At 36.4% G+C, this 264,545-nt stretch overlaps 15 protein-coding genes and 1 long non-coding RNA gene across 29 annotated transcripts; 11 read left to right on the top strand and 5 right to left on the bottom strand.

Annotated features, from left to right (window-relative positions):
- The first annotated feature begins 3,596 nt into the window (after positions 1 to 3,596).
- Positions 3,597 to 7,898, top strand: tnfsf18 (TNF superfamily member 18). 2 transcript variants are annotated; one of them, XM_051099060.1, is made up of 3 exons: positions 3,597 to 4,028; positions 6,368 to 6,428; positions 7,027 to 7,898. In XM_051099060.1, the coding sequence occupies exons 1-3, from the start codon at positions 3,834 to 3,836 to the stop codon at positions 7,365 to 7,367; spliced, it is 597 nt and encodes a 198-aa protein (XP_050955017.1). In that variant the 5' UTR covers positions 3,597 to 3,833; the 3' UTR covers positions 7,368 to 7,898. The 2 variants fall into 2 exon arrangements, with proteins under 2 accessions (XP_050955017.1, XP_050955010.1); XM_051099053.1 differs by having other exon boundaries at positions 6,365 to 6,428.
- A 15,709-nt stretch (positions 7,899 to 23,607) lies between these two features.
- tnfsf14 (TNF superfamily member 14) lies at positions 23,608 to 27,689 on the bottom strand. The gene is made up of 4 exons (XM_051106119.1): positions 27,399 to 27,689; positions 25,590 to 25,629; positions 25,362 to 25,439; positions 23,608 to 24,447 (listed from the first exon to the last, which is right to left on the bottom strand). Exons 1-4 carry the CDS (start codon positions 27,600 to 27,602, stop codon positions 24,056 to 24,058), a joined length of 714 nt encoding a protein of 237 aa, XP_050962076.1. The 5' UTR covers positions 27,603 to 27,689; the 3' UTR covers positions 23,608 to 24,055.
- A 2,640-nt stretch (positions 27,690 to 30,329) lies between these two features.
- On the top strand, positions 30,330 to 35,135 carry tmed1a (transmembrane p24 trafficking protein 1a). The gene is made up of 4 exons (XM_051106832.1): positions 30,330 to 30,728; positions 31,695 to 31,792; positions 32,882 to 33,068; positions 34,915 to 35,135. The coding sequence occupies exons 1-4, from the start codon at positions 30,528 to 30,530 to the stop codon at positions 35,131 to 35,133; spliced, it is 705 nt and encodes a 234-aa protein (XP_050962789.1). The 5' UTR covers positions 30,330 to 30,527; the 3' UTR covers positions 35,134 to 35,135.
- Positions 35,136 to 42,702: 7,567 nt separating this feature from the next.
- dnm2a (dynamin 2a) lies at positions 42,703 to 97,859 on the bottom strand. 7 transcript variants are annotated; one of them, XM_051106843.1, is made up of 21 exons: positions 97,409 to 97,859; positions 77,931 to 78,004; positions 75,557 to 75,706; positions 75,256 to 75,459; positions 74,584 to 74,682; positions 73,065 to 73,225; positions 72,736 to 72,878; positions 72,521 to 72,656; positions 72,270 to 72,337; positions 68,026 to 68,164; positions 64,639 to 64,725; positions 64,487 to 64,557; positions 62,031 to 62,079; positions 60,042 to 60,053; positions 54,926 to 55,036; positions 52,858 to 52,967; positions 52,665 to 52,776; positions 49,982 to 50,146; positions 49,633 to 49,856; positions 49,158 to 49,394; positions 42,703 to 44,850 (listed from the first exon to the last, which is right to left on the bottom strand). In XM_051106843.1, exons 1-21 carry the CDS (start codon positions 97,567 to 97,569, stop codon positions 44,781 to 44,783), a joined length of 2,583 nt encoding a protein of 860 aa, XP_050962800.1. In that variant the 5' UTR covers positions 97,570 to 97,859; the 3' UTR covers positions 42,703 to 44,780. The 7 variants fall into 7 exon arrangements, with proteins under 7 accessions (XP_050962800.1, XP_050962797.1, XP_050962799.1 ...); XM_051106840.1 differs by lacking the exon at positions 60,042 to 60,053 and adding an exon at positions 59,832 to 59,864; XM_051106842.1 differs by lacking the exon at positions 68,026 to 68,164 and adding an exon at positions 69,930 to 70,068 and having other exon boundaries at positions 97,409 to 97,858.
- Positions 53,375 to 55,391, top strand: LOC127163565 (uncharacterized). The gene is made up of 2 exons (XR_007827495.1): positions 53,375 to 53,779; positions 54,415 to 55,391. It is a non-coding gene; the product is annotated as an uncharacterized LOC127163565 (long non-coding RNA).
- Positions 97,860 to 99,237: 1,378 nt separating the features above from the next.
- qtrt1 (queuine tRNA-ribosyltransferase 1) lies at positions 99,238 to 106,502 on the top strand. The gene is made up of 9 exons (XM_051100190.1): positions 99,238 to 99,550; positions 99,635 to 99,703; positions 99,884 to 100,022; positions 100,110 to 100,304; positions 101,928 to 102,066; positions 102,821 to 102,896; positions 105,578 to 105,687; positions 105,888 to 105,972; positions 106,053 to 106,502. Exons 1-9 carry the CDS (start codon positions 99,269 to 99,271, stop codon positions 106,203 to 106,205), a joined length of 1,248 nt encoding a protein of 415 aa, XP_050956147.1. The 5' UTR covers positions 99,238 to 99,268; the 3' UTR covers positions 106,206 to 106,502.
- Positions 106,503 to 108,111: 1,609 nt separating this feature from the next.
- LOC127163057 (potassium channel subfamily T member 2) lies at positions 108,112 to 195,191 on the top strand. Of its 4 annotated transcripts, none has more exons than XM_051106070.1 (30): positions 108,112 to 109,005; positions 140,516 to 140,595; positions 140,878 to 140,977; positions 143,889 to 143,942; positions 146,652 to 146,700; positions 147,266 to 147,325; positions 150,792 to 150,866; positions 152,423 to 152,506; positions 152,822 to 152,916; positions 156,851 to 157,031; positions 162,416 to 162,580; positions 162,834 to 162,970; positions 164,598 to 164,661; positions 165,281 to 165,389; positions 175,905 to 176,013; positions 179,041 to 179,097; positions 179,844 to 179,996; positions 180,070 to 180,320; positions 181,975 to 182,293; positions 184,406 to 184,511; positions 184,619 to 184,791; positions 185,187 to 185,258; positions 187,363 to 187,497; positions 187,575 to 187,686; positions 187,784 to 187,885; positions 190,284 to 190,367; positions 190,486 to 190,614; positions 190,699 to 191,044; positions 193,409 to 193,520; positions 193,648 to 195,191. In XM_051106070.1, exons 1-30 carry the CDS (start codon positions 108,917 to 108,919, stop codon positions 193,763 to 193,765), a joined length of 3,720 nt encoding a protein of 1,239 aa, XP_050962027.1. In that variant the 5' UTR covers positions 108,112 to 108,916; the 3' UTR covers positions 193,766 to 195,191. The 4 variants fall into 4 exon arrangements, with proteins under 4 accessions (XP_050962027.1, XP_050962029.1, XP_050962026.1 ...); XM_051106072.1 differs by having other exon boundaries at positions 108,113 to 109,005; positions 193,436 to 193,520; XM_051106069.1 differs by lacking the exon at positions 108,112 to 109,005 and having other exon boundaries at positions 139,037 to 140,595.
- Positions 195,192 to 199,677: 4,486 nt separating this feature from the next.
- LOC127163248 (C-factor-like) lies at positions 199,678 to 201,426 on the top strand. Its single transcript, XM_051106398.1, has 6 exons — positions 199,678 to 199,856; positions 199,938 to 199,992; positions 200,090 to 200,277; positions 200,435 to 200,596; positions 200,687 to 200,797; positions 201,156 to 201,426. The coding sequence occupies exons 1-6, from the start codon at positions 199,710 to 199,712 to the stop codon at positions 201,267 to 201,269; spliced, it is 777 nt and encodes a 258-aa protein (XP_050962355.1). The 5' UTR covers positions 199,678 to 199,709; the 3' UTR covers positions 201,270 to 201,426.
- A 5,070-nt stretch (positions 201,427 to 206,496) lies between these two features.
- LOC127163367 (C-factor-like) lies at positions 206,497 to 208,058 on the top strand. The gene is made up of 6 exons (XM_051106566.1): positions 206,497 to 206,721; positions 206,802 to 206,856; positions 206,957 to 207,144; positions 207,283 to 207,444; positions 207,555 to 207,665; positions 207,844 to 208,058. The coding sequence occupies exons 1-6, from the start codon at positions 206,575 to 206,577 to the stop codon at positions 207,955 to 207,957; spliced, it is 777 nt and encodes a 258-aa protein (XP_050962523.1). The 5' UTR covers positions 206,497 to 206,574; the 3' UTR covers positions 207,958 to 208,058.
- Positions 208,059 to 211,325: 3,267 nt separating this feature from the next.
- Positions 211,326 to 216,286, top strand: LOC127163366 (C-factor-like). The gene is made up of 6 exons (XM_051106565.1): positions 211,326 to 211,589; positions 211,674 to 211,728; positions 211,863 to 212,050; positions 214,815 to 214,976; positions 215,057 to 215,167; positions 215,989 to 216,286. The coding sequence occupies exons 1-6, from the start codon at positions 211,443 to 211,445 to the stop codon at positions 216,100 to 216,102; spliced, it is 777 nt and encodes a 258-aa protein (XP_050962522.1). The 5' UTR covers positions 211,326 to 211,442; the 3' UTR covers positions 216,103 to 216,286.
- A 3,533-nt stretch (positions 216,287 to 219,819) lies between these two features.
- Positions 219,820 to 223,796, top strand: LOC127163368 (uncharacterized). Of its 2 annotated transcripts, none has more exons than XM_051106568.1 (6): positions 219,820 to 219,982; positions 220,070 to 220,124; positions 220,232 to 220,419; positions 222,368 to 222,529; positions 222,660 to 222,743; positions 223,544 to 223,796. In XM_051106568.1, exons 1-5 carry the CDS (start codon positions 219,836 to 219,838, stop codon positions 222,741 to 222,743), a joined length of 636 nt encoding a protein of 211 aa, XP_050962525.1. In that variant the 5' UTR covers positions 219,820 to 219,835; the 3' UTR covers positions 223,544 to 223,796. The 2 variants fall into 2 exon arrangements, with proteins under 2 accessions (XP_050962525.1, XP_050962524.1); XM_051106567.1 differs by having other exon boundaries at positions 222,660 to 222,770; positions 223,544 to 223,663.
- A 1,530-nt stretch (positions 223,797 to 225,326) lies between these two features.
- On the top strand, positions 225,327 to 228,602 carry LOC127159486 (C-factor-like). 2 transcript variants are annotated; one of them, XM_051102304.1, is made up of 7 exons: positions 225,327 to 225,480; positions 226,741 to 226,866; positions 226,941 to 226,995; positions 227,472 to 227,659; positions 227,755 to 227,916; positions 228,103 to 228,216; positions 228,338 to 228,602. In XM_051102304.1, exons 2-7 carry the CDS (start codon positions 226,789 to 226,791, stop codon positions 228,449 to 228,451), a joined length of 711 nt encoding a protein of 236 aa, XP_050958261.1. In that variant the 5' UTR covers positions 225,327 to 225,480; positions 226,741 to 226,788; the 3' UTR covers positions 228,452 to 228,602. The 2 variants fall into 2 exon arrangements, with proteins under 2 accessions (XP_050958261.1, XP_050958253.1); XM_051102296.1 differs by lacking the exon at positions 225,327 to 225,480 and having other exon boundaries at positions 225,507 to 226,866.
- Positions 228,603 to 232,747: 4,145 nt separating this feature from the next.
- LOC127159495 (C-factor-like) lies at positions 232,748 to 235,588 on the top strand. The gene is made up of 6 exons (XM_051102311.1): positions 232,748 to 233,113; positions 233,192 to 233,246; positions 233,340 to 233,527; positions 233,623 to 233,784; positions 233,898 to 234,008; positions 235,330 to 235,588. Exons 1-6 carry the CDS (start codon positions 232,973 to 232,975, stop codon positions 235,441 to 235,443), a joined length of 771 nt encoding a protein of 256 aa, XP_050958268.1. The 5' UTR covers positions 232,748 to 232,972; the 3' UTR covers positions 235,444 to 235,588.
- Positions 235,589 to 236,931: 1,343 nt separating this feature from the next.
- trim35-12 (tripartite motif containing 35-12) lies at positions 236,932 to 243,244 on the bottom strand. Its single transcript, XM_051102216.1, has 6 exons — positions 242,500 to 243,244; positions 239,994 to 240,089; positions 239,669 to 239,899; positions 239,562 to 239,584; positions 239,360 to 239,478; positions 236,932 to 238,088 (listed from the first exon to the last, which is right to left on the bottom strand). Exons 1-6 carry the CDS (start codon positions 243,031 to 243,033, stop codon positions 237,529 to 237,531), a joined length of 1,563 nt encoding a protein of 520 aa, XP_050958173.1. The 5' UTR covers positions 243,034 to 243,244; the 3' UTR covers positions 236,932 to 237,528.
- Positions 243,245 to 246,299: 3,055 nt separating this feature from the next.
- gipc1 (GIPC PDZ domain containing family, member 1) lies at positions 246,300 to 252,482 on the bottom strand. Of its 2 annotated transcripts, none has more exons than XM_051102264.1 (7): positions 252,292 to 252,482; positions 250,076 to 250,523; positions 249,812 to 249,997; positions 249,266 to 249,446; positions 248,817 to 248,923; positions 247,022 to 247,103; positions 246,300 to 246,934 (listed from the first exon to the last, which is right to left on the bottom strand). In XM_051102264.1, exons 2-7 carry the CDS (start codon positions 250,373 to 250,375, stop codon positions 246,783 to 246,785), a joined length of 1,008 nt encoding a protein of 335 aa, XP_050958221.1. In that variant the 5' UTR covers positions 250,376 to 250,523; positions 252,292 to 252,482; the 3' UTR covers positions 246,300 to 246,782. The 2 variants fall into 2 exon arrangements, with proteins under 2 accessions (XP_050958221.1, XP_050958227.1); XM_051102270.1 differs by having other exon boundaries at positions 252,301 to 252,482.
- A 1,860-nt stretch (positions 252,483 to 254,342) lies between these two features.
- On the bottom strand, positions 254,343 to 262,087 carry dnajb1a (DnaJ heat shock protein family (Hsp40) member B1a). The gene is made up of 3 exons (XM_051102260.1): positions 261,525 to 262,087; positions 257,888 to 258,480; positions 254,343 to 256,775 (listed from the first exon to the last, which is right to left on the bottom strand). The coding sequence occupies exons 1-3, from the start codon at positions 261,733 to 261,735 to the stop codon at positions 256,545 to 256,547; spliced, it is 1,035 nt and encodes a 344-aa protein (XP_050958217.1). The 5' UTR covers positions 261,736 to 262,087; the 3' UTR covers positions 254,343 to 256,544.
- Between the last annotated feature and the right edge of the window lie 2,458 nt (positions 262,088 to 264,545).

The following is a 264,545-nucleotide window of genomic DNA, read 5'->3' as shown; positions in this document are numbered from 1 at the left end:
GTTTGTCTTGGTGTCAGAAGCTTCCAGTACAAAAAAACAAAAAACAAAAAAAAACAGGTATAAAATATAAAAATATAACGAATAAAATATAAAAATGTATTAAATACAAACTAAACAAAGGTTCACGTTCAACCCCTATAACCTGAACGTGATTTTGCGATCGCTAACTAATTTGTCTATTATATAATCTGAATGTATTACTTTTGGATGGACGGGAATTCTGATTCTGACTTTTGGTCGCTGTTCTTAGTGTTTCATGAACTTAAGTTAATTGAATGTGTTTTCAACACTTTTCTATTATTTTAATTTCAAATCTTTTAGAAAATACATATAAACCAAAGTCCAATACACATAAAACGTACAAAACATAGTTCAAGACTGTTGTTGGCCTATACAGGCTGCATCCAACATATAGAGATGACTGGATGTTGTCAGTCAAAAAAGGTTACAATGGACTACTTTTGCTTTAGCCACCAATGTGTGTGTGCTTGAAAGTGAAAATGAAATGTATGTTACCTATATAAAGGGATGTTTCGACATGGGAATATCTGATACTTGTTAAAAGATTTAATCCCAGAGCCCAATAAATTAAATGGATGGTGTGTCTCTTTGTTGTCAGCCGTTTTAAAATTAAAGCAGCAAATCCTTCCCTTTGACATTGTACATTGTCTCACCCTAAAAATCCCCCATGGGCTTTATCTCACTTAATGCACGCCATCTTTAGTTGTTCCACTGAAAGCATTTCAAAGTAGTGATGTTGTGATATAACTGACACTCTTAAAAATTATTATGGCATCTTTGGTTCCACAAAGAATCTTTAACATCTGTGGAACTTTTCTATTCCACAAAGGTTCTTTGTAGTGGTTCTTAAGATTATTAAAATGTTCTAGAAAAAAATCACTCTTTAAAGAACTGTTCACCGCATCGGACTTTTGCCTAGTTCATAAGATCATTAGGTGTACTGTCAACACGGTCAGTTGGATGGAAATTGAGTAGGAGAGACAAATGTCAGTCGTAGACACATGGTACCATCGCCATACGTAACTTTCCCCACACATCTCAGGTGTTTTTTTGTTTTTTTTTTGATAAGATAGAGGATCCACCCACAAGTGTGACCAACACATCTAACCTCAATCGCCCTAGATAGATGACCTAATCTTCGCAATGTGCCTCAGTGTCTCTTTCGGTTCCTCTCAATCAAACTGATCTAAACAGCAAGGTTCCTCTTTTGATTTTCTTCTTCACTGATTTATTATCTCACTCAGGGCCTTAAAAGCTGGGAAAATCTCTTGTGGCTTTGGAAAGTGTTGATATTTCATCATTTCTTTGAGGTTTACTGGTTTGTTATTTGTCTGCAGGTGTCATGAAACACTTTGTCTGGCTGTTGATAAATAGCAAGAGTCATACGTATAGAGAATGTGTGGCATTAAACTTTCACAGGTAGACCACAGAGGTCAACATAAACTCACACACACACGTTGGGTTTCCATGTTTTATGGGGACATTCCATAGGCGCAATGGTTTTTATAATGCACAAATTGTATTTTCAATCCTCTTCCCTTAAGCCTACATCTAAACCAACCCCTCATAGGAAACTTTCTGCATTTTTACATATTTTTTCAAAAAATCATTCTGTGTGATTTATAAGCTTGTTTCCTCATGGGGACCAAAAAATGTCCCCAAAAGGACAAGGATTTTGGATATTGCCATCTTTGTGGGTACTTTTTGTCCCCAAAACGTAGTGTATACCTGTACCACACACATACACGTTATTTAAAATGTTTTGGTTTGTTTGCTTAATTACATGACATAACTTGCAATGACTTCTCAGTGTAAAATTAATTCTAGGGAAGCTGAGGGAGGATCCGGAGAGAATATTACTAACTTGACGATTCTTTGCTACAAATAATTTGCCATTAATTTTCATATTTAGGCCTTCTGCATGATTCTACGTCACATAAGGGAAAGCCACAACTGGGTCATATCATCAGATGTGTAATCACATATAGGTTACGTGTTTTTTTTTTATTCAGAAAAGTCTTGAGACGCAAAATCGTCAATAGCCAACAGTGCAAATGTATAGACAGCTTTGTATACAACCATATTAGAGTGGATATCACAAAACCTGTCAAGAAGATTTTTAGCTTATTGTACAAATTAAAACAAGAAGAAATGAGCTTATGAATAAATAACTATTTTTGACCTACTAATATTTTTATTATAATTTTCTTTATTATGATTTTTTCGAGGCAATGCAATACAATGCAAAAAAAAAAAATAAATAAATACACACACATTACGCTATTTCTTTCTTGTTTCATCTTGATTTTATATTTTTACTGTAAAAAAAAATACAAAATAGCAAAAGTAAAACAATAAAAAAATAGAGTTATATAGATTTTATATTATTAAATTAAATTAAAGAATCACAAAAAACTCAAAGGTACAACACCCGGATGCTTTGCAGTATTATATATTTATACACATACACTACCATTCAAAAGTTTAATGTTAGTAAGAATTATTTTCATCATTAAGACATTTTTGTTCAGCAGCGACACATTAAATTGATCAAAAGTGACAGTAATGACATTTATGTGGTCACAAAAGATGTCTGATTTAAAACATATGTATATATACTGTTCTATTAAACTTTCTATTTATCAAAAATTCTCAAAACAAACGTATTATGGTATTGCCATAACTTTTTAACACTTATAATAATAAGAAATGTTTCTTAAGCAGCAAATCAGCATATTAAATGATTCTAAAGAATCATGTGAAACTGAAGACTGTAGTAATGATGCTGAAAATTCAGGTTTACGTCACTAGAATAAATTACATTTTAAAACATATTCAAAGAGAATCTAGTGGTTTTAAATACTAATAATATTTCACAATATTACTGTCCGTACTGTATTTTTGATCAAATAAATGCAGCCTTGGTGAGAGCTCTTTCAAAAACATCAAAACATCTGACCCTGAATGATATTGCATGTAGAATTTCTCTTTATTATGTATTTATATATTTTCATATATAACTTGGACATTTTATATTTCATCCATTCACATTTTCCACAATGTCTTATTAACTGTATATGGATGTCTAAGTTAATATCTGTTTATTCTATATACAAACACTTTGATGGATCAGCATCCTGTTGTTATTACATGTCAGAACATGTTAAATCAGAATAACAACCTATGCAAAAAAATAAACATGGCACATATAGCTTAGTACCAGTCTAATGCAGTGTGGTAAATGTGGTGGCTGCCACAAGACAGGATATGTTCCTTACGTTCTAAACATGTCAGTACAAGCTCACTTCGGCCACTGAACAAGTCATGGCAAGAAAAAAACGAAACCTGCACCTGTTCACAACAGCGCAATTTATGCTTCAGTACAGGTCTCACGTAGTGCGTCACATGTGGTCTACAGAATGTGATGGTTTGTAGTGTAAAAACTCCCAGCAGTCTATTAAAGGGACTATGACACCTGCTTCCCTCCGCTTGACAGCGAGTAGGAGGGCCTGTCCCTGCCCAGATGAGAGGTGTTTCATATTGCATATATCACCCATGCTTTAGGGGAAAGTACACTACAGCGCTCCTCTTGGACATCTGCTGAGAAACTCTAAACAGGAACACAGACACTCACTTACACAAACACCAAGCCATCATACAGGAAGCTTGACACATTCTGAGGTTTGTCTACGGGCCAACCAGAAGACGAGAGGTGGAGGCCACGCTCATTCTACATCATCAATCCCAGTGTTTTCGACTCAGTTTGCTCACTCGTCTCTTACACTTGACCTGCACTGAGCCTGTCGGGCGTCATGTCTCTATCTGCCGAGTACTACACTGATAAAACAGGTGACAGGGGTGGAGGAGGTGGAGCAGCTGCTTTGGCACATCAGAGGAGGCTGATCCAGGGATTGCTTGTTTGGGCCACCCTGCTCACTCTAGGCTTGGGGGTATCAATAACTCTCCACTTCATTCACAGAGATTCGCCAGCTTCAAGTAAAGTGACGGTATGGTTGAATTCTGTAATCTACATTCTTAAAAGTAAAGCTTCTTTACTGGCTTTGATGGTTCCATGAGGAACCTTTAACATCCATGAAACCTTTTCATTGGTTCTTTATAGTGTAAGTATATGGCCAAAATGGCATTGCTGTGAAAACCCTCCTTTTGAAATCTTTATTATATGTTTAAAAATTAAATTAAAACGAAGAGAAATTCAAGCAAGTGTGTCCAAACTTTGAACTGGTTACACTGTTTCAGATTCTATTGTGTATTGCATATCTGTATATTGGTGGGATACAGTCAGACCACAGCAGCTGCTGACTCACGACCGCAGTTGAGGGGAACACAGATATTTGTAATCACAGCATGCTTATATTTACAGACAGGACGGACTATATAGAAATACAGAAGCGCAAATAAATGTATCATTAAAAATATCATTTATTTATAGATGCTATTTTGGTCCCAGCTTAAAAAGCAACATTTTAGTAATGACACTCTTAAAAATAAACATTCCATTTTGGGTTCCTCAAAGAACCTTCCAGTGAACAGTTCCTCATTTTGTTTCATTTAAATGGTCTAAAGAACTTTTCCCCTATAAAGAACTTGGAAAAATTCCATGGATGTTAAAGGTTTTTCATGGAACCATAAATGCCAGTAAAGAACCTGATGTTTGGTTACATTTAGCGGATGTACATTCTTAAAAATAAAGGCCCCAAAGGGGTGATTTTGTACCATTGATACCATAGAAGAACCATTTTTGCTTCCCCAAATAACCTTTCAGTGAACCGTTGTTAAAAGAACCATTTTAAAGAACATTTTAAAAATCTAAAGAATCTTTTCCCACTATTAAAAAAACCTTTTCTGCATTTGAAAGGTTCCATGGATGTTCAAAGCTCTTCATGGAACCATCAATTCCAATAAAGGATCTTTATTTTTAAGAGTATACTCTTAAAAATAAAGATTCTTTATTGGCATTGATGGTTCTACAAAGAATCTTTGACATCCATGGAACCTTTCCAAGTACTTTATGGTGATTTTTAAAATGTTCTTCACACTAAGACAAAAACAATGGATCTTTTTGGAACTGTTGACTAAGGTCCTTTTATGGGATCACTGCGAAAACACCACTTTGGAATCTTCTTTTTGAAGAGTCTGAATGAAGTTCTAGTGGATGTGCAGGCATCCCAGCTGAATACTGACATTTCAAACCTTAATTACTCATTTTTATCATTTATTTCAAACACGCACCACTGTAATATATTTTTATAAAGAGCTCTGTAGTCGTACAATAAGTAACCATGCAAGTGCCATACAATACGGTGAGTCATTTGTATACAGTAAGGAAACAGCTCATTCGGTGCCAATGTGGAAACTCAGTATCAATATTGGAGATATCACTATCAATCATCACGTCTCTTTCCAGCTCAGTGGAGCGAACTGACTTTGCAGAAGATGCTTTTGTTTATCTGAACAGCTTAGAGTAATTAGCCATGATATCATGCTAGTTGAAAGGTTGAATCTTGTGTGGTTACCACATGAGCATGTCCAAACATGTGCACGCATAATTCAACACCATAGAAAATAAGAAATGAAACTCCCTATTGATACAGATCAGCATCTGATGCAATTTCTCTTTACCATCATTTTTGAGTCACAGCTTTGTTTTCTATATATCACTATTCTAGTTGTGCTCAGTTAATAAAACAAAAGAAATTATACTTTTGGCTAACTTTTAGAAGATTAGGATGTGGTAGCATTAGAAAGGTTAACTGGTGGTTTCATTCAAAAGTAACACCTATAAGATATGAGAACCTGTTCTGATGTTTGAAAACGAAATTGGTTTAGGTCTGAAACTATACTTTCTCTTGAAATGTTTTTTTTTCCACACACACACAAAGAAAAAAAAAGTAGATGTAGACGTATCGGACGGGTGAAGACAAACCAGTAACCACAGAACAGCAGAAGAACACATCATGACATCATTCCACTGAGGGGAAATGCCACTCTACCACCCCTCCTCTTCCCTGATAATGTTTTTCAGTTTTTTTGTCTGACGTCAGAAGCACTTCATATTGCATAGTTGTATCTTTTACATACATTTGAAAACACTATTTTGGACTGGAATGAACTGGAGAACGTATTATCACTGAGGAGTCTTGCAGTTAAACCACCTTAGCAACATCTAATTGCCGTCTCTATACATCTATGAAATCTTAAATGTTCAATAAATGTTTAGTGCTCAAGCTTTTGACAAGTTTCTTAAAATTTCAGTCATTTTAAGTCAATTTTCAGCATTTTACAGTGTGAGAGAGATGGTATAAACAAATTCTTTTCGCTTTAGCAGGTTCCAGCAGACAACCAAGCTGAGTCGAAAGATTCTTCTCTTATGCGATTCGCACCAGCCTGTAAGTCAGTATTTTGAACCTTTTAGACTTTTAAGAGTTCAGAGAGATCTCTTTGTCTTCAGTTTGCATAGTAGCCACCACAATCCAAATAGTTTAAAATATACCATTGTCTTTTCATTATGCAGCAAAATCTAAGATATATAACACAATAAAGTAGAGAAATATGCTAGTTTATTGATTTAAATATATAATATCTTTTAAAAGTTTAGGTTGGATATGATTTTTTGAAGTTTTTAGAAAGAAGCCTCTTATGCTCACCAAGGCTGCATTTATTTGATTTAAACATATTATAAAAACAGTAATATTGTGAAATATTACTGCAATTAAAAAATGTTTCCTATTGTGATACATTTTAATATGTAATTTATTCCTGTGATGCAAAGCTGAATTTTCAGCATCATTACTCCAGTCTTCAGTGTCACATGATCCTTCAGAAATCATTCTAATATGCTGATTTGCTGCTCAAGAAATATTTCTTCTTATCATCAATGTTGAAAACAGCTGTGTTGCTTAATACTTTGAAAAAACTGTGATTCAAAAGAACAGCTTTAATTTGAAATATTTTTTTAGAATGACCTTTCTGTCTGCTTGCTCACAGGGGATCGGAGAGAGAATGTGACGTTTCTCACGTGGACAACAAATAATATAGGTTTCATCAAGGGAAAGCAAAATCTGACGGTAACGAAGCATGGCGAATATTTCCTGTACCTGCAGCTTACCCTTGACCATCAGCAAAAAGCGAAGCATACAATCACTGTGCGATCACAAAAACAAGAGATTTTAAAAGGTTTTATCAATGGATCAAAATCTGTCTTCATGGCTAATGGCATTTTCCTGGATAACGACGATATTCTAACTGTGACCTGCGAGCCAGGAGCCAAAATCATGGACTCTCACGCTGAAAGCTACCTGGGTGTGATCAAGCTTAATTCAACCTGAATCTATTTCAAAGACTGAAATGGATTTCTGACAGTATTGAATGTGGACTCACTCTGCACTGATCTGCTGGGTTTTAAAGTACACTGAAGGCAGTGTACGACATGTTAGCTTTTTTATTTATTTCCTAAAGTGACATCTCCAAAGCTCTCTGCCTTTATTGCACTATAGTTAAGCTCTTCCACACTCAATGGATGAAGTCTTATTGAATGTCCATGTGTGGCCGAAATTTGATTGTTACCAATGTAAAATTGGCACCCTAATGATGCACTTTATATATATACACACATGCATGTATATATATTTGTGTGAAACCGACCCTTTGCTAAGGCCCTGAACTGCTCCAAATATTTCTTTAACACACTCATTTAGGTATTGTGAATTCCTTCGTCCACACTACAACAAACACCTGAAGTTAGCAACATACTTTTAGCAAATGTAGGTCTCCTTACTGAGGCTAAACATGTTTGTTTGAGAATTGTGATCAACACATCATTTCTGCAGCTAAAGGCCAATAAACACTGATTGTTTTCTCTTTTGGTATCTTGTCTCACTATTATAAGCTCCTCAACAATAATATAGCTGGATAATTACTGTAAAAAAGAAAAAGCAAAACCCACAGAACCTCCGTAAACACACAAAATAGCGAGAGTTGCTACAAATGGCAGGTTAGCGACAGTTTTTAAAGGTCTTTGAATGGGACTCAGCAAAGGGTCGAGTGCACACAAAGGAGAGTATCAGAATACCTCCCTTCAACAAATCAAAAAACTAAGGCTGAATTCACAATGGCAGATTTGCATACTACAAGTACAACAAGTGATAGTTCAAACAACAATCAAAATTCCCTCAAGTTGTTCCAAACCTGTATGAGTTTGCATCTTTGTTGAACATAAAAGATATTTTGAAGAACGTGGGTTGCTGGTCCCCATTGACTTCCAGTGTTTTCTCCCATACTATGGAAGTCAGTGAGGACCAGAATTTTCATATTTGGATGAACTATTCCTTTAATATGGCAGAGAGTAGTATGCTATTATGCTATTTCCAGGTTTTCGCCGACGAAGTCCCTCTTGAGAAAAAAAAAAACAGCATATGCTGGTTAGGTATGTTTTGAACTGGTTTAAGCCGGTCATGTGCTGTTCTTAAGCTGGTCCTAAGCAAATAGCTCCAGCTCAGGACCAGCTTAAACCAACTCATGACCAACTAAGGACCAGCTTAAACCATCTGCCATGCTTCAGAACATACCTAACCAGCATACGCTGTTTTTTTCAACAGGGGATGTCATTGGTCAAGTGGTATATTAAGAGAGGCAAGCCACTGAAGTGTTTATATAATTGTTAATATTGTGTGTGTTTTCTTGTTTGTTTGTTTGTTTTATATTTCTTATTTTGTCATATTTATCTGTATTTATGGCTGTTGATTATACAGCGGCAGCAAAAATGTTTGTAAGGTACTCAAAAGTCTATGAAAGTCATTGGTTTAGACTAGGGAATAAATATCAAACCAAGTGGCATTTCTTTAAACAAAAGACATGTTCAAACACAACATTTCACAAAAATCGTATGCTGTTTTAAAACAAACAAACAATTTAAAATGAGGACTTAGAGAATGAAGAAAAAGTGACACTTAATGACAATTCAGATGTTACTGGATCATGTTAATGTGATGAGCAGCACTTGTAGATACTCCGAACCTCGCGTGAAGAGCTGACTTAATACATTCACTAAAACTATCTTGACACCAGCTGGTGAAAAGTCATTTCACAAACTGCTCAGAAAAGTGAAAGTAGTTCTGAGAAATCTCTAGCTTCCTTTGTTTGCAGATTCCGCTGGTTTAAAAGGTTTTTCATGTAGAGGGTTAAAGACCTTCACCTAAGATTCTCAGCCAATCCAACAATCTAATATAAAAAGCTATATGTATGTATTGATAAAATTTCAACTAAAATTCTTACATCTTATGAAACTTGTGAGGTTATAAGTTAGACATTTATTCGAATAACTAGAAATGTCATGAAAATGATCAAAAGAAAATTCTATGTCTAATATACATCCTCTCCACAGATGTCCAGGATCTTAAGACATTGTAAAGTATGACCCAAGTCACTTTTTGGGTTCACATAAGATCTCCTTTCAAAGAAAGTTACTCATTTTTTGTAAGTCTGACTGTATGGTATGGGTATATCTGCCAAAATGCTTATACAGTGTAAGGTAATTGTTGGAATAAACAACTACATACTTCCTGCCAATGTCTTTTGCATTTGTTTGCCTTGTTTTAATTGTTTTTGTGATGACTCATTTATACTGGTGGTAGACTAGCTGATATGCTTACAAGAATAAGACAGACAATGATAAGACTTTCCACTGAGGTGGGAGTGAGGGGGCAGAAGCACAACTTCACAGCAGTGACTCATTTCCATGAATCCATCAGCAAACAAATTTAGTTTTCTGTAGGTTTCAGCACTGACATTTGTTCAATAATTACCTCAAGTTTGTACCTAATTTAATCTTAACCAGGCACTAAACTGAACCATCTTACCTCTGAGGCTTGTGTTATGTTCTTGTGATATGTCTCATGTATAGTATAGTCTGAAATAGTATAGTGTCATCATTCTGTGTTACTATGACATGTTTTGATGACTCAATAGCGGGACCCTCTTTCTGAAAAGAAACTGAAAGGGTGCGTAAACCATAACATCACTCAGCACATCTCATCCGCTGCTTTCAAGGAGCCCCTTATGAGTTAATCAGGACCTTTGTCTTTTCACACACTTGTCTCCTCACATTTCTCCACTATAAATTGACTCATCAAAACCTCTTTAGTGATGGGAAAATATGTCCTGTGTATAATTTCTGCTGATTTACTCGATATAATTGAGTCATAAAGTCAAAAAGTCAAGGGTAATCTAAAAATGTGATCTAAGTTTAAATGTTAGAGAAAAAAATTATGACATCATACCACACCATTTCTGTAGAATGACCCTTAAAATTACAGAGAACAGCATATTTATTCTTTTATTTGAAAAAAATCTTTTAAAGCCCAAATATATATGTAGTCAGTATCCAGCAGATATTTAATAAAACATAGTATCCCAATCGCTCTAGATAGTCACATAGGTCAAATAAATGTTGTTTTTGTTTTTTCAAATGGATCAATCAAATGGATATTCATATAAATACACATCACTGTGATAAAAACAGTACGAATGTTGTGGGAAAAAACGAATACAATTTAACCATCACTACAGATTTGTTGTTTCTCCTCCGCCATGTTTTATGCTTACGGTCCCCCAACTCACGTTCGCGTTTCCAAGTCGAAAATATGCTCATTTCCGTTCATTTCCCTTTTCCGTCTATGAAATTCATATTTACGAAAATTCAGAGAGTACGTGAGGGAAAGTAGAGCTCTATAGTGGCCTAATCGCGACACTGCACTTTGTGAGATCTGATAAATAAGATCATAACGAACCTTTAGCTGTCCCTGGTGAAAAAACCAGCATATGCTGGTAGGTATGTTTTGATGCTGAGATGCTGGTTAGGTAGGTTTTGATGCTGGTTTAAGCTGGTCCTTTGCTGGTTTATGCTGGTCCTTGACCAGCAACATGACCAGCAAAAACCAGCAAAGGTCCATCTTAAACCAGCTAAGGACCAGCATAAACCAGCAAAGGACCAGCTTAAACCAGCATCAAAACCTACCTACCAGCATATGCTGGTTTTTTCACCAGGGGTATTAAATATGTTAGTCACTATTGTGTGTCATATTCTGTCATCATTTCACTGTATGTAGCCTAATGCCAAAATATGAATATTAAATAGTCGCACTGTCAGCTTGTTACTGTTAGAAATTAATTAAATGTTTAACATCGTTAAATAAGGCAGTTACCTCATATTCATTCAGCCATTTTAATCAATGGAATACGCAGTATATAGGCTTGGAATAAGAGTGCCAACGAACACAAATACTTCAAATAAAAACAAAAATTGCAACTGAAGTTAAACCATATAACCACAAATTAACTCAGGTTTTACTACACTGTCCGTAGTTTAACAATGGTAGGCTATTTGTAGTAAAAGTGTTGTTAAACAAATGGTAAAAATAGGAAAAACATGGCACTTTTGCTATAGTAAAACCATGGTTAATTTCCGTAAGGGTGTTTATCAGTCAAACTCATTTAAAACTGTATATTCATCAGGTGAATTATAATCAGTAAAGGAAAATGCTGTTCATGAGAATACCGCAGGTTAGTGGGGAAATATATGTATTTATTATTCAGAATGCACATACAGAAGGGAAATATATTCATTGTAACTTTTCAGCAGCTTGAATATGATTCATGTTAACACCGAGAATATGAATGCTTTTTTTTTTTTTTTTTTTCAAGAAATGCTAGCCCTAAAATGTAGTAATAATCTGCGTTCTTGTGAGAAACTGTCTGTATGTAGGTGCTATAAACGCTAACCGGAAACTCCCGAGCCGTAACAAGTAGAACGCGGAAGTAGTTGTGCAAGTAGTCCATTTGGAGTAGACGTCACACTTACGTCATATGCAGCTTCACACGCTTTGTAGTGGAAAAAAATAATAATAGTAATAAAAAAATAAAAAATAAAAACACTGGTAACAAGTGAAGGGAATCGGGTAAAATCCATGGAATAAGAGAAAAAATGTATTGCTGTGTCTTTGGATGTAAGAATTGAAATGCGGGTCATTTTTATAGAATACTGTCGTCAAAACGCCATTTGATTCTAAACGCATATGTTTAACGTATGGATGAAACAGCTATGATTACTACTGTTGATTGCTACTGTTTACTGTTACATAATATTCACATATGCTGTTCATAGGGGTCATATTGTATGAGCCCTACAGTTACAACTAACATTTTACATACCATTTACCTATTTTATCTCACAATTCTGACTTTTTTTTCTCGCAAATGCAAGTTTTTATCTCCATTTATCTGAACAATAGCAAGATTGTCAAATCTGAGGGGAAAACAACCCCATAAGTGTTTGATATACAAACTGATACTGAGGGGGGAAAAAAGATAAAGAGTTGATTTTTCTTCTATAATCTTGCAATTGCGAGAACAAACTAATTTTAAAATATAAACTCAAATTTACCTTTTTTATTCTTTTATTCCATGGCTTCCCATAGACTGCTACTTGAAAACTGTCAGTTTGTGTCCAAACTGAGGTAAACTTTGGACGTTCAGGCAGCAGGGTTTCCCACTGACTTACAGTATATCCTTTTTTGTTTTTCTTTCCAAATATTTCTTCTTATATTTCCTGTTGTTTTCCCTTTACCATACCTTGTGGGTTAAATTAGGTAGAAATAGCTAAGGTGATAATTACTTTTTATTGTTTACCAGACATTGACTGATACTGTATGCACTAAGACAATGTGCAAAATGTTTGTCTGAGGTACATTCTGAGGTAAAACTGGCAAAAAAAAGTCTTTCCGTGTGGATAAGAGTTTAAAACTGTGGAATACATTGTGGAAAACGTAAATATTAAACTGAATTAACAGCTTGAATTTGGCTGAGCTCAAGTAAGATTGGCTTTATGAGAAGGTGTTGATAAGCCTACGCATTAATAATGCATCATACAGAGAATCGGGGGAAACAAAGAGTGCTAGTTCTATTGGTTCACATCCCGTCTTTCCTGAGTGGGTGTCCTTTTTTCTCTTCTTTTCATTTCTTTACTTCTTTCAAATTTTTATGTGGCCGTTCCCTCGGAAAAGGCCAATCACCCTCATATTAGCCACTGATAGGTCCATGATGCTAATTTTACAGCCCACTCTTGTCAAAATCAGCCGCTATCCTCCTCCACAGGATGAGGAAGAAGCGCAGAAGCATTTCCGATGCATCTGCTTCTGTTGCAGAGGGGAATCTTGTTTTCAGTGATGTCACCCGGACATTCATCATCTACTTTTCACATCTCACAATCTTTGTTTTCCTGAGATCAATTTCTTAACTTCTTTCTCACCATGTATTGCTGAAAATGAAATTGAAACATGCTAATTTAATGTTCTTGTGTCCTCTTTTTCTGATCAGTGGTGTACAGAGAAAAATAACTCTCAGTATTCATTTCACACATTTAATTTTCCTTTATTTAAACTGTCTCACCAGACACTGCACTCTCAAACAATAATGCATTTCTGTCAGATCACAGACAATAGTCAGGCAGGGGGTACAGAGGCCCTGTCACGTGAACTCCCATATTTTGGCAGCAGAGGGCGCTGTTTTACTTACTGTTTAACACTGTGAGCAGTTGGTCTTTCATCTGATAGTGATGGGCTGTGCTCACCTTTATACTCAACTCCCTTGTGAAGGGTTTACCCTCCAGAAAGAGTACTTCGACGAGATGTAGGGGACCAAAAAATGTACTTGTACGTACTTTTGCGTCATCTTGCTGAACCAATTAAGGTTCAACAAATTCAACCAGTACAAAGACTCTTCATTTTGACATTTTGGATTGACCCTTCAATATGGCGGCCACAATTCTCACTCCAAAGTGTCCTTTGGAGGTGGATTTATCCTGTTTGGAATGCCGTGATGGACTGTGCATTAATAAAATGACAAAAGTAAAATTTTTATCGAAAAGCACAGTCCACCTGAATTTACCACCAGAACAAAATTTGGTGTTCAGTTGAGCTTTTTTTTTTTTTACGTCTTCTTATTTTTCTTACACAAATTAAGGGGTAATTCACCCAAAAATGAAAATTACCCCATGATCTACTCACTATGAAATCCTCCTAGGTGTAAATGACTTTCTTCTTTCAGATGAGTACAATCAGAATTATATTAAAAAAATGTCTAAAAAAAATGCTCCAGTGAGTGAATAAAGGCCTTCTGAAGTGAATCGATTCGTTTGTAGGGTTTAAGCATTAGTCGACTATTAGTCGCATGTTTATTAACAAACCATATAAATCATAATAATGAGCCTTTAATTGTCTACATAGCCCAATAAGCGCTAAAGTGCAAGCAAAAACAGTTTGCCACAGCACACCGGCAGATATAATAATCATGAATGTGTCTGAGAAAAGGAGACTGCATTAACGTTTTAATAATTTATTGATAAACTAATGCTTGTCTGGTGAGTCAGCCACTCTGACGCGTCACAGAACCTGATTTTACCAAGTACGACGTTCCTGGATCAACATCTTTGTTGACCCTGGAACAACATTGTGATTAACCAATCAGATTTGAAAAAACAGTTTATAGTTTTTGTGAAGTTTAGGCTCACAATCAATGTTTGGTGGTTGTACATCAGTGTCATTCATCTATCATTTCCTCTGATTTTAGGGATTACTCATGGGTAAGTTTAGGTTTAGGTGTAGGGATGTGGTCAAGAATTAAATTTTGGATTAAAATGTTGTTCCAGGGTTAACAAAATATGCTGACCCAGGAACACATCTAACTCAGCAAAATCAGGATGTGCCTGATGCGTCATCTCCGCAGTAGTGATGCACAGGGGAAAGGGGAAAGTCATTTTTAAAAGTAATCCAGTTACCAAGTTACTTTTTATGGAAAGTAATGTGTTACATTACTTTTGTGTTACTTTTTAAATCTGGGCAGGGCTTGCTTCTTTGTTTTTAATATAAAACACTTCTAATGTAAAAGTCCTTTTACACCAAAAGTGAAATGAATTCACCTCAGGCTGAAAGAAAAGTACATTTATGCAGGAGATCACTCTTCAGCTATAAAAAAAAATGAAGCACAAATGTTAGTTTATCTAAAGTAAGTTTTGCTTATTAGTATGGTTGGATCATCGAAGGTCAGCAGCAAAGTCACTGGTTAATAAAATGGCATTAAATACATAAAGGATATTTGTTTGATTTAACATATTTAATTATCGCAGGGTTGCGTCATATTCTGAGTTTGCATTTCACTGTTTTTATTCATTTTGAGGAATACTGAATCTGTTTTTGTGAGTGATATAAATTAATGCATGTTCACATTTAGTCTAGAACTACAGTAATATCATGTTTACTCCCAACTTCCTGACAGGAGACTTGTCAATCAGTAAATGGGGAAAAAAGTAACTGGAGTTACTTATTTGAAAAACTAACTCAGATATTTTCTTAAAAGTTCAAAAGTAATGCATTACTTTACTAGTTACTTTTAAAAAAGTAATATTATTACGTAACTCGCGTTACTTGTAATGCATTACCCCCAACACAGGTGATGCACCTGTATGCATAGGGTGACCACCTGTCCCGCTTTGCATTGTACCGCACAGCATTTTCACCCCTTGTCCCACACACGTCACATATTGACAAAATGTCCTGCATTTTTTTTAGTATACTCTCACCAGAGCTTACGCTATGCCTACGTCCTACGTTATCCGCTGAAACGCCACTCTCTCGTTAATGCACGTACGATGGAAGCGGAAGATAGAAATTACGGATTATAAAGTTTTAAATATGTATATTTTCTTACACAAATGCATCCATCTGCTTCAGCAGGCCTTTATTAACCCCTCCTAGTCATGTTATAGTGCATTTCCATCAGTCTGTTGGTTTTTAACTAAATTAAGAAAATGTCAATGCGTTCTTTTGCCTTTCTAAGAAAGCTTTTTATTTATTCTTTTTGCGCTTAGTTTCCGCGCAAAGGATTTGCGGACCTCATCAGATGATCTAGAACCACAGAAATGGTCGAGCTCATGTGGAAAAACATTATATTTTCCATTCATTTTAACCAATTTAAAAAAATCCATGCAGCTTTTCAAACGCAACTTTCTTCTTATTTTAATAGTTCGTTTGATGGGTATCTATGGTGTTATTTTAATGGCAAATGTCTAGAGCGCATTATTGTCAAAATGCGCAAGCACAAGTCTCTTCCCTTTACTCTTATAAAAAAAGACACGCTTTCTCTGGCTTACATGTGCACGCTCAGAAACATACAGTGGGTACGGAAAGTATTCAGACCCCCTTAAATTTTTCACTCTTTGTTATATTGCAGCCTTTTGCTAAAATCATTTAAGTTCATTTTTTTTCCTCATTAATGTACACACAGCACCCCATATTGACAGAAAAACACAGAATTGTTGACATTTTTGCAGATTTATTAAAAAAGAACAACTGAAATATCACATGGTCCTAAGTATTCAGACCCTTTGCTCAGTATTTAGTAGAAGCACTCTTTTGATCTAATACAGCCATGAGTCTTTTTGGGAAAGATGCAACAAGTTTTTCACACCTGGATTTGGGGATCCTCTGCCATTCCTCCTTGCAGATCCTCTCCAGTTCTGTCAGGTTGGATGGTAAACATTGGTGGACAGCCATTTTTAGGTCTCTCCAGAGATGCTCAATTGGGTTTAAGTCAGGGCTCTGGCTGGGCCATTCAAGAACAGTCACGAAGTTGTTGTGAAGCCACTCATTCGTTATTTTAGCTGTGTGCTTAGGGTCATTGTCTTGTTGGAAGGTAAACCTTCGGCCCAGTCTGAGGTCCTGAGCACTCTGGAGAAGGTTTTCGTCCAGGATATCCCTGTACTTGACTGCATTCATCTTTCCCTCAATTGCAACCAGTCGTCCTGTCCCTGCAGCTGAAAAACACCCCCACAGCATGATGCTGCCACCACTATGCTTCACTGCTGGGACTGTATTGGACAGGTGATGAGCAGTGCCTGGTTTTCTCCACACATACCGCTTAGAATTAAGGCCAAAAAGTTCTATCTTGGTCTCATTAGACCAGAGAATCTTATTTCTCACCATCTTGGAGTCCTTCAGGTGTTTTTTTAGCAAACTCCATGCGGGCTTTCATGTGTCTTGCACTGAGGAGAGGCTTCCATCGGGCCACTCTGCCATAAAGCAGAGATGGTTGACTTTTTACAAGTTTCTCCCATCTCCCGACTGCATCTCTGGAGCTCAGCCACAGTGATCTTTGGGTTCTTCTTTACCTCTCTCACCAAGGCTCTTCTCCCCCGATAGCTCAGTTTGGCCAGACGGCCAGCTCTGGGAAGGGTTCTGGTCGTCCCAAACGTCTTCCATTTAAGGATTATGGAGGCCACTGTGCTCTTAGGAACCTTAAGTGCAGCAGAATTTTTTTTGTAACCTTGGCCAGATCTGTGCCTTGCCACAATTCTGTCTCTGAGCTCTTCAGGCAGTTCCTTTGACCTCATGATTCTCATTTGCTCTGACATGCGCTGTGAGCTGTAAGGTCTTATATAGACAGGTGTGTGGCTTTCCTAATCAAGTCCAATCAGTATAATCAAACACAGCTGGACTCAAATGAAGGTGTAGAACCATCTCAAGGATGATCAGAAGAAATGGACAGCACCTGAGTTAAATATATGAGTGTCACAGCAAAGGGTCTGAATACTTAGGACCATGTGATATTTCAGTTTTTCTTTTTTAATAAATCTGCAAAAATGTCAACAATTCTGTGTTTTTCTGTCAATATGGGGTGCTGTGTGTACATTAATGAGGAAAAAAAATGAACTTAAATGATTTTAGCAAATGGCTGCAATATAACAAAGAGTGAAAAATTTAAGGTGGTCTGAATACTTTCCGTACCCACTCTATGTGATGCAATCTAGGAAAACCCAACACATGGTGAATTTGTACCTTTTTTAGGTTTTGATACTATGATACTATGAAAGCTGGGTTCAAGCCCTTTCCAAAACTGTTTTTATTTTGTTAATAGCTTGAACGTAACCAAAGTGATGGCTATCTTAGGTTGGCTGATAGCGATGATTTTCAGGAATGGAATTTTGAGAAAAATGGCTTTAAAGTGAGACGACTTTCACTTTCACTTTACGGGTTTAACGAGAGCTTTCTGTCAAGTTAGGAGCGCTATACTGCACCATTACACAAACAGACTAACGTCTTTTTTCAGTTGTTTATCATGTGCATAGTCTCCGAACTTTTGATCACCAATTTTATGTTTAGGTAGCACCAACAGCCTACCTTTAGTAAAAGCGAGCGCAGCGCACTGTGCATAAAACAGACTGTCATCGGACTCCTCCTCTTTAGTAACTTCATCATCCGATCCTTCATCTCCGGATGTGAAATAGTCCCTTATTACATCGTTTAGGGCACTGACATCACCAAGATTGAGCAGATTGAGCCGAGTAACGTTGTGGTGTTAAGGGAAAGCACCTCAGCAGCGCGTTCTTAGAATAAGAGAAAGACACAGTCTGCTTGCTGCAATAAATGGCTATTTTTCTGCACTACACAAGTGAATTGCGCTGAAATATTTTCAGAGATGATAGACAAGATGTTGTAGAATAATACTTTAATGAAAACTAATTTTGTCCCAAAAATGACATTCGATCTATTCTTCGAATTTCCTGAAAAGGTCCCAGCGCCACATCCGAGGGGTTTTCCCAGATCGCATCATATATGACAACGGATGTAATCAGTATTTACACAGCGTAACAGTAAACAATGTATCTGTCTCACACGTGCATTGTCCCGCAAAATCACATCTATGTCCCGCAACAGATCTGTTGCCAGGTGATCACCCTATGTATGCACGAATATCTGAGAATATTTGTTTTCCATTTGAATTGGTTCATCTGAAAGTAGTCATTTAATTCTCTATAGATATATTAATGTCATATCCCTATAGGTATTTTGATGTCTGTGAGGCAAGTATACACAGAGTACCGAAGTTTCGCGCTTAAGTTCACAGAGACGGAGATGACAGAGCGCATCCAGTTTGCTTTAATTGTCTTACAAAAGCGCAACATTTTGTTGTTACTGTGAGTGCACACAGATAAATGTAGTCTTTACGCATTCGAAAGATGTATTACTCTTATCTGTATAACCAAAAATGACAGAGTATTTTAAGAGCAAGTGACGGTACCAGCGCCTCCATCTGTCATGCAGTGAGCGCGCTAGTATTCAGCTTCAACACTCCGCCCAGACAATTCAATAGCACACATTTTTCTTGACGTTAGATTGAGCAGCCATGTAAAGTTGCTACTACACACATCTTTTAGATAAAAAGCCAATGATATTTGGGTGTTTGGATGTCCTGCCCGATGCAATATTACCACAGACCAGCCGTTAACAATCTGTCCATCACGGACTGCTTGAGTTTGCCACTTCCTGTGGAATTTTTTTTTCTGCGACTAAGCGACTAAAAATATTTTGGTCGACCAAGCCTCTTCTCATCAACTAAGGGTTAGTCCACTATACTGTATAAGAAAAATAGCCGTATTTAAATCTTAAACCATAATCTCTAGCTTCTGTTAACTGTCTTACACGTGTTTATGAGAGTGGCGTTCCAGCGAATGAATGAAAAACAAAACACCGGTCACAAATTATAATTACAAAACAAGAATTTGTAAAGAGGATATTGATATAAGCCAAAAGGAGACTGGTTTTCCTTTGCTGTTATCGTGAGTATATTCTCACCACGGCTTACGCTATGCCTGCGTCCTACATTATCTGCTGAAACGCCACTCTCTTGTTAATGCGATGGAAGTGGAAGCTAGAAATTACGGATTGTAAACTTTTAAATATGTGTATTTTCTTACACAAATGTATCCATTTGCTTCAGGAAGCCTTTATTAACCCCTCCTAGCCATGTGGAGCACTTTTTATAGTGGATGGATGCACTTTCTCAAAATCTCAACAGCCATTCGCTTCCATTATAAATCTTGGAAAAGCTAGGACATTTTTTAATATAACTCCGACTGTATTTGTCTGAAAGAAGAAAGTCATATACACCTAGGATGGCTTGAGGGTGAGTCAATAATGGGGAAATTTTCAGTTTTGGGTGAACTCTTTAAATCCAATAGCTGTATAACAATAGTTATTGTTGTTTCAACACCTATACTGGTTTCTGTGTGTACTAAAAATGCATGATGGCTTTGCGTGATCAAAAGACTGAAATTATATTATGAATCAGATCTTCCCATCCACTGCAGCTCTCAATTCTCATTCTTCAATGCACATTTTGAAACTGGCATATGACATTCACACGAGAACAGATGGCATGTTGGTCTCAGTGGTCTCTGCAGTGCTTCCATGTCATGTTTAAAAGTCTTGTTTTTGAATCTAAATGAGGTCAACAGTGAGATTTGAGAGTGTAAAATTAGTGAGTTATGACTTAAAAGTACTTCTACTAGCATACAAAATCTTACAATGACAAATGTGGAGCAAATAATGAGATGACTTGTTCCCTTAAGAGATTCAGTTGTTTTTTGTTTTTGTTTTTTTCGTATGGTAAATAAGATCAGTAACTTGATTTAGTTTTTTCCTTCTAATTTGCAAAAAGCGTTCCATAAACAGCATCCTTGAAATTAGCAACACTTCTGATCTTAATCTTCGGTCTGTGTGAAACAAAATCACACGCTTTACAGATACTATATCGTGGAAAATGAAAGGGCAGGAAAATCCAGCCAAAGGACTTTCGGTTTCACCCTACCAAAACAGAAGAAAGGCTAAATATGCTAATGAGGACATACATTGGATCATATACACCCACAAAGGAACTATACACAACACATAAGCACACATCAACACAAAAAACGTCTGTGGATGAGTAAATATGCACACAAAACGACCTTCCCATTCAGAATCAGTCCTTTCAAAACTGTGCCTGACATCATGACATCAAACAGCATCTCGTGCACTGACATCGCAAAACCACCAAACTCTTCTATGAAAGCGATAATGTCATGAAAGGATGGGCCTACCAATTCACTTTGTCTACAGTGTGATATGGCCCATGTGCTGCTGCTGCTGCTGCTGCTGCTGTTTCTGCTACTGTGTTGGTCGGAATCTTCCACCAAGCTCGTTAGAGAAGCTTCAGTGTTCAGACAGACAGATCTGAGTCAGCGAAACAATCGAACTCATACCTGTGTACGCGGGAAGCGTCCCCCACCCCCACTTCCTCTGCAGTTTACTAGCTCTGCTAAGAATACACAGCAGCGTGGGCGTTCACAATGCAAAAGCTTCTTAGAATAAGATAAAATAAAACAGGCCCTGATTCAAACGATAAACGCCGTTTGCCCGACAAAGGATTTCTCCAAACTCATTTCGCTGAAGTTCTTGAAATGTTTGTTGCAGTGGCATGCTGATGTCATCTGACAGATGCAAGTAGCATCTCAAAAGACAAATGACTCAAGTCTCTTCGCACCAAAGAGATCAAAGGAGAAGATGAGTCAGAAGAAACATTTGCATTATGAGTTTGAAAAAGTTGCAGGTAAAGCAAGATTTTAGTGTCACTGTAGTGGAAGTGTCACTTTTCCTGTGAGCAGGAAAAGGTCAAACCACAGCATTCTGGATGCTTGTGGAAGTGACTAATCACCGCAATGCACATTATGTAACAGCAAGTAAGAATGAGCAGACTGAGGTTTGTTTATTTGAATATGTTACTTTATTTTTGAGTAGGAAATGTATTCAAAATAGACAAAAGACATTCGTTTAAAATGCTGCTGATGCGCAGAGAAAATGATCAGTCAAATAAATTCTGCTCCTGTGCGGATCCAGATGCATGAACACTGTATGTGAGAAATATCTTTTAAAAATACACATAATTTAATTAAATATACAAACAATATTAAAAAGTAAATAATATTTAAGACGTGCAAAGCAACATACAAAAGGAGCTGCAATACACTGCAGCAGTATTATTATATGTGACCCTGGATCACAAAACCAGTCATAAGAGTCTCAAATTGAGATTTATACATCATCTGCAAGCTGAAAATAATAAATAAGCTGTCCATTGATGTATGGTCTGCTATGATAGAACAATATTTGGTCGAGATACAACTATTTGAAAATCTGGAATCTGAGGGTGCAACAAAAATAAAATATTGAGAAAATCACCTTTAAAGTTGTCCAAATAAAGTTCTTAACATATTAACTTGCATATTACTAATCAAAAATTAAGTTTTGATATATTTACAGTAGGAATTTTACAAAATATCTTCATGGAACATGATCTTTACTTAATATCCTAATGATTTTTGGCATAAAACAAAAATCAACCATTTTGACCCATACTATGTATTTTTGGCTATTGCTACAAATATACCCCAGCGACTTAAGACTGGTTTTGTGGTCCAGGGTCACATATACCCTGAGCAAATTAAAGGTGCAATGAAACATTCATGTTCATCTTCCAAAACAATTATTATGACAGCGTTCTTGAAATTTATTTAGACGCTCGTTGCTCACGAAACAATTTATGCAAAATATGCTGCACAAACTTACAAACTGTAAGTTTATATTACAAAAAATAATAATAAAAATAATATTTAAACATTAAAAAGTGTATAAATCACTTGTTTTTCTAAACAAATATTGTCCAATAGCAACAATGTTACTATGGGAGTTGGCATTTTTCTTGCCTCCTGAGCCCACTGAGTTTTAACAGACTTGGTAAAGCGTGCGGTGAGTTGGGTGGGGGTAACCAAAACCACTAGATGGCAAGCCTGCAATCATTAGCTGAAAAAGCATAACGGCTAAAGCTAATGCTTCCGGTCTGGCAGTACTTGGGAAATGAGACAGTTTTTTTAATGGACCGTTTTTTTAATGGATGTCAATGAAGAGGCTTTAATACGCTGAATAAACAGCTTTTTAGAGGAAACAGCTCATAATTTAATGAATCGACAGCATATCTGCTACTCTTAAACATGTTTTACACTAAACAATACTTTTGGATTGAACTATTTTTAGAGTTTACCATGAAAAAAATGCTGTTTTATAAGAGAGGTCACAGACTTTTTGTGACAGGTGGGATTTAGCTTACGGCACTTCTCATTCATTCCTATGGTATCCATAAACGGCAGCTGAGTGTCGCACAACTCTGACTGAAATGTAATGACGTTGAGGCTGTAATGTGATTGGGAAAAATATAATTTATAAAAGTAAGTAAACAACTCACAAACTTAAATATAACATTTTGTTATGTTAAAATAACACCTAAAATAGCAAGAAACCGTGATCTGTGGGAGTTTTTAGTAAATAATTAACTGTTACTGCCTACGTGATGAGATTCATACTTGGCTTTAATAAATACAATACTGATTACATTGTTAATGTAAAAATATAAAAAATATTTTATATATATATTATATTATATATTTTATTAAATATTTTATATTTTATTTAAAATAATGTATTTACATTAAAAAAGTACTTTGAGGACTTTGTCTCCCCATATATGCGAATACATTTGAATATATATATATATATATATATGTATATATATATATATATATATATATATATATATATATATATATATATATATATATTTTTTTTTTTTTTACTTACAAATCACACATTGAATTAAAAGTTGAATTTTGAAATGGTATTTTTTTGGGTAAAACTTACTGTAATAATCTTTGGTTGATTTACTACTTCAATAAAAATATTTAGAAAAAAAAATTACAGTGTAGATCAACAGAGCATCAGGTGCCACACACAGGCAAAAATATTACAAGGCTTGTATATATGTATGTTTTCATATATATGAAAGTGTGTGTATCCACTACTACATTTATGTATGTATGTATGTATAGTAGTTTCTGTATCCTATACAATGAACTTATCTAAAAAGATCAACAAAAGTTTGATTCCTTCTGGTTCAAGTGTCTAGCTTGTTTCCAGTTAGAAAAATGACTTGAAAAGTACAACTTTGAAGGAAAAGTAAATCAATCCATCAGATCTAGATGAGAACTTATGCAACTCGCACAGTAGTCGTATGGTATCAGTTTGACTCCAGAATCCATCTAAACCATGAACACACCAAAGTAGTTCTCAGCAGCATTGGATAACACAAGTGTACAATTTTTCAATGTGACAAAGACAGCATCACCTTTGTACAGATGGAACATCCCACTGAGGTAGCTGTTGTCTTTGATTATAGGCCTCGGGGTTTTAGGATGGTACCTGGAGGACTGAAGAAGCAGAATCTCACCTCCTACATATCGATGTGTAAGTCTGAGTACAGAGTGGATGCATATCATATTATCATCCCTGAAGCTGATCTTAGAGTAGACGGAGTAATATCCTTCTTTCTCTATGATGAGTCTGCCCTCAGCAGCATTGTGTTTGACATGGTGAAGAATGGATTCATGATTCTCATGCCACAGCACGACACCATTAACAGGTTTTTCACCAGCTAGAGGAGAGGACGGCAAGAGCGTCATGTACATTAGCACTCAAATGTTTTTGACACACTTGTTTGAATTTATTGTTTCATGATCCAATTTTGGACTATGGTTGCCCTATTATTTTGATGACTTGAAATTATTGCAATTAGTGCACCTGTTGCTGTTTTTTTACCGCAACACAACTTAGACAATATACAATACTGATATGATGCCACATTGTGCTGCTTTTGGTTGTCATTTTCAGTCGAAGGGCAACAAGAGAAGTGATATAAGTCTTCACTGCTTTCCTAGCAATAAGTAGTGGAGAAAAGAATGGGAAGATGCTTGTGGATGAATAAAACTTCCTAAAGATCTGCGTTTCTGTTCTCTCCACTTTAGCTCTAATGCCTTTGAAGCTTTTAGTAGACCACAGCTATTGAAAAAGCTGACAAACGGCAGAGACAAGAAACACTAGATGCCGTCGTGGCATGATGTAAACATGCCGACGCTTGTCATTACGCCGCAACCACTGAAGGAGTTTCTCAGCGTGGATTTCACTTGATATTTGGGGTGTTTAGACTTATTGTGGGGGAAAAAAATCGATGGTACGGCATTTGGTTTAAGCCTACGATTATATCCATCACCATCTGTAAGCTCTTTCAGTAGCTGTGGTCATTGTATCAGTATTTTATTTTCCATGTTGTGGTAAAAATAGCCACACTGAGTGCAATCATTTTACATCACAGAAATAATGGTGCCCCCTATAGTCCAAAATATATATAAAACAATGTGATTTTTCTACTATATAATTTACATAATTTACGTTATAGTAAGCCATACAAGTCTTAATACCCAGAGTTCACAATTAAACAAACCCTAACAGTTAAAAAAGAAACAAAAAACAAAACAAAAAAAAACACATAAAAATCAGTGGTGAACTTACTTGTCAGTTGTGCCATTGGTTTTGATGGCTTCATTTCTCCAAGCAGTTTCTGTTTCGGGGTCACGGTATGTTCTTTATCTAAGATATTCCATAAATAAATAAATAATCATAGATTTTAAGTGCAATCAGGTATTGTTCATATGCTTGTTCATGTTTACCTAGAATAAAAAGTGTAACACATAAAAGTAAACTTGTGGTTGTGTACAGACTTGTAGAGTGATCTTTTACCTTGTTTTCTCATGGCAGTCTGCATTTCATCTGTAGATGTCTGTGGAAGATTAACAAGAAGAATCATACATTTTTGAATCTTTCATAATGATTGTTCAAAATCCTTGAGTGAAATAGTCTGCAAAAACGTTTTGAGGTTTACCACCTCAGAGATATTACAATGACATATCATGGGCTGCTGCATCTATTGTGTCTTAACATAAACAAATTCCAGCACGTTAGTTAATGTAAAATAACTTTTCAGTTAGTTAAAGCTGCAAGCTTACATTCATCTGCCTCTACTTTTAAGTGCCACAACAACCAACACAAACAACCAACTAAAACCAAGTCCCCACCCTTTCTTCTTTTCCGATAATCCGTTTAATTCAGGTGTACGTCACAATGCAGAAGAAAAGATCTATCGCTACTTCAGTACAGTATTTGTATTTGTTTATTATTAAATAACATGGCACATTCTCATTAACATGGTATTAACTCGCACTTCCTCCAGAACTTAATTTGTGTCATCACATCAGATAACTCTGTTGCAGGTTGGTTAAGACCCATTTGCTCATAACTCTATTTGTTAGGTCGAGGTCTAGGTCAGGTAACCACAGCACGGCATGTGGTTTGAGCACCAGAAGGTCTGTCCAGCTACATTTCTGCAAATTTCATGTAAAGGGAGGAGCCTGACGGAAACATCTCAACGTACATACACTGTAAAAAAACAATTTGTTGAGTCAAATTAAAATAATTTGTAACCTGGCTGCCTTAAACATTTAAATTCAGTCAACTCAAAAAAAGTTTATTCAACTTGAAATGTTAAATTATACTAAGTGACAACTTAGATATTTGAGTTGAATCAACTTAAAATTTGAAGGCAGCTGGGTTACTTACCCATCTGTTAAGTTTAGCAAACACAAATATCTTGTTACTTAGTACAACTTAACATTTCAAGTTGAATAAACTTGAACTTAAAATTTTAAGGCAGCAGGGTAACAAATTATTTTAAGCTGACTCAACAAATTGCGTTTTTTATTTTTTACAGTGTACTCTATATTCACATATAAATGAGTGAAATTCTTGCATATGCAAATTTTGCATATATTTCATTATTGTATCACCAGCATTAAAATATAAGTGAAAAGTTGATTTAAAACATAATTTATATATACACATATATACACACAGTCATTAAAGTAAACTTCCTCCTATAACATATATATCAGTTTGGAGTCAGTGCGGAGTCTTATTTTTTAAAATCGGCGTTCTCTTATGCTTTCTAAACTGCATTTATATGATTAAAAATTCAGAAAAATCAGTAATATTGTTGAAATATATTTAAATATATTTTAAAATGTCATTTATTCCTGTGATGCAAAGCTGAATTTGCATCATTACTCCAGTCTTCGGTGTCACATGATTCTTCAGAAATGGTTAAGAAACATTTCTTATTATTATCAATGTTGAAACAGTTGCTGCTTATTATTTTGTGGAAACTGCTACATTTTTTCAGCATCTAATGTAGCAGAAATACATATTCACATAATTCTTGTTCAGTTATAATTCTATGAAATTTGTATCTTATTAAGTAACTGAAAGTGATAAGCCACAACGTGTCAACATCCGAATAACATAATCTATGTTCCGAGTGTAAAAGAGAAACAGAAGACCGCAAAACATTAAGGAAATGATCAAAAAGCGGATGAACAAAAGATAAACTGAGATTCGATGATGATAGCGTGAAAGATAGTATGAGTGAAGAAATGACGATGAATGAAAGTACACAAGACAGGGATGCTTCAGAAAGTTGATCCGAATGCTACTTACATGGTTTTCTTTGGATGTGAACAGATGGTAGATGAAACAGGCCTCCACAGCCATGCCACACAGAGCCACACAAACCAGGATCATCAGTAGAGTCTGGATCACGTCTTTCCGCTGTCTTCGGGCTGGTTTGGGGGGCAACGGAGGGGGCTTCATTTGGCTGTCCACCACGTATACTGTAGGATACGAAACTTTACCTGGAGCCATGTGCACGCACGCTGTCTCTGGCCACTTCAGAGGTGACAAATGCACATCCGGAGAGGTGCAAGAAGACCCACTGCAACGCAGTGAGAGTGAGACCCACTGTGAGAGTGAAAGATAACCATCACTCATAAACCCCGGAGGTGGGCGGATGGTGTGAGCGAGTACACTCCAGCGGGGCCATGAAAAAAAGTCAGACCACTCTTAAAGTCTTTTGTAATACTATTTCAAGTGACAGGTAAAGTAAAATCTGAAAGTTTGACAAATAAATCAGAATTCAGAATGTGGGATGGAATAATTGCACCATTTAAATCTAATTTTCTAGTTTTTAAAATGAGAAGAAAAAATCATCGTCAGATCTTTTTCAGAACGTGGCATATTCCGTTTGAGTAGGTTGGAAGTGGAATCTATATGAATGGGAAGCAGAAAAGACATGTGGGACACAAAAATGCCTACACAAGTAGATAAACACATATTCATGGCCATGCAACAGGCCCACCCGTTCACACCTTCCTCTCTCCTGTGCATCAGCTCTTAGCCACAGCTTCCCCTACTCATGACACACTTCTTGACATACACTCTCACACATTCTGGCTGTAATAAGTACCTTTGCTGACATTTGTATGAGCGTTCTTATATTTAGACCAGTAACCACAAGTATAGAGCTAACAAAAATAAAAATGCAAGAAGACTGAGAGAGTGAGAGCCATTTTGCAGTCAGAACACTTATTCAGTCCTTACGTACTTTCGACTTCATGCCTTAGCTCGTGACAAACAAAACAGGTATCAAAGTGGAAAGTATAGTGAAAACGAAAGCTGACTGTTGTCACCTGCATTTGGGCCAAAAAGTTGAATGCACCACAATGCAATACACGTCCAAAGATTAACTAGCATATACGTTCTGAGCCTGCGTGAGAGGAAATAACTCTCCATACCAGCAGGAGTCTGTATTTGTCATTCAAAGAGGGAAAGCGAAACTAAGACTACAGCTATACAAACCGTAGATTATATGTGTGCAGTCTTTTTCATGGTCCCTTTAACTATTGGCGGAAGTACTCGTTTTCTGGCATGTTTGCATAGCAGAAAGTTGGTTGCTTGAACGTTGAAACATAGATTGACCGAATGCATGATGTACGAAACACTGGTACCCGCCATTTTTAACTCTATGAACAGCTATAGATGGACAGACGTTGAAATCCAGGCATTTCTGTCTTCCATCTGTTGACGTTGTTTTATGTTACACTTAAATGATATCGCAGACTGTCCGACAAGATTAAAAAAAAAAAAATGCTCAGATGGCCAAAAAGACACTGATGAGATAGAAAAATGGTGCAAAACACATCACAAAAACTGGGTTCACATATGCTAAACAACGGCTGACTTTGGGCGACCGTCAGTTTAGTGTGTCAAGGCCTTGCTAGACTACATTAGTATTTACACACATTTATCTAGCAGTCAAATAAGGTCTTACCATGGACTTCTGGTCATCATATGAGGTGACTGTCTCTTCAGAAAAATTACAATTTTGGCTGTAAATGTTAACAAAATCCGTTCCAGCGTTGTAATTATTTGACAAACTTATTTGACAAACTTGACAATTCACTCCAAAGCAAATGCATAGCCTAAATATTGTGAGTGTAAAATCATCAGAATCAGTTCTTGTGGTGTGTTGATCATGACAGAAGAAACTAAAGAAAAATGGCAACAATATTTCAATTTACAGAACAATGGTTCTACAGAGGGTTTGCACTTACGTTAAGTTACCCAGATGTCCGGCCATATTGGAGATACTCAGATGTAAACAACAGCATTGCACGGTTAATGTACTACTGAATATGCTGCTCTGCTAATTTATGCTGTCTAAAACGGAAAAAAAAGTGTGGAATCTGCCAAATCATGTAAAGAAGGACTTGTTAACTAAGAAAGTGCTCATTTTTTGACAAACTAAAGTAAACAGGTGGTAAAGATACGGACAAGCAGTATTAATTAAAATATTAGCCTAACATTTAATCTTTCATGACTAGAAATGATAAGAACAAACACAAATGTTGTCAAGATTCTTGCCTTGGAAATCCTGGTTCCATTTGGCCAGCCACAAACGCCTTTTGTTCCTCAGACAGTTTTTTGCACTCTTCTCCTTGATTTGTTATAACTTCTGCAGTCTATAAGACTTTCCTGGTCTGACCGATTAGTACAGCCCAAAACATGACAATAATTGACTATTTTCAGCAGCAATAATCAGCAAAATATGTCAGTTTCATTCAGTTCACTGGCATTGTTTATGTTAAGTGCCGCCAACATGGCTGATTGACGCGTTGTGAAAACACTTTGTTGAATCTACATGGTTATGTATTTCATAATTACAGTATTTTTCATAATTATAACATTCCCAGAACGTTGCAGAAAGGGTTTTGTCACTAACATTAGTACAGCATTTACTTAAATGACGCCTTGAGATCGTAGCCCCTATGCAATTTACAACCAAAATGTAAAAAAGACTAAGACATTTGAGCTCCCTCACAAGATTCGGCCAGAATTAGAAACTTCTACTTAGCAAGCTTTTCATAGAGTACGATACAAATAGACAAACGTGTCTTATAACAGAAACACTGAACCACATAAAAACATTATGGTAACATTATGAACATGCAGTGTTTCTTGCAGTGCGACGCAACGCGTTGAATCTTGACGTCAGAACCCAGTGGACAAATCAACGAGGCTGTCTGCGCGTTTTACGCGACGCGGGAAAACTACAGCGCGTCCATTATTGACAAGGCTATCAAACTTCAAGCGCGGCTGTTTGTCACTGCAAGTTCAGGAGAGTCCCAACAATGCTCTTGCAGTGTAGTATCAGGCAATGATAGCTTTCTAGCGTGGTCGCGTCGCTCGTAGTGCAGACGGGCTGTTTGAAACAGCTGCTCTAGTGTGTTTATGAAGAGTGAAGTAATGGAGCTATTTAACGAGACGCGTCTCATAGTGAGTTTGCTGCTCTTCCTGACGCTCAGCCTGGATTTGGGATTCGCATTCGGACAGAATAAGGACACCGAGTTTACGTTCCTTTTGCCTGCCGGAGCAACCGAGTGCTTCTTCCAAACAGCCATTAAGAACGGCAGCATGGAAGTGGAGTACCAGGTCAATAAATGTATTTAATATTCCAGTTAATTTTAATTGTTTAAAATGAGAACCCATTTGAAATGACTCGAGAGGCCTCACTAGTAAACACATTTTAGAAGTAACTTGTCAAAGCTTTGTCAAGTTTGTCTGTGTGTAACTTGTCATAGATTTTGTATAAATATAAATTATTATTAACATTCTTGGTCTGCATTACATTGCAGTTTTGCTTGACAGTAGAGACCAGGAAGTAGCAGGACATTTCCATTCATACGTGCATGTTTTGGTCAAAGTGCATTCATATTAATGACTGTGCTTATGAAGTCATCTCCTGTTATGACATACAAATATAACATGAACAGCTTGTGTGTGATTCGGTTTCATAGTTGTGTTTCTTTTCTGCAGCTCTGGTGGGACGTTCAACATTATTGACCTCAAAGTCAAAATTGCATACTAAGGACTTGAGCAACCGTGTTTACTTTAGATACCACTCACAGAAACTATTGTCTTTGAGTTATTCTAGTCCAGCCCTATGTTGTGACCTTCCTCAGAAGATTCACTGTGGCACATATCTGGGGTGTGTTTGTGGAGCCATCCCGCTTTAAGTTAAAAACAGGCACAGCTGCGGGACAGCTGACCTGGCCCAAAGCTCATTCCATCTGCTGGAAGGATCACGGTGTCTCTAGTGCTGCATGGTTACTGTTTGCCACACTTTATCACACTGACACCTCAATGGACTGCTTTATCACTAGGTGAAAGATAGGAAGCCTATAATTTGAATTTGGAAAAAAGGAACACGTGGTGGAGAGAGTCATAGTAATGGCAGGGGTTGAAGTCTTTTGTAGTTTGCAGAGAAATATCAATGTGACATATGTAGTCACTGATTATCCTGTTGCATTCGGACATGTCACGTTACAGAAATAAAATGAGTTGTGAATGCTATTTCATTTTCAATCACTATGCATTAACCCATCTGTGTATCTGCAGGTCATTGCAGGCTCAGCGCTGGACGTCGGCTTCACTCTGATCTCCCCGGGTGGGTACAGACTGGTCTCCGACTTCAGAAAATCAGATGGCATACACACGTAAGCTTCACATCCCATTGTGCACAGAGCTAAACCTTCACACATTTACTCATACGTACTCCAGTTAGTTTCGGACTGTCATAACCCACAGTATTTGCATGTCTTGTGCTGCAAAACTGCATGCTCTCCACAGGGCTGACAGTCACCACATCTGAATTTACAGAAAACAGTCGCCTGTTTACAGAATCTGCTGTGTTACTAGGTAGTCAATTGAAAACTAAAGCATTTAAAAGCCTACTTAAAGGGTTAGTTGACTCAAAAAGGCAAGTTCTGTTATCATTTTCTCTGATGCCGTTCCAAATCAGTTCGTGTGGAAGCGTATTTCCACCACAGAATAAAAATATTAAAACGGAAATTGTGACTTTTTACATCACAATTCTGACTTTTCCTCATAAATGTGCACTCTAAATTTTGATGTTTTTCCTCAGGTTTCTGAGTGTACATCTCATAATTTTCACTTTTGAAATGAGTTTACATCTTGCGATTTGTACTTTTTTTCTTGGAATTTTGAGTCTCAATTTTGAATTTCTCTGAATTCTTACTGTAGAATCTTGTATTTTTTTTTACATTTTATTATCGGAATTCAGAGTTGACAATCTCATAATTTGACTAATTTTGATGTAATTCATAGTATCTCCATGAATTACTCAGTATGCAATGATTTTACTCATGGTCTAAATTATGACTCTTTTTTTCTCAGAAGGAAACAAGAAAACAAGTCAAAATTTCAATATGAGAAAATTGCTGTGAAATGTCAACGTGCAATTGTAAGATAAAAACTTGCAACCCTGATTTAAAAAAAAATCACAGTTCTAAGTTTTAAAGTGCAAACTCACAATTGTGAGAAAAAAAGAATTGTAGGGGAAAAAAAGTTGCATTTTCAATATTTTTATTCAATGGTAGAAGCTTCCATTGGTTTATCTATGAACACAAATTATATAAGAATGTTGATTACCAAACAGGTTTGGTGGCCATTGACTTCCTCTGTATGGATAAAAAACTTTTTATGGTCTAATATTATCACAATGTGGTCAAGTCATGACATGCATTATAGTAACCTTTCTATATGTGTTTGGGGTTTGCTGTCAGGGTGGACCCCACTGAGGAGGGCGACTACAGGATTTGCTTTGACAACAGCTTCAGCCGTTTTTCAGAGAAGATGGTGTATGTTGAGGTGATCGTGGATGGACCAGAGGAAGAGGCTGATTATGATGAAAATTGGGCTGCTCTGGCTGAACCGGAGGACTCGCTGGAGTACAAACTGGAGGATATCAGGGTATACAGATCACACATCCCTTCATACATCTGCCTGTATCCAGTTTACAATTCTTATTGTAGAAAGTACATTTGGATCACATGCATGATAAATATAAAACCAAATCAGTACTGGAACCAAGCAAACACAGCTGTGTTGTGAAAACATTTTTTAAGTTATAACATGATACCATTTTCATCCTACATGCTGTTCATAAGATGACAGATGTTATGTTTTTGTAGTAAACAAACCATACATTATATTGCCACTTTAAGGCTGCTTAACCCTGTAAAACTTGATGTATGAAATAATAGTCAGCAAAATCACATATTTTTTTTTAAATATAACAATTTGAAAATGGTGAGTGTCATTATTTAAAACACCAGGCTTTTATGACTCGTATAATATGATGTAAGAGAACATGGAGCTCAAACTAAGCAACAATATGCAATTTGGTGCAGTTGCTGATATTCATATGGCAAAAAGTAAGATGACATTCTGATAGCTTGTAATATAAATCAGTGAGGGCTTTTTAACAGCATAAGAGACTACTTACATAAAATGCATATAAATATTAGTTGTCAATCTGTATCTCTTAATAAAATGTTTTAGTAACATGATATTTAGTGCTTAAATAACATGATTTTTCTAAAAAAAAAAGTTGCTTCAGTCCAGTAAGTGTTTTTCTTGAAATATTGATAAAAATATTTCTCACAAAAAAAAAAAAAAAATGAAAGTGGAAGATTTTACAATTACACTACAAGGCCTTTTACTTGCAAAAACGTATAAACTTTCAATCAGACAACAGAAGCCATGTAGTAGATTGTGCACAACAGGTTTTTCAGGTTGTGTTTAGATTATTTGGATAATTAAGAGGCCTTTGCATACCAAATATGACACAGTAGGCTTTGTTAGGGTTAACGAAAAGCTACCAGGCTGGTATTTTCACAATGTTTCCAGAACATTTTTGTAATGGTTGAATGCAATTTAGAAAATTACTTGTAGTTAAATTTTTCTTAAATTTGTCCTTAAAGTTCTAGTTTTGGCACTGATCATCTGCAACCAAAATGCAATGTTTTAGAGTAGTTCACTTCCAGAACAGAAAATTTACAGATAATTTACTAACCCCATTGTCTTCCAAGTTGTTCATGTCTTTCTGTCTTCAGCTGTAAAGAAATTATGTATTTTGAGGAAAACATTTCAGGATTCCTCTCCATATAATGGACTTCTATGGTGCCCCTGGGTTTGAACTTCCAAAATGCCGTTTCAGTGCAGCTTCAAAGGGCTCTAAATGATCCCAGCCAAGGAAAAAGTGTCATATTTAGTGAAACGATTGTTATTTTCTAAAAAATACATATGTTTATATACTTTTTAACCCCAAACGCTCGTCTTGTCTAGCTCTGCGTGAATTGTTTTTTATCAAAAAACTCTTATCTCATTTTCTCCTCCAACTTCAATATCATCCTTAATCGCTGCAGAAATACTGACACAGTGTTTACAAAGTGAACATGCAAAGAAGATCAAACGCCCTTTACAAAAACAGGTAAAACAGAGATGTAGGATGATTTTGAAGTTGAAGGAGAAAATGAGATGGGAGTTTTCTGACATACCCTTCACACAAACCTAGACAAGATGAGCGTTTGAAAAAGTATGTAAATTGTAATAAATAACCAATGGCTTCACTAGATAAGACCCTTCTTCCTCAGATGGGATCGTTTAGAGCACTTTGAAGCTGCACTTAAAGTGCATTTTGGATGTTCAATTCAGGGGCACCATAGAAGTCCACTATGTGGAATTTTTGTTCTGAAAGTGAACTACTTACTTCCAGAATAGCTATAGCTTCACTCATGTTTTCTCTTACGCACAGGACACAATGGATGCCGTGCACAAGAACCTGGAGCGAAGCCGTCAGCTACAGACCATATTGCGGACGTTTGAGGCTCGTGACCGCTACCTACTGGAGGATAACCTGTGGCGGGTTTCCTTCTGGTCCAGCGTCAGTCTGCTGGTCATGGTCAGCGTGGCCCTCACCCAGGTTTACTCATTACGCAGATTATTCAATGACAAACATAGAGTTTGCACATAGCAGAGATGAACTGTAGAAATGATGCTGTAACACTTTATGCACTGTTAACAAAAAATACAAACTAATGGATTCTGGAAATGAAGATGTATGGAAATTCTCAGGTTACTCCAAAAATACCCCACTAGTTTATTTTGAGGAATTGAAGTGACAATGAATCTGAAATCTCGGAGCTTGACCATACACTATTTCTCATTTTAATTGAGTTTTCATCAGAGCGCTAATAGTGCTGAACACTAAATTTACTTGAAGTACTGTAGGAACATTTGAATGTAATTTTGTACTTGACTTTTAAAACACTGTGGTTAAAATAATTTATGAGGCTTTTGAAATAAATAACATTGCGATTAACATTTCTTATGGATTCATACGGCAGTAAAATAAAAATCCAAGGGAGTGTTTTGCTTTGAATGGTTTTATTATACAGCACATTAGCATCTCATTTGGAACAAATGCAGCTCAGTCGTATGTGGTGTAGCAATGCAAATACAAAATGATTTGCACTTGCTACTCGTCTGGGTTGTTGATCTTACCTTTTAAGTCAGTTGCTGAGTGCAACTGAGTTATGTGCTGGGGAAATCAAAATTAGATTTTTTATAACAATGTTAATTAATCTCCATGTTTCTACAGATTCATCTGTAAGTTAGTGTTTCTTATATTCTTCCATCACCCTGCAACAATATACAAAGATTCTCATTAAACAACAAGCCTAGTAAAAATTATATACAACCATATTCATTACAAACAACCTATAAATAATAGTCCCTAGAGGTTAATGAAACAATTCACAGGCATGATACTTAGTTAATGACTCAAATATTCATATTCATCATTTATTCAGTAGAAATTTGGCACTCAGGTCATCACTTGTGAATTGTGAAAATAAATCATAGAAGAACTGTTAAATAATAAAGCCAGTTGCTCACTAAAACAGGAATATTAAGATGATGAATTTTCAAATTATGTCTAACTCTGCTGTAGTGGCAATACATTTTGCTGTTTGACTCCAAAACTTCCAAAAACAGACTCAAGAAATGACTGCCAGAAATTATTTGTGGTCTCTCAAAGCTCAGATTCTGGAGTCCTGCAAATATACCTTATTTAGTTGCTTGTTTTCATATATTTTCATGCTTTGAAATTGAATGTATACTTGCAACACATTTATTATTTACTACCAGTAATGAACTGATGTTGCAGGCACATCCCGTAAGACCTTCGTTCATCTTCAGAACACAAATTAAGATATTTTTGATGAAATCCGAGAGCTTTCTGTCCCTGCATAGACAGCAACGAAACTGGCCTGGAAAGATAGTAAAGAGAATTTCTTAATTTGTGCATCAAAATCATTGTAATGCATCAAAAATATCTTAATTTGTGTTCCTAAGATGAACGAAGGTCTTACGGGTTTGTAACAACATGACGGTGAGTAATTAATGACAGAATTTTTCATTTCATTTTTTTGGGTGAACTATGAACTAACTATATAAGTTAAACTCTAAACCTAAAATTACAAATTTTGCGTCTTTTTTGGACTGTTTCAGTATAAAGACAGCATAAATCCACATTGTGAGCAATCGCACAGTTCTTGTCTACTAATTTAGACAACGGTTGGTTAAGCCATGATATATGCTTCTTTACGGATCCATGTGATTTCACCTTGTGAACTACATTACCCATAATTCCTAAAGGGAGACCCAACAGTCAAAGAAGTTGCTCTGACTTCATCAATGTTTGCAATATAAAACAAGCAGTTTCTTCTACTTTTTCATTAAAACATTTCCACAATGTATGGCAAATTTGGGTCACATGTGCCTTGTCATATTCTGACCCAGGAGTCACCCACTCCCATAAAGCATTGCAAATGACATGTTGATCTCCCTGATGCATTCCACTTTGCTTTTTCATGCCTTTCCCTAGCTAACTTCCCTCCATCTTGTTTACTCAAACATGCTTCATGCTTATGTTGCAATCGTTGCAAATTCGAGGGGTTGAGAGTCTGTCCACATAAACTTCCCTCTGCCACTTTACGACGTGAAACACTCCTCAAAATGCCAGCAGGGATTCCCCCCGAGAGGTAGTGCTTGGAAAATTTTGCAAATGGGCAAAACTGTAGTGTAATGTAGTGTAATGCACCCCCTGTAGTCCACTAATGTATTTTTGTAGGCCAAAACCTGGAAATATGTCACATTTTTACCCGCTGTTATTTTGAGTGTTTTTTGGAAGGGATTTTGGTTGAAATAAGGTCTGTGGTTAACACAAGTTCATGTTCCCACATTTTGTTCTATGACACAAAATATGTAAGTAAATATGCAAGTGGTTAAATGGAACTAAATGGTTAAATGGTCATTGGGGACATTAAATGTCATCACACCAAACTCATCTACTCACTAGCTTAATGATGTTGATGCTGAAGTCATGTGATCCTGGTGTTGTTAGTTTATAGCCTACATTTAGCTTTTTACTTGTTGCAGTTGTGTCATGTGTGAAGAGTTTGTGATGAACCAAACAGTTCAGAATCATAAGCTTTTGTTGGTAATGGAGCTTATTTTTGTCATCATCTACACTCTTAAAAATAAAGGTTCTTTACTGGCATCAGTGGTTCTTTGAAGAACCTTGAACATCCATGAAACCTTTATAGTTTTAAGGTACTTTATAGTCGAAAAAGTTTCTTTTGATTTTTAAAATGTTCTTTAATTCGGATCTTTTAGGAACTGTTCACTGAAAGGTTCTTTGGGGAACCAAAAATGGTTCTTCTATGGCATCACTGCAGAGACACCCTTTCGGAACCTTTAAGGGAGAACTCCACTTCCAGAACAACAATTTACAAATAATATACTCACCTGCTTGTCATCCAAGATGTTCATGTCTTTCTGTCTTTAGTCGTAAAGAAATTATGCTTTTTAAGGAAAGCATTTTTCCCCATATAATGGACTTCAATGGTGCCCCCGGTTTTGACCTTCCAAAATGCAGTTTAAATGCAGCTGGTGGTCTGCCTGAGACTTGAGAGACTTGTGTCGTTGCAGCAGTCTCCTCTGTCTAAGTTCATTGTCTGTGTACTCCGACTCAAAAAGGTAGGGTATGGCGAAAAACTCCATTTCATTTTCATTTTCTCCTACAACTTCAGAATCGTCCGACATTGTTGTACCTTTTTGTTTGTAAACAGCGTTTGACTTACTTGCACTTCATTAGTCTTGCACGTTCACTTTGTAAACACTGGGTCTGTAGTTCTGCCTACATTGCGTGTGACCTTTCAACGTGATTCTATAGTACGCAGCATTGTGGATGCGCATCCCAGAGCTAGTGCTGCACGCTTTTGTGCTTAAAAAGTATACAAATTTAAATTTTTCAAGAAAAAAAAAAAATGGCCGATTGTTTCGCTAGATAAGACCCTTCTTCTTCGGCTGGGATCGTTTGGAGCCCTTTGAAGCTGCATTTGAACTACATTTTGGAAGTTCAAAATGGGGGGCACCATTGAAGTCCATTATATGAAGAAAAATCCTGCAATACTTTCCTCGAAAAGCATAATTTCTTTACGACTAAAGACAGAAATGAACATCTTGGATGACAAGGGGGTGAGTAAATTATTTGTAAATTGTTGTTCTGGAAGTGGAGTTCTCCTTTAATTTTAAGTGTAAATGCCAATGGAAAAATTCTGTTTGGTTTTTGTTGAGGGAACCAGGTTGATGGAAACTTATAGGTTGGCGTACAAAAATACGTAACAATATTTCTTCTAAACCTTTGTGAATATTTCAAAATTTGAGGAAAAAAGTAAATTATGTTGTTTTTTAATACTTATAATCAATAACTCCAGTTTTAAAAAAGTAAGCTAGCACCTGTTCAGGTCAAGATGAGAGTAAAGTTCAGAAGAATCTCATCTTTGCTCAGTCAGATTTTTAAATTGCATACTAAAATTGAATTGAATTTTCCAGCACAAGTGATTCTTCTTTTGATATCCTTTGGAAACAAGCATCATGTCCTCATGGTGCAGTAGAGCAGGTGTACGGGGATCCTCCACCAGAGCAACGGATCAGCTTCACCGCTGGTTCTCCGGCCGTCGGGGAGGTGGACGTCTGTTCAACAACCGCAACCAAAAGCACAGATCAACAGTGAGAATTTCATTTGCGTGCTGTACAGAGTGAAACATGTATGCTTACAGTAACTCAGCAAGCTCTGCTGAGCTATGAAATACTGAGGTTTTCATTATGACCGTATGTGCTGTGTGAACATAGAGGGGGTGTTGGGGGTAGATTAGTATCACAAAAGTTATGAAACCACTTACTGTTTCATAGAAACAGATGATTCTGGTAGAAAAACTGCTAAATATGAGCTGTAGGTTACTCATCAAGTCACATGCAGATAATAAAATAGCACTGGTTGTTAGTCAGACATGGTCTTCCATGATGACGTAGGACTTCTTTTTTTTTTTATATATATATTTTTTACTTCCACTAAGGAAACATGCTCATGAGTCATATGTACAGAGGTCACCTTCACAGAGAAAGAAGCGGTAATGAAGCCGTGTGGTTCTTCAATGCTGGGTAATCTGGATTCCGTAATCAGTACTTGTTATTTGAGTATTACATTTAAAAATGTTTATAATCAGATTACAGTTACTTTTATTACAGATTACATATTATTCACACAATGGCAGTACATTATTTATAATTTATTCATTCTGGAAGTTTAGACTAAAATATTCCAAACCTGGAAGACTTTTATCATGCAATGTTATTGTTTTCATGTTTATTGGTTTGTTCATGGAACGCAGGGATTCCCAAACATTTTTGTAAGCCAAACCCCTTAAAATATAATATTTCCTTGAAATACTGCTGAGGAAGTTAACGTTTCAGTAATTTACCAACATATTTGCATGTTTACAGTTCTCTGATGTCAGTTAATGGTTACATCGACATTTAGGTCAACATAAAATATTTATATTTTTAGTGTTTAAATTGCTTATATTTTACATTTTTATTATCTAATTAGGTTTTTACCAACTCTGTATTCACTCTATAAACTCACAAATGTTTAATGCCTTGTATGATGTTAAAATCAAAAATGGAATATAGTTTCTTTTCGCTTTTTTATATCAGTATGGTATATTACAAGTTTAATAAATAGTAATCTAAAAGTAATCTAAAAAGTAGTCAGATTACCTAAAGTGTGTAACCTAGATTACATTACTAACTACAGTTTTTATTTCTGTAATCTGAAACACTCAAAAGTATTGGAACCTCACAGTTCAATTCAAATCTTGTATTCCATTATGAAAGTTAACCATGGTTTTATTATAGCACAAGTGTGGTAACCAGAGCTGGGCAGTAACTGATTACATGTAATCTGGATTAAGTAATCAGATTCCAAAAATTAAGTACTTGTAATTAGATTAAATTACATTTTAAAAAATACTCATATTACAGTTACTTTTTTATCGATTGCATAGTATTTATATAATAGCAATAAATTGTTCATAACGTATGGATTCTCCCTAATTCCTCTTTGAAAATTCCCTTTCTAAAATAGCTTACTGCTTCTAAACAGTCAGAAAGTCCAGTTTTTGTGGATACTCACACAAAGAACTTTCATTTAGTCACGTGGCTATACATCATTTGACCAGTGGATTTACAAAAATTTCAGGTTTAAGAAGTGGTTTTAATATGGCATCAAATACTCATGAGCATGTTATTAGAATTAACATCAGTAGGTTATTTATCCATGTGTTGCTATGTCTTTGGATAGCTTTTGTCTTTCAAACGTATAAATTCAGGTTGTTTATTTACATGTACTGCAGGCATTCCCAAACTTTTTTCTCCTAAACCTCTTTCACCTAATAAACTTGAAGTGCCCCTGAGATTCTAAAATCAACATTTTAATAATTAGCATCACATTTGCATGTTCAGGGTTCTCCGATGTTGTTGAATGGTCACATGACATGCAGGTAAACAAATAAAATATGAAAATTTTTTAGTGTTTTATTTTGATTGATGTTATTTTAAAATGGTTTATTTTTATTTTTAGATTTTTAGAATTAAGTACATCATTAGCTTTTCATTAAACCCACAAACCCCAGTTTATAATGTTTAATGCACTTCATGTTGTTAATTACAGTGAATGGAATATATTTTCTTACTCTTTGTATTTTTATATTACGACAGCGTTTTAGTGCCACGTTAATTTTTTTTTTTTTTTTTTTTTTAAATTTAAAGTTCTGAGATTAAAGTCATAATTTTTCAGAGCATAAAGCCAAAATATTTTGACAATAAAATCAAATTTATGAGAATAAAGTCTAAATGTAGTTGAAGTGTTTCAAGAATAAAGTCAAAATGTTTCGGGAATGAAGTCAAAATTATGATTAATTCGTAGCAATTACAAGAATAAAGTTTTTAATATTTTAAGAGTATATTCTAGCGGCTATTCTCATAATTTTAGATTTTTTTTTTTTTACGTGTTAGGTAATAACTTTAATTGCTATGATTTTATTCTCAAAATATTGACTTAATTCTCTAAACATTTCTACATTATTCTCATAATTTTAGATTTTTTTTACGTGTTAGGTAATAACTTTAATTGCTATGATTTTATTCTCAAATAAAATCAAAATTATGATTAATTCGTAGCAATTACAAGAATAAAGTTTTAATATTTTGAGAGTATATTCTAGCGGCTATTCTCATAATTTTAGGTAATAACTTTAATTGCTATGATTTTATTCTTGAAACACTGACTTGGTTCTCGAAACATTTCAACTTTATTCTCGTAATTTTTTTATGTGTTAGGTAATAACGTAAATTGCTACGACTTCATTCTCATAATTTTTGACTTTTTTGTGTTAGGTTATAACTTTAATTGCTACTTTATTCTTAAATCATTTCGACTATTCTCAAATCATTTTGACTTTATTCTCATAATTTTTGAATTTTTTTGTTAGGTTATAACTTTAATTGCTTTGACTTCATTCTCATAATTTTAGATTTTTTTTTTTTTACGTATTAGGTTATAACGTCAATTGCTCAAAACATTTTAACTTTATTCTCAAAACATTTTGACTTTATTCTCACTGTTTTAGATTTTTTTTTTTTTTTTTTTTACATGTTACACTATAACTTTAATTGCTTCGACTTTCTCAAAACATTTCGACTTTTTTTTTCATAATTTTCGAGTTTTTTCGTATTATATCAATATGGTACAAAAGTAATCAAAAAGTCTGATTATATTACCTAAAATGTGTATTGGGTTACATTACTAACTACAATATTTGTCATGTAATTTGGAAACAAATGAAATTGTATAAATTCATACAAATAAGCCACCAATTCTTCCAAATGTAAAATAGTTACGATTACCATAAAATTGTGTTGCACATTTATATTGTATAGAACATACTTTTCCAATGGCCACAACATAAGTACTAATTCAAAAGAAGGGCATGATTAGTGAAACACCCTACATTTGATTTATTTCCATGAGAACACCAAGGGAAAGAGATGCATGCTAGGAGAGACATGTCCTGGTAAATCAAGCAGACAGAGAGGAGACGTGACACAAGGAAACACCGACCACCAGAGCGCCAGATCTTTATTATACACAACACCTTTTATTATCATCATCATCTCACTTCCAATTCTCATTGTGCATTTTGCTCCAAGTCCATTTTTTAATTGCTATACAGGCACTTGACAATGATTTGTTATTCCAAAAGCATAAAAAAGAACGCTAAATATGTCCTCAGTCCCTCACTCCATTCAAAAGGACACACTTATTAGAAGAAGAGACGGGGGGTCGGGTCATCATAAGCAATGACCAGAGGAAAAGTTATGGCTGCAGTGATCTGGGCCTCATCCAGTTCTCAACAGATGTTGAAGTAATCGAAATACAGATGGATACAATTTCAATTCAAGCCTTGAATTGGCTTAGACTGTGAAGAAGGAGCAGCGGATGCCATCACTGTAGCCATAACACACAGGAGTGATTTAAGAGCGTTCAGGCTTGAAATCTGCAACCAATTTTTAAGTCCGACTCCAAGCCTTCAATTATTTACAGACGAATCGGCGCTAAAATCAAAGACCCGCTCCCCGCTAACACCGAATCCCTATTCTTATCCTCAAGTTAATCAAGAAAACAAAATCTGTCACAGCCCATCTCCTTGCACGCACATCAATAAAAGCAAACGTCAAAGATTCTGCAATCAAAACAGGATCAACAGGAAACCAGCTGGACCGCTTTCACTCTGAATTCTGTTCAACCATTGCTAACGCAACTGAAGGGGCGTTCAACTAAGTTTGTGAAAAACGCAAATTAACAGAAAGACAAATGCCCAGGTTATAAATAATACAATCAGAAATATGCATGTTAGTACATCTACGCTAAAGGTTCACCGTTTTTTTGCGTTCAGAAAGTTCCCTGTGTCTTTGTAGGTGAGAGCGGACTGGTTCCGTAAAGCAAACGCCCCACGACGCCAAATACACCTGTATGTACCATGTTCAGCGACCCTGTGTCTGAGTGCATTCCCACTTCATGTTTGTCCCGTTCATAAACACTCCCCTGACCCTCACTATCCCTGAATGCGAAAATAAAAGCGCCTTGCGGATTAATTTAAGTTACAACGATCAGAACGCTAAACTAGCGTAAACTGTTACCAGATTTGGAGTAGGATGTTACCTGAGCTCCGAGCTCTGACAGGTCGACCCGTCGCGAGTGGTTATCGTGCTTTCCAGGATTATATTCATATACACAAATTATTATTTGTATAAACAGATCATTACAGAGATTTGCATACAAAACACACCTCCTCTTCTGGCTATCTAAAAAATTCCCCATCGCTAGAGAACTAGAAGTGCTTTTCAAGAACCAAATTTCCCAACATAACAGAAAGAGGATGTAGCCTGTGTCAACATCTAGGTATTTGACACGTGAACTTTCTCTGATTTCTCTGATTGGTTAGCTGCTATCGAGTCATAATTAACAGTCGCTTGGTACTAAGTGCCATTTTGAAGGGCATCAAATGGCCAACTGAACATGAAAAACAACAAAATCAGATCAAAATCAATCCCACATAGCAATATAACAATGGTCATGGTGTCTTATCTCAGCATATCAAGTTAGAGAGTCAAGAAAACACAGAATGAAAACAAAAAACACATGAAGAAGTGTGTCTATTACAAGAAAGAGTCTTCAACCACCCTTAAGTTACCCAAGAACAGGAAGAAGACAGGCTAGTTTAACAGCAGCTAGCTTGCACAGTGCTTGTATACATCTTATCCCACATTAAACCACTAGTCAGAGGAGGCAATAATGAGTCTACTGTTGGTTCGTCTACACAAGTTGAGTAGGATACCCCCTGGTGGTCACCTGACCTATCTGAGACAAAGTTGGAGGCCACTACACCCTTTAGTTCACACTATATTTGAACAAAATAATAATAACAACAATAATTTTATTTGAATATTTATGTGCTTTAATTTAGACCTCTGGGCTTTAAAAGTAAGGATGTGATTAGCAGCGCTGATCAGAGGACAGTTTGAGTGGATTATTTAGGTCTATTGGTCAGGCTGTATGTGTAGACACACGTGCACATGTTTCAGTGCAGTTCTCCAGCCCTTCCTCTCCCTCTCTCTTTCTTTCTCTCAGCCTATGGTGGCCAGCGCACACGTCTAGTCTAGCAGGGAGGGCTCGGCCGGGCGGATAATGGTGGGCCGGTTGGGAGCGCCAGGGGGTCTTCTGCTGCAGGAGGACAAAAGAGTGAGAAACAAAGGTGAGACATACCCACAACCACAGGGAAATGATGGAGGATAAGGGTTAAGGAATTAGACCAGATTTGATGAAATGAGAAAGGACATTAATGAGAAAATTAATAAGACTAGATGAAATGAGACGAGGCAAGACTAGATAAGACCCCATAAGACATGAGACTAGATGAGAAGAAATGAGAAAAGACACAAAGAGAAGAGACGAGGCAAGAAGAGATGAAAAGAGACAAAATGAGGAAGGACAAGCCTAAACCAGAGGAAATGAGACTAGTTGAGACAAGAAAAAACAAAAGAAGAAGAGATGAGGCAAGAAGAGGTGATTAGATGAGAGTAGAAGAGATGAAGAAAGACAAGATGAGGAGAGACAGGAACTGATGAGACTGAATAAGATAAAAGAGATGATGAGACAAAAGATGAGGAGAGACAGGACTTTATGAGACTACATGAAAAGACATGAGACTCTATAAGTAAAGACAAAAGGAGAAGTGATTAGGCAAGAAGACGTGACTAGATGAGACTAGAAGAGATGAGAAGAGACAATATGGGGAGAGACAAAACTATATAAGAAGGAGGAGATGAGACTAGATAAGAAGAAATGATAAAAGACAAAAAGAGAAGAGGTAAGAAACAACTAGATGAGACTAAAAGAAATGAAACTAGAAACAAGAAGACACAAGATGAGGAGAGAAAATTGATGAGATGAGATTACAAGGAACAAAGGCTAGAAGAGATGAAAAGAGATAATATGAGGAGAGACAAGACTAGGTAAGATCGCGTAAGAGGAGATGAGACTAGGTGAGAAGTGGGAAAAGACACAAGGAGAAGAGATGAGGCAAAAAAGAGACGACTAAATGAGACTAAAAGATGAAAAAAGACAAGATGAGGAGAGACAACTGATGAGAACAGATAAGATGAGACGAGATGATGAGACAAAGAAATGAGGAGAGACAATACTTAATGAGATTAGATTTAATGAGACTAGAAAAGACCACAGAAGAGATGAGACCAGATGTGAAGAGATGAGAAAAAACAGAGCTGAAGAGAGACGAGACAAGATGAGACTACATTAGAGACATGAGACTAGATGAGATGAGAAAAGATAAAAGTAGAAGTGATTAGGCAAGAAGAGGTGACTAAATGAGACTTGAAGGGATGAGGAGAGACAAGAATTGATTAGACTAGATGAGATTACATGAGATAACGAGACAAAAGATGAGAAGAGACCAGATTTAATGAGGACTAGATGATGAGACGAGACTAGATAAGACCCCATAAGACATGAGACTAGATGAGAAGAAATGAGAAAAGACACAAAGAGAAGAGACGAGGCAAGAAGAGATGAAAAGAGACAAAATGAGGAAGGACAAGCCTAAACCAGAGGAAATGAGACTAGTTGAGACAAGAAAAAACAAAAGAAGAAGATGAGGCAAGAAGAGGTGATTAGATGAGAGTAGAAGAGATGAAGAAAGACAAGATGAGGAGAGACAGGAACTGATGAGACTGAATAAGATAAAAGAGATGATGAGACAAAAGATGAGGAGAGACAGGACTTTATGAGACTACATGAAAAGACATGAGACTCTATAAGTAAAGACAAAAGGAGAAGTGATTAGGCAAGAAGACGTGACTAGATGAGACTAGAAGAGATGAGAAGAGACAATATGGGGAGAGACGAAACTATATAAGAAGGAGGAGATGAGACTAGATAAGAAGAAATGATAAAAGACAAAAAGAGAAGAGGTAAGAAACAACTAGATGAGACTAAAAGAAATGAAACTAGAAACAAGAAGAAGACACAAGATGAGGAGAGAAAATTGATGAGATGAGATTACAAGGAACAAAGGCTAGAAGAGATGAAAAGAGATAATATGAGGAGAGACAAGACTAGGTAAGATCGCGTAAGAGGAGATGAGACTAGGTGAGAAGTGGGAAAAGACACAAGGAGAAGAGATGAGGCAAAAAAGAGACGACTAAATGAGACTAAAAGATGAAAAATGACAAGATGAGGAGAGACAACTGATGAGAACAGATAAGATGAGACGAGATGATGAGACAAAGAAATGAGGAGAGACAATACTTAATGAGATTAGATTTAATGAGACTAGAAAAGACCACAGAAGAGACGAGACCAGATGTGAAGAGATGAGAAAAAACAGAGCTGAAGAGAGACGAGACAAGATGAGACTACATTAGAGACATGAGACTAGATGAGATGAGAAAAGACAAAAGTAGAAGTGATTAGGCAAGAAGAGGTGACTAAATGAGACTAGAAGGGATGAGGAGAAACAAGAATTGATTAGACTAGATGAGATTACATGAGATAACGAGACAAAAGATGAGAAGAGACCAGATTTAATGAGGACTAGATGATGAGACGAGACTAGATAAGACCACATAAGAGATGAGACCAGATGCGAAGAGATGAGAAAGGACAAGCTGGGGAGAGATGAGACTACATGAGGGGACATGAGACTCGATGAGATGAGAAAAAACAAAAGTAGAAGTAGAGACTAGAAGACATGAGGAGAGACAAGAATTGATGAGACTAGATGAGGAGAGACAAGATGAGACAAAACATGAAGAGACAAAACTAGAAATGACCTTATAAGCGATAAGACTAGATGAGAAGACATGAGAAAAGAGACCAGATTTGATGAAATGAGAAGAGACATTAATGAGAAAATTAATAAAACTAGATGAGATAAGACAAAAGATGAGGAGACAAGACTAGATAAGACCACAAGAGATGAGACTAGATGAGAAGAAATGAAAAAAGACAAAGAGATGAGGCAAGAAGAGATGACTACATGAGACTAGAAGACATGAAAACAGACAAGATGAGTAGAGACATGACTACACAAGTTTACTTGAGTTGAGATGAAACAAGAAGAGATGAGAAAAGACAAATCAGACAACCATAGATGAGATGACAAGAGACAAAAGATGAGGAGACAAGGCTAGATAAGACCACATAAGAGACGAGACGAGATGTGAAGAGAAAAAAAGAAGATGAGGAGAGCCGTGATTAGATGAGACTACATGAGAGGACATGAGACTAGATGAGATGAGAAAAGACACAAGGAGAAGAGATGGGGTGAGAAGAGATGGCTAGATAAGACTAGAAGAAGAAAATATTAGGGGAGACTAGACTAGATGAGACGAGAAAAGACAAAAAGATGGGGAGAGAAAGGACTAGTTGAAACTACCTAAAAGGAGAACAGAGAGATCAAAAAGAAAAGATGAGACAAAAAAGGTGACTAGATAAGACTAGAAAAGATTAATACAGATGAAATGAGACAAGATGATACAAGAAGAGATAAAAGACAAAAGATGAGAAAGGACAGAACTAGATGAGGTTAGATGAGAAAGACAAGATGAGGAGAGAGGAGACTATATGAGAGATGAGATATAAAATGAGAGATGAGGAACAGATGAGAAGAGGCTAGATGAGAGTAAATGAGCATGGAAAAGTACAGGAGGCTAGATGAGAAGAAATCTAAAGAAACAAGACGAAAAGTCGAAAGAGACTATATGAGACAATTATATAAGACAAGAAGAGAAGAGATGAAAAGAAATAAGTGACAAGATGAGATGGAATAAGAAGAAAAGTTAGGTGAGACTATGAGATGAGAAGTGGCTAGATGAGGTCACACAAAAGCAGAAGAGAAGGCTAAAAATAGAGAACAAATTTGACGAAACAAGATAAAAAAAGACAAGAACAGACAAAAGAGGTTATATAAGACTAAATGAGAAAAGAGAAGAGGCAAGAAGAAAAAAAAATCAAGATGGCATTAAAAGAGACAAGGCAGAAAGAACAAGAAGAGGTAAGTGCAGATAAGAAAATACCAGATGAGACTAAGAGGGAAAGCACAATAAGAGATAAGAAAAAAAGACATAATAGAAGTGATGAGCAGAGACAAGTCCAGATGAGGATAGATGAGAACAGATATAAAGAGATGAAAAGAAGATGAGGCTAGATGAGTAGAGACGACAAGAAGAAGAAAGGAAGAGATGGGAGGAGAGCAAAACAGGGAAATTACATCACTGGGAGGATTAGAAAGAATATGCAGAGAATGAAATGAGGTAAAACTTGTTTTTGTTAATGATATTAGTAGTAGTAGGTGACAGGATGACAGAAGAATAAGAGCTGATGAATAATAGTTTTTTTGTGTTTTTCAACCAACGTTCACTCCTCTGAGCTTCAGACACAAGATGCTCGTTCTCACACACACAGTGAGAAAACACATCTACATGGAGGTGACACATGGTTAAGTGTCTTACCTGGGGATGCCTGGAGGGATGCGGGCAGGGCGGGAGGGGATCTGAGGAGGCGCACTGAAAGGATCCAGGTTGCTGTTGCTGAAGGCATTGATGGGCTGGCCTGGGCGAGAGGGAATGGGTGGAGCTGCAAATGAGGGGGTGGGGTTAAGAGTGGGCGGGCCTGGTGTTGGACCTCTCACTGCTGGAGGCCTGCTGGGGGGTGGGGCCGATGTAGGCGGTCTGCGTTGGGGGGTGGGGCTACACAGGACAGGAAAAGAGGAAATATAGTATTAAAACAGTTATGAAGTACACTCCTCTTACAAAAGGTTTACAAAGTCAACATCCATTAAAGAGCTGTAAATGCTAAAAATTGCTAAATGCTAAAGAAGATGGAGTCAGGATCATAAAACCTGGACAGATGGAGCACCAAAATGAGTGCCACAGTAAAATAAATGCAATTCCTTTTCAATTATACAGCATTCTGTTTATTTCTAACCTATTCTCTGGAATCCAGGTGTCGTTGACGGGCGGAGGCACAGGAGTGGACACAGTGCTGGTGCTGATGTCACCGATAATGCTGAGGGCCTCTTTTATGGCGTGGTACATACGCAGCATCTCGTCTCTGCGCTGGGCCTGGTCGGCAGACTCCTCCATCAGACTGTTCTGATCTCCTGAGGAGTACAGGTATGCCAGCAGCTCTGAGTGGATGAAGTCTTTAGCCTGGGGACAGAAAGACAGAAAGACAGAAAGAACAGAAAGAACAGAATGGTTAATGAAGAGATGAGGATGTTTGAAATAACTTACAATGAGATGAACTGCTTAAAAACAAGCGATTGTGCACTTACGCTGTTGATCATGAGATGCATGATAGTCTTGGGCATGAGGTCTCTGATGGTCTTGTTGACGATACCAATGTAGGAGTCCACCAGGTTACGGATGGTCTCCACCTGGCGCTCCAGCTGAGGGTCCATGGAGAAGGTGTCGGCTGGAGCGGCATCTTCTGACTCCACCTACACACGTTCACAAATATACCAGCTTCTTATACAACCACTTTTTATTTAATCTGTTGCCTTTAAAGACAACATCTAAAGTGACCTGTATCTTTAATATACGTTCCTAGTCGTATTGTGATGAATGGATGGGTAAACACTATTCTTATTCTTGCGTCAAAATGTAAAACCTTTTGTCACCTCTAAAACAACTTCCGCTGATCAAACCGTGTCTGCATAGGTGGTATAACATTTTTAACGTGTTGCTAGATACTAGAAAACATGAGTGATGTTTGCCCATGTACAGTATAAGCTGTGTAAAAGCTACATGATAAGATTATTTAAAAGATTTTTTTTTTATATGTTGCTTTTTTACATGTAGCTGCTAATGTATTTTGAGTGTTTTTAACATATTGCAGTTAGCGTGTGATAACGCATGGGACGGGGCTAGGATTGGCCATCCCACTCACAACTGCTGCTACAGTCTCTTATTTTCTTGACAAGAATTGTGTTTATTTAGTCGAAAAGCCGTTATAGTGTGCTCATTGCACACACGCTTCAACTGCACACACAAACGCGGCGGTGCACGTTGTAGTATGTATCATTTTGAGAACTAAGAGAGACTATGTTTAATAATCAAAGAACAAACAAAGGAAATCATTAAATTTTAAAGGATTCATTTACGTTTAATTTAGTTTTTAGTGTCTGATAACTTTATTCAATTTCTAATTTTAGATTTCTAACTTTACATTTCCTACTTGCTAAAGGGTTTATGTAAAGATTGTTTTAAGTTCACTTAAATTAGAAGTTATATTTTTAAGTCTAATAAATGCTAAAATTGATAGCTCTCAATTATACTGTAATGTTGAATGGCTATAGTCAATGATTAAATATTAGGGAAAAAAAAAATCAGAGACATCAGTAATATTGGTATCAGTGATACCAGTGGAAAAAAAAGATATTTAACAAATATTAAAAATAGACTGTCTTTATGTTGCTTCTACATTAATTTGAATATTGAATGTGAAAGTATATTTAAAAACGTTAATGTGGGATTAATCATGATTAATTTCAGAAAAAGTGTTATTAATCAGTTAATTTTTAAATTGATTTTCAGTGCTCTTTAAGAGATTTTTTTACATGTTGCCAAGTAGCTGCTAACATATTGAGTGTATTTTGAGAGTATTTTTAACATGTTGCAGTGTAAGCATTTTTGGCTGGTTGCTTATGCAGATTGATTAGTAATAACATACTAATAACACAGTAAAAATGTAAAACCATACCTGTCATTAGCAAACTGCAGAATTTCAGATACCACGTCAATAACACAAATAGATGTGCCAATATGTACCTATTTTTCCCCCCTACCTAACCGTGAGTAAATATAATAATACTAATGTTTGCCTTAGAAGCACTGGCCACCTCTACTATTAATAATACTCTTAAATGAGTTCACTTCCAAAACAAAAATTTACAGATAACTTACTCACCCCCTTGTCATCCAAGATGTTCATGTCTTTCTTTTTTCAGCTGTAAAGAATTTTTTTTTTTTAAAGAAAACATTTCAGGATTTTTCGCCATATAGTGGACTTGTGTACTATGGGACTAGTGACTTCGGTGCCCACGAGTTTAAACTTCCAAAATGCAGTTTAAATTCAGCTTCAAAGGGCTCTAAACGATCCCAGCCGAGAAAGAAGGGTCTTATCTAGCGTAACTACAATTTATATACTTTTTAAAATCAAATGCTCATCTAGCTCTGCGTGTGCATTCCGGTTCAAGAGAGTTGTCGAAAAACTCCCATCCCATTTTCTTCTCCACCTTCAAAATCGTCCTATATCGCTGCAGAGGTACCGACCCAGTGTAAAACAGTGATGTAGGATGATTTTGAAGTTGGAGAAGAAAATGAGATTGAAGTTTTTCGACATACCCTAACTGTACTGACCCGGAATACACAGAGTACAAGCAGAGCTAGACAAGACGAGCATTTGAGGTTAAAAAGTATATCAATTGTAATTTTTTTTTTTTTTAGAAAATAACCGATTGCTTTGCCAGATAAGACCCTTCTTTCTTGGCTGGGATCGTTTCAAGCCCTTTGAAGCTGCATTTTAACTTCATTTTGGAAGTTCAAACACACAGACACCACAGAAGTCCACTATATAGACAGAGATCCTGAAATATTTTCTTTACGAGTGAAGAAAGAAAGACACATCTTGGATGACGAGGTGGTGAGTAAATTATCTGTACATTTTTGTTCTGTAAGTGAACTCCTTTAATTTCACTACATATGTTACTGTTCAAAAGTTTGGCGTCAGTATTTATTTATTTATTTATTTTTTTAATAAAATAATACTTTAATACAGAAAGGACGCATCCTATTAATCAAAATTGACAGTAAAGGCACAGATACAAAGATTTCTATTTCAAATAAATGAGTATCATGTAATAAAAAAGTATCATGAAGTCAAGCTACGTGTAGACTCTCATTAATGGAATGTGGTGTGCTTTTGATTGTACACGTGTTCAAACTAAACATTAGTACCTGATCTTTCTCAGGATAAACGCCTGCTCGGAGAAACGAGGCTTTCCAGCTGTCCATGTCCTCCTGTGAATCACAGGCCAGCTCGATCTGACGCAAGTCCTTATACACGTTCCTGCAAGGGGGATCGAACAGATGAAGCGACCGAATGCCAAACACAAATACACAAACACAGAGAGTTGCAGTCAGCCCTGACCTTTGCTCAGTGTTGAAGATTGCAAAAATATGCTTAGTGGACATGAAACCCTTCTCCACGTCTCTGAGTTTCAAGTTGTCCAGAGGAAGCATGTATTTCTTCTCTTTTTCCTAAAAGAGCGAGATGAGAGAGGGAGAGTTTTTATACAATCTTATAAACCACTTCATAGTGGCAGCGTTCAGAGATTGTGAATGCAACAGATGGATGTATAGAAAAGTGCTGCATGAGGATTCTTCAAAATATCTTCTCTTGTGATCATATGGGTTTGGAACGACATTACAGGGAGTTGATGACCATTTTGAAGCGAGCTGTCTCTTTAAAGAAGGACCACCAGGTTGCCAAGCCAGAGAGGGGGATGTGAGACAGAGAGAGAAAAGAAAAAGAAGAGGAGGAGTCTGGATGAGGACTAACGCTGCCAACTCGTTCTGTTGAGTTGAGAAGCAGCATCTGGAAACGTTTATGTCTGCACAGCTACGGCCCCAACAGTTACATCACTCCTTCCCTGCCCCCAACACACACACACACACACACACACACACACACACACACACACACACACACACACACACACACACACACACACAACAACCCCCCAGTAACCCAGTACGATTTCCTGCAAATTCCAAAGTTGGATCCCGGCTGGAACATTTCAGTGCGCTTGCCACGTCACTTTGCCTCCCCTTTCGTCCCTTTTTTACTTCGTCCTGCTCCTCGCCTGTCTTTACTCCATTTACCGCTTTCTCTTTACTTCGAAAACCACTGCTAAAAGAAACGTTTCTCAGTTTTACTCATAAAACAACGATAAAGAGCGAAAAGCGCACACGTTTTAAAATGCGAAAAAGGAGCCATGATGACAAAACGGTCCCTATTTCTCGTAACGGCAGAGGCCTGGAATATGCATTTGCCACGCAGCAGTGGACATGTGAGTATATTGAATATATAGTTTTGAAATGAATTCTGAATGTAAACATTATTAGGAAGTAACGTTGGGATAGTCATTGAAGCTATTTCAACCGATTTCATTATGTTTAGATTTGTAATATATTTAATACACATTTTTGCGCATATGCATGACTTGATTCTTTGTGTGTCTTCATTACTCGGAACAAAAAACTTTTTAGAAATAAAAACTTAAACATAACAAGGTCACATTTCAGCCTAAAATCAGTTAGATTTTGTATTTTATTTCATCACAGCATTATTTTCATGAGAATTAAGCTTTTTCCTGCCTCAACGTATCTTTAACGCTGAATGTCTGAATATTTTACTTTTCAATTTTTTTGTTAATTCAGTGAGTTACATAAATCTTACTTTACAATTGAATTCAATCAATACTTTTGGACAGTATTACAGTACTGAAAATGAGATTTATAACTAAATGTGCTTCTGAAAAGTGTTACAATCCAAGAATCTTGCTTAAATCCCCTCATTTACTTCGCAAAATATAATTTATGACTGTATTTTAGATAAGTAGTGAGCTGAACACGTTCTCGACGGGTTAAGTGAGATCGACGCTTTATCAGTGTGCTTGTCTGAACTGTTTACTCTCCTCTGCAGTCGTGTGCGGTCCTCGGGGCAGTGACCTGCGGTCCAGCCGCCCTCTTTCCTCCCCCCCGCCTGCCCAGTGTTCAGACTACCTGTTCATCATGCTGCAGCTGAACAGTAGTCCGCACATTGGTTAGGCTGGGCAGGGACACACACACCCGTGGCTCGAGCGAAAGGACTCTACCATTCGCCACTGGACGGGGGGATTTTACATTTAAACAATCTCTCTTGGGGAATAAAGTGAGACGTTTACATTGAAGTTGCTTTGGATAAAAGCATCTGGCAAATGCATTAAACTACACATTCATAAATTTATGTGCTCCCTGGGAAAGAATCCCAAGGCCTTGATGTTACTAGCACCACACTCTACCAGTCAAGCCACAGGAACTCTGGAAAAGAGCTAACGTTCGCAGTAATTTCAAACACACATGGAGTTCGAGCCCAACTTGAGTGGTGCTAGTGTTAAGCTAAAGCGAGAGGGGGAGGGAGTGTAAACGAGAAATGAAGAACAGATGAATCTCACCTCCTCGTCCTTGTACCAGGACAGCGATTCGGCCGTCAGGACGAACCAGTACTCCTTGGAGCCGCCCTTCATAATGCTGATGTTGAGGGTTAGCCAGCCTTTACGGATCACCTGTGGGACAGAGGGTGTAGGGCATGCCACAAGAGTGGGGAAACATTTATGAGATCCACACTTATACATTCAATAATCTTTGTGCTGGAAGCTTGTGTCCTATGCTGAACAAACCTGAAAACCCTATTGTGCAAACTTTTGGTGCTTACCTGCTGTGGAAATATTTCGTGTAACTCTGCCAGAGTATTGTGGCTAACATGATTAACTAAATAACTCTGCTTTATACGTTACAGCAGTGGTTCTCAACTGGTGATGAAATTTTGTTTAAATCAGTCAGTTTTTACGAATTTTCATTGAAATTTTGCAAGCAAAAATGGTCGGCTGTTTTGTTATTTTAATTTTTTCAGGCAAAATTGGTCCAATGTTTTGAAATATTGTTTAAAAATTTCAGGCAAAATCTGTACTTTTTTTTTTTTTTTTAATTTTCGCAATTCTTTTGGGCAAAAATGATCCATTGTTCTGAAATCTCATAAAACTTTTACTGGCAAAACTAGTCACTTTTTTTCAAATTCTCATTGAAATTTTGGGTCAAAAATGGTCCACAGTTTTGAAAATTAGTTTACATTTTTAGGCCAAATTTGTGAATTATATCGAATTCTTATTGAAATTTTGTGGGCAAAAATGTTACCCTGTTTTGAAATATCATTTACATTTTTCAGGCAAAATTGATCAATTGCTTTAGAATATTCACAGAAATTTTGGGGGCAAAAATAGTCCACTGGTTTGAAATTTTGTTTAAAAATTTTCTTTATTTCAAATTTTCGGTTAAATTTTGCGGGTATAAATGGTCTAATTTTTCAGGCAAAATTCATCCTTTTTTTTCAGAAATTTTGTTGAAATTTTTGAAGTTTAACTACAAATACCATGGTTAAACTATGGTAAGTGTAGCAAAACCATGGTTAATTTGTGGTTACCATGTTTTAACTATAGAAACCATGGTTTTATATGTAGTAATCCATAACACAGAAATCATTTTTTAAAAAAAGGTTTTGTTTGTCATCATCGTGAATCTTAAGTGCAAACTAAGTGCAAAATCTGCTTGTGTAAATCTTTCAGCCTCATGCGAAATTCTCAACTGCACAGATTCTTATTAAAATGACTGCATTTCGTATGTGAAGATTTGGCAAACTATGGAAAATGTGGGCCCATACAAAAATAAATATTATTGATGACTAACTTCTTGATCAATAGCAGAAGTGTAATTTACCAAATGCATAAAACACGTTGTAACAGTATTACCATATTAACGAAACTTTCATTATTTTTCATTGGTTTCACCAATTCACCAGTTGGGAACCACTAGACTACAGTATCTAATGTTACTCTGCACTCTGGAGTCAGAACATAAGGTAGCAATTAAAGCTTAGTCACAAATAAACGCTCTAGAAACTCTGAATATACACTAACAAAACCACTTGGGAGTGTCTTGAAGTCTTGAAATAGAGCGACAATAAAAGAACAAAGAAACAATTTTGTTGTGCTTGTGGATTTTTTCTTCTACAAACAAGTTTTTTCTAAAGCATACGGCAACGTGACGGCAGATGCCATCCAGACCCACTGGCCTGCCAGAGGAACAGGGGTCAGAGGTCGGCAGTGGTATGTTAGGGGCGAATTAGTGATTAAAACAAGCCTACATGCTGGTAAACAAAGGAGAACGCCGTTAGTGGTGTTAATGGAGAAAGACGCACACTGAAGTGTGAAAACCTATTGAACGGGAAGGAATAGTGAGAGAAGACACAGGTAAGCGTGTTGTACTGGTAACCAGAGACTGTTTACTACGAGAAAGTACAGGAGCTGGAGAAGAAAGGGTTAGTATAGGAAACGGGAGAGAAAGGGCTTCCAGATTTCAGTGGTAAAGGAATATCAGTGTTATTTTTGAGGGTTAAAGGGTATCCGTAACTCCAGAACAATGAATCTTATTTACATTATTATGCACATTCCAGCTCCATTTTGGTACTACATCTTGCGTTGTAATACCACACGGCAATGACACTCAACTTCTTCCATTTAAGAAAGAAATAAACACCGAAATGTACTGCAAGCATTTCTAGGGCACCGTCCCTTTTCTCCCTTTCCGTTTTGCTTTGTTCTCCGTAAAAACCAGAGCGAAACTGAGAGGATGGGGTTAGGGTTAGAGTTAGAGAGTGCCAACAGAAACAACGCAGACATAAAGCTATGGCAGGCTATATAGATTGTTTGCCTTGGTGGGGAAATGCCATCAACCTTCTTAAACCTAGAGACCTGATAACCATCTCCGAGAGGGAAAAAAGACAGATAGGACTGATGAGTAGACAAAAAAAAAACAGGACAGTACGGCTCGGGCATCTCGTGCTAGGATGTACTGTAGCGACCCGAACAAACGACCACAAAAACGCGTTTGAATTTCTTTTCATTAGAGAGAAACCCAGCAAATATCTGTGGTCAGAGCCTGGCTCAGGCTCTGTGTTCTCTAACATGGATCCAATTTCCCTTTGCCGCCCACAACTGAAAGAAACGAGAGCATGACCCTATTTTCCGTTGTGTTTGGATTTCACCGTCTTTCCACGTTGCACATTCTTACTGCTGCCTCTCTAAATTACACAAATTAGTCATAATATAACGTACATTTCAAGTTAATCAAAGCGTTGACAAAATATGATCAGAAGTTTCATCAAACAGAAATCTGTTGATAGAAGGGATGATTTTGAATTAAAGATGAGATGATTAGATGATTACCTGTGAGAGGCGACTGTTAATTACCCAACAGAAATCCCCCAATTAACTTTGCCCCAGAAAGGATTTCTCCAAGGTTGAGCAGTTAATTTATTAAATCAGAGTCAATTGATTAGTAAAAGGAACCCCATACTGCCACATTCTGGCCATTACTGGCACACCAAGGGGGGAAAAACAACTAAATACCAACTAACTGTTATGGAACTGTTATGGTAGGGCTGGACAATATTTTGATACAGATTATTGAGATGACTTTATGACACTTTCATTTGGCCATTAATTTTTTAAAGAGGTTTAGTTCTTAATGTTTCCTTCTGGAGCATCATTAAGCGTTTGAACCTTCTGTAATAGTTGCAACAGAGTCCCTCAGTTGTCCTCAGTGTGAAAAGATGGATCTCAAAATCATACAGTCATTGTTGGAAAGGGTTCAAATACACAAAAAGGCTGAAAAACCAAAGAATTTGTGGGACCTTAAGGATTTTTCTGAAGAACAGCAGACAGTTTAACTGTTCATGACAAACAAGGGACTCATGAACAACTATCACTAAATAAATAAAAAAAAACAGCTGTGGATCATTCAGGTAACAACACAGTATTAAGAACCAAGTGCATGTAAACTTTTGAACAGGCTCATTTTTATAAATTTAACTATTATTTTCTCTCATGGACTATATGTAAACATCTTTCATGTGAAATATCTTATTCAGGTCAGTACTAAATAAAAAATAACATGCATTTTGTATGATCTCTCTTATTTTGTGAAATAATTAACATTTTACAAATTCTGCAAGGTGTGTGTAAACTGTAGCACATAAACTTTAATTCTTAAATTAAATACTTTTCATTAAGGATGTGCCCAAATTCGAGTACCGTGTTCAGAAAGGAAATGACGTGTACTACGGAACCACTAAAGGGAATAAATATGAGATGGGAGGAAAAAAATACTTCAATTCTTTCTCTCACTATTATATCATTGGGTAATTACATTGTATATAAACTGCCGGCATCAGGGAGGTGCTATTAATATGCAGGGCACTGAAATTGCTTTTGCATACGTGCTAACTTTTTACTTTCACTTTTAAAATTCCGATCAGGCCTACTCTGTTTATACTACGGAGCGGCAGTACTTACCACACATTTTACAAGATTAGATGTTTATCAGTGGTGCTCAGGATCTGCAAATCATTTTCCATCGTCCTATTAGTCATTGCTCCTTACTCTGTTTATGTGGTTAATTGAAATTTTATGCAAACTACCGAAATGTAACAGGTTACCACTAGCGGCTAACCATGTCTCTTTAGTTGCTCTGCAGAACACGTTATTCATTTTCCGTGCCTTTGCAAATACGGATTCACTATTCAGGCACATCCTATTTATTCTATTTAGTAAAAAACAGAAAACATGCCTTGATTATAATAATTAGATGTCTATTGTTTTACTTTTGAATCTACCTGGCAAAAATGGGTGTTTGGATGCAATGATATTAAATATAGCCCAGTCCTACCTCAGACGTGCTGTTAGTATAAAGGAGATCATATTTTGAGTGGAAGATAATTGTGATTAGCTCTTCATGGCAAATGCATTGAAAAACCGATTAAAAATCATTAAAAATTCACAACACACACACACACCATGTTATCTTGCGATTAAGTTTGGCTCTCTAGTATGATTGGATGTTTTCTTGGCCACGCCCACCCACCAAATGGTGACGTAGAGGCTGATTCTCCACAAGGCAAACTCTGCTCACCCAGCTCGGGCCGCCAGGACTCACATCCAGCAACAGGACAACCGAGGCCTCCATTTAACTCCATTATGTCATTTAAACAAAAAAAAAGTTCTTTCATCCACAAAAATACACTGATATATAAAATTAAGGGTGCACTGTGACATTGTCTGACAGGAATGGTTAGTAATGTTCTCTCGGTTTAATTACAATAATTACCGAATGTTAGGTGATGCCACTAATTACAGTGGGCATTTATGGTGGATTTGACGTCAGTTACTGATTACACGTAACTGTAATTGACTAGCCATGATTGAATTTTTTATTCCAGGCCACCATTTTTTTTCCACCAGACTATACCTTCTCGGCTTCGCCTTCTCTCAGGCCACCTAGCTGCAGAGTGAAAGAAAAACCATCAGCTTTATAACTCTCACCAGCAGGTTTACACACAGACGTCCCACCCGCACTAGTAATTATGAGTTGGTTGACCTGTTACGGCCTCAGTTCTCCTGACTGGACGAGCGCTGGTGACCTCTAACTGGGTGTGGCTTGTAGGTTTGTGGTACTTACCAGTATTTCACCCTGCAGTGACAAGGAAGGACGGGGATGGGGGCGAGTTTGGGGAAAAGAAATGAGACAGAGACACAGGAAACAAGCAAAGCAAGGGAAGACAGTGCAGGAGGACGGTTAAGAGAGGAACGTTTTTCAAATGAAAATGAAAGGGTTTGAAAGGAACAAGAGTGTGATGGAGTGAGTCAAAGAACAGAGAAAAGTCACAGTGAGGAAAAAGTTGGAAGCAGTCATAGTGAGAGAGAGAGAGAGAGAGACAGAGAGAGAGGGAGAGAGGGAGAGAGAGCAACAGAACAAAGTTACATGCAATTAGATTAACTGACAGTACCACAAATCAGAATTATCTACTAGGTCGTGTCATTGTCACGGCTGGATCCATGCACATTCTGAATTACACTTCAAATAGAAAGAGGAAGTTTGCATTAAATTAGGGCAAGACTGAAACAAAAAACAATGCATTGATTACTCATTTGTCATGCGTCAGTGTTACTAGCAGCTAGTACTGCTGTGATGCTAGTGAAAGCGGAGTTTCTCAAAAGAGGGAGGAAATGAAAGGGAATGTCCCTGTCTAATAACGCAGTGTACTTTCAAGTTGCTTATGTCATTTCCACTGAAACCTTCATAGATGATAAGACCATTTCAGGCTCTTTTATGTTTCTAACTGCGTTAGAAAAATGCTCTTTAGTGACGAGCAATGCTCAAATGAAATGGTGCACATAAACGCTAACACTGTGTCTGTGACGTGTGAAGTGACAGAATTCCAGGTGTTAGTACAAATTGTAGCATGATGCTTCACAATATCAGCCATTCAGAACATAGAGCTGCTCAGTCATGACGTCAGTTATGTCATTTATGTTGTTCAAATCCAGGATTTAAGACTACAAGCTAAACAACTTCATATAGTTTCACAGATTACTCTCGGTGGGGATGCAAATGCTACAGAAAAAAAGAAAACAATAACTTTTTGTGGTCGGCAAAGGCAAAAACTCAGATTTAAAGGGACAGTTCACCCAAAAATGAAAATTAGCCCTTCATTTTCAGCCTCCAGGCATCCTAGGTGTATATATAACTGGTCACACACAGAATCCGGGCGGATGACGTAGGATGTCGGCGTTGTGCATGCACCTGTGAGTCTCATAAAAACCAACATTTGTTTACAGGAGCAAAGAGAGCATCATTTCCTCACTTCAGCAAAGAAAAACCAATCTCCTCTTGGTATATATTGAAATCCACTGACATTTTTCTTTACAAATCCCTCTTTTGTACTTCTAATTAGTGACCGTTGTTTGTTTTGGTTTCTCCATGATGCGCTTGCGTTCGTCGCTTCTCACCGACGCATGTGCAACGCCGACGTCCTACGTCGTCCACCCAGAGCTGCTTCCGTGTACGACCAGTTGGTGCAAACTAGATTAAAGTGATTATTATGTTTTAAATATGGATATCTTTTCCTTACAAGAACCCATCGATTCGCTACAGGAGGCCTTAATTCATGCCCCGGAGCCGGAGGCACTTTTTGTTATGGATGGATGCACTTTATTGGACTTATTTTGGACTGTTGAAGAAAAACACCCATCCTTTGCCATGATAGAGCTTGGGAGAGACAGGATAATTTTTTAATATAACTCCGATTTCATTCGCATGAAAGAAGGAAGTAATATCCACCTAGGATGCGTGGAGGGTGAGTAAATAAGCGGATATTTTTAATTTTTGGGTGAACTAACCCATTAAATGGAAGCCTTAGGTTTTAGCGCTCATTGCATTACGTCACACTTGATAAATAACATTGATTGATAACATTTATAAGTAATAGAGAGCTTGGGGAAACATACTGTTCAGTTTTTAAATCACATGGAGTAGATTTAAAGGGGTTCCTCAGGGCTCAGTATTAGGCCCTTTCATGTTTAACTAAAATAGTGAAGAGCATGATGGTGTTGAAACGAAGAGTGCCTATGTGGATTTAAGAGCATGTGGAGGTAGAGAAAAGCATACCTGGTTTGGAATGGCCCTCTTCTTGCTGACAATATTCCTTTGCTGGGCGCTGCAGGTGGAGGAAACAGAGAGAAAACACTGATTATGCACTGATTGCACGGTGGTGTCTGTATTGTAAGAATAGCACAGCAGTAAAGTGATCTGTGAATTGTGTAAACCTCCTTGACACTCTGGGTGGAAGCAATCCTGCTCTGAGGCAGGAAGGAGGAAAGGGGCGGGAGAAAAACTGAGGAGATGGGTGGTCTGATTAACATCTATCTAAATGTGACTGGGTGATTAAGGGGCCCTAGCGCACCTGTTGTTGCCGTACCCTGGTATGGTACCGTCATCCATCCGTCTGAAGTCAAGACTGAAAGTGACGGCATGAGAACCATTAACAGAGACGCCCTGACAAACTCACGACATGCGTATGGGGACACACGCAGGCTCAGACAGGCTTGATGCATTTCACATGCAATCAGTCTTTAGTTGTACACTAGATTTCTGAGGTCAAAGACATGCACTAATAATTTTAGTGCATTTAGGTTGCGTCTAATGCATTAGCCATAATCAGGGCTCTGCATTGCGACCATTTCAGTCACATTTGTGACTGAAAACTACTTTAGGAGCACCAGCACGACTGACCCAATCAGCATGTGTGTGTTTGTGCTGAGGGGAGCTTCAAAGGTTTCTACGTGTTTTTGCAACATGGAGTAATGTATATTAATTAAATATTAAATATTAAGTGACTGACTAAAACACTATTGCCTGATTTTGCTCTATTTTGTCATCAAAAATAGTTTGAAACAAGTCACAGCTGTGCCGCTGTGCATCTGCATTCAAACAGCGATGTTTCATTTATGAATGAACATGCATTTTTCAACTAATCTAGTGAGTCAATACAATCTCCTATTCATAAATGCAGTCACTTGCTTTATTCCTGAATGAATCAGCTGTTTGAACAAATCTAATGACTGAATGATTCAGTAATTAAAATCAGTAACTTGATGCCGCCTACTGGCAGTTTTGGTTTCATTTTTAAAGTATATTGAAATCATTTAATATTTCTATATTCAAAATTTCATATTTAAAACATTAATCTCAACATGAATTTATGAATTTGAATGCACTCATGCCTCCTCTGAGCCTCATTTAACACGAAAATACACCTACAAGCCACTTTTGAGTTCTTCTGTGCCGCCTCTGTAGTACAAATTAATTTTGTTAATACTGATTAAATTTGATTGGTAATTTTTTTTTATCAGTTTTTTGGATTATTGATTAGAAGGTGCTCCTAAAAAAGAAAAGTAAGCATAGAGCCCTGATAATGCACAGGCTTGGGGAACTAATATGATCCTCTGCACTGACAGTAAACAGGAGACAGAGTCCAAACATGACTTCCTGAGATTCTTTACCAGGTTAAAATATCTTGAAAGCATCTACAAAATCTATATACATCTAAATACTGCTGTTGATGCCAAAAAAACAGTACAGAGAAGATAATGTAGCATGGGGATGTCAGATGTACGGATGAGTCTGTACTACGTTAATATATATATATATATATATATATAAAAAAACCCTACAAAAAAAAAAAAAAAAAGTGAGAAGTGGGATTTTTTCATTTTAATGTTTTTTGGGGAAAAAAACCTCTTAGGCTCTCCAGGGCTGCATTTATTTGATAAAAATACATTTAAAATATTAATATTGTGAAATATTGTTACAATTTAAAATAGCTATTTTCCATTTTAATATATGTTAAAATATTATTTATTCCGGTGATGCAAAGCTAAATTTCCAGCATCACTATGCAAGTCTTCAGTGTCACATGATCCTTCAGAAGTCATTCTAATATGCTGATTTGCTGCTCAAAAAAACTTTTTTTAATACACATTGTAAATTATGACATTTTTGCTGCTATATATATATATATATATATATTTTTTTTTTTTTTTTTTTTTTTTTTTTTTTAAATTCTTTGAATAATCATAAAAAAATAGAAATCTTCTGTAATATTTTAAATGTCACTTCTGACCACATTAAATTAAAAATTTAGTCAAAAAAGTCTTAGAATTAATCATAACTGTTTAAGGCTTAATGGCTATATAAAACTGTTTTAATATTTAAAGTTAACGTTTATGCAAAAAAACAAACAAAAAAAACAAATAAAGTGCTGCAGGCTGAAGAGCACATTTCTAAGCAAAAACTACAGGAAAAGGAAAAACATACCATATTCTACTTTGCTCTTAGAATTAAATGTGGTTTCAGATAAACGTGTAAAATGTCAACTGTGAATGCTTGCTTTACATGTTGATCACATGGCCCCTTCCTGTCTAAATGAGTCAGAACAAACTGCACTGCAGACCAGGCTTGCAGACAGTCAAAAGTCCAAATATGCAAAAAGCACTGCTAAGGTTAGGGGTCAAGCCTTAGCGAGAAATGAAACCTAGAATGTGCTTCACTGGATGCCGACATACTTTGCAAATCCAATGAAATCCTCATGGTTGGTGTTAATGTATGACAGCTCAACGTCAATCAGCAAAAGGACCTGGTGAAGAAAACAAGTTAGCACATAAAAAACAACAAAAAAAAAGGTAAAACCGGATCTTTTCTCGCCAGTGTCTCGCACCTGGTCCTTGGTCTTGCCTTCTCTCTCTCTGACGTAAGTAGTGACAATCCTCTCTGTCTCTTCTCGCAGTCTGGGGTAAGAGCCTAGCTGTGGGGAAAAACACCAGACAGATGCAGTCTACAGTGTGTATACGTACACATAGCCACACGCACGCGTGCGTAAACACACTCGCACACATTCTGCGATGTGAAAGCGGTAGGAGCTAACCACGATCAAACCTTTTCACACAGGTTGATGTGATGACTAGTTTTCGCTAAGCCATCATGCACAAGAGGAACCAATGCAAGATAAAGCAGGCACGCACACATATGCAGATTTTGGATCAGGAAGTTTTGCAGGTAAGATAGCATTCACTCCCAGCTAAGAATGAACAGTGAATGAATAAATTCTAAGTGAAGTAAAACAAATTTAAGGGAAGCTAGGAATGGGAATCGAGAACCGGTTGTGCATATGAGTTTAAAATGCTACAGCCAAACTATAATGATATTTTGTTCCACTGGTGGTTATTAGATCCATTTATCCACCGATGTGCAACTCAGTCTCAAACTCATTGCCCTATTGACTCACTAATTCACTGAATCAGTAGTTTATTAACTAACAACAGGCTTACTTACGGGATAAGTTCACTCCCAAATTAGTTTCCTGATAATTTACTCACCCCCATGTCATCCCAGACTCCCACTGAAGTCCACTATATGGCGAAAAATCCTGGAATGTTTTCCTTAAAAACCCTAATTTCTTTGAAGAACACAAACATGTTGCATGACAGAGGGGTGAGTAAATTATCAGGAAATTTTCATTCAGGAGTGAACTAATGCTTTAAGAAATGCCAAGTCATTATGTTTGGACTTGAAATTATGTCATTGCCAGCAAAAGTGCTTTGCAATAGAGCATGAACACAAAACCTAACAGTTAAACCTAACAATTTATCTTTTATTTTTCAAGTACATAGTAGTTAAAGATACCAAATATCAACTGGGACCTGTTGTACTTTACATTTGTGAGACATCAGTTTAATTACTTTTTGGTTGATCATATGAAAATGTGTACACACTTAAAACATTATACATTTTGTTGTGATAAAGAATACATTTTACAAATGTAAAAGCAAAGCTCTGTTTAGTATTTTAATTTATAAGAATTATAATTTTTTTAATTCGTAATAATTTATGTAAAAATATATGGTCACACTTTATTTTAAAGGGGTCATCGGGTGCCCATTTTCCACAAGTTGATATGATTCTTTAGGGTCATAATGAAAAGTCTATAATATACTTTGGTTAAAAATTCTCAATGGTAGTGTAAAACAACACCCTTTTTACCTTGTCAAAATCAGCTCTGCAAAATTCATCCTGTTGTGGTCGAGGTTGCTTTAAATGTTAATGAGTGCTGCTCGCCCCGCCCCTCTCTTCTCTCTGTGGAGTGACGAGCCTGTTTACTTTAGCCGCATTTAGCCGTGTTTTGCTGCTAAACTTGCTAACTAGCACGTTATTAGGAAAGGTGATCGCAAAGATTTATAAAAAACCCCTTATACTCACTTCTGCTGTAAGTGAAGCTGGATCACGAATGATTTGCGTGAACATAGACGCATTTATGTAGATCGGGAGGCACATTCCCTTCACAAACAAACGTGATCCACTGCATCTTCAGCGGCTCAGATGTCAGGAGTAAATGACGACCATTATGTTCATTATTACATCCAGCAACACAACACTTCAATCGCTCAATCAGAGATATTCTTGTCTAACTTACATCCCTGCTCTGGCATCGAAACAAAGAGGTCGGACTGTTACAGCTGATTTAGGGCGGGTCTGAGGTAAGACGCTCATGTAAATCAACTATAATGGGAGCGGCCTCTGTCGGTGCCAGATTTGTACATACACTGCCAACACACATTAATGTTCAAACAACATGTAAAAGTGAACTTTGCATCCGATGACCCCTTTAAGGTCCAGTTCTCACTATTAACTAACTATTAACTTTGACTTTTGCCTCAATTAACTCCTAACTACTGCTTATCACTACATAGTAAAATGGCTGTTAAGTTTAGGTATTGGGTAAGATTAAGGATATATAATATGGTCATGCAGAATATTTGCTTTATAAGTAGTAACAAACAGCTAATATGCTAGTAGTAGTCATGTAATAAGCAACTAGTTAATAGTGAGAATAATTCCCTGTACTAAAAAGTTACCGAATCTATGGTATAACAGCATATGTGACCCTGGACCACAAAACCAGTCTTAAGGGTCCATTTGAAATTGAGATTTATGAATAAGTAGCCTTTCCATTGATGTATGGTTTGTTAGGATATGACAATATTTGAAAATGTGGAATCTGAGGGTGCAAAAAAATCTAAATATTGAGAAAATTGTCTTTAAAGTTGTCCAAATGAAATTCTTAGCAATGCATATTCCTAATCAAAAATTAAGTTTTGATATATTTAGAGTAGGAAATTTACAAAATATCTTCATGGAACATGATCTTTACTTAATATCCTAATGATTTTTGGCATAAAATAAATATTGATCATTTTGACCCATACAATGTATTGTTGGTTATTGCTGCAAATATACCTATACTTTCTCAAATGTACAACAAAAATAATAACAATAATAATAATAATAATAATTTATTGGAAATGGAACTAAAGCAAGAATTGGTACACTCCTTACGATTCCCATTCCTAGTTATTACACAAAAAATCTGATATGATAACAGAATTTCAGGTGAAATGCAGGAAATATTTGCACTTCGAGATTAAATTCCCACCAATAATCTTCCAGAACTGAGAGTGAATTAGTGAAAAAGATTTAAGAAAGGAAAGAAAGTTACATTTCCAAAAGAATGTGTTAACAGTGGAGAGGAAGGTCAGAATCAAGACAGAGTATTGCACTGCAGTTTCACCTATGACCACAAGATGGCAGGTGACGAGTTCTTTGTTGCTATGACAACAGCAGCAGCCTTTTGTGTCTGGGGTAGGAGGCAAAGCGTCTGTCGCTGTGTGTCTTTTACTTCTACAGTCAGTGGTTCAGGCTAACTGATGCTCTACTAAAGCAACAAAGAGTGAAAGAAGGTGAAATGCCACTGACAAACACTGGAACTGGGGCCCTAAAGTTGACTGAGCTTGGAAACAGCCAATTTTTCCAAACAATCAGGATGGGTTTCATTGGATTCACGTGGGATGTGATAATGTAAGGAAAACAAAACACCAACGTCATACGAGTCACATGGGAACATTCCAGACACACACTATGGGTGTGGAGGAGACGGCGTGGTTGATTCATACAGGTGGAAAGCTGATTGGGCAGATGCGCGGCAGCACGTGAAAAATGAAGGGATGAGGAGTTTTTATAACTCCGCCTTTTCTCAATCCACTCCTGTTACCTTGTTGGCACTTTTCCTGATGAGGGTGGTGAGTTCGGACACCACCAGGTCCACACATTTCAGGCTGGGCTCTTTCAGTTTGCGGATCTGTTTTTTCACTATAGTCTCAAAGGCCAGATCAGGGGTGAACAACCCCGTTCTGAGGGGGGCAGGGGTGATGCCAGTGGGCAGGGGGAAGAAGAAGTGTTGAGGTGTTAAAAAAGGACAGGAAAAGAGAAAGAGGGGGAAGAATAAACAGAGAGGAAACTTTTAGTTGATTAATCATTGCTTATCTATGAACAGATACGAACTAGGTCCAAAAGGGGGAGCCACAGGTTTTCACATCCATGAATTATGTATTTTTGTGCAGCACAATAAACAGACTCTAGAAAAGCTTGTTCATCTGAAACTTTCAAATCCAATATAACTAGTGTAAAGTTTAGAATTTTTCCACACCAAAAATATTCACACCAAGTCCGATGCTACAAAGTATAAATGCTACAATCTATAAATAAAATAAAATAAAATAAAATACTTATTGTTTTGGTTTAAATCTTTTTCATAATGCTTAATTCTGTTAAATTTGCAATAAAACTGCAATTTTCCCTATTGTAACGTACACAAACAAATGGATCACAATTAGTTCTATAATATGCATTTCTAAAATAAATTTTCATTTCATGCAGACTTTTAAATGCAGAGAGAACACCAAAAAAATTGTAGTCTGAGTTGAAAAAAAAAAATTGGTGGCACAACAATAAAATATGTGGAAAATATAGATATACTACACAACCATCCCAATTTTTGAAGAGATGACTCTTACAACTCTACTGAAACTTTCAAAATAACTCTCGAATCTTAAAGAGACTTTCAAACCAATAAACTGCTCATTTAAATTTGTGAAAAAGCCTCATAATGTAGTCTCTAATTATGAAATTACATACACAGATGTACTTAATCCTACTTAAACTAGTCAAAAAATAATAGTTCAGCTAAACGCCTTTAATATATACATTTAAACTATAATACATTTTCATTTAAATGCAGATAACATATAATTAAGTATCCAAAAACATTGCATTCACTTTTAACTTAAATGGATAGTTCACCCAAAAATGGAAATTCTGTCATTAATTACTCACCCTCATGTCGTTCCAAACCCGTAAGACCTTTGTTCATCTTCAGAGCACAGATTAAGATATTTTTGATGAAATCCGAGAGCTTTCTGACCCTGCATAGACAGAAACGCAACTGACACGTTCAAAGCCCAGAAAGATAGTAAGGACATTAATTAAAATAGAGCCAAAAAGCTCTCGGATTTCATCAAAAATATCTTAATTTGTATTCCAAAGATGAACAAAGGTCTTATGGGTTTGGAACGACATGAGAGTAAAGAATTAATGACAGAATTTTTTTTTTTTTTTTGGGTGCACTTATTTCTTTAACAACTATGCTTTTTTGTAAGTATGCTACATTAAAATGTACTTAATTTGACTAATTACTGCCTCAAATGAACTGGAATCATTAAAACAGTTAAACGATCTTACCCTTACTTAATTTACAAGCGTTTTCTGCATAAATTTCAGACTTGGTGTGAATGGACCTCAAAAAGCCCTTACATTTCATTTTGACCCTTGGCGCTCAGGACGTTGCAGCACCCCTGGCTCGACCCCTTTTAGACCACAGATGACCAGAGAGTGAACTTCTCCGCTCATCTCCTTATCACAAGACCGTCACAACACCCCAACACACGACAGCAGAGCCAGCGCACACGGCAGTCGGGGGGGCCGAGGGGGTCACACCAACACGCAAACGCGTTTAACCTCTGACTCTCCCTCCACTGAAAGCCCCGTCTGTTTGTCTCAGGTGTCGTGTGACCCCCTCACAGGAAGCCCCCCTGTGGCCAGGCTGGGGTACTGCAGTACCTTGTTGGTGCACTGCCTGACTGTGTTGATGAGCTCCTGAATAACCAGATCGATACATTTCAGACAGGGCTCTTTCAGCTTAATGATCTGCTTTTTCACGATGGCTTCAAACGCCAGATCTGGAGTGAACAGCCCAGTTCTGAGAACGCACAGGACAGACAGACAGCAGGACGTAAGAGGACGGAGACAAACAGTGAGGAGAAAGAAAAACAACAAAAGTGCCAAAAAATAACTCAAAGACAGATACTTGAGGCAATGACATTAAAATAGAAGTGAAACCATGTGAAATTAGGATACTTGAAGGTGGAGGGGAAGAAGAGGATAAAGACAACGGTTTAGCTCACAAAGACTAAAACAAAAAATAAAGTGAGTTCTAAATAATATACAGACAGATGAGTGTGGCTCGCTGTGGGGAAAAAGAAGTCAGTTAGACATTTCAGAGACAACAAGGTTTTGCTTAAAATCAACTTAAGCCATGCCCTCATGACACATGCACATGCGGTCGCAAAGAAACATTTGAAGGTCTCACAAGAGAGAGACAGATCGCAGCTTCACTGATGCTCACTTTGATTTTAGATGTTTTAAGCCTGGGTCTAAACCAAAGGAGACGAGGGTTGAGTCTGAGTCAACATTCTCCTGTATCAATTAAGTCAAAGACTATTTTTTTCATGGTTATGATCTTGGTCCTTGAGTCCAAGATCACAATTTCATTGCCTTGGTTCTTGAATCAATTTTTTAAGACTATATTTTCATACTCTTGGTCCAAGACCACAGTTTCATGGTCTTTATCTTGGTCCTCGAGTCCAAGATCACATTTTCATGTTCTTGGTCCTTGAGTCTCAGTTCAAGACCAAATTTTTACGGTCTTAGTCTTGGTCCTTGAGTCCAGTATCACATTTTCATGTTCTTGGTCATTAATTCTGAGTCCAAATCATATTTTCAAGGTCTTGGTCCTGGAGTCAGAGTTTAAGATAACATTTTCATGCTTGTGGTCCTCAGTTCTGAGTCCAAGATCACATTTTCATGGTCTTGGTACTTGAGTCTGAGTTCAAGACCATATTTTCATGGTCTTGGTCCTCGACAACTTCATTGTCTTGTTCTTGGTCCTTGAATCAGTTCTTCAAGACCATATTTGCATGGTGTTGGTCTTGTCATGGATTTGGGGGCATGTGGACTCTGTTTTGTCTTGGACTCAACCCTCTTCCGGTCCTAGACTCTGTCTCAGGCTTAGACAAACGAACTGGTCTCGACTGCACCATATCATCTGAGCTGGATTTGAGCCAACACAGACATTGTGGTGTTTTCAATCCTGTTTTATGTTATCGTCACAATATCGTAGTATAAGCAACTATATAAAAATCTGCATTTTGTTATTGTATTGTTTATGCATATCTATTTACACAGGCATCACACAGAATTTAAGTTAAGTACAGCTGAAATCATCTGTTAGAATGGGGAGCCTAGAGTGGCACTTGATTAAAAATATAGAAATCATGTATGACCAAATGTTCCTATTCAAATGTACTTGACGATGTATTTACTGCATAATATTTTCCAAAATATAAGTCTTACATTCTTTTTTTTCCATCTGACATGTATTCTCATATAACGCACTTACTGTCAAGCAAGAAAAACATGGATTTGGATTTGTGCTGAATGAGCGGTACATGAGCTCAGGTTTATTTATAAAGCACAGTTTCCACCCGCTGGTAGTTTCAGTTTCACTTTACATAAATTTGTTTCATCTTGTCTTTAATCACAAATGTTGTTTACGATGAATGACACTACAATATATGACAGTTTTATACTTTTTTTACTTTCTATTCCTGTTTGTTTCGGGAATTTTGTTCACGGATTTGAGTCAGGGAAACATTTATAGTCTTAACAATGTTTATAAACATTTCATTGCATCCACTACTGTTTTACATGATTTCTGAGTGTAGTTAAAAAAAGTGACGTTATTTATCTCAATAATGCAATTTTGAACCGTTGTGACTTATAATCAGGTACGACTTGTTTTCCGGAAAATACGGTATCATAAAAAAATCTTATACGGATATATACATCTACTGACTGATGAAATACATCATATTTAGACTATTTTTAAAACAAGTCAAATGATGAGAAAAAACGAGCGCAGTAAAGCAATTTTGGTAGTTGTGTTGTGAAAGCATGGCCTTACTATATAACACGAGAGAGAGAAAAAAGAAAGTGTGTGACTGGGGTGAAAGAGTGAGGTATTAGTCAGTGAACAGAGGACATAAAAAGTGACGCGGCTTTCGTGCCACCATATGGCCTGCAGAGCTGAAATATGCTTGCCGTCAACGGGACACCACTTGCCTGACACCATGGACGTTCTTAATGGCGTGACTGATTTCTCGCCGAAGCTCCTTCTCATCAAACACAATCTGAAAGAGAAAGAAAGACTTCAAAACAGGGACTTGCCACTGCGCCTGTGTGGCATACCGGTTTTCCCCGGGAACTTGTTGGGACTTGTAATCTAAAAATCAAAGTGTTTCCAGACATTCAGACCAACTTTATCAGCTCGAAAGTAGACAAAACTAAGTGTTCTGTTGAAAAGAGGCATTTACCTTGACCAGCTCAAAGGGGAAGCGCTCATGGAAAATTCGGTTAATCCTGGCACCTCCGGACAGTTCTGCCGTGTCCACCTGGTCTCCAGATCCCTCGATGCACTTCTCAAAGTCCACTCCAAACTGCTGGACCATCCTAAAAAGTGGTACTCAGAGTTATAAACATCTGCCCTATAGTTTTATAGTGCTTGAGTTTGTCTGTCGTAAACACTCACTGCAGCAGGGCCTTGGTTTTTCGTGTAGGGTCATCTGGGCGGAAGTTCTTATACTCTTCCACCTCTTTTTCCAGAGAGAGAAGCTGAGACTGGAGTTTGCTGCGCAAACCGGGTAGTGTGTCCCGGATGTGGTTGGTCAATTGCTAAAAATAAAAGGGGAAGTGGGAATGTGATACACAAAGAAGGCCACAAAAGAGAAGGGGACACTGACTAAAAGAAGTGATTTTTAGGCATTAACTTTATTTACATAACTGCATGCAAACGGCCAGTTGTTTATGCAACTTGTGCATTCCATGGCTGCATTTTGTATGTGAGCAATTTGCTCCTACCTGGTTGAGGGTCTTCTGCAGGTGTGGTGTTCCCATACGTTCAGCCATGTGTCTGTAACTGGGATGGGACAGGAAGAACTTCCTTTCTGCTGCCAGTGCAGCACGAATGTCCTTTCTGCCATCTATGTCTTTCTGACTTCGGTTCACTACGCCAATATAACCTGGGAGAGGGAAAGTGCCATTAAACAGAGTGCGCCAGGGCTGGACAATTTGACAGTATATACCAGAGGTGTCCAAACTTGGTCCTGGAGGGCCGGTGTTCTGCCAAGTTTAGCTTCAACTTGTCTCAACACACCAGTCTGGAAGTTTCCAGGGAAGTGTTTAAGGCTAGCGCTGCAGCGCAGGCAAGGAGACCAAATGCCTTTTTTTAATGGATATCAATAGAGGAGAGGCTTCACTATGCTGAACAAACGGCTTTTTTTAGAAAATAGCTTATCATTTATTGAATTGACAGCCTATCGGCTAATCTTCAACATGTTTTACACTAAACAATCATTTTGGATTGAACTATTTTGAGAGTTTACGCAGAAAATAATGTTGTTTTATAAGAGAAGTCACCGCTTTTTTTCAGCTACTGGAACGTCCCATTTATTCCTAGGGTATCCGTAAATGGTGATTAAGAGTCGCATGACTAAAATTCAGTGATGTCAAGGTAGTAATGTAAATATTTAATTAATATATTATATTATATTATATTATATTATATTATATTATATTATTCATTTTAGTTGAATTCCAAATGACAAAATGAGATGCACTGCTGTTCAAAATCTTGGTCAGTCATTTTTTTTTTCATGTTAAGAAATGAATACTTTCATTTACCAAAGACTCATTAAATTGATCAAAAGTGACACTTAACGCATTTATAATGTTTATAAAGATTCAATTTTAAATTAAAGCTGTTCTTTTAAACTTTCTATTCATCAAAAATATGATTTCTGAAGGATCATGTGACACTGAAGACTGGAGTAATGACTGCTGAAAATTCAGCTTTGCATCACAGGAATGAATTGCATTTTTGAATGTACTCAAATATGCATGAGATATTTTTTTTTGTACTTTTGAATATCAGTGTACAATATGATTACTGTGATATTATAAATAAAATAAATAATTTGAAATTGGGTTTTATGTTCACTTCTACATTAAAATACAAAACACCAGCATTGCTTACGAGTCATTATTGTCGCTACAGCTGCTCGAGCGCAGAGAAAATTGCGGACAGTGTACAACTGGCTGAGGATGGAAATATGCTAATATGCAGTTTGTCAGTGGTCGTGATAAGTATGACATCATACTGCTCAGAAAATCAAAACAGCTTGATAATTGAGACCAATTAGGTTTTTTGGGGATTAAAAAAAAAAGGATTCAACGGATTTTTATCATTGTAGGGTGGTTGTGTCCACACACTGCTAGGACACATTTATATCCAAACACTGTGTAAAAGTCAATTTAGCATCCGATGTCCCCTTTAAATGACACTCCTGTAATGTGATTGTGTTAAGTACAAACTGCCCACCTCTACGCAGCGGTAAGAGTTTATTTTCCAGGATATCCCGGGCATCTGTACCCTCATCCATTAGATCCAGTTTAGTAATCACACCGATGGTACGCAGTCCTGTTAAAACACAAACAAAATCACACTAACAACATCAAAGGTTTGCATTCAATCCACAGGGCTCCCACTCATGACTTTTCTAGTCTTTTATTATTACTAGTCCAGAATTCAAAGTCAGGTTGATTCACTAATGAATCATTCAGATCGTTTGTGATTCACTACGTAACACCTCAAAAAAATGATTCACTCATAAATTTGACTTCACTATGGATTGCTATAGTTTATATTTCCAGGTTTTCCAAAACTATGTGAACCTTATTTTTTCAACGTGGAAGTAAGGCTATGGGTGAGACTTGCGGTTAATTATCCGCTATAGGGAAATAACGAGAAGAATAACAACATGGAGTAAATGGTAAAACAGTTTGAACTACACACCAGTGTGCGCATAATTAAGATAATGCAATAAAATAATATGGTAAGACAAACCAATCTGCAATATCAAACAGCAAAACATGCTCTTTTGTGCAGCTAAAAATAGCTGGACGCGGATTAGACCGGAAGCCAGATCCAAAGAAAAAAGTGAATAGACATTCTTTCATTATATCTGTGTGTAACCCTCCCAGCAATGCCTACCCTGAGGGTCCACCTCCTTAGCCACCTTGAGAGCGTCTGAGTTGGCCAAGTCCGTGTTGGCCGGGGTGACGGCGAGGATCAAGCAGCTTTCCCTAGTGATGAACTGCATAATCATGTCTCGAATCTGGTGCTCGATGTCTGGCGGCTGGTCGCCCACGGCAACCTTAGTCATACCGGGCAAATCGATGAGCGTCAGATTCAATACTGTTGAACAGAGAAAGAGATAAGTGACATTTTAACAATGGCTGCCGAGTGTGAACTGAGAAAAGCTGTGGTCTTAGCGAGTCTTGTGCTGTATTACCGTGCGGCGAGTAAACCCTCAGGTTGATGGGAATAGGAGAGATGCCCTTATTGGACCCAGTAATCCTGTCTGTCTCTGCTTCAATTTCCTGCCGGACTTCATCGAAGTCCACGAACTTCCTCCCTTTGCAGTGCAAGAATTCCGCATATTCTACAGAGAGACAGAAAGAGAGATTGTGTGGTTTAGGACGATAGGGAGATGGACAGATGACAGTGGAGCATCAAGATGAACAAGACATGAAAACCATTAGGGCTGGGTTTTGACACTAATTTCATGATACAATACGATTATTCCTCACAAGCTTCCCTGCTGAAAAACAAAAAAAAAAAAGCTAAGCTGGTTGGCTGGTTTTAGCTGGTCATCCAGTCTGGTTTTAGCTGGTCAGCAGGCTGGTTTTAGAGTGGTTTTGTGCACTTCCTTAGCTAGTCAGGCTGGGAGACCAGCTAAAAGCTAAAACCAGGTACTTCCAGTTTAAACCAGCTTAGGCTGGTTTTAACGTTTTTTTTTTTTCTCTCTCTCTCTGCAGGGTTGTGATTTGATTCAATTCCGATTCGATTCAACATAGATTATTTGGGATATATATCTGGTGCAGTACATGGCAATTTTTTTCAAGGAAAAAACAAAATCTCTCTTTTAATCTAATCTTTCAACTAATGCTGCAAAATATACACAAGAGTCAATGGTACTACATTATAATACTTAAATGTTAAAATTTGTATTTGTACAAACGCTTAAATTACACTTAATTTTGAAAATAAAGTTTTTATAATATCAAAGTCATAATACTAACTTTAACTTTGAATACATAATTATATTTCTAGAATAAATATTAAATTGCTTATTGCAATTTATTGAGGGGAAGCGCTCTACAATGTTTCGTTCATGAACTGAAAAGAGGCTAGACTAATCGATTCTTGGGATTTAGGAATCAATATCGTATTATTTAAAAACATTTCTTGATTAAAATTGAGAAAGATATATTTTTTACCCAGCCCTAAAAACCATATAATAATATTAGCACCTAAATGCTAAATCCTATCAATATCACTGCCATAAAGCATAAGAGAGGGCAAGTTATTATAGTTAACTAAAACTAAAAAATAAATAAATTCTATTCTGTATCTAAAATAAATGCAACTTGAAACTAAATAAAATATTAAAAACATTTAAAAATCATTTTTAGTTGCCATAGCAGCATTACTGATTTTTTCTGATTTTGTGTACTAATATAACTAAAACTGAAATATATATACATAGACAAAACACAACAAAATAATTATTACAATAGTAATATATACATATGTTATACCGATATGTATATATCTATATTTTTTTTATTTTATTTTATTTTAATTATTTTTGTTTCACTTTTAATTCACTTGTATGTATATTAATGTAAAAAATAAAACTTAACTTACAAATAAACATGCTTCACTGACATTTTTTCCTATTTTTTCCTATCATTTCATTCTAGTATTAATTCAAAATAGAACTGGAACTGAACAAAAACTGCTTTTCAGTCCCCAGTGATGTCAATGATCCACAGATATTGTGCATATACAAGCAGACAACATCAGTTCAGCTTTGTTATGTTCAACTTTATGGTCAATTGCACTCATTTGGTAGATAATTTGTTCTGTATAATGTCTTTCTGTCTGAATTAATTCTCCATCTGCACTTCCTTGTTCCTGCTGCATTACAGTACATCACGCTGAAAACAATATAAATGATAATTGCTTTTAAGTGGCGGAGAGATGTAAATGTTAAAAGGGGAATTTCAGAGGGGAACTCACTTCATGTGCGAAAACTGAGTAAGATGACGTTATTACAGCTGAAGTGTATTTTTGTGCTAGTAGTAACAGGAATTGCAATAAACAAGTAAGCACATTTTGTTCTCAAACTGGTTTGATACAGAGACCATTGATTTCTGTGATGCAAAAAATATGAATAAACTGCAGGATCCAGTCATAAAACTACAATTTATTTACTTTATATAACAGAATCTGACAAAATTTGAATGGAAAAAAACCCACCTAAATTGTGTAGTATTTTCTTTGTCAAAAAAATGAAAGGAATTGCTCAAATTTTATTTGATTACAACTTATAAGGCTAATAAAATTGTTAAGGTTTTATGCATTAATTTGATAACCATCATTTTTGATTAAAACTTTATGTCAAAATCATAAAACACTGACTGTAGAAAAAACTAAAATACACAAAACATTGAACGTCACACCTCTTGGGCTCCAGCATAAACACTATAGGCACTGTGTATAAATACACATGAAAGCTTGCGGTTTTAACCATCCGCATACATACTAAAAATACCTGAGAAGGCTTTGTTCAGTAGTGCTGTGCTCATCAACACACTCACCAGCTTTGTTGTTAACTAGCTGCAGAATGAGAGGCCTGCGGGTGACGATGCCTGAGCCTCGGGGAAGGAAATCCCTATAAAAAGAGAGAGAAAGAGAAAGTGAGCGTGGGCGGAGGACAGAGACACTCTCGAGTCGTTCATAGCAATCAAGCTCAATTTTCAGGGGTGACAAGACTGATCAAATTATTCATGAGTAAGGGGGCGAATGTTTAGGAGCAACCTCTTTGCATTCATATCTGAATACACACACAAACCAAGACGCTATCTGGCCCTCTGTAGCAATGAATATTAAAACACGGTGGCATCTTTTGAAGGCCCGCGATTCCTAAGAGGCTGCGATGCTTTTGCAAATGAATGGCCACTGCCGTATCTCGCAGCCAAATCAGGGTGCATTTAATAACACTGTGGCACATTATAAACACCCTTGGAGATCAAACTGTGAGCTGAGGCAGGGCAATTTCAGCCTTTACACTCCAATATATCCACAGATCTAATAAGCAGCACCGAGGACAGAACAGACACATTTTCAATAATATCAGAGAAAATGAGGCGGAATTTCAATCAGAAACATGCAAATGCATACATGAATGTGTGTCCTGTTGTACACAAGTAATGTTCCTGACTCCAGTACTCAAGGGGGTGATAGAGCTACCTTAAAATGTCTGTGCTTTAAATCATACGTGTTGTTATTTATTAAGCTATCATTTTAAATGTCGTTTTGATTTCTAAAAAGAAACTGGTTCATAAGAATAATTTGTTCAGGATTCATCTTCAGGAGCAGTCATCTGCTGGAGTAGTTAGCGGAAGCTAGAGATTATGGTTTATAAAGTTTTAAATATGGATTTTTGTCTTACACAAACGCATCGATTTGCTTTGGAAGCCTGTATTAAACCCCTGGAGCTATGTGGAGTACTTTTTATGATGGCTGGATGCACTTCACTGGATTTCTAAATCTCAACAGCCATTCACTGCCATTATAAAGCTTGGAAGAGCCAAGAAATGTTTAATATAACTCTGATTGCATTCGTCTCAAAGAAGAAAGTCATATACACTTAGGATGTCTTGAGGGTGAGTAAATCATGGGGTAATTTTCAGTTTTTGGTCAACTATCCCTTTAAATGCAAAAAAGGGTTAAATATAAACATTAAAGAAGAACTCCATTTCTAGAACAACAATTCATGTCATGTCATGTTCATGTCTTTCTGTCTTCAGTCGTAAAGAAATTATGGTTTTTGAGGAAAAGATTTTAGGATTTTTTTTTTTTTTTTTTCTTCCATATAATGGACTTCAATGGTGCCTATTTGAACTTGCAGCGCTTGTTTGTAGCGCAGTTTTACCGTTTACTGCAGTTTGATATTATTTGTGTTATTTCCCTATAGCGGTGATAAATCTAAATGAAATCGCAATCGCGATTAAAAGCTGCGGTTGTCATGCGTATCTTTCAGTGAAGCACGGTTCTGTGATCAGCAGTAAATCTCCATCCGCAGGCCAGAGGGCGCTCTTGTGCAGAAACTCCAAATACGCCTGAAGAAGACACCTGTTTATTCGCTGCAGTTGAATAAACAGATTTAACTGCTTTTACAGATTCAACGCGACTAATAAACACACAACCACGACAATGTATGATTTATCTGGGTTCTTCTTATTATAATTTTCCTTATAATACAGTATAATGCCTTCATCGCTGCTTAGAATACTATGAATATGCCTTATTCTGTGTAAAAAGCCACATCATCCCACAGGACAATCACCTTCGATTAATCGTGCAGCCCTAGCGGCTAATGAAGCGGAAGCCTCACACATTCACAGAAAACAGCTTACTTCCACATTAAAAAAATAAGGTGGATAGCTCACTCTGTGTCCTCCACTATTTACATTTATTTTTTTATAGAAAAGTGTTAGGGGCCGTTCACACAGAACACGTTTGTCCGTTCCACTCCACTACATTTACATTGTGTTTTTATGTATACACACGCAAGATGGACCCGTTTGATCTTTGCGCTTGGGTCTCATGTCTTTTATGGTTTCGCACATGCCACATCATTTAAAAAAATGCAGCATGTTAAAATATGTTAAACTTTTAAAAAACACGCATCTAGTTTTTAAAGCAAAAACATGCTGTGTGTGAACACCCCTTATTAATTTCATTTTCCATGCAAACTGCACAAATGATTAATGCAGATTTTTTGAGGAAGTGTTTTAATTATCCACACAATGGAAGTCTGCATTTAAAGGATTAGTTCACACCTGAAATTTAATTAAAATTTCCTGATCATTTACGCACCCCCATGTCATCCAAGATGTTTATGTCTTTCCCTTATCAGTAGAAAAGAAATTAAGGTTTTTGAGGAAAACATTCCAGGATTTTTCTCCATATAGTGGACTACAATGGGGATCAACGGGTTGTAGGTCCAAATTGCAGTTCAAGTAAACTATCAGGAAATTTTCATTCTGGAGCGCAAATTTGGAAAAACTCGCAAGAGTAAATAATGACAGGACTTCTATTTTTGGGTGAACTAACCTTTTAACCTGAAAAGAAAAAAGCTTCTGGAAACTTCTCACTAAACTGTCATCAACCATGACAGGAGTCAACCTGTTTAAACTATGAACATTTGCATTTATTCACTGGTGTCCGGTATGTTTCAGACGTTTGGGATGGTTTAAAACACATGATGAAATGCCGATGATGTCTTTTTCCACATGGGAAGCTTTGATGGCATCCCACATGCTGTGGGTGGGTTGAAAGCGTTTCTGCGGATTCAAGAGGAGTCCAGTCACAATCTGTCTTAATGAGTAAGCCTGTCTCTCCAGGAGATCCTGCTCTACATCTGGTCCTGATCAAAGCCGGTGCAGTCAGCTGTGAATCCAACCGCCATTTCCCCGAAATCACCAACCCACCTAATTCACAATGCAACAGAGCCCGAGGGGAAAGACAGACCATATTTTAAAAACACACGCAGTTACACAACAAAATAAGGCTTATTTATTTATTTAAACTTCAGCTTGCACCATTTGACAATCACCTTACGCCATACCACAATATTTTACTTCAGTATATCAAGCAGCCATATGCAAAACTAAGCCAGAGCTGTGAAGTGTGGCCTAGGAAGACAGCACCGTCTGGCTGCATGAAACACGTGGCTGTACGACAACGGCCAAAGCCTGGAGGGGGAGAAGGGCGAATGAAAACAGGCCACAGAGAGCCGTGTGCCGGTCTAATCTCGCATGCATGCATGCATGGCCCCCTCTCCACTTATAGCCACTCTGCCAGCAAAGCCCAACACCTACACTAACACACACACATTGATTTAAATGAAAAAAAAGACATAAATAGCCAGTAAATATGAAGTCAAAAGTTTATATACACCTTGCAGAATCTGCAAAACGTAAATTATTTTACCAAAATAAGAGAGATCATACTAAATGCATGTTATTTTTTATTTAGTACTGAACTGAATAAGACATTTCACATAAAAGACATTAACATATAGACAGACCACAAGAGAAATAGCTGAATTTATAAAAATTACCCCATTCAAAAGTTTACATACACTTGATTCTAAATATTGTGTTGTTACCTGAATGATCCACAGCTGTGTTTTTTTTTTTAATGATAGTTATTCTCGAGTCTCTTGTTTGTTCTGAATCGTTAAACTGTCCACCGTTCTTCAGAAAAATCCTTCAGATCCAACAAATATTTTGGTTTTGCAGCATTTCTGTGTATTTTAACCCTTTCCAACAATGACTGTATGATTTTGAGGTCCATCTTTTCACACTGAGGACAACTGAGGGACTCAAATGCAACTATTAATAAAGGTTCAAACGCTCACTGATGCTCCACAAGGAAACACGATGCACTAAGAGCTGGGGTGAAAATTTTTGAATAGAATGAAGATGTGTACATTCTCCTTACTTTGCCTAAATATCTTTTTTTTTTTTTCATTTAGTATTGCCCTTCAAAAGCTACAGAAGATACATGCATGTTTCCCAGAAGACAAAATAAATTAAATTTACCCTGATCTTCAAATTCCAAAAGTTTTCACCCCCTGGCTCTTAATACTTTTTTTTTCCTTCTGGAGCATCAGTGAGCGTTTGAAACTTCTGTAATAGTTGCATATGAGTCCCTCAGTTGTCCTTAGTGTGAAAAGATGGATCTCAAAATCATACAGTCGTTGTTGGAAAGGGTTCAAATACACAAAAATGGTGAAAAACCAAATAATTAATGGGACCTGAAGACAGTATTATGAATCATGAATCTCTTGTGGACTATATGTAAACGTATTTTCTGTAAAATATTTTGTACAGGGCAGTACAAAATAAACAAATAATAACATGCATTTTGTATTATACCTCTTATTTTGGTCAAATTAAAAAATTGCAGATTCTGCAAGGTGTATGTAAACTTTTGACTTCAACTGTACTTATTATTTAGTGCTTATATTATTTTTTAATTTTTACACAATTTACACTGGGAGTCACAAGTTTGGAATGATTGTGAAAGAAGTCTTTTATGCTCACCTATGCTGCATTTATTTGATCAGAAATCTAGTAAAAACCAGTAATATTATGAAATATTATTACAATTTAAAAGAACTGTTTTCTATTTGCATATATTTTAAAATGTAATTTATTCTTGTGATGCAAAGCTGAATTTTCAGCATCATTCCTCCAGTCTGGAGTGTCACATGATCCTTCAGAAATCATTCTAATATGCTGATTTGCTGCTCAAGAAACATTTTATTTAAATTAAATTATATGATGGCTCCAGTATTGTATATCTTGCCTTATCTACTTTAGCCTTCTGTTTCTCTTGCTGCATGAATATTTACATTAATAAGAGACACAGATTACATATTAATGGTAATATGTGCACATACAGTTAATGATATCAATACATGGTATCTGCAACTGTATGATCCAATCTGTTAAAATTGAGAAAATCTAAATAAGCGAAGGCTTGTAAATACACACGTGCAGTGGACCGTGGCGCTTTGCAAATAAGAACAAATATCCACACCGCAGCACGTAATATGCTACAAGCGCTTCGCAAAACTCACTGCTTCGTTTCTCACTTATTTCCAGTGCAAACAGGCAGGTGGGCTGCTGTCCATTATTCATGGCCTTTAAATGATAGAGGAGGCTGAGCAGATTGTGTATCATTTCATCCATTATGCATGGAAAACCGCAGAGCGGCGCAGAGAGAGTGGAAAGACAGCAAGAGAGGCAGACAGCACTCGTCTCACTTCAGCTACACCCAGTGTGAGTCTCACTCCACCAGTGGGAGAAGCGGCCTAATCGCAGCTCTCATTAGCCAAAATACGAGCGCACGGAACACGGCGCACCTCAGCGGAGATCTCTCGTTAAAGATGACGGATCACTGAAAACTGGATTTTGCTTGTTTATTTGGAATAAGACCGTGTGAATCGCATAAAAACCCGTTGAGAATGTGTCATATTTAGCTCAAAATCAAAACAAAAGAGAAACGGTGAAGGATTTTTTAGGTTATGATGTTTAAAGGTGTTGTAATTTATTTTTTTGGAACATCTGGTATGAAATGTGCCTGCAACCTGACGGATATCACTGAAATAGATGTGCTGAGTAATCACATCTTTCTCCGTGACAGCACGGGTTGGGGTGGGAGTTCAGCTTTGCATCACCAATCAGAAAATTCTGTCTAGAAATGGGTCAGTGAGTAGCAACAGTGTTTTACAGAGAAAACATTTAAAGATGAGAGCAGTTTACCAGTGTTAGGCTAGCTAAAGTATGGCTATTTGTGAATAAATATGTTTTTTGTCTATAAATGTATTGCCTTTTAACGTATCAAACATTACAATATTACAGCTAAAAAAAACAAAAGTATTAAAAAGTTTGGGTAGGCAGAATTTTTAAAATGTTTTTGAAAGAGGTACCTTATGCTCAATTTAAATGAACAGTTTTCTATTTGAATATATTTTAAAATTTAATTTATTTCTGTGATGCAAAGATATATATATATATATATATATATATATATATATTAACAAAATATATATATATTTAAAATAATATAAATTTAAAGTTGTGTATAGATATATATACATAACAATAATACATTTGTGGGTGTGTGTGTATATATATTTTAAATGTATATTATTTTATATTATTATATATTTTGTTATATACAAAAATAAATAATATAACAATATAAAATAATATATATTAAAAATATAAATATATAATATATATATATATATATAAAATAATGTAAAATAATATAAATTTAAAGTTGTTTATAAATATATATACACATAAACCAAAATATATAATATAAAATAAATTTAAAATTGTGTGTGTGTGTGTGTTATATATTTTATAATTATAATTTTAAATGTATATTATTTTATATTATTATATATTTTGTTATACACACAAAATAAATAATATAATAATATAAAATAAAATAAATTGAAAATAGTAATACATAAGACATAAAAAATGCTGTGTTGTGTCTGTCATTACAAATTTTGTCATATATGATACAAAATAAATAGTTTAATAATACAAATAAATTCTTTATATTATATACATATTTATATAAATAAATACATAAATAAATAAATGTATAGATGTATACATGTATACATGTATATATATATATATATATATATATATATATATATATATATGTATGTGTGTATATATATAAAGATTTATTTATATTTATTTTATTTATATTATTAAATTATTTATATATAAGATATTTTTAAAAAAATGTTTTTTTATCATTACAAATTTTGCCAAATTACAGGTATTAAGTAAATTCACTAATATTTAACTCAGTCACTTTTCCTTGTGATGACTGTTTCCATTTTGTGTTTGACACTTTTGATAACCACAAAAAGCACTTCCCAAATGCAAATTTTCCACTGTAAAGCACTATGGAGGAAGTTTAACACTTCTGACAGCATTAAAAACAGAACTGATAAGAAAAAGAAGAGAAAACATTTTAGCTATTATTGCTATAGTATAGTTGCAATTAACTGTAACTACTGTGAAAGTTTGGGCAATATGTTATAGACTCATAATGAATAATTTGTTAAAGTCCATGTAAAACAATATTAAATACATGTTCTTAGTTTGTCACATCACAGAAAAACGTGTTTTTAAACACCCAGCCAAATTTGAATGATAAAAAACAAAACAAAACAAAACAACAACAAAAAAAACCAAACACACCAAGTGAATAAAATAAGTCTTTAAAATCAAGGAAAAATAAGCAGTATTCTCTGCTCTCAAAAGCGGGGGGGTGTGTCACTGTGTTCTCTGAAACCACGCCCACTCACAGGAAAGTTGCCGCCTCAACCTGAATGGATGCTCCCTCTAGCAGCTTAATTGAATTTACACATCCATACAACAGGTAATATGCATTACATGATGAAGGCATAGCTGTAGGTTGTCTAACAGTAACTCACGGTTGAGCGGGAGACCCACTGATGCTAATGTGCTCTAGTTATTATAGTGTTAGGGGAGGGGCGGCCACATTTCAGTACTACATAGTTTAGTCTTTGTAATGATTTTTCAGCAATACATTGCTAATATTTATAATGTGTTTCGAAACATTTCTCTGAATTGCCTTTACACAGACTTTAAAGGAGTAAAAAAGTATTAAACAAATAAAATTGAGCAAATTTTGTTAGAAACCAAAGCTTGATTTAACCATAGTAATGAGAAAACATTCGTAGCCTGGTTACAGACTTATTACTACAAATGACACAGTTAAACTATAGAGAAAATATGTTAAATATTCATAAGAGCAAGTACACAGTGGAATCAAGGGCTTTAGAGCTGGACCTCCATGAATTATGAACCAAACTATCAGTTTCCTCCTGTGCATGCTCTCTGATTGAAGGAAACAAATCAGGCCTTGTTTGCCTTTAGATATTCCACGAGATGACTTAAATCATTAAACGCTGGATGAAAGCACAGCTATATTTGTGAGGATGGAGGAAACACACTGAAGGGAGCTGCAGTCAGAATATTTTAACTAGACCTTTATAAATAAGCCAAGTTGGACTTCACACCAAAGCATGGCTGCAACAAATGATTCTTTTGATTACTGATTAATGTAAATTAATTTCTTTGATTAATCAGATAAAAACATTCTTATTTTCTGTATTTTATAAAAAATAAATGAATAAAAATTTCACATCCTGCCCAATGTCAAATCTCAAACAATGCGCAAACTGAAAAATATGAAAACAAATACAGTGAATATATCTACACAAGCCATGCTTTTTATTATTGTTATTATTATTATTAAATACAATTTTTTTTATTATACACTACCAGTCAAAAGGTTTTGAACGGTAAGATTTTTAAATGTTTTTAAAGAAGTCTTTTCTGCTTACCAAGCCTGCATTTATTTGATCGAAAGTACGGCAAAAACAGTACAATTTTGAAATATTTTTACTATGTATTTGCTGTTCAAGAAACATTTATTATTATTATTATTTATTATTATTATAATCAATATTTAAAACAGTTGAGAACATTTTATTCAGGATTCTTTGATGAATAGAAAGATCCAAAGGTCAGCATTTATCTGAAATAAAACGCTTTTGTAACATAACACACTATACCATTCAAAAGCTTGGAGTCAGTTAAAAAAAAAATATATATATATTATTATTTTATTATTATAGAAATTAATACTTTTATTTAGAAAGGATGCTTTAAATTTATCAAAAGTGATGATAAAGACATTTATAATGTTACAAATAAATTTTATTTCAGATCAGTGCTGTTCTATTGAACTTTCTATTCAAAGACACTTGAAAAAAAAAAAAGTATTATTATTAATAATAATAAATGTTTTTTGAGCAGCTGTTTTTTTTTAATTTCTGAAGGATCATGTGACTGGAGTAATGATGCTAAAAATTCAGCTTTGAAATCACAGGAATAAATTACAATTTAAAATATTTTCAAATAGAAATATTTTAAATAGTAAAAATATTTCAAAATTGTACTGTTTTTCTTTATATCAAATAAATGCAGGCTTGGTGAGCAGAAGAGACTTCACATTTGCCTAGTAGTATATATTTATTAGAAGAAAAGAGTTACAATATTAATTACAATTATCATAATATAATTATAACAATATAAAATATTATCACAATATTATCTAAAAAATAAATAAATAAATAAATAAAATAACTTAAAGTTAAAAATGAAAAATAAATAAAAAATTACACGGAACAATTAAATGGAAACATACACTCACCAAAGAAGATAACGGTTATGGAAAAAATATGTTTTGAAAAATGTGTGACTTCCTTTGCATGGACCAATAAATATATACATATACATATATATACATATACATATACATATACATATATATATATATATATATATACATACATATATATATATATATATATATATATATATATATATATATATATACATATATATACATATATATATATATATACATATATATATATATATATATATTTACACATACATACATACATATACATATACATATACATATATATATACATATATATATATATATATATATATATATATAGTATATGCTCCACAAAAGAAATAAAGTCATCCATGTTTGGAACTTGAATTAGGGAGAGCAACTGATGACAGAATTTTCCTTTTAAGGACCTTGTAATAATTTATAAATTGGAAAACCGACCCAACCCAAGATGATGTAGCAATACATATTGAGTGCACAACAACTCAGCATATTCAGTGCTCAGCACCCACATGATGAACAACCGAATGAACTACATACAGAGGTCAGCCAATCAAAACAAAGACATTACAAAATCTTAAAAGTACAGTTGCAAAATCAGGCTGTTTAATTCAATAGTGCAATATCACTTTTTTTGGACATGATTACTGTAGCGTCATGGTTTTATCTGATAACCACAACCATAGGGTTCTGTACTAGTTTTCAATGGTAAGCGATTGTGAAGCGCCTCACTATAAACAACATATGGAACGACAAAAACAACTTCCTTTGTCTCCTCCAATTTATAATTAATAACTGATGGGTTCAGTTTCCTCAACACATTTGTCACAAAACAGCCCGTGGCATTATCTGCATGATCTATCTGCCTTTCACAAGGTTCACGCTGTGTTCTCGCTCCAGTTTTATACTCCTCCCATAGTGAGCGCAGCAAACTGAACAACAGCCCCTCCTAAAGCAGCCGGCGGAGCCAGATAGCAAAAGTCACGCAGAACAATGACATCAGCCCCGCAATAAACACCCAAGATGGAGGCGCTGGCCTGCCATTGGATCAAACCATCAAATCTGGAGAAAGATCTTGAAAATCCAGTTCGGCAGGATGAAATTTGACCGACAAACTCATTCTACTTGGCATGTCGGGTAACGGCAGATGCGACATGGATTGGGCTAATTAATATGTGCAACTTACTAATGTTTACTGAGCTCTGATTGTGTCCGTGAGATGAATAGTGCTTTTGTTTGTTAATTCCCAGCTGTCTAAATGTTAGTATGGTGGATAAAGGCCCGACAGAAGGTTAGAAAGCGTGCTAAAGCACGAAGGTATCACTGCGCTCATGACGTGCCATGCTGTTTTTGATCATTATATTTGAACAGACACTGTTTATCAGACTCGTCATCTGTGTTTTACTGGCTTTTCATTCAAATATGGTTCCCAAACAAGCTCTCTCTTCCTCTCTACACATTCAGTAGGCTCTGCATGGGGCCAGTGTGGCAATTTCAGGCTGACAGAACGGTCACTTGCCTTAATGGGATAATAAGTCATTTAATGGACATCTCCACATGATTTTATGATAGAAAAATAAATGTAAACAACGTCTTAAAGGGGTCATCGGATGCCCATTTTCCAAAAGCTGATATGATTCTTTAGGGTCTTAATGAGAAGTCTATAACATACTTTGGTTAAAATTTCTCAGTGGTAGTGTAAAAAACACCGCTTGTTTTTCCGTTCAGAGCGAGCCGTTCCATTGCATGTTCCTTTAAATGCTAATGAGCTCTGCTCACCCCGCCCCTCTCTTTTGTGGGGTGACGAGGCGGTCTGTTTACTTTAGCCGCATTTAGCCGTGAAACTTGCTAACTAGCACATTATTAAGAAAGGCAATTTGAAAAGATGCATAAAAAACCTTATACTCAATTCTGTTGTACACTGTAAAAAAACAATTTGTTGAGTCAACTTAAAATAATTTGTAACCTGGCTGCCTTAAAATTTTTAAAGTTCAGTCAATTCAAAAAAAGTTTATTCAACTTGAAATGTTAAATTATACTAAGTGACAATTTAGTTGAATTGAATCAACTTAAAATTTTAAGGCAGCTGGGTTACTTACCCATCTGTTAAGTTTAGCAAACACAAATATCTAAGTTGTTTCTTAGTACAACTTAACATTTCAAGTTGACTAAACTTATTTTAGTTGACTGAACTTCAAATTTTAAAGCAGCTAGGTTACAAATTATCTTAAGCTGACTCAATAAATTGGGTTTTTTATTTTTTACAGTGTATAGGTGAAGCTGCATCACAAATGATTTGCGCAAACATAGATGCATTTATGTAGATCGCCGGGCGCATTCCCTTCTAAAACAGAAGTAACGTTAATCCTCTTGTCGGTCAAACAGGCACTGATGTAGAAGCAGGCATGATGATGTTATATTACGCATACTCCACAACCTGTCGTTTTGGCAAATTGGCTTTAAAATAAGCTGTTTTTAGATTAACGAGAGTTTTGAGTTCTGAAATTTACAGGACCTCTTATATGTCAATAGATCAAGGGAATTTTGATTTCTTAGTTCATGACCCCTCTAAAATAGAACGATTTTTTTGGTAATTGAGTAATTGGTCGATTATTCTGATGATTAATCGAGTAATTGGATAATTATTTGTTTTTTGTAATAATTAAAATGAACAATAGCCTTTAAAATTACTTAAAACACATATAAAACAACGAGGCAATAATTAGTACAAATCAAGTATCAAAAGCAAGTAATAATATAGTTTTATTGAACAAAATAGTTAAAATACATACATAATCCTTGTTTAACATGAACTAACCAACATTTAAATCAAACGTCCACTTAATCTTTAACATTTGACATGCACGTACATAACCTACATGCATGCAAATAATTAAAAGTGTTAGTGCTGTCAAACGATTAATCCCGATTAATCACATCCAAAATAAAAGTTTTTGTTTACATAATATGTGTGTATATTGTGTACATTTATTATGTGAATATAAATACACACACATACAGTATATATTTTGAAATAATATGCGCATTGTTTTAATATGTATATATGTGTATTCGTATAATTGATATTATATAGAATTATATTAAATATATAAACATAACATATTTTTCTTAAATATGTACATGTATTTGTGCATATTTATATATACATAATAAATATACACAGTGCACACACATATATTATATACACAAAAACAAATTTTGGATGCGATTAATCATTTGACAGGACTAAAAAGTGCATACCTGCATCACATATATTTATTTAATTGAATTAGCATTATGCTTTATTATGATTTTTAAATGGGTTTAATATTTCGTGCAGTCTTGGAAAACGGTCTAAGAATGCGTTTCAAGGATTCTTGTCTGTGGGATGCACCACTTCCGGTATTTTGCCAGTTACTCAACACAATCAAAATACAATTGAGGAATTTTTAAAATGGAGTACGCTTCACTTCCACTTTAAAGAAGCACTGTATAAATAGGCTGGTCTTTGGTTATTATATAACTATATATTATATGTAACATAATTTTTTCTGAGTCACTGGAAATTTTGACTAGAAATTGTAACTACAATCCTTATTGTTGAGTCATAAAAAGCCAAGTGCTGAGTCACAGTGTGAAAACATCAGAAACCGTTTGAAAGAAACAACTTTTTTTCCAGAGTTCAGCCAGTACTTCTACAAAAAGTAAACCAAGTTAAATCCACGAAACAGCCCACGCTTTGAGTAAACTCAATAAACTGGAGCGAGTGAATTGAAATAACACCACCTGAGAGACATGGCTTATTCCAGGAAACGGTTCCTCTGAGCCTTATAGACTTACAACTAAAGACTCATAAACAATGACCAATTAAGTTTACTAAACTCTCACAGCAGCACTGGAACATATCCACAAGTGCAATGCAAGCATCATTTGAGACACAATAGGCTTTTAGATGAAACAGATGAATAATGGAACGCTTAACAAAGTCTGTGAATAGAAACGAGAGCTTCCAGAAATTCCTGATGAGCAGGCAGGTGTCAGGTGAACGCTAGTGGTGTGACTCCATTTTACCTCCCTGGAGCATGACCCAGCCCTGCCCCGACTCCATCACAACCACTGCAGTCACACACACACAAACATGTTATTTGTGCACGTCTACATGTTTGACTAAGCTTCTGAAAACATAATTTATCTGAAACCCCCTATTAGGTGACTGAAACCTCATAAAACTCTTGTACAGGGACATCCCCAAATGGAAAACAGTTAAAAATGGGTCAAATAATATCCTGATTCAAAAATGTTAAAAGTAAATAAATAAATAACTAAATAAATAATGGGTTAGTATTTAAAAGTATAATTTTCACCATTTGTGAGTCAGTCCAACCAATTCATTCAAAATTTGCTCAAATCTTATTACTATGTTTTGCAAACATTACATTGTCAACATTGCAACATTGTAAATACACTGTAAATTGCAAACAAACACCAAAGTAAATTTAGCTAATTAAATACAGAGCAAAGAATTGCTATTATCATACTTTCAATAGGCTTCATAACTTTTTCAGGCCAGAAAAACATTAAAATTAAATTTCCTCATTTCCTGGTTCATATTCTCTAATATTTCCAGGTTCTCCATGGCCATACGAATCTGTATATTAAGGACACTGGATATCAGTGGAAAGGCTTTCAGGACATGTATCCTACACAAGCCTGTGGGTGTGACACGCACATATCAAACAATGATTCATCTATGCAAAACATAAAGCCCTTTAACTCTGCTCAGCTGTCATAAAAGCAGAGCGACTGTTACAGGCACATGACTGCCAGAGATTTGTGACGAACTCACACATAGCAAGAAACTGCTGGATAGCAATGATCATACTCATGGCGTCATATACTCATTCACCTGATTAAAGGGACAGTTCACCCAAAAATGAAAGATCTGTCATTAATTACTCGCCCTCATGTCGTTCCAAACCCGTAAGACCTTCGTTCATCTTTGAAACACAAATTAAGATACTGATAAAATTGATAAAATGCGTCGTGGTACTGTGAACACAAGTCAAAGACTGACACGGAAGAGAGAAAAGTGTTGAATAAAGTCATTATTTTTGTCTTTGTGCACAAAAAGTATTCTCGTTATTCATAATATTAAGGTTGAAGCACTGATGTCACACAGACTATTTTGATGACACCTTACTATCTTTCTGGTTCTTGATCGTGTCAGTTGTATTGCTGTCTATGCAGGGTCAGAAAGCTGTTGGATTCCATAAAAAATATCTATAAGGGGTCCTATGCTCTTTAAGAGAGTCTTGATTTTGTTTTGGGGGTGTACTTGAACATGCTTTCATGCTTGGTGGTTCAAAAAATGCATTATTTTTAACATAATTTACATTATTACAATACATTTCCCCCAGCCTGGCACAAATGACTCGATTAGTTCCAGGTTCCGCCTTCCGAAAAACAACATTTGTTGTGATTGGTTAGCTGTCCCACTGCGTTGCGATTGGCAAACAGCTTAGACGGCGTTTCAGTACTGCTACGCCCCTTGTCAAATAAGCAAGTTCCGTGTACAACTGTTAGCGCAAGCTAGATTAAAGTGATTCTTACGTTTTAAATAGGGATATTTTTCTTACAAAAACGCATCGATTCGATACAGGAGGCCTTTATTAACCCCCCGGAGCTGTGTGAGGCAAATTTTAATATAACTCTGATTGAATTCGTCTGAAAAAAGGAAGTCATATAAATAATATATGTAAATAATACACTACAGTAGTGTTGGGTTCTATCATCAGCCTGCGAGATCGCCAATACATGATATTATCGTGCTAATGTATTATTTACATACTTAGTTTCATTGCCCGAAACCATCTCCAGCATAAGGCTAAAAGCAGCCTAACATTATCAAAGAACATCATCACTGATCAGCCTAGCCTATTCTAGTATTCTAAGTTTATGCATTTTAAAAAAACACTCGCATTATAAGTGAAGCTAACATTATCTACACTGTATGATGAATAAATCTCTTACCACACACTGCACACGTCTGCGGCGCGTTATGGCAAAAGGTTGTCACATCATTGCATGCGGAAAACAAACGCTGTAGTCCAAAGGAGCTGTTCGTTGTAGTTCTTGAAAAGGGATTTTTTTTAAAAAACAAAATATCTCCCTTTGTAGTGGACTATGCCCAAAGATACACACCACACACTGACTAAAGTTCAAAAAGTGAAAAAAGCATAATAGCACCCCTTTAACTTGTGTTGTGAAGATGAACGAATTACTTATGGGTTTGGAACCACAATTAGGTCATTCATGACAGAATTGTAATTTCTGGGTGAACTAAATCTCAACAAACTTTAAGATGCTGTAAGCATTTTCATCCATTTAGTGGACTTCATTCAAAGACAGCAAGTGTTTCTGATTGGTTTAAAAATTAGTATTTTTTTATTGGTGGTGCATTTTTTTTTATCATTAATTACAACACTTATAATTTTTGCATTCCAATTTCTCCAGTAGCAAAAAAAAAAAAAAAAAAAAAAAAAACATGATAGTGTTTCTACGACTTTCCAAAAGAGGAAAACACACAAAGAATGGTGTTATAAATTAATATAAAAGTTTTCATGTTTCATGTTTTCAAATGTATACTATAAAAAACATAGTACAGTGTTAATAATAGCTGAAAACCCTCATCAAAATCTGTGAAAAAAAAAAAAAAAAAAAAAGTGAATGTGAAGTTTTCAGGTTCACGTTAGTTTTTACAGAAATAGACAACACTAAAAAGGAGATGAGTCAAACTGATGAAAATTATGAAATGAGAGGAATATTGAAAATAATATTACCAACTATCAACAGAAGATCTACAGAACTTCACCCTCTGTGAAAGTGAAGGCTTGTGGGTTTAACCACACCATCTTACAATGCCATACGAAAGAAAACAAATTACCACAGAAATATTACCTACAAATGCAAAATGAAATGGCAACATTAAGTCCACATAGTTTTATACATATTTTGGACCATGGGGGGGGCCACCATTATGACATGAAATGGTTGCACTCTGTGAGCTACTAGCACTACCTGTTGCTATTTTTACCCCAACACAATTCAGAATACACAATAATATACTGATACGATTACCACAGCTACTAAAAGAGCTTACAGGTGGTGATGGATATAGCTGTAGGCTTAAACCAAATGCCATACCATCGATTTTCACCACAAGGAGTCTAAACGCCCTGGATATCGAGTGAAATCCATGCTGAGAAACTCTTTCAGTGGCTGCTAAGTCATCAGCATGTATGCATCCTACCAGGATGGCATCTAGCGTTTCTTGTCTCTGCCTTTTGTAAGCTCTTTCAGTAGCTGTGGTCTACTAAAAGCCTCAAAGACATCAGGGCTAAAGTGTAAAGAACAAAGATTCGGGTCTTTGGGAAGTTTTATTTGTCCACAGGCATCTTCCCATTCTTTTCTCCTCCTCTTACCACTAGGAAAGCAGTGAAGACTTGCACAGTGAAGACTCTTGTCGCCCTTAAACTGAAAATTACAACCAAAAGCTGCACAATCTGGCATCATATTAGTTATTTATTTTTTCTTGTAAAAATAGCAACATGTAGCGCCAGTAGCTCACAGAGTGCAGCCATTTCATGTTGACATAATGGCTCCCCCATAGTCCAAAATATCTATACAACGACGTGGATTATTTAAATAATGCTATATATTTCAGTAAGATACATTATTTACGTTATATTAAGCCATACTTGTCTTAATAGCTGGGTTTTCCTTTTAATACACTTAATAATAATACTAATAATCTACTTTTGTCCATCAGAGCAGATCTAATGCTGTTTATTCCTAAAATGGACAAACCTACCCAAACCGATTATGAAATCCAAGATAATGTTGCTATGCATCCTTTGCCACTTAACTACAAAACTTAAGACACCTCCAGGAACGGTAATGCAAGATAATACCATTCAGAAAGAAAAAACAGCAATAATATCAGAGGAAACCTGATTTTATCATGCATTCTGCACTCAGAGCTAACAGACCTGAATAGGCTTGATAGCATTTACTAATTACTGCATTTTTACCTGCACTGCAATTTTTGAATGAAATTAAACCAAAAAAATAACAATTATAATCCATCAACAAAGCTATCTGTAGATTTCAGAATGACAAACAGTTGGTATTCTATGTAAATGGATACATATTCTGGCCAACGTAATGACTTCACTGATGATGAAAATTCATACATGCATTGACAAGCTCTCCAGAGATGAACATCCGCATCCACGGGAAATGAAAACTAAATTTCAGCCAATCAGTCTGAATCATACTTCTTGCTCTGCTAAACATCAAAACAAAATTAATTTGAACTGGACCAGAGACAGAGCAGTCTGTAGTGAGGAAATGAATGCAGGAAGTTGCAGGTCACAAACTAATCTGATGGCAAAGGAAAATTGACAGTAACAAACATCATCTGTCTGAGTATGACTTCCTTTCCCATATCAAGCTGAACAGGACTTTCGTGAGAGGTCTATCAGTGGTAGAGTCTGACAGGTGTGGCACTGACCTATGAATACTGCAAAACAGGTGGTTACAGCATGCTTAACTCAAGGTCAAAAGGAACAGGACGGGGGAATTACTCTCACCTGTATACATAATACTTTAATTTATTTTTCAGAAGACAAATGACTGTACACAGTACTGAGAAGTGATGTGAAATGTGCAGATACTACTAAAGGACTTTAAGAATAACAGTATGTGTTAGTAATAGTCAGAGTTCATCTATAGGATTTTTTAATTTTTTTATTTATACTACAATATATTTACAGTATTCTCATTACTGACTTGTGGAAATACTGATATTTTCATTAAATTGCAAAAGGTTTATAGGTTATATGTGATTGTACGACCTCAGAATTATTCTACTATATACATTATATATGTGTGTGTGCGCGCTTATATAGAGAAAGACATTTTCTAAAGGTTATTTTTTAATTATATTTTCATTATCGTAACACCATTTCATTTTTTTTCCTATCAGAATAATCTCATTACTCTAATGTGGAAATAATATTGATAGTTTATTTAAACTGAAAAGTACTTATACATGATTTGTACTCCAAATTATTTTTAATTAAATATTACATTTTAAAAAATAGAAATGTATTAAACTAATGAAAATCTAATTTAATAAACTTTAAAAGTAAACATTACATAATGCATTACAGTAATAATATATGTGGGCTATTTTAGGACAAGTTCAATGTTTTTATAAATTAACAGTAATAATAATAATAATAATAATAATAACCAACACTGCAATTTTTACATTAATGTTTATATTTTATTTAAATGGCAAAATATTTGTGTGATTGCACTGCCTCACAATAATTCTGATTTTAATAGAAAAAAAAAAAAACCAGAAGTATATTACGAGTCTGTAAATTAAATTTACTCTAATTTTAATATTTTCAAATATTTTCTGATGTTTTCATAAAATAATTTTGGGAAAATTGAATTCTCACGAAAATAATCTCACAATGAAAAAAAAAAAAATGCACTAACAAACAAATACCGAGGAACTACTTTCTTTTAGACACATACAATGGTAGCACCACGGTGTGTGATGAGGCCTGTTGAAGTATTACGCAAATATGAACTACAATGTTATTACCACACAAAAGAATTACACAACCACGCCAGAGTATTTTAATAAGGACATGTACACAAAAGCATGACGTCAACGTCCAGAGAAGTGACAGTGTCGTATTATAGGTACGTTAGATTAGCTCTTTGAACGAGGAAATGGCTTAACCGATTTAAGCACGGCAACTGAATATCTTAATGGTTTTGATTCCCCTATATGTCATAATACAACTTCCAAGGACAGTGGGACTATAACTTCATCTGTCTGGCTGTCTGTCTGTGTGTGTGGTGTGCAGTGCACTGTGCCGCCAACTTCCCCATTTTGCGCTCCGCTCTCACTTACGCCCATTTCATTTCAATGAATGACGGCGAGCGGCCGCTTACGTCAACTGCGTAACTCGCGTTTGTGAATGACAACCGATCCAAGTGAATCGATCGAGCAGCGAGTATTAAAAAACGCAGCTGTAAAGTAACAAATGAGAGATTTGTCTTCTTATTAAGTTGGATGAAGATAAACACAGCGAGCTGGGCTTCTGCATGCGATCGAAGAGAAATGAGTAACGTAGTAACCAACCTGCCGACGAAATTTTCAAGCACGGAGCTTTTTCCGGCACTCTGTCCTCCAACCACGGCTATCTGCGGCAGATCCAAGTTACAACTTTGGCCAATGGAACTGAAAGCATCTTGGAGTTTATTGATCAGGGGGATCAAGTCCTCCATCCCCCGGTTACCCATGGTTTCTGACCGTCTCTCAGCGCGCAGGAACGGGCTCACAGCAGCAAGGCGCTCGGGTTACTTTCAAGTGTTCAATTTCCACCCTTCAAACACTTCCAGATCAGACTGTCAAAGACTAATAACTCATAAAACACTCGCTGACGCCCGGAGGAAGCGTATTACGGCGCATTCATTAAGATCCGTACACTGATCTGAGGATCAATCATTCGTAAACTCACAAAACAAAACTTCTCGCTATCATCCGGTCAGGCGACATCCGACCTCCACCGGTGACGCGAGTCCTGCCTCCTGTCAACCGATGTCGTGAAATCCGATTGGTCCGGCAGAACGCTTCCTGGTGTATTCTGTCTTTCGATTGGCTCGACCTTCGTTTCTGCTTCTAACGACCGAGGAGTGCTATTGGACGGTTCACGTGTCAATTAGGTTTCAATAAAAAGACTTGGGAAATAGAGACAACGTAGGAATATATACAATAAAAACAATACTTCCAATTTTAATAAAACATGCATATATGATTACTGCAAGATTACCATTAATGAATCGTTTTTTTCCATTTTTAAAAAACTTGAATCATATTTTCTACGTATTAGAACATTGTTTGGGCTCTCCAGTTTGTCATACTGTATATCGACTAGTAGAAGAATGTGATATTTAAGCAGAATTCACACAATCTTGAAACATTACACCTGTTTTTAAGAGGCTGAACTGGTTTCACACATACTAAGAGACTCGAGTCATTGCTTGTGACAGGAGGTCCGACTCATTTCCGCGAATCGGTTCGTTCAAAACAACGATTCAGTGATTCTTTTACGTCATTACTTGGTCCCTGACATCTCGACTTACTATGTACGCATAATTTGTTTTTTATAACTCTCAAAAGAGTTTAAAAGACAAGTATTTTCTAATCTATCTTTTTATTTTCCTAGCTAAGTTTTTTATTACACATAAATGCAAATTTTTGTCTGTTAAACCTCTATTTTTTTTTTTTTTTGTAAAGACTTGAAATGTTATTTGTATACTATATCCTCTTCCAGCAATGCTAAAGCTTTAAAATCCTATACGCTGTGCACAATTTATAATATTTATACTTTTTTATAATGTGTCTTTGACTAGGTGTTGGGAGGGTGGGATTTAACACATTTTTATTTTTTTTATTATTTATTTATTTATTTATTTATGTCCTCCTCTTTCTTCTCAAATCTAATTTAATTAAATTGATATATTACCCCTGGCTTAACGTTTTGTTTTTTGGTTATTTTCCAGGTTCTACAGGTTTTTTATTATGTTCTATAACGTTTAAAATAAGTCATGTGTAAGAACATATTCTGTTTATAACGCATTTAACGTTTTTTTTTTTTTTTCTTATTATTTTTTTTTGTTACGTTTTATTAACAACGTGTTTGTGGTCATTTCTTGTATCTACGATTCAGCTTGTAAAACTAAAAATAACTGACCAACTAATTAACCAACTACCAATTTGAAATATAAACGTGTGATACATACAAATTATAAAGTGAAATTATGATTTCCGTCAGACATTTTTGAAAAAGATGGTTTATTGTTAAATGAGTCAGAGACTCGAAAACCGTTTGAACCGATTCAGTTCGATTGAGAGCGGTTTTTGTATTAGTTCGTGCGATTCATCAAAGAACCGACTCAAATGAACGATTCGAAATTGAATCGGACATCGCTATTCAAAATGGCTGCGCCCATACCCAGTAGCACACATGAGTGTAAAGGCAGTATGGCATCAGTAAAAGCTGTATCTTCTGCTGCTCCTCTTGCTCTTCGTATCGTGGCGGAGTGTCCCGTGAGTAAGGCGAGAGCCTGCATTCTCACTCTTCCACACTGCGCTGTCAACACCCCGGTGTTCATGCCCGTGGGCACTCAGGGTACCCTGAAAGGCATCACTACAGACCAGCTGGAGGATCTGGACTGTCAGATATGCCTGGGAAACACGTATCATCTGGGCATGAGGCCGGTATGTGAGAAGAAATTGTGCATTACAATCGATACACTGTATATTTTAAACTTGCTTAACTGTTATTGTATGTTGTCCGAACAGGGTCCTGAGTTAATAGAAAAAGCCAATGGATTACATGGATTTATGAAGTGGAATAGAAATCTCTTAACGGTAATTATTATTATTGCTATTTTCAAACTATTCCCAAACACCAGCAGAACTGGTGAGAGTAAAATGTAGAATACCATGATTTGTTTTCTTCACATTATTCTAATGCAAATTTTGCAAAGTGTAAGTTTGATGGATATCAAAATCCCCAATTTCTACATTTCACCCTGTTTCTTTTAATAGGACAGTGGGGGGTTTCAGATGGTGTCCCTGGTGGAGCTGTCAGAGGTTACGGAGGAAGGTGTCACGTTCCGTTCCCCTTATGATGGAAAGGAAATCCTGCTCACTCCTGAGCAATCCATCGCCATACAGAACAGCCTGGGTATGAATCCTGTTTCAGATCATCATCTTTTAAGAACGTTTAACTAATGCTTATTGCAATCTGTGTGACTTTCGGCAATGTGTGCAGGTTCGGACATCATGATGCAGTTGGATGACGTGGTCAGCAGTACGGTGAAAGGGCCGCGGGTAGAGGAGGCCATGCACCGCTCTGTGCGCTGGCTGGACCGCTGCATCGCAGCAAATAAGAATCCAGATCGCCAGAACCTGTTCGCAATTATTCAAGGGGGGCTTGATGCCAAACTACGCAAGGCCTGTTTAGATGGTAAGCCCTGTGTGACTGCATGTGATTACTGCACATCAAAAGTGCATCTATAATGATGTGCCAATACTGCAGTAACACTGCAAAATACCATAAAAATTCCATTAACACACACTACTGTTCAAAAGGTTTGGCTCAGTAAGATTTTTAATGTTTTCTAAAGTCTCTTATGCTCATTAAAGTTCCATTTAATTGATTAAAAATGCAGAAAAAGTAATAGTATGAATTAAATTTATGCAATTTAAAATAACAGTTTTTTTATGTGAATATATTTTAAAATACAATTAATTTCTGTCATGCAAAGCTGAATTTTAGGATCATTACTTCAGTCTTCAGTGTCACATGATCCTTCAGAAAAAATTCTAATATACTGATTTATTATCAATGGTGAACACTTACTTTTTTTTTAGGATTCTTTGATGAATTAAAAGATAAAAAGAACTGCATTTATTCTAAATAGAAATCTTTTCTAACAATGTAAGACTATCACTTTTTATCAGTTTAACACATCCTTGCTGAATAAAAGTATTAATTTCTTTCAAAGAAAGAAAGAAAATATTTACTGTTCCCAAACTATTTTACTATTTTGTTTCTATTTTAAATAAACGCTGTTCTTTTTAATGTTTTATTCATCAAGGAATCCTGAAAAAAAGTATCACAGCTTACAAAAAATATTAAGCAGCATGACTGTTTTAAACATTGATAATAAATCAGCATATCAGAATTACAGTTTCTGAAGGATCATGTGACACTGAAGACTGGAGTAATGATGTTGAAAATCCAGCTTTGCATCACAGAAATAAATTCTATTTTAAAGTATATTAACATAGAAAACCACTATTTTAAATTGCAATAATGTTTCACAATATTACTGTTTTTCTGCATGTTTAATCAAATAAACAGAGCCTTGATGAGCAGAAAAGTCTTTTATTAAAAAACATTAAAAATCTTATTGATCCCAAACATTTGGGTCACTGAACCATTTTTGCAGTGACTTTTATCCAGCTGGTGTTGTGGTGATTTTTTTTTTTTTTTGGATGTATAGAGTTGGTTCTCCTCAGATGTCTCAGTAACAACATATGTAGTACTAACAAATGGCAAACAGAGTGGGTATCTATAAAATGAAATTACCCCCAAAGTTGGAAAAAGAGATTTCTATCAGTTTTCCAACCAATGGGACCAGATTGTTTATATCTGCTGTAGAATAGGTCATTCCAGCATGACACACAAGTTTTTAATACTAGGGGAATTTCCTCCAACATGTCCTCTCTGCCAAAACCCTTTATCCCTGAAGCATGTTTTATTAGTTTGTGCTGGTTTTAACCCTGTGAGAGAACTTTTTTTATTCAGTTAACTTTTTGAAGAGATTTTTAACAGACTAAAGCCAAATACAGTTTTAGAATTTTTATCAAAAATAAATTGTAAAAACCTGATGAAATTTAGCTATAATTTTTTCTCGTCATAAAAATAGCCACAGACACATGGTGTTAAACACAAACAACATATGTAGTTCATCACATTAACTATGAACATGATTCATTAAAGAGTGATAAACACAAACCTAAAGCATTAAACACATTTACTCTACACCTTACTGGAATCTTCCTTTTCTGTTTCTTCACTTAGAAATGACAAAGCGTGATGTGCCGGGCTTCGCCATTGGAGGCTTGAGTGGAGGAGAGGAAAAAGATGATTTCTGGAAGATGGTGACTCTGAGCACAGACCACCTCCCCAGAGAAAAGCCCCGCTACCTCATGGGAGTCGGGTAAGCCCCACTTCCTCTGAAATTGCTTGTGCTTTCATTTAAAAGGGACATCGGATGCCCATTTTCCACAAGTTGATATGATTCTTTAGGGTCTTCGTGAAATGTCTGCGATATACTCTGATTAAAATTCCTTAATGGTTGTGTAAAACACCTTTTTTACCTAGTCAAAAACAGCTCTGTTCACAGCGACCTGTTTCGGTGCATGTCTCTTTAAATAATAATGAAGTCACTCTGCCCCTCTCTTCCATTTTTTTTTTTTTTTGTGTATTCAGTGGTGCATCTCCATCAAAAACAAAACTAATCCACTGTGTCCTGATTGGCTCTGATGTTGGGAGAAAATTAAGACTCTTTTAGATTCAAATACAAAACACTTGCATTGCTTACGACACATTGTTGTCAATACAGCTGCTCGAGCGTGGAGAAAATGCTGGACAACGTACAGTTGGGTAAGGGAGAAAATATGCAAATACGGGGCAGTCCGTCAGCGTTCATGGGCGGGACCTGAGCACTAAGATGTCATATTGCTCAGAAAATAGATACTGCTTGATAACTGAGACTGATTAGGTTTTTGTAGGATTAAAAAAGGAGTGAATTGATTTTCATGATTGTAGATTGGTTGTGTCCAAACACTGCTAACACTGCTTTATATGCAAATGTAAAAGTGAATTTTGCATCCGATGTCCTCTTTAGTAATAGTTACCTTTTTCATTATTTGTAAGTAGTGGTTGTTGATTGTCTGTTTAATGTGTTTTAGCTATGCACTAGACCTGGTGGTCTGCGTTGCCTTGGGCTGTGATATGTTTGACTGTGTTTTCCCAACACGAACAGCAGTAAGTGATGGATTTCTGTTAACGTCCCTTTCTATTAGAGCTCAGTCATATACGCTAACATTAAAAGGTTTCGGTGAGCAGAATTTTGAAAGAAGTCTCTTATGCTCACCAATGCTGCATTTATTTGATCAAAATACAATAAAGCAGTAATATTGTGATAGGGATGGGCGATATCTTATCGTTTGTGATATACCGGTAAAAAGTTTCCCTACGATAAGTAGGGCTGTCAAGAATCAAGTCTGATTCCAATTCCTGATTCTGGAATCGATGAGATTCGATTCCAAGAATCGATTCCTCACTGTTGTTTTCAATTCTTGTTTTTTATAGAGTGGAGGAACCTAATTTCGCCATGTTATTTTTGTTTTCTTTGCACAAAAAAGTATTCTTGCAGTTTATTTCTTCAGTTTATTTTTTATTTTATTAAAAATAGCATGTTAAAATGGAAATAGAATCAAGACCCTCGATCACGTCATGATCTATTTTGTCGTGCAGCACTCAAAACTGGACAATATAAGGCCGTTTTACCATAAAATAACTTTTGAATCGTTTTTGAGCTGGTTCATTAAAACAACCTATCCGAAAGAACCTTTTCATGGAAACGAAGACTTCTAATCACTATTAGCGAACAACGCTGCATCCTCAAACTCAGACGTGCTCAGTACCGACTCTTTTCATTTTGTTTATTTTCGTGAATCGATGTTCAGCGACGTTTAATGACAACAGTCGAGATATGCAGCCTTCATATGACGCAGCCTTTCATTTGAGAGGGGTCTATAGATAAGCTTTGTTGAACTGAAAACTCCCTTGATGGCTTTTGGAATCGACTCTCAATTCCCAACACCTTGGATTCGATTCTATTTGGAATCGACTCCCAGCCCTAATGATAATAATTAGTCTTCCCGCGATAATAACAATAATGTCTGCAGTAGCACCTGTGCAATACAGTTTTGTATGTATATGAGCCTGTTTACAAACCTGTTGTCCAACAGAGATATCATTTATTGACATGCTTTTTCTCTAAATTAACTTCATAACATAGTCGAGTGTTCGAAATAACTTTTTGCGTTCACAGAATGAGGCACAAATCATACTACACCTTTATGAGAGATGCCATTACGTTCTTATGGACAACATGCTTTCCAAATTTGTGTTCCCACATCATTAGGATCACTAAATCAAAGACATTTGAACTGAGACATCAGAGCTTGTGTTAAAGGGCATGGCAGATGAAGCCTCGATTCGAGGCTTGTTAATGTAGAAATCCCTTTCGTAGAAGCCTCACTTTCTGTCCAGTCATGTCCGCGATTCACTTTGCGTGTGCCAATGTTTGACCCCCAGATCTTACTTTTTCGAGTACATTTTCATTGGGACCTATTTATACATTTTTAAATACCCTGTCATACAAGTAATATGAAGAATACAAGTTATTTCAGGGAAATTGAATATATGCCATATGCAATTAATATATGTGTACATTCTTCTATTACATCATATTGATATTCGTACTGACATTTAATAGCACTGTTCAATGGGTAATGTAGTTTATCAGTAATCAGAAATTCAACAAACAAACACACACACGGTTAGGCTTTTATTTGTGCATATAACATGGATTGATCTATGGAAACTGTGGTGAATGCTTCTTCCGACTGAGCTTTACGGGCTTTTGGCTGCTTCATTTTTTACTAACCACCAGATCGCGCTGTTTTCGTCACACTCGAATAGGGCTGCACGATTCTTGCTAAAATGTGGATCATGATTTTTCCCCATGGGAATTGAGACCACGATTCTCTTACACGATTCTTATTTTTCAACCAAAATTTACTGCACTCAAGTACAAAAAAAAAACAAACACACAGGACATTTAGTACAATAAAGTGCTGGAGTAACAAAAAATAGTCTCTTTTCCTTATTTTAGACCCCTTAAAGTGAATAAAAGTCATTTAAAAGTTTTTGAACATACAAGAACATTAACAAATAATAAATAAACCAATAATAAAATAACCAATAATAATAAATAAACCAATAATAAAATAAAGCAGACCATAGGTTTGTATTGTTTCAAAACAAGAAACAGGTTTGGGTTGTCTGATAATGATAAAAATGATGATAATATAGTCAGAGGAAAGTCTCGGTGCTTCACAAGGCTTCATTTGCCCGTCACTCCTGTCAGCTGTTGAATGAGTGAGTGTCACGTCCCGCTTGTTTACTTTGATCCAGAAGACGCTCCCACTTTCATCCAGTTATGCAGAATCTAAGATGGTAAATATTTAGCTGATGACTTATACAGTGTACTACAATACAATATATAGGATACGATTTTACTGCACAATTTAACATATTAACATGAAATAACTGCAAAACCGTGTTTCGCTGCCTGGAAACCATTTGTTTCTTTGAATTGCAGCGATTAATTGCCCGAATTAATCGCCCATCCCTATATTGTGAATATTACAATTTAATATAAGTTTTCTATTTGAGTACATTTTAAAATATAATTTATTCCTATTATGCAAAGCTGAAATTAGCTATATCATCTAGCCTTGCTTGTGCCTGTCAGGATAAACCTAGAAGACGTTTAAAACTTCTGTTTTTCATAGAAACTGTGCATAAAAACCAGTGATGCTTATTGTAATCCTGCATTATGCCATTTTTAATGAGGCTGCGTGTGATTGTTTCAGAGATTTGGCTCGGCTTTAGTTCCCTGGGGATCTCTGCAGCTCAAACAGAAACAATATGCTAAAGACTTTCAGCCGATTGATCCTGACTGCCAGTGTCCCACCTGCAGGAGGTACAGACATCTGTCTGCAGTTTAACTGGCTAAATTGTTGGTTCAGTATGCTGATGTTCATTTGCCTGCTGTGAACATTTTGCCATTTACTCACCCAACAGAGAATTCTTATTCAGAATCTTACCTTATCCCATACTAATTCTCTCGATTTCTAAACCTAAAGATGGTTGTGGTTCTTTTCTTTGTCTTGACAATGACAGACACAGTCGGGCTTACCTTCACGCGCTGTTCAAGAGCGACACCGCAGCCATGCATCACGTCACTATCCATAACATATCTTACCAGGTAATTATCAACTACATGTTTTGAATAGAGCATTTAGTATTGTTGTTGTCACTTCATCTCCTTACCATATCCTTCCTCAGCTCACCCTCATGCGTTCAGTGCGTCAGAGCATCATAGAGCAGAGGTTTCCTGAGTTTGTGAAAGCATTCATGAAGAGGATGTTCCCGGCCACCGAGCAGTACCCAAGCTGGGCTGTAGAGGCACTAGAATCAGTGAACATCAACCTCAGCTGAGTATCCTACATGAGGAAGATGATGAGGAATACAAAAGACTTGGTGTTTTTTATTGTTTTTTATTTTTTTTTAGATACTGACATTTTTAACATATGATATATGAAATATCCCTGTTTTGTAAATAAAAACGTATTTTAATGGCAACTACAGTACATTCTTTCACAAAAATGATCAGAATAATGTGTTTTGTCAGTGTTGAAGCAAAGTTTTTCTATATATAGAATTTGTTTGTATTGCCTTTTTTTGACAGCATATCTGTAGTTTTCATTTTTTTCAGGATTTATTTTTTATCTTGTAATATAATTCAGCAGCATGAATGTTAATATTAACTTCTAAAGGAAATTTTATTCTTTGTCATTCATTATACCAATCTAGTCCTATTTGTTCAACCATGAATACCATTGTACAATCATTTTAAAACTTTAACCCATGATAGATTTTAAAGTCAAAACGAAGAGTTTATTTGCAAAAACGGATACCTCAGTTTTTAACAGTTTTTTAAAAATCATGTTTTTTTTTTTGTTTTTTTTGTTTTTTATTGTGCATTCCAATTAATCTCAATCAAACTGCAGTTGGGTTATTTTGATATAAAGAAAAAAAATACAGCTAACTAACAGTAAAACACAAAAACATGGTAACAATAAAAAAAACATGATTTTTGATTTTTTTTTTTTTTTTTTTTAAAAACTGAGTTATCTGTTTTTGCAAATATACACATACACACACTTACTATTCAAATGTTTGGGTCAGTACATTTTAATGTTTTTGAAAATAAGTGCTGACTAAAGCTGCATTTATTTGATCAAAAATAGAGTAAAAACGGTAATACTGTGAAATATTATTACATTTCAAATGAACTGTTTTCTATTTGAATATATTTTAAAATGTAATTTATTCTTGTGATGCAAAGCTAAATTTTCAGCATCATCACTCCAGTCTTTAGTGTCACATGATCTTTCAGAAATCATTCTAATAAGCTGATTTGCTGCTCACAAAGCATTTATAAATGTCAATGTTGAAACCATTTGCATTTAGAAACCTTGATATACTTTTTCAGTGTTTTTTAATTAATAGAAGGTTCAAAAGAAAAGCATTAACACTACAGCATCTTTTGTAACATTATAACATTATAAGTGTCTCTACTGTCATTTTTTATCAATTTAATGTAGCCTGCCTTAATAAAAGTAGTTGTCTCTTTCAAAAAAACAAAACAACAACAACAAAAAATTAATAGTAGGGTATATGTGACCCTGGACCACAAAACCAATCAGAAGGTTCAATTTTTTTAAAAAATCAGTAAGGTTCGCTTTGATGTATGGTTTGTTAGGACAATGTTTGGCTGAGATACAACTATTTTAAAATCTAAAACCTAAGGGTGCAAAAAAAGTTGAAAAATTAAGTTTTGATATATTTACTGTAGGAAATTTACAAAATATCTTCATGGAACATGATCTTTACGTAATATCCTAATGATTTTTGGCATAAAACAAAAATCTATAATTTTAACCCATACAACATATTGTTGGCTATTGTAGTGTTAATGCTTTTCTTTTGAACCTTCTGTTAATTAAAAAACACTGAAAAAGTATATCAAGGATTCTGAGTGCAAATGGTTTCAACATTGACAATCATCATCTAGCCTTTACCCGATTGTTCTTTTATTGTGTTGTTTAGTAGCATTCTGCAGCATTAAAGCCTTGATGAGAATCACTCTACCGCCACAACTGAACAGATGTGGCTGTAAAAAAGCCCATCAAAACCTTTAAAGGTGAGATTGAGGGTATATTAAACCTTTCAGGAGCTAAACACGGTCGATTTATTGGGTTCGTCCCACAGGCGGACGCTAGGCGGCAGAGCTCCCAAGATGTCAAGATCTCCCTACATTATTGACAACATCAGAGCTGCACTGAAGCCTGGATTCTGTTCCATGGTTGAATCGAATGTGACAGCACAATTAATTTGACTCCGGCATGGAAATTTCGCTTTTTGGTTTTGATTACATTAATATGCTAACTGCATATGCTTGCGGATAAAGCATGTCAGACACCGCAACAGGTGTCACGCATTACTTTCACGCAGCTTATTTGCAAAACCTATCACATTCTTCAGTTTGAGTGCGTAGTTCGTTTCACTATGTTTGGTAAAGCTAATGTCTTGTGAAATGGATAATTGATAAAAATAAGATTTCGCATCATCTGCATTAGTGCTTTTTGATTGACAGTGAGTTTTGATTGACATATCAGGCAGTTGAAGTGACTGGACTAAGCCATCTCATGCATTTTCCAAACAATGCAGCAGACGAAATTACTGCAAGCGGGTTGCAAGTAGAGGGATTATAAAAAGAACTTGCCCACCCCTCAAAATAGCACATGCCTCAATCAATACAGGACAATGGTGAAATAATGCACTGCAGCAATAACTGGCAACAGTTACAGCCGATGTGAAAGCGCGTGTGTCAGCAATGGAGCAGGATGTCCAGGCAGGCGCTGTGTCTTGTGTCAGTGCTCGGAGAGCAGACAGTTGGTGAGCTCGGGGAGGCACCAGTTGCTCAGTCGCTGCTGTGACAGTGGATCTAGCCCTGTGTCTCCCGTTCCTGAGTGATGTCAACACTTCATATATGTGAGCGACCTGACACAATCACGGCGGAGGGATAAACGAGGGCGAAGGCGTTTGAATTTCCACCCCGCGTTGATTTGTGAGCTTTGCTGACTATGGTGGAGCTGGAGAAGGAGGTTCTGCCGCTGCCGCCGCGGTACCGGTTCCGAGACCTGTTGCTCGGGGACTGGCAGACCGACGACAGGTAGAGCAACTTCAACTCCTCAGCTTATGTTTACATACGTGCTTTAACAACGACACACGCTTCTTGTATAAAGAACTGCATACGAGCACTGTACAGGGAATATGAGTGTGAGTATTAGTAATAGCGTAGTATTAGCATAATAGTACGTAGTATGAGCACAGTAAGTACTCCGATTTGCACTAAAAATATCCATACTATATTAGTATACAAGCATTAGTAACCTACTGGTATTTGTAAGACAATTTGGATGTTGTTAGTACTGGTATTAGTTTTAGTAACATCATTAGCATTTTTAATTAACATTCAGTATGAGTTTTTGTACATTCTGGCTGTGTCTTAAAACTAATTAAGCATTATAATGCCCACAAATTCTGTCTAGCAAGGCAGCATACTAGATTTTTAAACAGTCTCTGTTTATCTTGCCTTGCGTAGTTGTTTTATGCAGTCTGGTCACATTTTGATCTCTTTTGAACCCTTTGATAGACAGCAAAAGCAGTGCTATTATTAGAAATTGCAATAGTATTGGTGTACCGCAACAGTATAGTCTTAGTTTTAGTATGGAACAGTAAACATTAGTAACATAATGTGTGACCCTGGACCACAAACCCTGTCTTAAGTAGCAAGGGTATATTTGTAGCAATAGCCAACAATATATTGTATAGGTTAAAATAATTGATTTTTCCTTTATGCCAAAAAAAATCATTAGGATATTAAGTAAAGATCATGTTCCGTAAAGATATTTTGTAAATTTCCTACTGTAAATATATCAAAACATAATTACTGGTTAGTAATATGCATTGCGAAGAACTTCATTTGGACAACTTTAAAGGCGATTTTCTCAATATTTTGATTTTTTGCACCATCAGATTCCAGATTTTTAAATAGTTGTATCTCAGCCAAATATTGTCAACAAAAAGCCTATTTATTCAGCTGTTTCAGATGGAATCTCAATTTCATTTCATATTGTGGTCCACATTTGTTTATATCACTAGTAGCCAATGGTGTTAAGATCACTGGAATGCTGTTAGTTTTTTGAATTAGTTTTAGCAATATCTTTAGTATTATGATGAGCATCAGTAGCTAAAATTGCTACCATAGTACTAGTATTAGATTTAACGTGAGCATTAGTATGATTCTGTGTCTTAAAACTTATTAAGCATCATGTGATGCCCACAAATAGTGTCTAGCTATGCAGCACACTATGTTTTCAGACACAGTCTGTGTTTATCCTATCTTGTGTAGTTGTTTAATGCAGTCTGGTCACATTTTGATCTCTTTTGAACCCTTTGACAGACAGCAAAAGCAGTGCTATTATTAGAAATTGCAATAGTATTGGTGTGTACCGCAACAGTATAGTCTTAGTTTTAGTATAGTACAGTAAAAATTAGTAACATAATATGTGACCCTGGACCACAAACCCAGTCTTAATACAATATATGGTATAGGTCAAAATGATTGATTTTTCTTTTATGCCAAAAAATCATTAGGATATTAAGTAAAGATCATGTTCCGTTAAGATATTTTGTACATTTCCTACCGTAAATATATCAAAACGTAATTATTGATTAGTAATATGCATTGCGAAGAACTTCATTTGGACAACTTTAAAGGCGATTTTTTTGCACCATCAGATTCCAGATTTTTAAATAGTTGTATCTCAGCCAAATATTGCCAGATCCTAACAAACCATATATCAACAAAAAGTCTATTTATTCAGCTATTTTAATTGGTATTGTGGTCCACATTTGGTTATATCACTAGTAGCCAATGGTGTTAAGATCATTGGAATGCTGTTAGTTTTTTGCATTAGTTTTAGTAATATCTTTAGTATTATGATGAGCATCAGTAGCTACGATTGCTACCATAGTACTAGTATTAGGATTAATGTGAGCATTAGTATGATTCTGTGTCTTAAAACTTATTAAGCATCATGTGATGCCCACAAATGTCTGTGTCTAGCTAGGAGCACACTAGGTTTTCAGACACAGTCTGTGTTTATCCTATCTTGTGTAGTTGTTTAATGCAGTTTGGTCACACTTTGATCTCTTTGACTTCAACAGCCTTTTTACAGACAGCATAAATATTAATAAAAGCCAGATTTAAAGCACTGGATTGGGTAAGAGTGGGTATTAGTGTGCTGTTAGTATTAGTATGAAGTAGGTATTCCAATAGTATTAGTGTGCATGTTAGTAAGCTATGCATTTGTAACCTACTGGTAAATATCAATAGTATTATTATCACTGTAATATTATTAGTACTGTTTGTTTTATTAAGATCTTTAGCTAGGATGAACATTACTAGTCTATTAGTATGAACATTTGCTAACACTAACGCTTGAAGCCTTCATATACACAACATGTATTTTAATGCACTATTTAGGCACCTTATAATGCATTGTATGATCTCATTAATGATGAAACTACATTTATAATACAATATACATGCTTATTTATCTATTGATAGTTAAACAGAAAATGTGATGCATTAAAACACATGACCAACAACCAATTTATGTAACATCTTCAAATATAATGCATCTTAACTTTGCATTACAATGAAGTTTTTAGGTATAATGCATTATAAAAGTAGTTTTAATGCATTAACCATGCCTTGTAATGCACCCTATAATGCATTATTGTACTATCTCATGAATAATTGTAACCACATTTAATCACACTTATCAATTCATTGTTACACTATCCATTTTAAATTTGGTTATAATTATTTACGTCAAGGTGTAATATATTACAATGCACATTATGAGTAATTATAATGCATCAGACCCCTTTAATAATCCTTTATAATGCATTTTACATAAAGGCTTTAAGTAAAGTGTTACCAAATTCTGTAATTATTTACTCGCCCTCATGTTGTTCCAAACCCGTAAGACCTTCATTCATCTTCGGAAGTTGTTATTTTTGTGCTCAAAAAATATTCTCATAGCTTCGTAATATTACAGTTAAACTGCTGATGTCCTTACCGCCTTTCTGGGCCTTGAACGTGGTTGTTGCGTTGCTGTCTATGCAGGGTCAGAAAACTCTCAGATTTCATAAAAAATATCTTAATGTGTGTTCTGAAGATGAACGAAGGTCTTACAGGTTTGGAACGACATGAAGGTGAGTAATTAATGACAGAATTTTAAGTATGCCTTTAAGACTCGCTCTCTGTTTCTCTGTTTATCCTGTTTTGCATAATTGTTTTATGCAATCTGGTCACATTTTGATCTCTTTGACTCCAACAGCCATTTTACAGACAACAAAAGATGAACTGACAAGTATTTGGGTTTGTGCATGCTTGTGTTATATCTAATATCTCATGTCTTGATGTTTTTTACACCTCAGATGGTATTACTGTCTGTCTGTGTTTTCATGCCATGCGCATTTCCTATTGAAAAATACTGGATTGAATATTTCTAACTGATCAATTCAATGCTTTCTTTAATGACATCGACTGTAGTAGTATATTGTGAGTGCCACAGCACCTAAATGTACATGTGAGCTAAATATGCCATTTAGCCAGACAGTGGAAAATAAAATCTGCATTTTATGCTTGACACTCCGTTGCTAGGTGAGGACTGAGGACCAAAACACTTTAGTCCTTTAGAAAGATAAGAATGAGTTTTCTCCCTCGCTTCTGGTCTTCCTGAGTGGGCGTTTAAAATGCACTAATTGGTGAGCGCTCATTCGTAAGGGGGTTAAAAGTAGGGGACATGTCTTCGTAAATGGTGCCACTACTTCAGGTGATAATTCCTCATATGAAACAGCCTCCATTTGACAGTTTCAAAGGGATCTCATTACTGAAATCATATCTAATCACTCTCACCTACTGGGGATTGATTATGTTATTTGCCTATCAGAGAGCGTGCGGGGGTGGCGAACGCCGTCGTTTGTCGCTCTCCCTGTGGATGTGTTTTGTAGTACAGCTGATAAAGATAGAGAAGCTTGTTTCCTGTACAGACAACCCACTGAACAGTGCCACTGAATAAAGCTTACAATCCAATTCTGTGTGTGTGTGCGTGTGTGTGAAACATTAACCTGCTCAACCTGGCTCCCTGAGGACTTCACATAAGGATGTCTGGCTCCTTCGGCTCTGAATTAAACAGGAAGACCTCAGAAAGTCCAAATAGGCAAATCACTTTATGCCAATTTAAACGTGGGCATTAAAGGATTCCAAATTCTGTCATTATTTACTGGCTCTCCAAACTCTTATTTTTTCATGCAACATAAAAGGAGACTTTTTGAAGAATCATCATGCTGTTTTTTTCCATTCAATGATTGTTTATAGTGTATATTTCTGTATGTCTTCTGAATTCATTTGTTAGTTTTGTGTGAGAAACAGACCAAAATGTACATAATTGTTCCCTAAAATTCTTTAGCTTCAGCTCTTAAACAAATACGGGGTTGTGAGGTTTGGTAATGAGGCATGAAAGAACTAATAACATATTTGATTTGTTAGTTACTTTTAAGGGTGTTCATGCTGCTCTCTTTACAGGAACCAACTGTTTCAGTGACCAAACTGAACACAGTTTACATTGGTTTACAACTGGACCGTAGAGTGGACTTAGTATCTCAGTTCTCGTCACATTTACACTGTTGTTTCTAGGAATCCAATTATATTAAAGCAACAATAACAAGTAATATATTTCAATATTTATTTTACACTACAATAGTAAAGTTAGAATACTAAACCCTCAAGCTTTTATTTCAATGCAATCTTGCCACCAATTCGTGCATATTTTACGAGGTGGCTAATTCGTACAACCTCGCTTTGTGTGATGGGTAGGTTTAGGGGCACGGTTAGGGGTCGTCCTCCTACGAATTTGCCACCTTGTAAAATTCATAAAATTTTTCAAAAATCGCTGAAATTCATACAACTGAGGTCGTACGAATTTCCCACCCCTAAAATACGCACAATTTAAAAAAAAAATTGTACAACTTCATACAAGTGAGTTTATAAAAATTTGTGTGAATTTGCCACCTTGTAAAATTTGTACAATATTTCAAAAATTGCACAAATTCGTACAAATGAAAGCATACAAGTTTGTGTGAATTTGCCACCTTGTAAAATTCGTACAATATTTAAAAAATTGCGCAAATTCGTACAAGTGAAATCATACAAATTTTGTGTGAATTTGCCACCTTGTAAAATTCGTAAAATTTTTCAAAAATTGCACAAATTCATACAAGTTGAGTTGTACGAATTCTACGAATTTCCCAACCCTAAAATACGCACAATTTTTCAAATATTTTACAACTTCATACATTTGAGATCATACAAATTTGTGTGAATTTGCCACTTTGTAAAATTCGTACAATGTTTCAAAAATCACACAAATTTGTACAAGTGAGATCATACAAATTTTTGTGAATTTGCCACCTTGTAAAATTTATACAATTTTTGAAAAATTGTGCAAATTCGTAAAAGTGAGGTTGTATGAATTTCCACCCCTAAAATACGCACAGTTTTTCTAAAATCCCACAAATTAGTATAAGTGAGGTTGTACAAATTCATACGAATTTGCCACTTTTATAAAATTCATGAAATTTTTCAAAAATTGCACGAATTCGTACAAGTGAGGTTGTATGAATTCTATGAATTTGCCACCCCTAAAATACACACAATTTTTCAAAAATCACACAAAATCGTACAAGTGAGGTGGTACAAATTTGTACGAATTAGCCACCTCACAAAATATGTACGAATTGTCTTGAGATTGGTTTGTGTTTACTTAACAACAGGTTTATAAATGCTTTTCATTGTGATTCTGATGCTGTTAACATTTGTCCAAAATGTCAGAAATTATGCAAGTGTGAAGATAAAGTGAACCTGGCTCATGTTCTCGCATTTATGTTGAACTTACTTAATTGCTGCTTTGAGATGCTAAAGTGGTGAATCATGTGCTGTGTGCGTGTAAAAGAAAACGTTGCTGTTCGAGGGATGTGTTTATGAACTGTTTTTTGTATGGAAAAAATCAGAAGAGCTACATTAAGATGTTCAGGAATTATTCTTTAAAGTTTTTAATGGACAAAAATAACAGCATACTGGTTTGGAATGACATCAGGGTGAAGAAATTAAGATTTTTTGTTCATTGGTTTATTTATTTAGACAACTTTTGGCCCCAGTGGTGGCTGCTGAGGCCCAGTGGAGAGCCATTGGAGTTTGGCAGCAGCACATGAAGTGTGTGTGTGTGTGTGTGTGTGTGTGTGTGTACTAAAATGCAGAAATTTTCTTTTGGTTAGAATGGGTTATTGTTTTCAGTTATATTATTTAAAAATCATTTAAAAAGCATTGTGTAACATACTGTCTGGATAGCTAGATAGACAGACAATGCACTGTGGCCTTCTAATATTCTTAGGGATTCCCTGTGATCCATGAGATGGTGTGCTGTGGTGGATGATGAAATTGTGTCCTTGATGGAGGCGGTGAGGTTATTTTTTTGCAACTATCATTTTTCCCTCTATGTTTCAACTCATGAAAAAGTTGTTAGGATCCCTTACATTCTTCAAAATATCTTCTTTAATGTCTTAGTAAAGAAAGAATGTCATGCAGTATGAGGGTGGGTAAATGATGACAGATGTTTCATTTTTGGGTGAACTGCCCTTTTAAATAAGTTTCGCTGCAACATTTTCTGCTCATCCTTCTAGGTTTCTGTCATTTAGAAACTAAATCAAGTGAGCTAAAGCACGTTTACAGTGGGTTAGTGCTTTAAATGTCATTTATAAACAACTAAGTTAACAGTGGTCTGTGAAATAAATTAGAGAAAAGTGGATTCTAAATCAGTCCTAAAAAGCATTAATTTGAATCACAGTTTTGTTTACTGTGATTGTGTCATACTGAAGTCTGTGTAAACAAAGAATTATTCTAAACATATAATTAACATAATGCATTTAAAAAATAATGCAACATATTGCAGTACATTTCTCAATTAACCACAAATTATTTAGTTCTTCTAATAAATTAAAACATTTTTATTAAATGTCAATTTTTTTGTGATCATCAAGGGAACATAGCTGACAACACAAATCTCAAACATGGTAATGCTCAACAAATGTTAATTCAGTCAAAATATGAACTTTGAACCATATCTAGCAGCATAAAATTGAAAAAGTTGAATTAAAAAAAGCATTTCTTGCTGGGAACTACATTACATTGTGCAACATAAAATTGTTTGTCCGGATTACTTAATTTGAAAAGTTGGGACAATATTTGGAAAAATACTAGCGCCTAAGCAAGTTCAATAAAACAACCTTTGTTAAAGGTTAAGCTTTTGTAAAAACTTACTTTTTTACATTTGTTAGAAGAATTTTGTAGGTTGGTTTTCATATAATATATAATTACCTCAAATGCCAGTGACAACACAGCATCCCATTGGCTGCCTGACAGGAAATGGAGCATTGCCAGCAATGTCAGGCTGTATTTACTCTTCTAAAAGTGGCAGAAGGTACAAAGACGTTGGGGAAAGCAAGTAGCTATTTGAGGGAAATACCTGACAAACATTGTGTCAGAGGGACTTGATTAGGCTCGAGCAGAAGGCATTAAGTTCTGGGGAATGAAGTGCGGGAGAAAGCAGAGCGGCGATTAATAGTGACAGACAGGTTAATTCAGCGGCCAACTCCGCCAAAGCTTGTCCTACATGTCTCACACCTCTCACTTCTATTAATCTCCCACGCAAGTCTCTAGTGCACACACACACGTAAACACACGTATGCCTACGCACATACATGCGACAACACTCTGCAAACCACTTATCCACTTGATTCTTGCTAAACACACTTGTGTTTTGAACTTTTGTTTTGAACTGTTTCCCCTGCTGTGTTCGCATTCCCTGAACTCCGTGTGTGTTTGTTTAGATTACTTGAGTGCCTCTTCACATATAACGCATATAGCCAACCCCCTTACCTTACCAAAAATGTACCTTCCACCCCCAACAACACAGGCATCATCTAAGCTGTGGTTGTACCTGAAAGTGAATCGGAAATTTCCTCTAAAGCATGTCAGTTAAATCGAAAGCGTGTTGGTTTGGAAAAAAGACTAGATCAATTATTTCATTTCAAAAGATAAACAGGACTGTGGCTTTAATGACTTATATGGATTCCCTGTGGTAATTAACATATTACTCGGCTAAAAGCACATTTGTTCTCTTTATGGCAGCATGTGAGTTTCCATGATTCTGGGCAACCGATGGAGGAAATGGGCCTTCATCTCCTACACACTCTTATGTGGCTTCTGTGGTTCCATAAAGAACCTTTAAAGGGTTAGTTCACCCAAAAATGATTAATTAATTAGTCATGAATTACTCAACCTCATGTCGTTCCAAATCCGTAAGACCTTCATTCATCTTCGAACCATTCAAAAATATTTTAAATAAGAATTTAAAATATTTTTGATGAAATCTGAGAGCTTTCTGACCCTCCATAGACAGCGACACAACTAACACGAAGATGAACAAAGGTCTTACGGGTTTGGAATGACATGAGGGTGAGTAATTAATGACATAAATTACATCCATGGAACCTTTCCATTGCTCAAAAGGTTGTTTATAGTGGAAAAGGTTCTTTAAATGTTCTTCACACTAAGAAAAAAAGATCATTCAGTGGAAGATTCTGTTAAGAGTGCAGCTGTTATGGAAAACCAGCATAATTAGTATTTAGAGATCTAATTTACTGTATTATTAGTGTTTTTTTTTTCATCTGAGGTCTACTTAACGCTATTCGAGGGAAACACCAATTCACAAGGCGTTTTACTTCAAAACTATACAAGAAAAGAGGCAGGGAGGGACTAGTCATTTGTTGAGGAACATTCATTGTCAATGTTAATACACCCACAGGAAATTAACATGGCCTTTGACGGTTTCTGAAAATGGAAAATGATATAAAAAATGAAAAGCATTCAAATTAGAAACTTCAATAAATGTCATCTAAAAAAAACTCACTGTGATACCAAATGTTAACACCGCACACTCCCACAGTGGGGGCAGTTTTAGGGTCAGTGGATATTCAAAGCTTAGCAAAGACGTACTGTATGTGGACATATGGGGCCATTGCTTTGATGAAATATTAGAATATTATACATGGTAAAGACTTTAAAATTAATTATGCATAGTAGACAGCATTTGAAGTCATGACACCGGTTTCTGACAGGAAGGGTGATCTTAAGGTTAGGTCAAGGCTGTATTTACCACAATAAAAACAGTAGTATTATGTAATATTATTTTAATTTAAAATAGCTGTTTTCTATATTAATTTTTTAAGCTTTGTGATGACAAAGCTGAATATTCAGCAGTCATTACTTGTCGTTAGTCACATGGTCCTTCAGAAATCATTCTAATATGCTGATTTGATGCTTAAGAAACATTTCAGTGTACTTCATAGGGAGAAGCATTGATAAAATAGTTCTATTTATAAATAATTTCATCAATATTTACACATGCTGTTTATCTTAGTTTATCTTATCTTGTCGTAGTGTATCATTTTGTTAGCTTAGCAATGCTAACATCAAACTCTATCAAAATCAAGAGAGGCTTCACATAAGGCTTCACATTTTATGGATTCTTACAAAATTACCTCATAGTTTTTACCGAACTATTGTTTTGTTGTGAACAGACCTTGAACAGCAGGTCATATGGTATTTTAAAATGTCCTAATATTGTGTTGAGCAAGTTAGTGAGCGCTACTGTCTGTGTTGCCAAGTCTGCGGTCGTTTTTGATGTCTGCGGCTTGAAGCGACCCCAATAACATCATGTTTCATAGTGAGCCATTTCAAGTTGAAGCAACCCCAATAACATCATAATTCCACATTCCCCTAGAATGCGAATTTACCGGGGGAACCTTGACAAAAAAATTGTACACCCTGGAATGTGACCTCCTTCGAAACGCAATTGGGCTAGTTTAGGGCTAGTTTTGAGTAGCACCTGGAAAGGGGGTTAGTAAAAACCTGGCAACCCTGGCTACCATTGACAAACCTTTTTAAAGGGGACATTGAATGCTAATTTTTCACAGATTGTTATGATTCTTTAGGATATTCATGAAATGTCAGAAACATACTTTGGTTAAAATTTCTCAGTGGTCGTGTAAAACAGCACTCTTTATCTTGTGAAAAACAGCTCTGTTCACATTGCGAATTTACCAGGAGAACCCTGACAAAAATTGTGTATTTTACACACTGAAAGGTGATTTTTAACAGGGGACCCCCTTGAAATGCGATTAGGCTAGTTGAGGGCTGGTTTTGAGTAGCAACTGGAATGGGGGAAATTGTTGTGAAAACCTGGCAACCCTGGCTACAGGGGACCCCCTCAAAACGCGATTGGGCTAAATGGGAGCAAGTTTTGAGTAGCAATTGGCAACCCTGGTACCGTTGACAAAGCACCTTTACATAAAATAATAATACAGTGCTCCAATACGTTTTTAAAATTATGACATAAAAACATTTTGTTTAAACTTATGCAAGTGAATCTTGCCCACAGCTGAAGTTTAGCTGCTAAACTGTAAACACTTAACAAAACAATAATGATGGATACGTTAGCCGAGTGCTAAGGTGATTAACTGATGAAACAATACAATTTGTAAACCAAAATGTGTCTACTTTCTTTATTATTGTAAGATAGTAATATCGTGGTTTACCTGAAAACCTAAAGCTGCATTAGGTATACATCATAAAAAATAATATTTCGAAAACTCAATTGAAAATGTTAACATAGTATATCAATCGTACTTACAGGTTGTGGTTCGGAGATGCTTGTTGGTCCAAATAAAGAAGATTAGATGCCAACGAAGATAAAAGGCAAGATTAGAGAAGCAGTCCTGTGATGATGAGCACGCAACAAAAGGTTCGAATTATATTACCGTATCGTGGAAAAAATTAATTTTAACCACTGATTCTTCACATCATCATCTTTCGGCAATAAAAACAAAACAAACTTGCTTTGACAGCGCAGAACACAGCGTCTTCTTGACATGATGAAAACACACTAACTAGCGGAAGTGTTTGTGGGCAGGTCAGACTGTTTGTATTTCACTAATATGTTACGGAGTGATGTAGATTGCTAACAGGCAAAAGATTAGAAAATATGATAACTCTTTAAGGCGTCTCTGAGTCGACTCCTTCTTTTGAAAGACAATATCTTATTTATCATTCACTTTCTTGATTAACAACTTCGCAGACTGTTTACATTGAAGGATAGCTATGTTACAAACAAACAAATAAAAAAAAAAACATTTTTCGAAAACTCATATGACCTGCTTTTTCAAGGGGACATCGGATGTCCATTTTCCACAAATTGTTTTGATTCTTTAGGGTCTTTATGAAATGTCTGCAACATACTTTAGTTAACATTCCTAAGTGGTGTGTAAAACAACACACTTTACCCTGTGAAAAACAGCTCTGTTCACAGCGAGCCATTTCGGTGCATGTCTCTTTAAATGATAATGAGCTGCTGCTCACTCCACCTCTCTTCTGCGCGTTACCATTAAAAACAAAACGAATCCACTGCATCCTCAGTGGCTCTGATGTCGGGAGAAAATTCTTGTGTTCACTTTTACATCCAAATATGAAAATGGCAGACAGCGTACAACTGGCTGAGGGTGGAAATATGCTAATGCAGGACAGCCCGTAAGCAGACATAGGCGGAGCCTGAGCAATATGACGTCATACTGCTCACAAAATGAAAACGGCTTGATAATTGAGATTGTTTCGTTTTTTGGAGTGAATGTATTTTTACCATTGTAGGGTTGTTGTGTAAAAGTGAAGCTGTATTGAGTGAATCTGAGCATGCTACAGCACTACTATCAGAAAAGTAGCTTGTTATAGAGAAAAAAAAAAGCTACAGTACAATATGAAAACTGAAAGCAAAATAACACTACTGGAAATATAGCAGCAGTTACTCACTCTAGAGAGTAAGAAAATGATCCAAACATAATATTCTTTAGTGAGCAGTCCTTTTTTTGTATTCACCTTGCCTTGATCAGACAGTGTCGAGTACATAATGGGAGGCCCAAATTAAACTGTCTCACCAGTCTATTAAACCAGGAGCATTTCTATTTCTGACAATAACCCATGACTCAGAAATATTACATGACTAGCGGTAGAATTTCAGATCTGGTGTGGGTTGATGCTACGGTTCTCACAGTGAAAGGAGCAGTCTGGCCTTTTGCTTTGAACTTAAGCTTAAAATAAAGCTTGAGGCATTAAGATTGAGAGAGAACATGAATGCCACTCTTTATCTTTGATTTACTCCTAAGGTATGCCCTTGCAGAAACACCATCCAATCACATATAAAATGATAAAATCAACATCTCTAGCCTCAGAGGAATGTGTCGCCTCGACACACAAACACACACACACACACATTCCATCCATCATGCTCAGTCACACACCTTTTTTGCAGAGCGTGCTTCACTAGTGGCGCCGTTCGTCTAAACCGGTAGACTGGGACTGCCGCGGCCCGCAGCTCAGCAATGGTGGTACTCGGCTCTCCATCCATTATCATACAAATAACAGCCTTCAGTCTTACAGGCCAAATCTTTTATTGACTTCACTGCCGTGTCTCCCACTTCACAGACCTCCCCCTGCAGCCCCATTATTCCTCTTTAAGCTCCCTGTCTAGCATCAACCTTGATAAACTAGCTTATACAGCTCACAGGCGGGAAATCTCTGGATTAGTTCAACAAGTCACTTGTTGTGTGCACATTCTGAAACCGAAATTGACCTGTATTGTTTGGTGAAATGACCAAAAACGTATGTCAAGGTATGAATAACTTTGTGTGTTACAGCAGTGATATGCTGAAAAAAATAATACATTTTTTTCTTCTAAGACATTATTTTCGAAAAAAAAAAAAAAAAAAAAAAAATCTGTGTATATGTTACTGTTTTAAAAAAAAATAAAAAATAAAGCACAAAAATAAAGATGATGTGGTATTTTTAATTTGATGGGTTTTTTTTTTTTTGTAATTTAAATAAAATCTTAATAAAAAAGATTAAAAATACCCTTATTTTGTAGTGGGGTCCTGAGACAAAAACTGCACCAAAATATAAAATTCTGGTAACTTCTGGAGGAGCGTTCGTACATTTTCTTGAGTACTTTGGCTATGGTGTAGCATTAATATGAGTATATATTAAATGTAAATTAATTAAATGTATTCTATAAATAATCTTACAAGTTATTATTATCATTAACCTTATCATTGACCCAGGAAATGGAGAGAAACATTAAACAGAACATTAGCCGCATTTCCCTCTCCAGTCATTCACGGTGTACTTGGCAAACTTTAGCCTCCTTAACATTTGTACAAACTTTGCATTTACCCAGTTGACTTGTGTCTTGAAAATTTCACAAGCACACTTACCTCACATGATAAACAATCAGGTGTCAAACCAAAGAAAAGGCACTCATTTCATTAAATATGAATCAAACACCTACAGCAGGGGTGTCCAAACCTGTTTCTAGGGGGCCAGTGTCATGCAGAGTACCTTAATTAGTTATCTACTAAGTCAGGGGTGTCCAAACTCTTTGGGTTCTGGAGGGCCGGTGTCCTGCACAGTTTAGATCCAACATGCCTTAACGCACCTGCTGGGAAGTTTCTAGTGTGGCTAGTAAGAGCTTGATTAGCTGGTTCAGGTGTGTCTAATTGGGATTGAAGCTAAATGCTGTGTTCACGCCATATTGTAATTACCGTAATTTCGAGATAACAACATGTGACGTTACTCAGAGCTGTTCACATCCTCAGACCCGGAATTATGCTTTTCTATGCCAACACTATAAACGCCTAAACAGAGCCTACGTTGGTCAGGTGGTAAAGCGGTCATGTGGTACAAGTCGTAGCTCTCAAAAGACTCCCAGTTCACAAGTTATGAGTTCTACGAGGACGTGAACGCTTTTTACAAGTTGGAATCTCGTAATTACGGGAATTCCGATATGGCGTCAGTGCACCTAAACTCTGCAAGACACCGACCTGACCCGACCCGAGTTTGGGCACCCTTGCACCAACTGTAAGTTGATACTACTATGAGAAAGTGTAATTCAGGGGTGTCCAATCCTGCTCTTTGAGGGCCAACGTCCTGCTGTGTTCAGTTCCAACACACTTGCCTGGAAGTTTCTAGTGAGTCTGAAGACTTTGATCAGCTGGTTCAGATGTGTTTACACCTGGTAACTTAGGCTCCATTTATACGACAACGATGTAGTCAAAAACTGAAAAGTTTGCGTTCCCTGGCATTTTAAAAAAGTTTAATGTATACACAACAACGTTTTTAAAACGCGTTTACACATTACACACTTGGTCACATAAATGTGTCTCTACAAAACAGATATAAGCCACCTCCTGAAGTGGTTTGAACAATCGGGTTTAAATCCATCTCGAAAGGGTCTTTTCATGATTGTATAGCTATCCAGTCAGAGAAAACACATGAAGTGACCAGGTGTAAACAGCCCCTTAGAGTCTATATATCTTTCTGCTGTAAGTTGCCATACTATGTTGTCTGAGGTTGTAAATAAAAAATGAAGAGACATTGCCCACTACAACGAATACAACATCATCCTTGACTGAGATTAAATATATACATTTAAAAGGCTCAAAACAATAAAATTAACATTGTAAAATGGTCTGAATGGATCAGTCTCTAATCTGAGTTGTGTTTTCCAAAAGCGTTGTTAGCCAGCTGGTTGCCAGTTCCATTGCTACCAATGTATTTCAACAATTTGGGGTTTCCTAAACCCATAGTTCTAATGAACATTTGTGAACAGCATTTGGGAAATCCCAAATGCCAAAGAGTTCCTATAGGAACATCTGGAAATAAAGATAAACAGCAGAGAACACTAAATAGCAAAGTCCTTAAAAGCCATGTTCGCTATTTGCAGTAATAATCCAACACTAATACAATCTCAAACTAAATGATTAGCAGAAGTTATTACTCTACCACCTGTGTGATGTCATCAACTACAGTTCTATATTGTTGAACCAAAATGGTTCAAATGACAGGTGTGTGACAAATTACCATGATTTCGGGAAACAACCCACATAGCACACGTATGTCTGCAAGATGTTTGTTAAAGATCAGTTGATCTGGAAAGCATCTGCTGTGTACAAACATCTGACAGACATCTGTAAGATGTCAGTTTTCCATACATTCTAAATCATAAACATCTTAAAGACATCTAAAAGACGTCTATTTGACATTTGATAGGGAACGTCCTAAAGACATATTGCAGATGAGCAAACACTGCAGATGTAAATGCGGATGTCAAATAGACTTCTCAGAGATGTACAAGTGCTATCAGGGAATTGTGACTTGCTAGTTAATTTCGCCAACAGTGCTATGACTAGCTTAGTTGAGTAGCGATTTACAACCCTGACTGGATTGTACCCAACACTCCTTCACCCTCATCTTGACTCGTTTGGGTCACATCCTGCTCTTTCTCAATTTTGCTTTTAATAACTTAACAGCCACTAATAAACACTGCATCTAATATGCTATAAATGGACATATTTTTACCATCATATAATATATGCCGTGATCACATCCTGTCCTTCCAATCTGTATGTTTTGCTTGACCTTTGCCTTTAATGTTAATTAGAGTGCGGGTCTAATTAACTTGGACTGTAATAAACCTTGGAGCCTCGAGCTTGTCAGAGAGTGATAGTATCACGACTGTGGACTTGCCAAATTAAACCAAGCTCCCCGCCTCTGTGTTAATTTAAAAAAAAAAGGCAAAAGGTAATTAATATTGCAAGGGAGAGCTGACTCTTGTAGGTCCTTTGAGGATAAATTAAGAAATCAGGCTAAGGGGTCCGTGTGCTAACATTCTACGGTATTACCTGTCAGGGAATACCCTCCTAAACTCATTTGCTAGCTTTGGTGTGAGTGAAACAGATTCTCCCACGATGCCTGTCTGTGCATGTGTAGCATCGTGTATCTCTGCTGCAAGGATGTTTCCAACACACTCCACTCATGATTGGATCTCCCCTGCTCCCAAATCACGTTATAGCAATATGCCGCCAGAATTTCATTAGGCCCTGTGTAGCCTCAGAGACACTGGATCGGCTTTTAAGAACAATGCGCTTATCATATTTCATCAATTTTCCATTTGTAAATTGCTTTTAGTGGCAGTTCATGACAGGCCATGTAATATACTGACATTTATTTTCATTTGATGAAATGCCAAATATATGTCCGTATGAAATTTACAGGACTGCGGAGCAGGCAGAGGGGACGGCAACGCCAAATAGTGATTCTTGCTAATACCGACAGAGCTCTGGGCGGTACTGCGGCTCTAGGGGAACATAATGCAAGGTGGCACTCTAAATGGGCTAATGGACATTAAAAGTAGGGGCTAGATCAAGGGCACGTCTTTTTAAATTACACTGGCATTTTAGACCTCAACATCCATATTAACCTTCCACTTAGGGTCATTCGCACTTAATTTTATTACAGTAAGCCCAAAGATGCGGGCTACATTAATAAAGACATCTGATGAGAGCAGCTCTGGCGCATGAGTGGAAACATGAGTAAAGGATCATATGAGATAGAAGGTGATGAGTGTTTTAATCAAGTCTACTCATATCATTAGGGGGAAAACTCGAGTAAAAGGCTATTGAGTACATTTAGTTACTGTCAGAGGCTCTGCATATGGCGGGTAAATTATGACTTTCATTTTATTTGTTGGCTGGAATGCATGCGGCAATAGTCAGAGATGAAGACAAGTGCTGCTATCCATCATTCCACATAGTGGCCACTTCTTATGCAATTTTTAAAACTCTGGAGACACTTGTAGACAAAAGATTGAGTGAAAGTAGCAAATGGCATGCTCATCCCTCACAGCGCTGCTCACTTTGATGACATCCCAAAAGGCTCACTTGATGTGGACTAGTCTCGTAGTCTTTGCTTGTTTATGTCTATGAAGTCCACAAGACTGTACGCAGGTTTTCTCAAATCCAGCCCTTGAGGGCAAGCACTCTACAGATTTTAATTCAAACTCTGATCAAACTTGCGTATCTGTAAGTTTTTAGTAACTCTGAAGACCCTGACCTTGCTCAGGCATCATTGATTAAAGCAGGGGTATCCAGACTCGTTCCTGGATGGCCACTGTCCTGCAGAGTTTACCTCCAACTTGACTCAGCACACCTGTGTTCAGGTGTGGTAAATTTGGGTTGGAGCTAACTCCGCAGGATAGTGGCCCTCCAGGACCGGGTTTGGACACCACGTAATTAAAGGGATAGTTCACCCGTAAATGAAAATTTTGTTGTTAATTACTAACCCTTAATGTCAAACCCATAAGACCTTCGTTAATCTTCGGGAACACAAATTAAGATATATTTAATGAAATCTGAGTGCTTTCTGACCGTGCATAGACAGCAACGCAACAACCACATTCAAGTAGTAAAAGAACACTGGCGCAGGGTGTCAGCAGGGTTTGCAACGACATGAGGGTGAGTAGTTAATGACAGTTTTTTTTTTCATTTTTGGGTGAAGTAACCCTTTAAGGTTGGAGCTAAACTCTACAGGCCCACCAGGGCTGAGAATTTGAAGAAACCCTGCTGTACAACATCCAATTTTTCATATAAAGATTGAAAATTGAGTTCATGTGTGTATTTTGTACTAATTCATGACATCACCAGTGGGAGCACCACAAGAGTCCCATTTAATGCCAATTTCTGTTGCACGGGCTGTTGGACAGCAGATAATTATGAAGTGTATACCAGTGGGCTTTGCTGAAAGGGACATCAAAAATGTTCTCGTGAGTATCTTAATGAACCATAAAATGATAAATGGGCATTGTTGTAGTGCTCAAGACCAATCTTGGTTGCAATTCCATCTCGAGACGATTTTCATTGTCTTGGTCTCGTCATGGACTTCGGAGCCATTGGTCTCGACTCAGACTCAACCTACTCGGGTTTCGGCCCGGTTTTGGAATGAGCTGGTCTTGACTAAACCACTAAACCACAAATGGGATACTCTCTGGCAGGCTTCCTCAAATCTGGACCTTAGCTAAAACCTTGATCAGTCTGTAGTTTTCTATTTACGTTGAAGACCTTGATTAGTTAGTTCAGGTGTGTTGAATAAGGTAGGTAAACTCTACAGCAGGGGTTCTCAACTCTGGCCCGCGAGATCCATTTTCCTGCAGATTTCAGCTCTAACCCTAATCAAACACACCTGAACATGTTAATCAAGGTCTTTAGGATCACTAGAAAGTTACAGGCATGTGAATTTAATCAAGGTTGGAGCTAAACTCTGTAGGAAAATGGATCTCACGGGCCAGAGTTGAGAACAGAGTTGAGAACTTATTAAGGCAGGGGTGCCCAAACTCGGTCCTGGAAGGCCATTGTCCTGCAAAGTTTAGCTCCAAAGTTTAGCTTGCCTCAACACGAGCTAAACCCTGCAGGACACTGGCCCTCCAGGACTTAGTCTGGCCACCCCTGCTTTAAGGGTACCCTGTTCTATGGTCATGTGGACAGACACGAGTAGACAAAGGTTACAAGAAGTCTGCATAAAAGGTGCCACTTGGACAGAGGTTAACATTAAGTTAAAAGTTTTAAAGGTGCAGTATGTAATATTGACAAAATTTCAAAATATTGTCTCTCTTCTGTCCCCTCCACATCAGACACAACGCTCACGTGAGTTGTCAGATTGAAGACACGCAACAGGAAAGAGTTGGAGGAGAGCTGTTGACAGTGGAAGGCAACGAGCCTTACACTGCACGTTTATGATTAATCTGCGCTTTAATATGCCTCTGGTCATAGAGCTTTTTAGATGGATGCCGAGGCTTTTTAAGATCGGGTAGAATCTGTGATCTCAGAACCAGTTTATTTGTTGCCTTCAATGGCTTCAATATGCTGTGTTTTCCACCAACTGGCAACCCGGGGTGTCCAAACTAATAGTCGACTAACCGTTAGAGGTTTGGTTGACCAAAATTTTATTAGTCGCTTAGTCGCAGGAAATATAATGTAGTATAGGCAGTATAGGTAATATAATACATCAGGCAGGACATCCAATAGCTTTACCTATCATTCCTTGACCTCGAATATGGCTTATCATCTAAAATATGCAAGTGGTAGCAACTTTAAATGGACGCTCAATCTAATGTTAACCTAGAAAATTGTGCACTATTCAAGTGTCTGTGTGGAGTGGTCATACAGATAAAAGTAAAAATCTTTCAAATCTGTAAAGACTCTATGTTTATTTATGTGCACTCACAATAACAACGAAATGTTGCGCTTTTGTAAAATAATAAAAGCAAACAGGATGCGCTTTCTGCAGTCTCTGTGAACTTGAGCGTGAAACTTTGAAACTCCTACAGACATGAAAAGTATATCTATAGAGAGTGAAATGTCTACTTTCAAATGAACCACTTCAAATAGAAAACAAATATTCTGAGATTATGTAATCCGTATAAAACGTGCATCACTACCGCGGAGATGACAAGTCAGTATCGACGACTTCTCTTAAGACGAAAACAAAGAAAGCACTGGTTTATCAATAAATTATTAAAACATTAATGCAGTCTCCTTGCTGTTTTTCTGGTTAAACTGGCAGTGGGTGAAATCACACGGACCAAAACACAACAGACATTTCGACACGGAATGCACATTTTCAAAGTAGAATAACTGGCTGTAGCATTGTTTTTCAGAGAAATAAGTATGTGAACTTAGCATGTTTCCTAAATACCTGTGAATGTATTAGTGTGTTAATATGCTTTGGTTCCATTAAAAAAAATTACATACAGCACCTTTAATCATTTCAGCCCCATTTGCTGAAGACTGGAGTAGGTTATTGCACTCTGAGTTCTCCCTTACATTTCATTGAAAAATTTTAAAGTTCACTACATTAAGTATTATGCTTTCCTCTATTCAGTTGAGGACATGCTAATGTTGGCCCCGCACACAGCTGTTACAGATGCACACTCCATTTCTCATCTAAACGCTCTCTGCTCCAGTGATATGACTGCAAAACTGTTACTGATATACAACTACTGTCAAGACAGATGCTATTTTAATGTTGTTGTTTTTTTAATTCTCACAATCTCTCAGAGGAATATCCATCATATAAGCTCATTCTCAGGTAGGGACCTGACAAAATTCTTAAATAGAATATGGGAAATGTGTTTCCTTGCAACATTTACAGCTGGAAAGGCTCAAATAGCTTTTCCTCCTAAATGTCCCTCTCCACAATCGTTGAAAAATCAGTGTGTATACAGTAGGTCAGGGTCAGGCTGCCTCAACCTCCTTTCGACTGGATGAAGTAGGCTACTCACAAACCTTTCTTCAGATGCAGCGCCAAGGAGGTGTGCAATTTCTTGCTTTCCATCGTGGCTGAAAGAGTGTCTCTATGAATGTCATTTTTCCTGTATTATTAGAGTGCCGCTTTTGTCTGCATGTCCTTCAGAAGTGTATGTGTGTGTGTTCCTGTATCTTATCATGCAGGGAAAACATTTCTTTCAGATCATCATCAGCATGTATTGTGCTGGAGTTCATTGTGGAGTCACTGCGTGGCACCCCAGAATTAGTCGTCTGTTTAGCAGAGGCTGGAATTGACACTCAATTAGAAATCACAACGTTCTTTATGATTACAAAAAGAACAAGCGGGATAGACATATTAGCTGTCTCGGATGCATGCTGTCAATAGAATTTCAATTCTCATGAATCAAGCAGCACTTAAGTGATGTATGGAAGCCAGATTATTTATAGATAGCGGCAATGTAAAATTGTCCTATCTTTTTTTTGTTCTTTTATGGAACAATTCCAGACATGTGCTCTTGATCTTTGTCTGTGTCTCACTTCTTTCCCTTAAGGCACAAACAGACACATATCCATCATATTAATTGGACTGAGTGCTACTATCACAATATAACAAATGATGTGAATGCACTCCCAGGCATATAATTGATCAAGTGTTGGGTAGTGCTAAGGTCACTTCATAAATCTTTGTGGACTTTTGACAAGCTTGTCTTTTATTACAGAAACCTGCCATATCAATATAATACAATATTACACAATATTAAGACACAGATTCCAAGATGAACTATTTTGATGTAAAATATTTACTTGAAGAATCATCTGAGATTTTAAACAACCTGTAATTTCCTAAATTGCAGTTATCCTAACAGGAGTCATCCAAGATGTTCAAGTCTTTCTTTCTTCAGTCGTGAAGAAATTATGTTTTTTGAGGAAAACATTTCTGGAATGTTCTTCATATACTGGACTTCTATGGTGCCCTTGAGTTTAAACTTCCAAAATGCAGTTTAAATGCAGCTTCAAAGGGCTCTAAACAATCTCAGCCAAGGAAGAAGAGTCTTATCTAGTGAAACGATTGGTTATTTTCTAAAAAACAAAATGGACAATGTATATACTTTTTGACCTCAAATGCTCGTCTTGTCTAGCTCTGTGATGTGCATGCGTAGTCTGCAGAGATGGCAAAAGTACACACATCCTTCACTCAAGTAGAGTGCATTACAGATACTCATGTTTAAAAAAAACTCTGGTAAAGGTAGAAGTACTGACTATACTTTTTTACTCAAGTTAAAGTAAAGTATGGGCTCAAACATGTACTTAAGTAAAAAGTACCCATTACTACTACCCGTTTTAGTGCCACGCTGGTAACTGGACCTCACATCATATTGACACATTAATACGAAATAACCCACAACAAATTCTTAAACCATGAACAACCCTATTTTTTGGATGGTCATCACATTGTTTAAAACCTGTGCCGGGGCTGTGCAAAATAAGAAAAAGGCTCTCTCTTGAACTGCACCTTCTCTTCCATTTTCATTTTCCATGATATCTCTCTGCATCTCACTTTGTGTGTGTTTGCTTTTTTCACTAATTTTCTTGTACCTGTCACTTTTCCCATCGACCATTTACTGTTATGAGCAGAACTGTCTCCACCTTCTTGCAAAACAACCACCTTATTATATTATATTTGTAGTATCAACTTTATTTAAGTTCAATTTAAAGTATCACATTATGACCAGGTGTTGTTGTTTTTATCTTAAAAAGGCTTAAATACAATAGATTTAACAAAAACTATGTTTTCTAAATTTTCTAAATAAGCTTTAAACTGCTTGCAACTCTTAGCAGCCTGTTTACAGATTAGACTGTCCTGCACTTGAAGTCCTGAACAGGTCAGTAGTTTTGCCTCTATGATCCACCCGAGTGCTCCACTTCATTCTCGAGTCACTTGCAATGATTACTCTGATAAAAACCGTTTGGCGGAGACACGGAGCGCACGCAAGCTGAATCGCGCTACCAGTAAAGACTAACTAATCCATGATTTATTAGAGATTTGTTATTGAATGGTGATCCACCAAATGCTGATTGAAACTAAAGTAAAGAGCCTAGTTTGACAATGTAAGAACTAGAATGTACAGATATTTGTGTAATATCGTAATAAGTAAAAGGTAAAAAGTAGTCAGAAAAATAAATAGTGAAGTACTGATACCAGAAAAATCTACTTAAGTACAGTAACAAAGTATTTGTATTTCGTTACTTCCCATCTCTGGTAGTCTGTGTAATCCGGGTCAATACAGTTAGGGTAGGTTGAAAAACTCCCATCCTCCAACTTCAAAATCATACTACATCACTGTTTTAACTTTTTTGTAAAGGGTGTTTGATCTTTGCATGTTCACTTTGTAAACACTGGGTCGGTATTTCCGCAGTTGGAGGAGAAAATGAGATTTTCGACCTACCCTAACTGTATTGACCCGGAATACACAGAGTATGCATGTGCATCACAGAGCTAGACAAGACGAGAATTTGAGGGTAAAAAGTATATAAATTGTAAGTTATTTTAGAACCATTTAGAACCGTTTCACTAGATAAGACCCTTCTTCATCGGCTGGGATCGTTTAGAGCCCTTTGAAGCTACATTTAATCTGCATTTTAGAAGTTCAAACTTACGGGCACCACAGAAGTCCACTAGAGAACATTTCTGAAATGTTTTCCTTGAGAAAAATTATTTCTTTACAACTGAAGAAAGAAATACATGAACATCTTGGATGACAAAGGGGTGAGTAAATTGTCTGTAAATTTTTGTTCAGGAAGTAAACTTCTCCTTTAATGAGGAATCGGTTCAGCACTGCAGCTGGAATTGCTTTCCAGTTTAGTGAACAGGATAAGAATCTGTCTCTGCATGTTTAAGAGAAATCAGACTAAAAGTAGTAGCCAAACCTCTCATCATATATTTATGTACAAACAAACTTGTAACTATATGTTTTGATTGTATAGAAAAGAGCAGCTTGAACATTGGGCTAAATTTCTCCTTTTGTGTTCCGTGGGAAAAAAATAAAGTCATACAGGTTTGGAACAACATGAATGTGGCATAAATAATGTAGTTTATGTAATAACAGAATATTAATTTCTGGGTGAAGTGTTCCTTTAAGTGGCAAGGGATGGGGAGTGTGTGATAAACAAACAAAAATAACTAATTAGTTTTCATTGCGTCATTAAAAAAATCCCCCTCCTCTCATTTTCAGAGGAAACGTTCACACTTCACTAGAGGGTGGGTTACAGTATATTAACTAGTTAAATATAGTAAAAAAGTCATTTTATGCATTATTGTTGTGTAATTGGCTTTTTGAGAAAGCAATTCTAATGCCAGTATTCCCAGCATTATCACCAAGGGAGCTGTATGGGGTTGGGTGTTTGCTTCTCCGTAGAGCCGAAAGGCTTTCATGAGTTTTTCATGTTCTTCCCTCTTTCCTTTAGCTAACTAGTCAACGCTGTTATCAAACCCAGTGCTCGGATCCTTTCATGTGGTGATGTTTACACTTTACTCGCTCACTGCTGTTACTCCCTCAAGTGGAAAAGAGTTTTCCATATGAAAAAAGCATAAGAAATAACGTATAAAAACGACACAGGGAACGACTGACTCTTGGGTGAACATTATGCCAGCTTGCTGTGAGACTGAGCAACACCGCAGGAAAGCTTTAAATGAGCAGTTCATCCTCATGGTGTTCCAAACCCATTTTATATTCTTTCCTGCAACACAAAAGCAGGTGTTAAACAGAATAGCCAATATTTACATACAAGTGGGTGATGATTTTCGATACAGAGCATTTTTGTGCTCTTCGGAGCTTGGCAATATAAATGACTATTTAATGCATGGGAAAAAGCAGCTTGAAAATTCTTCCCAACATCTTGTTTTGTGTTCATGGAAGAATTAAGATAATATGGAGTCAAAATGACATTACGGTTGAGCCACTGATGTCACATGGACTATTTTAACAATGTTCTTACTACCTTTCTGAGCCTTGAACGTGATAGTTGCGTTGCTGTCTATGCAGGGTCAGAAAGCTCTCGAATTTCATTAAAAATATCTACATTTGTGTTATGAAGATGAATGAAAGTCGGGTTTGAAACAATGAGGGTGAATAATTAATGATAGAATTTTCATTTCTGGGTGAACTATTCCTTTGAATGGGTTTAAAAGCACTCTTAAAGTTCAACTAATTGCGTTCATTTAATTTGAAGTATGCTAAAGAGTACTTTTCTTTCACAACGGAAATGTACATTTTTTGGACTGACAGAGAAAGATATGGAAGCATGAATGAAATAGTAGATGGATGGTGAAATACTGCAGAAGCATTACACAATATGGAAGATTTTATATCTAGACAGTGGGAATATTAATTGCAACTTATGGTGTAGTTTTTGAGTGGAGAAGATGAGGATGATGTAACCCAAATCTTTGATGAACAGTTTAGTTTGGAGAGACTGTGAGTTTTGTGTATGAGATTCTTACACATTTAGTGTTAATGATAGTTGCATAACATGAGTCAAAGAAAAAAACTCAGTCATCAAGGTCCAAGTGCATCATCTGTCTACTCGGGCAAGTGGGTGGATGAGTTTGTGATTGCAAGACATGCATGATGTTTCAGTCACTGGGTGAATTTCGAAATGTCGAGAACCACTATGTGCTTAAAGCTTTGAGATATGCGAAACTGCACATATAATAAAACTTCAATGATGACCACTTTCTGCATGGATTAGAATAAAATCACATACAGAAAGTGAATCATGAAAACATTCATATGCACTTTTCACACAAATTTGTGTTTAAGCATGCTTAGCGAATGAGACCCATTGTCTTGTAAGAGTTGCAAACAACTTTCAATGACATAATGTTTCTGGATCTAGCAGAGAACCTACTTAGATGTGACATGAAATATAACTGTGGATAAATATGAAATCGATGCTGCTACAATGATAAAGTATATTCAAACAGGAGTCCACTACTGCACCTGCGGCTCAGCAGAAGCACATTAGCTTATGATGTATAAGTCAACAGTTGTGTTTCCCTTGCCTCTCCCTTTCTCTCTTTAATTTTTGCCTGTCACTTTTTACTGTGCTGTCTATTAATAAAAAGGCAAAAGCAGAACTGCTTCTTCCATATGGCATTAGGAAATATGTGGATGTCTCTTTTACTTGCAATTTACTGCCTCAGCGCAAATAAAACTTTTGAATACCTTTCAAAGATTTAATGCTATGATCCTCTGACCTCTTTTACAAATCTTGCTGCTAATTCCTTGACACTGACATGTGCATTTTATCAACCTAAACACATTGTGTGATGTTTAGCCTATAGACCTTCATCACAATCCACGTCCCTTTTGAAAGAGAAGCACACTTTCTTTTTTATAAAGAGCACTTATTATGTAAGTAATATACTTATAAAGCATATGCTTTTATGCTTTCGGACACTTTAGCTGAGGGTATGCACAAAAAGTCTTACTCTCATTTTTTTACAGTTAACTTTCTAGGCTTTTGTTGCACTTCATCCATCACAGTTTGGTCTCTGTGTTCTTGTTTGTTTTACTGACTGAGAACCTGCTTCAGATGATTCAGCATAGGCGGAGGGTGAACTAACTCCAGGGTAAAGCTAAAAATCGCCTAATGTTATGTAATCTATTAACTACGCACATCATAAACCTTTCTTTTTAGGCAAGTAGACTACCAGATATGGGTGTCATGTTATAAAACATTTGTAATACAACTGAACTGCTATTTAACATGATCACTATATATTTTAAATATTGTAAGTTACTAATTAGAGGTGTACCGGAAGCATGAATTCGTTTTCAGAAAGGCACGGAACACAAGCCACTATGGAGCCACTGAAGGGACATGGTTAGCAGTTTGCTAGCGTTAGCTTGTTATATACTACAGTAATTATTATATTACATTAATAAATTATTACAGTAATAATATATATTACAGTAATAAATTATTAATAATTTATTAACATTTTATTAAAAAATATAATTAGGCCTATGGTATATGATGTCAGGGTATCCAGTTGTCCAAATGTTTTGATGAAATGAACGAATAACAAGATGACCAAATAATGAACAAAAAACAAATAAATAAATGGCACACATTTAGCATTAGACTTAATGAGCTTTTCCCACCGGATGGTCTATTAGAGAAATGGCAATAAATACTACATGATTTTATGTATATTTAATGAAGCGTCTGTCACCTTATATTAGCCACTGGATTGCTGGTTCATTAAAAGGCTTGTTCATGGTTGCAGTGCTTTCTCTAGTCTTGGATCCAATTACTCTTAAGAGCTAATTAGGAATGAGTACATTGGGACTGTAATGGTCACAATATGCACCCCAAAGGCTATGAGAAAGACGTGTCTGAAAAAAGGACATGAAAAACAGTTTTCACAGTTGATCTCATTGAGATACCAGTACATGGAAGAAGGTGTAGAAACCTGAAATCTGACCAAAATTGATCTAAAATAATAAACGTATGCATTGGACATATCACAAGGACAAAGAAGAGTCTTGGAGGAAAAATTCAGTATTAGTTGAAACAAACAGATTGTATGACATATTTCTAATATTAGACACAATGTTGTGTCAGATTTTTCTTATTTCTAATGAAATCAAAGTAATGTGTAAAAACAAAATTGAATTTTTCACTTTAGTTTACGTAACGATTAAGCCTGTTTACCCTCCCAAAAATTTCATTACTCTAATGGAAAAATATAAAAGAAAACTTATGATTTTCATCTTTTAAAATGGTGTGTTTAAGAATTGTATCCACTATATTTGGATATGACAAGGACATGAAAATGTACTGTATAGTGACTTAAGTTGCAGTAATTAAAAAATGTATGAGAATCATCACCACTGAAATTAATTGGAATTTATTATAACAAAAATAAAAGAAAGAAAGAAAATCCCTGTTCTGATGCACTGTGGTCATGAAAGAAACAGCAATAACTGTCATTAAAATAATGTCACGGTCAGTGTTATTATAGTTGACTAAAACTCTAACCATTAAAAAAAATCGTAACTTTAAACAAACTGAGGCAAAGTTGGAGTGCGTGTCTGAAAAATCTCCCGTTTAATGTGGTCAGAAAGATGTTCTGCATCTAAATAAATGCTGTTCTTGTCCAGATTTTTTTTTTTTCCAATTTAGGTGCTACCTGGACATGTTTTCAAGATTGTATATCCTGTAATTTTCTCCTCTAGGTATTGGAAATGCTTATATAAATATCCTCTTCAACACACAGAGGAAAGTATGGTGCTCAAGAGATTACTTTTTTTTTTTTCGTGACACATATATTAATGTGATGCTGAAGATTTCTCACCGGAGGTGCAATCATTGCATTTCCAGTAGATAAGAGTATGTGGCCATTATTCTCAAGGAGCTGGGAATGAATCAAGTCCTCCACACCCACAAAACTTGATTATTACAACTAGATGTGTGTGTTAGGAATCCCGAAGGTGCTCTCTGTCACCATAGCAACACCCAGCATGGTCTGGCGGGGCTCTGGCTGTGAGAAGAGGATACGTTAGGGTCGACCACCACGTGGGGTCCGGGACCCCTTACGGACTGTGAATTCGCATTATCGCTTTTTCCCGACATATGAGTGTGAGAGACAGACAGATCACACATGTGCTTGGCCCGTGTTCTCTCCTCTCGTCCTTTATTCCCATTGTTATGACATGACTCACCGGATATTATGTGTCCCTCCATGTTTCCGTCCAATTACGCAGAGCTCTGTGGTAATGAGGCTGGTTCCACAGATCTGAGAGGAAGTCTTTAAGAGACTGGAGTGGTCCGGCTCACACTGATCTGGTCTGTAGCTAATGCCTCTTTATGAGTCCTTGAATAGTTGGAGCCGAGGAAAACTGATTAAAACAGAGCAAAAGGGGCTGGAAACGTGCTGGAGAACAGCAAACTCGATGTGTGACATTCTCCCACGAGTGACCTTTAAACGAACATAATTGTTATTTAGAGCTTAATGTGTGTGGACAGCTACTGTGGCGTGATGTCAATTACCACAGACAATTATATTGACTTGTCTTTCAGTGTGTATAAATGAACCAGGACTTTGAAAGGACATTAAATAAACATTTAAAATATCTATCACTCTATATTGAAGTATGACCACAAGACCATAATTAATATAAGTCTCAGGTGTCCCTAGAATGTGTCTGTGAAGTTTCAGCTCATAATACCCCACAGATCATTAATTATATAATTTTGAAAATGCCTATTTTGAATGTAAGCAGAAACACGTTGTTTTTGGGTTTCATGTCTCTTTAAATGCAAATGAGCTGCTGCTCCCCGCCCCTTTTTGCAGGATATGTCTGTGCATTTACAGCTCATTCCTCAGATACTATGATAAAAAAACATCTGTTTGGTTTTGATTATCATGTCTATCGTGCTAAAATCATGCGTTTTAAAGCCATATCAGTTTAAACTTCTGATACAGGGTTTTCCGAGCGCACACATGCAAAGCGGTTGTCACACAGAGTGTGAGTACTAATCTAAACTTCTCTTTTGTGTCTTATTGTGCTTAAACTGTCAAATACACATAAGTTTATGTTACAAACACACAGGAGTTACAAAAACAGTGGGTTATGTCTGTGAAGGTAAACAGCTGGGAAAGAAGTCACATGGTTATATTAGATCTGTGTGGCAGCAGTGTAATATACAGCAAATAAATCAATAAATCCACTGCTCTCTTGTTTCCTGAGGCTGGGACTCTAAATAGTGTTCTGTGCTCATCTGTGCAGCCAACGATAGAACAGTTAGCATGCTTTGCGTGAATTTCCACCATGGTGTTAGCACTGGTACACCATTGTCACTTGTGAAAACATAATGGGTGCTCCATGTATGGAAAGGTGTAGATTAAGGGGCAGTAATATTATAATAAGATCTCCATGCTATATCACATGCTTGCAGAGAAAGGCTTACCAAAACAAAGTTAGTTGGTTGTCCTTTTTCATATTTTCTGGGTTGGTAGATGCCCCGGGGACCCTTAAACATGGTAAAAGATATGTCACCTTTAAGTGTTTTTTAAACCACAACAAAGCAATGGAGAAAAAACCCTTAGTCAAAGAAGTTTTTCTCTGAGCTTGCATTCAGCTCTGCCTCCCTACAATCAACCACAGATTGATTGAACCATATGCTTGATTGTGAGTACTGTGTTGTTAACTGAATGATCCACAGCTTTTTGTTGTTGTTATTGTTCTTTAGTGATCGTTATTCATGAGTCCCTTGTTTGTCCTTGCTGTTCATCAGAAAAATCGTTAAGGTTCCACAAATTCTTTGGTTTTTCAGCATTTTTGTGTATGTGGACCCTTTCCAACAATGACTGTATAATTATGAGGTCCATCTTTTCACACTGAGGACAACTGAGGGACTCGTATACAACTATTACAGAAGGTTCAAACGCTTAATGATGCTTCAGAATGAAATCTAATGCATTAAGAGAATTGGAGGATCAGGGTAAATTGTTTTTATTTTGTCTTCTGGGAAGCATGTAAGTATCTTCTGTAGCTTCTGAATGGCATTACTAAATGATAAAAATATGATATTTAGGAAAAATCTTCATTCTGTTCAAAAATTTACACCCATGGCTCTTAATGCATTGTTTCTCCTTCTGGAGCATCAGTGAGTGTTTGAACCGTCTGTAATAGTTGCATATGAGTCCCTCAGTTGTCCTTAGTGTGAAAAGACGGATGTCAAAATCATACAGTCATTGATGTAAAGTGTTCAAATACACAAAAAATCTTAAAAAACAAACAAACAAAAAAACAAATACCTAAAGGGTTTTTCTGTAGAACAGCAGGCAGTTTAACTGTTCAGCACAAACAAGGGACTCATGAACAACTATCACTAAACAACAAAAAACAGCTGTGCATCATTCAGGTAACAACACAGTGTTAAGAATCTAGCGTATGTAAACTTTTGAACAGGGTCATTGTTATAAATTCAACTATATTCTCTTGTTGACCATGTGTAAATGTCTTTTATGTGAAATATCTTATTCAGGTCAGTGCTAAATAAAAAATAATGTGCATTTTGTATGACCTCTCTTATTTTGGTAAAATAATTAACATTTTGCAGATTCTGCAAGGTGTATGTAAACTTTTGACCTTATATATATATATATATGGTGGTGTTCTAGGCCTATTACAAATCTTATCTGGGATTGTAAAAGCACTATATATATAGTATAGTTGGAAGTATAGTTTACATTTTGTTTGCTTGTTTCATATTCAGTATGAAAGTTGAAATAAAACAGTAATAAAACAATGCTAAGTCAACATATGTCAGACGTAACTGGTCAAGTATGTACGAGTCAAGGGTTTGATTCCCAAATGTGTACCTTAAATTCACTGCAATTCATTTTGAATAAAAGTGTCTACCAAATATGTAAACACAAATGTTAAATAACAATCTAATGTTGGTTCCACATGTTTGCATCCTCAGTTAATGATAAAATAAGCCTGGCATTATAATCTCTACCAAATTGATGAACAATGTATCACTGGAAAGTTATTAAGGTCTGATTGTAAATAAATGATCAGCATTTATATTCCTCTAGGGAGTTTCAAAAGCGTGTGCAACAGTAATGCCTTGCACCCATCAGAGAGCTAATTGAATAGCCTAATTTGGACATTTGTATGGCTTAAACAAAAACATTTTTACAGAGGAATCCATTTAAGTGCTTTACCAAAAGCACACGCTTCCCATTTCTGCTTTTAAACCATCTAGTAAACAATTGTAAGTGCACGTAAACACATTTCTATTTGTGTTTCGAAAGAATTGCCTGTGGTGATCGGCATCTTGCCACTGCAGATGCTGGACGGGCATCGTGTGGAACATGAGCTGCAATATTTCTCTTCACCCAGTTCCAGATCTCTGTTTGTTGCAGTCTGTGGAGCGAAATGAAAAAGCACCGGAGCTGCGACTCCTCCAGTTGCTCTCCCCCTCACTGTGCAAGTCATTTATAATTCTGGATTAAGTCAGCGCAGATAGCGAGGTCAACCACAGCCGCTTGCGCACAAAAGGCAACATCATTTCCTTCTCAAGCTATTAGACTTTAATATAGCAACAGCGCTTTGTAGCTCTCAATTGATTGCTTTTTATGTTACCGCAATGGCAATAAGTCTAACTTTCTTGCCTCCTCTTTCACACATGTCATCATTACCTGTCCTTCCCCCTTCCTCTCCATCTCTTGTTTATCTCCAATCAAACATCATCATTCCTTTTAGAGTGCAGGTAGAGTTCTATGTGAATGAAAACACTTTCAAGGAACGTCTGAAGCTGTTCTTCATCAAAAACCAAAGATCCAGTGAGTTCTCGCCCAGACCGAGGGGCGGCTCTAATTGTGGCTTTTCTTGTCCTGTGAGGTGGTAGTTTGTTTTTGCTTTCACGTGGAGTGCTGTTGACCCCTGTGAGTGGCTCTGTGGAGCTGGTGCTGGGTAATTGGTTGGTCTTGTATTTGTTTCTGCGCGTTTGATGTGGTGTCCTCTAGCTGTCGTGTCCTGTCCGTGAGTACTGAGCTTCGTGTTTCTGTTGTTTGTGGAGCTCTTTGTAATGCTGATTGCTGACGGCCTCACGCTCTTGTGTGCAGGTTTGAGAGTGCGACTCTTCAACTTCTTCCTGAAGGTTCTGAGCTGCCTGCTCTACATCGTACGAGTCCTGCTAGACGACCCGCGGGAGGACAGAGACTGGTGAGATATAGCCACATGGTCCTGATGATATAAGTTTTGTTCTGTGCACTCGAAGCACCCGAACTTCAGTAGGCAGCAAATGTATTCAATCTTTTAAGGCATCTCGTCTTGGCCACATTCTAAAGGTGCTTCACCATCACCTGGGATCTGCAGAACCCAGCACAACTCAAGTTTTAAATAGTTGAGTGCATTTGTGAGAGAAAAAAGCAGAAAAGCAAGATCTCGCGGGCTAGAGTGGGACAAAATGTAAAAGTTGCAGCCAGGAGCAGGAAAAAATATCTTATGTTACCAATGCAAGATTACCAAATTGAAGCATTTTTAGGATAACAACGATTATGCTTCGTACATCAAGAAGCACACACGGTAGTCACTTTTAAACCAGTCAGCTTTCTGTTTGTCAGTGAGATGAATTTGTGTGACCAACTTGAACACGAGTGGAATCTGCATGAGGAAATCTTTCACCCTTGTGCAAAACTCCTGATCACACATTTCTTATTGAAATAACTGGACTTCACCCACAAAATTTAACTGAGCAGTGATAAATGTAATTGCACATTAGAGCAATCCCAGAATGCAACAACTTAAAAATATAAAAATATGTAAAAATATGTTCATCCAACATGGCAAAGGAAATGTTAAATTCAAAGACAGCATTTCATGTATCCCTCATAGTAAGGCCAGAACGCATTGCAACACATTAAGTGAAAATGTCCTTTTAAGATGGCATTGCAGTCAAGGAAAATGTAATTATAAACATCACTTAAGTACTGAAAAGTAATACTTCAAATGTTAAATCCATTAAAATAGCTCCATTTAATAAAATATTGATAATTTCACAGAGTATTCGTGTGTTGGAAGTAATTGTACTAGAGTTTTAAGTGGGTAGCTCAGCAACATACTAACGTCAGACTCAGCAAGAGTCATTATAAACAGCACTTAAGTACTAAAAAGTAGCATTTAAGTTGCTAAATCAAATAAAAATAGCTCTATCTAATATAATATAAATAATGTCAACTAATATTTGTGTTGGAAGTTTTTGTACTAGTGTTTTAAGTCATTAGCTTAGCAGCATGCTAACGTCAGACTCAGTGTGAGTCATTAAAAAAAGCACTTAAGTACTGAAAAATATCAGTTAAGTTGATAGATCAATTACAAATAGCTGCATTCAATATATCAATCATGTCAACTAATATTTGTGTGTTGGAAGTTTTGTACTAGAGTTTTAAGTCATTAGCTTAGAAACATGCTAACATCAGACTTAGTGAGAGTTATTATAAACAGCACTTAAGTGCTGAAAAGTAGCTTTTAAGTTGTTAAATCAATTAGAAATAGTGTCAGTAATGTCACCTAATATTTGTGTGTTGGAAGTGTTTGTACTAGAGTTTTAAGTCATTAGCTTAGCAACATGCTAACATTATACGCAGTGAGAGTCATTAACAGCACCTAAGTATCATTTAGGTTGCTAAATCAATTAAAAATAGCTCTGCCTAATATAATGTTAATAATGTCACCTAATATTTGTGTTGGAAGTTTTTGTACTAGTGTTTTAAGTCATTAGCTTAGCAGCATGCTAATGTCAGACTCACTGAGAACCATTAAAAAAAAGCACTTAAGTACTGAAAAGTATCAATTAAGTTGCTAAATCAATTAAAAATAGCTGCATTCAATATAATATCAATTATGTCAACTAATTTTTAAGTCATTAGCTTAGCAACATGCTAACATTATACGCAGTGAGAGTCATTAACAGCACTTAAGTACTGTAAAGTATCATTTAAGTTGTTAAATCAATTAAAAATAGCTCTGCCTAATAAAATGTTAATAATGTCACCTAATATTTGTGTTGGAAGTGTTTGTACTAGAATTTTAAGTCATTAGCTTAGCAACATGCTAACATTATACGCAGTAAGAGTCGTTAACAGCACTTAAGTACTGTAAAGTATCATTTAAGTTGCTAAATCAATTAAAAATAGCTCTACCCAATATAATGTTTATAATGTCACTTAATATTTGTGTGTTGGATGTTTTTGTACTAGAGTTTTATGTCATTAGCTTGGCAACATGCTAATATCAGACTTAGCTGAGTACTGAAAAGTACTTTAAAAAAAAATAATAAAATAGGCTCATTTTCTAACTCCCCTAGAGTTAAACAGATGAGTTTTACAGTTTTTGAATCCATTCAACCAATCTCCGGGTCTGACTGTAGCACTTTTAGCATAGCTTAGACCGTTAGCATCTCGTTCAAAAATAACCAAAGAGTTTCAAAATATTTTTCCTATTTAAAACTTGACTCTTCTGTAGTTGCATTGTGTACTAAGACCGACGGAAAATGAAAAGTTGCGATTTTCTAGGCCAGTTTGCTAGGAACTACACTCTCATTCCGGCGTAATAATCAAGAAACTTTGCTGCCGTATCATGAGTGCAGCAGGCACAATGATATTACGCAGCGCCTGACAGCAAAGTTCCGTGATTATTACGACAGCAAAGTTCCTTGATTAGCATAAAATTGAACTTTGTCACATCGCCAACGGTGATTGTCACTAATGTCACTGGAAACCATCAACTCTCACTAGAAGTGTGAAGAAGGGAGACAAGCATAGACAAAGCGATAGAGAGACAGGTCAGAGTCTAATTCTGAGAAAGCTAAAATGTATTTTCTGCCAAAGTGCAGAAGAAACAGCATATCGAGGAGTTCACGCCAAAGAGATGCAAGTGACGACAGGATGGTCAAAAGTGAAAACCGTGGGATCTATTTTCAGTTCAGAAAAGAGTTCATGTGGTGTCGGGGAGAGAGAGTGTGGGTGGACGAAGGGAAAGTGAGATCTGGAGGAACAATCTGGAGAAGACTGAAGTGCCATTGGATAGTCCATGCATAAAAACTCTTATCTGTGTGTGTTTGCTTCCCCTCCAGTCCTGGCTGTCTCAGACAGAATGCCTCTGCCCACAACAGAAGCCATTTTGACTGGTAAGTATCCAGGCTCTTGACTCTGGCATGAGAAATGAAGATGGTGGCCGAGGGCCAGAAACACAGACATACGGCCATTTTAATAGAAAAGATCTGAAGAAAATCAGTAGAAATGTGTAATGTTTTGTGAATAACTCAGCTCAGCTCTGCTGATGTTTCATATTTAGCTTACCCATGTAAAAAATAAGTACACTTAAAGGAGAAGTCCACTTACAAAACAAATATTCACATATAATATACTCACCCCACTGTCATCCAAGATGTTCATGTCTTTCTTTCTTCAGTCGTAAAGAAATTATGTTTTTTTGAGAAAAGCGGTTGTAAACGATCCCAGCCGAGGAAGAAGGGTCTTATCTAGCGAAACGATCGGTTATTTTCATAAACAAAATACAATTTAAATATTTCTTATTCTCAAACACTCGTCTTGCCTTGCTCTCGTTGAACTCTGTGTATTCTGGCTCAAGACAGTTGGGGTATGTTGAAAAACTACGATCGTATTTTCTCCCTGAACTTCAAAAATCATTTTAAAATCATCCTACATCGCAGCAGAAGTACCGACCCAGTCTTTGCAAAGTGAACATGCAAAGAAGATCAAACACCCTTAACAAAAAAGATAAAACAGCAATATAGGACGATTTTGAAGTTGAGGGAGAACATGAGATGGGAGTTTTTCGACATACACTAACTGTCATGAACTGGAACAAAAACAGTTTAGGCAGAGTAAGACAAGACGAGTGTTTGACATTAAAAAGTATATAAATTGTATTATTTTTATGAAAAATAAGCGATCATTACGCTAGATAAGACCCTTCTTCCTCAGCTGGGATTGTTTACAACCGCATTTGGGATCGTTTGAAGCCGCATTTAAACTGTCTTTTGGAAGTTCAAAATCGGGGCACCATATCAGTCCATTATATGAAGAAAAATGCTGGGATCGCTTGAATGTTTTCCTCAAAAAAATAATTTCTTTACAACTGAAAAAAGAAAGACATGAACATCTTGGATGACAACGGGGTGAGTACATTATTTGTGAATCTTTGTTTTGGAAGTAGACTTCTCCTTTAACTGTATTGAATGTGAATGTGTTTTTTTTTTTAATAAAACTGCACTTGTGGATATAATATTTATGAACTTTAAGCACTTTTTGAACACTTTCAGATGTGGACAAAAATATAAATTGTACTTTAGGCTTTAAAGAAGTGCACATAATATGTTTACAAACATACTAAAGCACATTGATTTTTTAATTTTAACTTAGTGTGTTATTCACTATTAATATTTCAAATGAACTAATGTACAGTGTCTTTATCACAAATGTTTAATTACTGATGAATGCAACAGGCAATTATAATGTATTAGTGTTTCACAATTACAATGCAATTACAGTGTAATTACAATGTATTTAAAGGAGATGTTAACTTCCAGAACTAAAATGTACAGATAATTTACTCACCCCCTTGTCATCCAAGATGTTCATGTCTTTCTTTCTTCAGCTGTAATGAAATTATGATTTTTGAGGAAAAAATTTCAGGATCTCTCTCCATATAATGGACTTCTATGGTGCCTCCGAGTTTGAATTTCTAAAATGCAGATTAAATGTAGCTTCAAGGAGCTCTAACGATCCCAGCCAAGGAAGAAGGGTATTATCTAGCGAAACGATCGCTTATTTTCTAAAAAAAAATTACAATTTGTATATTTTTTAACCTCAAATGCTCGTCTTGTCTAGCTCTGCTTGTACTCTGTGTACTGTACTATACCGGTTCATGACCGTTAAAGTAGGTTCAAAAACTCCCATCTCATTTTCTCCTCCAACTTCAAAATCGTCTTATATTGTGAAATATGTTATTTTCCTCAAAAAACATAATTTCCTTACGAAGAAAGGCATGAACATCTTGGATGACAACGGAGTGAGTAAATTATCTGTAAGTTTTTGTTCTGGAAGTGGACTTCTCCTTTAAATGCGTACAAGTTTCAATTGAAATGACACTGAAGTGACACTTTAACCGTGTTTCATACAAAATGTATTTAACTGTTACTTTAGTGGGTCAAAAACTCTCTAAAGTTCAGCTAATTGCATTTAATACAAATTTAAACTGATACATTTTCATTCTATTGCAAATAACATGCAGTTAATTGGGTCCTCAGTAGCCCTGCCCACAATGAAATCTGATTGGTTTAGAATCCCACTTTTAATAATTAAATAATATATTAAACAACCAACATGCTCTAGCTGGCTATGATTCACTTGAAGTTTTGCTGGAAATGTATGGTGTTGTTTACAGTTAGGCTGTTTTGTCTCATGCCAACAGTAGAATTGATTTATTGACTTCGGGACACTGCACCATCTCCGTGACATGTTTAACAAGGCAGTTTTCGGTTTTTGCCATTTATTAAACATCAAAAATTCTGGCAGGAGTCTGTGAGCGTTTAATGGTGTGTGTCTGACACGATGCCGCTGTGCTCATTACTTTAATGCAGAATGCACATCACACAGCTTTGATTTCTTCATTCGTAACAAAAATGTTGGTTTGAATCTTTTTATTGCTCAGGGATTGTGAATGAATTCGATTCTGGAATTGGTGTGTTTGATGTGTGAAGAAAAAAAAACGTTCAATTATGAGCCCCTTTCTTGATCCGAGCTTCTCTAATTTGTAATTTTCTTTTCATTCTTTATCTCATTTTGTCATAATAATGGCTTCCTGTCATCAGGTCCCTCATTATTTGGGTGAACAGGCCTCTGCCACTCTGGGCTCTTCAGGTCAGAACAAATAAATCTTCTCTGTCATTCACTAACACACACTCACACAGTTGTTTCACACACACACAGGTGTTTCTTCTACAGGCAAAGGTATTTTATAAACACTTTTCAGACTCTTGCTGTTTTATTTAATATTAAAGCAATCAGTCAAAATCAGTCTGTTGATTTATTTATTCATGTTCAAAATTATTTGGACTGAGGTCACATTTATTTTAATATTTTAAGAGTCGTGATCAAGTAAAAAATAACAATCAAAATAAAATGTAAAAGGAGCAAAAATAAACAATGAAACATTTTCACGATTTCTAGGAAATTTCTCTGTGACCTTCATATAACAAAAACCCGTTAGCTTTAATAAAAATCAACCCATGCTACATAAAAGCGTCTGTGGTTGAAAGACACGCACAGACACATTTGCCATTGTTGTGTTGCCCTCAGTTTGGCCATTTATTCTCAGACAGTGTGAAACACGCTGCCCCTGCTGTTTCTTCCTACACAACCTCTGCTTCTCTCTCATCTCTGTCCCTTTTTGTCTCTCTGTTTGTCTATTTTCGCCTCTCTCCAGGTGCTTGTTGCATTCATCAGTTTTTCAGAGACCATGTTGCTGGTGTACCTCAGCTACAAGGTGAGTCAAACAACACATGTGCCCATGGTTTTATCCCTAGTACACTATGAGACCCTCTTGTTTTCAAAGAGGTCTGTAATACCTGGAGAGAGCTATCTGTATCTTTTAGCATTTACCTTCATTACAGTGCTAGCTGCAAGCCTATTTTATTGACTTTCATTTAGTCAAAAAACACATCTTCTTGAATGAACTTCAAAGAAGAAACAGGCTTTGTTAGCTACGACTTCTACCAGCAGGTGCTAACTGACGCTAACTTTCACAAAAAGTAGTCTAAAGGGTTAGTTCACCCTAAGATTAAAATTCTGTCATTAATAGATGTCAAATAGACGTCTATTAGATGTCTTTAAGATGTTTATGATATAAAATGTATGTAAAACTGACTTCTTACAGACGTCTGTCAGATGTTTGTACACAGCAGATGCTTTCCAGATCAAGTGATCTTTAACAGACATCTTGCAGATGTACGTGTGCTATCTGGGTATATAACGCATATTTTCTTAGCGATATATAGTAGTCAGCATCTGAAGTGGATCAAAAAAAGTTCATCAAAGTTGTCCTAAGACAAGAACAGGTACACTGTAAAAAACAATTTGTTGAGTCAAATTAAAATAATTTGTAACCTGGCTGCCTTAAAAATTTAAGTTCAGTCAACTCAAAAAAAGTTAATTCAACTTGAAACATTAAATTATACTAAGTGAAAACTTGAGTTGAATCAACTTAAAATTTTAAGGCAGCTGGGTTACTTACCATTCTGGTTAAGTTTAGCAAACACAAATATCTAAGTTGTTACTTAGTACAACTTAACATTTCAAGTTGACTAAACTTATTTTAGTTGACTGAACTTAAAATTTTAAGGCAGCAGGGTAACAAATTATTTTAAGCTGACTCAACAAATTGTGTTTTTTTTATTTTTTACAGTGTATTCTTTTTGGTTTTAGGACAAATTTAATGAAAGGTTTTGATCCACTTCAAATGTTAACTACTGTATTCTATTTACATTATGTAAAAATAGCAGTATTTTCTTTCCAATAATATTAGTTAGATGCTATTTATACTACTTGAAGTGGCAGATATTCGTATCTCAGTGTTGTAGTACCAACCTGATCTCATGACGAAAATGTACCTGTGGGAATGTTTTCGGGAAAAAGCGAAATACGTACCAATAAGTACAGTACATATCACTGCCGTTTCCAACAGAAATTTACATTAGAGGCGGTAAAGCAGCAAGCACTTGTGATCGTTTTCGTACACAGTTATTATAACTCAATATGTTTCGCTTTCCAGATGTAACAAGCTTTCTTGGTAGCTCAGCCAGCACAGAATTGTACTTAGGATGCCGCTCCCACGATAGTTGATTGACATGAGCGTCTTGCCTCAGACCTGTCAGCTGTAACAGTCCGACCCCCATTGTTTCGATGCCGGAGCAGGGATGTAAGTTAGACAAGAATATCTCTGATTGAGATGTTGTGTTGCTGGATGTAATAATGAACATAGTGGTCGTCATTTACTCCCCAAATGTGAGCCGCTGAAGATGCAGTGGATTACATTTGTTTGTGAAGGAAATGCGCCTCCCGATCTACATATATCTGTCATTTATGATCCAGCTTCACTTACAGCAGAAGTGAGTATAAGGGTTTTTATGAATCTTTGCGATCGCCTTTCCTAATAATGTGCTAGTTAGCAAGTTTAGTGGCTAAATGCGCCTAAAATAAACAGGCTCGACACTCCACAGAGAGAAGAGAGGGGCGGGGCGAGCAAAACTCATTAACATTTAAAGCAACCTCGACCAGAACAGGATGATTTTGCAAAGCTGATTTTGGCAAGGTAAAAAAGGTGTTATTTACACTACCATGGAGAAATTTTAACCAAAGCATGTTATAGACTTTTCATTAAGACCCTAAAGAATCAACTTGTGGAAAATGGGCATCCGATGACCCCTTTAAAATGTCACAGAGCTTTAGAGTTATAGCGACACTATATTTCAAGTCAGAACTGCAGTGACGCATGCAAAACCAACATCACAAAAAATGTATCATATTTACGTTCATTTGTTCCGGAAAAGAAAAGACATTTCTGTTGGAAACTGCAGTAATAGGTACTTATTGGCATGTATTTTGGGTCTCATGATGAAAACGTTCCAACAGGTATGTTTTCATCATGAGACCAGGTTGTGTAGTACATTATGAAACAGTATGCAATAATAACAAAAATTGTACATTTTCATTTTTATTGCAATTATTAAATGCATGCTGCTTTATTGGGACAATAAAGTGCTTCCTACACGTACCTCTAACCCTAACCCATAAACTACCATGAGGCACTTTATTTTCCACTTTTCGATTGCTTTCTTCACTTTCTTCCTTTCCGATGTGAAGAAAGGGAGAAGAAAGAGTTCGGCAAACTCAGGTCAAGGTTTGAACTCAGGTCTATTGCGGCGAAAGGTTACTGTCATTAGCTTTGCCACTTAAGCCAAAATAGCCTCTAAATACTAAATAGCCTCTGCCAACAAGGTGGGCTATTTGCACTTATTGTAAATAGACACTCACCACACAAACGACTAAACCAATGTGTGAGCATGAATGCTATTATAGCACTCATTTACTAACATTTGCCTTTCAGCAAATCACTTCAGCCTACGTTAGCTCATGTAATAAATATTAACAAGCAGAGCTGATATGTTTAATATCATGTCCCGTAGACTTTATAGATTGCTCGTTCACCCTGAATATAATAGATCTCCAGACCTCGAAGTGTATTTGAGAAGCTCAAACGAAATGAGACGGAGAAGCTATCCATCTAAAACCAGCTTCTGATGGCAGCTGCTTCCATATGGATCCTAGATGTTCAAAGCTGGTCATTAACTTCATCTTTGTCGAGCTGGTTAAGGCAACAAGCAACCTACAAAAACAAGCTTAACCACCATTAGCTGTTTTGACCTGTTTTTTCCAACAGTGATAGAGAACGATTGATAGACGAAGAGTTCGCCAGTGGCAATCAATCATGTGCGTTGAGCTGTTTTTAAGGGACTAAGTGGGTAGGGAAAGCAGAAGGCATGTTTGTCCTCCGGACGCCGATAGTGAAGGGATCTCTTAGAGTCTCCTACATCTCGTTTGATCCCCTTGCGATGAGCACAACCTGCATCAGCACATCTCTCACGCTCTTTGTATTGCATTGATTTCTTGCCAAACCATCTAGGCCTCTTCACCCACGCAGGGCCCACATGGGTGAGACCTAAACATACATCCAGCTTGTAAAATATGGTAGACATTTAACACCTTAATTCAGCCACAGGCTCAACTGCAAGTGATAAATGAAACATATTTCCCAAGGGGGGCGAGGGGAGTGACCTTTAACCCTGCTGTTTTTCAATGGATCAAACCCAATCAAAGCAGCGTTTTATCGTTTAATCTGAGAGGTCACACACACAATAGTGTTTCTTGACCCTGACAAGAGTCCTTGTTTCCAGGGCAACGTTTGGGAGCAAGTGTTGCGCATTCCGTTCGTTCTGGAGATGATCAGCGCCGTTCCTTTCGTGATCACTGTGAGTACAACAAGTCAACGGGATTTTCATGGACTGCTTCACCATGATATTGTTTCTGTTTCTGTAACTATTTTATTTATTTATTATTATTATTATTGTTATTATTATTAGGTTTTTGTTGTTGTTGTTGTTGTTGTTGTTGTTTAACTTTGTTACACAATTTATACACCGTATCATTTATTTATAAATATATATTTTTATATAATTTATTAATAATTATATTTTACTAACAATTACAATTTTGTTTCTATTATTAGTACTAGTATAAGTAGTAGTAGTAGTATGTTTTATTGAACACAATAATAACAATAATATTTATTATTATTTACTATATCAAAGCTTTATTAAAGAGTATATAATTATATTTAACTCACAGTTAGAAAAATATTTAGTTTTTGTTTTTGTTTTTTATTTAATTAAACAATAATAATAATAATAATTTTACTAACAATTACAAAGCATATTTGATTATCATTATTATTATTATTAATAAATATAATAAGTATTATATTGTATTAACAATTAGAAAGCTTTGGGTTCTGTTTTATATATGATTAAACAGCAACAACAACAACAATAATAATAATAATAATAATAATAAATGTTTTACTAACAATTTAAAATCTTTAGTTTCTGGCAGTACTATTGTTGTTTCATTTAGTTAAACATCATATTATATAGTATACTATATATTATTATAGTATATATTTTAATTCTTGCATTATTATTATTATTATTATTATTATTAAACAATATAATAATTATTATATTATAATAATTATAATATTATAGTACAATATAATCATATTTTTTACTAACAGTTAAAAACATTTTTTTTAAACAATAATAATAATTATAATAATAATTTTACTAACAATTTAAAAACTATTTTCTGACAGTATTGTTGTTTTTGTTTAATTTTGTTAAACATTATATTATAAAGTAATAATTTTATTTTACTAACAATTACAAAAAGTGTTAATTCTGGCATTATTATTATTATTATTAAACATAAAAATTATATTTTACTAACAGCTAAATTTATTTTGTTTGTTTATTTACCATCATTATTATTACAACAAATCAGTATAGACTGATTAATTTCCAAATTTGCATTTTTAGCATTATTTTCATAACAGTCTTTACCTATGGTGACATGTGAATAATCCTGAAAGCTGAATCAGTGAGAAAGTGAGTTGAATGACTGATTCAGTTCATGATTCAGGTTGACAATTTCTGTTTAAATAGTCTAATTCATTAAACAGAACCACACTAATTGAGCGATTCATTAGTGAATTGAACTGCACATTGTGTTGTATGTTTATTGTTGCTTGCACTCAGTGAGAGCAGTGCAACAGAAAGCTGTCATGTTTCATAATTTACATATGCTTAGACTAATATAACTAAAATATGTGTATTTTTGCCATGATGCTGAAGATTCATCATGGACACAGCGGTGCTCCTGAATTGCGGTGCTGGAAACTGTATTGTGTGTTACAGCTGTATCACAAAACTCTTTGAATTGAAGTAAATTAAGGCTTTTTCTTTCCAATCAGGTGATTTTGCCCTCCCTCAGAAACTTGTTCATTCCTGTTTTCCTGAACTGCTGGCTGGCCAAACACGCTCTTGAGAACATGATTGTAAGAAATGAAGCCTATCTTCGGTCCTTTCTTCCAGAGCAATTGTGTCAGTGTGTATCCACTTTCATCACAAAGCTCTTCTTTTCCTCTCCATCTCTATCTCACTTCCTCCTCATGCCTTTTTTTCCTGATTGTATCTGTCCACTGCTGCTGAAAGCTTGCTGCTTATCGAATTTGCCAGCGCTCTTGATGATTGTTTTTGGATTTTTATCATAAGTACAAACACAATGGCACTATGTTATTGAACGTCTCACAGTCTCTCATCTCTGCCTTCTTTTATCTTCCTGTTTCTCTCCTCCTTCATGTTGTTTTCAGAATGACCTGCACAGAGCGATTCAGCGAACACACTCGGCCATGTTCAACCAGGTGCTCATTCTCATCAGCACCCTGCTCTGCCTCATCTTCACCTGGTGAGAGAAAAACAAAAACATGGCCTTTTTTTCCCATAATGTGGACTGATTAGATATATATATACAGTACAGTGCCCTCCACTAATATTGGCACCCTTGGTAAATATAAGCAAAGGCGGATGTGAAAAAAAATCCTGCAATGTTTTTCTTTTTGATCTTTCATTCAAAAAATTCACAAAATTCTAACCTTTCATTAAAGTAAAACAACTGAAAGTAGGGTGAAAATCTCATTATGAAATAAATGTTTTTCTCCAATGCATGCACAGTTATTGGCACCCCAAGAAATTTGTCTAAGTAGTATATCTCTGAAGTATATTTCCATTCATAGTAACGTTTTTTTAGCATACCAAGGTGATTAGGAGCATAAAATTGTCCATCCATGACTTCCTGTTCCACAGGATTAGAAATATGAGGAACACAAATTCCCTTAATCATCCATCATAAGTAGTAAAACCAAAGAATATAGTACTGATGTGCAGAACAAGATGTTTGAGCTTCATAAATTAGAAAATTGATGTTAGAAAAAAGCTAAAGCATTGCAAATCGCACCATCAGGGCAATAATTAAGAGTTTCCAATCGACTAAAGATGTTACAAATCCTGCCTGGAAGAGGATGTGTGTCTATATTGTCCTAATGCATGATGAGGAGTAGAGTTTGAAGGGCCAAAGACTCTCCAAGGATCACAGCTGGAGAACTGCGGAGATTTAGTTGAGATTGTAAAACAAAATGATCAAACACCCCCTACATCACCACATGTTGTTCCGAAGGGTTTCAATAAAAATCCTCCTCGCTCATCCAAAAGCAAACTCCAGCATATTCAGTTATCAGACATGACTCGAACTTCAAACAGGACTGGCTTCTGTGGTCAGATGAAACTAAAAATGAGCTTTTTGGCAGCTAACCCTCCAGATGGTTTTGGTGCAAACATGGATAAAAAGTATCCCATGTCCACGGTTAAAAATACTGCTGGGTCTTTAATGTTGTGGGCCTATTTTTCTGCCGGAGGTCCTGGACGTCTTGTTCAGATACATGGCATCATGGATTCTCTCAAATACCAACAGATAAAACATCTAAGCCCGAGCGCCTCTGTTAGAAATCTTATAATGGGTCGTGGTTGGATCTTCCATCAGGACAGTCAAAACAAACATCAAAATCGACACAAAAATGTGCCACTGAGCACAAAATGAAGCTTCTGCCCTAGCCGTCCCGGTCCCCTGACCTGAACCCAACAGAAAATGAGTGGGGTGAACTAAAGAGAAGAAGCACCATGGAGCTGGGAATCTGAAGGATCTGGAGAGATTCTGTGTGAAGGAATGGTCTCTGATCTCAGGTGTTTTCCAAACTCATCAGGCATTATAGGAAAAAGCTCAGAGCTGTTATCTTGGGAAAAGGATGTTGAAGTAATTGGGTGCCAATAATTGTGGCCAATGTGATAATGAGATTTTCCTTCTACTTTCCATCGTTTCACTTCAGTGAAAGGTTAGAATTTTGTGAATTTTTTAAATGAAAGATCAAAAGGATAAACAATGCAGATTTATTTTCACAACCACCTTCGCTCATATTTACCAAGGGTGCCAATATTATTGGAGGGCACTGTATATATATAGAAATACAGTTTAGGTCAGTAATTTGTTTTTCAAAGAAATGAATACTAATACTATTTGTATTCATATGTGTCAAGTTCTCTTTGCTTGTTTTTGCTTGGAACATAAACTAAGGCATATTTGATGTTTAAGGGTGTAGCACTGAAACCCTATTGTAATTGTCAGAATGGTCACGGATCTCCATGTAAAACTAATCGTGCAGACCAAACTGTAAGTCGTAGAGACTTGAAACTTGGAGAGATGGTAGTACTTACACCGCCTACGTGTTATGCATCACGCCTACGGCTCGCCCCAATCAGCATGGCGGGGCGATCAAAAGTATGAAATTGCTCATAACTCCTAAACATCAGTTGCAGGCCCAAGTGTCTTGTGTTGTTGCCACGGCTTGAAATTTTCGGGTATTTTGTGTTTTTTGAAAAAACTACTTTTACAAGCTAGTCCTAGTTTTTTTCACCCAATCTGAGCCAAACCAGTGCGGAAAGTTTCTCTGGAGAGTGAATATCAATAATTATCAAAAAAAAGTTGAACTTTCGACTCACTGTTGCAAAGGGACCACTTTTAGTAAAATGCCTATAACTCCTAAACAGAATGAGATAACTTAGCCAAACTCAGAACACTTATGTATGAGCTCAATCTGCAGGAAAAAGTCATAGAGCTTGGCCAATTGGTGGCGCTATAAGAGGGGAAAAAACTAAAATGGCTGTAACTGCACAACCATTTGTCCTATCAACATGAAAATCATGTGCACGGTCTTGGTCCGAAGTGCCATAAGTGTCTACAAGGACATGTGCGCATTTCAAAAAACATGGCCGCCAATGGAGGTCGATCAGAACGAAACTCAGTGGGCCTGTTCAACTCACAGCCCCAAAGGTCTGAGAGAAATTTGAAAGAAATCGGCCACTGGGGTGGCGATATTGCATTTTTCGAGGGCGTAAACAGCTGTACATCATGGAATCTGGAATTGAAGTACAATTCTCTGAATTATCAAAAAAAATGTTGAAATTTTCTCTTTGGGAGGCTATAACAGGGTTGTTTAGAAAAGGGGCCTATCCAAATTTACCCCAAGTCCTGTAAAGCCTAAAGGAACACTCAAAACGTCACGTAACCTGCTGAGCACATGAGACAAGTGATTCTAAACAAGAATGCAAAGTTTTAAGGAGATCAGGTGCTATAACAGACATAGCCATTTAAAAAACATAATATTTGTATCATATGACAGGACTCCTCAATCATTTAACAAACAATCTGATTGACAGCAGTGGTTCTAGATGCAAAGTTGTTCCGAAATGAGATGTCCAAAAAAGATGCCAGTATGCAAAGTTTTAAGGAGATCAGGTGCTATAATAGTCATAACCATTTTAAAAAACATAATATTTGAATGGTAAAGTAGCTGTATTTGCCAAAAATGCTTTTTAAATCATTGATTTAGTTTTTAATAATGTCCTTAAATACCTTAAAACGCTTGAACCCCGGTAATTGCTGCTTGCAGCTATATTTCTTCTCTTCCTTTTTTTTAATTTGTTAGTAAGAGAGGACATTGATTGCATAAAACTACATTTTATGATTAGATGTAAAATGTAGAAAAGGGTCTTTTTGCATTGTACTTTGGGAGCTGGTACGATGGTTGCCGCTGTCTGTGTGACTGGTCAGAGGTGGCAAGATGATGTTTCTAAAGTGCTGATTAATTAAACATCATGTTGTGTGTGTGTGCTCTCTTGTTCCATGAGGTAAATAGCAGGGAGTTGCTGAATTTGCAGGGTAGCGGTGCGTTTGTAAAACAGAAGGGGGAGAAATGAATGACCTTTTCACCACTGACAGCTGCATGTTGACTCAAACGGCCTTTCAACACCGAGCAAATACACACATACACTGGCTGTACTGAAAGATAACCCACACGCGGACACAAAAACAGGGTTCGCATCATGCCGTCCTGCGCGTGGCTCACCACACAGTTATTGTGCTTTGGCTCGTGTTTATCACAGTTTGCTCCAAACCAACAGCTGATGATATGAACCCTCTGGCTTTCCATACACATGCAAATCCCTGCAAACCTGTCCACCTGAAAAGGCTTTCAAGGAATAGTTTATTCAGAGATTATTCACTGCAATGTCCAAACCCATATGCTGTTATTTTTTTGTCCTTGGGACACAAATTGAAATTTTTCAAGAATACAACGGTTCGTAGTGACCACATCTGTCAGGCTCTACAAAGCTTTTAAAATAACATCATACAGGTTTGGAACAACAGGAAGACTTTTCATTTCTGGGTGAACTAGGGCGTTAAATCCACATGTGAGCTTTTCTCAGTACCTTTTCTCTCTCTTTTCCAGTATTTGTGGTATTCAGCACTTGGAACGAGCAGGGAACAACCTGACGCTCTTTGATTCTCTGTATTTCTGTGTTGTCACCTTCTCAACGGTGGGATTTGGTGATGTTACACCTCAGATTTGGCCCTCTCAGCTGCTGGTCGTCATCATGATCTGTGTGGCTCTTATAGTCCTACCAATACAGGTAAATAAAATACACACAGACAATTTCAGCTCATCCTTCTCCTCATTTTCATCATTTATATAAATATGTGTCACTGAATAATTCATCAACTGACTCGGGAATTAAACAAGCGTACTTAAGAGTTAGTCACTGAATTATTCACTCAACCATTTTATTGAAAAACACTGATTCCCACTGTGTTTTGCTCGGTGATGCATAACACTTCTGCTAGGCTTTGTTTGAAACTATTTTCATTTGTTGAGCAAAAGCAAAAAAAGTAACTGCCAATATTGTGTGTAACTCATTATTTTAATTAAAGTTTATTGAACATTTTGATTATTTCAATATCACACTCGCTGCCTCCTCTTTGTCTGAATATCAGCAAGTTTACTGTACTTATATGCACACATGTAAGCATGTCATATGCACACTTGTGACATCCACATTTAATGCATTGTTGAATTCTGTAAATTATCATTTTCTGTGTCTGTATAATCAGGCAGTAATAATCATAGCAATATTTTGGCATCTTGCAGCCCAAAACAAGAAGCATGGAAGACAGCATTTTACCCATTTGGATATTTTTAGTCAAGCAGTGTTGACAAAGGGAGCAACTGATCTTAGGCACATCTGTGGTTGAGTGAGAAATACTGGAGTAAACATTTAATAATGAGTACAGACAGTCACTTTTCCTCTCTTCCTTTTATGTCACTGTTAGTGCTAAAATTTTTTACATTTTTTCAGATGCAGTTGTTACTTAATAAGGGCAAAGGTAATGCATACTTAATTCATGCATTAATGCATCATCTTTTTGTCAGATTCATACATTTTAACCAATAAATTCAATTATAATAATAAGACACTCTGGGGCTGTTACTAATTAAATGAAATCAACATCAACAAAATCCATAATTGCACTGTATTTACTGTTTAGTTCAGCCAAAGTTATGCAGAATTATTATGCCATAAGTGGCATAAATTCATACACTGCACTTATAATTGCATAAAAATCTTGTTAATGTTTTAAATATAAAATTCTGAGTATGGAAATCGTACACTATATTGTAAAAATTAAACTAAAACAATAGACAGCCAAAAAAGTCTGAATGAGTCTGAATCATTCAATGAAGCAGTGTTTTTATGAATGAGTCATTGAATCATTCACTCACTTGATTTATTAAAAACACAGATTCATTCAGTTATGACAGTTATGCTTTGTTTGAAACTACTGTCAGTGAAGAACTAAAACAGGTCATTTTACATTTTTTTTTAGTTGCTAATTAACTTTTTTATTTGGACTGTTGTATAAAATCGTTATCAGATTTGCAGCTGTACTGATATTTGGGGAGAAAAACACTAAAACTTGGTGAATATATTAAAAACATAAGCTCATAAAGGAGCTATTTTGCCCCTACAGCTCAAATTGTTGAGGCATTTTTAATTAATTTTGGTTGTATTTTTGCCCCAATCTTTGCCTCAATGCCAGGTTCACTGTAAAAAGTGATATGATGAAAAATATTTCAAAAATGTTTTTAACTTTCATTTCTTATTTTTTTAATCAGCTAGACAAAATTGATTTGATTAATTTGATTATACTTAACAATTTATTTTAATTATATATTCTACAATGTATATATTTTACACTGCCAAATTCAGTAATTCATATCAAACTATAAATTCATACACAAGTCATTTTAAAGGGGTCATGAACTGAAAAATCTAAATTCCCTTGATCGTTTAACTTAAAATAGGGCATTGTACTATAAAAACACCCTGTAAGTTCAAAACTCGAAACTTTGTCGCTAGTTTAAAATCAGCCTATATTGAAGCCAGTCAGCCAAAATGACAGGTTGTGTGTTACAAGTGTGAGTAACTGTTATTTTTATGTGTTCACTATTGCTTTGTCTATTATTACAGATGGCTTGATATGTACTGAGTGTTCATGTGTTTTTATAAATCACCGCAGCATTCATCTATGAAGGATGTAGGCTGTCAAACATACACAACTATTAGCCAGTCATAGCAGTGAAATTCATAAAGTCATAAAGTCATTCAGTCATCATAAATTATGATGTTTTTGATGTAAAAATCTTAATAATATTATAGGTGGACCTCAGAGAACAGTACAAAATAATAAAAAGGGCAGTTCATGACTTTAATAAAATACGTCCGTCCCACTTGATATGCACATCAAGCTTTCAGCAAGTTCTCATGAAGAGCTTTGAAACTGTGCATAATTTAGGTACATTTTGTGAATTACTCTGAAACATTTACAGAGATCCTAGTGAATGAAAGGAAGTATTTTATCTTGACTTCACTCAGTTTCCTCAACAGTAGTTCTGCATTGTTCTTTTCACACAACTTCACATAATTTCAACTGGTAGACATTTTATGCAAATGTTATGTGGTTATGATGACAAAAGCACTGAGCCGAATCACTTTTGTGTTTAAGGCCCCATGAGACGCGTCACAGCTGGTGATTTTCACAGTCTGACACGCACAAACGCACAGACGTACGCTGAGATGCGCTTCCATGTACACAGAGCTTTAATGATACACGATTCACATCCCACTTCAACATATACCTTGTATTACTGAGACACACTCACCCAAACAAGTCTCGCACACACCCGCTCACGAGCGCGAGCCTCCCGCGGGGCTGAGGAGAGAATGAGATGAGAGCGAGCTTGTCTTTCATGTGTGATGTGAGGGCTTCCCTGCCAGCGTCCTCTCTGGGAAGGTGGTATGTTTCCGTCACACAGGAAATGGCAGTGGCTTCAGCGAGGCCCTCCCACTCTTTTCATCCACAAATACCAGCTGACATTTACTGCTGCCCCCCACACGCAGCTGGTGCGCGAGCGTTACGGCCGAGCCTGTGTTTGTTTCTGGCCTGACAGGGGAAATCTCCAGTATGGCTCATGGCCCACAGAGAGCCATCTCGCCACACAGACTGACAGCAGCCGCCGTATCCCATCGCTCCCTGTGCACACATTGCAATGAGTTTTTTTATTCGAAGCTTTTCTATTGCAATTAAACAGTGCCAAATCTCAATTCCCAAACACCCTTTGCCTGAAAGCCACTGAATTGCAGATATTACCCACGACTCGCAATAAAACACCTCGAATCTTAGCTGAGAATCCCTTTATGTACTCAATACCGGGAGCAAAGCGCTTCTGTCAGACATTTACGCCTCCTATTAAACATGCGTCTGAGTGCTTTTGCACAGAAACACATAAAAGAACCTCAGTGCCAATATCACCCACACAATCCTCAAGACAACCAACATGATCCACATCACCACCAATATCTACACACCAGCAGTGGACGAAGTATACAGATCAAGTGCTTGAGTAAAAGTACAGATACCCTAGTAAAATCATTCACTCAAGTAAAAGTATAAGTACAAATTGTGTGTAAATGTAGGGTGACAAATAATACAAACATACGCTGATCAGCAACATTAAAATCCCTGAGAGGTGAAATCAGTAACATTGATTATATCAATACAATGGCACCTATCAAAAGAGGGGATATGTAGTAGACAGAAAGTGCACAATCAGTTCTTGAATTTCACATGATGGAAGCAGGAAAATGGGTAAGTGTAATTATCTGAGGGACTTTGACAAGGACCAAATAGTGATGACTAGATCAGTGGTTCCCAACCACATTCCTGGAGGCCCCCCAACACTGCACATTTTGCGTCTCTCCTTTGTCTGACACACCCATTTCAGGTCGTGAAGTCTCTACTAATGAGCTGATGATCTGAATCAGGTGTGTTTAATTAAGGAGACATAGAAAACATGCAGTGTTAGAGGGCCTCCAGGAACGTGGTTGGGAACCACTGGATTAAAGCATCTCCAAAACGGCAAGTCTTGTGGTTTGTACCTACCAAAACTGGTGCCAAGAAGAAGAACTGGTGAACTGGCATCAGGGTCATGGGTGCCCAAGTCTCATTGATGCATGTGGGGAGCGAACGCCAACCCATCTGGTCCAAACACAGAAAAGCTACTGAGGCTCAAATTATTGAATAAATGAATGCTTGCCATAATAGAAAGGTGTCAGAACAGACATTTTGCTTCATATGGTGCTGCGTAGACCAATCAGTGTACTGCAGAAAGTACCTGTAATGAGGCATGTGAACATCACAACTGGACCATAAATCCATTGGCAGCTGGTGGAAACTTTTCTAGTTAGGGCGCCACATACAACAGTTTTAGCATACATCCCGATATGAACCGCCCCTACATGCAGCAGTGGAAGACGGTTGCCTGGTCTGATGAATCATGTTTTCTTTTAAATCAGGTGGATGGCCTGTATGTTGTTTAACTGGGGAAGAGATGGCAACAGAACGCAGGCTAATGCATGCAGTGTTTTGCTCTGGACAATGTTCTGTTGGGAAACCTTGGATCCTGGCATTTACGTGAATGTTATTTTGACATGTATCACCTACCTAAACATGCTTGCAGACCACATTCACCCCTTCCAGGCAATGGTGTTCCCTGATGGCAGTGGCCTCTTTCATACCATAGGTCTTCAACCCTGCTCCTTGGGACCCATTTTCCTGCAGAGTTTTGCTTCAACCCTAGTCAAACACACCTGAACCAGCTAATCAAGGTTCAGGATCACTGGAAAAGTCACAGGCCAGGTGTGCTGAAGCAGGTCGGAAAAAAACTTTGTGGGACAGTGGGTCCCCAGGAGCAGGATTGAGGAACTATGCTCAATAGGATTGAGCATCTATGGCAGGAGTTCTCAATTCTGGCCCTCAAGGTCCACTTTCCGGTGGACCTTGAGTTAACTCCGGAGTTAACTCCAACCGTAATCAAACTCACCTGAACAAGCCAATCAAGGTCTTTAGAATTACTAGACAGTTACAGGCAGGTGAGTTTGATCAAGGTTGGAGCTAAACTCTGCAGGAAAGCGGACCTCGAGGGCCAAAGTTGAAAACCCCTGATCTATCGGGTGTGCTGGACTAACAAATGCAATTGATTGAGACTCCACCTCAATGATCTGCTGCTAGTCTTGGTGCCAGAGACCACAGGACGTGTTCAGATGTCTTGTGGACTCTGTACCACGTTGTAGTTTGCCCGCAGAACTTTATTTCATGGATAGTTATCTCAGGTTCTGATAGCTCAGGGATAGGCAACATCGATCCTGGGGTGTTGATGTCCTGCAGAGTTTAGCTCCAACCCTAAAAGAAACTCACTTGCTTGTAGCCCTAGTAATCCTGAAGACCTTGATTAGCTTGTTCAGGGGTGTTTGTTTAGGATTGGAGCTAAACTTTGCAGGACAGCGGCACTCCAGGACCGACGTTATCTGTTGCGATAGCCCAACTGAAGCTATGTGTAGTCTGATGCTTCTTTGTAAAACCGTCTTAATGAAGCTTTGTTCATTTGGATTTCCCATAGTTTGAACAGTTGGCTTTCTTGTGGATGGAGCGACAGAAGTCCGGAGGGAACTACAGTCGCTATCGTGCCCAGACCGAGAAGCATGTGGTGTTGTGTGTCAGCTGTCTCAAGATAGACCTACTCATGGACTTTCTCAACGAGTTCTTTGCGCACCCCAGACTGCAGGTAAGTACGCGTGTGCGTATGTACACTTGCACATGTTAATGTGTGTACATCCATGCTAATTTGAGCTCAGACAGCCTGCTGTGTGCTGGTTAATCCTCTTCAGAAGTGCTGGAAGCTGAGGTTCTTGTACTAGGATTAACTGAACATCAATTTAATTTCACCAAGCTATTTATGTACGAATGATCTGGGTTTCATTAGCTTGCAGTGTCTGTCTGACCTCGTTTTTTCACTAACTTGAGCTCATCATGTCCAGGACTACTATGTGGTCATCTTATGTCCCGCTGAGATGGACGTTCAGGTGCGGAGGGTACTGCATATCCCGCTATGGGCTCAGAGGGTCATCTACCTGCAGGGATCTGCTCTCAAAGATCAGGACCTAATGAGGGCAAAGTAAGACCTGCTGAGTAAATATATAAATAATACTAGCCACCTGAAGTAAAAAAGAAGTGTGCTTATTTATTTGCACTTGTAGTGTCCTTCATATCATAAAAGTACTTGCACATAATAGTAAATAATAAATATATAATAATAATAAATAATAAATTAAAGGGATAGTTCACCCAAGAAAATGTAATTCTGTCATCACTGTGGAACATAAAAGAAAGTATTTTGAAGACTGTTGGTGACAAAGTTATTTTGTTAACAATGACATTCATTATATGAACCAAGAATACTGAGATGTTTCTCAAATTATCTTCTTTTATGTTCCATAGTTTACATTAGGCTGTTGCAGCCTAATTGTTTTTTGTGTAATAAATTTTATGTTGACTCAAATAAAACATTTATATCTAGAGCTACAATTTGTAATGTCTACTTGATACGTTCTCATTTAACACAAAAAAAATAGCTTTAAATAATCTTTTGTGGGTATTTTCATAGTCACACTTATATAGCGATTAATTAGATTAATTAATCAAGACATCATATAATTAATTAGATTATAATATGTAATCGACAGACAGTCCTAGTGCAAACAGATTAAAGGAATAGTTGAAAATTAAAAAATGAAAATTACCCTACAACTTACTCACCCTTAAGCCATCCTAGGTGTATATGACTTTCTTCTTTCAGACGAATACAGTCAGAGTTATAATAAAAAAAATGTCCTGGCTCTTGCAAGCTTTATAATGGCAGTGAATGGCTGTTGATTTTTTTAAGTCCAATGAAGTGCATCCATCCATCATAAAAAGTACTACACACGGCTTTGATGGGTTAATAAAGGCCTTCTGAAGTGAATCGATGCATTTGTGTACGAAAAATATCCATATTTAAAACTTTATAAACTGTAATCACTAGCTTCCGCTAACTGTCGTAAAAGCACATTCACGAGAGAGTGGCGTTCCAGTGCATGATGTAGGACGTAGGCGTAGCATAAGCTCCGGTGAGAATATGCTAGTCTAGCAAGAACCAAGTTTTGTTCACACCAAAGGAAAACCAGTCTCCTCATGGCTTTCTGTACCAATCCTCCACCGTCAGCATGTTTACCAACATCCTATGTCCAACATCCGTTGGAACACCACTGTCTCGTGAACGTGCATACGACAGCGGAGCTGGAGATTACAGTTTATAAAGTTTTAAATATGGATATATTTTTTATGCAAATGCATTAATTTGCTTCAGAAGGTCCTTTATTAACCCCCAGGAGCCATGTGGAGCACTTTTAATGATGGATGAATGCACTTTTTCGCACTTTAAAATCTCAACAGCCATTCACTACCATTATGAAGCTTGGAAGAGCTAGGACATTTTTTAATATAACTCTGATTGTATTCATCTGAAAGAAGAGGGTCATATACACCTAGACTGGTTTGAAGGTGAGTAAATCATGGGGTAATTTTCATTTTTGGGTGAACACTTCCTATTCATTTTTTTCTGAGGGTTGAAAACTTTTGGAAACTCACAGTTTGTTTTTTTCTCTTCTGTTCACTGTCTTTCTCTCTTCTTTCCCCCTTCTTTTTTCCCCGTTATGGAACCTGGTCCCGTTTCTCTGGTCTCTTTTCGTCGCGATTGGCTACAGGATGGATGATGCCGAGGCCTGTTTTATCCTAAGCAACCGGTTTGAAGTGGACCGCTTTGCCGCTGTACGTTCCCCTCCAACTCAATTTTCTCACCTTTTTTCCATTCTGCTTTTCAACCCTCTCATTTCTATCCGTAAAATAGGAAGCAGCAATTTCAAACATCTCCACTATTAGCCTGTTTCCCTTTCACTCTTTGACATTCTCCCTACTGATCTCACATTTTGACAGTTCAGCGTGAAATGATTTATCCTGAAGGCAGTTGTAAGTGATGTTTGAGAACGTAGTTGGATGCCTGTCAAAAAACCTGTCAGGGTCATATTTCAACCCAAATTCAGAAGAAATAAACATTAAATAAATTTAGCATTAAGAGAAGATGGCCTAATTTTGAGTTATAGCTTTAATTTCCTTTCTCCAGTAACTGCAATTACCTTAATAACAAAAAGCATTTAATTACTAAATAGGCTTTTTTTTTTCTTTTTGCTAATTTCTAGATTTTTTCATTTGATTTTGTTGTGAAATATGACCTCTACATGTTTTAATGAGATTCACCTAGTTGTCAGGCACTTTAGATGTTAATTTCCTTGTAAAGAGGGTAATGGCTAGTACATAAAAGCAGACACTATGACTAATGGTATACTTCTGTTCATGCACTTCTCTTTCTCTCTGTTTTTCATTGTCACAGGACCATCAGACCATTCTTAGGGCTTGGGCCGTGAAGGACTTTGCCCCAAACTGCCCTCTCTACGTGCAGATCCTCAAACCTGAGAATAAGTTCCACATCAAGTTCGCAGGTCAGCGTGCAAATTGTGTTTCTCTCAGGGATGCAGGTGTAGAGAGTGTGATATTCGATGCGCTTTGTACATGTGTGAGTGTGTTGAGAGGCAGCTGATCAGCCAATCTCCTTCCCGCTGAAACCGTGTCCTTCAACACTCAACCCACTTTATATCCCTCTTCAGTTGTGGAAATGTGGATAATGCTTTTTACTTTCCTAGTCCTCCCATTCCCCATGTCTGCTACAGATTATGAGCATGGAGGCCAGTGTTGTTATTATTAATGAAAACTATTACATGGACTAGAACCTAGCAGTGAGAAATATTTATAAAATAAAAATGGGGGTGTTGAAAAAACAATCCTGATAATATATGATAATGATAATATAAAAAAAGAAGAAACAAACACTACTGTTCAAAGGTTTGAGGTCAGTAAGATTTTTTTTAATAAAGAATACTTTTATTCAGCAACAGTGAATTAAATTGATCAAAACTGACAGTACAAACATTAATAATGTTAGAAAAGATTTCTTATGCTGAACGTTCTATTCGTTAAAGAATCATATTGAGCAGCAAAACTGTTTCCAACATTGATAATAATCAGAAATGTTTCTTGAGCAGCAAATCACAAAATTAGAATAATTTCTGAAGGATCATGTGACACTGAAGACTGGAGTAATGATGCTAAAAAAATTCATGTTAACATATATTCACATAGAGAATTGTTATTTTAAATGGTAATAATATTTCAAAATGATACTGTTTTTACTATATTTTTGATCAAATAAATGTGGCCTTGGTGAGCATAAGAGACTTACCGACCCCAATTTTATATTACTGTATTACAGTTCTGATATCATTACATCTTACACTACCAGTCAAAAGTTTTTTAAGATGTTTAATGTTTTTAAAAAATTCCTTTTCTTTTAATTTTCTGAAAATTTTTTGATTTTTTTTTTTTTTTTTTGCTATTTAAAATAACTGTTTTCTATTTGAATATATTTTTAAATGTAATTTATTCCTGTGATCAAATCTACATTTTCAGCATCATTACTCCCGTCTTCAGTGTCACATGATCCTTCAGAAAGCAGTCTAATATGCTATTTTTTTTATCATTGTCAATATCAATATTTAAAACAGTTGAGTACATTTTTTCAGTATTATTTGTGAATAGAAAGATCCAAAGATCACCATTAATCTGAAATATAAAGTTTTTGTAACACTATACAACATACCTTTCAAAAGCTTGGAGTCAGTATAATTTTGTTTTTTTGGAAAGAAATTATTTAAATTAATGCTTTTATTTAGCAAGGATGCTTTAAATTGATCAAAAGTGATGATAAATACATTTATCATGTTAGAAAATATTTCTATTTCAGATAAATGCTTTTTAGATTAACTTTATATTCATCAAAGAAACCTGAAAAAAAATCTTATCAGCTGTTTTTAACATAATAATAATAATAATAATAATAATAATAATAAAATTGTTTGTTTTTTTGAGCAGCAAATTAGATTTCTGAATGATGATGTGACTGGAACTAAAAATTCAGCTTCAAAATCACAGGAATAAATTACATTTTAAAAATATTCAAATAAAAAGCAATATAATAAAAAGCAATAATACAAAATATTTCAAAATGTTACTGTTTTTGCTGTACTTTGGATCAAATAAATGCATCTATAGACTTCTTTAAAAAACATAAAAAAATCTTACTGTTCAAAAACTTTGACTGGTACTGTATATCCACTTCAAAGGCTTTAAATTACTAGTTAACTACTTCCTAGTTGTTAATGTGAGAAATGTTAATTGTCAGTACTTAAAATCAGCAGACAAAAGTGCTTATTTCAGTATAATTTAAGGCATATGTCCCTCTTTTCTCATTATACTCATTGTACGCAGATTTAAAAAGGTGAAAAACGAAACTGTACTAAAGGCAAAATCTAAATAATTAATAAAACGTACAAACAAAATACAAGATATTGATGCACTATTAAATCGAACTAAAACTAAACTGAAATTGAAACCCACAACCTAATACGAGATGAAATATTCAAAACTATAATAACTCTGATAGCGGCGACTCGTAGTCACCCAGACTGTTTTTGGCAGTCCGAGCCCCTCTCATGTTCAACAGCGCAGCCAATCAAGCATCACTTGTTGGGCTGAGGGTAGCGTGTGTCGCTCTCAAACCTCCAGCTCTGCGAGGCTCTCCTGCACAATGCTAGGATTGTCACAAGCAACCGTACCCGTCCGCCTTCGCTTCAGCTGTCTCAATCAGCCGCTGAGCTTTGATTGTGTCAGAAAAGTGAAGAAAATTAATTCTCTTCACCCTCCACCTGCTTCTACTGCACTCCAGCCTCTCTCTTCACAGCTCCTCTCCATTTGGAAACCAACAGTATCCGTGTTTATTCGATTGACCTCCTTGCAAGCGTTGGAGAGTTGCTAACTAAAACAGCAGTGCTGCTAATAACTTAGCAGCTAGTTGACTAGTCAATAATGCTCCTGTTTAGTGTGGCATATTGCACATCTCATGTTTGTGGGATTGCTGTGGTGTGTGTGCGAGGGTTATTTTTGGGTGATTACGGGGAAGTGATATGAAGAATTTCACAGTGCAGTAGGATGTGAGGTGAGGCAATGATTAGAGATCCAAATCGCAGCTGCCGCTGCCGCTCCACTGAGCAGCAGATGAAAAATGTGAAGAAGATGCATTTACATGAAGACCCTCATTTGTGTGACCCGTAAAGCCGCATCACCTTCGGTTGTGATGCTGAGAGCAAGATGGTCTGCCCAGCATGTGGTGGCGGTGCTTGTTTTAGGGTCAATGAGAAGGCGGAGGAGGAACGGACAGGATGAGTCAGTGGTTGAGGCAGCTGCAGAGTCACTGAGCTTTACCCAGAGATCAACCACAGATTACACACTATCACACAATCTGTCAGACAGACCCAGAGCTGCTGGTCACACAGAACGAGATCTGAGTGATGACTTGTTCCTTGCTGCTTTGTCAGACACTAAAATTCATGACCCAAAAACCTACATATTTTTGAAATACAGCTTTATCTTTGGTGTAGTAATCCGTAATCTGTAATACAGTTAGGATATGTCGAAAAATCATCCCACATCGCTGCAGAAGTACCAACCCAGTATTTACAAAGTGAACGTGCAATGAGGGTCAAACACTCTTTACAAAAAAGGTGAAACAGCAATGTAGGACGATTTTGAAGTTGGAGGAGAAAATGAGATGGGAGTTTTTTCGACCTACCCTAACTGTGTTGACCTGGAGGTCGCCTCGCAGAGCTAGAGAAGACGAATATTTGGGGTGTAAAAGTATATAAATTGTAAATTTTCTTTGAAAATAACTGATTGTTTTGCTAGATAAGACCCTTCTTCCTCGGCTGGGATCATTTAAAGCCCTTTGAAGCTGCATTTAAACTACATTTTGGACGTTTAAACTCGCGGCCACCATAGAAGTCCATTATATGGAGAAAATTCCTAAAATGTTTTCCACAAGAAACGTAATTTCTTTATATATATTTCTTTATATGCAATTTCATAATTACTTCTGTCGTCTTTGAATTATGATTCCTCTGGAATTGTGGTAAACTAAAATACACTTTAATGTCATTTTTATTTAAACTTGCACATCATGTACTTAAACATATTTGTAATTACACATTTATAACGGTACATTCGCACGAGGCATCAGTGTTGACACATGACGAAGGGTGTGTATGACAACAGCCAATCACATTACTTTTCTGGTGTTGCTTAAATGTGGTTGGCTGGTGTCTGCGCCAGGGTATTTGCATAAAGGTGATCTGATTGGCTGACATCTGTGATGGCACTTGAAAAGTTGAACATTTTTCAACTTCTGACACAAACAATGCCAGTAACAAACATGACAAAACCACAATTCAGTTCTGCAATTCATGACGTCACCCATTCAAAGTAAACGAGAAGCGTTAACGTAGATGCCCCGTGTGAATGCGCCGTAACGATGAAGTTGCAGCACATTTCGTACGTTTAAAATACAGTCAAACTAAAATTTATTCAGACACCTTCAACATTTCTCAGATTATCATAGTTTATTCGCTATAGTTTATAAAATGGTAATAAAATATGACAAGAACTCAGAGTTAAACTGTGTTAGAACAAATTCATCTTGATAATGCTGTACTTCTGTTAGACTCTCAAAAAATGAATTATTTTGAATAGCTGTCAGCTGTTAAGTTTAAGTATACAATTAGATAATAGTAATTTAGGTCAACCAATTATCAATGCTTAATTTTGTTCAGTCTCTGGTGTAAAAAGGTTGCATTAGCAATTAAAGAAAAAACACTTAAGCAAAACATGGTCAGTTCAAATTGTCTGAATGATTTTTGTCCCAAATTTTTAGCAATTTATTTTGCTATCCTCACTTGTCCTGCATCCACTAGTAAAAATATACAGTTTGTTTGGGTCAGTACATTTTTATTTTTATTTTATTTTATTTTATTTTTTTTTAAAGAAATTAATACTTTTATTCACCAAGGATGTATTAAGTTAATAATTAAAAGTTTATTAAAAGTTAATAATAAATAATTTACATTGTTATAAAATATTTATATTTTGAATAAACACTGTACTTTTTAAACTTGTTATTCATGAAAGAATCCTGAAAAAAAAAAATCACAGGTTCCAAAAAATATTTGGCAGCACAACTGTTGATATTATCCAACATTGATCATTCTAATAATAAATCCGCATATTAGAATGATTTCTGAAGGATCATGTGACACTTAAGACTGGAGTAACAGCTGATAAAAATTCAGCTTTTCATCACAGGAATAAATTCTATTTTAAAGTATGTTAAAATAAAAAAACATTATTTTATATTGTAAAAACATTTTGCAATATTACTGTTTTTTTCTATATTTTTAATCAAATAAATGCAGCCTTGATGAGCATAAGAGACTTCTTTAAAGACTATTACAAGTCTTACTGACCCCAAACATTTGAACGATAGTGTATATCAAAAATTATATCTGATGTCTGAATAATTTTTGGTTTGACTGTTTATTAACTTCAAATGTATTATCACACAACACACTGAAGTTAAACTTATAGTCAAGTAAATACTTTAGTATTTTAGTCAACACATCAAAATAAGTGTAAAAAAAACCCTACTAAATATGTCAACCTTTTAACAAATGTAATTTTTTAAACAAAATATTGCAATTTACATATTGACAATAAAATTTGGAGTAATCCATGGATTGTGAAGGAACTATTTAATATCATTATTGACAGAACGCATAACAGATCATTTTAAATAGTCAGATCATTTTAAATGAAAAATATGAAGCTGTCTTAGCAGACTATTTAAACACTGGACTTACTTTCCCAAAAGTATGATGCATTTGCCACATATTTGTTTTATCTGCTTTTAGGTGCAACATGTCAGCATGATTCTGAATAAGAATGTGCTTCTTTTATTGAGAGTTATGGTTGAAATGACACTTGTGATATATATACTTATGTTTCATATCAGTCAGAGGTGGTTATCCCCTGTGGGCGGCATGGCATCTTGGTGGTTTACAGAGCGCTTGCTTCTTGACAGTTCGGCGGAACGCATCAATATGCAGTTTTTCTATGTGTGGCAGGCATGTTGAGACACTGCCTGGAATATATGCATTAAGTGGTTGAGTGGGTGGCATAAATGAGTACAACTGGAGATTTGACTTCAGCTCTACAAATAGCTTAATCGCACCTTAATGTTCGCACCAATGCAACAGAAGCTTACAAAGTGGTTCATCTGAGGAGAACAGCATTTTGTTCACATCTCGCACTGCTATTCTGGGACTTCTGGACCGCTGTTTGTTTTGTTTGACTTTTGCTGCATTAATTGATTTTCCTTCCCTCTCCGTGGGCATGTTTGGAAATAGTAACTGGCCGCTTCGCATCTTCCAGTTCAGCACAGCGCTATGCGTAGCTATATCAACAGTCAGGTCATTCATAAACATAACCAGCATGCTGCTTTAATTAATGCTAATGACAGAGAAGTGGCACTGTTGTTGCCATCTTGCTGGGGTTCACAGAATGAGCGCAATTTCTCACTGCTGCACTCTTCGAACAGGGACGAAAACAGCAGCTTTAAAGAAAAAAGGAATCTAGAAACACAATTATCACAGTGCTCTAGCCTGCTGTGCCGCGGCCCGCTTCAGTCGAGGTCAACGTGCGCTTTTCGAGGCCGCTGGAGATGAGGGAGTTGGTGGAGGAGGAGATGAAGTGGTCGAGCAGAAAGGGTCCGCATGAGGAGGAACAGAGGTCTTTAATTCACTGTTTGATCTTTATGAGTGAATGTGTGTCTTCAAGTGCTGCCTCCACTACTTCAGCCTGACGTGGGGAATAATTCAAAGAACAAGCCTTATTTATTTATTTATTTATGAAGCTACAAAGACAATGAGGACAAACCTAAAGACAAAACAAAAAAGAACAGGCCTTATCAATTAGAATCAGTTAAGGTCAAAAGTTGCAGAATCTGCAAAATGTTCATTATTTTACCAAAATAAGAGAAATCATACAAAATGTATGTTATTTTTGTTTAGTACGGACCTGAATAGGATACATAAAAAGATATAGTCCAATAGAGAAAATAATGGTTGAATTTATAAAAATGACCCTGTTCAAACGTTTACATACGTTTGATTCTTAATACTGTGTTACCAGAATAATCCACAACTTGGTTTTTTGGTTAGTGATAGTTGTTCATGAGTCCCTTGTTTGTCCTGAACAGTTAAACTGCCTGCTGTTGTTCAGAAAAATCATTCTGGTCCCACAAATTCCTTGATTTTTCAGCATTTATGTTTATCTGAACCCTTTCCAATAATGACTTTGATTGTGAGATCCATTTTTTCACACTGAGGACAACTGAGGGACTCATATGCAACTATTACAGAAGGTTCAAACACTCACTGATGCTCCAGAATGAAACACAACGCGTTAAGAGCCGGGGGGTGAATAGTTTTGGAATTTGAAGATCAGGGTAAATTTTCTTATTTTTGTCTTCTGGGAAACATGCAAATATCATCTGTAGCTTCTGAAGGGCTGTACTAAATGAAAAAAAAAAGATATTAAGGCAAAATAAGGAAAATGTAGACACCGTCATTCTGTTCAGAAGTTTTCACCCCCAGCTCTTGATGCAACGTTTTTCCTTCTGGAGCATCAGTGAGTGTTTGAACCTTCTGTAATAGTTGCATATGAGTCCCTCAGTTGTGGAAATGTGGATCTCAAAATCATACAGTCATTGTTGGAAAGGGTTCAAATACACACACAAAAAAAATACAGTGCTAAAAACCAAATAATTTGTGGGACCTGAAGGATTTTTTTCTGAAGAACAGCAGGCAGTAAAAAAAAAAAAAACAAAACAAAAAGCTGTGGACCGTTTAGGTAACAACAAAGTATTATCAGGTGTTATTGAACAGGGTCATTTTCATAAATTCAACTATTATTTAATCTTGTCTTGTCTTGTCTTCTCTTGTCTTTCTCTGAAATGTCTTTTATGTGAAATATCTTATTCACGTCAGTATTAAATAAAAAATAACATGCATTTTGTATGATCCTTCTTAATTTTGGTAAAATAATTAACATTTTGCAGATTCTGCGAGGTGTATGTAAACTTTTGACCTCAACTGTACATTTTTATTTTATTTTTTTTAATATGAATTTTCAACATTAAACCTAAAATCAGTGTTTTGCTCTGAAACCGGCAGTACGTAGCCTAGATTTATGGTTTCATTTTGAAAATCTTATACAGTATTACAATTAGTTGATCTAAAACGGTGATTGTGCATTAACAGCTGTCAACCCTGTTGATACGCAAATGAGTGGTCTTAGTACTTATATCGTACACCTGCGAACCACTTAAGTGCATTCCTTCTTATCAAAAACGATAATAGATATGAGATAAAAGGTACAAAAAAGAGCCTAGTTTAGTCAAAAAACACCATATTTTAGCTTCAAAGAAAGTTTGTAACTTGTTCCACAGAGAACAATCAGTCCTACTCTCGTTGTGATTTTCCTCATTTCACAATTTTACCTTCAATCCTTCTTCGTGCCTTTGCCTACGCATTTCTCTGAATTGACTCGGGTTATTCAAACAATCGGAGCATTCTTCTCTCCTTGGGCGAGTAGCGTGTTTGAATAGATGTCAGTAAAATCCAGCTATGGTTGTGTTGGTTGTTCCTGGCCTGTGGTGTTAAAGACTATTCATATAAGAAAATGCAGCAGTATTTGTGCAATGCTAAAAATGGTTGGTTTTTTCTTAAATACACTCTAAGACAAAAAAAGAACAGCTTTACCAGAGCAACATCATGAATTCCGAGCATACATGGTTAACACATCCACCCTAATAAAGCAATAATGACTCTGCCACTTCCCTCTCAATTAGACAAAACAAAGAGACGCAGAAAGCAACAGGATGAGGAAACAGTCGGCATCCTATCATTTATTTCCTGCCGTGAGAGAAACACTGTTTTTTTAATAAGCTGCGTAGCCTAGAGGTGATGTCAACGTCCTCTGATGAACAAAAAAAAAAAGAGTAAAATCTCCAAAACAACCAAAAATAGACCAAAAGAAATAGACCAAAAGAGACAGTCCTCAGAGGAGCAGCTGTGTTGGATGGTTTACCTCGTATTCGGCTCAAAAAATATCATTTTTCATGTTTTGAGAGTGGTTTCCTGTCCATTATGTTTTGACTTTGGCCCAAGCCCACATTGAATTAAATTGAAGTAAATGGTATAAACATAGCCGAAATGCACGTCTGGAGTCAATGTTTTCCTCGATGCTAATGCAATTTTATTGACTCATTTTCCTAATTAGCAAAATTAGTAAATGTGTTTTCACTCACCGCTAACAAGCCACATGAAAATTGCGCTCCATCCGTGAGACAGTCATTAGTGTCCTACCTGCTATTTTTTTCTCCGGATGAACGCGTTATTCATTTTTTGTAACATTACTGTATGTACACTTAAGTATTCATAAATGTCCTCTCCTGCCCTCTGCTTTTTCGCTTGTTCTAAACTGTCTGTCTTTGTGTGTTTTTATGGTACATTGGCTGGCATTTAAATGGCAGCGGAGGTCTGGAGCTGATGTGTGTTCACTCAGCTGTGTGGAGGCCGTTTAAGAGGGCAGCTGTTTTGAGCAGGGGAGGTAAAGGAGCATGAGATCTCAGGCGTCGCCTTATTTCACAGTCTGTTAATGGCGTCAAGAGGCTCTGACCTCTGCGATATGTGTCTTTAAAATCAAATGCAGGGAGTTGAGATCTGCAAATGGGTTAGCAATACTAATCAGGAGGAATGAGAGTTTTAATTAATGTTCTGCTGGGATTGCCTTTCTGTACGCTATATTAGCAAGGTTCCTGTGGTCAAATATCACAACAGCTTGATTTGATTTGCACGCTTAAAAAAGTCAAAAGGTTATACATTACCATTAAAAAGTCTGAGGTCAGTGCATTTTATTTTATTTTATTTTATTTTTAGAAATTAATACTTATATGCAGCAAGGACACATTAAATCAAAAGGTGCAATGAAGACATTTATAATGTTACAAAAGATTTTTATTTCAAATGAGTGATGTTCTTTTGAACTTTCTATTCTTCACAGAATCCTGAAAAATCCTGATTTCCACAAAAAGCAGCACAACTTTGTGAATAATTTATGAAAGATTATGATAATGGCTGCTGAAAATTCAGCTTTGCATTACAGGAATAATTTCTATTTAAAATATAATAAACTAGAAAACAGTTATTTTAAATTGTAATAATATTTCACTTTTTTTTATCGAATAAATGTTGCCTTCGTAAGAAAAGTAGACATCTTTCAGGAAAAAAAATTCTTACCGTCCAAAAAATTCGTAATGGTAATATATATTGATTTAGAAGTTAAAATGCAATCAAAATTTTAATTTAATTTAATTTAATTTAATTTAATTTAATTTAATTTAATTTAATTTAATTTAATTTAATTTAGTTTAATTATAAGTGTGATTAAATAAATAAATAAAAATGTTCTTGTCATAGATTTTCAGTTGATGTCCATACATGGGGTAAGTCATTGCATTAGAATAAACTTAAAAATGGAGGCTGATTTAAAAGTATACCCACAATTATATACATTATACATGTTAACATTAGATAAGTGCAATAAAATTGCTCGTCTGTGCAAAGCCATATGTACTTTTTCAACTTACTATGTCAACCTAGTATCTTCCTAGTAAAGGATGTGAGGTTACATCTCGCCACTGACAATTTTGCAGCTAAAATTACACATTTTTGCCCAAAAAACTTGAACTTACAAGCTGCATAGTTATGCTTATAAACCCTTTTGCCCCATCAGCCATCATGGATGCCTGTACAAACTTATTATCTCTGTTATTTTCCCTGGTAATCAATACAATGTCAATAGAGCTTAGCTTGAATTGAACATACCTCCACAATGAAAACAGATTCCATGACAGAAATCTGAGAATTAATACTTCTTGTGTGTTTGTTTTGCAGACCATGTGGTTTGTGAGGAGGAGTTTAAGTATGCCATGTTGGCCCTCAACTGTGTGTGTCCTGCCACGTCCACTCTGATCACCTTATTGATTCACTCCTCTAGAGGACAGTGAGTATAAATATTCATTCATCCCTAGTAGCCAGACTTTGTACTACAGCATTTTCCAGATTTTAGATTTTAGCTTATGAACCCACGACTTGGACAGGAAGAGATTGTTTGACTAAAATTGAAAGTGACCAACCACATTTGTGTGCATTATCATCTGAAATATGCGTTTTTGAGGGCAATATATCACTAAAACATCCTGTCAGGTGTTAAAAGACGGGTGGTATTTATGGTGTAAAATGGATATTAATTATTAATATTTATTATTGCTGCTCACTTTTTCAGCAACATTGGTTCTAGAAATATATTTTTTTATTTGGATATTATTTCTTTTTCTGTTCATTGTCAAAGCATTATAAGGCATGACTTTTATTTTGGATATGAGTAATTGTGATTAATCAATTTGACAGCGCTAGTTTGTAATGTTACTTACTATGTGTATATACACAGCACACGCACATATTATGTAAACACAAACTTTTATTTTGGATGCGATTAATTGCGATTAATCGATTTGACAGCGGTAGTTTGTAATGTTGCTTACTATGTGTATATACACAGTACATAAACTATCTAAACAAACGTATTTTAGATGCAATTAATTAGCACTAGTTTGTAGAGTTGGGGTACTCGGACTCGTACTCGGACTCGAGTCCGGTCTCCAGTACAATTTTTAGGCGACTCGGACTTGTCACGGACTCGGATGTCTTTTTACTCGGACTTGACTCGGACTCAAGCTTTTTGGACTCTGAAAATATGCCGAGTCCATCTGAGTCCAGAGACAGTTGATGAAAATTTCACTGACGCATTATCACGAAAGTGATATTCAGTATTTGCATGTGTTTTTCAGTCTTGTCCAGTAGGTTACTTGAAAGCCGACGGGTTTATGTGCGCACACACTTAAAGCGCGCTCATAGAACTCGCCTCTCAGTCAGTGTGCAAATGCCGAGTGCTCTTTCGCTTCTAATAGGGTCTGTATTGCTACACATATGCTCGTCTTAGAGACTATTCATATAAATGAAGTCAGTTTTGTCTTAAATAAACCTGAACAGTTGGGAGAAAATATGGATACGTCAAAATATGATCTGTGCGTCAGATCTTAAAGCGACAGCAGCGTAAACCTGCAGCCACCGACCGTGTCATAAATATTCATCAAACAACAAAAGAAAAAGAGAAAATCACTCACTTTTTAAAAAAAAAAAAAAAAAAAAATGATTTTCTAATAATTCAATGGCACATCATCAGTTTTTGTTTATATAATGTAATTTATTGTAATTAATGTAACTATAAATGCATTCAAAAATAAAACAGGTGTGAGTTTGCTGTGACTTATGGAAAGTATATGTAGGGCTTTATACACAGTGTGTGCCATTGTAAAGACTAGGTTTATCCCTCACGGCCTCATTTTCATCCAAGAAAAAAAAGTCATATAAAACCCAAAACACACACAGCCACAATCAGAAATGAAAAAGGTGCATTTTCTGCTCTTAAGGTCCCATTCACCCATATTTACTCCTTTACCCCCACCATTGAATTTATACATTTACTATATATCAATGAATAAAGTCAAGGACCGCCCTATAATTTATCACATTCCAAAACCTGTTTCACTCTGAAATATGTCACATTACATAGATCAGCCATAACGTCTGTTGCATGACTTTAAGTTTGCTAAACAGAGCTTGGACACTTATGAGATGTTGTGAAATCAAAAATCAAAATGGCAAGATCCAACAGAGGTTTGCTTTTCTTACATTTCAATTGACATTGCGTTTTTCTAGTTGTAAAGATGAAAAACAGGGGTGCCCAAACTCGGTCCTGGTCCTTGGTTTAGCCCCAACTTCCCTCAACGCACCTGCCAGGGGGTTTGGACAACTATGTAGGACACCTCCCTCCAGGACCGAGTTTGGGCACCCCTGGGTTAAAACAATGTTAAGATACTGACAAACAGTAGTGTTTCCTTGGACTCGGACTCGATTGGTTAAAGACTCAGACTCGACTCGGACTCGACTTAGGTGGACTCGGACCCAACACTACTAGTTTGTAATATTGCTTACTGTGTGTATATATACACAGTACACGCACATATTATGTAAACATTTGATTTTGGATGCGATTAATTGTGATTAATCGATTTGACAGCACTAGTTTGTAATGTTGTAAGCACATATGTAAACAAACTTTTATTTTGGATTTGTTTAATCGCGATTAATTGATTTGACAGCGCTAGTTTGCAATGTTGTGCACTGTGTATATATACACAGTACATACACAAACTATCTAAACAAATGTATTTTAGATGTGATTAATCGCGATTAATCGATTTGACAGTGCTAGTTTGTAATGTTGTGTACTGTGTGTATATATACAAAGCAAATTTGAAATCAGTAGTTCGTAATGTTTTATACTGTGTGTATATGCACATATATTATATAAATGCAAACTTTTATTTTGGATGCGATTAATCACAATTAATCAATTTGACAGCAGTATTACAAACCTTAAGTATAAAATCTAACAAAAAGCCAAAGGTACAAAACCACAATCCCATGAAGCATTGCAAATAACAATCAATTAAAAAAGACAATATATTTTAAGTTTATATTCAAATTTGCTCAGTGTGACTCTCTGATTGGTGGAAGTTTTTGCCACAGAACCCTGGGTAATGTATTTTTCAGCAAAAATTCCACTGATTTATTTTTAAATAAGTTGAGATAATGCAAACTGTTTAACAAAACTAGGCTCGTAGCTCATAACAAATCTGTCTTTAAAGGTTTCTAAGTTTCCCTGTGGAGAAAATGAAGGCCTTTTTTACTTCCAGAACCTGAATGCTGCACTCTCTTTGACTCTTTTGAATATATTTACACCATACACCAACATGATGCCTAAAATAAAACACAATTCTTATGCTGCTTCACAGACATCTCTGCATACATGTGTTTACTGGATGAGATAAAGGATAGATCTACATCAGAGTCCTCATTCACTGAACCATCAGCATGTGTTTAACGGTTGCGTTTTTATTATCAGAACAGCATCTTCAGAGGCCTTCAAGCAGCGAGCAGGCGCCTTCCAGCCCCTCAACAGGTCAGACCCACCGACTGTAAAATATTGACGCATACACATCGATACACACAGCGGCAAAGATCCCATAAACTGTGAATTTAACTCTGCGTCATGCGTCCTTGTTTCTTCACCTCCTCCTTCTTAACACTCCTCCACTCCCTCTGGTTCTCACCTCCCCTTCATCTTCCCAGCCGTTTGCAGGGATGTCAAAGACACATCAAGTGGTTTTTATTTTCTCTGTCCATCTGTAAGATACAGTGTTTTCCCAAGCTGAACAGCAAGCTGTGAATACATTTGAAGGACATGTCAATGGAATAATTCAACCCAAAATATTAAAATTTGGTATTATTAGTAAATACATGTAACAGCTGTGCTTGTATCACCTTGAAAAGTGTTACCAGAAATTACCAAAACATTTGGTGACCAATTCTCACTATTAACTATGACTTTTGTCTCAATAAATTCCGAATTTACTGCTTATTAATAGTTTGTAAGGTTAATATGGATTACATTTACAAGATCTTCATGAACTTTTTGAAGCTTCAAAGTTGAATTGTTGTAATAGACTGACTCAATGATGAGTCAGAAACCTCTCAGGTTTCATTAAAAATTGATCCTCATTTGTGTTTCAAAGATGAACGAAAGTCTTAAGGGTTTGAAACGACATGAGGCTGAGTAAACGAGGGCAGAATTTTATTTTTGTGTGAGCTCTCCCTTAAATCTTTGGGAGAACATTGCAAAAGGTCATCCATGTCTGTCTGTCACAGGGAAGGCGGTGCTGGCTCCGTCGACCAATGGCAGCGCACGTACCGGCGGTGTGCAGCCAATGAGGTCCACCACATTCGGCTGGAAGAGAGCAAGTTTTTTGGAGAATATCAGGGAAAGAGTTTTACCTTCGCTTCCTTTCACGCACATAAGAAGTAAGTCTAGATGCAGTGAATCACTATGTTTTCATGCCAGTGTATACACATTAACACTGTTACGTGTTGGCAGATACGGCGTGTGTTTGATCGGGGTGCGGAGGATGGACACAGCCAACATCCTCTTGAATCCTGGACCCTGTCATATCATGGGAGCCTCCGATACCTGTTTCTATATCAACATCTCCAAGGAGGAGAACTCAGCCTTTGTCAGGGGCCACAGAGAGCCAGTCAGGGGCCCCGGGGGCGACTCCAGAGGGGTCCCGCAGACAATATACCATGGCCTCACTCGGTTACCAGTGCACAGTATTATAGCCAGCATGGGTTAGTCTGTAAACTCACTTTTTCATTTCAATAGTAAACTTTTGCTTGATGATAAATTATACAGATTATTGTGAATTGTCAGTTTTTCTTATTACACATAAACATTGAAGCATGAAATGGAAATTCATCCTATCTATTTTGTCCACCCCTTTTTTAAGTCCTAGTCATTTATTATTATTATTATTATTATTATTATTATTATTATTTAAGGTTAATAAGTTTACTCTATTATTTGGGAGTATCTTTGGTTTACTTAAGTCCAAGTCATTTATTATTAGTAGTATTTGTATTAGTAGTAGTAGTAGTATTTAAGGTTGAAGAATATTTTTAAAATATTTTTAAAAAGTTTAAAATATTCTTTGGTAGTATCTTTGGTTCACTCAAGTCCAAGTCATTTGCTATTATTATTATTATTATCATTATTATTTAAGATTTAAGACTTTAAGACTAATGTTTTAACTATTGTTAAAAAGTGTGAAATATTCTTTGGTAGGATCGTTTATTTGCAAGTCATTTATTTTTTTATTTTTTTATTTTTATATATAATTTATTATATATATATATATTATTTAAAAAGTCGAGACTAATGATTTAAATATATCTTTTATTAAGTTTAAATATTCCTTGGTAGCATGTTCTTTGGTAGTATCTTTGGTTTATTTAAGTCAATGTCAATTATTATTATTATTATTATCATTATTATTATTATTATTATTATTTAAAAAGTCAAGAGTAATGATTAAAAAAAAAATTTAGGTTTTAAATTATTATTTGGTAGTATCTTTGGTTTATTTAAGTCCAGATCATTTTTTATTATTATTATTATTATTATATATTATTTAAGGTTTAAGAATAATGTTTAAAATATTTTGTAAAAGTTTTAAAATATTCTTTGGTAGTATCTTTGGTTTATTTAAGTCCAAATCATTTTTTATTATTATTATTATTATTATTATTGTTATGTCATATAATTATGTAATTCTGTTCTCATAGAGTGGAATCATGGTTATCACAATTGTGATCAGGGATGAGAGATAATGTTAATGATAATGATTAATGGTTTTTTATTTTTTACTGAATAAATAATAACTTTTTTTTGAATAATTTTGCACTGATTAACAGTCAAATTATTCATGTTGATTTTTCATCTCTTCCATAAATACTGTGTAATGTAGTAATGTTACTCAGTATCAGCAGAACACAGTAGAATTCAGTAATACAGTTCGTTACTGCGGATGTGAGATGGATGTAGACAGAAAAAGAGAAACACGGTTGTAAAATTCACTGCATAATTTTACCAGGGTTTTTTTTTTTTTTTTTGCTAACAAAATGTCCCATTTTAGTGCAATATCACCATCTAGTGAAAAGCACTGGAAGTCAATTCTGCTATTTCTTGGACTTGAGTGGTTTGATTGAAGGTGCTGTAAGCGATTGGAGTCGATCTGCTAATTAACATTTTTTTTTCAACCACACTCCCTTTCTCTAAAACTACATCCTCCCGGGAAGCTATTAGATTTTCATGAAATATTAAGAAGATAGACATTTTTTTTTTATTTTGAATAATTCTGCGCTGATTAATAACGTACATTAAGAAAGTTAATAAAGTCAGATTTTGATTTCCTCTGACTCACAAATGTCTCTGGTCCTCCAACAGGCACGGTAGCCATTGACCTGCAGGACTCCAGCGACAGCAGTCCAGAAGGCTCGGGCCCGCCGGCTCTGGGCAGCGGGACTGTGAGTAGGAGTGGCTCCAGGACAGAAGTGGGCGGCTGTAACACTCTAGCACTGCCCGCCATGAGCAGCTCAGGGGAGGAAAGGAGACACAGCATCGCCCCCGTCCTGGAGGTGGTAGACGGGGTGCACAGCCCTACGTTTGACCTGCTTGGAGACCAATCGGAGGACGAGGGAGGAGAGGAGGGAAAGGAGGAAGAGGGGGGAGAGCAGAAAGGCCAGTGGTGGGGAGCACACTGCGAGTGAGTCTTAGATCGTGCAGGACCAGGTCTTGGTCTCTAGACCACATAAATATGATCTTGGTTTAGGTCTCAAGAAGCCAGACGTTTGACTGTTCAAATAAAGTTTGCCCACTTTACAGCTTGCTTTGGCCAACCAGACAGGAATTGTCAAAAATAATATAGTAAGACACACCAATTTGCAATATCAAGCAGCAAAATGAGCTGTTTTGTACAGCTAAAAATAGCTAGACGTGGATGAGACCATAAGCCACACCCATAAATGGCCACGCCTGCTCTTATGGGAAAAATAAAGTGGATAGTTTTATTTATAGATTATACAACAATCATCAGAATTTCAAAAATAATCATCAAGAGTAAGTATTTATTATATCGCAATTTAGAGTAGGGTTGGGTGAAAAAGCATATGCATTATGCATTTATTCTCAATGTATTTAAGCTACAGTTTTTCATACAAATACATATAAACCATATTACATTTTTACCATGGTACTAAGGTTCTGTATTTGTGATTTTTACTGTTATTTCGTGATGTATGCTACTATGGAAGATCGATGGTTAATTAAAAAAAAAATACTCAGAATAATGACTTACATTTCATCATTTTATTACAGATATTTCCATCCTAACTCAAGCTACTATCAAATGTGTATTTCTAAGAGACAAAAAATGTTAGATTATTATTATTAATATTATCAAGCAACACAAACCTGCTTCTTGATTTCTTGATTTACTTTAAGGAAAAATGAATGGAAAAAATATGAAGTATTTGTCATGTTCTGACCATAAATAATAATTTAAAACAAGAATTAATTGGGTTTTACAACTTTCACACGGTAGCAAAAATCAGCCCAGTCCTAGTTTGGAGTCTGTCACCAAGCCTGAATTTATTTGACCAAAATACAGTAACTGTTCTATTGTAATAAATTTTAAAATTTAAATGCATTCCTGTGATCGAACCACTGAATTTTTACTGTTCAGAAGTTTGGAGTCAGCAATTTTTTTTGTTTAGAAATTAATATTTTAATTCAGCAGAGATGCATTAAAATGATCAAAAGTGGCAGTAAAGACATTTCCCTTTTGAACGTTCTATTCTTCAGGTACCATGGGTATTAAGACTTGTATGGCTTAATATAACATAAATGAAGTCTCTTACTGAAATATAGTAGAAAACCCATGAAAGATGGGTTATATATACATATTTTGGACTATGGGGGGCGCCATTATTTTGATGACGTCAAATGGTTGCACTCTGTGAGCTACTGGCACAGCCTCAGAAACAACTCGGAAAATAAAATACTGATACAATGCCACATTGTGCGGCTTGTGTTTATAATTTTCAGTTGAAGGGCAACAAGAGAAGCAATGTCAGTCTTTACTGCTTTTCCTAGCAATAAGAAGAGGAGAGAAGAATGGGAAGATGCTTATGGACGAATAAAACTTCCTAAAGACCTGCATCTTTATTCTCTCCACTTTAGCCCTGATGCCTTTGAGGCTTTTAGTGTCACAGCGACTGAAAGAGCTCACAAACAGCAGAGACAAGAAACGCTAGATGCCATCCTGACAGGAAGTAAACATGCTGGCGTTTGTCATGCCGCCGCAACCACTGAAGAAGTTACTCGACGCGGATTTAACTCAATATCTGGGGGAGTTTAGACTCCTTTTGGGGAAAATAGATGGTACAGCAGTTGGTTTAAGCCTACGCTTATAGCCATCGCCACCTGTAAGCTCTTTCAGTAGCTGTGCTTATCGTATCAGTATTTTATTTTCCAATTCCGATTTCCAATTTCCGAGCGTTGTGGTAAAAATAGCAACAGGCAGTGGCAGTAGCTCACCGAGTACAACCATTTGACAACATCAAAATAATGGCACCCCCCATAGTCCAAAATATGTATAAAACAATCTGGATTTTTTTAAAAACATAAATCTTTCATGGGTTTTCTACTGCGTATTTCAGTAAGAGACATTGTTTATGTTATTAAGCCATATGAGTTCCCTTCAAAACATATTGCAATAGATAACATTTTCAAAAACATAAAAAAATTGTTCCGACCCCAAACTTTTAAATGATAGTGTTGTCTGAGACAGTTGTTTGTGTGCTTGTATTTCTCACAGATGGGTCAAAGGCTACCCGCTCAACTCTCCATACATCGGCAGCTCCCCTGCCCTCTGCCACCTCCTGCAGGAGAAAATGCCATTTTGCTGTCTGCGTCTGGACAAGGTGAATGTCTGCCTCTCTCTAAATCTTTTATATATATGACAGTTCACAAAAGTTCACCAACTACACCCTTCACAGCACAACATCCTAACAGCAGATTATTTTCTCAGGCTTGTCATCATATGCCCTACGAGGACGCTCGCTCATACGGCTTTAAAAACAAACTGATTATCGTCTCCGCAGAAAGCGCTGGAAACGGCCTCTATAACTTCATCGTCCCGCTGCGGGCGTATTACCGGCCCAGAAAGGAGCTCAACCCAATCGTTTTGCTACTGGAGAACGTGTGAGTGTCCTAAAAATAGAAACATTACGAAAGAGTAGGGCCTTTAGATATCAGCCATCCTTTGTTTTTGTTTTTGTTATGACACAATCCTCATTTCTCCCGTAACAGAAAACTAATATGAGGAGATTCATTGTCATATAATGCGATCAAATGTAATGAAACTCTGAGTCATCTTGTTTTTTCCTGATTGGATGTACACTGGGGAGCATCTGCAGGCTGGATTTCATTATTTAGGTGCCCTGGAGCAGGGCAGAGTGGTGTGTTTTTTATAGACATTGGGTCAGTTTCTTAAAATACCTGGAAAGAGACAACTGAGACCTTGCTAATTCATTTTGCATGTTTTTGTCAAGGCACCACCTCACATTCTCAACATCTCTTTCTGTGCTGTTTGCTAGACCTGAGGCAGATTTCCTGGAGGCCATCTGCTGGTTTCCTATGGTTTTCTACACAGTGGGCTCCATTGACAAGTACGAGAAGCTTTACTTGAAGCTTGTATGTTCACATATGTGTTATACAACATTTAGTTCTGGTGACTGAATTTGACTGCTGATAAATAGTTTTTATTGTTTGTATCATTCCATTGTCTTAGTTTGTTCCAGACAGACAGTCAGTCGGTCGGTACATTATTAAGGGTTTTTTCAATGACACGTGCTGTTGGTGACATCAGTAACCATTAGTAGGTGGTGACAAGTGTCTTTATGAATGAGTCATTAAATCATTCATTTGGACGGATTGTTCAAACACATTCATTCAGAAACAAAACTAGCGACTGGCTGCGTACAAAATCACATACTCCAAAGGGAATCCTTTTGAATATGTACTTACTTTGTGACCATTTAAAAAATTATCTACTATTTAGTATGAATGCGTGTGCTCTGAATTAGTGGTGGACGGTTTGACCAAAAATCTGTATCACGTTTTTTTTTAATGGTTTATCCTGTTTTTTTCCTGGCTGTGCTTTTATATGAATCTGAATGCATGAGTCAGTTGCAGTTCCACTGCATTTTAATCATGATCCAAACAAACGTGTTACAGTTTTATGCAAAAATTTGTGAACCCCTTGCAGAATCTACAAAAAGGTAAACAATTTTAACAAAACAAGAGAGATAATACAGAATGCATGTTATTTTTTATTTAGTACTGTCCTGAGGAAGATATTTTACATAAAAGATGTTTACATGTAGTCTACAAGACAAAATATAGCTGAGATTATTAAAATAACCCCCTACAAAAGTTTGGGAACCTTTGGTTCTTAATACTGTGTGTGATTACTTAGATGATCTACGACTGTTTTTTTGTTTTGTGATGGTTGTTCATGAGTCCCTTGTTTGTTCTTGTTTGATTTTGAGATCCATCTTTTCACAGGACAACTGAGGGACTCAAACACTATTAAAAAAGGTTCAAACATTCACTGATGCTCCAGAAGGAAACACGATGCATTAAGAGCCGGGGGTGAAAACTTTTAAACAGAATGAAGAGATCCAAATTTTTCTTATGTTGTTAAAATATCTTTTTTTTTCCATTTAGTAGCCCTTTGGAAGCAACAGAAGATAATTGCATGTGTCCCGGAAGACAAATTAAGTACAATTTACCTTGATCTTCAAATTCAAAAGTTTTCACCCTCCGGCTCTTAATGCATTATGTTTCCTTTTGGAGCATCAGTGAGCGTTTGAACCTTTTTTTTAATAGCTGTGTTTTAGTCCCTCAGTTGTCCTCAGTGTGAAAAGATGGATCTCAAAATCATACAGTCACTGCTGGAAAGGGTTCAAATATGCAAAAGATGCTGGAAAACTGAAGAATCTGCAGGACCTGGAGCGTTTTTCTGAAGAACAGCGCAGTTTAACTGTTCAGAACAAACAAGGGACTCATGAACAACTATCACAATACAAAAAAACATCGTAGATCATCCAGATAACCACTCACAGAACCAAGGGTTCCCAAACTTTTGCAGGGGTTATTTTAATCGTTTCAGCTATTTTTTCTTTTTTTTTTTTTTTTTTTTTTTGTCTTGTGGACTATATGTAAAAATCTTTAATGTAAAGTATCTCACGCAGGACAGTACTAAAAAAAAGATGCATTTTGTATTTTGCATTTTGCATCTCTCTTATTTTGTTAAAATTATTCACATTTTCACAGATTCTGGAAACTTTTGCATAAAACTGTACATATAGTATGAGCAGTTTTGATGTTATTGATATAAATTACATATACATATTGCTGTATATACACCCACCCAAAGAATCTCTCCTTAGAAAAATCAGGGAAGTGGTCAAAAGAAGGAAAAAAGAGACAGATAAAAACAGCAAGTGTAAATAAGAATGTGCCTCCCTCATCTACTTGTGATCCGATCAACCAAAACGCATCTTAATACCAAGTGTAAACAGGACCTAAGATAAATTTTTAAGGAACAAGGGTTAAGGAAAGGTGTGATTTTGGAAACCTGTTTGAAAACACTCATTATTTTTTACCTCTAGGAATACCTTCACAAAGTATCTGTACAGGCATAGAGTATTGTCAAAATATTAGTTATTGTCCCTCTGTTTGTGTCATTTTACTGATTCTTGTGTGCAGTTTGGATAGTCTTCTGCGTTGTGGCGTGACGTTTGCTGACACCATGGTTGTGGTGGACAAAGAAAGCTCCATGATCGCCGAGGAGGATTACATGGCGGATGCCAAGACCATTGTTAATGTTCAGACGCTCTTCAGGTAGGTCCTTCAACATGTATGTCATTCAGCTTGATGCATTTAGAGACTTGACACTCTCTCCTCACTGTTTCTCAAAGGCTTTTTCCAGCTCTCAGTATCATAACTGAACTCACCCACCCGGCAAACATGCGCTTCATGCAGTTCAAAGTGAAAGATCACTATTCTCTAGCTCTCTCCAAGCTGGAAAAGGTGAGACACGAATGTAGTACAATAGAAAACACATTTATGTTTTCCAAACACTCTAAAATAACTTGATACCTCATCTTTTGCTCCATTTGTGCTGTAGAAAGAGAGAGAGAGAGGCTCTAACCTGGTGTTCATGTTCAGATTACCATTCGCAGCCGGGAAGGTGTTTAGCGTCAGTATGTTAGACACTCTGCTGTATCAGGTAACTATAAATAATGCAGGTGATTTCTTTTTTCTGTCCTTCATTACGATAATAAATTATAATAAATCCTATAGGCCGTATAGGGTGTTTACACATACTTTTTCTCTGGCCAAATCCAAAAATAAAGATGTGTGGGAAACCGTTTAGTAACTGTCATACTGAGTGAGTGTGATTCATGGTTTAATGATTGTTCATCCTTGTATTTTACGTTATTCACTGCTACAATTTATATACAAACATGTTTCCCCTTCTAATAAATAAAAAGTAGTTCATGAGATGCACTGAGTTCCATTCATGTGAATCATAATCATATGAGTTAATCATAACTCTCTAAGCACAATGCCTTACTAATATTATCAATATTTATTACAAAATATTTTTCATTAAACATTATTCTTTAAATACTATTTCAGTAAAATGTGTGGTTATAATAATGTCCAAAATAATTATTTCAGAATTGTTAAATATCTGTTTAGGTTGACAAGCACTAGAAAATGACTGTTTTTCTTTCAAACATTAGATTAGTGTAGATGTACATTCGTAAACAGTGCCTTGCGAAAGTATTCATACCCCTTCATTTTTTTTCACGTTTTGTTGCTGCCTTACATTACATTACCTTTTTCCGCATCAATACCCAAAAAAAGACTTGAGGCTGTAAAGGTGCTTCAGCTAAGTACTGAGTTATGGGTATAAATACTTATGCAATGTACTCAGGTTTTTTGTTTTAATACATTTACAAAGTTGTGACAATTCTGTTTTTGCTTTGTCACTGATGTGCAATAAAGTGATTTAAAGCGGTTTAACATAAATCTGCAACAAAAAACATGAAGGAAAAATAAAGGGGTGTGAATACTTTTGCAAGGCACTGTATATCGAAGGGTAAAGGCTGCTTCACGACCCATTTAAAAGTTGCGCACAACTGACAAGATGCAACAGTCAGTGTTGGGGAAAGTTACTTTAAAACGTAATGCATTACAATATTCCGTTACTCCATAAAAAGTACCTAATTGTGTTATTTAGTTACTTTTTGTTTATTTTTAATAACTAAAATCCCAAAAGTTATATCTTTAGCAACTGTAAAGGTTATTTTACACCAAAAGTGACATTATTAAGCCTCAGGCTGAAGGAAGTACCTCTGCACCTCACTCCCAATTTCTTTCAACACAGGGACAGGAGAGGTGTTAGTGAATAAATGGGAAAACCAAGTAACTTGCACTACTTAGTTGAAAAAGTAACTTTGATATTTTCTTTAAATTGTAAAAGTAATGCGTTATTTCACTAGTTACTTGAAAAAGTAATCTGATTACGTAACTTGCATTACCACAGACACTGGCAACAATGTAAGCATAGACCTGACATCTTAATAGCAGTCATTTTGCAAACTTAAAAGCAATCTAATTTTGATTAGATTTTCATAAGCTGTGGCCAGTTGTTCAACCAAGCAGTAACATCAGGACTACGACCAACAATAAATTCACTTGTCAACCTGAAGCAGTAAAAAAAACTCTGTGAATTCCCCAGTATCTGAGGGTAGGACAGTGTTGCTAAGTTCACGGTTTTCCTGCAGAATTTGGCTGTTGTCTTTTTCATGTCCGCAGGTTAAAATGACCCCAACAAATGTGATATTTAGCCCCTGTAATGCAAAATTTACTAGGGTAACCCTAGTGTTTTACCCCCAATTGGGCTAGTTTTGGAATAGTTTTTGATCAGTTGGGTGGGTTTTGTTTTGAAAATCTGGCAGCCTGGGGTAGACTCACATCTTAGGATCACATCTCATTTTCACAACCTTTTTTTTTTTTTTTTTTTAGCTTTTTTGGAATCTTTTGGAAAAATGTATTTTTACTGTTTCAGGAATGATCAATATATATAAACATATAAGTTATTTTGTTTCATTAACAGATTTTGAGCTTGATATGGCTGGAACCCAATCCTAAAATAGTCTGACAGCACCACAGCTAAAGATATGTTTTAAATGAGATGGGGGAATGGTCTGAAATGAACATGATGAGAGGGAAAGCCTGGGCGTCAGGAAGTAATACAAACCCAATACATCAATATATGTAGTCCAATTGCAAATTCACTCCTGTGAGCTGCTGTTCAAATGAATGAGTTAAAAAGTCTTACAGTTCTGTCTCAGAGTCAATTGGTTTGATTCGATCTGAAGAGATGCTTCCTCAAATCGTTAAGGAAATGTAATCATGCAAGTTAATTAAATTCCTTACCATTCTCATCACTTAGACTCAGCGAAAGCTATTGAACACTGTTCCTCACATGCCTTTCTTTTACATCTATTAAATAGGGACTCTACCCTGACCTGTTAGAGCCTACTGAAATATTCATAAAATGATTGAAATACTGTCATATCAGTTTCTGATTTCATCTTTTGTGCATGTTGTAGTCCTTTGTGAAGGACTACATGATTTCCATCACCAGACTGCTGCTAGGTCTCGACTCCATGCCTGGATCTGGTTTCCTGTGTGCTGTAAGTGCCGTCGCTTAGTCCATAATGAGACTGCATCTGGACAATTATACCCATAATGATAGCAGTCATGATGAAATTGAGAACATTTATGATGATATTGCCCTGATGTTGCTTTTAGATGAAGATCACAGAGGAGGATTTGTGGATTCGCACTTATGGCCGTCTCTACCAGAAGCTGTGTTCATCAACAGGAGACATCCCCATCGGCATCTACCGCACTGAAGCGCATAAACTCCCCGTCTCAGAGGTACCTGCCTATGCATCTTTCTCTCAATCTTTGTTTTTGTAGCATTTTGGTGTAGGAATGAGCCCACCATATGGCTTGTCTCAGTCTCAGGTGTCCATCACGGTGGAGGACTACGAGGATACGCGTGAACCCCGCGAACCTCTGCTCTGCCGCTCCGGTCTTCATCGTAACTCCACGTCATCCGAGCCACCCTCATCATCATCTTCACAGGTCATGGACCACCCGCTTCTGAGGAGGAAGAGCATGCAGTGGGCGCGACGGTTGAGTCGTAAAGGTGGGCGGAGCTCCAGCGGGGCCAAGGGAATGGGGAGCGCCGCCGAGCGCATCAGCCAGCAGAGACTCAGCCTGTTCCGACGCTCCGAGAGACAGGAACTCAACGCTTTGGTCCGCACACGCATGAAGCACCTGGGGCTCTCGCCATCTGGATTTAGTGAGTGTGCACACCGCTGGGTGATACACTGTAGCTAAAAATATAATGTTGCATATTTAATATCTATCGTGTAAATCAAACAGCGTCATACCCAAATAGATTCAGTTATGGCCCTATGAAATTAATTTTATTTTTTCCCAGATTCTGTTTGATTTTTTTTCCAAATTCATTTTTTTCCATTTTAATTTAATTTAAATCATGAAACTTACACAATTGCTCAGTTTCTTCTTTTCATTATTGAGGTTCTAAACATGCTCGAAAACTCATGAACTTTGCACACACATCAAAAGTGGAGAAAATTTACATCTGATATGGGTTTCAGAAGTGGGTGTGGCAAAATGGCTCAATAGCGCCACCTATAAAATTTCAATGAAGTGCCCCTCGAGCTATGTTTCACATACATGTATGAAATTCGGTAGACACATGTAACACACCAATACCTACAAAAAAAGTCCTGGTGCAAAGTTCGACTACTGTTATTTTTAATTTTCTTGGCAAGTTTTGTGCCATTTTTGCCATTTCAGGCATTGTATTTAAACAAACCCCTCCTAGAGATTTACACAGATCTACATCAAATTTGGTCAGTGCAATGTAAAGCCCTTTGTGACATCAAATTGTGAAGATCTTGAGTTTTTGTTGAAGGGTGTGTACATGGGGGCCTGACAAACTTCAGTGTCTCACCATGAAAAAGGATGTTGTTATAATTCAGGCCTACAATGTCTGATCTGCACCAAAATTCACACATTCAATATGAAACCTGTCCTGAACACATCTAAGGGCTGATGTTCTGTTATAATCATAGCCCCACCTGCTGGAAACAGAAAATGAATTGTTTTACACTGAAAGCCAATATTCAGTTACTATCAAAGCGCCACCTGTTGGCAACAGAATATAACATGTTTTACACTAACTCAAACATACCATGTTCAATCTGCCCCAAACTTCATATGTTTGATCAAAGTCCTGGCTCTACATGCCAATATTCAGTTATAGGCATAGCGCCACCAGCTATGCAGCAGGAAGTTTGATACATATAAACGACTTTGACATATTCCTCCTATATTTACCACTTTAAATGCATATTGCTCACCATTCACTGTTTTCTTAAAGTCACCGAATGGCGGTGAGCCTGGGTATAAGGGTCCTTTCAATGCTGCTTGCAGCTTTAATTATTATTAATGTTTTAATAATATTTTTATTAGTAGTAGTACTATTATTACATTGTCACAGTTACTGTCACAGTTTCTTCAAGTTAAACTGAACTTTTATTTTGACGGGTTGCTGTGAAGACCTTTAAGTTTTTGTTTGTATATGATATGACGTTTTTCTTAAATGAAGCAGTAAAATGCTTATGAATCGCCTCTCTAGAGATTGTTCATGTGTTCATGTACTCATATATTGAGGCAGCAGAGAATGAAAACACTGAGTGTCAAGCGCGTTTCAGTATGTGTAGTAAACAAATGGTGCGTCACGCAGAGACACGCAGAACATGCAGAATTCATGTTTAAATAGTAATTTGGCATTTTAATATTTGCAGAAACTAGTCCATGTTGCCTGTTGATTTAAGTGTACTGACTAACTTTTGATTTATTAATCCAAAATTTTGCAAATTCCATGACATTCCACGTTATACAGTAAATTCCATTTTTGTGACTGGGTTCTGTGATTCCATACACATTCATAGGGCCCTATTTAATGTTAAATGAAAATTATAAATATTTGTAAACTATAGAAATCTGACATGTTTACACTACCTTTAAAAAGTTTGGGGTCAGTAAGATTTTTTTTTTTGTTTTTATTCCGCAAGAATGCATTAAATTCATCAAAAGTGACTGTAAATACATTTTTAATCTTACAGATTTCAGTTTCAAATACTTTTCATTTGAACTTGTCATTCATCAAAGCAATACAGTCCTGAAAAAAAGATTGATTTCCACAAAAATATTAAGCAGCACAACTTTTTTCAACTTAAAAATGTTTCTCAAGTAGCAAATCAGCATATTAGAATGGTTTCTGAAGAATCATGTGACACTGAAGACTGGAGTGATGATGCTGAAAATTCAGCTTTGCATCACAGGAATAAATTACGTTTTGAAATATATTCAAATAGAAAAATGTTGTTTTAAATCACGATAACATTTCAGATTTTTACTGTGTTTTTTATCAAATAAATCCAGTCTCGGTGAGCATGAGAGACTTTATTTAAAAACTTTAAAAGTCATACTGACCTCAAACTTTTGAACTGTAGAGTACTTCATACTTCCTTCAGGTAATTTTAAAAGTGAATCATTCAAACACTTTGTCATCTTTTTTTGATTCTGTATGTTCATAGTTGTTATCTTGTGTTTGGACTGTCATTTATAGTCTTGTGTCCTGCTCTTCTTATGTCAGATGGGATGACGGACCAGGGCAACAGACTGTCTTATATTCTTATCAACCCTTCACCCGACACACGCCTGGAGCTCCATGATGTGGTGTGAGTACTACAATATTCATAGATAGCATTTTTACAAAACACATACTGGCCAGGATTTCTATATTTGATAAAATATCCAGATTTTGTTCGTTTGAACTGACCACATTGGCTGTGGTCATTCCTGCAGGTATCTGATCAGACCAGACCTTCTGTCACCAGTGCCTAACCAGGCCGGCGGTCGCAAGCCCAGCGCAGGGCCAGCGGAGGGACACAGATTTGACACGCAGGACAGCACACATCTATGAACACATTCACCACAGGGCACCAGCACGAGAAGATAGGGATACTTACGTGCGTGTGTGTGTGTGTGTGTGTGTGTGTATGGTTGAAAAAGAGAGGACAACGTGCAGATGGGACTGTGAGCTGAATCTACACTGTAAAAAGTGATTCGCTTTTAGTTGCCTTCACTCAGCTTTCATATTAAATAGTCACTACCACTGAAATGATTAAGAGAACATGGATTTTTAAAGCTTTCATTGAATCAGTTAATGGATGCATTTTATAACAACCATCAAGAGCCTGTCAAGGTCACATTAAATGCCAAAAGAAGAAAACAAAATGTGTTTTGCATAAATAAAATGAACCCTTTTTAGGACCGTTTTGAATTCTGATCATATTTTCATGAAAATTAAATATATTTTCCTCACTTTGAAATAATCACAGCACATTTCACATGATAAAAAGTACGATTTGTATTCAAGAAAATATGGTAATTGTAATTATGTAACAATCATAATGGTTCTAAACGTAAACTTATACTTTATACAAATTATATATATATATTTTTTTTTTTGACATGGACAAATAAAACCAAATAAAGCTGATTTAAGGTTAAGGAACACTGCCCAGTGCCAAATAAGTTTCATTTCTCAATATCTTGCAGGAACATGCTTAACATGCTTAAAAATTAAAAAAAAAAAAAAGCCTGCTTATTATAAGCACCTCTGGATTTTTTTTCTCCTTTTGATCATGTTTCAGTCTTGTGCTTTGCCCCAATAGCACAATAAAGCCTGATGACTTCTAATATAACTTCTATGGTTTCTACAAATTACATTAACAAAGCTTTGTTTCAGTAAATGTAAATGTGATAGATAGAGGGAGGTAAATGTTTAAATTAAAAGTTTATCGAATGTATTTAAAATGATCCTATCTAATGTAAAAGATAAAAGCTGCCTGTACAAGTGTCTGTACAAACCAAGATAAAAATGCTATCTTAGATATACAGTACGATGAGAATGTAAATATATGATTGACACACAAAACAAACAGGGATCATTAAAAAGTTTTAAAATACTAAAAGTTTTGACTTTTAAATATTTGTTGTCTGCACTTTTTATTTTTTCAGGAGTATACAAAACAATATCTGTTAAATGACTGCATAAAGTCAAGGTTTTTAAATTAAATTAACATAATAAAGTTCTCCAAATAAAACACTGGATTTGTTTGAAATCACATAAAACTTTTGTATATTCAAGCAACAAATCACTTTTTACAGTGTATCCTAATCCTTATTTTCTTACTAAAGGCCTTTCCAACGCATGGACCTTGAAAAACTCATTTACATTTGATTTACGCGTCAAATTAATTTTGATGCCGGACAGCCGAGGCCACGTAAGTGCATTTATGACGTAACTCGTATTAGTCTCTGTGCATGTGAATGTATGTCGAATAGCCAGCACTGCCAATCTTGACTTGGACCGCCAAAGGAACACGCTGCCAAATGTCCGCGGACGGGGTTTGTTCTCTGTTGCTCTGTGTCGTGTACATTCAGTGTCTGTCAGCCGCTCTGAGGACCCTGGGACTCGTATCAGAAGGGCGGCGACTGTACGTGTGAACGTTTTCTACTGTTCTCATTTCCCAAACTCTCTCTGGACCAAAAAGGAGCTTACTAAATGGTCATTGGACCAAATGAACGATCCACAATCATTCTCATTCTTTTACCACAACATCTGTTGGTTTTTCTCAGAGGAGGCTTTAGGAACAAGCCTTGTGTTTTCAATGACATTTTGAAGTCGTTGTCTTTGAAGAACATTTAATTCTTTCTGTGAAATGGCTCAAGTCTGTGTTTGATGTTTGCTTTGATAAGATCATCTGTTTGGCTATGGGTTTGTGGGTTTATTTGTTTTATTCCCCCTTCTATTGAGATGTTTCTGGCTGTTTTTGTCATTTGTCAGTACAATATCCTGTTGCTGGCATGCATGCTAAAGAACATGCATGTATAGACCAAGGATTTGTTCATCCTGCCATAAAAGTTCAGGAGTGAGCGAGAATGTACCGCCCCGCTGCTCTGTGTTGATAATGCACCTTTGCCTTGATTCAGTGCCATTCAAACACATGAGCATAATAAAATCAACCAAACCGATGACTTGTCTCTCATGCTTCCATGAATGAAATCATTGAAACATCTCACCCACACACTCTTTTCCAAAAATCTGGTTTTCCAGACCATGACCCCTTTTTTAAATATAAATAGGCTGCCTACTCATTAATAATGATATTTTTGGAGTTGAATGCACCTTGTGCTTCTGACGAGCTCACACTCTGTTCCCTTTAACTGATGTAAACTCATGTTTTGGTAAACAGAGCGAATGACTCACCATAATTAAACTGCAAACAGCACTCCAACGCACGTTTCTATTATTCTCACCGATTTCCACTTTAAGCGGTGAAGGACACTGTTTAGCTCAAAGTCATGATGTGATGCAGTTACAGAACTGCAAGTGAAAAGGTTGCTTTAAGATAGTTATCCCAGATAACGTCCCATTCTGTTATAGTCTTGTATAGCCATATGTGACCCTGGACCACAAAACCAGTCTTATGTAGCATGCGTATATTTGTAGCAATAGCCAAAAATACATTGTATGGGTCAAAATAATTGATTTTTCTTTTATGCCAAAAATCTTTAGGATATTAAGTAAAGATCATGTTCCCTTAAGATATTTTGTAAATTTCCTACCGTAAATATATCAAAACTTAATTTTTGATTAAGAACTTCATTTGGACAACTTTAGGCAACTTTAAAGGCAATTTAATTTATATGCCCCGAGTATACAGATTTCTTAAGTATTTTTATTTTGATGAACTTAACATAAAGAGGGATTTTGTGTGTAGGACATCAGAATCAGTTATGCAATAGAATCAGTCTTATACATAAACAAATCTCACTCCCCTGATCTCAAGAGGTGCGCTAGGGACTGACACTTGAGGCTGCGGTCTTTAGTGACCTTGTTAGCGCACCTACCTCCCATGGAAACACCATTTCGAATCCCACTTGGAGTGAGTGAGGGGAGTACAACTGGAGGGATACGTTGGTGCCGTGACCCAGATGGGAGTGACTGTAACAGAGGCCAGTCGGGAAGATCTGTGCAGGTATAACCTCACTCTCCTGATCTCAAGAGGTGTACTAGCAACTGACACTAGAGGTTCGGTCTTTAGCGTCCTTGTTAGTGTGCACGCCATCCCACTGGGAGGGAGTAGAACTGGTGGGGTTGGAATGGCTGTGACAGCAATATAAGGCAATGTACAGTTTACGTCAAAACTTTACATACACCTTGCAGAATCAGCAAAATGTTAATTATTGTACCAAAATAACAGGGATCACCCAAAATGCATGTTATTTTTTATTTAGTACTGACCTGAATAAGATATTTTACATAAAAGATGTTTACATATAGTCCACAAGAGAAAATAATAGTTGAATTCATAAAGTTGAACCTGTCCAAAAGTTTACATACACTTGATTCTTAATACTGTGCTGTTACCTGAATGATCCACAGCTGTGTTTTTATTTAGTGATAGTTGTTTATGAGTCCAACAATGACTGTATGATTTTGAGATTCATCTTTTCAAACTGAGGACAGCTGAGGGACTCATATGCAACTATTACAGAAGGTATAAAGGCTCACTGATGCTCCAGAAGGAAAAACGATGCATTACGAGCCAGGGGGTGAAAACTTTTTGAATTTGAAGATCAGGGTAAATTTAACTTGTCTTCTGTGGAACATGTACTGTAAGTATCTTCTGTAGTTTTGAAGGACAGTATATATATATATGATACTTAGGCAAAATAAGAAAAATGTACACATCCTCATTTCATTAAAAAGTTTACACCCTCATAAACAACAATTACTAAAAAAAAAAAAGAAAACAGTTGTGGATCATTCGGGTAATAACATAGTATTAAGCATGAAATGTATGTAAACTTTTGAATGGGGTCATTTTTATAAATTCAACTATTATTTTCTCTTGTGGACTATACATAAATGTCTTTTATGTGAAATATCTTATTCAGGTCAGTACTAAATAAAAAAATAACATGCATTTTGTATGATCCCTTGGTAAAATAATGTATGATTTTGGTAAAATAATTAACATTTTGCAGATTCTGCAAGGTGTATGTAAACTTTTGACTTTAACTATAAAAGTGACTGCACATATATTCTCAACATGAACTGCCCACTTAAGAGCCTTTCACACTGAAATTTTATAATTCTATACATCATGTACAGGCCTATATTTTTGAAGGGGTGTCATAACAGTAACATACTATGAATTCACCTTGAATGATTTTAGTAGTTTTTATTATTTCAGTTAGTTGAGGGAGAATCAAGAGTGATCTCAAGTTGGATTTGTCTGAGAATATACACAAATGTGAATGATTCAGCAATTCAATTCAAACATTTTATTTAATCCCACATTGTTTTGACTACACCAAACCACAGCCAAAGTGAACAACAAAACAACTGCAAGTGTGATACAGTTTTACACAGCAGCTCAGTAAACCAGTTGAGTAACTTTGTCTATTTGCACTTCCATCGAATAGACTACAGTGCTGTTTCGTTTCTGAATTAATCATTTGCTCTTACTGAATTACTTGAAAAATTGGTTCAATTACGCATACACACAGTCTCTTGCCGCCATCTACTGGCGTAATGATGCACAAAAACCTGAAAAACCACTGACATGACTCTGTCTGGAACGTTCGAAACAAACAAAGAGAAGTCCCAGTGCTGACAAAAGTGCTTACAAGTATGCTTACAAAATATCCTACACTTTACTTAAGGAAATCCTGTTCCACTACTTGTAAAGGAACAGGATTTACTTCAGCAAATAAGTGTAGGATATCATCACAGTGGAATAATGTCTTACTAGCGAAAATAGAACACCGGAAGCACTGTGAGTAGCAGATGTTTGTGGATGTTTCATAAGCGTTAATATGAGTGGAAGCACATCCATACCTGATTGCCTCAGATTATTTTTCTGTCTGAAAGTGCACGTAGGCTATTGTAAATAACTAAAGTTGATAGAAGACAGGACTCTCAATACTGCTTCTAGTACTTTTGTTTACATTGTGAAGATGGCAGCTGACATATTGCTTTGATAGCATTTTTCATAAGGACAGAAAAGAAGAGGGCTGTGAAAGAAAAGCTCAGACTGGTACAAGAACAGCCAGGGTACAAGCTGCAGGGCAGATAATCAGAGCCTGACCATGTGGAGCCAAAGGCTATAAAACCAAGACAAGAAATAAACTTTGATTTCTGCCATGCACCCAAATGTCCCAGCTGAAGACTCTGCAGTTGTGGTTGTGCCTCACGTAAGCAACAGAACACTGGTAGATGATGAAGGCAGCAAAAAGAAGAGAAGAAACAAGAGCTTATTCAAAAAGCCACGACAGTTCCTAAACGGATTGTCATAAACAGAGTATTTATCCCAAATGGAGACCATTTCTCCATCAAACCTGGAATTTAGAGGAAACCATGAGGAAACATCTTTGTCATTGACTATGACAATGCACTTCTCACTGGTGTTTCCAAAGCCACGCTAAACATTTTGAGTTACAAAGACTTATACCACACCATGTTTTGCATAAAAGAGACTCACAGAGATTTTCACAGAGACTTCACCTTTGTTTGAATAAGCAACCTTTGTGTTCCACCCAGATGTATTATTGTTCCATTAGCAAGCAATAAGAAGCAGTCGTTGTATTTGAACTGATAGCATAAAACAAAAATGTCAGTTCGTATAATTTATCATTTTCTCAGTCACACACAGCATGACACAGCACAATACACCAATGAAACACAGCATGACACAGCAAAATACACTAATGAAATAGGAGTGGAGTTTGCTTCAGCTGGCATAAAAAGCGCAGGTGAGGCAGACTGGGTAACAGAAGCAACTTGACAGAAAATGGCAGCAGTGAAAGCATGCAATATCTTGATCACCGGAGCCAACCGGGGATTGGGCTTAGAAATGGTTAAGCAACTCTCTGAGAGCGCTTGTCCCAAACAGCATATTTTTGCTACCTGTCGTAACCCAGATGGACCGAAATCTGAGGTGAGTTATGAAAACACAAATAGAAAAAAAATGAGAAATTGTAATGTGCCTTGTTTAATTATGTATTTTATCTTTCTTTAGGCTTTGAGAGAACTGGCGAAAAAGCATCCAAGTGTGATCACTATCATACGTCTTGGTAAATGGGGCATTTAAAATGTTCACATTTTGGAAAAGTTTGAGATTTAGCACTTCATTGCTTACTTCAGCACTAACATTTGTTCTTTTATTCTTAGATGCTGACGATCCATCCAGTATCAAAGAGTCTGCCAAGAAAGTGGGATCTCTACTGGGAAACAACGGTTTGAACCTGCTTGTGAATAATGCTGCAATTGTGGCAAGAGGCACAATTCAGACCAGCAGTGTTGAGGACATGAAAAACACCTTTAACACCAACGTGATAGGACCCTTATTAATTATTAGGGTAATGCAGAAAGCATTGTTAGCGATTTTAAAACAATAATTTGTCCACTGAAAGTGCTGATCCAGCAGCCTGTAGGCTAAACATCTAAGCTGGGGCTTACACTATTATGCTACCAAGGTAATAAACGTACATATTTTTTTCTGTTTCTTTTATGTAGGAGTACCTACCGTTTCTACAAAAGGCAGCAAAAGCAAGTGGGACACCAGGCATGTCCAGTAACAAAGCAGCTGTCATCAACATCTCCACTGTGGCGGGATCCATGACAAGAATGCCTACCATATACAGCTTTTTCCCAACGTTGCCATATGGAGTGAGCAAGGTATGCCAATGTATACACTAGATGAACTGTAACTCAATATACTTGTTTAAAAAATGGCATGTGTAACTCAAATGTTATGTTTACCTATAGGCAGGTTTTAACATGCTGACTGTGTTAGCTGCTGAAGAGTTAAAGGCGGATGAGATCCTCTGCATGGCCCTTCACCCAGGATGGGTGAAAACTGAGCTGGGTGGAGATGAGGTGAGTGTTGATTTTTTAAGTCATGCTCTGTTGCACCATGTGCTTTCGATTTCCATCGTTTTCAAGTCATAATTGCTTCAATGTCAAACATACTTTTTTAGACCACACCTATGTCCCACAACAGTTTTCCAGCATTCCTCCACTGCCCCAGCTCCTCTCTCTCATGGCCTTCATATGACAAATACCTACTTAAAGCCTTAAAACTAGTTTGCCTTTATTCACTGAGAGTGATATGACCGCACAAATCCACTCAACAACACACATTGCATTGGTGGGGTTGTGCCATAACTGCAGCTTGAAGCTTTATTTTTAATATTTCATGTTAGTGAGCTACATATGTGGGTTTTTTTTTTACTAGGCACCACTTGAACCAAAAGAAAGCGTGGAGGGGATGCTGCGTGTCATTGTTAGCCTTACTGAAAAGCAGCATGGTGGATTCTTGGACTACACTGGTGAAACGGTGACCTGGTAAACCAGAGGAATGAAATCTATCCCACAAAAGGGCTTCTCCAGTCCTTGTTATAACTACCCTGTTTTATCTATTTGTCATAAAACGGCACACCTAATCATTAGCACTTAATTTCTTAATTTCATGTGACTTTTATATATCACATAGTATTTCATACAATAAAACACTCTATGATCTATAATGTAGTACTGTCTCTTTTTTAAACTGTATATGCTGCAATGACTGTGCTTATCAATTACACACACATTAGAATCAAGGAGAGAATTAAATGATAGCTGTGTAATAAACACAAATATGAAACAGATTTTCCAAAAAATAACAGGATATTCAGCTGTCAGTAAATATAGATTTGGATATAGACCTGAATGAAGGAAATCTACAAAATAAACATATTAGTAAACATGCAGTATATGGTGGAGGAACTGCAGTCCTGTTTTTTAAAGAGCTTTAAAGTCCCCATCTAATCAAAATTAATCTTTTTGGCATGAATATGTCAGCCTTTAGGTTATCAATACCCTGATAGCATTATTAGATGTCTTTAAGATGTTTATGATTCAGAATGTATGTAAAACTGACACCTTACAGACGTCTGTCAGATGTTTATACACAGCAGATGCTTTCCGGATCAAGTGATGTTTAACAGACATCTTGCAGACGTATTTGTGCTATCTGGGTAAGATATAAATGTGGATTTAGAAGATGGTGCGTTCAAGTCATGTCAGATAGATCATATTCACGAGCTGAATGCACATGAACGCCACCACAAAGTTGTTATTACGAATGGGAAACTCAAAATTTTCTTTAAAGGGGTCATTGGATACAAAGTTCACTTTTTCATGTTGTTTGAACAAATATGTTGGCAGTGTATGTACAAATCTACTCTATAATGATAAAAATCCATGCAGTGGTTTTTAATTATTCTGTAAAAATAATATCCCCTTTTTCAAATCGAGCCATTCTCAGATGCCTGTCAATGTGTCTTACCTCAGATCAGCTGTAGTCCGACCTCCATTGTTTCGATGCTGGAGCAAAGATGTCAGTTAGACAAGAATATCTCCGATTGAGCGATTGAGGTGTTGTGTTGCTGGATGTAATAATGAACATAGTGATCGTCGTTAACTTCTGACATCTGAGCTGCTTAAGATGCAGTGGGTTACATTTGTTTGCGCCTCCCGATCTACATCTATGTTCGTGCAAATCATTCGCAATCCAGCTTCACCTACAGCAGAAGTGAATATGAGGGGTTTTTTTTATGAATCTCTGCAATCATCCTTCTTAATAACGTGCTAATTAGCAAGTTTAGTGGCTAAATGCGGCTAAAGTAAACAGGCTTGTCACTCCACAGAGAGAAGAGAGGGGCGGGACGAGCGGAGCTCATTAACATTTAAAGCAGCCTCGACCAGAACAGGATGATTTTTGCAGAGCTGATTTTGGCAAGGTAAAAAGGGTGTTGTTTTACACAACCACTGAGAATTTTTAATAAAAGTATATTATAGACTTTTCATTAAGACCCTGAAGAATCATATCAACTTGTGGAAAATGGGCATCCGATGACCCCTTTAAGCCCTGAGTTTCCGAGTTGGGGGCGTGTCAGCCAAAGGCCATAGAAATGTGGTAGCATCTTTGATGGTAAATTTGATTATTTTGTTTGTAATGTGCAATAAAACTATATAAGTTACATATACAAAATATTATATTATTGTATAATTAACATAGAATATACAATGATTTAGTTTACATCATCTTTATAAATTGACTAAAAACTGAAAAAAAAAAAAGCAAAAGCACAATGATGCACATTCTTTATTCATCATTTTGTAAATGTAGAGTGTAAAAAAAAACAATGAATTTTATGTAGAAAAGTTAAATCCTCATATCAGGTCCTAGTCATAATTACGATTTGTCAACTAGTAAGTGCGAACGTCCCAGAGGGACTTGAATGCAGCCTTCGCACTAAAAAATTACTTCCACCAATATGAGTCAACGATTTTGATGACATCACCCACGTGCACTTCAGCTTCTCATCAAACTTTCTGTCCAATCAAATGCTCTCTTGAACCTGAAACGTCCCGCCCTCTACACTAGAGCCGGGCCGGCTCTGCTCTACACTATAAATAGACGCCGCGGTTGCGGTTGAAATTGGTCGCTTGTTCACACAATTAGCGTTTTCTATATGGTGAGTGGCACGTAATGCACTGTATACAAGCGCTATACGATTCAGATTATGTAAATGCTTTCCACTGGGGCGAAAGAAGTTTGGTTTCGCGTCAAACCGCCGCAGCGTGCACATTACTAGTAGTACTAGTACTATCTGTTCCGGTAGGACAGCATAGAGCGGATCATATGCGCGAGTCCGCGCAGACCATGAAACGTATCGGTCGGACCCAGTTGAGTTCTACACAGAATGCTATATTTTAAAGCGATATCGACGAGATTGTGAAGACACATGGTTAGACTCCGTATGTCCCGCCCTGTCTTCCTGTTTAAGTTGAAATTGTCAACATATTGAATAACGCTGCGTGTTTCAAGGCACTTCAGTGGACCTTCAGGATAAGAGGTCTTGCAGTGACAAATGTCATAACCACCATGGCTTAGCCAGCAGAGGAGCAGCCAAAGGAATCAGAAGACCAAGTTGAAGCTGGAGGAGGTGGAGACCAAATCAGAGGTGAAGGTATGGAGGACCAGAGCCAGGATGAGGAGGAATCAGGTGAGTCGTACACATTCCGGCACCATCTGTGATTTCTATTTCTTAGCCAACAGTTTGGTGACGTTTATTGGAAAGCATCTGTATGGACACACTCTACGCACTGTGTATCATTCTAAAGTCAAGTATGTATCTTTCACTCTTAGAATTCTTTGAGAATTTACCTTTAATCTTTGTTTACGTGACTAATAATAAATTGTACAATGTTATATTAACTAGCAGGTGCTGCGCAGGAAATCTTCAGCCACCATTGGATAACTTTGTTGGACCAGTTGGGTCGACCTTACAGTACACAAGAATATTTTGTTCAGGCAGTCTTCTAGTAACTATAACTCTGTGTGGGACAACCATCAGGAGTGTACTTTTTTTAGTGTATACATCAATCGGAGAATCTTCACATTTGAAAATGCATTACATCAATTCATGTTGGGGGTCTATGAGGGAAAAAAAAACAAATACAAGTAATTTTTTTTATTGAGGACATTTTAATGTTGAATTTTGGTTTATTTCATAAGGAACAGTCATAAAGTTTCAGCTTGATGATTGTATTAAGAATGTTTTTCATCAAACTGGTCCGGGAGATTCTTAGAACCCAAACAGAATCACAAAAACACTGATGGTCTCTGTTGAACAATGTTACACTATTTTAATTGCAATTTATTCCCTTCACCAGGCATGTTCTGTTCACCAGGCAGCTGTCTGCACTACAGAGAAAGTGTGGAGAGCATGCTGTGTGTCATTGGCAGCCTTACTGAGAAGCAGCACGGTGGATTCCTGAACTGCACTGGAAAACATTGCCCTGGTAAACCAGATGAGCAAAGACTCTACCATCAGGAAGGTCACCAAAGGGTAAACATCACTAAAAATAAATCACACTGATCAAACAATACAGCTATGTTGTGTAATTCCTCTGAATGCATAAAAATTGTCTACTGAAATTCACTATTTGTCATTTATGTAAATTAATACAGTGAAACCATAAATATTTAGTGTTTTAAACCTTTAATTGTTTTTGACAGCATTTCTTACAGTTCTGATTTGACATTTTGTTATATATCAATCACATTTATGTAAGTGTTTTGTAGACCACACATATTAATGATAAAACTTCACAACATACACTACAGCCAAAAGTCTGGACACATTTGACTATTTCTTTTTCTCATGTGCTTTTAACTTTTAGCTGTTTTGCAGACAAATTGTGGATTTATTTTATAAAAATTATAGAAGAGTACGTTGCGTATGTGTGATTTACAAAATTAATTATTCATTTTATTTTGTGTCCCAAAATTGAGTACTGGTTAGGCAAAAGCAGCAACAAATGTTCAGCATTAATTACTTTTATACTTTTAAAAAAAACATCCTAGGCTGCAACTCATGAAAGTCTGTGCCTATTAATACTGAAACTGTCTGTTCTTTTGTGAGGAGGTAGAGTTTTTAATTATTTTTGTACATACTGATGTGGCCAATGTGTGCATATTGTGTTGCATCAGATTATTACTGATGTTATATTTATCAAGTGTTGCATGTTGTCCAATATGTTCATACTGTCAAGTTTAACAGTATTTGAGTCCACTTGGCCTGGGGCTTTGGAGAAGCCTGGCACATTCTGCAATATAGTCCTGTCAAATATGTACAAACTGCAATATAGTTATGTCTATAACTACAAAAAATGCAGCGTTTCACTTGAACGCTGTTTCAGTTCCACACGAGATGTACACGTTTTATAAGAACACCAAGCAATTAACTTTTGAGTATAAGTGTTACTCATTTCTCTTGTTTTCTGCATGACGACACAAGCTAATGCACCTTTATTTCAAAGTTACAACTGGCAGTCGCAACTAATTCGATTATTAATAGTATTCCTGCACTCTGCATCTGTTGTTTATATGAGCTATATTTTCCTCTGAAGCCAGACACAGTGGTATGCCCTTAACCCCTTAAAGAGGGGTTTATGCAACATAATGCAACCTAAACAGTCCAAACGATTATCCAAAATAGAAGTGCGGCGCAGTGAGTTCTCAGGGAACGAATGCGAGGGAGTGAAGGTAAGGGTAGACGGCAATGCTCTCTCCATTAGTGATGGCATTTTGCGGAATTTGGACCTAACTAAGACAAACTGAGAATGTTACATCTATACCCCCAATACGCAAATATATACCGGATCAGGAAAACAATGCAACTATAGACCAGTTAGCCTAAAAGAAGCGATTAATAAATGCTTCAACGCGTCATCATTTGCATCTTCTGCTCCGCGTACTAAGTTCTTTTGTCACAAGACTGCCTCATAGGCTATTTGTAGTCAACACAATTGATTAGTTCACCTCGGTGAACGAAAGGATGGTGAGGATGTTGCGCGCTTGTGGTCACAAATTACTACCTGTCACTCTTCTCTTCTAGGATCGGCGCTGTGTCAGAAGGAGCCTAGTAAAGAGCGGCGGTTAAATTTATGGGGTGGCGCTAAAATATGGGGGAGGCGATCTTCGTGCCACATATTACGTAATGTAGTAGTGGCATTGAGTTACACATACTTATACAAAGGCTACATACAAACCACTTTATAAAACCAGACCGACTGCTTTTATAGACCAAGCCTGACAGAACATGGCAGCAGTGAAAGCATGCAAAATCTTGATAACCGGAGCTAACCGGGGTTTGGGTTTAGAAATTGTTAAACAACTCTCTGAAAACTCTTTTCCCAAACAGCATATTTTTGCTACATGTCGTGACCCAGATGGACCGAAGTCTGAGGTAAGTTATGAATAGCTAACACAAACTAGAAATTATAATGTACTGTACCTTGTTTAATTATGCATTTTGTCTTTCTTAAGGCATTGAGGGAGCTGGTGAAAAAACATCCAAGTGTTATAACTATCATACGTCTTGGTAAATATGCACGTGTCCTTACTTTGCATTTTAAATTGATTGTTTTTTTTTTTAATACCATTTCATTGCTTGATACTTCAGCACTGATTTGTTCTGTTAGATGCTAATGATCCATCCAGTGTCAAAGAGTCGGCTAAGAAAGTGGGATCTCTATTGGGAAACAACGGTTTGAACCTGCTTGTGAATAATGCTGGAATTGTGGCAAATGGCACCATTCAGACCAGCTGTGTTGAGGACATGAAAAACACCTTTAACACCAACGTGATAGGACCCTTATTAATCATTAGGGTAATGTAGAAAGCATCATTTACTGCTGTTATGTACTAGTTCTACAATAGTAAAAAAAAAAGTTACCATATAGTCAAGTTTTTGGAGTCATTATGTGTCGAAATTACTTAAATAATTCATTCTTTTTCTTTTATGCAGGAGTACCTACCATATCTACAAATAGCGGCAAAAGCGAGCGGGACACCAGGCATGTCCAGTAAAAAAGCAGCTGTCATCAACATCTCCACTGTGGCGGGATCCATGACCAGAATGCCTTCCATATACAACCATTATCCAACGCTGCCATATGGAGTGAGCAAAGTACGTCAATGTAATGCTTAGGCGCTAGATGAATTCAATTCAGTGGCTGTCTAACAGATGTTGATGGGATGATGAGCTTATGTAACTCAAACGTTATGTTTGCCTATCAGGCAGGTTTTAACATGCTGACTGTGTTAGCTGCTGAGGAGTTTAAGGTGGATGAGATCCTCTGCATGGCCCTTCACCCAGGATGGGTGAAAACTGAACTGGGTGGAGATGAGGTGAGTCACGCTATATTTGTACCATGTGCTTTCGATTTCAACAATTTTCAAAACGTACTACTTTCATTTCATTTGGAATACAGCTTTAAGTGTTTCATTTTGAATTTCTATCCATATCATACTCACACTGTGACTATGCCAGTCGGGTTTAATTCACTAAGACTGATATTTTCACCAGGCAACACTTGAACCTAAAGAAAGCGTGGAGGGGATGCTGCGTGTCATTGGCAGCCTTACTGAGAAGCAGCACGGTGGATTCTTGGACTACACTGGAGAAACAGTGACCTGGTAAACCAGAAGAACAAAAGTAGTTTGGGTGAACTATACCTTTTAATATACCTTTAATTTCCGACCACAGGGGACGATTTTATATTATTTAGTATTTCATACAATAAAACACTGATCAATTAAGCAGTTCTGTCTCTTTTTTTTAATGTATATGCTGTGTGACCGTGCTTAGTGAATCAAGTTAAAAAGTTAAATAAAAGTGTCTGTAGTGCAGCATGTATAACAGGTAAAACTTATAGTGGACCAAGGCCATAGTAAGGCACAACTGCTAGAGCTGATGACCATGGCAGAGCCGGCAGAAGAGAGGACCGTGATGGAGCTGGCAGAGGAGGAGGCCACAGCTAAACATATGGAGAGAAATCCACAGCAGAGCCTGAGTGATGGAGATCTAAGGAATCACTGACCATGGCAGAGCCAAAGGAATCAAAAGACCAAGGTGGAGGTGGAGAACAAAGTTGGCGGTGGAGGAATGGAAGGTCAGGGCAGAATTGCAGGTTCGGAGGATTGAGCCAGGGAAATGGGGGAGACCAATCTGGAGCTGTTGGGTTTGACGACAACGGAGGAGCCATGGTCTCCTTACTTAAGTCATCTGCGGTTGAGCCAAAAGGTCTTAGGACTCAGGCTTGGAGAGACTAGTTCAAGCTAGAGGCTCAAAATGCCTAGACTAAGACCACAATGCTGGTGTTAATGGTGTATCTGAATGGCCAAGAGACTATGGTCACACCAGTGGAGCCAGAGGGCTGAGGAGAGCTGGAAGAGCCTGTACGTGCATACATCGTGCCTTTATTTAAAAAAAATAAAATAAATGTGCCCAGGGGCATTAGCAAAATGCCACTGAGTGGGCTGACTTTTCCAAAAAGTGACTTTGCTTCAGTATTTGCTTAACCAGTGGATCAACATCTCTCCGCATTGTTCTCCGCATTGTTGAGCATTGTTCCATCATTGTTCTTCCCATACAGCACCAGCACAAGTACACAAGATTTTGTTCAGGCAGGCAACAAAAGTGTGTTCATTTTGGCATATCTAAAACTCAAAACACGGACAGATGCATTGTGAACAAAATTACTTTTAATCTTTAAACGCATACCTCGGGTCATTCACCACCTTCCCACCCATTCATCTTAGACATTACCCATCTCCGTAATCCTTAACCTATTCGTTATCAACAAATAATGGCAGTCAATAAACCAACTAAATACTGGTGCATAAAATGACTCATCTGTATGCACTGGCAGAGACCTTTGAGCCTCATAACACGTTATATTTAAGTTTTAGAGAAACCTCAAATGGAAAGTTGAGAACAATCTCCAATATTTACTTGCCATCACTGGCAAATTTAACAACATTTGAGTTTTAGAGGCCAGCTTGTGCTATAGTGAGTCATGTGGCATAAGCCCTTGGAGAAGCTTGGCACATTCTGCAATTTAATCCTGTCCGTTATGTATAATATACAATGTAGTTTGACTGTAACTGCAAACAATGCTTCACTTCACATAGACAAGGTCACCACCATGAGGTTGATAACGGTATTGCTGTTCCTCACGGGAACTAATGTGGGTCAGGCTGGCAGTCACTGACTGTGCATGAGTTAAGCCTTGTTTGCTCTTGCCACATTATGTCAAACTTGACTTTTACCCAAATAAACTATTCATTGTTTAATGGTAGTTGGTTGTGGTGGACAAAACAACAAAATATGGCAGCATTTTTTAATGTTTCTTGTGTTTTCTGTCTTTCTGGTTTCCTGTTGTCTGCAGAGCGGAGTCCAAAACCACCCTCTATCCCCACATTCACTAGTCCCTATGTAAAAGGGACATGCTGTGTACTTCTTACTGCACTGCATTCTGGTATTAATTCTGGTATGCACTGGATAATCTTGACTATTTCTTTAGTTCTCAGACCCGTAAAACAAACAAAATAACAGTGCTTTTTGTTTGCCACTATTCTACAACATATATTTAACAATTTGATTAGACTGCTATTAAACAGTTTAATTAAATTGAATTAATGCGCACTGATGGCAGACGCATATTGATTAAAAACCTTAAGCTCGTGTCTTGAAAGGCTGACATAATCGCTAGAAATCAATTTCTCTGCCGAGGAAATTAATGGGATATTTATTTCTGCGCTTGTTTAGCTTTATCGGGCTGTTAATAACTATATTGACTGAGCTGGAATAATTTCACTCTTTCTGCATCCGTTTATATTGTCTATCTTTTCCCCTTAGTCCTAAAGACAGACACAGTGGGTATGGTGTCACGTTTATGTAACATTATGTAAACATAACTAGTCCAAAATAGGGAATGAAATGTCTAAGTGGATTTGTAACCAAAACAAAAGTGGGGCGCGGTTTCCTCGTAGTGGATGGTTCAAGGGATTTCGACTCTTGAGAAAGAAGTTGACCTATTAATGTCGAATAATAAGAGAATATTGACGTTGGTTGCAAATGATAAAGGCAATCGCACACGCAACAAAAACAACAGAGCTGTTCAAAAGCATGACGCGATATAGAGCGCCACTCAAATCCACATACTGTTAGTGTATGACTTGACCCTGGGTTGGAAGAGTGTGTAAAGACTTTTTTCAGTGATTTCTACATTTGTCTTTCTGTGGACTGAAAAAAAGTATATGCGCTTCTTGCTCCTCCTTTTTGTGTGGTGTTCTTTTTTTAACAGCAAAACTCAACTAGGTTTATTTCATTCTTGAAGTGAACTAGACTGTTGTCTTGAACGTGAGAAAACAACTGCATGGTGTTTCTCGTCCGCTGTGCCTCACAGCTTATTGAAGTAAGTGGTTTACCATCGGGTTGAGGTTTCCTGTGCAACCTCTACGAAAGTTAAGACTGTGTAAGTTATAATTAGACATTTTGCTTCATTACAGTTAATCAAGAGAGACCAAATTTAGCCTAAAATACACATCTGTAGGATAATGGTTAACTATGTGAAATAAAATAGAAATCTGTCACACTTAAGTCGTGTTTACCTAAATTATCATTTCTACCGCTAGTCAACAGCCACAGCCGGTTCCAGAATCAAATCAGGTGCATCTGAAAAGAGTAAGGGTGCTCGCCTTAATTTGTGTTACAAAAGCCAAATTCCCCAAGTTCCCTTACGCAAACCTTTATCGTACTCTGGATTAGGAAATCATGATATTACAGTGAAAGACATATTACACATCCCAATTCATTGCGTTCATGAACGAAAGGATGTTGCGCATGTGTGGTTACAAAAATGAATGAGTCTCACTTTGGGATCGTGCTGCAGAATTCGTTTCAGTGCCCTTCCTCTGTCAGTAAAGGAGTCCGGTGAAGGGCGGTGACTAAAGTGACGGGGTGGCGCTAAAATATGGGGAAGCGATCTTTCTGTCATATCCTCATTTAGCGCAGCATGACGCAAAATGCGTATTGCATAATATTATAGAGGCGTTCAGTTCACTTGGTTGCACATACAAAACGCTTGTAAAGGCAGACAGGTAGAAGCAGCCGGACGTAACATGGCAGCAGTAAAAGCATGCAATATCTTGATCACCGGAGCCAACCGGGGCTTGGGCTTTGAAACAGTTAAACAACTCTTGGAGGACTCTTGTCCAAAACGTCATATTTTTGCCACCTGCCGTGACCCAGATGGACCAAAGTCTGAGGTGAGTTTATGAATAACTAACACAAACAGAAACAGCAGGAGAAATTCTAATTTGCCTTGTTTAATGCATATTATCTTTCTTAAGGCGTTGAGAGAACTGGCAAAAAAGCATCCAAGTGTCATCACTATCATTCGTCTTGGTAAATGTGCATGTGTCCTTCTTGGTGCATTTTAAATTTGAACTGGAAACGAAGTAAATGTCACTGATTTATTATTGGGATTTATTATTATTATTATTATTGAACTGTAGAACTGCCGTTTATGTTATTTTAAGATGCTGATGATCCATCCAGTATCAAAGAGTCTGCCAAGAAAGTGGGATCTCTACTGGGAAACAACGGTTTGAACCTGCTTGTGAATAATGCTGCAATCGTGGCAAGAGGCACAATTCAGACAAGCAGTGTTGAGGACTTGAAAAACACCTTCAACACCAATGTGATAGGACCCTTATTAATCATTAAGGTAATGTAGAAAGCATTGTTAATAGTTCTGAAACAACAGTTTCTCTTATGTAACACGTCCCAGCAAGCAATTTTTGGTCTAAAAAACGTATATTAGCCGTTGAAACACAGCCTAGACGTCTAGGCTAAAATAAGGTTGTCATTGGGCTGTCAGTGAAAATTTAATAGACGTCTAAACATAGCCCTAGAATAGACTATAAATTTATATATATAGAAATATATAGAAATATAGAAATAAAACCAAACACCTTGTAAACGCTGTTAACTTTGCTTACATGATGAAATATCATATATCTCACAAGTATTTTGCCAAAAAATGACATGTAACTAAATTCAAGATTATTTGGTCTAGAAGTGGGTTACAAATAGCCGGACTATATCGGGTCTATAGTTAAACTAGACGTTGAAATGACGACTATTGCTTGCTGGGGTTGGAGGAGTGGCATTCTGGCTAAACATCTACATGTAGGTTGGGGCTTTTTCAGTTGAGCCACTGGGACAGAAGTTTATGACTAGACTATAAAAACGAGTGCTTTTGGGGAAGAACTCACTGGATGTGACAGAGTTAGGATAGTTCAAAGCATTGTACCATAATAAAATCTTAAAGCAGTTTAACCAGTCAGACAAATACACTGCTGCACAGTTTATATGAGCTACCACTTTGTTGCTTAGTAGTTTATTGCGGTTTCTGCATGTTTCCCTGACTAGTTGTTCGTTCTGAGACTAGTCGTCCTGTTGACTAGTAAAGGATCACAGCACTGATCTGGCAATCAGTTGCCTACGTTTCTAGACAACTAGTAAAACCGATTTGTCAGAATAAGCTATAATATGCAACGGGCTTCAGGCTGCAAAATGTGTTCACTCTCAAGAGATCCAGGGTGTAGAGAAGTTTGTTTCTTTATTATAATTTACATCAGTTGCTCACCAAAGGATCCTTTGCAGTAAATGGGCGCCGTCAGAATGAGAGTCCAAACAGCCGATAAAACATCTCAATAATCCACAAGTAGTTATTAGTTAATAGATTACGTTAGGCAACAGTGGTCTGAGCGCGTTTGACTAGACTAAAGCGAAATTAAAGAGCGGTGGTTATGTGATTGTCGGTGGCCGTCTTGAGAAGCGAGAAAGCTTCGAAAAACGGCTCATAAAAAAGACGAGGACGTGAATGGTTTTTACAAGTCTAAATCTAAAATTAGTGTAATATTGCGTGAACATTTCACATGAAATTCTGTCAATGAGGGGGATTTAGAGACTCGGGACGCGCGCCACAAAGCGCGCAAGAAAAATACAACTGCACTATATTTGTGGTCAGTTTAATCAGTGTTGGGAAGGTTACTTTGGAAATGTAATAGGTTACAGATTACAAGTTACTTGATTTAAAATGTAATTTGTAGTGTAACTTTTCAATTACTTTATTAAAGTAATGTAACATTACTTTTAATTACTTTTTGATTGCTCTTCTAAATTCCTAATATCTTCAACTGTTAATCATTTTGAAACATTTAAACCATAACCTTACAGTAGCACTAAACCCTGATTACTGTCAGACTTTCAAAATCCTTGAATTAAGATTATTATAAGTAAGGGATAACATACATCTTTATTTTGCAATAACAACTAGCTGAATGTACATTATCTCACTTATTACACAGCTGCTTAATAGATTATTTAGATGTTTCGTGTCAAAATTATTAGACACGAAACCCTGATCTGAGTTGAAATATTTGAACGCAAAGCTTCCATGAAGAAATCAGTTGCTAGCAAACGGCAAGTTCAAACTAGACATTTTAGGGATACAGTGCAGTAATACCAGTTTTCTTAAATAACATTTCACCATATAAACAATTAAGTAGTAGTACTAGTTTTTTTAGTTATTTTATAATCCATTATAGTGTACAAAAACAAACAAACAAAAAAAAAAACAAAAAACAAAAAACAAAAATGGCAGCAGCTGTATTTGTATGAAACAATAGAGCTAGTCCAAGATACCAGGATGACAGAATTAAGAAATTGTCCACATAATATTGAATTAAGCTTTTTAATTAAAAAAATGTTTTTTTTAACATTTTATTAGCTAACCAAACGCAAAGCTTCCGTCAAGAAAAATTATGACTTAAGTTGCCCCGAATGAGCCTGAGCTATGTAATAATTAAATTTAAAGTACAGCCACCACAAATTCAGACTTTTTTTTTCAGACTGGGGTACTGCATCACCCCTAGTTCCCGCGGCCATGAGAAATCCACATAACTGTACATAAATTAATGTCTTGAGGTGAAAAGCTGCATGTATATAAGGAACAAATCCATCAATAAGACATTTTTACTTTAAACCCGTTTCTGGCCAAAATAAACTATAGGAGTCCATAATCCATAAAAACACTTGTTCCAGTGACAAAGTCCATCACATGCTGTCCTTTCACTTCACAATCCACCAGCGTATTTGTTTAGAACTAAGTTGGACTGATTTGAACTGTGCATATTTCTCCACTGATTCAGACAAGGTAACCTTTTCACTGGAGAAAGCAATATTGTGGATAGAGAGATATTTCTTTACCTGTAAGCAATGGTTTGAAGTTAAAAAAAAAATGTTAATGATGTATTTGTTTCTTTTGCTAACAAGTGATGTAATGCAAAATTCCTCCAAATTTGTTCAGATGAAGATGCGAATGGCCAGAGGCTGAACTATTAATTTAATTCTGCCTTAATTGAGTATTCAATAAGCTTCTAATTTAGAGATATGTAATGATTTCTTCTCTTTCTGTTATGTAGGAGTATCTTCCTTATCTGCAAACAGCAGCCAAAGCCAGCGGGACACCAGGCTTGTCTTGTAATAAAGCAGCTGTCATCAACATCTCCACAGTGGGGGGATCCATAACCAGAATGCCTTCCTTATACGAACAATTCCCAGTGTTGCCATATTGCGTTAGCAAGGTACCGGATCAAATTCATTGCACGTGAAGTATTGATGGTATGAGCTGATGTATAACTCAAATGGTATTTTCACCCATCAGGCAGGTTTAAACATGCTGACTGTGTTAGCTGCTGAAGAGTTAAAGGCTGATGAGATCCTCTGCATGGCCCTTCACCCAGGATGGGTGAGAACTGAACTGGGTGGAGAAAAAGTGAGTGTACATTTATCAGTCAATTTAGTTTATTTTGAGCACAAATGTAGGATACATTTTTAAAATAAGCTTACAAATACAAAAAGTCAACAGGTTAGTAACATGATTGGGCATAATAAGACTATCCTAGAAAGTTTGAGTCTCTCAGAAGTAATTAAAAAATTGTGTCTACACATTGTGGAACAATTTCAGAATAATGTTCCTCAGTGTAAAATTGTGAAGACATTGAATACCTCATCATCTACAGAACATAATAGCATCAAAAGAATCTGGTGAAATCTCTGTGCGCAAGGGACAAAGGTGGAAATCAATATGAAATGCTGTGATTTTCGGGCCCTCACAGGCATGATTCTATAACGTAAACCACTGCATGGACTCAGAAACACCTCCAGAAATCATTATCAATGAACACAGTTTGCAGTGCCATCCACAAACTGTGGTTTCCTCAGTTCCCAGACACTGACTGTTGTTAAAAGAAGAGAGGATGTGGTAAATATGTCCCTGTCCCAACTTTTCTGAGAAGTGCTGTGGCCATCAAAAACCTTATTTTTCCCTTAAAATGGTACATTTCCTCATTTCTGAAACATCTGAAACATTTCAAACATGTTTTCTAAGTTCTATAGGCTTATATGATTTGCAAATCATTGCATTCTGTTTACATTTTACAGTGTCCCAACTTTTTGGATTGGGGTTGTAGCTATTAACTAGATTAAGATGCATGATTAATCTGTTAACCCACTGAACAAGGAAATTGCTGTTTCAGCTATATTGTTTTTATTTTGCATGTTAGTCAACTACATGTATGTTTGTATTGTCTCTAGGCACCACTTGAACCAAAAGAAAGTGTGGAGGGGATGCTGAGTGTCATTGGCAGCCTTACTGAGCAGCAGCATGGTGGATTTTTAGACTACACTGGAAAAACAATTCCCTGGTAAACTAGAAGAACGAAATCTCACCTATACGAGAGGTCACGATTCAAGTCTACTGCCCTGTTTAATCAATGAGCCATAATCATAACCACTTAAGCCAGCATGTTTATGACATGCACATAATTTTGCATCAAATGTAATTGTAATATAATAAAACACTTAACGAAGCAATAAAGTCTTTTCTACTGTCTTTTCTATGTTATATGTTGCAGATACTTTATCAATTGTACACAGAGTGATGGTTCTAGAAAATTATTTGGGGCACAGGTGATATTACTGAGCTAATTATGAACAGGAAATCAGTTGGACGTTGTGGAAGATCTTGTGCTCTCTGTTTTCCTCTGCTGGACAGACCGTGGTGTGACAGACCATTCATTTATGTCATTTATATTTTCCTCTTAACCTCAGCAATATATAAAGTATGGCGCAGCACAATACATTCAGTTTAAAATGGGTGTAGAGTTCACTTAGCTCATATAAAATGCACTTCTAAGGAGGTTGGAAGACCCTACTCATCTTACTCATCAAGGGCATTTCAGTTCTTTAATTGCACCGTGAGGAAGCTTCCTGAGGAGTCATAAGTGAGGACCTAAGGCTATAGCCCCCTAAAATGACTAAAATGATTATTCCAAGGCCTTTTATAAAACCATGATTGGTTGAATTAGTGTGGCATTTTGATTGGTTGTGTTTGAAATAGAAAATCAAGATACTTCCTGTTAGATTCTTGTGTGTTACATAAAGAATTGTGTGTTGTGTTTTGCAAAAAGTGTTTTATGAAATTGAAACCTGAGTCAAAGGCCAAGAATTAGTGTATGGTTTTGCAGATTTGGTGTGTGGTTCTGATGTTTGAGTGTCAGGTTTTAGAAACTGTGTGACAAGTAAAGATTTTGTGTGTAAAAAAACTGTAAAAAACTGGAATCTGAGGGTGCAAAAAATTAAAATATTGAGAAAATCACCTTTAAAGTTGTCCAAATAAAGTTCTTAACATTGCATATTACTAATCAAATATTAAGTTTTGATATATTTACAGTAGGAATTTTACAAAATATGTTCATGGAACATGATCTTTAATGATTTTTGGCATAAAACAAAAATCAATCATTTTGACCCATACTATGTATTTTTGGCTTTTTTTGTGGTCCAGGGTCACATATATATAATACCCTCATTGGGGGCTGAGCCCCCCTAAAATGAAAATCCTAAAATCGCCCCTGGTCCTTGCTCGCTTCACAGTCAGCCGAGTCCCCTTCTCTGCTTCAGTCCCACAGGCCAGCGGCTCCACTTTAGGCTTCCAGACCATCGATTTAGCTCTGGTTCTGTTGGTCTTTGGTCCTTCCTCTTCAAGTGTACTTTTTATGGCGAGAGGATGCATCTTCCAGGAGGGAGAGCTACTGTCACGATCATGATCTATTTTGGTTTTGTTTTCATTCAAACTTTGCACACATGCCAAAAGTGGTGAAACTTTACATCTGATATGGGTTTCAGAAGTGGGTGTGGCAAAATGGCTCGTTAGTTTTGCCATGAAACAGGAAGTTGTTATAATTCAGGCATACAATGTCCGATCTGCACCAAAATTCACATATACACATGACAGGAGTCCTGTCCTGAACACTTATAGCCATAATGCCACCTGCTGGCAACAGGCAGAGGCATGTTTTACGCTCTAATGAACTCCTCATAGAGATTTTATGACATCAACATTATATTTGGTCAGTCTAATCTAAAGGCCTTTGGAATGTTAAATTGCGAAGATCTTGAGTTTTCGTTAAAGGGCGTGTCCGTGGCGGCCTGACAAAGTTTGATGTTTCACCATAGAAATAGAAGGACAGCCATACAATGTCCAATCTGCCTCAAACTTCACACATTTGATAAGAATCCTGACCTGAAGACATGGAAAGACCAATATTCAGGTATAATCATAGCGCCACCTGTTGGCAACAGAATACGTCATGCTTTGCACTAACTCAAACATACCATGTTCAATCTGCACCAAACTTCATATGTTTGATAAAATTGCTGGCCTGAAGACATCTACATGCTAATAACCAGTTATAGTCATAGAGCCACCGCCTGGAGGCAGGAAGTTTGGCACATATAAATGACTTTGACATATTGTGGACAATATGCATTTAAAGTCATAAATATAGAAGTATAAGACTTTAAATGCATATTGTCCACAGTTCACTGTTTTCCTAAAGCCACCGGGTGTGAGGGCCTATTCTGATTGTGTCTTCATACGCTGGCCTATAGCAGCCACTTGTTACACTAACATAATCTGCTTAGTAATTATGCATGCCATATGCCATTATCTAGGTACACCAAAGTTCTGCTTTGGCACTGGTTAAACTGGATCCCATTCATTACCCATAACGTATTGATGGCATGAACTGATGTATTATGTTGACGCTATGTTTGCCTGTCAGGCAGGTTTTAACATGCTGACTGTGTTAGCTGCTGAGGAGTTAAAGGTGTGTGGAGATGCTCTGCATGGCCAGGATGGGTGAAGACTCAACTGGGTGGAGAAAAAGTGAGTGTTTAGTTTTTCTTTAGTAGTTTGAAGTCTCCATGGAAAAAACATTCTCTGGTAAGCCAAAAGAACAAAGTCACTCCAATACGAGGTCACAAAAGGGCCTATTCAGGTCTAAACTGCCGTGTTTTTTCTATGAACCATAAAAGGGCACATGTAATAAGCAGATGACAACTTTGTGTCAAATGTACTTTCATACAATAAAACAATTATGGAAGCAATAAATCAGTTCTCTCTTTTCTATGTTATTGTGTTCCAAATACTTTGAAAATCAATTACACAAAAAATTATTTATAGGATGGCAAGACGGTGGCATGATGACTCTGAGGGTAGTTCAGACTGCAGGATTGCTAAATGACTAAAGAAACACAGTCAGCATGATGGTGCAAAATTGTACGTTTCTTTTCTATTACCTTCCACTGCTACTGGAAAGGTTTATTAACAATAATGACTCATGAACAGTTACACTTGAGACATAGTCACTAAAAGTAATCACTATTTCTCAATGGAAGAAGTGATTAGGGCTTTTGCTTTTGCAACTGGTGAGCTCTATTATGTTTTATTGGTGTTAGTTGAACTACTAATCAGCTCTTTACTTTTTGGGTTGTCCCTTCCAGAATTTGTCTTAAACTGTCCAGATCTAGCCTATATCTGTTATCCCCTCTACTCTGTAAAAAACAATTTGTTGAGTCAACTTAAAATAATTTGTAAACTGGCTGCCTTAAAATTTTAGGTTCAGTCAACTCAAAAAAAAGTTTATTCAACTTGAAATGTTCAATTATACTAAGTGACAACTTAGATATTTGAGGTGATTCAACTTAAAATTTTAAGGCAGCTGGGTTACTTATCTATCTGTTAAGTTTAACAAACACAAATATCTAAGTTGTTACTTAGTACAACTTAACATTTCAAGTTTACAAAACTTATTTTAGTCTTAGTCTTACTTTTCTGTTTTTCTTTCAAAAAAAAACAAAACAAAAAAAAAACTGCAGCCTAATTTAAATGAGCTGCCACTCTTCATCACAGATTTTCAAATCATTACCCACATGTTATTGTTACCTTGGCTTGTTTTTTTTGTTTTTTTTTTCATCTTATCTTATTTATAGTATGACATAGCACAATACAGTTCAAAATGGGTGTGGAGTTAACTTGCCTGTATATAAAGCACTTCTAAAGATCAGGTTAGATAAGCCAAGCTGGTGAACTTAGAACATGGCAGCAATGAAAGCATGCAACATCTTGATCACCGGAGCCAACCGGGGCTTAGGATTAGAAATGGTTAAGCAACTCTTGGAAGATTCTTGTCAAAAACGGCATATTTTTGCTACCTGTCGTGATCCAGATGGGCCCAAGTCTGAGGTGAGTTATAAATAGCTAATACAAATAGGAAACACCAGGATAAATCCAAATGTGCCATGTTTAATTATGCATATCATCTTTCTTAAGACATTAAGAGAACTGGCGAAAAAGCATCCGAGTGTGATCACTATCATTCGTCTTGGTAAATATGCATTTAAAGCTCACTAGAAATAGTTTTTAGATTTTTGTATGTAATTACCATTTCATTGCTTAATACTTTAGCACTAATTGTTGTTCTGTTCATTTTAGATGCTGATGATCCATCCAGTGTCAAAGAATCTGCCAAGAAAGTAGGATCTCTACTGGGAAACAACGGTTTGAACCTGCTTGTGAATAATGCTGCAATATTGGCAAATGGCAACATTCAGACTAGCAGTGTTGAAGACATGAAAAACACCTTCAACACCAATGTAATAGGACCCTTACTAATCATTAAGGTAATGTAGAAAGCATCAAGAGCTCTAAAAAACAATTTGTCATTTGAAGTCATTAAATCTTATGCATTCTGGCTAAACATCTAGGCTGGGGCTCTCTATATTTTGTCACCGGTGCATAAGTTTGTGATTGAACAATGAAAATGAGTGTTTCTGGTGAAGTCACTGGATGTGGCATAGATTTCAAGGATTGCAAGGTTCATGGCATTGTACCAAAATAATCTTAAAATGGGACTAGCTGGTCTCTCACCCTTATTATTTAAGGCTAAAGACACTGCTGCACTTTAAGTCAAGTTACCTTTATTTATGTAGCGCTTTATACAATATAGACTGTGTCATAGCAGCTTTACAGTGTCAAAGAGGAAAATAGTTTGCCAATAATGCAAAAGGACAATAACAAACTCAGTTGATTCAGTGATGACATCATCCAGCTCAGTTCAGCTCTTTTCCAATAGTGTATTGCCAGAAACTAAGCGTCCACAAGTAAGCAAGCCGAAGGCGACAGTAGCAAGGACCCAAAACTCCATCGGTGACAGAAATGGAGAAACCAGGGCTCTGTCAGGGGCCAGTTCTCCTCTGGCCTAGGAAACCAGCATGATGTGGTTTAATTCCAGGCTGCTATACAGGTCAGATTGTGCAGAAGTCCTGATGGCTGTCTAGTTGACGAGGTATTCGCAGGGGATCTGTCTCTTGGGCTCGTCTGATTGACATAGTCTCCACTGATATTTAGGCTATAGAGGTCATCACTAGGTGTTGATCCACCATCTGGTCTTGATACACTTGGCCAGAGAAGGCAGCGAAAGTGAAGGACTGTAATGTGATATAAGCTCACTCACGTACTGAGAAAGTAAACCTTTTGTATTGCAAACATGATATTCGACTCTGAACTGCTGCTAATAATTATTATTTTTTTCTAGAATATTCTGACCATTAGTACCCGTCTCACCTAGATACACTTCATCATTGCATCATTGTTGTGTTTGGTGATACGCGCGAGCTACGCGACACATATTTACATTGTCTACAGCCCACCTCCAGCAGCGCGGGGGTGTCATAATTTTCAAAGACTTTTTACCGGCGCTCAGCCGAACTTCGTTTTGCCCCCAAACAAAAAACGAAACCGAACTTCATTTGAAGTATACTGGGGCTTTTACATGTTACCCTTGGGAGATATTATCAGGAACTGCTGTGTTGTGGGAAAATGGTGGCACCTGTTGATGCACACTATATTGAGCAAATGCCTGGGGTTGTGTTTGTTGTCTTCTAAAAGAGATGGAAAGTAAGCAGATCTAGAAGTTTTTAGAGCTTTTCTATAAGTTGAAGTACTTTTCCTCAATGCAATATGAAATACCTCGTTTTGCTTTGTTTACCAGTAGTTTATTTTGTCGTGCATGCTTCAGTCTCCTTCTGACTATTTCTTTGGGGTCTGTGTCAACATACAACATTTCTAGATGACTAGTCAACTACACTGTAAAAAACAATTTGTTGAGTCAACTTAAAATAATTTGTAACCTGGCTGCCTTAAAATTTTAAGTTCAGTCAACTCAAAAAAAGTGTATTCAACTTGAAATGTTAAATTATACTAAATGACATGACACTAAATGATTTTAGTTGAATCAACTTAAAATTTTAAGGCAGCTGGGTTACCTACCCATCTGTTAAGTTTAGCAAACACAAATATCTAAGTTGTTACTTGGTACATCTTAACATTTCAAGTTGAATAAACTTATTTTTGTTGACTGAACTTAAAATTTTAAGGCAGCAGAGTAACAAATTATTTTAAGCTGACTCAACAAATTGTGCTTTTTATTTTTTACAGTGTAGTACAAATGAATAAGCTACAATATGCTGTACACTTACTGCCAGAACTCAAAAAGTAATTTTCAATGTTAACTTTATTATAAATAAACTTTTAATTTAAAAATCTGTAATCCTTTCTCTTTTTATGTAGGAATACCTGCCATATCTACAAACAGCGGCAAAAGCCAGTGGGATACCAGCAATGTCCTGTAATAAAGCAGCTGTCATTAACATCTCCACTCTTGGGGGATCCATAACCAGAATGCCTTCCATGTACTCCCAATTCCCAGTGTTTCCATATTGTGTGAGCAAGGTACACTAGATTCTTTAAGTTGTCCTGATTTAAGTAGTTCTGCTATTACTTAAACCAGATCCCATTAATTCGCATGATGTGTTGATGGCATGAGTCCATGCATAACTCAAATGCTATGTTTATATATCAGGCAAGTTTTAACATGCTGACTGTGTTAGCTGCTGAGGAGTTAAAGGCGGATGAGATTCTCTGCATGGCCCTTCACCCAGGATAGGTAAAGACTGACATGGGTGGCGCAAAAGTGAGTTTAGATCCCATGAATCCATGTTAAGTACATATTTAATATACAGGTTTTTTTTCTTCAAGTTTTCTTCAAGCTTCAAATCATATTACACTACTACACTGTAAAAAAAAAAAAAAAGTTATTTGTTGAGTCAACTTAAGATAATTTGTTACCTGGCTGCCTTACAATTTTAGGTTTAGTCAACTTGAAATGTAAGTTGACAACTTAGATATTTGAGTTGATTCAACTTAAAATTTTAGGCAGCTGGTTAACAAGCCAAGCTTTTAAGTTTAACAAACCAAATTTGTTGTTTAGTCAACTCAAATATATAAGCTGTTAATTAGTACAACTTAATATTTCAAGTTGATTAAACAACTTGATTAGCAATGTAACAGATTATTTTATGTTGACTCAACACTTTTTTTTTAACAGTGTATGACAGCCAAGGTATTAAAAACTTTGCTGTACAAAATAATTTGCATGTAATCGAGAAATGATTGAGTGACAGCTCTACCTGCTGGCCAAAATGTAATATAAATAGACAGACTTTATTACAGCTTTATAATAATTTGACCTAAACTCAAGCTTAATGCTTCCAAATTAGAAAACATTTTGTGCTCTATATTACCACAGGTTGTTAAATTTAAGTTCACAGAAACTCCTCCCCCCACTGCAATATCAAATCTTTAGTCTCCATCTAAATATGCTATGCTCCAAAGCATAGTACAAACATTATGGAAAATGGATGGATGGATGTTAGTGAACTATATGTATGTTTGTATTTTCACTAGGCACCGCTTGAATCAAAAGAAAGTGTGGAGGGGATGCTGCGTGTCATTGGCAGCCTTACTGAGAAGCAGCACGGTGGATTCTTGGACTACAATGGAGAAATTTTGCCCTGGTAAACCAGATGAAAAATATGGTCACGGAAAGGCTGGCCAGGTCCAAACTGCTTCATTTAACCTAATAACCATTAAATGGTTACAATAAAGTGCCACAAGGGTTTATGACAGAAACATGACAATTTTATACCATTTCATACAATAAAACACTTTGATAAGCAAAGCGGTGCTGTCTTTTATTTAACTGTTTTATGCTGTCGATTACACATGCAGCTGAATCAGGGAGAGAAGTTAATAGTTAATAGAATTTTCAATGCTGGGTCATTACTGGTATTTAGTACGTTTTAGACATCATAAACTTTAGAATATCAATTTTGAAAGTATTTTTTGTGTGTACTGTGAAAATGTGAAAAATGTGCTGTCATTTGCCAGCTTTCATTTGAAGGGTCAATTGTCAAAAGTGAAGAGTAACTTGAGTAACAAAAAAACTCATGGTTACAGTCAATGTTATTGTTGAACCTGCCACATGAGGTCAGCATAATCTTTGTCCCAGCTATACTGCACTATACATCACACACATATCCCAGAAATTCTGCACCAACCATCCCTAGACTCTTTCCTCTCTTCCCTGTGCACTAATCATCCAAGCATCAGCCAGACCCATCATGACCACTACTGTTATTCATGTATGTCCCACGGGGTACGATGCTTCATCCAGGCCTGTTCAAACTGTGCCATGACCAAATAACTGTGCTCTCCAAACTCATTACGCTGCCCATTCCCTGCTGTACTTGTGAATGTGTTTTATCAAGGATCTCCCACCATTCAGTGGCCAAATCTACATGCTAGTTAATATTGATTTTCCAAGACCTTTTCTACCATGTTTTCCAAAACTTCAGGCACCCGAAAGAAATAGTGTCTAACTGCAGTCCTCAGTTAGTATCCAAATTTTGAAAGACCTTCTTCTGTTTCCTAAGTGTACCCATCAGTACATCCTCTGGGTACCATCCTCAAACAGGCAAAAGAGTTCAGAATATTGATAAAAAACCTCAAGCTCATGTCTTGAAATATTTATATATAATCACTAAAAATAAGTTTCTCAGTGGAGGAAATAAATGGGGTTATTACTTGGCGTTATTGTAGGGAAAAATAATAAGCATGTCTTTTTTGAAGTAAAATATCCTTATTATATACAGTGTATTAGCTTTATGGAAAGTGCCCAAAAACCCAAGCACCCAAGTTATTTACGTGTCAATGTGAGCTGACTAAACATCACTCTTTATATTCAAGAAAAAAAGCATGCTGGAGCATACATATTGTACAATAAAAATCAGGAGTTGTGGAAATTTTAATTTCAACTACTATACAGGAAAGCACTGCAAGCAAAAACCTTTGAAAACATGTTACTCATTTCTTTTGTTTTCTGTACGGTCTTTCAGCACACCTTTATTTAAAGAGCCGTCACTGTTTTTCACACTTGCAAATCATTAACAAGCAGAGACAAGCAGTCGCTGTTAGTATTTTAGTTAACAGCACAGATCTCAGATTTCACAGCTGAAATGTTATGTTTAGCTTGTTTTTAAACTCTCTCTCTCTCTCTCTCTCTCTGACAATTCATATCATTTATCTTTTCCTCTTAACCTCAATAACACATACAGTATGATGCAGCACAATACATAAGTTAAAAATGGGCGTGGAATTCACTTGATACACATAAAAAGCACTTCAAAAGATAACCAAGACTGATGAACTTGCAGCAGTGAAAGCATGCAATATCTTCATCACTGTAACCAACCAGGGCTTGGGCTTAGAAACTCTTGGAGGATTCTTGTCAGAGATGACATATTTTTGTTACCTGCCATGACCTAGATGGTTCAAAGTCTGAGGTGAGTTTTAAATAACTAATACAAATAGAAAACACCAGGATAAATCCAAATGTGCTTTTCTAAGGCATTAAGAGAACTGGCTAGAAAGCATCCAAGTGTGATCACTATCATACGTCTTGGTAAATGTTCACATGTTATACTTGGTGTATTTAATTGTTTTCACTAGAATTATTATTATTATTATTTAATCTGTAAGGATGCTCCCTGTGGTGCAGCAGTAAAAGTTAATCAGGGCAAAGGCAAAAATGTTTAGCCTTTACTGGAAGTAGAGATGCAGACAGCCTACTCTGACTACTCGGTCTTTATGGTAGGGACTGAAAAAAATCTTCAGCTGTGGACACCAAGGTACTTATAGCTTTTGACTCTCTGAACCTCCACTTTAAGGCCAATTGTCCTGAAGATGTAGCAATAGCCAAAAATACACTGTATGGGTCAAAATGATCAATTTTTCCTTTATGCCAAAAATCATTAGGATATTAAGTAAAGATCATTTTCCATTAAGATACTTTGTAAATTTCCTACTGTAAATATATCAAAGCTTAATTTTTGATTTGTAATTTGCATTGCTAAGAACCTTATTTGGACAATTTTAAAAGGCGATTTTCTCAATATTTGCACCCTTAGATTTTATGATTTTCAAATAGTTGTATCTCGGCCAAATATTGTCCTATCCTAACAAACCATGCAACAATGAAAAGGTTATTTATTCAGCTTATTATTGACCCTTATGACTGGTTTTGTGGTCCAGGCCTCATCTCCAATGGAGGGCATTTGCAATTTATGTGTTTTAGGAAAACAGATGGCCGCTGAGTGAACTGACTTTTCTTTAACCCAGCTTCACAACAGAAGTTTATTCAGTGTAGGGTTAAATTACGGGGAATGTTCCCTTTGAACGACCTATGGACAGTGGCAATAATGGAGCTACTATTTAGCTCATCAGTTTCTGAGTCATACTTTCCAGATTTTGCTTCAGGCCTGTTGGTTCTAGCCTAGATCTTTAGCCTCTGCTTTTACTCCTGATAGCGTTTATGATTTGGAATAATACATTACAGCCTCTGGAAGGCATCCAAGCAGTTTTACTACTCAAAGCACTGAAAAGTTCCTGAGTCACGATGAAATGTTATCTCATGGTTACACACACTGTATGCGTTGTGCAATAGGGGGGTAGAGGCCACTCTGCATGCTATACAAAATGCCGTACTGTGCAGCAGGTTGGCTGACAGAACCAGAATTTCATTTTTGAACATGGCTGTGTTTAAGGCATGCAGTGCTTTAGTGACAGGCGCCAACCGAGGCTTGGGTTTAGAAATGGTCAAGCAGCTCCTGGAAGCCCAGTGCTCAAAGGTTTTTGCTGCATGTCGTGACCCAGATGGGCCAAACTCTGAGGTGAGTATAGGTGAATTGAGTTTAGGATTGTAGACAAATCTGTCTTTATCATTTACGTTCTCTTTCTGATTCAGGCACTGAGAGAACTGGCTAAAAAGCATCCAGATGTTGTCACCATTGTGAAGCTTGGTACATTTGTATTCTGGACTACATTGTACATTACACATTACATTGTACATTTTTTGTCTTGTTTCCAGCCAAAATATCAAAAAATCCTTAAATCAAGAATCATTTTCTAGACAAGTAAAAATGATTGTCTTGTTTTCAGAAAAAAAAGAAGTCAAAATTAAGTGAGTTTTTGCTTAGAACAAGCTAAATATTCTGCCAGTGGGGTAAGCAAGTCTTATTTCAAGCAGAAGACAATTATTTTGCTTGTTTCAAGCAAAAACTTGCTTAATTTTGACTTTTTTTTTTTTTTTTTTTTTTTTTTTTTTTTTTGAAAACAAAACAATAATTTTTACTTGTCCAGAAAATCCTTCTTGATTTAGGAATTTTTAGATATTTTGGCTGGAAACAGGACAAAAAAAATCTAAGTAAGAAAAGCATTTTTGCAGTGTTTAAGTTTCGAAATAACATGTCACTTATTTTATTCCTGCTAATTTTAGATGTTGCTGATCCATGCAGTATCAAAGAGTCTGCCAAAAAAGTGGGTTCTCTACTAGGGAGGAATGGCCTGAACCTGCTCGTGAATAATGCTGCAGTGTTGCCACAAAAAACCATGCTGACCGCAACTGTTGAGGACATGCAAAACGCCTTCAACACCAACGTGATAGGACCTTTGTTTGTCATTCGGGTAATGGAAATCACTTTTGAGAGCATGCCGAATCTAAAACGAAACTTGATTTCTTCCAGTGTCTGAAATACTTGGTTGTGAATGTCTTTAATCAGGAGTACCTGTCATATCTGAAAACAGCAGCTAAAGCTAGTAGCAAACCAGGGATGTCATGTGATAAAGCAGCTGTGATCAACATCTCCACAGATTCAGGATCTATGACCATCATGCCAGAAATAATAGATCCATTCCCATTCTTCCCATACAGCATCAGCAAGGTACCGAATCCTAAAACTGTTCTGATGGGCTTCAAAAATCCTCATTTGTCTATTATAACAAACAGTTATTTGGAAATGTTTAAAGAAACGCGAATTCCAAACGACTGCGCTAATAAGCTGTGTGCAGATGAACACAGTTTGAACAAAAACCATTGAAACTTTGTCATGCATCTGTTTTCTTTTCAGGCTGGTCTTAACATGTTGACAGTATATACCGCTAGGGACTTTAAGGCAGATGAGATCCTTTGCATGTCTCTTCACCCAGGATGGGTGAAGACGGACATGGGGGGTGGAGATATGGTAAATCTAGATTTAGTAGTAATGGTATCTCTCAGGACCTACACAGACCTGCACGCTGATGGTCGCTTTTTGCTAATGTTACACTATTTTAAATGCACGTTATTCCCTGTTTGTCCACCAGGCACTTATTGATACCAGAGAAAGTGTGGAGGGGATGCTGAGTGTCATTGGCAGTCTTACTGAGAAGCAGAATGGAGGATTCTTTGACTACACTGGAAAAACAATGCCTTGGTAAACCAGAAAAAAAAATCTTAAATGAGGAAGTTTATCAAAGACGTTCAACTGATTTATTTTACCCATTATAAATAAAGCCATAAGAACAGTCATTAATGTTTAACAAGTTTAACTTAATTCTCTATGTTCAATACAATAAAACAAAGAAACAATACTGCAGTAGTCATTTATCTAAATGCATACACCTTTTGTGCTATATAATTTGCCATTCACCATTAAAAAGACAAAACACCATCACAACATATTAATGTTGTATTTTCAGATAGTATTTCTATGCTGCTACATGCACCTTAGCCAACTATATGGGATGGGCCTACATTTTGATCAATATCCTTACATTTTATAAACACTTACATAGATCTGCTGAGTTTACCAAGCTACTACAGTAGTCAGCATTTGAAGTGGATCAAAACCTTTAAATCAAAGTTGTCCTAAAACCAACAACAACAACAAAAAAAAAAACTTCTTGTCTTGGGACACCTTTGATGAACTTTTTTGATCCACTTCAAATGTTGACTATTATACTTCTGCTAAACTTAGGATTGTGAAAATATGTTGAATATGAATAAGACTGTTCAGTGAGACTCTGGAGGTTTACTTGCATTGCCTGTGTTTATTAGGATTCCCTTTTGTGCAACGTTGGCTGCTGAAAGGGTTTTTCCCAGGTTGTTGATTTGCTGGAGGTTCAGTAGCTGAAGGATTAGTGTGGAGTCAGTATGCTGGTTGATGTTTTGAGGTCAGACAAGGTCAGACTCTGAGACACAGCTATGCAGCAAAACAACTCAGAACACAAAATTCTCAATGAAAAAAAAAATACAGTAAAAGAGAGAAGAGTGTGATGAAACTAGATGGGTTATCTCCTCAGTTCTCATGGTAGAGGAGCAGCAGACATGCAGGCCAGGATGCCCAACAGCCCAAAAAGGTGAGGTGTGGGAAAAGACAGTGGTAAAAAGCCCAAGAGTGAAAAACAAAATTCGTTGGTGTCCTGAGTTTTTAAACTCAGCTGTTGGACACACATCAAAATGGTGTCTTGACTAATTAGACGTTGTCTTAGCTCAAGTGTTGCTATGTTTCTCCTCCCAATACATAAATCAGCATGTTATCCTATTAGTCACATGGTCCAAAATTTCCTGATCTTGCAGAGTATAATTTGGACATGATACATTTTATAAAGAATTGATTGATAGTATGTGTGTGTTTGAAAATCTCTTCTCAAAACGTTTCTAAACATGAATATAAACTTTTAAGACTCAATAAAAAACATACACAATGAGTAATTTGAACATGATAGTCAAATGTGTGGGTTGTGTACATGATATGGACTTACGCAATGCTCTGGTATTCATTTATAAGTCCTTTTAACATCATTTCTATGCATTTATATATGTAAAAGCAGTCTATGTGCTGTTCTGTGAAGGATGAAAGGAAAGGAAAGGACAGGACGTGACGTGAGGCCAAATATGGTGATACTCAGAATTTGTGCTCTGCATTTAACCCATCCAAGTGCACACACACAGCAGTGAACACACACACACCGTGAACACACACCCAGAGCAGTGGGCAGCCATATTGCTAATGCTGCTATTGCTCTGTGGAGAGAGCACTGGTTATTCACTCCCCCCCACCTTCAATCCCTGCCGGACCCGGGACTCAAACCCGCAACCATTAGGTCACGGCTGCCCTTTTTTTTTTTCATTTTTTAAGGAATGTGAGGTCATGTTCTGTGAGTAACAAAAGGTCTCTGTCTCTGGTCTCTGTGTGGCTGAAAACTCACTAATGATTTTCCTCATGGTTTTAAAACGTACCTGTGAGAACTTTTCGCAAGATGCAAAATACGTACCAGTAGGTACATATCACTGCAGTTTCCAAAACATTAGAGATGGTAAAACTTGTAATCGTTTTCTTACTCAGTTATGATTACAGCTCCATATGTTTTGCTTTACGGATGTAACAAGTATTATAACTCTAATGCACTGTGCTGTTGTAAAATAACGTACCATCTGCACTTCACCTAAACCTGGTGATCCCTGGTGAAAAAAAACAGCATATGCTGGTAGGTATGCTTTGATGCTTGGATGCTGATTTAAGCTGGTCCTTTGCTGGTTTATGCTGGTCATGTTGCTGGTCAAGGACCAGCATAATCCAGCTAAGGCCAGCCTAAACAAGCATTAAAACATACCTACCAGCATATGCTGTTTTTTCACCAGGGATAGTAAACAAAAGCAAAATGAGTGTGGCATGAAAACGAAAATGCAATCATGCCATTTTAGTTTGTTTTTTGATCTCTCTCTTGCGTCGTGAGTCACAGGATTCGTACCCAAAGTTTTCACATTCAAAGTCCAATTCTGTCCCGAAAGTGAAACATATGGAGGTGTAATCATAACTGTGTATAAAATCGATTACAAGTGCTCACTGTTTTACTACCCCTAGTGTTCATTTCTGTTGGAAACTGCAGTGATATGTACTTGTTGGTATGTATTGGTACAGTTTTTAGATAAGAAATCAAACAGATGGCATCATTGTAACATTTTACAAAAATACAGTTTGCTTAGTTTTGACAATTTTATGAATCTGTCTCTTATTAAAATGGTTTTTAAATGCGTCAATAAGCATGCTCCAGATGTTATATGCCAATTAATGGTAAAACAGAGTAGTAGAGGGATCTCTACAAGAGGTGCAACTACACAGAACTGTATAGTGCCTAAAAGAAAAACTAAATTTGCTCAATCCACGTTTTCAGTTAAAGGGACACTGCTCTGGAACATTTTGCCACTTGAACTGAAAATGCAAACAGAGTTGAACATTTTTCTGAAAAATATCAAAAAATGGTTCAAACAAAAACAGGTTTGTGAACATTGATGGGGCTACACAGTCTTCGATTTCTGTTATGTTTATTGAATTTGTACTTGGTTTTTTTTTTGTTTTTTGTTAATTGTATTTTAAAAGCCTAACCAGGGACTGGGACTGCAAATTAGCCATTGGCTAGAAGCCTGTACGTAGAGCATCTGTAATGTTATTCTGCATTGTCCCTGTTAAATAAACAACTAAATAAATAAATATTTCGCGTCTTGCGAAAAAGTTCCCAGAACTACGTTTTTGTCATGAGATGAGGTAAGATTTACTTGTGTGGTCATGGTGTCTCTTTGACCATTAATCTTGGCTACTCACCCAAATACAGCAATCAAAGCTATTAGTCACACTTGCTTCAGACTTGTGGCACCAGAGTATCCTGGACAGATTTACAACGTTGTCTTGTTATCCTGAGCCTTTTTTGTGGAATTTGGCTCTTTGTGTTGTTTCAACACCATTCTGATCGAAACTTAAATTGTCTGATTTGCTCTGACATCTGACTTAAGTTCTGAGAGAAATAATTAAAAAATGAATCACGGTCAGTTTGCATTAAGACCGTAAACAACATGGTCTGAAAACTACTCTATAAGGAGTGTACATGCTTATCGTTGCTGTCTCTCCAAGGAGTGGTAAAGACCGGCCATTGAATAAATGCTAGTGAGAGAGCCGAGTCTTTATTGCTGTGTAGCATTCAAGGGTAAAGGTCTAAACTGGAAAATAATACAATTTTAAATATAAAGATTCCAAAAGGAAGCAAAGCCATAGAAGAACCATTCAGTGAACAGTTCTGAAAATAGAACTGAAAAATCTAAAGAACGTTTTAGAAAGAACATTTTGTGGAATGAGAAAATGTTTCATGGATTTCAAAGGTTTTTCATGGAACCACAGATGCAAATAAACTCCTTAAAATCTTTGTTTTAAAGAGTGAATCTCAACAGTACCTGGATTATTCCCATTTATATTTGCCACCAGATAGAAAAAAGGGAAATGCGTTGGGGTCCAATATCACTGGAGGTGGAGAAAGCGGGAAACATTATGGCAAATGTATATTTACATAACAGTGTTAAAATTAGTTTCATTTAAATGTAAGTTAAGTGAGTATTTTTTTTTAGATAACAGTGTTTTTGGGGTCTTTTTTGAGATGTACTGACACAGTAACAATATTGGCTTAACCGATAGTGTTTTGGGAAGGAATATCTGGTTATTTGACCAATTGGAGCAGGCAGAAATGTTTCAGAAACTTGTTTGAAAACAACTAATTTTCGCAATTCCATTTGGCTACAATAAATACCTTGCACAAGGACACATTGGCGATAATGGAGCTACTAATTAGCTCATCGGTTTCTCTGTCATGCCTTCCAGATTTTTCTTTAGTACTGTTGATTCTAGCCCATATCCTTCACCTCTACTTTCACTCCTGATAGCATTTATGATTTGGAATGATACATTACAGCTTCTGGAAGGCATCCATGCAGTTTTATTACTCAAAGCAATCATGTTCACGCTCGTATGTTCACGCTGAGTCACTTTGAAATGTCATCTTGACTTATCATGATTACAAATATTAAAAGGACCAGTGCAATATGGGCGTGGACTCCACTCTGCATCCTGTATAAAAAGCCATATAGTGCGGCAGGGTTAGTTGACAGAACCAGACTGATCAACTTTGAACATGGCCGCTTTAAAGGGATGCAGTGCTTTAGTGACAGGAGGCAACCGAGGCTTGGGTTTAGAAATGGTCAAGCAACTCCTGGAGGCCCAGTGCTCAAAGGTTTTTGCTGGATGTCGTGACCCAGATGGACCAAACTCTGAGGTGTGTATTTCAGAGCTTAGGATTGTAGACAACTCAAGAAATCTGTATTGCATCACTCACATTCACTTTCTGATTCAGGCTCTGAGAGAACTGGCCAAAAAGCATCCAGATGTTATCACTCTTGTGAAGCTTGGTAAATGTGCATTTGTCTTTTGGACTACATTTAACATACAACAGATCATTTTTACATTTTAAAACCACTTATTTTTGTTTCTGCTACTATTAGATGTTTCTGATCCTGGCAGTATCAAAGAGTCGGCACAAAAAGTAGGCTCTCTACTGGGAAAGAACGGCTTGAACCTGATCCTGAATAATGCTGCAGTGTTACCACAAAAAACCATGCTGACCACCACTGTTGAGGACATGATAAACACCTTCAACACCAATGTGATAGGACCCTTGTTTGTCATTCGGGTAATGGAAATCACTTTTGAGAGCATGCCAAATTGAAAACAAGACTTTAGTTCGTCCAGTGTCTGAAATACTTGGTTGTGAATGTCTTTAATCAGGAGTACCTGCCGTATTTGAAAACAGCAGCTAAAGCCAGTGGCAAACCAGGGATGTCATGTGATAAAGCAGCTGTGATCAACATCTCCACAGATGCGTCGTCTATGGCCATCATGCCAGTACTGAAAGAGCCATTCCCACTATTCCCATACAGCATCAGCAAGGTACGTAAGAATCCCAAGACTGTTCTGATGGGCTTCAAAAATCCTCATATGTATGTGGTTTGATATTCACTTTAGATATTTGGAAACTTTATCATGCATCTGTTTTCTTTCAGGCTGGTCTTAACATGTTGACCATATATACTGCTAGAGACTTCAAGGCAGACGAGATCCTCTGCATTTCCATTCACCCCGGATGGGTGAGAACAGACATGGGGGGAGATAAGGTAAATCCAGGTTCAGTATAGTTTCTTTCAGGACCTACACATAACATGAGGCCTAAATCTAGTGTTGCACGATATATACCGGTACTTAAAAAGTATTGTGATACCCTGCTTTTAAAAACGGTACGATTCCGGATTTTACTAGTACCGGTACTTTAAGAATGCATTTTAATAGGAGTCGTATTTCTGCGAGTGTGAGTTAGTGAATGGCACAGTTGTGCAGTTTCATTTACTACACACATACGCGTGACACTCGCTGTGTTTTCAGCCTCTGCTGCCTCAATAAATGAGTACATGAACATAATCTCTAAAAATGCTCTGAGAGTCACTTCATGAGCATTTTACCGTTTTTTTTGCGGAAAACGACTGTCATATAATGAAGACCCTAAAGGTCTTCACAGCAACCCGTCAAAATAAAAGTTTGGTTTTAAATCGGCAGTCAGAAATATATTAAAGGGGTCATCGGATGCCCATTTTCCACAAATTAAAAAATCTCTATGGTAGTGTAAAACAACACCCTTTTTACCTTGTCAAAATGAGCTCTGCAAAAATCATCTCATTCTGGTCGAGGCTGGTTTAAATGCAAATGAGCTCTGCTCGCCCCGCCCCTCTCTTCTCTCTGTCGAGTGACGAGACGCATTTAGCCAGTAAATAACGACCACTATGTTCATTATTACATTTTTTATTATTACATTTAAAAATGTTAAAAAACATGTAAAAGTGAACTTAGCATCCGATGACCCCTTTAATATATTACCTAATGTAAAGACATTAGTAGTACTACTACTACTAATAAATATATTATTAAAACAATGTTAAAGAAATATTTACCAGAAAAAAAAAATACCAGAATTTATTTACCAAAAAATTGTAAATACACAACACAGTATTTCTGAAAAAAAAAGGAATAAATAGCTTATAATAAATTAATTCTTTATCAAATCTAATAACCCTTTATAAATTCATTAGACATGCTTTTGATTATTAAAATGCAATGAAACAATTAAAATAGAATCCAGAAAATGAATGGAAAACAGAATTTTTTTTTTTTAACATAACCATTGAAAATGAGGAAAAAATAAAACGGATTTCATAGGGCCATATTTATTTGGCCTTCGTTTGTGTCTTTGTTTTATTGTAGTTGTCCTTTAGTTTGTTACTTGCATCTAGGATCTTATTAATAATAACAAAGATAAGATAACAAAAAAATGACTCAAAATTTTGGTATCGTTACAACACTACCTAAATCACGAAAGCACACTGATGGTCTCTTTTGGATAATGTTATGCTATTTTAATCGCATGTTATTCCCTTTGTTCACCAGGCACCTATTGATGCCAGACAAAGTGTGGAGGGAGTGTTAAGTGTCGTTAGCAGTCTTACTGAAAAGCAGCATGGTGGATTCTTAGACTATACTGGAAAAACAATGCCCTGGTAAACCAGAAAAAAATAACCTGTGGAGGTTTATCAAAAGGCTATCCAGATGACCCATTTCACCCATTATAAATAAAGTGATAAGCACGGTCATTAATGTTTATGACATGTTCAACTTCATTGTCTGTGTGTTCAATATAATAAACTAAACAAACGATACTGGTGAATTGTGTCATTTGTCTCATCGCATACACTTTTATACTACATAATTTGTTATTCGCCATTTAAAAAAAACACAATCACAACATATATTCAGTATTTAATGTTTTCAGACAGCATTTCTACACTACTACATGCTCCTCAGCAAACAATATGGCATAGGCTTTAGAGACATGTAATCATTTTTTTTTTTTTTACATTATATTATATTTACATATAATCAATCTTGAATTTTATCAAAGCTTTGTTTTACAAGCTACTACTACTAAACTTAGCATTGTGAAAAAATCTATAAATACAACTAGCTTTTCTGATTTGACATTACATATCAGTGACATTTATATATGAGGTAAATATTTGTAAATTACCCAAATGTATGCTTTGGTAGACAACAAACTGTCCATAAAACCTAACATCATAAACTACCAATTAACATCTGGATAAACTTGGCTGAGCTTCTTGTGCGCTTTAATATATGTTTATTTAAAGCCTTATGCTTAAATGTGTACAGGCATGATAGATTTTTGTACTTAAAATTTTGTGTGCAATGTGTTTTGGCCAAGAAACTTCCACTGAATTAAATTAGAAATAACTCTTGGGGAATAGGAGCCCATTCCACAGTCTGATAATGAGGACTTCTGTTCTGAGAAATAATTGAAAAATTATGGTCATCACGGTCAGTTTCCATTAAGACCGTAAACAACTTGGGCTGAAACTACTTTATAAAGTGTGTTTGCCTATTTTTACTGACTCTTCTTAAGAAAAGGTAAAGGGCTCCCGGGCTTTTAATAAATGCTGGTGAAAGAGCAGTGTCTTTATTGCTGTAGCATTCAAGGGTAAAGGCCTAAACTGGAGAATAATACACTCTTAAAGGGCCAGTTCACCCAAAAATGAAAATTCTGTCATTAATTACTCACCCTTATGTCGTTCCAACCCCAGAAGATGTTAGTTCATCTTTGGAACACAAATTAAGATATTTTTGATGAAATCTGAATGCTTTCTAAATATATTTTTATTTTTAATGGAAAATGGACAAGTTGGACTGTTTGGTTTCCAGTATATATGTAAAAAAGCATCCCAGAATGCGCCTTATAAATGTGAATGCTTGGAGTGTGCAGAGGTGAAATCCAGATGCATGGTAATCTTTGATGAAGATCAAATATAAGACTGATATAAGATGACCCAGGACCTCAAAACCAGTCATAATGGTCAATTTTTCAATTGAGAAAGCTGAATAAATAAGCTTTCCATTGATGTATAGTTTATTAGCATAGGACAATATTGGGCCAAAATACAACTATTTGAAAATCTGGAATCTGAGGGTGTCAAAAAAAAAAAAAAAAAAAAAAAAAAAAAAAAAAAAAAAAATCAAAATATTTAGAAAATCGCCCTTAAAGTTGTCCAAATAAAATTCTTAGCAATGCATATTACTAATCAAAAATTACGTTTTTATATATTTACTGTAGAAAATTTATAAAATATCTTCATGAAACATGACCTTTGCTTAATATCCTCAAGAAAAATTCATAATTTTGACCCATACAGTGTATTTTTGGCTATTGCTACAAATATACCTGTGCAACTTATGACTGGTTTTGTGGTCCAGGGTCAGGCTCTTATTAATTAATTCAATTCTAAAATCTGGAAAAATAGTAGTTTAGTAGATTAAAAGGTAAACGTATCCAAATCTTTGACTGTATAACTCAGGGGTGGTGAACTTCGGTCCTGGAGAGCCGCAGCCCTGCATAGTTTTGCTTCAACCCTAATCAAACGCACCTGAACAAGCTAATCAAGGTCTGAAGGTTTACTAGAAATCTACAGGCAGGTGAGCTTTAATTATGGTTGGAGCTGAACTCTGCAGGGCTGAGGCTCTCCAGGACCAGAGTTCGCCACCCCTGGCATAACTGAAGCGGTAATATAATCCTAGCTTTTACCAGGAGGCACTGTTCCATACTGCCACTCTCACAGGGCAGATCTTCAGCGGCCCCGGATTGTTCCCATTTATATTTGCCCCCGGACAAAAAAAAGGGAACATTGTCTCAGTGAAGTGGTCGTTAAATGTGTAGATAGGTGTGACACCCACTGAGTCAAAGAAGCTGACCTCTCCAGCATTGTAGTCGATCTTCACCCGAACTCTTTCCAGGTGGCCTTTCAGGTTGAGCGGCGTGTTTGGGGTGGTCATGGCCGTGTACTTGCCGTCAGAGAGAGCGATGGTCCAGAATCCTCCTTCGGGACAGCCTGAGATTTTGCCTTTCCTGGCTACTGATGCTTTGACCACACCAATTACCCAGTCATTGTTTTGGCCCACGTCCACCTCCCAGGAATGACATCCTGAGGCGAAACCTTTTGAGCCCATTACAAAAACAAAGTGGTCAAAACGCTCAGGGTTATTCGGCAGCTTTTTCATCGTTCCTGTGTTGGACACACTTGTCAGGTTCTTGTTGAGAGACAAGCAGGGGTAGGCTGTGTTGGGGTCCAACGTCACTGGAGCTAAGTGTGGAGAAAGCAGGAAGATGTTATAAAAAAAAATATATATATTTTCAGCTGAGGTAAAACGTACATACACCTTGCAGAATGTGCAAAAAGTTAATTATTTTACCAAAACAAGAGGGAACATATTATGTAGTACTGACTTGAATAAGATATTTCACATAAAAGTCCACAAGACTTTTATGTGAACTAATATTTACATATAGTCCACAAGAGAAAATAATAGTTGAATTTATAAAAATGACCCTGTTCAAAAGTTTACACCCACTTGATTCTTAATACTGTGTTGTTACCTGAATGATCCACAGCTTCTCACAAAATCTTTGGTTTTTCAGCATTTTTGTGTATTCGAACCCTTTCCAACAATGACTGTATGATTTTGAGATCCATTTTTTCACACTGAGGACAACTGAGGGACTCAAGGTAGGTTAGGTTCAGAAGGTTCAAACGCTCACTGATGCTCCAGAAGGAAAAATGAAGCATTAAGAGACGGGGGTGTAAACTTTTGAACTCAATGAAGATGTGTACATTTTTCTAATTTTTCCTAAATATCATATATTTTTCATTTAGTCCTGCCCTTCAGAAGCTACAGAAGATACTTACATGTTTCCCAGATGACGAAATAAGTTAAATTTACCCTGATCCTCAAACTCAAAAAGTATTCACCCCCCGGCTCTTAATGCATCGCGTTTCCTTCTGGAGAATCAGTGAGCGTTTAAAACTTCTGTAATAGTTGCATACGAGTCCCTCAGTTGTCCTCAGTGCAAAAAAATGGACCTCAAAATCATACACTCATTGTCAGAAAGGGTTCAATTACACAAAAATGCTGAAAAACCAAAGAGTTTGTGGGACATGAAGGATTTTTCTGAAGAACAGCAGGCAGTTCAACTGTTCAGGACAAACAAAGGACTCATGAACAACTATCACTGAACAAAACAGCTGTGGATCATTGAGGTAACAACACAGCATTTAAAATTAAGTGTACAAGGGTCATTTTTATAAATTCAACTTATTTTTCTTGTGGACGATATGTAAATGTATTTTATGTGAAATATCTTACTCAGGTCAGTTCTAAATAAAAAATAACATGCATCTTGTATGATCCCTCTTGTTTTGGTAAAATTATTAACATTTTGCAGATTCTGCAAGGCGTATGTAAACTTTTGACCTCAACTGTACATACCAGTGTTAAAACGTGAAACTTGTTTAATTGAAATGTAATTCAACCTAATCTGAAAATTCATCCAGCTCTGTAGTATCTGAACACTCACTGTATTCCACCAAGCTTTGCATTTTTTCCCACACTCTGAACTTCAGGGATGTGATGTGCTCCGCAACGTCGATTAGAGAATCAGGGATGCTTTCTGGTTCGCAAAATGTAATCTGAGCTCTGGAAGGTCATTCAGTCAGGTTAGTTGTTGCTTTTATGCAAATAAACCAATTAAATACTTTCAAATGTACAGTCTACATTACCTTCTTTTGGCATTCTTGTAGTTCTGTGGGGAAAAGAAAAATCAGTTACTTGGGTAAATATTTGCACAAGCTTGATAAGATTAGTTAATCCAAATACAGCAGGTTACCTGTAAAAAGAGACTGTCATTATTAGCAATCTCGTTTTCAATAGCCACGACGGCCTGAGAGAATGTTACTATATCACGAGCGATTATGTCAGTTTTGTTCTTTATGGTCTGTTTCTTTGTCTCTTCTTCTTTTGCCAGAACAGCAATCCTCGCAGCTTCCTCCTTCTGAAGAAATTGCCGAAGCTCTTCGAACTCCTCGCGAATTTGTTTCTCTGTCTGTTGCCTTTGGTTCTACGTAAACCCAATATAAAAAAGGATAATTATCTAGGTACGTGTTGATGGTTAGTGATGTTTATTATGTCTGGATCTTGTTCTTTGTTTATACCTTGATGTGGACAGTTATGTCATCACATTCCTGTTTGGCCTCATAGAGGCATCGAAGACTTTTCTTGAGTGGGATGACAATCTGCCGCATTTCCTCCTAGAGAAAGAAAAATGTACATTTCACTCCAGTTCAAAACAGCTTTCTGAGAGAGTTTGTAAATCAAAAGAATCCTACAAGCTAATAACAATATAGAAACTGCAGTCAAAAAAAGCAAGTTATAAAATGGATAGCTCTGGTCCTTGATTCTGATTGGTTGAGCTGCGTTCGAAGCTGTTGTAAATTACTCTACAAACATACACCTTTGTTTACTTTTGTGTGTTTCTCGGCAACCACAACCATTTCTGAGGATCTACATTGTTTGGCAAAATAATAAAGTTTTTAATAATGTCATTACTCTTTATCTGCTCCGTTTTATTTTGTGAAACCTTATTACACATATGGAATAACCATTTTATAAAAGCAATAAGCCCAGTGAAGCTTTGGTTTACAGTGAATTTGGGTTAACAACTCCCCTTAGCTGTAATATATATTCACTGTAAACACGGCTTCCTGGGGCTTATCGCTTTATTCCAATTCAAGGAAAACAAATATTCAACATTCATGTCATTAATGTTGAAAACTGTATTGACTTGGCCTCAATTTTTAAAATTCACATATATTATCAAGTTTTCCATGACTGTGAAAAATTATTTTCTCAAGAAAGCCAGTCCACAGTTGCAATTTAATAACAGCAACTAGTAACTTTATGTTTTGTTTTCTTTTTTTAAATAAAGTAATTGTTTCTATATGTATTCTACCATTAAAATGTAAAAAAAAGTCATAATTATTTAATATAACATATATGATAATATATTAATACATTAATCAAATTGTCTATACATTGTGGCAGGATGTACTGTTCTACCTTTAATTTATGCAAAATATTAACTATTTACAATATCTATAATTTTTTTGTAATGCTTTATTATGTTAATAAGTTAACTACTTTAGTTAACATGAACTAAGAATGAACAATATCTCTACAGCATTTATTAATCTATTATATTTAACCATTATAAACAATTTAAAAATTACAATAAATAAATAAATAAATAAAATATTGGTAACACTTTACAATAAGTTTCCTTAGTTAACATTAGTTAACATACTAAGCAGGGTTGAGGTCAATTCAGGAATGAACTCAACAATTCCAGTTCAAAGAAGGAAATGGAATTGGAATTGGAATTCAACAACAATTACAGGAAACAGAGTTGGAATTGAATTGGAATTACAGGAAGTGGAATTCAATTCAGGGAAATTCCACTGAATTCCGTTTATTGCTGTTTCTGAGCATTTATTAGTGATTGCATTTAGAGACATATATTTGAACTTTATTTATGATGCTTTACAAATACCAAGTAATGTATGAAATAGAGTTGATCAAATGCAAGTAAATAAAAATGAGAACTGTACATTATGAATTAATAATTGAATGACAGTGGTGATAAGTTTCTGGATGTACTATACATTCAATATATGATTACCACATAATATATGTCTGAACTCACAAAAAAAATGAGTCATGTTCATTCATGTATTTCATTCACTTTTTATTACATCGAATTATCATCATTTCCTGAAATTTGGCATCGCTAAGATTGCATCTGTCAGGCCTAAATATCTCAAGTGGAATTTAGTGGAATTTATTTGATTTCAATTCTGTTTCCTGACATTCCAATTCAATTCCAATTCCATTTCCTGTCAGCTGCATGCAATTCCAATTCCAATTCCATTCCAGGAAGTGAATTGGAATTTACCATTCATTCTCAATTCAATTCATGAATGGGCCCCAACCCTGGTACTAAGAATGAACAATACTTTTATAGCATTTATTAATTTATATGCATTCTACCATTAAAATGTAAAAATAGCCACATAATTATGTAATATATTACATGTTATAATATATTAATACATTAATCAAACTGTATTGATACATTATGGCAGAATTTATTGTTCTACCTTTAGGCAAAATATTATAATTATTACATCATTAAAATATTATATATATAACATTGCTAACAATTAAAAATAAGGTTCATTAGTTAACTACTTCAGTTAACATGAACTAAGAAGGAACAATATTTCTACAGCATTTGTTTAACAATAATAATTTCAATATTTATTAATGCAATATTTAAATCAAAAGTTGTGCTTGTTAACATTAGTTAATGGACTGAATTAACACAAAATAATGAATGTATTTTCATTAACATCAACAAGGATGAATAAATACTGTAATAAATGTATTGTTCATCGTTTGTTCATGTTAGTTAATACATTAACTAATTGTTATTGTTATTGGATCACAGTAATAATAATTGAGAATGACGACAAATGCAAAAAAACATCTTGATACATTATGGCAATAAGAATTTGGAGGGTTAAAATGCTTGTTAAAAATAAAAACAAACAAAAGCTGCATTATTTTGGCATATTAAAACAATATATCTAAGAAATATATCACCTTGAGATCGTTTGCTGCTTCTTCCAAAGGACACACACTATGACCTTGGTGTTTCTTGGACGTTTGACAAACACAGCAGAGAACCTCTTCATCAGACTGGCAAAACAATTTGAGACCCTCGCCGTGAGTGGCACATAGAGCCTCCGGTTTAGACATCCCGTTGGCTGAATATAAGCCACCTCTCGCGGATGCTTTTACTTTCTGCTCCTGTGCTATGGCATCGCACACGTTCTTCAGAGCCAGGCTGATGGTGGGCTCCGTCAGAGAGCACTTCCTCCTGCACACGGGACATTCCCTCTTGGCCGCCTTCTTGTTCCAGAAGCCCTGAAGGCAGAGACGGCAGAAACTGTGGCTGCATTTCAGGACCACGGGATCGGTGAAGATCTCGCAGCAGACCGGACAAGAGAGCTCATCCTCTATAGGCGACTGCGTGTGGGACGACACAGCTCTCGGGCGCAGGACTGGGATGTTTTTGAGGCTTGGAAGAGTGTTTGCTCTCCCAGGTTGAGAGGAAGCCCTCGGTCGCAAGGGCATGGCTGTGTGGTGTTGCTGGAGTGGAGTCCGCTCGCTTTTGAAACCAAAAACGTGATGAGCCCAAGCTGAACCTGGAGTGTTTAGATCACAAGTCTTACACAAGCACCCTCACGTTTCAAAAACAAGTCCGTCCTTCGGCAATAATGACCTTTTATAGAGTGGTGACGATCCTTAACTTTAAATACCATCATGAAATTCTCAGAAATCAGTCTTCGACCACACCTCGTCCACAGGAGCACTGGGTTTTTATTGACGTCAATCTAATATACAGCCTTGGTTCATTACTGGATCAACTGGTGCTTGAGGGAAAAACAAACCGCCATTGATCCGTGAAATGTTTGGTGTAAGCATTACTGTTTTGGGAACTTAGAAGGAACGTGAGGGGTTGCAAGAAAGCAAATCTTTTTAATTGGTGAAGGTACGTTTACGCAAAGCAACTCCACATAGAGCCACACAAGCACAGAATATAGCAAAAATGTGCATTTCTAATGGGACAGCTTATAAATACTATACCAACTCTTAAACCATATTTTAAGTACAAGTCACTTGTTCTCCTATAAGTCCACAATGGTTACTAAAAAATGGAAATATGCCCTTGGTGAGGTTATTCAGCCAAGGAGAACGAACCTTATGTTTCAACGAACAACCATAAGAAGGAAAACACCTACTGCTTTCCAGAACATAAAAACAAAAGCACACAACTCATTTTGTTTGTTTTAATATCGTTGAGAAACCTAACAAAGAACAATTTGGTGCAATAGCATTTCTGTCAATGAAAAAACATAGATATAACAGACTTATACCATGATTATTGCCATTTGAAGGTAGTTTGAGACAGTGTAACATGAGTCCATCAAAACCATTACATCATCAGTGTAAACTATCAAAAAGCATTGAATGAAAAAGTGTGCAAGCTACGCTGATAGCTTTAAAGTATGTAAAAAGTAACACCAAAACATTTAGTTGTTTTTTTTCCTTTTTAATTTTCAATCTGGGTCCTTTAAACATCTTCCATACGACAAGACACCCAGCTAAATAGTAATAAAAAAAAAAAGAAATATAAAGTTTGAAGTTTTAACCATCACATGATCAGTACTTTACATTTCAAACATGCTCTGACGTTACAGAAGTGAAATACTACAGTGTTGAACTGTCTGCATAAAAGAGTAATAATTATATCTGAGTTCCACCAACTTTATAACGCAACATGTGCTCAGTGTAAGACGCCTGTGTTTGGTCATATTTGCAGAACTAGTGTCAGTATCTTGGAAATGCTCACTGGACTGGCTGTAGTGTAGTTTCCGTAAACACATCAATACTATATACAATCACATCAATACCACACAATCACCATTCAACACCTATACCTTCTATTCAGTGCTTTAACAATCACTTATAAGTAGGGCTGGGCAATATGTATCAAATATACACCAGAAATATGGTGTGTGTGTGTGTGTACGTACGTACGCACGCACGCATGTATGTGTGTGTTTTCTTTCTGGTCCTCGAATCTGATTGGCTGAGAGGAGAGTGATATTGTAGTGATAACAGAACTCCAACTGTTTCACCGTTTGTAACACAGCAAGTGTCATGCCGGACACCCAAATCCACTATAATTTTAAAAATAATACTGTTTTTGTGCCATGGAATGTAATTTTTAAAGTTTTTTTGGGTGAGAATGTACTTGTTTAGACTTCAAATATGCGGTTTGTTAAAGAAGTTGTTCACTTCCAGAACAACAGTTTACAGATAATGTACTCACCCCGTTGTCATCCAAGAAGTTCATGTCTTTCTTTCTTCAGTCGTAAAGAAATTATGTTTTTTGAGGAAAATATTTCAGGATTTTTCTCCATATAGTGGACTTACGATGCACAGAGTTTAAGTTTTCGACATATCCTAACTGTCTTGAACCAGAATACACAGAGATCAGGCAAAAGCAAGACAAGACGAGCATTTGAGATTAAAAAGTATTTCAATTGTTTTTTTGTTAAATGAAAATAACCAATCGTTTCACTAGATAAGACCCTTCTTCCTTGGCTGGGATCGTTTACAACCGCATTTGGGATCGTTTGAAGCTGCATTTAAACTGCGTTTTGGAAGTTCAAACTCAGGGCACCATATCAGTCCATTATATGGAGAAAAATCCTGAAATGTTTCCCTCAAAAAACACAATTTCTTTACGACTGATGAAAAAAAGACACGAACATCTTGGATCACAAGGGGGCGAGTACATTATCTGTAAATTGTTGTTCTGGAAGTGGAGTTGAAAATTTGCTTAAATGTTTTCGGTTATGTGACCTCCAAGTCGTCAGCGGCCATTAAGCACTCATCAACCCGCTGGCTCTGATGTGTCTATAGTGGTTAAACATGAGATATAATTTGTTTTGGGTAAATCTGACGGGCAGTCTTTGGTCCCATTAATCTATAATTTGTTATGCATGAATGAATGCCACATCAGATGCAGGTAATCACACTCGCTCAGTCCCATCTCTCGCTCATAATACTCTATTACACATAAAACAGTGAGCTTTTAATACAGTCATACAATAAAATTTCAATGAAGTTTATTCCATGAATTTTGAATCCATGGCGGAAAATCCATTGTTATTTTATATGTATTTACACACTCGTGGCATTGAACTGTTGCATAAATGCAATCTCACACTTGAAGTCATGTGATATGGCTGTATATCAGCACGCTGTGTTTACCTACAACACTCGGCCTGGTGCCTCGTGAATCACAGCCATGCCAATATGCAAAACAGTGATATTGCTCATATATATACACACACACAACATAGCTTTTTAATTAATTTTGCTCCAATAATGGTTTGTTCGAAAAGACCCTATTGTCCAGCCCAACTTTAAAGTCCTTCATACTTCCTCCACTATTCCTTTGAAGGATAAATACTGTAACCGGTGAAACACTATCTGTAATACTTCATGATACTTCTTAATACTGACTTTACTGATACAAAAGAAAAAGATTTGCTTATGTTTGGCATTAGGTGGCAGTTTACCACACTACTGAAATGAAAATGGATGGTTTGTTTATTTCTTTCCTGTTTCGTTTACTCTTTTAAAATAAGAGCTAAGCCACAGAACTGGAAATGTAAAGCACTAGAGGTCATTTAGAAACGGTTCATTGCAACAACTTCAAAGCCACTTGAAACCCTTTGTATAAGAGAGAACAAGAATACATAAGACAGCACATGCTTTAGGGAATCATTATAGTGTTGATAAGACAAATGGTCCATGATTCTGCCATGGGACGGGTGAGATCCACACCGCAGAGGTCACTACAGTGCAAACCAGCATTGCCACGATCTCTGCACTGTGTGTTCTGTGCAATTTATACAGCGTCGGGCAACACAGTGCAAGTGAAAGTCACAGTATGTAACAGAGTAATCTCACAGGGGTGCCAAACATGGGCCCTGGAGTAAATACCTTGCAAATTCAATGAGTCTCAGCATCTTTTGCTTAATATCCTACTACATAAGACATTTCATATAAGTGATTAGGCTCAACCTAGTCAAATCTGAATACAATTTTAAAATGCATTTGATGTAGTGTCTTGATAACATTTGCATCTTTAAAAAAAAAAAAGTGGAGTTAGAGGCCTACATACAAGTGTTTCCAGCGTTCTTAAAAGCATTCCAATGTATGCTCCCAAAATCAATGAAAATAAAACTCAATAGTGTTCCTAAAGCAGTGTTTTCTAGAATTACCAGTTTTAGCCATTTCTAGAACTACACACGACCAACCTTTGCATCACCTATGGCACCCCACACATCAAACACAAACTCATCCGGAAACGCAAAATCACCCAGAGTCTCGTCCAACGCTTCGGCAAACTCATCTGGGTTCTTTTTGTCCTTGCCGAGCTCCACCATCGTGGCAGCTGTAAACGAGCGTAGGAGTTAGAAACGCCACTTTAAAAAAGAAAACAACTGTGAAAGAAAAAATAGGAATATGCAGGGAAACATACCAAGTTCACTGTCTCTAATGCCCATGTAGCTCTCCAACAGATCATCAACTTTCTCAATAGCTTTTTCTTCAAATGCTGACGGCTGCAACACAAAGAATAAATGAAAATATATGTAATGTAAATTACCTCGCTCAGCTAAAAATTATGATTGATTAGTTAACTGACCCTTCGCTGGAAGTTTGAATGACAGGTGATCTGACCAGTCATAATGCACAATCTGCCATTTTATCCAATATGTCTTTTTGAAGATTATTTGATGCATTTTCATGCATAAAATCCAGGTAAAGACAATAAATATTTAATTTAAAAATAAGTAAAATGCTTTGCTGATTTTTTTTAAACACTTAACTGATTTCATACATGCAAGTATAATTTCTATAATTTCTCTAATTTTGAATTTCAAATTCCCTAATATTTCCAAGTGTTCTTGTGGGAAAACTGTTGGAACTAATATATATATATATATATATATATATATATATAGTATTTACATTGTAGTATATGTAGTATTTACAGTGCAAATTTAAAGGAGAAGTCCACTTCCTGAACAAAAATTGACAGATAATGAACTCAACCCCTTGTCATCCAAGATGTTCATGTCTTTCTTTCTTCAGTCGTAAAGAAATTATGTTTTTTGAAGAAAACATTTCAGCATTTTTTTTTATATAGTGGACTTCTATGGTGCCCGAGTTTGAACTTCCAAAATATAGTTTAAATGCAACTTCAAACAATCCCAAATGCGGTCGTAAACAATCCCAGCCAAGGAAGAAGGGTCTTATCTAGAGAAATTATATTGTTTGATAATGTTATTTTCCTAAAAATAATACAATTTATATACTTTTTATACACAGTTGTCTCACTCCGCCTGAACTGTTTTTGTTCCGGTTCATGACAGTTAGGGTACATCGAAAAACTCCCATCTCATGTTCTCCCTCAACTTCAAAATCGTCATATATCACTGTTTTACCTTTTTGTTAAGGGTGTTTGGTCTTCTTTGCATGTTCACTTTGCAAAGACTGGGTCAGAACTTTTGCAGCTATGATTTTAAAATGATTTTTGAAATTAAATAGGGAAAATACAGTTGGAGTATGTTTTTCAACATACACTAACTGTCTTGAGTCAGAATACACACAGTTCAGGCAGAGCAAGACAAGGTGAGCGTTTGAGATTAAAAAATATTTAAACTGTATTTTTTAATAAAAATAACAAATCGTTTCACTAGATAATACCCTTCTTCCTTGGTTGGGATCATTTACAACTGCATCTGGGATCGTTTAAAGCCACATTTAAACTGCATTTCGGAAGTTCAAGATCGGGGCATCATATCAATCCATTATATAGAGAAAAATCCTGAAATGTTTCCCCTTAAAAAAACAATTTCTTTACTGCTGAAGAAAGAAAGATATGAACATCTTGGATAACAAGGGGGTGAGAACATTACCTGCAAATTTTGTTCTGGAAGTGGACTTCTCCTTTAATGCACAGATCTGGTTTTCTGACCAATTAACGAGAGATTGCAGAGAGCGAGAGTGTGAGTGAGTGAATACGGGCAAATGAGTAATAGTAAAGCTTGTTGGTTTAATAAAAATAGCAAGTTAACACCTCACTGCTTCTATGAGATCTAGGTCTTTCTCATACATTAATCACAATCTGATTACATTGTACTATACAATGTTGAATTGTGAAGTATGTATTGAAGCGTGTATCATATTTCAAAACAAATGCAAACACAAATCAGTTCAGTTCATGAGTCAGAGAATATGACTTCACTGTACATTGCACCCAACAGTCTTACCAGTTCTTCTACGGTGGCCGGTCCTTTAGACCTCAGGCGCAGAGTCCCTCTGCCCGTTCCTAACTGTGCAGAGCCCGACCTGCTTCCCGACCGCTGACTGATCATGTCTTTAAAAAAAAAAAAAAAGGTAACACTTTATTTTACGTTTTTTATTTATTTGCATGCATATTACTAGAATATTAGCCATTTATTAGTACTAATTAAGCACATATTAATGCCTTACTCTACATGACCATATTCTACATACCTAATCCTACCCAATACTTAAACTTAACAACTACCTTACTAACTACTAATAAGCAGCAAATTAGGAATTAACTGAGGGAAAAAAAACAGTTTAGTGAAATAAGTGTTCTCTATTCTAAAGTGTTATCAAAAAAAGATACAAAAATCATATCAGAATCACTGTTGCCATCAATGTCAGCTATAGGATATTCAAAAACACCTACCAAATGCCTTTAAAGGTTCCACCAGCTTCAGGACAAAGGTTTTCCCTTTGGGCAGTTCCTTCAGCATCTTGGCAACCTCATAATGGCGGCAGCCAATCAGTATCTGCCCGTTGATCGACTCAATCATGTCGCCAACGTTGATGACCTGGATCTGATGAATAATACTGCCTTCTCTTATTCTCTGCAAAGGAAACAGATGATTACAGCTTTGCACCAGGCCGGGTGGTACGTGGCAATAAATTTGTTATTTTTAGTTTTCTTTGTGCACAAGAAGTATTCTCGTAGCTTTTAAAAATTACGGTTGAACGACTGATGGCAGATGGACTTAATGTCCTTACTACTTTTCTGGGCCATGAACGTGGTAGTTACGTTGCTGTCTATGTAGGGTCAGAAAGCTTTCAGATTTCATCAAAAATATCTTAATTTGTGTTCTGAAGATCAATAAACGTCTTACAGGTTTGGAACGACATGAAGGTGCGTAATTAATGACAGAATCATCATTTTTGAGTGAACTATCCCTTTAAAATCCCAGGTTATTCCTCTCACCTTAATGAAAGCATAGCCAGCTCCATTATCAGTGATGGTGAGCCCCAGTGCATCCTCTCCTTTAAAGACCTCCACTTCTTTCTTCTGGCCCTTCACGTGAGCAAATATAAAATCCTCCAGTCCGATCTGGCCACCCAAAAGTTTGTCCATATCCACTTTGTGAGTATTCAGTGTGCAAAACATCACCTGAGAAAGGATGTAAGTCATTCAGTCAGCATAATTAACAAGGCCTGCTGTCGTAAAGCAAAGAGAAGCGCCGCTCACCTCTGTTGGAGGAATCCCAAATGCCTCTCCTATCTTAGCATAGAGCTCACGCACATTGCTGAAGCCCTCGATACGACCTGTGGGGCTGCCGTGAGCCAGCTGGGTGTGGAAGATCAGGCGGGGTCGCAAGCTGGTGGGCGGAGGTGGTAAGCCCTCACGGGCAGCTCCTTCTCCCAGGCTGACCCTGCCACCATCCAGGCCATCCAACCCTGGGACGTTCAGTCCAGCCCGGATGGGCTCGGCCTCCTCGTTCTCCACCAGTGGAGACGCCTTCTTTCTGCGCCCCAATCCAAGTGGCATTTTAGGTGCTGCTGTCTTCGTTTACTGTACAGGCACAATGTTTTAATACAAACGGGGTCTGTGCAGCACCTTTAATAATGTTGTTTGTGTGCACAAATCAAAGTAGAAAGTGTCTTGCGTTCAACCCATTCAAGGGAAATCTCCAGACCTGTGATAAAAAGATGGACAAACTGGGATCAAAAAAAGACAAATTTGTAGCAAATGTAAGAGCCAAGCAAGATAGACAGATATATAGATAGTTAATATAAAATGTCCTGGATCACAAAACCTGTCATAAGGGTCAGATTGAGAGTTATACATCATCTGAAAGCAGAATAAATACATTTGTTACGATAGGACAATATTTGGCCGAGACAACCATCTGAATCTGAGGGTGCAAAAAAATCTAAATATTAAGAAAATCGCCTTTCAAGTTGTCCACATGAAGTTCTTAGCAATGCATATTACTACTCAAACATTAAGTTTTGATATATTTACAGTAGGAAATTTACAAAATATCTTCATGGGACACAATCTTTACTTAATATCCTAATGATTTTTGGCATAAAAGAAAATAATATATATACACTACCGTTCAAAAGTTTGGGGTCAGTACATCTTTATTGTTTCTTTTTCTTTTTTTTTTTTAATAAATTAATACTTTTATTCACCAAGGATGTATTAAGTTAATAATTAAAAGTTAATTAAAAGTCCATAATAAATAATTTACATTGTTATAAAATATTTATATTTTGAATAAACACTGTACTTTTTAAACTTGTTATTCATGAAAGAATCCTGAAAAAAAAAAAAAAAAAAAAAATCACAGGTTCCAAAAAATATTTGGCAGCACAACTGTTGATATTATCCAACATCGATCATTCTAATAATAAATCCGCATATTAGAATGATTTCTGAAGGATCATGTGACACTTAAGACTGGAGTAACAGCTGATAAAAATTCAGCTTTTCATCACAGGAATAAATTCTATTTTAAAGTATGTTAAAATAAAAAACATTATTTTATATTGTAAAAACATTTTGCAATATTACTGTTTTTTTTCTATATTTTTAATCAAATAAGTGCAGCCTTGATGAGCATAAGAGACTTCTTTAAAGACTATTACAAGTCTTACGGACCCCAAACTTTTGAACGGTAGTGTATATATATATATATATAATATAATTTTAACCCATACAATGTATTTTTGGCTATTGCTATAAATATACAAGTGCTACTTAAGACTGGTTTTGTGGTCCAGGGTCACAAATGTTTTACTATTCTTTTTACTTTTATTTGATATATAAGATTATGCATAATTCTAATTGTAATTTTATACATTTCCTTTTAAATGTGATTCATATTAAGATTTAATGCATAAATGTAATTTCTATCAGTGAATTCCAAATACCCTGATATGTCCAGGCTTTCTACGACTGAACAAACAGGGCTGCAATTTTTTTTTTTTTTTAATGTGCATTAATATTTCCTAAATTTCAAGTAATATAAATAAGCGCAAAATTTTATGCTATTTTTTTTTATATAAAATCTAACGTTAGATCGTCTTTCTCATACATTCATCACAATCAACAAACTGAGATGAAAAAGTATATCTTTTTAACAAAACTTATAAATAAGCGTTTTATTCAAATGTAAACGGATTTAATTAGTGGCATATTATAAGTCTATTTATCATTCAAGATAGTTGGCTCTGCCTTGTTTATTTACATAGTCACCCAGCAAAGAAACTCTAAGCAGCGACCTGACTAAAAACGATAAACTAAACTCAAATAGCGACCACCGAAAAAGCACTTTAATGTGTTTACGTTTCAGGATTACAGCAGCCTGAAGTGTTTCTATTCATAGGCTGAAGCTAAAGCAGCTAACAGTAATGTGAATTAGCATGTTAGCATCCTCTAGACATCACGACACTTACCAAACTTACACTGACAGGGAGGAAACCATGAACCGCTGTGACGTCGGGTTTATAATGTAGTCATTATAAAAGATGCTTGTTGAGGAGCGTTAAAGCGGGAGTTCAGGGAGTATGTTCTGGAATGTGAGAGAAAGGCGGATACCACATCACTCAACACAACCTGCAGCTCTTCCTCTACTGAGACGCCGAACAGCAGCGCAGCACAAACACGCGCGCACTGCTGCCACCTACGTTTTGATGCTGGGATGCTGGTTAGCTATGTTTTGGTGCTGGTCTAAGCTGGTCCTTGACCAGCAACATGACCAGCATAAACCAGCTAAGGACCAGCTTAAACCAGCACCATACATACCTAACCAGCATCCCAGCATCAAAACATACCTACCAGCATATGCTGTTTTTTTCACCAGGGGTGATTAACAAAAATACAACGTCCCCACATTTTTGGTTGAATGAATTTCCAAGATGCTTTTAGACTTTCCAGAATCTTCAGAAAACTCTATGAGCATTTGAGCATTTCAGAAGTACATAAATTGTATTACTTTTATGAAAATAACCGATGGAAGACCCTTCTTCATAACAACACTTCCTTCGGTGAAAAAGTCCATCCTGTTTTCCTCTCACATCAAAATCCACAGACATACAGAACTGTCCAAAGGTTTTAGGCCACTAGTATTTTCACCAGCTAAAAGATGGTTTAAAGTAAGTTATTTCTATCTTTTGCTGTAGTGTGTCAGTAAGAAATATCGGTTTACATTTCCAAACATTCTGTTTGCCATTAATTGTAATAATCTAGTGAGATTTTTGTTTGCACAAGGAGTCTGACAACAGCCAGTGCTCCACACAGAGATCTGATCTCATCATCATCCAGTCTTCCTGGAATGACATGAAGACACAGAACAACCTGAAACAGAGTAAATCCAGAAAAACTGTGGCAACGTCTCCAAGATGCTTCAAGAGACCTACCCGCAAAGCTACCTGAAAAATTTTGAGCAAGTGCACCTAGGACAACAGCTGCTGTAAACGCAAAGAATGGTCGCACCAAATGTTGATTTCATTTAGTTAATAGAAGATAATTGATAAAGAAAATCTATTTATGACAGCATCCTCATTTTACAGCATTTTTACACAAGTGCCTACAACTTTTAACAGTGCTGCAGCTTTGCAGGTAGGTTTCTTGAAGCATCCTGGAGACTTTGTCACAGTTCTTCTGGATTTAGTCTGTCTGGGTTTGTTCTGTTTCTTCATGTCATTCCAGACAGACTGGATGATGATGAGATCAGATCTCTGTGCTGTTGTCAGACTCCTTGTGCAAACAAAAATCTCACTGTATTATTACGAATAATGGCAAAATGAATGTTTGAAAATGTAATCTGATATTTCCTACTGACACACTACAGCAAAAGACCATTTTTTAGCTGATGAAAATACTAGTGGCCTAAGACTTTTGCACAGTACTGTATATGCAAACATGCTTGATCTGTGCATATTTCTCCCCTAATTCGGACAAGACGACTTACTGGAGAAAGCAATATTAGACTGGTGTGGATTATTATGATGTTTTTATCAGCTGTTTGGGCTCTCATTCTGACGGCACCCGTTCACTACAGAGGATACCATGGTGAGCAAGTAATGACATTCTGAATGTCTCCTAATCTGTTCTAATGAAGAAACAAACTCATGTACATTTTGCATGACCTGAGAGTAAGTACATTTTTGAGCAAACTTTCATTTTTAGGTAAACGATTTCTTAAGATTGTTCACGGAGAATAGAGAAGACAGAGGAACAGCTCATGCATTTAAAGAGGCAGATGACAAAACTGTAGCAACAAACAGCACATTGTCATCTGCTGGTGTGGGCATTAATATTCATTATAGTTCTTCATGTAAACAGGGCTTTGAATACTTTAGAGCACAGTAGAAATAGAAAAAGTATAATTTTTCTAATACTTAAAAAATACTTTTGACTCTTCTAGTGCTAATAATCACAATAACACTTTTCCATTATCATACATTTCTGTATACAAATACAGTAACAGACTTACTACAAGACAGCACTTGTAAAGCCTTTAATTGCAAGAAATAAAAACAATGACGCATATGATAAAGGACTGTGAAGCATTTCACTAAAAAAAAGCCAATCTTTTTACAGAAAAGCACACATCCCATAACTTTGTCAGTTTCAAATAGCATGCTGATGATGCAGCAGTTATGTGTGAGGTACTTTGAACTGTGTGCATATGTGCCATCGCAATCTGCATACGTTTGGCACAAATAGAGCCATTCCTTAAAAAAAATACTTCTGGTAATGGCAGTTCTGAATTGCAAAATCCAGTCTATAAAATCGCCATCATTTCATCATTGCACATCATCTCAATATGTGCATTACAATAACAGCTCAAATACACAACTCTAAAATAACAGTGTGTTTCCAGGGGCATGAAAGAATATTATGAATTATTTTCAAGCTACATTTATAGCAAGCAAAAGAAGGTTTCAGTTGTGTTTAATGTTTTATAGTGTACATTCCCACAAATGATTGCTGGTTAGCAAAATATAAGTGTTCAAAGTTGGAAAGTGTGTAATTTTGCACCATTTACACAACATTTATGCTTTCCAAAACATCACCCATTAATAGTTTATTAAAGCTGCATTCAGGAATTCTTAAACCTGAAATGTACTAGGCCAATGGCCACAACAAACAAATATCTAGAGGGGTGGTTTGAAATAGAGCAGTTATGTGCTCAAAGACACAGCAGTGCCATGGAAATCACAGAAACCCATTATGGGTCACTCCTAGCAGGAGAAAGCGAGTGGTGTCTGCAGTGTAAATGCGCGGTCACATTTACCACTGTTCAGAGAATTTTTGATGGTAGAATTCCGGTCCACGTTTGGGCATTCGGCGCGAAAAAGATGCGATGCGAGGATTCCGGTGTCATTTTTAGAGGTACAAACTTCTTGTTATACGGTTAGATATCACAAACAGGCATTTTTTATCATATTATTTTAATAGGTTGTGATAATTATAAACAAACTGGTTTGCAGCGCATTTTATTGTTTATCGCACTTACAGACGTTAAGTAGCTTCGCCTTTTTCAGCACTGCGGTCGTTGTCTTCTGTCTTCCGTTTTTATTTCCACACAGCCTGACGGTAATATTCTACAAATTGATGCATTCACCAGTCGTTTTAAAATCTTCCCAGTCTACTGTTGTTGATTATGACTTCCACTTCGAACATTACAATGCACATGACAACTTTTGTTAACTCTACAATGGGTTCCCAGCTAATTACTCTTCAACAATGATGCTGTAGAGCTAGCACAAAAACGAAAGCTCAAAGTCGAAGTTCTGAAGATGGGGTAATAACGAGAAGAATAACAACCTGCAGTAAACTGTAAAACTGTTTGCACTACAAACCAGAGTGTTCATAATTAAGATAATACATTACAATAATATGGTAAGACACACTAATTTGTAATATCAAGCTGCGAAACGAGCTGTTTTGTACCGCTAAAAATAGCTCAATGCAAATAAGACCGGAAGCCAGACCCACAAAATTTACAGGAAGGTTAATAGCAGCTAATGAATTCTTGCACATTCACAGAAAATATCTTACTTTCACATTGCAAATTGAAGTGGATTGGAATGACTATTTCCCCAGTGAAAATTTATCGAGCAATGGCAAATGTGACCACACTTTAACATGCCCTGGAAGTACTGTGACAATGCTCATGAGCCCTTGTGAATTTTCTGGTCTCACTCTATGTAAAGAAGCTCAGCTCAGCAGGCCCTTCATTGGCATTTCACACATTCACACATACACACACACACTTCTACAATTACTATTTGAGATCTTCAGAAATGTATAAAACCCTACTGTTCAGAAGTGATGTTTCTGTCAAATACAATGGTGACTGCTCAGAGACTAAAATTGGAATACAATTTTAATTAAAATATAAACAGATGGAGACCTGGAGAAGCAAACAGGAGGATGATGGAGCATTTAGTCTGAGGTACTGCAAAACTGTGTGAAAGTCAATATACAACTGAAAGGTTTCACAGTGTTTTGTAAAAGTGCATTGCGATATAAGTACGGGGAAATAAATAATCTATCAGAGCTCTATTGTGTTTCTCTGAGCTTGACTTGTTTGTACATTTACCACTGATACTTTCAGGTGCAGTAATATCTAGAAAATCAGAAGGGCCCAATCATAGAATCTGTGTGTTGACAGTCTGTCCTCCAGTGGTTGCAACGATCAGGGTGGTAGGATCTGAACCAGAGCTTCACGAGCACTTGGTCCTAACTTGTCCGGAAATTTCACTAAGAATTCCAGCACCATGTCTCCTCTCTTTTCAGGACATTTGGAGAGTGGCAGTCCTTCTCCCACTATCCTCTTCTTCATACCAGGTTTGATGACATCACGTGATGTCACTGTGACAGTTCTACCGTCCAAGGTGGGAGCGCTGATGGTGCAGCCACAGAGAGCCTGAGTGAGTGATGGTTAAGAGAGATTAACAAAATGTACTTTTGCCTTCATTCCTTAATTTTTCTCACTTATTTACAATACGTTAACTTATTAACCTGAAATGTAGTAAATGTAGAAATAAAAAAATATTATCCCTACGGCTGCATTAATAACCAAATATAACAACCAAAATAATACCAAAATCACTACACATAGGCTGCACTTTACATAAGTGAATATATGTGCTGCATGTTACAGAGTGAACTGTGGCACTGTGTTCGTTTATATGCGAGCAGCTCATAATCCAGTGTTTTCAGCATCTCAGAGCTAGTAAATGCAGTAATACAGTAAAACGCAGTAAATGCCACTCCACACAAACTAATCTCTGCATCTGATACAAGTTTGGGTTACTTATAACATTCATTTGAAGAACTAAGGAGAAGCTTTAAGGGCTACCTGTGGTTTTCCAAAATATATATATATATATATATATATATATATATATATATAATTTATATAAAATAATTTTTCACCAAGATAAATGAATTTAAAAAATATTTTAAAGTAAAGAACCTTTATTACAGCTATAAATATCAGTATTGTACATTTACAGCTGTACTGTAAAATAAAGTTATATTTTTTTTCAGATTTTTATGCTCCTTTTTTATTTTACAATGACATATTACAATAGTAATATTACATTGTTTAATATTATTTCATTATAAGCGCGTTTTATCATAATAATAATAATAATTATTACTATTATTATAGTTATATTGATATATAATTATTTCCCAAATTGTGCAGTCCTATAAACGTAGTAAACCCAGAGTTTTATATACACTACCAGTCAAAAGTTAATAGTGAGAACTGGACCTTAAAATAAAGTGTGACCAAAAAAAACAAAAAAAAAACAAACAAAATGGAATTAATCTTTCCCCCCCAAATCATAAAGCCCTAAATTAACCTTTGTACTCTCATGTTACTTTACTTGCATAAAGATGTAGTTTATGAGCAGAAATTACCTTTTACTATACTTGTTGAACACTTTTTAGAATCTTAACAAAAGTTCACTGGTGTATATTACTGGACGTTAAGTAACTTTATCTCAGCAGCAGACACTAGACACTCACCTCTCGGAGGGATATCCTTGCAGGATAGATGATGTCAGAGCCGTCTCTCCGAAAAACCGGATGAACCTTGTCCTTAACCACAAACACTATGTCAGCAGGGATGTTGGTTGGCATCTCATCTCCCTCTTTGGGAAAGGTAATCTTGGTCCCCTCCTTCCAGCCACGCTTGATGTCCACGGTAAGGATCTTGTCTTCGGTGCGGACGGTGCAGCCATCCGGGTTCAGCCTCTTACGAGAGATCTTCATCTTTTTCGTGCAACCAGAGAACACTTCTTCCAGACTCACCTTGAGTTCGTGCACTACCGGGGGATCTTTTTTCTTTTCTCGCCCCCTGTGCACACCGCCTACCCGAGACTTGAAAGATCTGGGAAATCCGCCCATTCCGCCCATTCCTCCCATTCCTCCCATTCCTCCCATTCCGAAGGCCGCAAAGGGATCGTCAATGTCCATGTCATCATCTGCGCCCCCAGCAGAAGCAAAAAACTGATCGAACGGGCTACGGCCACCAAAGAACTCTGCAAACATGGCGTGAGGATCGCCGTGAAATGTATAGCTAGGGCCATTGCTGCCACCTCCGGCGTGCCCCTTAAGCCCTGTGGAAGGAAAATAAAAGATGTTTATGGAAAAACAGCAAAACAACATTCGGGAAAAATATAAGAAACAGCACATAGAAAGAGCAGAACCAGCTCACAGAAATGACCCGGTCACATGGAACACTTTGAATTCTTAATCTGGAGATCAGAGGGGGTTTCATAAAGTCCCTCGCCGATTCCACCCTACATGCTCCTGTCAATCGGTCACCAAAGGTCATGAGGCTTCACTCAAACAGAGATGCTAAAGCTTTACTGTATGTGCTACTGTGGGAGCTTACTTAATCTACACACAGCTCCAATATACTTCAACTGAAATCGGAAGAGCGAACGGGTGTGATGTAATATTCTGGAAAACATCCACTGGAACTTCCACTGGCACATGATGATTACAAAATAAGTGAGTGTTGGTTCATTTCTTAAACAATGGAGCCAGATTGAGACCTTCACCTCTCTGGAATTGAACCATATAGGGGCCTTAAAAATTAAGATACCAAAAGCTAAGAAGCAGTATCTAAAAGAATATCTTGACATCTTTAATACTTCTTGAGGTACAAGCATGCAAAAGCATGCTTTTTCCCATTTTTAACTGTCACAATTGGCAAATAATGCAACAAAAATTACTAAAGTCTACAGATTTAACTAATAAAGTGAATCTTTCTAAATTAATTTTCCCCTTCTGTAATTTAGCTCCAAATCTCAGGTGAAAGTTATAATTTTCACTCCCCTTTACCAAATAGTGTCACTGTTACTCAGTAAATATTCATCCATGGCATTTAATATTTTGGGCATTTGGCATATTTTTCATTTATGTAAGGGATGTACAACATTAGTTTTTTTGCCAATATCCAATATGCTGATATTTTTCAACACATTTTGGCAGACAGCTGATATATTTAATATAAATTAATAACTGTATATATAAAATTACTATTTTTATTATTATCAGGCTAGTATTATTATCTAATTAATATTAGGACATAATTGTTCCATCATATTACTTTTTGCTTGTTTTACACTGTTATACTTGTTTTACAGCATTATAACCAATCACACATGATTTTGTTGAGATTATAAATGCAATGGCCAATCAGAGGCATTCAGATAAGTCACTGCTGGAACACCAACGTTTTGTTGTTCAGTACCTGCATGCTGACTGAATTCTGTACTCTTGCAAATTCTCTCATCATAAACAATAAAGTGCAGATGTACGTATGTGTACGTATCATACAGAGTAGATGGCTTCACTCATTATAACGGGAGTGTTTTTTAAAGAGCATAAACTTGCGCTAGACTGAAATCAGTGATGATGTTCTTTGATAATGTAAGTTTTCTTTGCTTATTTTCTGTAGCTTCTGTTTAAACAACTGAGGAAATGTAAGCATTATAATTAGTAACTTGCAATGTTTTTATTTAATTGTTATGGTGAATACAAATTCAGTCACATTAAAAATATTTTATGACATGACAACCATATGCTACTTGACCAAAAAGATATTATGTGTAGTTAGCAGATTACACTAACATTAGGCTACTTTTAGCCTTACCTTGGAGTTGGTTCACTCTCCAGCTATGAAACTAAGTAAGTGAATAATTAAATAAATTAGCATGATAATATCATGTATCAGCAATCTTACAGGCTGGTGATAGGATTATGACTATGGAGCATTATCACCCAACACTAATTGCATTCATCATAAAACAAAACAAAACAAAACCCAAACCAAGAGCTTTTAGCCAGAAACTTCTGGTTGAGTTAACACTCAGTGACCCAGCTGCTCCTTTCGCACTGCTGTCATTCATACAATGTGCATAATGTAAATTTATTTTTACTTTATTTTATTTGTTTAGTTAACAGGGACATTGTACATTAATAAACAAATTCTGTAAATGTACCAGAATTATCCATTAGAATAGTATATCATCAGCAGCATAGAACACACATACTGTATGCACACAACCGGAGCTGGGTAACGTAATCAGATGCCAATCAGGCTACAGTTACTTTTTTATTGATTACATATTTTTAACACAATAGTAACAAACTAGCAGTAAACAACAAAAACAAAATGTATATGTATATATATACACACACACATATATTGTGTTTTATTGATATAATGTGATTTTATTTTAAAATGCCTTTTATTATTTTATATTTTAATTAATTTGCTTTTCAAACCCCCTGGAGTTGCTTCACGAATCCCAGTTTGGGAAACCCTGACATAATACAATATTTAACTTTTATATCAATATGGTACAAAATCATCCTATTTAAATCACTGTGATAAATAGGTTAAGTCAAAAGTAATCTAAAAGTAGTCAGATTATATTACCTAAAATGTGTAATGTAATGGATTACGTTACTAACTACAATTTTTGTCATGCAATTTGGAATCAGTAATGGACTACAATTTGTAAGTAAACAACCCAGCTTTGTACATAACTGCACGTGCAATTATGCAATAATTTTTTTGGCACTTTTTCAAACTCCTTTTTACCCTTGAATGAGAAACAATAAAAAATTTCACAATGAGCACATCTGGACCTTCACGGTACCACCACCAAACAGAAACACATGTCAGAGAACATGACACGTCTCTTTTTAAATAATAATAATAATAACAATAATAATAATACAGAAATATATACAGTTTACACCTTTAATAAACAATACAATGTGACTCTTTTCATTCATTCATTCAAAAAAAAAAAGATAATAATAATAATAATTTGAATAATTTTCACAATGTTTTGGCGGCTGCTGCACAGCAGTTTCCAAAATCAGAGTCAATCAAACTTACAAAAAGTACTAAAAGGTGTACCATGGCACCACCAGAGCACATTTTAACTTCTATCTATCTATAGCACTGTTTTTGGATATGTTCCATGGAAATCATTCACTACCAAAATATATATTTAGCAAAGTATCATATTTAAAATCACCACTGGTACTATCACAGCACATTGAACAGACTATATACCCATCTATCCCGTTGCCTGTCTATACATCCCTCTACCTATAGTGGGACAATGACAGCTCTTACCATCCTCTCCAAATCTGTCATAGATGTCTTTCTTCTTGGCATCGCTCAGGACGTCGTAAGCTTCGGCAATTTCCTTGAATTTATCTTCTGCTCCGGCTGATTTGTTTTTGTCGGGATGAAATCTTAACGCTTGTTTTCTGTAGGCTTTCTTGATCTCCTCATCAGAGGCGCCCTTCTCTATCCCCAGGATCCTGTAATAATCTTTACCCATCACAACACTCGACTAAAACCCCACTGTCGACCAAATAACGTTACCTGTTTCCATATGTCGATAACCTCCAAATATTGAACGGTTTGACTAATTTTAAACGCTCCTCCTCCTGTCCTGTCGAACATGAAGCGCGGGGATGGAGTTTATCAAACTGTTTTTAAGTTATTTATCCAAATCTTCACTTATCGCACACAACCGCCGACACATCCTCACAATATGCGATCATTTCCCCCAGACTGTTCTAACTTTAATCGGTGTGAAACTTTAATATCACACGATGTTCCCGGCGAACCGCACTGTAACGTAGTTGTCAACGTCGCCGAGCGTCCGCAGAAAGTCCGAGAAGAATGACTTGTTCGGCGGCGCTCGGAACAGATGCGGCAGCTGTGACTGAACGACTGCCTCCTGTGGCGAGGAGTGTGCACCGCAAGCTAAGTTGGGCTAGAAATTTAACCAACGAACTGCTGAACTAGCGGGAGTAAGCTAGTAATAAACACAGGCTTACTACTAACTTAATATTGTACATACAGTATACACGGTAGTGTGCTTATTATTATTAAAAAAAAAACACAGCAAGTAAAACAGTTCATGCTAATGGTAACTCGTGCTAACAAAACCATATCACAATAAGTTTGGCACATCTGTTATTTTTACACTGTGTAAATAACTGTTTAATTTTGGTAATCAAGTTACATAATGACTCAAAAATGTTTCTTTTTCACGCATAAAATGGAACATTAATCACATTTTTTTGTCTTATCACCTCAAACATTAGCATCCAGTTGTAATCTTGTAGTAAAAATGGTTCCTGTGCATTTTTGATTTTGATGAGCGCACATTGTGCGTTAGAATGCAGTATATATGTAGAACGGATGCATTTTTGTATGCTTATTTGGCAAATGTAACACAGTAGATCATCTGGGTTATATAAATACACCGAAAATCAGTATCAGTATCACATACTGTACTATATACTACAGAAATAGTAAGAGTGCTATGTTAGTATGCTATTCCAAACATAGCAGGTTGTTTACAGTAGAGTCTTGCAATCCCTTTACAAAAAAAGTGCAGTATACTGAATAGTAGTAGATTGACAGCCTAGAGAATAGCACTAGAGCTAGAGCTGTTTCAAAAAATACTAGGGTACTACCACGATTACATACCATAATATGACCCACCATTGAAGAGCTTGCATGACATGCTACTTAATTAAACATTGTGCACACTAAAATAAGGTGACACAATAGTGCTTCAAAAGTATAGGCCTATATATTTCTCATGTTTAGTTCAGCTTTGAATTGTGTAAACAGTCCAAAAGTGGTATAGTCTCAGATTTAGATTTAGTCTCAGGTCTAGACGAGGACACTGTATTACTGCAAATCAAAATGTTGTAGTCTAACGTAATATGAGCTCTTGTTTGATTCCATGCGTGCACGGTCAGCACACCATGATCATTTGCAGCAGTTGAAGTAGGCTAACAAATATAGGCTGTCTTCACACTCGCTAAACTTGTCTGAGACATCATTTCATCGGAGCATTACGCATTGACTATATTTATTTCGTCTAAGAATTTTAGGATTATATCAAATTAAAGCTACTTGAATGAACACTTTTCCCAAAATTTCCCAATACGCTGTCATGGCAGTTCATAAGCATTTAATGTTTTTGGACCTTCATACTTGTATTTTTCTGAAAAATCATATTTCTGTAGAAATCACAATGTGAATTTGCCAAAATTACAATTTTGTAATACAGCTACGTTATCCCATGAGACTAGGCTGACTTTCCCTGGTGAAGAAATAGATTGGAAATAGAGCGTTTTCTAATATACTGTACATATTTCTGATTGAGTCACTCTAATATGATTTTGGCCTTTTTTTATTTTTATTTTTTTTTTTGGTGGATTAAGGATAAACTATTTCTCAATGATGTCTGCCCTGAATGCATACTTTATTTGTATTTGTGGTATTGAAAGTATTAGACTTTTGGACAAATCATTGGACAAAACATTTTGATGCAATAAAATAAAAATTCTAGTGCAACATTTTTCATTTTTATTTAAATACATTTTAATATATTATAACTGTATTTAATGACTGACAAATGTATAAAATCTATATAAACATTAAAAACCTACTAAAATGACAAAAACAACTGGACCTAAATTAGACAAAATAAAAACTAATTAATAAAATATAGCTGCAAGCAGCGAATACCGGGGTTCAAACGCTTAAGGCATTTAAGTATATAAGAAAAAAAAAGACATTACATATTATTTAGCAAGGCTGAACCCACCAAATCAATGATTAAAAAATGCATTTTTGGCAAATCAAGGTAATTTATCATAAAAATACAAAATTTTTTTTTGAGATTAAACAATTATAGTGCCAGCTGTACTCCGATCTCCTTTAAACTTTGCATGCTTGTTTAGAATCACCTGTCTCATGTGCTCACCACGTTTTGTGAAGTTTTGGGGTTTCCTTCAGGCTTTATATGATTTTGGTTAATTATTTGATAATTCTAGTGGGTTTTTTGTTAGTTTTTTTTGATAATTATTGGACTAGAGAGTAAAGAGAATTGTACTGCAGTGTTTTTTTTTTTGTTTGTTTCAGGCAAAAAACCTATGACTAGTTTGCAAACGTATGTTTTTTACATCTCTATCGTTTAACAAATAAATTGATTGACAGTGGTTCTAGAGGCAAAGTTGTCCGGAATGAGGAGTTCTATTGTATGATACGAATATCAGGTGTATGTTCGAAAAACCGTGCAACGTACAATCATTTATGCCCTTGAAAAATGAGATATCACCC

This window comes from Labeo rohita, chromosome 3, assembly GCF_022985175.1.
Source record: "Labeo rohita strain BAU-BD-2019 chromosome 3, IGBB_LRoh.1.0, whole genome shotgun sequence".
Classification (NCBI taxonomy): Eukaryota; Metazoa; Chordata; class Actinopteri; order Cypriniformes; family Cyprinidae; genus Labeo; species Labeo rohita.
This window is presented reverse-complemented; position numbering and strand designations above follow the sequence as displayed.

What these genes read in the sequence shown, in the direction of transcription:
- gipc1 (XM_051102264.1), bottom strand. Translation starts at nt 250,375, where the DNA reads ATGCCACTTGGATTGGGGCGCAGAAAGAAGGCGTCTCCACTGGTGGAG. An exon ending in TTGGGATTCCTCCAACAGAG is followed by an intron (nt 249,998 to 250,075) that starts GTGAGCGGCGCT and finishes ATCCTTTCTCAG; the next exon opens with GTGATGTTTTGCACACTGAA. An exon ending in CTGGCTATGCTTTCATTAAG is followed by an intron (nt 249,447 to 249,811) that starts GTGAGAGGAATA and finishes TTTCCTTTGCAG; the next exon opens with AGAATAAGAGAAGGCAGTAT.
- trim35-12 (XM_051102216.1), bottom strand. Translation starts at nt 243,033, where the DNA reads ATGCCCTTGCGACCGAGGGCTTCCTCTCAACCTGGGAGAGCAAACACT. An exon ending in TACAAGAATGCCAAAAGAAG is followed by an intron (nt 239,479 to 239,561) that starts GTAATGTAGACT and finishes ATGACCTTCCAG; the next exon opens with AGCTCAGATTACATTTTGCG. An exon ending in GCAAAGCTTGGTGGAATACA is followed by an intron (nt 238,089 to 239,359) that starts GTGAGTGTTCAG and finishes CTCCACACTTAG; the next exon opens with CTCCAGTGACGTTGGACCCC.
- LOC127163248 (XM_051106398.1), top strand. Translation starts at nt 199,710, where the DNA reads ATGGCAGCAGTGAAAGCATGCAATATCTTGATCACCGGAGCCAACCGG. An exon ending in GACCCTTATTAATTATTAGG is followed by an intron (nt 200,278 to 200,434) that starts GTAATGCAGAAA and finishes TCTTTTATGTAG; the next exon opens with GAGTACCTACCGTTTCTACA. An exon ending in TGCCATATGGAGTGAGCAAG is followed by an intron (nt 200,597 to 200,686) that starts GTATGCCAATGT and finishes GTTTACCTATAG; the next exon opens with GCAGGTTTTAACATGCTGAC.
- dnajb1a (XM_051102260.1), bottom strand. Translation starts at nt 261,735, where the DNA reads ATGGGTAAAGATTATTACAGGATCCTGGGGATAGAGAAGGGCGCCTCT. An exon ending in TGACAGATTTGGAGAGGATG is followed by an intron (nt 258,481 to 261,524) that starts GTAAGAGCTGTC and finishes TTCCTTCCACAG; the next exon opens with GGCTTAAGGGGCACGCCGGA. An exon ending in CAAGGATATCCCTCCGAGAG is followed by an intron (nt 256,776 to 257,887) that starts GTGAGTGTCTAG and finishes TCACTCACTCAG; the next exon opens with GCTCTCTGTGGCTGCACCAT.
- qtrt1 (XM_051100190.1), top strand. Translation starts at nt 99,269, where the DNA reads ATGGCTGCGCCCATACCCAGTAGCACACATGAGTGTAAAGGCAGTATG. An exon ending in TTTTCCCAACACGAACAGCA is followed by an intron (nt 102,897 to 105,577) that starts GTAAGTGATGGA and finishes TGATTGTTTCAG; the next exon opens with AGATTTGGCTCGGCTTTAGT. An exon ending in TCCATAACATATCTTACCAG is followed by an intron (nt 105,973 to 106,052) that starts GTAATTATCAAC and finishes ATCCTTCCTCAG; the next exon opens with CTCACCCTCATGCGTTCAGT.
- LOC127163057 (XM_051106069.1), top strand. Translation starts at nt 140,400, where the DNA reads ATGGCAATAAGTCTAACTTTCTTGCCTCCTCTTTCACACATGTCATCA. An exon ending in GTTCCACATCAAGTTCGCAG is followed by an intron (nt 165,390 to 175,904) that starts GTCAGCGTGCAA and finishes TTTGTTTTGCAG; the next exon opens with ACCATGTGGTTTGTGAGGAG. An exon ending in CTCTCTCCAAGCTGGAAAAG is followed by an intron (nt 187,687 to 187,783) that starts GTGAGACACGAA and finishes TTTGTGCTGTAG; the next exon opens with AAAGAGAGAGAGAGAGGCTC.
- LOC127163368 (XM_051106568.1), top strand. Translation starts at nt 219,836, where the DNA reads ATGGCAGCAATGAAAGCATGCAACATCTTGATCACCGGAGCCAACCGG. An exon ending in GATCACTATCATTCGTCTTG is followed by an intron (nt 220,125 to 220,231) that starts GTAAATATGCAT and finishes TGTTCATTTTAG; the next exon opens with ATGCTGATGATCCATCCAGT. An exon ending in TTCCATATTGTGTGAGCAAG is followed by an intron (nt 222,530 to 222,659) that starts GTACACTAGATT and finishes TTTATATATCAG; the next exon opens with GCAAGTTTTAACATGCTGAC.
- LOC127159486 (XM_051102296.1), top strand. Translation starts at nt 226,726, where the DNA reads ATGGCTGTGTTTAAGGCATGCAGTGCTTTAGTGACAGGCGCCAACCGA. An exon ending in TCCCATACAGCATCAGCAAG is followed by an intron (nt 227,917 to 228,102) that starts GTACCGAATCCT and finishes TTTTCTTTTCAG; the next exon opens with GCTGGTCTTAACATGTTGAC. An exon ending in ACATGGGGGGTGGAGATATG is followed by an intron (nt 228,217 to 228,337) that starts GTAAATCTAGAT and finishes TTTGTCCACCAG; the next exon opens with GCACTTATTGATACCAGAGA.
- dnm2a (XM_051106840.1), bottom strand. Translation starts at nt 97,569, where the DNA reads ATGGGTAACCGGGGGATGGAGGACTTGATCCCCCTGATCAATAAACTC. An exon ending in AAGAACGTCCATGGTGTCAG is followed by an intron (nt 68,165 to 72,269) that starts GCAAGTGGTGTC and finishes TGCCCCCCTCAG; the next exon opens with AACGGGGTTGTTCACCCCTG. An exon ending in TGCATCTCATGATCAACAGC is followed by an intron (nt 49,857 to 49,981) that starts GTAAGTGCACAA and finishes TTCTGTCCCCAG; the next exon opens with GCTAAAGACTTCATCCACTC.
- tnfsf14 (XM_051106119.1), bottom strand. Translation starts at nt 27,602, where the DNA reads ATGGCTCCAGGTAAAGTTTCGTATCCTACAGTATACGTGGTGGACAGC. An exon ending in TCACATCCAAAGAAAACCAT is followed by an intron (nt 25,630 to 27,398) that starts GTAAGTAGCATT and finishes AATCTTCCACAG; the next exon opens with ACATCTACAGATGAAATGCA. An exon ending in GACTGCCATGAGAAAACAAG is followed by an intron (nt 25,440 to 25,589) that starts GTAAAAGATCAC and finishes GGAATATCTTAG; the next exon opens with ATAAAGAACATACCGTGACC.
- tmed1a (XM_051106832.1), top strand. Translation starts at nt 30,528, where the DNA reads ATGAAGAGTGAAGTAATGGAGCTATTTAACGAGACGCGTCTCATAGTG. An exon ending in GCATGGAAGTGGAGTACCAG is followed by an intron (nt 30,729 to 31,694) that starts GTCAATAAATGT and finishes GTGTATCTGCAG; the next exon opens with GTCATTGCAGGCTCAGCGCT. An exon ending in ACAAACTGGAGGATATCAGG is followed by an intron (nt 33,069 to 34,914) that starts GTATACAGATCA and finishes TCTTACGCACAG; the next exon opens with GACACAATGGATGCCGTGCA.
- tnfsf18 (XM_051099053.1), top strand. Translation starts at nt 3,834, where the DNA reads ATGTCTCTATCTGCCGAGTACTACACTGATAAAACAGGTGACAGGGGT. An exon ending in CAGCTTCAAGTAAAGTGACG is followed by an intron (nt 4,029 to 6,364) that starts GTATGGTTGAAT and finishes TTTTCGCTTTAG; the next exon opens with CAGGTTCCAGCAGACAACCA. An exon ending in TATGCGATTCGCACCAGCCT is followed by an intron (nt 6,429 to 7,026) that starts GTAAGTCAGTAT and finishes GCTTGCTCACAG; the next exon opens with GGGATCGGAGAGAGAATGTG.
- LOC127163367 (XM_051106566.1), top strand. Translation starts at nt 206,575, where the DNA reads ATGGCAGCAGTGAAAGCATGCAAAATCTTGATAACCGGAGCTAACCGG. An exon ending in CAGATGGACCGAAGTCTGAG is followed by an intron (nt 206,722 to 206,801) that starts GTAAGTTATGAA and finishes GTCTTTCTTAAG; the next exon opens with GCATTGAGGGAGCTGGTGAA. An exon ending in TGCCATATGGAGTGAGCAAA is followed by an intron (nt 207,445 to 207,554) that starts GTACGTCAATGT and finishes TTTGCCTATCAG; the next exon opens with GCAGGTTTTAACATGCTGAC.
- LOC127163366 (XM_051106565.1), top strand. Translation starts at nt 211,443, where the DNA reads ATGGCAGCAGTAAAAGCATGCAATATCTTGATCACCGGAGCCAACCGG. An exon ending in CATCACTATCATTCGTCTTG is followed by an intron (nt 211,729 to 211,862) that starts GTAAATGTGCAT and finishes TGTTATTTTAAG; the next exon opens with ATGCTGATGATCCATCCAGT. An exon ending in GACCCTTATTAATCATTAAG is followed by an intron (nt 212,051 to 214,814) that starts GTAATGTAGAAA and finishes TCTGTTATGTAG; the next exon opens with GAGTATCTTCCTTATCTGCA.
- LOC127159495 (XM_051102311.1), top strand. Translation starts at nt 232,973, where the DNA reads ATGGCCGCTTTAAAGGGATGCAGTGCTTTAGTGACAGGAGGCAACCGA. An exon ending in TCCCATACAGCATCAGCAAG is followed by an intron (nt 233,785 to 233,897) that starts GTACGTAAGAAT and finishes GTTTTCTTTCAG; the next exon opens with GCTGGTCTTAACATGTTGAC. An exon ending in CAGACATGGGGGGAGATAAG is followed by an intron (nt 234,009 to 235,329) that starts GTAAATCCAGGT and finishes TTTGTTCACCAG; the next exon opens with GCACCTATTGATGCCAGACA.